The following is a 256,386-nucleotide window of genomic DNA, read 5'->3' on the forward strand; positions in this document are numbered from 1 at the left end:
GGACTGGCAAGAAGTCTTATCCAGTGTAATTGTGGTGTCATTACATTCTTACACGTATTTATATAAGACCCTCGGTTATTAAGACAGCGGTACATCGGCCATGAATTACTACAGCAAAATTCGCAGACTAACATCGAGCATCTTTCCACTAATGGTTCCGGTGAGCTGGGTTTCACTTGGTATTTCACCATCCGGTCATTAAAGAACGATATCCGTAGGATCACTACAGAGAGCTCATGAGAGCTGCCAGGCAGTGGCGACAATGCAAGCTTTACAAGTGGCATGGATTTGCCCACAAAGATGACCAGCCAAAGGATGGCGATCTCGCCCTATTTTGCCCGCATGTCCGCAACCGGGTATAAACTTGGACCTGTCTACCGGTACAGTCGCCCAGTCAGATGATACGCCTTCCTGGCTCATGACTAGATATTTGGTCATGGATGGAAATTTCAAAGCGGAGCACATGCATCCGGTGAATCCATCCGATGAAGTATCATTGATGGATGGCCTGGGATTCATGGTCTCCAATGAAAGATACAAGAGGCATTTAGCCACTGCTTGAGACCATGTCCAAAGGTCAGATTGCAATAATCACCGAGCAGTAAACCAAGCAAACGCCTCACGGCAAAGGCTGGAGGCCACTGGTATAGGAGGATGTGCATGTGCACAGCATGGATGTTTCGTCCCACATTCGATGGTGGACTTTCAGAAAGGCGAAAGGTTGGTACATATTGCATCTGGTCACATCAATGGCTGATCTTACAACTCTTACCCGGAATGATCAGGCAGATGAACATGGACTATGCATTAAGTCAAGTGCTCAACTATAAGACAGACGGAATCTCTCGCGCCATTACATTCTATGACATAAATTGTCAGTATAACAAGTATTTGAAGGACCGGATCGCTTCAAGCATGTATCTTTCCATCCCCATCGGTATGGATATCATTCCCGGAATAGGTTTGTGGCATGTCCATGGACATCAAGACAGCTGCTTTGTCCGGTATGCATCGAATTTCATCCATGGCACCGGCAGGATAGATGGAGAGATCATGGAGACCCTCTGGGCTCCTATGAATATAATCTCTCCATCGGCCAGGGGCATGGGAACTCCTCATCGCAAGGAGGTATTGGATTATCAGTTGAATGATTGCAACTTCATGAAAATGATTCATATAAGTAAGTTGCCAACCTCCGCATGTACATATATTGTCCGTACTCATACAATGCATGTCCGGTAGCCAAGTTTCTGTCCAGGAAGTTGAAAGAGGCTATCAAGGGTGCTGCGGAGAGCAAACTTGCGTTTGATAATCTCAATGAGACAGCCCAGCCTGACATGGTCATTATATGGAAGGAAGAGGAGGCACTCGCTCATGCAAACAGAGCGGAGGATCCTGCAGCTATGGACATCTATGAGGTCCGGTTGGAAAGGGGCAAGTGTCTACTGTTATTGATTGTCCAGCATGTCTGATCACATGGTCGTGCAGCTCCAACAAGAAAACAGCAGGAGTTGCACCTGTTGCAGGCTCAAAATTGCCCTGAACATCCAGTCATCAACCCCCCCAGTCGACGAGGAGCTGCCACTTGGCTTGCAACCGGTCTCACTATAGAGGAATCCCAAGTATCTCTCTCCAGGGATGTGAAAAGGTTATGAATGCACCCCACAGATATGCAATTGTTGAAAGTGGCATGATGCCGGGATAAGCTTCACACTCAGATTACGAGCTTTCTGGAGATGGCACCTACTTATCTTGGAGTTGATGTCGATGTCAATGACCCGGAGTTTCCGGTGATTGTTCGCAATTCACTCAATGATAATTATGAAGATTACTCTGATATCGACGAAGATCAAAATCCCGGTCCGGACATTCACGATGCTTCCATATTTCAACTGGAGCTCACCGTCATACCTCTGCCATCCAACATTGGTGAAGTGAGGTGCAGGGAGTTAGGTCTCACCAATCTCATGAAAGAAGAAATTGCCCTACGAGAAGGCCAGGCCAATGACGCACTCCATGCCATTAGAGTTCATTTAGGGGATAAAGCTGTTATATTCCGCAATACTGTCCGATCAGCCAAGTCACAGGCTTCGTCTACTAGGGCATAGACTCGAGTTCGCTCAGTGGAAACAGCAGTCAATCTCAATGCTAGTATATATTTGAAATGCCGGTCACAGTTGGCGAAGCTCCCTGACCATGACCTCTTGAAGAAATATCTTCCTTTGAAGAAAGAAGACCTGAAGGCCAGCTCTGCAGTGGCTGATCCAAATGCACGTGGTCAAAGGGATACCACTCTTTCATGGTTCTGGTCCTTGGATGTTCAGGGAGACACATCCAGAAATGATTGGATGACAGAATGTGAGTGTCCGGTGCCTCCGGTTACAGCGGGTTGTCCGGTCTCACATGTTCTAATAATAGTTTACCGGGTTAATTGGCTCCGGATGAAAGCACTGTGCAACCAGTGGAACGAGGAGGTTATTATTGTCAAACATGAAATGCAGTGGTCAATTAATTTCTTTAAACATCAAGCCAAGCAATGGCTCGGTCACATGCACAATGCAACTGCTGCAGGGCTCACCGGACATACATGTTATGCTGCCCGACAATCTCACATATATGACCAACTAGCGGCACATGCAGAGGATTCTTTTCGCAAAATGATTGTTCAGCTACAAGTACCGGTACCAGTTGAGATGGTTGGTGGTACCAGTTAGTTACATAATTGTAGTTACCTGTTGATAATACCTGTTATGTAATATACGCGTGTGTTGGCATATAAATAATCCTAGTGTGTCGGTCACACTATAGCCTCACATTTCTCTCCATGAACAATACTACAACTCTCATCCCCTCTGACCAAATAGTCATTGCCACCAAGGGCAATCACATCACAGCTGCAGATATCTCTCGTGCACTGTTTTATGCCAATTCCCGGATGCTGGCCATGCGCCTGCATGTTGACAAGAGTTTTTCCCTGGCCATGCCTGGTTATGCAGAGGCTTTCTACACCCTGATGAAATGGGAGATGGAGGTGGGTGGCCAGCCATGCTGACACTCCCATACCCTCATCTTTGTCTCTTTCATATAGACCTTTGTAACGCCTTTCATTAACATATGTTTTATTACCCGGTTGTCCGCTACTATTCCTCAACTTCTCAAGGATGTGCTCTCCACCATGACCGCACACAATTTGGTGGACCGGCGACCGGATGTTAATGCCATTTTGCAGGATATCCATGCATTGCGCATTTCTGCTGATTCAATCAAATCAGATGACTATGATATTGCTCATATGCCGGACTACTTCAATGACTGGTGGAAGGAGCCACTTGGTTGTTGCAGGGTTTCAGATATGTTGCCCAAGTCATCTGTCCAAGATGTTATGGATTTGGTTACATGGCACTTTTCACACCTGGTCAGTCAGTCCATATGATCTTCTTAACACCAGATACTAACACCATACATGACAGCCTGATCATGTGAGGACCGGCCTTCTCCCATATATTGTACAAGGTCCGGATAATCTGCCGGAGACAATTGGTTTGTGCCACCGGACACAAATTGGGAGGGAGTTGCTGGACATGTTGCAGCTAAGGATGGTGAATCTTAGGCGTTCAAGTGACCGGTTGACCAGCTTGGTTGGGCCGATTGATGAAATCACCCAGGCTGTATCATCCTCACAGGCACTCATTGACAGGTTAAATACAGATGACAGTGCCTCCATGTAGTAACAGTTAAGCGCACCCTAATGTCTGCTGGTATCCGGCCAATCTATTATACAATCATGTCATGTGTACCGGCATGTAAATGAAGTCTGTCCATGAAATCAGAGGTCATGTGAAAGTGGAGCTATTTTCTCCAATTGATATATCAGTGGTGCTTTCCTGTCACTTGATTGAATTGGCAAGCCATGGTTACAATTCCAGTTGACTGGGCCTTGTACCAGACATACCTTGCTGGTGAATTGGTTCATGAGATTTTCATGTCTACAATTCTTCACCGACCAGTAAAGGATATGGACCTTGGGCTCTTGGATATCGACACTTGCATTGCTTTGGAGCAGCTCACCAATGTGATGGCTACTGCATACTCTAACACCGGTAGGTATTCCAGCTCATTTATCTGTTCTGGTCAACTAATTTGCAGACAGTTCATCTAGTCCAGATGGGATGGTCACCCCTGGTTGCATCAATATATCCCCTGCATGGTTTCAGCAAGGAAGAGAGGTGCGTCCGGTCGGCATGCATTGAAATCTCTTGTATGAAGTATTGTAGAAACACGGCTTTCCGAATCTTGACCCGGAAGATGGCTTCTCGCCAGAGGTATCAGCGGCACTGAAAGGTGATGCCGGTCACAACATTACGATATCCCTTCAAAGGTTCGGTATCATCGTCTCTGCTGCACTTCGAGTCATGCACCCTGATCTTTATTGGGCCGGAATGGAAACTCAAGTCAGGCTGGGTGTATGGGCTGCCAGATATGAATTAGACGAGATGCACTATCATCTTCAACGCTGGACATCTGTCTTTAATGTGGTATCGATCATATGCAATTGCCGGTCACCCCCTCGTAGAGATCCCAAATGTCGACCGGCAGCATTTGATATCATGACAACCACCGGTATTTATCACCCAGTCATCATGGACTTTATGAATCTCGGGATCAAGTTTCTATATGACTCTGGCTCAATGCTGGCTTCATCATGTCAACTGGTGAGACATTACATGGATGTGGAAGAGGGCAACCGGATTGTGACTGTGTGGTACATGCGAGACAGCATCCACAATTTTGTTGGGACTCCGAGCACGGAGTATGCAAAATATGACCGTGTAAATATTTCGCAACTCTATGTACTCATTCAAATATACATCTGGTATACTCGGTTATCGTATTGAGATGGTTTTGAATGCGCTGGGTGGATAATTGAGCCGTACCAGATATTTATCATGGACGGACTGTATGGGTATAGACCCGGATGTACATTGCCGGTTAGAATACACTGCACCGGGTAAGGTATCGTGCTACCCATATCATGTCCCATCCCTCGGCCAATTTGTATCCGGTTAGTACACTGCATGTACCAGATACATTGACCTGCCTCATATTTCACCCCCATCCCTTGGCCCACTCTTCTCTGGTTAGTATACTCTGTATGCACCGCATGCCCTTACCCACCTCTTATCCCACCACACCCCTCGGCCCATTCCATTTCATGTACTACCGTCTCATCTGTATCATCCATTTCATCCCCATCCGGCTCATCCATTTCATTCACCACCGGCTCATCTGTATCATCCATTTCATCACCATCCGGCCCGTTTAACACTACCGGCTCATCTGCATCATCCATTTCATCCCAATCCGGCTCGTCCATTTAACACTACCAGCTCATCTGTATCATCCATTTCATTCACCACCGGCTCATCTGTATCACCCATTTCATGTACTGCCGTCTCATCTGTATCATCCATTTCATGTACTACCGTCTCATCTGTATCATCCATTTCATCCCCATCCGGCTCATCCGTATTATCCATTTCATGCCCCTCCAACTCTTCCAGCCCATTCGTTTAACACTTCTGGTTCATCCGTATCATCCATTTCACCTTCGCCTTCCATACTGGAAGAAATTTCCATCATCTACCGGATGGGATATCATCGAGCTTTACCCCCCGGCCCATTCGTCTTCCATTGTGCCCCACATACCGGCCCACTCATCCCCATCGCACCTATATCCCTGGCCCACTGGACTCTAGTGCACCCCATACCCCCGGCCCACCTGTCTCCATTGTACCCTGTACCCTCGGCCCACCCGTCTCCATTGTACCCTGTACTCTTGGCCCACTCGTCTCCATCACACCCATCTCCCTGGCCCACTCATTTACATTGCACTGCATTCGTCCGGCCCACTCGTCTCCATCGCACACTGGATTCATTTATATACATAGATATCCTATATAGTACATTCCTATACTACCGTCTACAAGATATACCACCGGCCCATCCGTTTGGAACAGGTACACACCACCCTCCGTCCCACTCGTCTATCATGGTACACTTATGGCCATGGGCCCACATGGGCTGGCCCGCCTCTATTGGTACATTGTCACCCTCAGCTGTCTGTCTAATACGGGTATAAGTTACTGTACTATGTGGCGGCACTTTCGGTTGCGGCGACGTCAACCCCTCCTGCGACCTCTATGACGTCCACAGCCACAGCGAAGGAAGAGTACAAAATCCCCGACACAATCTTTGTACACATTCTGCTTCGAGCTCTCCCTGACTACTACGACCCTCTCTGTCAAACCCTCGTTAATAGCAACACCGCTTTGGACTTCAACGATATCGTCAATCGATTGAAGACACAGGAGCTACCTCGTGCCGGGACCAGTAGCACACCAGAACATATGGCGATGCTCTCTGGCCACCGGAACAATAACGCCCCCAAAACCAATGACCGTGTCCCTCCAAAGGGATTCGACGAGTCAAAGGGAGACGGGTGGATCATTGGCTGGCGTCCCAAATGTGGTCACTGCCAGAAAGCCGGGCATGTCTGGGTACAATGTCGTGCACGACTCTCCAAGGACAAGAAAGCTCCAAAGTCAGCATCTCGCCCCTCCTCCCCTACCGCTATCGCCACTAACACAGAGCTCCCATTGGCAGACCCAACTGAAGAGTCTGTCACGCCGTTGCCATTTGTCCTTACCTTGAAGGATCACTCTGCCAGTATCTCGTCGACCCTTATGCTACCATCTGGTTCACTTCATGTAGACTCTGCCTCCACTGCCCATATGGAACCTGAATTATCACGCTTTTCTCACTATACGAAATTGTGTGAGCCCATTCGTGTGACGCTGGCTGATGAGCATGTGGTCTTCGCTCCTGGATGGGGCAAAGTGAGACTTATTCTCCGGTACGGCGAATCCATAACGGAACATGACCTTGAGTTCCTACATGTCCCTGATCTGCGTTGCACGCTCATCTCTGTCTCTGCTCTTGCCTCCACCTGCATCTCATTCGTGACGACCTCCAAAGGGGGAACACTACATTCTGACGATGGGAATGACCCTTTCCTCGCTCATGTCCACCAGAAGGGTGGGTTATACCTGCTTGATGCTGCCTATTGTTCTCCCACTCCTAATCCCACTCACGTGATGCTCTCAAAGGCCACATCTGCGACCCTGTCACTCAACACTTGGCATCGTCGCCTTGGGCATGCGGGTCTCTCCACCATCTTGAAGGCTGTAGGAAGTGTTAGTGGTATGCACATTGATGCAGATTCACTGCACCATGGCGCTGACGGTGCAGACACAATCCATTGCGTATCTTGCATCATGGGCAAGCATAAGAGGCTCCCCTTTCCCACAGTTGCACGTCGTGCGAGGGCCACCACAGAGCTGATTCACTCGGATGTCTGGGGTCCCGTTAGCACTGTTTTCCTCCACGGGTGATTACTACTTTGTAGTATTCACCGATGACTACACGAGATACTCTGTCGTGTATCTCATGTGCGCTAAGTCTGAGGTCTTCCACCACTTCCAACACTTTGCTCCCTGGATAGAGACCCAATCTGGCGGTCGCATCAGGCGTCTTCGGAGTGATAATGGCGGTGAGTACGTGTCTAAGGACTTTCAGTGTTACCTGGCAGAGCGTGGCATTGAGCATGAGACCACGATGCCCTATACCCCCCAACAAAACGGTGTGGCAGAACGGGGTCACCAGACCATCGTCACTCATGCCCTCAGTGCCCACCACTTGAGTGGCTTCCCGCGTTCATTCTGGGGCTGGGCTATCCTCAACTCTGCGCACATTAAGAATGTGCTCCCCTCCTCATCCCTCGCTGGCCGTACTCCCTTTGAGGCATTCTATGGTCGCAGGCCTGACGTCAGTTACCTCCGTCCATTTGGCTGTCTGGCCTATGCACATGTGCCGGAGGACACCTGCCACAAGTATGACTTCATCTCGCGATGATGCTTCCTCCTCGGCCATGTGCGAAACGCGGGCTATACTCTCTGGGATCCCTCTGCTAAGCGCATCGTGCGTTCTCGTCATGTGCATTTCGACGAGCACGTGTTCTATGGCGATCCTGCGTCTTCTCCTCTTGAGCCCCTTCTCTTGGGCTCTGCAGATACCCCTGGGATCTCTTCACCAGTGGGAGATGCCCCTTTGCCAGCTGGTGAGCCACCATTGTCGACCCCTGCTGTCTCTACTCCATCGCAGGTGTCAGTGGGAGATCTAGACCCACCAGCGGCAGAGAACGCTCCACCTCCAGCACCACCCCCTGCAGATGTACCACCCCGTCTACCTCCAGCGCCTCCTCCTGCAGACATACCACCCCGTCGCAGCTCTCGCACATGCCAACCGACACAGCCTGGTCACCCAGCACCCTCCGGCACCAACGCTACTTCCATACCAATGAGAAGAGTCCCTGTTGCAGAGCATTGGACCTACATACCAGTGCCACCTGATGAGGCAAACAGACAGCACGACAACGCTGAGTCTGCAATGCACACAGCAACGGATCCCCCTAAATGCCCAAACATAGTCATACCGGACAACATCCACAAGGCACGGTCCTCACCAGAGTGGGCTCAGTGGTCAGATGCCTGCGAGTCCGAACTGCAGTCCATGCGAGAACTCAAAACTCACCGGCTCACACCACTTCCAGAAGGACGCAAAGCAATAGGCTCAAGATGGGTATTCACCGTGAAAACTGACGAAGAGGGCAACATTACTCGCCACAAGGCTCGCCTGGTCGCGCAAGGGTACACGCAAGTTGAAGGTATCGACTACACTGAAATGTTTGCTGCAGTTGCTAAATATGACACTGTCCATATCCTCCTCACCCTCGCTGCGAAGTTCGACCTCGAGCTGGACCAGATGGATGTCCGTACTGCCTTTCTCAACACTGACCTCAAGGAAGATATTTACCTCAAACAGCCCGCCGGCTTTGAGGACCCTGAGCACCCGGACTGGGTATGGAAGCTGGAGAAGGCACTCTATGGGCTGAAACAAGCTGGTTACGAGTGGAACCAAACGCTGGACGAATACCTACGGAAGGAAGGCTTCAGGTTCGTGAGAAGCAAAGCAGACCATAGCTTATATGTTCTTCATGAGGGTGACAAGGTTATATGGCTCGTGGTCTACGTTGATGATATGCTTGCAGCCTCTAACTCCCGCGATTACCTGGACAAGTTCAAGGCGCAACTCAAACAGTGCTTTGACTTATCAGATCTTGGGCCTGCCCACCACTTTCTTGGCATGCACATCGCACGTGATCGAGAGAAGAGGCTCCTCACAATTAGTCAGAAGGCTTACCTCGAGAAAATTCTTGAGAACGCCAGAATGTCGAATGCAATCCTGTCAGCACACCCATGACACCTGGTGTTGTCTTACAGAAGGCCACGCGGGCTCCAACAGCTGAAGAGGCAACTGCTATCACGTCTATCCCATATCGTTGAACCATTGGCGAACTCAACTACGCTATGCATACCACACGCCCCAACATCGCTTATTCCGTCTCATGCCTCTCTCATTATATGGAGAACCCAAGTATCAACCATCACCGCCAACTCAAACACCTCCTCCGATACATTCGTGGAACAGCGGACTTGATGCTTGCGTTTGGCTCGTCGGATGAAGGGCTCGTGGGGCATTCTGATTCAGACTATGCTGTGGACAAAGATGATAGCAAGTCGACCAGTGCTTACGTCTACCAGCTATTTGGTGGTCCCATCAGCTGGAAGTCTCAGAAGCAATCCGTCGTCGCTACCTCGACTACTGAGGCAGAGTATATCGGCCTCTCAAATGCTTCCCGCGAGGCACTATACCTCATCCAGCTCCTACACGACTTCCGGCTCGACTCAGATCTCTATGACCCTGCCCTCCTATACGGAGACAACCAAGCCAGCCTTGCGCTCTCGAAGAATCCGAAGTTCCATGAGCGAGCTAAACATATCCGCGTCCATTACCATCTCATCCGCAGCCTCGTCGATTCGAAACAGGTCGAACTGCAATATAAATCTACCACGCAGATGATTGCGGATAGCCTGACTAAGGCATTGCCTCGCCCCACAGGAGTACAACACTGAGAGGAGATGGGTCTGCATCCTCTGGGTGCCCTAACGAGTGGGAGTGTTGAGAGGTGATCCGTTAGAGCACCCGACCCGGTATCATCCTAACCCAGGTGTCATCCTAATATCATGTCTGTCAAACATATATATTCCCCCTGTCATTGCATGTCACTCACCTGGTTACGTTTATCTTCTCTCTCTTTACTTAAGGCAGCCAGAAGCCTTCGTCGCACCTCAGTCTCTTTACCATAGACTGAGGTGTGTACGCTCTTGTTCTCCATGTTGATAACATACTCATTAGGTTACCTGTAGGCTCGCGCTACCTTAGGTTCGTTCATTAGTAATTTAGTCTCTTTACCATAGACTGAGGCTCGCGCTACCTTAGCTCTCCCTCTCTGACATCAACAACTCGACAGACCACCCATCGTCGCTCATGGTATGCTATCGGCTTGTTTTAGCAATACTTACGACAAAGCAAGGGGTACGTCGATGAGTCTGATATGCACCAACCCGAAAATACACAGATATAAAAGCAAGGTACGATCGCTACATATTGAAAGCATCAAATATAACAGCCCTCTATGCTGGCGGTGGCGGTGGAGGTGCACTGTCGCTCGGTGCAGGAGCGGCTGTTTGCCCAGCATATGCTTGGTAATACTGCGCTTGCTGACTCGCAGCCCACTCCTTGAACTGCTCTGAGTTGACATCGTAGCCGTATTGTGCCCTACCGTTATGTTAGGACAAATGCGGGAAGATATTCAAAAAAAGATTACCAGTATGCCGCATATGTATCTTGGGTCTCTGACCCTGGGGCGCCGGTTGGTGCACCTGGATATGGTGGTTGAGGTGCACTGCCATCTGGAGGCGGGGGAGGCTGCTCTCCAGGTGGTGGCGGTGGAGGTGCGTTTTCAGGTGCAGGTGGTGGAACACCGTACCCGCCCTGGGAACCAATGTCGGCTGCTAAATATTAAGATGTAGGACTGGACATACCACCGGGTATTGTGCAAATTGCATTTGTGCTTGGTGCAACTCCATTTGTTGTTGCATCATTGCTGACTGTGCTTTAGCATGCTCAGAGCGTACAACTTCGAGTAAGTCTTCCGTGAGCACTTTAGCGCGGGCTACTTGGTTTTCATCTGGTCCGCTGCTGAAGTGTCAGTCATACGAGCAGTCGAATGCATGAAACCTCACGTGATGTGTATGTGCATAGGTTCATCTGACTCCCGGCCGGTTTCTTGTTCTACGAAGCCTGAGCCTTGGCCTTTTATCTGCACACGCGTACTTGTTTCTTGTTGAATATATTTCACGAACATTCCCTGACACAAGCGCTAGTTCTTAAGTGATCGAAACAAAGGAAGTTCAGACATACCTGTGGCCCAACAACTTTGGCACGAACGTTGAAATTGCGAATAGTCTCGAGGCCCACAGGCATTTTCTCTTCCGGCCATTTACGCTGGGAGAAGAGTAAGTCAACAGTGAAATGTTAAGACAATTGCACAACCTTTTCGCGCAATCGATCCTTCTTGTCTTCTACTAGTGGACCGAGGTCAATTGCTATTAGGTCGTTAACCTTGTCAATTGCCTTTTGCAACATTTCCTTGCTTGAAGCCGAAAGATGAAGGTATAATGGAGGGTCCTTCTCCGTTGCCTTTGTTCGATCCGGGTACCACACACCCTTGGTACTGACTGACGCGCCCGTATCCTCATGAATCTATTTGCGAGATTAGAAGATAGCTGGCCATACAACCATCGTTCAAAGCACATACCTCAGTCTGTGTAGAACCTTTCGTCAACATATACCGGTTCCGGACATCGTTGATATCAATGTCATGGGTAAAATCTCCATCATGCGGGTCCTTCTGTCCAATCTGTATGCTCCCGGCGATGCCACCACCAGCACTAAATTGTGCGGCAATTTTGGCAGCAATAGCAGCAGCAGCAGCCGCAGCTTCAGAAGCAGTCTTCCCCTCATCGGTTTTTGGTGCCTTTACAGGATGGTCCAATTCAGGAGGTGTTGATTCAGGGGCAGCCTGGTCCCATTTGCGTTTTGACGACATTGCAAGAACGCTGAGCAGGGCTCTGAATGTGGAGGGGAAAGAAACGTGACCAAACACACACGTCACACGCGTGACACATTAATTTCGATCTCCGCGGCGTCTCCTTCCTGATTGAGTGACATTCTCCTGGTGCTTGCAACGAGGTGGGGAAGACGTAAAAAGACGCAAATGTCCTCCAACAAACGCCAACGTACGCTTTCGGGTTCGCGATTATCGCTCCCATCTCAATCCACATCGACATCGCAGTTACCAGAACCTGAACCCATGTATAAGTCTAGTCGCACCACAGAACAGGCAACGGGGGATCGCCGTTTGCTCTGCACACTCCCCCCGACGTGTAATCCGCCGCATAACCGCCCAACACCGATCGCAAATTCGAGAGATCTGGAGGCGCATTATGGAAAATACCATGCACAAGTTTGTGAGCAGAAGGGATGTGGTTTCGTGTTTCCCGATGCCAGGTTGCTAGAGCTCGTGAGTGGATTATGCACGAGTGGGGTCGTCTGCGAGTGTGCTAACATCGATTATCGATGATTGATAGCATCAAACAGAATGCCATGATCCACTTGCTGCTGTTCGGAAAGATAGAGGGGATAAAATTGTGCGCTTTACTTCACTGCAGTGTCTTGCATGCTCTCACCTCCTCAACCATCTCACAGTTTGCTTGTCATCTTGTATCATGTCCACGATTATTCCAGACGCCCAAAGCACGTCGATTACATCTTATTCAAGCACACTCATACCCAAAAGAGTACTTTTTCGCTGTGACAAACAAAGGTGTGGGTGGTCTACTTAAACGCTGGGGAGATGGCGCCAGCATGATCAGAGGAACCTGGAAGCCCAGGGATGATAAAAACGATAAGAACTCTGAAGATGACGAAATGGTCGTAGATGAAGATGAAGATGAAGATGAAGATAGCGATGAAGGTGAAGATGAAGAGTCGAGCAGTGGTGACGAACAAAACGGAGAAGCAACACCAAAAATACGTCACCATCAAGAGCTCGAGGAAATACCCAGACGAATCGCTATCTCACCACCACGGAAAGGAAATGGTACAGTGCAGACTGCAACTGACCATGACGTAGACAAATTGGCAAACTCGATAAACTCTCTATCTTTGGTCCCACCATCCATACGGTTCGGAAGAGGTGGAAAGAATGGAGGATTTGTTCATCCAGAGATGCACAACCCGCAGGTCAGCAAATTTAACCCTCACACGTTCGGTCCGAGAGGTGGTAGAGGGAGAGCGAGGATATCCACCACGGTTCATCCCCGTGCTGGATCCCATAATGTGCAGATTGGTGCGCCTCGCCCCTCCGCAGAGGTTAACGTACAGCCTGGGATAGGGCCTGTATCGAGGGGCGTGCCCCCTCGTGGAAGAGCAGGCGTCATCCATGTCGGGAGAGGTTTCAGAGGTCGTGGTCGTGGGTCATAGAAAGGCCCAGTGATTGAGATTAGTCGGGAGGAAGTGCTGAATAGGGGCAAAAATCACTGAGACCGATTTCTGATGGAAATAACGTGCACATGTATTCCAAGCAATGTACATCACCTCTTTTGTTTTATCGTTTATTACTTGCATTCTTTAAAGTAGTAAGTAATGGGACTGTTTCCGGCAATCATTTCTGTCACCGGGTATGTTGACATTGTTGAGCGAGTCAGCGGAGGCCAGCAAATGTGGAAAAATTGGTAGCTATGCAAGGCCACGCACCTATGTGTCAGCGAGCAAGAATAATAGAACAATATAATAGAGCGACGTACATTTCTCGCCTTCCTAATTGTCCCCCTTCTAACCAGTTGCTAATCGTTTAGCTGGTCGAGAGACTGATTTCCTAAAACAAAGTGCAGCAATGCTGGCGTCGACCTGCCTAGTTAGGCAAGTATTGTATTAGCAGAGACCCTGATCACTCGTGTTAGCCAATATGAAATTTCAAGGAGCCTCGCTGATGTGCTGCTGTTCCAGTGAGGGTTGGGCGTGATACTGGCTTGAATTCACGTTTTCACTGACCATGGAGCAAATGCACTGAAGTAAAAGTTTGGAGGAGAAATTTAAATAAGGGACGGAAATAGCCGATGTGAACAGAGTTTATGGGGTCCTGGAAGACAATGCAGATTATCCTTGTTGCGTGGGTCCGAGTTTGCACAATACAAGCCAAGAACTATTTGCAACCATAGTACTTAAGCCACAACGATACTATTGTCCAAATGGTGGCTACAGTCTTCGTGGCCTACAGCCTTTTGTCCAGGTAATCCCTCAAAAGCAGGCGCCTGTACAGTTACCAACCCCATAGTACCGTTGAGCTAGCCTCGCGTCTGCTAATCAGACTCAATCATCATCCAACTCTTTCAACACTCTTGCAACATTTTCATATTTCTACTAATTCTTTGCAACACTACCAACTGTATATCCTATCCGGCATAGACCATCTACTTTGCGATAACTGTATCCCTCATTTTTTTTGTCTGCATTTATTCAAGAGACCATAACGTCCCATAACTGTCCTTCCACGTCACTTGTAAGTCCCATATCTCGTCTCCGTTCTCGACAATGACAAACTAATATGTGCCCTACTCAGAATAGGCGGATACTTTATTAAAAACTATGTCTACTAGTACTATCCCGTTCCAGGCTGTGCCACAGGATATCGCTATTAAAGCAGATCATCCCCCGAAATATGCCTTCCTGGCTTATCCTCCGCCCCCTAAAAAGCGACCTACACAACCACTGCCTTCCCCACCTTCGTATGCCAGGGCGGTTGCCCCTCAAGCCCCTCCACACATCCGTCCTCGTTCGAATACTTTTTCCACAATCACCGCTTGGGTAGCCCACGTTCAGCCTGGATCCCCTGCATCTCTTTCTCCGCGTTCTCCGCGTCGCCGTCCTTCGATCGGCTGCGGTCGCAGAGCATCCATTACGTCCGTCCGCGTCTCACCAGGCTCCTTAATCGCTTTAGACACCCATCGCAACGCCGCAACCCCCTCGATACAGAATTTTAAAGCTGACCTCACGTCCGTCGGCTATAATTCCGTCTTTTTGCAGTTCCCTAAGACTCCTATCACTGCGACACTTCCTATCGCGGTCAAGCCTGTACCTGCATCACCGACGCGCAAGCCTCGCGGGCTTACACGCTTACGCTCCTTGTCCGCACTCAAGTCCCGCGGCAGGTCCAAGTCCGCGGCGCCCTCGTCTCCCACAAAGATGAAAGCCAAGGCGGCAGCGTCATCTGCTGCTGTGGTTAAACGCAAGAAGGCAAAATACGCTGGCGTGCGCCCTGCGCCTCTTGCCAACGAGCTCGCACTTATGCAGTTTGTTGATGGTGGCAGCATGGAATTCCAACATCAAGCGTGTCATGGAGGCTCAGGCCAAAGCCAGCGCTGCCGGCGTTGGAGATGTCTACCGCGATGGCGAAGGTGGTATCTGGTGGGATCAGGATGAGGAGTGGGAGTACGCCCATCTCCTCGCGGATGGTGCCGTGAGCGGCACCATGGGTGACCTTCAGTGGGTTACTTTTGGCGGCGACAAATCGGCCTCTGCTAACCCTGACGTCGACGAAGATCGTCGCGGCAGCGTTTCAACCCAAGACTCTGACTTGGATCCGCGCTACATCGTCCAGCCCACTGACCATCTTGACACGGATGATCTCGCTGTCTTCGGAAGCGCTCTCACTCCCCTCGCTACTCGCAAGCCAGCAATGTCTGTCCTCGCACTTCCCTCCCGCCCTCGGCGTGCTGCCAAGCACCCTCCGCAAACCCGACTACCTTTTGAACGTGGCGTTCACCAGGGGTTCTGCATCCCCAAAGAGCCCCAAGTTTGCGCTGTCGGCGTGTGCAAGTGGTGTTGCTAAGCCCAAGGGCAAGGCGCGCAGACGCCCTACGCCACTGACGCTCACCCCTCCCAGCCCTGCACTGAAGCGGCCGTCGAACTCTCCCGTGGATGCTGAGCGCACCCGCAAGGACTTCTTTGAGTCTTCGTTCGAGCCTGCGGTTCCTGCTACCCCAGTTGCTCCAGCCATGTCCAGGTACAATTGTGGCGAACTCGCCACGCGCCTCGACCTCTTCTTGCAGCCCAACAGCAGCAGCTCGCTCAGTCTTCCTTCCAAGAAGACTCTCGCAAAGAAGCCGGCGAGGCTCAACATGATGGGCCTCTTCAAGTCCTCCAAAAAGTAGGAGGCGAAATACACAGTCCATTCATTCATTTTCTTCGTTTTCCCTGTCTATTCAACGTAAATTCGAACGCTTATTAACGCTGGTCTTGTTGTATCTTGCTGTTCGTTTTTGTTACGATTTTGTAGCACTAGTGGTTATATGGATAGATCTGTAGAGGAATCATGATAGTCAATCTTGCTTGCTGTCTTGTATACGTATAAATATCTTACCCGTCGCACGTAATCCGAGTATCTGTTTCTGATCTTTTGGTTGTCTGACTTGAGGCAGGAACTTATCCTGATTCGGGAGATCTAAGTTGCGAGTCCAAATATGGGAAGCAGTCAAGAAGGAGAAGTGTTGTAACCGTGACCTCCTTTCGACCCGAATTTCTCAAAGCTTCGTACATATCTCAACATTCCTGATGGCTGGCGATAAGGAAACGCTACTCAGCATGGGATTCGACCCAGCCCGTGTCGACTGTTCGTATTCTCTTGTCTTACCGGTCCGCATTCCCTGGCTGATTGAGGCGCCGCCGTGGACGCGTGATATGTAGGGGCATTAAGAGCGACTAATAATCGCGGTTTGCAGCCTGCTATGGATCACATTCTGGAGAACGAAGGGAAGCCTATTCCAGATCCGAGCGCTGCTCCTACGAGTGCATCAGGCAGCACGGGGCAGCCTATGGACGTCGATGTGGACGACGAAGATGAAGATGCCCTGCGGCACTTGATGGGAACTAAGGCTCGTGCCACATCGAGTACTGAAGCAGAGGCCAAGGTACGTTTATTCCAATCGCGGCTTTGAAGCCTCTATCTTCAGCACACTCACTTATTAGAGTATCAAATGCTCAGAATGCGGCAAGGTATTTAAGACCACGGCGTTGGCTAATTACCATGCCGAGAAGAGTGGTCATGATCAGTTTGAGGAGTCCACGGAAGAAGTTTGTACCCCGTGACGCGTGTGCCGTATCTCTCACCTCAGATGACCCTCAGATTAAGCCACTTACGGAGGAAGAGAAGCAGCAGAAGTTGGCTGAGCTCCGAGAAAAAATAGCTGCAAAGCGCAGCGTGAAAACTCAACAAGAAGCCGCAGAAGCACGTGCGAACGAAGCTATTCGTCGCAAGACTGGCAAGGTGAGTTTAGTGGGCGTACTTAGTGGCGTTTGTGTTTCAGAAGTTAAATCAAACAAGGACGTCGGCAAACTGAAAGATGAGTTGATGGCCAAGGAGCTCGTGAAAGAAGCTGAGCAGAAGCGTAGAGGTGATTGTCATGCGCATGGATTCTATGCATATTAATCCGATCTAAACCGCGCGCGGTAGAGAAGCTTGAGGATGCCAAAGCCAAAGCCGCGGTAAAGGCCCAGATTGAGGCAGATAAGAAAGCCCGTGCAGAGAGGACTGCAAGGGAGAAAGCTCTACGTGACGGCCAGCCAATTATTGACGCACCAGCCGGTGCGTCAACGACTCCAGCGGTGACAGCGTCCTCATCCAGCGGCACAAGTGGGAAGGACTTCAAAGAGACTCGTCTCCAAATCCGCATGGCAACTGGGGGAACGCCTTACACGACCACCCTGTCAAGTGATGCGAGTATGTCCCGCCACTTCCCTGCATACATGACTATCTTGTGAAATGACACATTTTGCAAGCGTTACGTGAAGTTGCTGAATTTTTGGCTGCCCAAACGCTTGCCGTCGACGTGGAAACGGTGGCATTCGCCCAGCATTTCCCCAGGTCAGTCTGTCTCTTGTTGCGACATGTACCCAGTAACGAGGATCCATCATTTTTCCGATAGGAAAACTTTCTCCCGCGATCAGTTTAGCAAAACACTGAGGGAACTCGGATTGACGCCGTCAGCGGTACGTACTTTTCCGAGCACCGGATTATGACATGGCATATATTGGTTTTTCAGGTCCTCATTGCGTCCTAAGGCGATATATCGGCTGTGACTTGGAATAGCTATGATATTTTCGGAATGGAAATCTAGCAGGAATGAAACGTGCAGTTGTACACCGCCACAATGAATTGACCTTTGTATATCATGGTCAATGGATATAAAGTGACAGAGATGAGAAAAAAATGGGTGAAACATGCTAAATGTAAGTATGGAGAAGAATGTCTGTGTAATCAAAACAAATGAAGAAACCAAGTTAAGAATATTCGAAGAGCGATATCGATAATGAAAACAAATGAAGAAACCAAGTTAAGAATATTCGAAAAGCGTTATCGAGCCGTTCACATAACCGACCGCAATTCTCCCAGACTCCTCATCAATCGCTACCTTGTTCCATAAGTCATCGTCTCGTACGTGAAATACCATGGAAGCATGCGAATCATGTTGGCTAGTCGAGGATTCTCCCGCAGCCACTAGTATCCGTCCTGCAAGTCGCTGTCCACAGTCGCTAGGCCCCATCCAGTCTTCAGTATGGCTGTCAAGCCAGAGAGCAGTACCATATCGTCCGAGAGTAACGGACGACGGAGCAAACAAACGCACTGGAGAGCCTATCGTCTGCGCTGGAGTAGGCTGCGCCAAGTATGGAAGGTTGTATAGAGAAGTTTCCCGCCCTGGGACGTACGCAGGATTTGGGGTGAGCACGAAATGATGCAACACGTTCACCGGCCAGGGATAGATGCTGCCAAATCGAACGACAAGGTTGATCGGCGAGGGGCGGTGCGAGCGCGCAGCATGCCAGCAGACTTGCTCTGACATATTGACGGTCTCTGTGCGCCATATGAAGCTGTACTGTGCGAGTGGGTACGAGATTGGCGCTCCCGGTGTTGCGATAATGTTGGGCCGGGGAATGGTGGAGTAGAATTCGATAGTCTGTTGGCGGACGATTACCATGTAATCGTCGCGAAGATGCATCGCTTGGCAGCGATCGTTCTGTCAAACCATAGAATTCAGCGATGTGCAGAATTACATGGAAATCAATGCCAACCTGTACTAGTGAGGGGTTCACCAAGTGGATTTTTTCACAAGGTTGATCGTTGATGTCCCAGATGCTCACTTCTCCGCCGTTTTCTGGACGCCGGGTGACAAGTGTGTTCCCACTGAGTAGGTGGATCTCTCTAATTCCGTCAATGGTGCTGAGCGGAACGAATGCTGACTCGGGGTCTTCTTCTTCGAAGTCGATGGTGAGTATCTCCGTTCTATTGATAAACAATCAGCAAGAACGTTGAATCGGATGTTACTATTTACACTCACAGTGCTGACTGCATCACTATTATGGCTGGAGAAGAGGGATCATCATTGATAACAACACCGCCATATGGCCCCTCCATGTGTGTCAGTTCTGCTATGCACACGGGTTGCAGGACAGCAACGTTCCAGCACTGGATAACGAATTTTCTGGGTTGCGCAGTCATCGTGACAGAAATCAGCCAACGATTTCCTCTGCCAGGGAGAAACTGCATAAAAATAATGCGCGAATCTGGCTCGGTGGGCTTGTAAAAATCAACTTCCCTCTTCGCATCCGGATCAGGGTTGGTCCAGTTGCTGCGAAGAGCAAGTGCATAACATGTAAGCCGCTCGAGCTCTAAGGCTGACAAAAAGTCAAGGGATTTCCCATCGAAGTAGGGTATAGGGATGTTTTGCTCCTGGACAAGAGTCTGCAGAAGGAGAGCCCAGAGACTGCGCAGACGCGTGATAGCATAAAAACCTCTACTAGTCTGGAAAATAAAAATCAGATTGGAAAATCCCACGAAACGAAACAGGGGCGCAAACCTGCCGCAGAGCCAGGATGCTTTGGATAGGAAGATGCTGAATTACATCGAAAAGTATGTCGAGGGGAATAGGAAGGGATGGCAAGCAATCCCATGAGCCAGTACCAAATTCATCCATAGTAGACAGACGTTGCTTTACGGCGGGTCAGATGAGGGTTGCTTTATTGTATTTAAGTGGAAAATGCGGTGATTGACACGTAGGCGAAAGTAAAGCAGGAATGTATGTAAGAGTAAGCAGCTGGAGGCGCGTTTTGAGTCCGATTGAAACGAACAAATTATGTTTGATGAAGTTCGGGTCTGCCAATTACAACGTGTAGACTTGGTTTTGCCCTACTGAAGGGTTTAGTGGAAGATATAAACGTGGCAAACATACAAGTAGTGTAAGACATGTGCATGAAGGTCATACTTATACGATGGGCAAGCGATGTTGGGATTGTTGGCGGTGGTGATAATTATCACCGATGCCTGCAATGAACAGTATGTTTGTAGGCTAAATGAATAGAGTCAGCTTCTTGAATCGTGATCATAAAGAAACCCACGATGTTTTCTCTCTTTTCTTGAGCCGTATTCCGCGTGCCTCGCTCTTCTAAGTACGTCCGTGAGAGACAAAAGAGGGAAGTATGAATACCTTCGCAACGGCGACGCGGAAATGCATTTCTAGTTACGATCTGAATATGCCGTAGTAGCCTAGTTCATAATTCATAACGCCCGAAGTCAGTTTGTGACCCTGGAGTAACTTAATGGGCAATATAAGATTTGCGTCACTGAGCGACTAAAGCGCCTACCGGCCTCGCGAACTTGTATTGGACGAGTTAAAGATAACAAAACGTTTCTCCAGATGCGAAATTCGCGGCCTTGCATTTGATCAATTTACGCAAAAAAACATATCAATTTTTTTTATCAGAAATTGCCTTTTTGGCTTTCATGTGTTCCACTATGTACAGCCAATGGAATGAACGAACTCGCGATACGGTGAGCCACGTATTTTACTGACGCGGTCAAAGTTTATCTTACAGGTTCAGGCAAAGTACTGGAACGATGGCAGTTCGATTTCCTAGGAGGAGAGTACAAAGTTTCCTGTTCAAACGTTAGTCATGAAACCACTAATTCAGATAAGATTAGATTCATGCATCCGTTTACATTTTAATTTTACTTCGGGTCCCATCGACATACGGCAGCATCAAGGGCCAGCGGTTATATTTGGGATTTAGTCATGCCACGCCATGTGCCCAAGCCTGTGTTCGACCGCCCCAACACCTACTATTATAGCACTTGCTGACTTTTGCAACATACAGATAAATTACTAGCCATCCAGTTCTATTATCGTGTGCGCTACCGCTCATATGAATCTGGTCCCATCAGATCTTGAATCTCCCCGTCGTCCTTCACTTGTGCGCGACCGTCCTTCTCGGCCTCCGTTGCCAAACGGGCCACGCTTGCGCTCACGCACAAAAAATTCAGTCGATATGAACAGTCCCCTCGGAAGCTCTAGTACCGACGGAGGCTCTCCTGTCGTTACCTCCGGGTTGACATCACCTGTCCTCACCTCTCCCTTCCTCCGTCCAGGCTCTCCTCCAGGCCTGCTGGATGAGAGCCAATCATTTTCCCTCGATGCCTCGCTCCCGCAGTGCGTGCCACAATTAGGCGCTTCTTTACACACGTGTGCGGCATCAGACATTAGTGTTCAAGTTTCACAGAATTTTACCTCGTACCCTCCATCTCCCTCCTTATCGCATGCAGCAACACCTCCAGCTCAAAAACCAAAAGCAACACTCAAGTCAAAGCCATCGGTAGCGACATTCCTTGCTCCTCCTCCTCTTGCGCCCCCGCCTACAGTGTCATTTGAATCCATACAGATTCCATGGAAGGGCCTTCCCTATGAAGCCGCCCAATGGACATTCACGTCATCCGAACTGCAGGAGATAGTCTCACGTGCTATCAGGTTGAGCGCAAAAGAGTCTTTCATACGCCTCCTATCTCCCAAAGCGCTGGACACAGACATGGTAAAAGAAGCAGAGCGTCTCGAAGAAGAGCGCCTAGCAACGCAGGTCAAATGGAGATTCGAAATGAACAGACGAACCATGCTGATGCAGGCGCTCAACTCCTGTGCGAGTGTGTGTGCCAACTCGGGAGAAGGTGATAAAGAGAATGTATTGGGAGGCTTGATATCTCAAGTTGCAACTTCTATCGCTTCGTGCGATTCTATGCTTGCATCCATTCTGCACATGTCAGACCAACAGGCTCAAATTTCGGTGGTTCAGCACCGACATTGGGCCTCAGCTCTCGGGATTGCACTTCGCAAGCTAAACAAAGCATTCGAGCGTCAGGGAGAAGAGATGAGACGCGCGCTAATACGTATCCAGACGCTCGAGGATGAGCTCGATGAAGCCTGGAGAGAAGCGGAGGGCATGGCCGCCGAGATTGATGAGATGGAACAGAGCGACGAGGAGGAAATTGATGATATCGATGACAACCAAACACTAGGAGACATTACCATCAACACCGATATCGCACAAGTCATGGGCGTCACTGCTAAAGCTGTTTTATCCAAAGCCACTCTCATCTCCCAAGTGAAGCATGTATCATCCGACGCCAAGTCCGTCAAGTCTTTGAAATCCGTAAAATCCTCCCGCAGCAAACGGTCCAAAGATGGCCCCAACCGGATTTCACGTCTATCCGCAGCAAAGACACGCTCACGCACCGCATCCAATGCCAGTCTCCGTTTGCCCAAGGGGTTGCGCACCCCAACAGCATCTCATATGTCACAAGATGAGCCTCCACCTATGCCTGCACTTCCAGACGCCTTACAAGGATGCTCGTTCCTTGATATGGACACCAGCGGCGCAGAGTATTCTCGCCCGCTAAGAAAACAGTTACCTAACCGTGCGCATCCTTATCATGTTTCCATCGCTCTCTAACATTTGCATTGCAGGCGCTCCAGAACCGACGGTCTCCCTTCCTGAACCTCCCCATACAGCAGGTCTTCCTCGAACCTCCATTCCCTCGATTTGGATAGACGCCGACTCAGGCCCCGGTTTGCGACCGAACGGCCTCGATCGTTCACAATCCATGCAGATCTCCTCCTCTCTCCGTCAGGGCCGGAGAAGCGAACTCGTGATGAGCCTGTCGCGGTCCGATGCCGGAGACTCCCCTGTGGAGAAGGTCGAACCTGTTCTGGGCTGTACAGGTGCTGTGACTGTAGTGGATAAACCACTTCCTGTGGACATACCTGTACCTGTACCTGTTATCGATCGGCCACTATCAGCCGTAGATAGGTTAGTATCTGGTGCGATGGATCGACCGCGCCCGAGTATAGATAGGAGGAGTTCTGGTTCTCACAAGTTGATGCCACTGCTTGAAAGGTCGGCAGGAATCCCTGCGACTCTTATCTCCGGTGGGAGGTATTACTCGCGGGGATTACCTAGCTACCGGTCAACGGAAACTATCTCCGAGGGCAGGACCCCGCCGCGTATAGGAACGCCAAATAATGGTTAGGCCGGGATATAACCTATGCCATCTACGCACAGTCTAGGCATGTATACTTTCATGGAATAGACCAACCAACTGAATCTATTCAATTGGATATCATTTACATTCCATTTTTACGCACATATGTTTCTTCATTCATCTACTGATATCATTGACTTACAAGAATTCGCATGCATAATTATAGTTGCTGTATAACACACTACCAGCTGGCTTATAATCTTTTCTTGTTGTCTGTTATTGTTTGCACGGCATATGTGCCTAAATAATCATCCAGTCCAACAGAATATTCATAACACTGAAACCAGAAGGATCTCTGAACTACCGCAACGACGAATTACTCCTGCCCAAGAACGAGCGCGCCTTTGTTCCCTATTAAAGTAAACCACGCATCTTCCTGCCCTGCTTTAGTGGCACCCACGGCGGGAGGTAGGCCGGATGAACCCAGAATGCCCGCTTTCATAATAGCTTTGGCAAGAACGGAAACGTGAATCTCCACGTTGGACGTAAAATGCGACGCGGCGCCAGTCACATAGCTTGAATTAGCCAAATCAACATTGAAATAGAATTTGAGGGAAGGAGAACGGCACACCCCAATATGGTCTCTGCGAGCCTTTGATCAGCACGCTGTGCTCCTTTGAATAAACCTGGGCGGAAGACGATGGTGTCCGCATACCCAAGGCGTGCTATGCCTAGTTCTGTGAGACCTTTTGATCTGGAGGAAAGAAAGTCAGATAAGGATTAAGGAAGAGCGTGCCGTGGCAATGCTTGCGCACCTCGTATATAGGAAGTGAGAGGACGAGTCAGCAGCAGAAGACTATTTCGCATCAATTCACATCGTGTGCATCAAATGTTTTATGTTAAACCCACCGAAAGATATACGACACGTTGTTTGTGTTCCGGATCATCTGTCTTTGCAGCCTTGCAGGCGTTCACCACATACCTGCGTACGATACATGAGATGGAATCGAGTAGACAGAAAAACTCAACTCACTCTCTGTCAATCTTCTCGAACATTTCTGCGCTCCCTGCATTCGCGCGAGTCGTCCCGAGGGTTACGAACACAACATCCCATCGTCCGTCCTTCAGCCCTGCTGCTTCCAGGTTCTCAAAGTTGACTGTTTTCTGTTCCAGTTTACCCCTATTCTGGGGAAGATCGGCTTCTGGTGTTACTCGTCTGCCGTATTCGCCAACTTTAGACCATTGATTGTTTGAAAGAAGCTCGCGAAGGAGATGTGTGCCTGTTGCGCCTGTTGCACCTAGAATGAGAGCTGTTGACATGGTGTGTAGTGGCCAACCATGGCATCTCGGACGCGAACCCAACCTGAGCTCGCAAACGCACACGCGGGGCTTCGGCATCCTGCCAAACACCACATAACACCACGTAACATCACCGAACCTCAGTACTCAGCACCCAGTTGCAGCAACCAGTTGTGCTCGAGTTTCAAGCTATCATGTTGATCCGAAGTTGATCTGCATCCTCGCTGGCGTTTGTGTATGGTATGTCGCCGCCCGCGTACGCGCCAGTTCTCGACTCCGCCAGCTCGTTCCGATTATGTAATGTCTTTCTTCGAGGAATTGGCCACACCGTGACGTTACTCTTGGACTTGTAAACATACTCGTGTCCTGTTGTGCTGGGCAAGATCTCACTTCGATCCCGATTTCCAATCACTATATGGCTGTTATGTACACTGAAGTGATTTTGTTTCGAGTCTAGCTTCTTGCAATGTGTAGACTCCTGTTTATGGGTTGTATTTCGTTTGACGGTGCCGCCATTAACGTAGCGACCCTCCATGATGTGCCTGTTTCACTGTCACTGGCTGATTTTGAGACTGCTGGTTATCGCCACTGTTCCATCATCCGTCAACTCTCCTTTGGTTCGTCCCAACGTGTTTCTTTTTCGCGCTCGTTGGAACAGTATCCCCCTTGGTTCTATTCCAGTGAGACCATCAGACCTCACCTGCATATTACTGTTTTGGGATATCATTTATCTCAACCTGTCTCAGACGTGTCAGGTCTTTCTGTCGTCCGCCGCACCAAATCTAACATCCTTGCCGCCATTTGCCACCATTTCATTGAGTTATGTGCATCGTTCTTGGCGAAATCTGTTTCTGACGTTTTGCCTGAATTCACATCTGTGCAGCTTCCGTATGAATGTGATCTTCACTTTCTGCCGCTGCTGTGTGCTTTCTTGTACGGCTCTGAGGTTGCCGCAGTGCTTCGTTGACCTGTCCCTCCTACTCCCTCCTACTTATGTATATCATTCTGTTGGCGATTGCGTGGTGCCTTGGTCGTTGTTGCCCACCAAGGATCTCATTCGTTGCCTACGCAATATGAGGCTTGTCACCTTATGCGACTGTATCTGTGCCATGTGGGTTGCCTTTGCCCGACCGGCCTGCGCTGCATGCTCGCTCTCGCTCAAAAATGACAAACAGTTTGGTTTTCCACATCCACGCTCGCGTATTATACCTGCAACTCCTAGGCCCTCCTGTATTATGCGACATCTGGCTTGCACACTCTCCTTACACCACTTTATTGCTGGTATGTGTTTCGGAATTAATTGATATCATGATTGCATTGCAAGCATGTTCGTATCTGTATGGTATAAAAATGCCTGGCAATCAATATGGTTGCCACTAGGCGGGTAGTAATCAACTGAATCTATTCAATTAGATATCAGAATTCCATTTTTTATGCGCATACAAGCGGTGACCTTTGGTCGTTGCTTTTTGTTCGTATCATGATGACTTTTCGCTAGAAAGCAGACATTTGTACACAATATTTGCTGTATCTTTCTCCTCATTCGCTCCTGAAAATAAGCACAGCGTATCTCGACAGCTTTTGACGCGCGACAATGCAATATATAGCTGACCATGAGCCAAAGGATCCGTTCTGAGATCCAGAACTGTGCGAGAGAGCGTGAGTCCTTGGCAGCCGTTGAAAGTAGTTGCATAAGCGAGCCCCGAGGCAAACTGTTTTCGATTCACCGTCCAACTTGAGCGATGAGGATGAAAGGAAAACGTGATGCGTGTAGTACTGTAAGGCTTACAGTCATACGTGCATCACGTTTTCCTAGGTTGTTGAGCAGCTGGACTTCGAGTCTTCGACGAATCGACGATGTAGAGCCGTCATTCCTACTCGTGCATGCCTCACCAGTCCCTTCTCGACTGAGAGGTTGCGTTGTATGGCGCATATGTGTTGTTATAGCAGGTACGACTGAACAATCAGTAAACATACCTGTGAGATGATTCGTGCACTGACGAATAGCGGAGATTCGGACTTTAGAATAGAATGAGTATACTACGGAATGTACCGAATGTAATCTGCGCTCATTCCTATTGCACAAGAATATCAGTCGTCTCTTGTTTCTCGCTCGTATATCTCTCTAACAAGAATATTATGCAATTTATTTGAGATCCAGTCGATGTGGAGGAATTCTGGACGGCATGCGTAGCATCTGAGCATGCGTTAGCGCTGTACAGCATGACGGGTTGGACGCCATTGACACCGAGCCGGCGGCTATTCCTGCTTATATAAGTCGGGATATCTGGAAATTCATCTACTGATATCATTGACCTAAAGGGCATAATTATACTTGCTGTATACTTAGCACACTACCAGCTGGCTTATAATCTTTTCTTGTTGTCTGTTACTGTTTGCACGGTACATTTGTGCCTAAATAATCTTCCAGTCCAACAGAATATCCATAACACTGAAACCCGCAGGATCTCTGAACTACCGCAACGACGAATTACTCCTGCCCAAGAACGAGCGCGCCTTTGTTCCCTATTAAAGTAAACCACGCATCTTCCTGCCCTGCTTTAGTGGCATCCACAGCAGGCGGTAGGCCGGATGAACCCAGAATGCCCGCTTTCATAATAGCTTTGGCAAGAACGGAAACGTGAATCTCCGCGTTGGACGTAAAATGCGACGCGGCGCCAGTCACGTAACTTGAATTAGCCAAATCAATATTGAAATAGAATTTGAGGGAAGGAGAAGCGCACCCGAATATGGTCTCTGCGAGCCTTTTATCAGCACGCTGTGCTCCTTTGAGGAAAGCTGGGCGGAAGACGATGGTGTCCGCATACCCAAGGCGTGCTATGCCTAGTTCTGTGAGACCCTTTGACCTGAAGGAAAGAAATTCGGATAAGGATTAAGGAAGAGAGAGCCGTGGCAATGCTTGCGCACCTCGGATATAGGAAGCGAGAGGACGGGTCAGCACCAGAAGACTATATTTCGCATCAATTCGCATCGTGTGCATCACATGTTATATGTTAAACCCACCGATAGATACACGACACGTTGTTTATGTTCCGGATCATCTGTTTTTGCAGCCTTGCAGGCGTTCACCACATACCTGCGTACGATACATGAGATGGAATCGAGTATGACAGAAAAACTCAACTCACTCTCTATCAATCTTCTCGAACATTTCTGCGCTCCCTGCATTTGCGCGAGTCGTCCCGAGGGTGACGAACACAACGTCCCATCGTCCGTCCTTCAGCTCTGCTGCTTCCAGGTTCTCGAAGTTGATTGTTTTCTGCTCCAGTTTGCCCCTATTCTGGGGAAGATCGGCTTCTGGTGTTACTCGTCTGCCGTATTCGCCAACTTTAGACCATTGATTGTTTGAAAGAAGCTCGCGAAGGAGGTGTGTGCCTGTTGCACCTGTTGCACCTAGAATGAGAGCTGTCGACATGGTGTGTACTATGTAGTAGCCAACTATGTTGGACGTGAACGCAACCCTCGCCAACGCACACGTGAGGCTTCGGCACACTACCAAACATCACCAAACACCACAAAACATCACCCACTTGTGCTCGAGTTTCAAGCCATCAGTCACCGTTGATCCGAAGTTAACGTTGATCCACATCATACTGGTGTGTGTTTGGGTATGGTATACGATGAGCTAGCCTATATGCGTATTACGCATACAGCGTCGACATGGCGGCGCTTCCAGTATGTCTCAGGCACAAGTCCAGCTAACGCCTGCTAATACTCTAGAATTTGGCATCTATGTCAACAAGTCGCAACACAGGCACTGCAGAGCATGTGGTGATACGCTACCATGATATCCTCCGATATCCTTCAAGTTGACAGCTTGAAATAAGGCACGCGCGTGTCGACGGGTGTACTCCCGGGCCTGAGACTACTCCGACGAGATACGCTGCAACCGTGACAGTCTGGCACCAGTGCAACCGCCTGATGCTGATCGGTTCGGAAATTCATCAGCTCTATCCCCAACGCCACTTGGATCTCCCAAAATAATACAACTCCTCTCTGGCATCCAGATATGAAAATCTTCGTGATCTCAGATTCGGCCATAGTGGCGGTGGCGCGATAGCGTCAAGTTCACTGGGGGTCCGGTACAAACACCATCCGTTGAGCTTTAAAAATTGAGAATGCGTTGAATCATTCGACAGGTATCGGGCTGTGGAATTCAAGATATCAGATCTTTTGAGGTCGTGATACCGGTTCATTTTATACGTACGTGTCCCTGTGTATCACCGTGTCCTTGCATGTCTCTCAATTCAGCGTGGATCTACGCGGATCACCCTGGAGTCTATATGAATGCCCGTGTAACTCAACTAACGGCAAGAAGTGACATCGCGTTCAACGACCTGTGAATTTGGCCATATCACACCCGTGTTTTAGATCCTCAGATCGCACAAATAATCTTACAAGGGCCTTGACTCGGATGATGTGCTTTTCGGTACCTGGTGTCACTTAGACTGGCGATGGATTATTATATATTCAATGCGGTACTGCACAGTAAACATTCAAAGAGCATTATTGTTTCGTTTTCAATAAAACGTTACAGGTATCCAACACTACATAGATGAATGGCCGAAAGCCGTCCATCACTAAACATCAAAAATAAAGAAGGGAATTACAGCTCTGTCCAGAACGAGAGCTGGAGACAGTGACTAGATCCATACAACAACAACCACACTACAACCTAGAACAAAATGGCAGCGAGTTTTTGCCAGAAACCCACAGGCGGGTAGTATGGCCCCTCTGTCTCCTCTGGGGTAGGAATACCCTAATCTCACGTGTCAAATTGAGTCGAAGAGTAGCCGCCAAGACACTTACCGTCACAAAGTCCATCTCTTCTGGTTTCCAGACCTCAGTCTTTTTCACAAACTTCCAGCCAAAGTAAAGACCGAAGAACAGCGGTATGTTAATGTCTGCGAGAGGTAATTGGGTTTGTAAATCCATCAAGACTTCACGGAACAATGAGTAGACGCACAGGCAGTGAGGAAACCGGCGGCGGTGAAACCCCAGAAGATTTCGAAGCCGTTGATGAGGATGAAGAAGATGCACCAGCTCAATCCCCAGATCGAAAGCCATGGCTGAAGGTGACGTGTCAGTGTCAGTGTCAGCACTCGGCGGATATCGACAGAGGGTACGTACCTGGAAGCGGTTCCAGTAGTAGAGCTTTGTGCGGTCAATGCCTTGGTGCTTCATTCCGCGGTCTGCATATTTTGTGAGACCTAGATTAGAAGGGAGATAGGTGGATGATGGGCTTACGGAAGAAGATGTAGGTCAAGTTGATAGATCCCCAACCGAAGAAGCCGCCCACAGTTGAGAGGTTGACAAACCAACTAATTAAACGTTAGTACTGATCGTACACCACTCGGAGCACACATACTTGAACACTGTTGCGGAACCTGATTGGATGTTCATGAGCGCGAGGAGTGAAAAAATGCTCTATATATAGAATCAGCGCCATGCAATAGCGCGATGGTCCTAAAAATGACGCACAGAGAACCCAACGGCGACAAGGGGAAGTCCAGAGTTCGTACACCTTGCAAAGATCTTAGGTGCTTGCCCTCGGAGAGCAAGACCGTACAAGATACGAGATGAACAGAAGAGGAAAGAGTTTGCAGCACTGAATGCACTCGTCATGACGCCGGCATTGATGATGCTTGGTAGGACTGTCCATGTAAATATGAACAACGATCAGGTCCAGATTATCGTGAATGTTACCTTTAATCCCAGCACTTGCCATGGCAATGACATAGGGAGACTGGGCAGCAGTACCCGTGGCTGTACCGAATATATTAGACTTGTCCTGCAGGACACGAGCAAGAACTCACATTGGAGCAAGTTGGGATCGTTGTACGGAACGATAAGGCCTGTGATGAAGATACCAAGGATCTGCACGCACCCTTCATCAGGACCTGCACCATTCCAACCAGAATAACAAAGGCTTACATAGAAAACTAAAATACGGAAGAATACCCTGCGGACGGCTTTCGCGATGTTCCGGCGGGGGTTTTCGGTCTCAGAAGCGGCGCTATGAATCAATTTGGAAAATGAGCTTCTTCCGTTGATGGATGGGGTTTGCTTACATTGCGACGAGTTCCATGCCTTGGAATGAGAATGATGCTTGAACAAGAACATTCAAAATACCGAGGAAGCGGTCCAGGCCAACATGCTGTGGTTCTAGTTGAGCACCTGCTAGGATACCGGGGTTTTTCCAGTACTGCCCTCATTGTCAGATCAATTGTTTATTTCCAGTTGACTTTGATACCGACCTGGAAGCCCAACCGGTGGTGATCTGGTGCACCACCAAGATCAATGACCAGACCAACAAGAATGAGACCGGTGATCATCGTGACTTGTGATAGTAGGTAAGGCCGAAATACCACGCCAGCATCAGCAATCAAGCTTACGTTTAATGATTGAGAACATGAATTCCGCTGGTAGTATATATGGTTGAGCCTGAGTCGAGCAGATTCGAGAATAATTATTTCTAACCTTCGCCAAAGTACCTGCGGGAAGGTTGTGAGCATGCACTACATGCAGGGTAAACGCCACATACCGTACACCGAAGATATTCGTCGCGCAAGCAAAAACAATGATAATTGCGGTGTAGATACCCGCGTGATTCGGCTACACGATAAAGTTTTATCAACATGACTGTGAACCAATTGCTTAGCTCACGTTGGAATCCCAATAAGTGATAAGAATCTGGGCGCCCGTGATTTCCACCGGCACGGTTATCCTTTTCACGTGTAAACGTAATGACAAGAGACCAAAAAAAAGACATACACGTTAGTCTGTTAATCCATTAGTACATCGTTTTGTACAGGGACAGATGATTAACTCACATAGAAGTAGTTCTGAATAAATCGTGACGACTGTCAGAAACGCCAGAGACTGCGAACGAGTTGACTTACCCATCCAACCTAGACACCGAGCAATTAGCGATGACATTATTGAATTGAAGAACTCGGTACTTACTGCGAAACCAAGTGCAGGGTCGACCCATCGTGCGGCTGAATAATGTGGATCAATGTCGCGTTTCAAGTAATATGGATTATCCTACAGACCAAAATGAGGGAAGGTCCCTGAAATTGGGGCATGGGACGTCATTTCACCGATGGAACACAGTGAGCTGGAAGAGTATTAAACAATAGCTTAATGAAGGAGTGTGCGAGCGTACGAATATGCCACTGAGCCTACGAGGGCGTATGCGATAAGGGCACCGACGGGGCCTGCGCCACTGAGAGCTTTCCCAGAACCCAGGAAAAGTCCTGTACCGAGTGTTCCAGCGATCTACACCCTTCGTAAGTCAACCCGCAACGGCAACACGATGACATGACATACAGCAATCCTAAAAAAAAAATCAATAAGCTGGTTATAACAAATCAGAGCTAGACATACATTTGAACATGGCGCTGCTTGAGTCGACGCTGTACCAAGTCGATGGAAGCGACATCGAATTTGTGCTTTCCTTCAGCAACGATGTGAACTCCAACGTCTGGCTGGTTCTTCTCGAGGCTGTCGGCATCATACTTGTCACGGTGATCCTCGCTACTCATAATGGAGTCAACGAGGGGGATCACGCCAAAGGAAGATGAGGGGGGTTTCAAAGGGAAGGATTGATATTCGGATCATCTTGGGCAATTAAGTATGGTAGCTACGCATGGCGTGGTGCCAGGTGGTGCCTGATACAGATCAGAAAATATACGACAGGAACCATACTGGTGGCTGATAGGAAGTTTTACAGCAATTTGTTTACCGACAATCAATTATTGGCCGTGTCAAGAATGCGAACCCGTCCAACATAACGATCATTACACGGGTAACATTATGGCCCGAGCACGTTACGGGAAGGCTGGGCCAGGTGAATATGAATATGAATATTTTATTTGGCCGTCTAAGTACCGTGATGGTAAAAGAAGTGGTAAAAGCTGTACGAATAACGAGGTAAATGTGTAAGTTTTTCAGTTGAATGACATGATAAGCACGGATTTAACCGGCTTGTTCCTGATTAGTAGATAACTGCCAAGTGCTCAGCTGTTCTAGGTCTGACGAGCACCAGAAGCTTTGACTTTTCTCGATTCTCGGCTTAGCTGAGTCTCCCAGATCTCCCCCTCTATTGATAATAAGACTCAACGACAAGATCGGAGACCTTGAAAAGTGACTTCTTATTTTCATCCATTAATTCAAATTTGCACACGTTCTGGATCTTAATGTCATCGTTCCATGTGCCGGTTCGGATCAGTCAACAACTACTTCAGGCTGGGCACGCAGGGGGGGCTGGCGCAAGGAAACCACAGCACTACTAGTATGTACTATGCAGGCCGTGCCAGACTCCCGTATATCAATTCGAGGTGGCGTGGCTCAATTACTATTATGGCTTATTTGACGCAATCCAACAAAGTGTGGTAAGTGCAAGCGCCGCATGATAGATTCTCAGGCAGGCCTCCGCTCGCTCACCTCATTATCCGCTTCCATATGCCACCCGTGTGAGTCATCGACCTCGATTGTGGAGTTACCCCAAATTGAAGCAAGGCAGTTCAAGTTGTGTCACCACCGTTTGCTGTTTACTCCTTCAGGCTATCCGAGTCTTCCTCGAAAATTCAGCATCATGATGATGTTGAACGTAGCGACTCGCACCAACTATTAATCTCATATTGAACATCTTCCTTGTTCATCCGCACTAACGTCGTGAACGTTCTAGATGTCATAACGTCACACAGCCTCCCGAGATCGTCCGCGGATTGGACTCATCTGGTCAGTAAAGGGTATACAGCTACCCAACTTTCTGGAACGTCTCGCTCGTAAGCCTCACCGAGCTGTATATCAAATGATCCCCGCTTGCTGTATTGGCTCAAGGACAACGATGCGCTCGGGGAGCTATGCCTGTCAGGTAAAGGAACCCACTTTCCTCTTGATTGAATACAGAACCGATTAGCAACCGGCGCCGTTGTCATCGCGTGGTGCATCGCACTGGAAGTACTGACAGCTCGTCTAACTCGCTACCTCCGCTCCAGCTGACCCATGACAGCCTGTGTCTCCAAATTAAATAATTCGGCTCAGCACACGCACATGGACGGGACCCTCCCACCACCAATCTCACGCGCATTACAGTCCTTACATTCATCCAATGTGCTCCGCCGTTGCGCTCAGACCATAATACGAACATCACGACACTATCCGGCGCGCGCGGGATCACGAGCCTATTAATGAATGCGAGAATTATAGCCCTTCCAAGTTCAAGCCTGATGGTTTCCATATTGATGGGTGTGGTGTGCGCAGTGAGGAGCGCAGTTGTCGCAGCTGAGCGCTGATCTCCAATAACGGCTCAGGAGCATAGAGTTGAAAAACTTCAAAAAGCAAGTTGTTGCGCACTGGGTATACAGTCGTACCGAGTCCGAGGTTCGGGCTGGTTCGGGCCAGGACATACATGGGAATGAAGCTCCCACCTTTGCCTCCGCTTTCACTCCAAATCGGTGTTCCGCAATAACGTGGATGGGTCTCCTCAAACTATCCAGGAAACTCCAGGAAACTGTATCGGATTTTTACCACTCCAAAATTATTTCGTCACGTCAGCGAACGCGAGCTTTTGTATTGGCTGTAGATATCCGGAAGCTCCTGTAGCCTCCTGTAACCCCTTATGTACCTCATATCGAGCCAGAGCAGACCCCGATTGTCAGGATGGGGTAGGACTGCTACCTTAAATTTTGTTATCTCAAACATATTTCAATTTTCATGGAAACTCCTTTGGTTTTTTTAGAGTCAGTTGGGTGTAGAGATAACGTTTCCACGGCTACCCATAACGGTACAGTGTCACGTAGTGTATCATTGATCATCGATCACAGATCTATCACTATATATGTCTGGCAACAGCCTTCTCAGGTAGCTAGAAATTCTGAGACAGATTCTCGTCCAAATTTTATAGAACAGCCCTACGGGTACTCCTGGACCAATGTCATTATTCTGATAGGGGAGCTCAGAGCAGCCTCGCCGTCGTCCGCCGCCGCTGTTGCTGCAAGTGAGTGAAAATATATATTTACGAGCAGTAGCAAAATAATTTAAACTCAAAGTTTCTACTGGTTCCGGCAAGGCAGTACTGTAATGCTTAAACCTTTGATATCAATGATATTTATCATATGTGAAGAGACATGACTGAATAGATATCTCGAAGATTAGGTATCAGTGAGAGGTTGTAGGTTTAAAGGGCTAAATGGCACCGGTGAGGTTCGGAGTATTGGTAGGATGATTGTTGTGACGTCGTGGGAGGTGATTTGCTCAGTATATAACTCATCTTGATGTGCGGCAACAGCAAAAGCAGCGGACAACAGCCTACTTTGAGCTCCCATCTGATTGAAGCTCTTCGTCGCTGAGGAGATAAAAATGTCCAGGAGATGTCGTTGGCTTCGGTGATCATGATGTCGTTTGCGGGTCTTCATCACTTTCTTCACGCAGTTGAGCAAGTGCGACGAGGGAGCTGCGGCATCGCAAGGATCTTAGATGCGCGTATGAATCCTCCGCGAAGTAGCCCCATCGATAAGTAAGGTTGCGATAGAATGGAAGCTAACATACCTGGGCAACGTTGAAATATATCTCATACAGGTCCTGTTATTCGGAGAATTTGAGACCAATCGAGCGACGAGAATTACTGTTCGTGCGAAGCAGGCTAAGATACGACGGACTACCATCGTCAGCAAGCTGCCGATCCATTGTGATAAGCGAGACAGGAGGGACCAAAGCCAACGGCGAAGACAGCAGAAAACGAGGATGCCGTCATTTGATGAGGTGAACAACGACAGAAGGGCTGACGATTGATGGGGGGAGGTACGAGGATTTGAGAACATAGATGTAGATTTCGAACGACGTTCTAAACACTGCTGGAAGTCATCTAGTACTACGACCAAGCATGCCATCGAGACATCAATCATCTTCATCCTCTCCAAGCACATGCACTGCTGCCGACCTCCCTTCCTCCCTTGATAGTGGCGCATACCACTTACTCGCATCAGTCGGGTCTGACAGCTCAATGCCCTCAGGGGAAAAAAACATCATTAGGCTGCTGCGCAGACGACGCATTCCGCCCAGACGTGGAGTAAAGGTGCAGCAAGAAGACAGTGAGGAGGTAGAATAGGAATGCAATGCTGTGAAAGAACTAAGCTGATGAGCATTAACGCGAATCCGTAAAGGCCCCACCTGTACATCGACAGTACATATGTGACGTGATCCATTCCTTCCTCGTGAACAGCTTCGAGCTCCTCGTCTGTAGCAGACATAAAGAGTAACCTGGATACACAGTCAAGAACCAAGCTTGTTTGTGCTATAGTGGCAACGTACCCAGAAGCAACTAGTAACTGATAAATATTGCAATGAGTACTTATCACAACAATTGTTAAAAAATGATACTGACAAACGGTGGCAAGTGCCTGAATGCCCGGGCGGCATTCTGTTTTGTGGCAACACCGGCATCTTTGGGCGCAGAAGGTGCCAGGGTGTGTTCTGAATCATTATCACCCAGTGGAGGCGTCTCCAATAGAGATGAGGGTGGCAGCGGTATGAAACAAACCTCGAGGATACGTGCAAAACCGGCGAGCATCAGCGAGTATCCAAACATAGAGTGAACCTGAAAATACGACCAACATCAGTACACACGAATGGTGAATACATGCAACCTGACATAATTCTTACCTTCGTGGACAACATCAGAGCCTGGGCATGGTCTGACATAGCCCATCCTGTTAATATTATGCTAAGCGCTTGTCAGACCATCGATCAGCACGAGAGAAAGTGCGAAAAGACGAACATCACGCCGGGGACAACATTTCGCTGCATGCGTAGACAAGCTTAGCAATGCACTAAAAGCGATTGGGTACCTACCTGATTATTCCGAGACAGGAAGATGCCAAGAGCGCCTCCTGCCCACCACAGTATCCCAAGAATCCTACGTAGGGATGGTCGATCACTTGACCAATACAATTCTCAGAATAGACGTACGTATGCTGCATATCTTTTACACTCCATTCACCACCGTGGTGTTCAGTAAATGTATTGACTATGCCCTGTGACAAATTTAGCTCGAGCACATTGTATGTCCGTGATACGCGCACCCAAAGCATAATTACCCACGAATCCCACCATTCCGGACTGCGGCTGCTGCGGCGAACCCAGTTGTCCCCGACAACGAGTAAGAGTGCCATAATGATACCATAGGCAATGAATCCACTTCCCTAGAGACTTCAATGAGCACTAACCGAAAATGGACATGACACGTAGACCTACCATAAGATAGTGCGCAGCACATTGTCCGGCTCCTACCTCCCCGCAAAACCCCCTCAGTGTGATGACGCCAAACAAGCCCTGAGCCCAACCAAGGATGGGCCATATACGTCCTAGGATGCCATGGCGCGCACAGCGTATGGTCGTAGGGTACGTTCATGAATATGAAGCTTGAGATAGATCCCAAGGCCCAGCTGGGCAAAGATAGGGACCAAAATCCATGATCCGATATGTGAGTGGATAGAAGAAGGGAACTGTCGACCGCCATGCGCATGGCCAAGAATTATGCCGCCAAAAGTTAGGGCAAAGGCGAGACTCTACGTAACTTCCTTAATCAGAATAAAATCACAAGACGACACAATGCAACGCACTTGTACAGGAACATGCCATTTACTTCGTGTAAGTCCAAGTACCATACCCACGGGGAATATGAAACCCCATACGATAGCCTGGAGGGCGATATGTATCCAGAGAATGGCGTCAACTGGGGCATGTAGTTGTTCTTCTGTAAGGTCTTCTCCATGATGTTCATGAGCGAGCACCGGCACTACCCAAGTGAAGACGAGGGGTATCCATAAGAACAAGTTGGCTGCCATTAACAACGCTGAGCGATCTTGAATTCCCCTGTTGATCAGATTCGATGTGCTTATGGATTCTGGAACAGAACTAAACGACGTGTATCGATTTCGGCATGCCGGCAATTTCCTGGTAAACACGTGGGAAGAAAAGGATTCTGATGACGACACGAGCCCAGACCTTCCCCAGATCTGGCCTTGCACCAATGTTGCATGTCTACCAGTAGCACTCGAAGATACCTTTTTCTTATTGAATAACTCGCGAGCCTTCCTCCCAACCAGTCTCTCACTTTACCATGAGAACAGTAAACGACCCAAGTTCTGGACAGCAAGTCTTCGCATATCCGAGGGCACCCAATTGTTTTTAGATGCGTCTCGCACAGGTTTTAAATGAACAAGGTACTTTACACGGGTCCAATATCTACTGGCTGGATGGACATCCTGACTTTTCTTAACAGATGCAGTGATGGTTTCGATTATACAAGCCCACTCATCACACATGCTTGTCATGGAGATTTGCTTGAGCAAGTTGTCATGCACTTAGAAGAGTTCATCGTCTTCTGTAAGAACACTCGTTACGCATCACTGATGTACCATATCAATGTCTGCTCGACCTCACAGCTCCTTCGGAAGTGGACATCGCCGCGGACTCGGAGTCCATACGTTATGCAACTCGTGCAATTGGTTCTGTTTCTGGACTAGATGTCGGCGTTGAGGAAGTCTTGGCGGAATATTCAGCTCATTTTGCGTTGGCGAATGATTGTTAATCCTATGCGATTCTACTGTCAATGTATGATGTTCTTCGACTTGTACTGACGTCCATCTTGACCAGTGTTAGCCATGTGGTAAGCGTGACAGGACAGGACAGGAATCTGTTGCAGGTTCGAAACCTGCCCAACAGTCTTTTGCTCTTACTACGCCTTGAACATTCACTCATAGATGGATCCTTCAAGGTCTATTTTAAGTAGTCATAGCCAACTGGCACTAGAACAGATTAGAAATCTGCTCACATGGACCGCGCAGGTTTGAAACTTGCTCACAAATGATTTTTCCTCACCCTGACATTCACTCATGGACAGTTCCTGCAGGAGGTCCATCTCAATATCAAGTGTGCTGGTCAAAGTGGTTGCCATACTAGAATCGAAATCTGGTTCTCTTGGCCTGCGCAGGTTCGAAACCTGCCAGCAAATCATTTTTCCCTCTTATCACACCTTGACATTCATTCATGGACAGTTCCTCGGAGATTGATCTCAACTTCGTCCTAGTCAAAGTGGTTACCACAACAGAATTAAAATCTGTTTATTTTCCACTGCGCAGGTTTGAAACCTGATGAACACCAGTTTTTTCTATCGGAACACACCTTGACATTAACTCATGGGTAGTTTCCTCGGACGTTCATCTGAACTGGTCTTACTAGCCAAATGGTCACCACAACGGAGTTAAAATCTGTTTCTCTTGGACTTCGCAGGTTTGAAACCTGCCAACAACTACTTTTTTATCGGAACACCCCTTGATACCCAAATATCCACACAATTCCCGACAGACGTTTCGCCTTGTCTATCTGCAATGTGCATGAGTGCGACGTCGAGCTTGGCTGTGATTAGCTCGCATTTGTTCGTGCGAGCTTCGATGGTCCTTGATTCCAACAGCCTTCGGAAATGTATGTCGCCCAACTTTCTGCAGCTTTCTGCAGATCACAGTTGGATTTTCCAGCCTGAAGGTCCTTGCGTGCATTCATGTGTACTAGAGCAAAATGATCATACTTTGGACAATTTTTTGATGGCTATGAAACCTTACAAAGACTACAGGTTGTTCTGAACGCGTCAATGGTTGCCTATGGACTTCCGGCAGACATTGACTTGTCTATGGAAAATTTGCGCGAGTCTGTTTCTCATCATGTTGATACGGGACTCTGGATCTCATTCGTCGTGAGCATTTGAAGGGTGCGACTCCGCGCATCAACGGTTCAGCTATCGATTTCCCTGACTACTTATATTTGTAGCACAGATTTGAATCAAGTGCGATTTCGATTGAATGCGATCGTAGCGGGCTCTGCCGCGAGTGGCCCAGGTGCGAGCGTCCCTAACTGAATACACTAAGTATACGAAAGTTGATGGATTCCGACCCGTCGGCTTCGAGGTTCGAGTTTAGACTTGGTAGAATTCTGAAACACAAATTGGATAATCGTAGTGCTAGTACTACTGATGTAGGATACATTATAATAGAGTGATCTGATAATGACACTCAAGTTTGCCGCAAAGTCCCGCAGGCCATATAGAACTGTGAGCGACTGAATACCCTGAGTCGACCTCCGCAGAAGCTCATGTGGAGTCTGTGTCTGGGAGCTCAGGGTTGTCACAAGAACGCGAATCCCTATGGAAAAGTTGTAGTAGCTTACTGATGGAGATCGATGGAGACGAAACAACATGTCCATCGGAGATTCGGAGATGGACGGTTACAGTCCGAGATTCGTGTGTGCCATTCTGTGAAGTTCGGTACCACTGGCCGGCGGTAGATACCAGACTGCACACTGGTAGAATGGATATATTCCAGGGTGGATAACTAGATTAAAGGATGTAGTATCGGACTTTTAGGGTCATTGGCCATAAGGATATATCATTATGACTGTATCCTGTGATGCTGTGACATGGCACGAGCGAGGAGGACGAGGGAGAACGGCAGTACTAAAGTTTCGGTGGCTTTTTGTAGTGATGATCATGACATACAGTGACACCTGAGACATAGCCAAATTACTATCAGTCCGCGACAGACGTGACTGGGAGACATATTTGAAATCACATAGATAGCCTCGGGTATGCCATCTGTCCATACTACATAGAATTGTTCTGGATCTCAGGTGTGCATGTATGATCATGAGGGGATGTGCGGACGGTCCGATATTATACTTGAGATCTGAAGCTTGAAGGGCCAGCTTAGCGTATATATATAGTTCTATTACTAACTCCGACAAGTCCTCCGATGCCTTTATTGTGATCAATTATGACCTGGCGCGGCCTCTTGAAGTGCATCATGATTCATGTCATTATACGAGCCCTTCACTAAATCACCAATGGATAGCCTGGGGAATAAGAAGGGCAGAGGAAGCCAGGTATGCTATAATAATACCTCTATAGCTCAACTGACTTGTGAAAGAAGCAGCATACATATGGTACCGACTCCAATATATGGCTCGCTACCCATCATGATACCGCGGCTATGGCTGCCCGCCAACTCAGATCAACAGAGAGTTGGTTTATGTATGTCGTACGTATTACTAGTAGGAATCGGACTATATTTCAGTCGTCGACCTAGGAACCGCACCGCAAACTTTAATTGACAGTTTATCTCGTCCTGCATGCTCAAAAAAATAAACTGTTATCAGTGAGTGAGGGTTCTACTGGGTGCGCCTTCGGGGTCACACCTGCATGACCCGCTATGACCTGGCGCGTCCGTCGGGCAGGAGGCCTGATATAAATTGCGCTTCCTCTTGAATCTGGTTTTGGGCCATCTCCCTGCCGATCGAGCTACTGTACAATGAGACAAATCCTGGCGGGCTTGGTGCTCTTGAGCACGTTTGTTGCCCGTGCGTGGGCTGCCAGTGGGCAACCAACTCATATTTATGGTGTCAATTTGGGTTCGTGGTAAGCGTCACTCTGCGTCTGCGACCGACTGTTGAACTCAAGTGGTAGCGCAGGTTAGTCTTGGAGCTATGGATGCTTCCTCAAGGTGATAAACCGACGAACTACGCAAGTACGCGTTCACTAAACCAGTTTCCCTAGGGTGGGTGGATATGGGTGGACAATTATGTGGTTCAGATTGTTCGACATGCATTTCAACCGAGTCGTACGTTCCTATTCTATACTGTTTGTATGTGAAATTCGATTCGTTCTGTGATAATCTAGGTCATTTGCACGGGCGTATCCCGACACTGTCGACGCTACATTCGCTCAACACTGGGACACATGGTTTACACAGAGCGATGTCAGCACACTGAAGGCGGCCGGTATCAACACTGTCCGCATTCCTGTGAGTCGAGTCCAAGGCACACCGCGAACTTGGCCAAGCTAACTGGACGGCTTGATCTGCTTTACCTTTTCTATCCCGTGCAAACTTGTGTCTTATGCAACGTGTTCGTACATAGCTAGGATATTGGATAGTGGAGGATTTAGTCGATAGGCCGTCCGAATCATACCCTCGGGGCGGTCTTAACTATTTGGTAAGGAACTCTGTAGTTCAATCCTCTGGTTAAACTCGAGCTTTTGCAACTAGCGCCGGGGCTTGGGCTGGCTGCAAAATGCCGGGATCCAAGTGATCCTGGATCATCACGCATTGCCCGGGGTTCAAACGGCTAAGCAAATGTTCACTGGAAAGTAAGTTACCATTTTCTCACTATTTGTACTGTACTGAGAATGATTTTTACCAGTTGCACTACTGATGTTCAGTTCTACGTGAGTCATTTTGCAGCTGGTAAAAGCAATAACCATAATACCTTGTATATAGACTCCATACAACTATGGCCGTGCACTGGTGTGGACAGCGGTCATGGCCACGCTTTCTCACCTGGACCCTGATTTTGAAAATGTATTTGCGATCGAAGCAGCCAATGAGCCTATTAATGACGCGGCTCAAACACCTGACTATGGTACCTGTATGCATCACTCATCAGAAGTTTTTTTATTTGTGCTCTCATGATTACTGAATCTTCATACAGTCCAAGAGAACTTCGTCCAGACAATCCGTGCTGTTGAACTCACACTCGGAATCTCTGTGCCGTTGTCCAATTTATCCGTATCTGTATCAGCGTCCGTCTCGAACAACTTCACTGCTGCATTGATTGAGACATCCTCGGCAACCATCTTCTCGGCGGAGGTGCAAGCGGCACTTTTAGAAGCGGTTCCGATTATAATGAGGATTGGAGCAACAGTACGGTTTGCAGACTATATTTGAAGCATCACCCTTCAAGCAATCCGGTACTCCGTTAGTGGCGAAGTGAGTTTGTTTGTTACATGTTCTTGCTAGAATACACTGACAATGGCATGCAAAGCTTCATGGATGTGAATTGGCAGTACAACAATCCCTCTAACCCAGCTGATGTTGCGATTGGCCCTCAAGCCTACGACGACCACTTGTATTACTCGTGAGTGCGCAGCCGACTACATCAAATCATCATGATTTCTTAAATTCTCTCTACAGGTCGGCCGTATGTCGTGTGTATGTAGCTTGTTGCTTCTCATTGATAATTTTATAGGGAAATGACCCGACGTCATACATGATCAGTATCTGCAGTATGTCTTCTTCGTTGGTTCGACAATGGCATACTCAGTTGTGGTATAGATCTTCCAGAAATCAAGGCTGACGCAGCACTCGGCAACTCTCCGCTCTGGTTCGGAGAGTGGTCACTCGATACACAGTTCAATGCCACAGACGAGTTCCTTTACCAGTGGGCTGACGCACAGAAGTTGGCTTATAGTAAAGGTGCTGGATGGATTGTACGTATCCCATAGTGTTTGATCAAGACGTCACTCAAAGAAGAATCCTTTAGTACTGGAATTTCAAGATCGAGACATCGAACCTCACCAACGGGACTGCCCGTGCAAGGCAATGGTTAGTCAAGACGCATACCAGAGTACTTTATGAATGACCTGACGGTTATCTAGGTCATACCTTGAGGGGTTGGAACTCGGGTTCTTTACCCAGGACCCCGCGGCGTTCCACGATCCAAACGTGTGTGCTCCATACACGAACAGCACCTCGAATAGTACCTCGAATAGCACCTCGAGCAGCACCTCGGACAACAATTCAAACAGCACCAGTTCAAGTGTGCCCATATCGATCCCTACAGGTTATCGACCACTCCTTTATTCCATGTTCTCCTTTTTATCAGTAATATTCCTTTAAGCATGCTGGCAATGAGGTTCATTCCATAGAATGATACATATATTCTCGTTGACATCACAAGTTCTTTCTGTTGTCACGCATTCTTTTTAGACACGACGGTAATCCTCAGGGAGACTGTTCATTGTACATGTACTTGATACCAAACTTCGTCGACAGTGACATTCTTTACTGTTCATCGGACTATTTGAATGATAGATTGACATGTGCTTTGGCAAGATCTTTGCACGAATCTGAGTCATTTTTGCAGAATCCTTTGTGGTGATTATACACAAAACATCGCGACGGGAGTCAAGCTAGAAATACAAATTTGTACAATATGATTCGAGTCAGCGAAGGCACGTGGTCGGCTTAAGTTCAAGCAAATGTTATACGAGTGACGATACTACTGGATTCTGGGCGTGGACAGTATACTTGTTACTACTGATTTTGCGATACCCCTCGGAATGAAGCTGTTTTCGTAACACCAGAATACAATCATGGCACAGACAAGTGTGTCAGAGAAACGGAACTCAACTCTATACGCACAGTATATGATACATAGGCCGTCCTCTAAGCCTATCAAAGCGATATGCAGTGGCGGCGGAGAAGTAGGGAGGCGTCGTGAAAAGCATGACGAGGGCTGCACTATCAAACAAACTCGGATTAACGACAGCAATACAAGTCATGGTCATATATAGAAACCGATCTGGACATGGCCATTGAATGGAGCTCACAGAAAAATAACAGAGATCGTACTTGACGAGCGCGAAACAGTATTGATGAATCGCACAAAGGTGTAATGATTCAGGACTCAATTGAGCTCGTCTGGAGTGCAAAATGTAAGTGGAGAATCTGGAGATGGGGCCTCCTGTTGAACAAACCTGGTGTTGGTAGAATTCGAGGACTCTGAACAAAGATCCAATCTGATGGGGCTAGAGCTTACATCGCAACTGATAAGTACGTTGTTGTCCCAGCTAGTAGCTAGTAACAGTGGCAAATTAGTGTTCCCCGAGCCAACCTCTATAAATGTAGGGTCGGCTGTTGCCAACGTAATGTATGCTTGAAAACGTGACCAATTAACATGACTGAGAAGATTCAACTCGAAAGACTAGAGAAATTAATATTATCTTACCGCTACTTCCGCTGCTAGTGGAACGCACATTTACGATTGTTCACAGGAAAGAGCCAAAAACGATAAGGAGGAGACAGCTGCCTGTCACGCCAGCATATTCGTTCAGACTATAGGTCACATTCACAAGGCCGGACGATCAGCGACTTTAGTATAGATATTGCAACACATCCTACCAGTGGTGGACTCACACCATTCAACGTCTGTGTTGCCCCGTTACGCGGTCGCGGCTGTGACAATATTCAACTGTTGCGAGATTTCGATGAAAATTTGCTGATGCCACACCATGATATTCCTGCAAATTGAAGACGAGAGATTGGTAAGATTGGATATATGGTGACGGAGAGATGGTAGTATATAAGAAGACGCAGAAATCAGGAGAAGAGCTTGTCGATTAGCTAGTATAGCATGTCTTTTGGTTTAAGGAAAACAAAGGTGCACGGCGGAGCTCGATTACATAAAGGTCTATGATCATAAACTTCTTTCGATAGAATAATATATGCCAGTTTCGTAATGTCCACTTCTGATCTGCTCGTTCCCCTACATGTTGCATATATCAGAGCTCTTGGAGATGTTGGTTCTTTAACTCTTACTCAATGAACTGATCTCTAAGTCTTCAAGCAGAGCAAAAATGAACTGTCATATCACCTCTCGGCTCACCTAAGGATGAACGCGGTGTACTGGGGCTTGGCTGCTCTTTTTATCATGGGACACGAGGATGCGTTGGACCGTGATGAGATGATAGACTTCGTTATGAGCTGCTGGGATGAAGAGGCAGGTTTGTTCCTATCAAGAGATCCATGCCATCTCGAGCTCACATTCCGCAGGCGCTTTTGGCGCTCATCCTGATCATGACGCACACCTGCTTTCTACTCTCAGCGCAATACAAATTTTGTTGATGCAGAATGCGCTCAATAGAGTCGATGTTGACCGCGTTGTGAAATGTGCATTGTTTATCTATTATCGAATGGTTTGACATCACTGACATGGCTCAGTCATCTTATCTTTGCAGCAACCTTCTGGAGTTTTTGCGGGTGACGCCTTTGGCGAAACTGATACACGCTTTTTGTATTGTGCGGTCAATGCTCTCTCGCTTCTCGGAAAGCTTGATGAGTTGGACGTCGAGAAAACGGTCGCATATATCAGGCGTTGCAGGAATTTTGATGGTGGATTTGGAGCCGTTGCGGGTGCGGAAAGTCATGCTGCACAAGGTGAGCATTCCAACACACATGTAACTTCGGAACGCTGGAGCGCCATAGTGTTTGTTTGCGTTGCGGCACTCGCTATTCTGGACAGATTGGATGAGGTCGATCAGCCGACCCTGTGTTGGTGGTTATCAGAGCGACAACTACCGAATGGAGGACTTAACGGGCGCCCTGAAAAGCTGGAAGATGTGAGTTTCGGTACACATGACTGCTCTGCAGTGTTCCTGATTCTCTGTTTACAGGTTTGCTACAGCTTCTGGGTGCTATCCGCCCTTTCTATCCTTGGCAAACTCTCATGGATAGACTCTAGTAAACTCGAGGCTTTCATCCTCTCTGCGCAAGACACCGACTCAGGAGGTATTGCCGACCGCCCGGGCGATATGCCTGATGTCTTCCATACAAATTTTGGCTTGGCCGGTGCGTAAGATGGTCCAATCTCAGAACCAACCTCAGAACCATCTTTTCGACAGGTCTTTCATTATTGGGATACCCGGCACTAGTGGACCTTGACCCAGTGTATTGCATGCCTGCTGGTATCATTGAAAATTTGGGTCTCAGGAAGGGATGGAAGGCTTTGCAGAGAAGGACTTCGTGATTTGCGTTTGGATTGAGGTTACATACGTCGAGAAATTTACTGGAAGAAGTGACCAGACTCTGACTCTGAATTTAGAATCGGTACAGTATTTGCCTGGATTGCGGGTATATATATGCAAGGTAGTAGCGCTGGAAGGCTGTTCTCGTTGTCACATCTCTCTTGGTTGAGTCAGTCCCTAGTGAGCGCTAAACCCACTCATGCACCGGTGTCTGCACCTCGAAGAAATTTTGCAAGAAATCTTCAAAAATGCTGACTATAGGACATTGACGATTCTCGCCAGGACATGCCGATTGTTTTACGAGCCCGCGCTGAACGTAATCTACTCAGATCTTCCGGGGCTGCAGCCGTTAATTGAGCGTTTACCCCATGATTTGTGGTCAACCGGCTCCGGTGAAATGGTGAATGTTCAAATGAAGATTCTGAGAACTCTTCTAACTAGCTACGGTGTCTAGGTCATCCGAGGACCCCTGCGCCCCCAGGATTGGGAAGTCTTTGCAGGCTATTCTCGCCGGGTTCGTAGCCTACGGCTTAGATGGTTCGCGAGCGATGCCAAGCTTTATCGCGCCCTTTTGTCGCCCCCTAATCCCTCGTTTCTTCTACCCAACCTTCGTACATTCACTTGGCACTGTCTCAGCACCCGTTCTGCAGCTGGACTCGATGACATGATCGCTTTCATGCGTCTGATCTTCTGCCACAACCTCGCGGCAGCGCAGCTTATCGTATCGGAATATGCTCTTGCTACATTTTCCGATCTCGGATGCACCTCGCTTAGGCACCTAGTCATCCAAAGTCATAAAGTTGCTATCAGTGCAAATGTCACAGAAGATGCGATATGCAAACTTTCTGCTTTGAGATCTCTCGCGTGTGGAGAGGTCTCAGTCAGAGCTCTTCATCACTTGGCGCAATTTCCATTGTTGAGCCGCTTGACTGTTTGGCTTGGAGACGATATCCCATCCGCACTTACCTTTCCAAGGTTTCCATTTAGCAAACTTCGCTATCTGACAATCAATACTAAATCTATCGGTCCGTGCCTCTCCATACTCAAGGCGACCAACTGGAACATACGCTGTTTCCACCATCGGATGGATGCGGGGTATGATCCCGCTGGACGCAAGGTGCTTCTGGAACTGCTTCCCTTGCAGCTTGCGCACGAGTCACTGAAGTGCATTTCCCTGCACACCGCCTCTCCTCATCCAGACGACGACCCTATCACAAATCCCTTTTCACTGAAGCCGCTTTTGAGCTTCAAGAATCTGTTGATACTGGAGCTCATCGGAGCTATCCTCCCAGAACTGGATAACGCCAGGTTACAAAAACTCGCCATTGCGTGGCCGCAGTTGCGGGTTCTCATCCTGCATCAGAAAGCAGGGTTGTATCGTGTTCCACGAGTAGATCTCACTGGGCTTGTTCTACTCCTGGAACATTGCCCCGAACTATATCAGCTCGCCCTTTCCGTGAATGCAATCATCGATACCAAGGCACCTCCTGCGCCTCCGATGAGCAGCATCAGCAATAAGCTCATTACCTTCATCAATTTTTCCAATTCGCCGATTACGAAAACAGCCGAAGTTGCAGCGTTTCTGTCTGCTATCGTGCCCAACCTCCGAGAAACGTTATCTTGGACAGGAGAGGTGCGGTGCCCTGGTGGAAGCGTTCAAGAGTATCGAAAACGGTGGGAGGATGTAGCAGAGTTGGTGTGTATATTTGCAGAGGTGCGGAAGCAGGAAAGAGAAGCCTGCATGCATGCACTCAAAAATGAAGTAGTGCGTTAAGTCACGGTAATCCCCGAGTCCGTGTGGACCACCGTGCTTGCTGTCAGTCCATGCATATGGCCCAGACAGCATAATATGCTGCATTTCTTGGATTCCTCTATCCATCCCAGAGTGCAGCTTTGGGTATCTGGTCCAGGTGCGCAGAACTGTTTTATTTCGTCTTTCTATAAACAATATACATAGTATGTAACGCGAGACTTTCTTCGACATGGCAGTGGCTGTTGTACATTTTCCAGTAGTACTTAGTACTACTCACCCCAAAAAGCTTACAATTTTCATACGATGTCCCATATGTATGTATATACTACTACATACCGGGAGTACTTACGGTATCCGCAGACTTCATGATCAGACAAAGCTCTGAATCTCTCTATATTTCAATGTTTCATTTGTCGTCAGATAAAATTGGTAAAGTTTCATTTTTGGAGCTTGGAACTAGAAGGTTATCGAAGGGACGGGAAAACTGATTAGGTAGTACAGTCACACGTGGCGTCCATCTCAGCAGGACGCGCGTCGCCTCTTCGCCAGTACAAAAGCTATCCTTGCCCTTTAACGTCGATAACTCTCTCCTTGCTAGACCATCATAATGGCTGACCCTAGCGGTGCTGCACCACAACCAGGTCCTAATGACACTTCTACCGCAATTCTGCGGCCGAAGAAATCGTAAGTTACAAGAGAGATCTTCCATGACATACTAATCTGACATCTACAGGCCAAACCGTCTTATTGTCGACGAGGCTACTTCAGATGATAACTCTGGTATATATATATGAACGCTGTTGGACATCTGTCTAATCTTCTATGTACAGTTGCAACTTTGAACCCTGCGACCATGGAGATTCTGCAACTTTTCCGGGGTGACACTATCATCGTGAGGTATATATCGTGAAATATTTTCACACATAATCGTTCTAAACAACGTGGCGTGCAGGGGAAAGAAACGTCGTGATACCGTTCTCATTTGCCTGAGCTCCGATGATGTCGAGGAAGGTCGCATTCAGGTGAACAAGGTCGCCCGGAATAACTTGCGCGTGAAACTCGGCGATGTTGTCAATGTCCATCAATGTTTAGACATAAAATACGGCAAGCGGATACACGTCCTGCCATTCGACGACTCCATCGAAGGTCTCAGTGGTAACATCTTCGATGTCTACCTCAAACCCTACTTCCTCGAAGGTATGTATACTTCAGTCGATAATTATGGTCAATGAACTTATCCCGCCTAGCATACCGGCCGGTCCGTAAGGGTGACACATTTCTTGTTCGTGGCGGCATGCGGACAGTGGAATTTAAAGTCATCGAGACTGATCCCGCCGAGTTTTGTATAGTGGCCCAGGACACTGTCATTCATACTGGTTTGTTTGATTACGTGTCTTGTCAGCATGTCCGCTGAACTTTCCATAGAGGGTGACCCTGTCAAGCGTGAAGACGAGGAAGCAAACCTTGCAGATGTTGGCTACGACGACATTGGTGGCTGTCGAAAACAGATGGCCCAGATCCGTGAACTCGTCGAGTTGCCGTTACGTCACCCACAACTCTTCAAATCAATTGGTATCAAACCCCCTCGTGGTATTCTGATGTTCGGTCCCCCTGGTACTGGAAAGACGTTGATGGCTCGCGCGGTAGCCAATGAGACCGGCGCGTTCTTCTTCTTGATTAACGGTCCGGAGATCATGAGTAAGATGGCCGGTGAGAGTGAAAGCAATCTACGGAAAGCTTTCGAGGAGGCCGAGAAAAACTCGCCTGCTATCATCTTCATTGATGAAATTGACTCCATCGCTCCTAAGCGTGAAAAAGTACGTGGGGATGAGTATTTATACTGTCTTCTCTGATGATATGATAGACGAACGGTGAAGTCGAGCGTCGCGTTGTATCGCAACTGCTCACTCTTATGGACGGTTTGAAGGCTCGGTCGAATGTTGTTGTCATGGCTGCTACCAACCGGCCGAACTCCATTGATCCTGCTCTTCGTCGCTTTGGCCGTTTCGACCGTGAAGTCGACATTGGTATTCCAGACCCTACTGGCCGTCTGGAGATTCTTCGCATCCACACGAAGAACATGAAGTTGGGCGATGACGTCGATCTTGAGCAGGTAAAGCAACTGTCTACTAATATGTTATGCCATTGCTGACGCTTCCATTCAGATTGCCGCCGATACACACGGCTACGTTGGTTCCGACGTAGCTTCTCTTTGCTCAGAAGCTGCTATGCAGCAGATTCGTGAAAAGATGGATCTCATTGATCTTGATGAGGACACAATTGACGCCGAAGTGCTGGATTCCCTCGGTGTCACTATGGATAACTTCCGCTTTGCCCTCGGTACCTCCAACCCGTCCGCACTTCGCGAGACTGCTGTCGAAGTACCCACAGTTACCTGGGACGACATTGGTGGTCTTGACAAAGTCAAACTCGAGCTCCAGGAGACGGTGCAATACCCCGTCGAGCATCCCGAGAAGTTCCTCAAATATGGTATGTCCCCGTCGAAGGGCGTCTTGTTCTACGGCCCTCCGGGGACGGGTAAGACACTCCTTGCGAAAGCCATCGCGAACGAATGTCAAGCCAACTTCATCAGCATCAAGGGGCCTGAACTGCTCACGATGTGGTTCGGTGAATCAGAAGCCAATGTTCGTGATGTGTTCGACAAAGCCCGTGCTGCTGCACCTTGCGTCATGTTCTTCGATGAGCTTGACTCCATCGCCAAGGCACGTGGCGGCTCATCGGGCGACGGAGGAGGTGCAGGGGACCGTGTTCTTAACCAAATATTGACGGAGATGGACGGTATGAACGCGAAGAAAAACGTCTTCATCATCGGCGCCACTAACCGTCCTGATCAAATTGACCCTGCCCTACTCCGTCCCGGACGTCTTGACCAGCTCATTTACATTCCCTTGCCCGATGAAGTCTCTCGTTTGGCTATTCTTGAGGCAACCCTGAAGAAATCCCCCATTTCCCAAGACGTGGACCTTTCGTTCTTGGCGAAGCAGACTCATGGCTTCTCCGGTGCTGATCTCACTGAGATCTGTCAGCGTGCTGCAAAATTGGCCATTCGCGAAAGCATTGAGTCTGACATCAGGAGACAGCGTGAGCAGAAGGAGAAGGAAGACGCCGAGGACGCCAAGATGGAGGAAGATGAGGAAGATCCTGTTCCTGAGATCACAAGAGAGCACTTCGAGGAGGCGATGAAGTATGCTCGTCGGTCGGTGTCAGACCAAGACATCAGGCGGTACGAGATGTTCTCCCAGGTATGATCTATCACTCGCTATACATAAATCGGCTAATCTGTCCCCTTTCCAGAACCTGCAACAATCACGTGGATTTGGTAACAACTTCCGATTCCCAGAGGGCGCACCATCTGCTGGCGGCGCCTCATCCGCGCCCGCTGGCAACACTGGTTTCGCGGATGACTCCCAGGATGATGACTTGTATGCTTAGGGAATGTTTCACATGTCTGTCAATAAATCATAGACTGCTCGTCCAATCACTTTGTACATTATGAAAAGGAGTAATATTTGAAACCTTGGACTTCTGTACTGTGAGTCGGCTTTTGAGCGTGGAATTGCTGATTTGGCGATGAGAAAATACGACATAATATTGTGAGACGTTTCTTGACAGTATAGTACTTACTGAGAGGCTATATAACTTGTTATTCGACCTCGTTACTGAGAAACATGATCCCCCCCGCCTGAGTACTATTTGCATGGCGATGAAACACGAGCACCCAATTGCACCCACGATCTGTATTGGCTGAGCGTTATTCATCGGCAAGATGCAGTACATGCTCACCCCATTAAAAACTGCGCCGCGCCACCAGATGTAATCACCTGTTAACAATGCTCCTGATATCGGCGGGCCTGAATTGTACACCTTGATTCAGCAAGTGAGCATCACTCGTGGGATGTCTATGTACCTATCAACCCTCCGATAGCTAGGGTCCATATGAGCACAGGATCAAATTGAAATTGTCTAATATTTACCCATGAAGGCGTAGGAAATGCCCATGCGGGTTCTGCGAACAAGTTTCACGTCTCGTTGCAAATGTGCTTTTAGGAACGGGCATACCCTAGGTCAGATCGATCTGGCGATAAGACAGCCAGAACCGGTGCCCATAGCGCTTGAACTGTAGAGAAAAACGGTGAGCGAGTATAGCTAGCCATGGTATGCAACTTACAAATTCCAGCGCTGTACCCATAAAGAATACCAATTACCACCACACTGGCTAGGGTGCGCAATCCGATCAAGGAAAAAAGTAAGACAGTGCCGGTAAACGTTGAAACCGTCATGACTCCTGGGACACCAAAGTATTCAACAAGCAAGCCACTTGACAGCTGTCCTACGAAACTTGATGTGTTCATGATTACAAGCTGACAGGTTCAAGATATCTTCACAAATGAGGGTTATTGGACTCAACTGAATAAAAGGAGAAAGTTTTGCTGAGCCCATGCATAGTCGAGTCGAGCTGGAGGTAGAATAAGGGATAGTAGAATCCAATAGCAAAAATGGTTAATCTAATCAATTCAAAATGAGTCTACGTTCATTAGGTCTACATCAACGTACCCCGCAGTCCCAAATATATAGGCGGGATCATGAGCACATTTCTTTGCGGTTGCAAGAAATGTTGTTGATGCCTTAGATGGGGGGAACCTCGGCTTGATGAGGAAACATGCTATGAACAGTAATCCGCTGATGAGGGCAGCGCTAGCTCTAACTCCATTGGCAAATCCAATGCGGCCATTCAGGGTGTTGTTCAGCATTATTGGGTGCACCACAGCGCCCAAGCAAGCTCCTGAAGCAACGAAGGTCATCACCAATTCGCGTCGTTTGCGAAAATACTGCGAAACAACAGCCATGGTGGGGATATAAAGCAAACCGGCAGCGCACCCTGACCCGATGCCCTGCGAAAGGAATACCTGTTACCGTAGTCAGTAAATGATCCATAAGATAAGCAATATGTGCTTGCTTGGTAGTACTGATCAGGTTTGGCAAGTGAAAGCATGAAAAGCGAGATTACTTGAAGGAGAGATGCGCCTATAACCAATTGGCGGCTTCCGACATTTCATACTTATGACTACCGTGTGAAGACCACGCTGCAAATTTGACTGACCAATATCCTCGATCATAAAGCTGCCCACTTATCAAGCCACAAATTTCGAAAAGAAAGGCGTTCACGCTGCCGATCCAGCTGGAGGCAAATAAAATGAGAAACATGAGTGCCAAAGGAGTACGACGCACGCAATTGTCGAGGGAGACTGATTCGTTATATAAGTCCGAGCATAGAAATCTTTGAACCAAAGTTACGCTCTTGGCAAGCTAGCTCCCTTTGAGAAAATTAGATCTTACCTTGATAAACGCCGAACGACATTGTATATCTGAATGTCTTCAATAGAACTGCCAGTGGCCCGTGAAATTAGCCTTAAAGCTCACCCGTACGTGCAAAATTGCACAAGAAAGCTACGAGAGGGGGGGCATGGTCATAAGCATTGCGGCGGTACTCAGTAGCTATCTTACCCTCCAAATGCAGTAGCCCAAGCTCTGAACCCTCCATCCGGAAAATAGTCAGATGGGCACTCCTCTGAGCTGAGGGGCTTTTTAGAATCCCCAGTTGTGATGACAGGTAAGTCTATGTGACTCATTTAGCATCTGAAATAACAAAATACAGTTGCCAGTGGATCAACGCAAGTCAAGAGCTTGTGAGACTGAGTCGGTCGCCGGAAGACTCTGCGTTGATCATATCTTGGCCCAAGCTTTGTCAGCCCACTTTGACATATACCTATCTCACGCTGCTTTTCTTTTCCGCGCAAACATTATAGAAACACAAGGCTTGTAGCCCAAGCTCTGAGGGTTGAGAACCTCCATCCGGAAAATAGTCATGTGCGGGGCTTCTCTGCGCTAAACCGCTCTTTTGTATTATGTATTTGGTTTCTCAATTTGTCAATTGCTTGCATATAACGACCACCGGCTCGGCTAACGTTATCATTTGTAATACTGAGGCAGCTTAACACGACGTTGAACTTGAACGTTTGAATATTTCCGCGCGCGAAAAAGTTTGATATTCTCATATGTTGCGTCTGGCCAGCTGGTATACATACGTCACATTATTTTGTTACAGGAGAATTGAGGAGCACCGTGCTCCAACCATTTTGGACTAAGTCCCTCAAATGTGATTGGTACTGTCTAATCACAACTGGGCTATTGGCAACACTAGTAGGCCCCAGGAACATAGTATCGGATTCACTGGCAGCACACGGCAAGATCTGCATCCTACAGGTACCGCTGCACCTGGGCGCAATTAGTAATGAAGGTGTGCATGACTCCAGTATTTCTTGAACTTACATTGGACGTGGAGCTAATTTACGTGGGCCTGAATATCGGGCGACATCGTGTTGAAGGCCTCCTTATCCAGTTCACTGGAACTCAGCTCATTACCTGGTCTAAAAAATAGGGGCTCTAGTGCACTTCATACGAAAACAACGATCTGGATCCACAATGTTAGGATGGGACACCCATAGCCCTATCGGGGTTCCTAAGTCCTTCCAAAATTTCCTTGCTTTCTTTCCACAGAAGAAAGAACGCATCATCTGCTTTGGTAGCTTGACTTACCATGATCGCTACCAGCAAGCTTCGTCATTGCGAGAAAGCCGGTGAACACATCGCAATCACGTTCATCCAGTTGTCATGTTAAAAGTCACCGTACGGCGTACAGTGCATTTCAAGCCCCATCAAGCTTCACTCTGTCCGACCATGCTACAGCTGACCGACTTGCGATTGTCCGATTACGCTCGACTTGTCATTGGCGCAACTTGTCTATGCGTAACAGCCTTGATTTCTCATACCTACCTTTCTACTAGTAGCACTAAGAGCAGCCTTTCCCGTCCTCCATCCCCTCTCACGTGGAGACTTCGCGGCCATCTCATACCTCCTCGCAAGTAAGTTTCAATCTTACTTCAACATTCATAGTTTCACAATGCTGTTTAGCGGATTTCTTACCGTAGCGTCATGGATTGAAGAGTATGGCCCTCTCATTACCCTACGCACAGGAATCGAGAAGTACATTGTTATTGGTCGATATAAAGTATATCCCACTGTCGGCACCGGATTCTGAGCGCTAACATATACACAATTTAGGCTGCAGCTGAAATTATGGAGAAACAAGGCGCATCGCTGGTCGATCGTCCTCGTTTCATTGCTGCCGGAGAGTTGCTCTGCGGGGGAATGGTTATTCTCTTTGTTCCCGCTGGCGAGAGGTTCCGTCGGCTGCGCAGGCTCGTCTTTTGCTATAATGCGGAAATATCAATCTAATGGCTCTCCGTGCTCTTCACTTTAGAGCGATACACACTCATCTCCAGCCAAAAGCAGCTGAGGCATATCAGCCGCTCCAGACCTCATACGCAAAGGGCACTGTCATTGACATTCTTAATGATCCACACAATTTCCAGGATCATGCGCGAACGTAGGTCCTAGCTCTTACAGCGTGGCGTTGCTGATCAATGGACTGAAGTTACGCAGCAGCAACGAGCATGAGAATTGCATATGGAAAGACCACGCCTACATCTGCGACAGATCCTGAAGTGAAAAGGGTCATTGAGTTTGCCGATAAATTCCGCGCTGCATTGCACCCTGGCGCGTACCTTGTAGATTCAATTCCGTGGCTGAAATATCTTCCTTGGTATGCGCGAGAGCTGCGTGACAGCTGTCGAGATTCGCGGAAGCTCTTCATAGAGCAACTTGGTCGTCTCAAACAGGAGTTAGTAAGTATGCATAATACAATCCAATAACATGTTAAAATGCTCGACAGCAGGGAGGTGGTGAAGTTAGTCCTTCGCTCGGAAGATATCTTTTGGAAAAGAACATTTTTAACGCAATGCCTGAGCTGGAGATAGCTTACCTTGCTGGTACTGTCTTTGCAGCTGGATCCGACACGGTGAGCTCATGCATCACCACTTTTGAATTTAATTAGATTCAGGTGTTATAGACTACTCTCGCCATATGCACAGTACTAATGGCAGCTGCTTGTTTCCCTGAGGAACAACGTAAAGTTCATGAAGAGCTGGACGCGGTCATCGGGACCGACAGAGGTAGGTTGATCGCGTGTTATTGGGGCATCGATATAAAAGCTGACTCACTCTAGCACCCGCATTCACTGACAAGAAATCACTTCCTCGCCTTCATGCCTTCATTTCGGAGGCCCTGCGATGGAGGCCGTTGATACCTATGGGTAATTACCTCCCGTCTTTTTAGTTGATGTCTATAGCTTACCTGCATGAAGGTATACAACACCGCACGACACAGGTAGTTGTTTTTGTGGGCACCCTTCGTCGTCCTGTCGAGGCTAGATCTGACGGTACAAACAGGAAGATTATCGTATTCCAGCCGGGACAACAGTATTTGGCAATCACTGGTCAGAGCTCTCCTTCCGAATTTGATTGATTTAATAGCTGTTTCAGGGCCATCTCTCGCGATCCAGACGTCTTCCCAGACCCTAACGCATTCAAGCCTGATCGTTGGCTTGATACCGAAGGGCGCGTGAGAGATGACCTCAAGTTCTTTGTATTCGGTTTTGGTCGGCGGTAGGCACCATCTTTGTGCGGTTGGTCATGTTCTCATCCTGTTTACTTCTAGAGTGTGTCCCGGACAACATGTTGCAAATAGGTAAGGTCACACAGTTCATCCATAGGCCCATGTGTTCCTATAAACGTGCGGCATAGCTCGGTGTTCATAAATGCGGCGTTCGTCCTTTGGGCCTTCCGGCTCACGTTGGATCGCACGAAGCCGTTGGATGATGTGGCTTTCATGAATGGCATTCTCCCGAATGAGCAGCCATGTACGATTGATTTTCAGACGAGAATTCAGGAAGCTGAGCTCAGGCGTATAATGGGGAGGAACGTTGGGGACACTTGAGTCTGACGTATGGCTCCGTAGTAGCGGAGCCACGCTGGTAATGAACAATATCGCAGAGGCCAAATTGCTGCTTTCACTTCGAAGTACATAGTTATTTGTGTAAAGGTGTGTGGCGTCTGCGTTGCCACCAATACTAGAAACCCTTTGTAATCCCATTTCGTTGACTACTGTTCTGTTGGCTACTTACAGTCCCGAAGCTAAGATCGTGTATATACAGTCAAGTATACCACTAATCTATTCACATCTCAATTTGTTCGACACTCGGACTCCAAGCACTGTGCGGGATAGTTGAATATCTGTAAGCCCCCTGCTTACCTGAGTTCCCATAATCAACATAAATACTGTCCGAGATAATCAAGCTTGAGCTTTGATTATCACTGCCTTTTGGCCTAACGGTCTAGGCGTAACGGTTAAGGGACGACAGTCTTGACTACTTACAGTATCCTGTCGGAGCTGTGCGAGTGCTCAGTGCTCATTCGCAGTTTTCACTAGATCGTCCTGTTGTTTCTGGTAATCGATTTAGTGACCGTTATGAACAACATTTCGGATGAATGGGCATTAGCTATCGACAAAACAGCAGTGTAGATATCATAACAAAATCGACGGTAAAACTGAAATAACCGCGGACATCTGCCAATTCCTCTAGCAACAGCAACACGACCGTCCGCGTCCATGTTCCCCGGTGTCTACCTGCACTGCTAATGGCTGTTGCTGCTGTTGTGTATTGGGGTCCGGTTGAGTAGGATCCGGATCTTGATATTCATAAGGTACGATGTCGGGGTCTTTGCCAGGAGCATCCGCGGCAGCATTACGCTGTAGATTACGTATCAGACACCCAAGACATATTTATAAAAAATCGACCCATCGCACCTCTTTACCCTTCGCGAACGGAACATCGACGACGGGCGGTGTTGTATGATCGGACCTCCAGGGGAATAGGTTTCCTAGCCGCGCTATGAGGGTGGTAGGAGCGGCGGTTGATGGTGGGGTGATAGGTGTAGGAGCTGGTGCTGGTGCTGGTGCAGGTGCAGGTACCGGTGGTAGCAGGGGAGCTGAACGAGGGGTCATCGTCATAGCGAGCTTCAGTCTGTTCAGACGCCCGTGGCGCCGTTCCGGCCGTGGTCGGGATTTTTGAGAATGCTGTAATGAACAGTGTAAGAGATAACGGAATAAGATATGCTATTGTACACACTTGATGCATTCCATGGAAGAAATTGGGTTCTGTATCATAGTCATCTTGCTCTTGCCCCGGGATCTCCGCCTGCATAACGATCAGTAGCGAAAGAGTTGAGGAAGGATGTGCATACACCAAGAATACGGTCATTCTGCTCAGCGAGCGCATTACATTTTCCCTTGAATTCTGAGTGAAATGGAGGTGAGTATGGTAGCCTCGGGTGACGTCACCGAAAACTTGCCATTGGACCAATCAAGGCAGCTAGCCTTCGTAGTTTCGTCGATGGCGTCCATCATGTATTGGTGTGCTTCGAGGGCTTCATCAGGTTTACCTGCCGAAAGGAATGCCTGGCACCGTTTCTGGTGAGTGGTGAGACACAAAGACTCGAGATCCCAGCCAAAGAGCTGGTTAAATCACTCAATTACGCAAAGCACGATGTATGCATCATCTTGACGCACCACGGTCAAGTCCTCGTATAGTTCATGGATGTATTTCGATGAGAATGCGCCTGAGTTGACAGCGACAGTGAAATGGTCAGTAGCTTTGTCGTGACGTGCGCCATCCAAGGCTTTTATTCCCAGCTGAACGCGTAGATGTGTCTAATGTGCGAGTTGCAAAGATCAGCAACGATAATCAAGTGAAGCTGCATGACACTTACTTCCACGACATGACGCGCGAGAGGATCGGTATTCGGACAAGCGGCAGCCAGCTCTTCGATGAGCAACATTGCTTCCTCGTGTTGATCTGCATTGAAGAGTGCGATGGCCTGAAACACGCAATGAAGCAGGGAATATGGGAGATGAATGCAATGTACCTTGATCAAGATAAGAAAATGGTTCGTTTCTGGATCTTGGTTGGTGAACATGGATGCGACGTCGAACGATATCCTGGCATCACGGATATGGCCTTTTCCGCAGAGGGCAATCCCTTTCGAGATGTAGCCTATCAATGAGGGCTGAATGCTGATGGACTATGTCACGAATGAAAGGAAGCATTTAGTAAGAGGGCCATGATAAATCAATATAGCTCACCTTGATTGCATCATCAAGGGCGAGGTCCCAGGCGTGTTTTCGGGCTATAACGAATGAGCGATGGGCATATGAAGTATAGTCGTCGGCGTCGGTGCGGATCTCTTGAGTGAGTAGCTGTTCAGCGTTGTCCAGGTCCGCAGCGATGCATGCATCGCGGGCTGTCGTGATGGCCAGGATCTCTGTGAAGGATGCTGTCTTCGGTATGTCCCACTCTGAGATCTTTTTATCTACGCCTCCGCTGAAGATGTGCTTGCCGTCCGCGGAGAAAGTGACAGATTCCGGCGGGGATGAGTGCTTGAATATGGCGATGGTTTGTTGATCTGAGAGCCGCCAGAGACGGACATGGTCATCAGAAGATGCAGAAGCGACGAGGGTGCCAGAGGGATGAATGGCAATGGTGTTAATAAGGTTAGTATGGCCTTTCCAGGGGTGACCGACCTCATTCCAGGTCAATGGATCCCACTCTCGAATGGTAGGATCGTCTTTATTGCCTGCTGAAAGAAGGCGTGTGCCATCAGGCGTCCAAGCAAGTGAGAAGCTGTAACCCCCAAAAGATGCAACACATTCCCTTGTGCCTGGATTATAAATTTGGATATTGTCGGTTGTTGAGATGGCAAGAAATTCACCAGAAGGCGAATATCGAACGTAGAAGACATAATCACTACACTTCATTGGTTCTCCTTGCATCTGCCACGTTTTGGTGCACCAAAACTTCATCGTTCCATCCCTTGAACCAGTGGCCAGCACCGCACCATCCGGTGAAAAATCCACCGAGTAGATTGGGCCGGAGTGGGCTTCAATGGCTTGGGTGAGAGATTCACCAGTTTCGCCGTGCCAGGCAATCATTTCTCCTTTTTCATCACCGCTTGCTATTATTTGCCCATCTCGAGATACCGTCAATGCCCATACGCTGCTGCTATGCCCCTCCATCTTCTTCAACACAACACCTGTCTCCAAGTCCCAAAGACGAAGTGTCTTGTCGTCCGAGCCCGTAACTATTCGTCGCTTATCGGGGAGAACTGCGACTGTTTCTACGGTATCCTCATGATGAATGGGTGTGCTGCTTGGAATGACCTGTGGCATTTTACAGGAGGTTGATCGTGTTGAGCACGATTGAGGGACTGTGGGCGTATTTCTCTAAGCTGCAGAGTGCGTCTATTGTGCGTTTCTATGCCGCGTCACCACGCTAACCTAATTCATTTCCATAGACGCCCAAGACACGAGTAGTTCGCCTCCGTTGTAGTAACCAGGCTCCCCACGAGTCATAACCGCCTTCCTCGACTGCACTGCGTACATGTGTCCGACTCATGTCTCCACAGCTTCCAGAGTATATCCAATGCCGATAATACAGATGTTACTTACCCGCACGTCCATGGCGATACTTGCATCATGGTAAAGCGTTACAAGAGACGCCAAAATTGACGTTAGCTTTTGAACCTGTGTATAGCACTACATGAAATCGATTGCCCTCTTACGAACACCAGGAGGTCCGCTTTCCTGTCCACTAACCTGATCGCCTTCATCAGAGGACATATCAGCGATAGGCAGGGCTTTCACGATATACGGCGGAGGCTTTTTAACCCACATATCCTCATGTCCATCCCCCTCTCGATCCTTCCGTTCCTTCTTCCGAGACCTCTCGCTATCCCGATCTCGGTGTTTTTGGCGTGTGGCAGTGGGCGACAATGACTCTCCGCTACATCAAAGGAAATATGCTCGCCACCCTTGGAACTCTTCTGCTTCTTGTTTTTCTTTTCCTTCTTCTCCGCGTCTTTCGGTTTGGATTCCCTGAGTATGAAGGTAGGCTTGAACGCAGCCAGGTCAACATCTTCCACGACAACCATTCGCTGGTAGCGCCTTGACATCCGGACCTCGTTTACACGGCAGGGGGCTCGTCCACTTCATCGTCGTTGTCCATATAATCCTTCTCCTCGTCGCTCTTCTCATCATCACTTGTAAAAATTGCTCTAAAAATATCCATCCCAGGGCGCTCATACGTGAGAACATCATCCCCGCGCCCATCGTCTTCCCCCATGCCGATATTCGCAACGTCACACTTGTTACCCTCCGGAACCCCACTCTCCACTTGCGTCGCTCCCGCGCTTGCACCGGCGAATTCGTCTGCTAACACTGTGCCTGTGGACTCGGGCCGCGCAGTCTGCCACGTACACACCTCGCGCGTCATAACACCATACATGCCCAATCGAGCAGCATGCACCTTCGGGGCTTCTTCCTTGACTTCCTCTTTCTGCTTCTCCTCCGCCACATTCATACTCTCCGCACTCTCTTCTGGCTGTCCAGGAGGCGCGTGCAGGCCCGAGATCTAGAACAGCGGCACTTGTAAACCGCCCAGCCATAGCTCTAGAAACGGGGCGGAATAATGCAGCTGATTTTGCATAGTCGCTCATCTCTTTTGTGAATTCTTCGGGTGTGTCCAGGCTTCTGTAAGGGTGGAATTGCGCCTGAGTGAGGATTTGCGTGTGCACGCAGATAAGCCACGCTAACCTACCTCGTTTCTATAGACGCCCAGGACACGAGGTAGTAGTTCCATAACTGCCTTCCTCGACTGCACTGTGTACATGCGTCTGACTATGTCTCCACAGCTTCCAGAATATATCTCCTCCTATCCAACATATGGCAATGGTGCATTTGCTACTTCTTGGTCCTGACTGGAAGCTAGATGATCTGTCCTACGTAGATTGCCCCGCATGAATATCATTGTTGATCATGTCCAGCAGTTTCTTCAACACTCTATCATGTAACTTGTGCGAGCGCATATAGCTTACTGCAATATCATCTTCTCGTCTCGTCGATTCCCAAGATCTGCGTGTGCCCCATATACAACCAAATTTCTCTCTTCTCGCGTCTCAAACCCGCTCCAAATGGGGTGGTTTCCGTCTTTCAATACGCGTTTTATCCAAATCATAGTTTTCAAAGGTGTCAGCCTTGCTTCCAGCGTTTTGCCCCCTCGCTTCCTCAGTTTCTCAGCCACCCTCCGGCCCAACTGGTTTCAGTTTTTCTCGTTTGCCAATAACCTTCCAATCCTGCACCACCGTGACACAAGTATGCAATATGATCATGATGGTCATATGATCACACTCTACTAACATCGGTGAGGTCTCACTAGAACCAAAGTCACGCGAGCCTGGATTTCATCATTGACATGTTGCTGCAGTGTTCAGCTATGTTATGTTATCAATCATAGAGTACATGGACCCAATCCTTGGCCATACATCAAGTGAGTATCACAACTTTGAAACAATCTTTCACGGTACAAGAACTTTCAGGTCCAAGGTCTCGCGATCCCTCACCTTACGACTCGCTGTAGACCAGTACAAAGAGTCTGTAAATCATGTCTTATTGTGCATCTTTAATTTTGATGCCCGTGTTCTCCAAGGTCTGAAAGGACGACGACGACAAGATCGAATATTTGCGCTGATAATTGTATTTTTGCCGTGCTTACTAGCAGCACCTTCACACAGCGCATCTCACCGTCTTTCTACGTTCAACCTCTTGCCTACGTACGTACTTGCACTACACTGGGCTCAGTAACAGCGCCGAAGAGCTCTCACCAAGAATGTCTGCCCTTCTTTGCTGCGCGTCATTCCCGACAAAGTGCACGTTCCAGGAAAATGATAGTACATGGCTATCTGTTCTGTTGGAGGGGTCGGGGAGGCTGGTAAGTGCATCTTTCTCTCATGACGTGTTCCCAACGACTGAATACATATCCTGCGTCCTACTCGTCGAAGATGTCCCTTGAGTCCCGATCTGACATCCATCATTATGGCAGTCATCCATGTTGTTTATTGGTCTACGACACCCTCGTGCCAATGTACAATTTTTAGACAGCAAAGGATGATAGGGACATGTGATATTTACTCATCGAAAGACAAGGTGATGCCGAGTTGTGGATCACTGCCAAGTTATCCCACTTCCGAAAATTCTACAGGAAGAACTAAAGTTGCAAGAAATGGTAAGTAGTGAAGTGACAAGACTTTAGTCCGATACACATGCATATATGATACGTATACTGTACGATGTGGAGCGCAAATGCAAACTGCTCAGAAATTCATAAACTTTGAAACAAAAAAAATCCGACTACAATATTTCTATGGTCCTGATGTCCATCAAGTCTCCAACAGAAGACACGTCGCTAACCTGTCCAATGATATCATGATCCGACGCGATCCTCTTGTATTCTCCACTGCGCTGCTGCGCAAGCAAAAATGCGCCGAAAGGCTGCCCAAGGCGAACAAGCAACCGCAATGCTCGTGATTCCAGGTCAACCATCTCCTGATTTACAGGATAATCACTGGACCAGTCATTTGGCAGAGAAGAGGACAGCCTCCAACAAACCTCCTCGCTCTCCGTATCGTTCCCAAAGTCAGACGGTTCCACAGATTCAGGCGGTTCTACAAAGTCAGGTAACTCGAGGAGAGACCGATCCCAGGGACGGACAAGAACGAAATTTTGCTCAGTGTGCTGCCTCGTCGGCGAGGACCGAAATAGGGTGTCTTTGGTAGTGACACGCAAGTCGGAAAGCCCGTGGGCCTTCACTTTATACGTAATATGAGCTTCTGGGGCTGGACTAGTACGCATCCGTCTGATTTCCCTGACATTGAATGCAATACAAGGCAGATGCAGTCTCTGTGCTGCGAAGCGAGGGGCGCTCACGTTGCGAAGCAGGGTATAAAGTTTCGAAGCGAAATCCACAGCCACCGTATTTCGCAGCAAAGAAACCGATGATTGAATGTCATCTTCGGGTAGGGGCGGTAGCATGCATGGTGGAGCTTCGTATGAAGTGATGGAGGCTGGTAGACAGCTGTTGAACTCTGATGGTTTTCCGGCCCAATCGAGGCCGGTGATGTCACCCGACCGAGCCACGATTTCCTGCAGGAGCCGCCCGAGAGCCTTGTCCTGCTTCTCGCCATAATCTACTGCCAGGCGGACACCAAAGATGCCAAACAACGAGTATGCGATGTCTTCCTGACGCGTGGTAACGCGGGTTGACGCCCAACGGAGTTTCTCTCTGGCGCCATTCATACTGGGATGGAAGGCTGCAACGGCTGGTGGGTCTATGCCCGTCGCATCCTTCAACTCCTGCATGATTGCGATGGACTATTTGTGGTTGGGAGTGCGATCATTGAGATAAAGAGTCCAATTGTTCTGATAAAAGAGAATGACTTTGGGAGCGATGAATTCTTGAACCGTCCATCCGCGCGTGTTCCAAGCACTCTTTGCCAGTGCGCCAGACTTTGAAGATGGCAGAACATCCGACAGGTAGACAATCGTGAGCGCGGAGTGGAGATACCAGATGAACATGGAGTTGACCGATTCCTGGAGTTCGACATTGTTGCTCTTATCGATGCAGCATGTATCACTCCATGCCCAGTTATACCCCGCATCATGAGCAGTGTTGCAGAAGGACCGCAACTTCGTCATGCCACCAACCGGATCCAACTCCGAGTCATACACGCCCTTGCCCTGAATATCCTGCAGCAACGGCTCCTTCCCTTCCCACCTGTGTGATAGCGCGGCATATTGGAGATACGTCACCACCACTTCTTCGATGTGCTTCATGGGGAGGTATAGATGCGTGATTGTTGATGACACAAGCCTCTTATACTCTATGCTCATTTTGAAGGCGCTTATCTGCGCCTCTCGATCACATAAGAGACCAGTGATAGTGTCGAGTACACGGAGTGGAGCATTGTCGAGTCGGACATCAATGACCCTTTGAATAGCACGTTCTACCTCAGAAGGTCTGAGATACTGGTGGCGCAGCTCTGGAGAAATAATTGAACATGCTGGCGAATGTGTTATTCAAAGGCTTGCTTCGTGTCCGAACGTCGGGTGCAACATCCAATTTGGAGAACATCGTTTCGACGGTCTGGATCGCTTCATCATAACGTTGCGCACCATGAAGGGCTGCGTGCTTCAGATTGTATCCAAGATAAGATAAAGGATCAAGCTCTATGACCTATGTATCGCCGCAATGAGCATGGATTATGAAATGATAGATGTCAACTCACCTTCTGCGCATCGAGAAGTGCTTCCATCCATAGCATCTTACCCAACTTTGCCTTACTACGATTTGCAAAGAGCGCATCAGACGCAGGATTCAGGTTGATTGCGGCCGAGTATAGGTCAACGGCCTTGTCATAATCGCTCGCAGCGAGGGCGGCATCTCCACCGGCAGCACAGGGTGCGCTGCATTCTTTCTTGAAAGCTGAGTGAAATGCAGGTGATTATAGCAGCCTCGGTGACATCACTGAGAACTTGCCGTTGGACCAATCAAGGCAGCTGGCCTTCGTAGATTCGTCGATGGTGTCCATCATGTATTGGTGTGCTTCGAGGGCTTCATCAGGTTTACCTGCCGAAAGGAGTGCCTGGCACCGTTTCTGGTGAGTGGTGAGACACAAAGACTCGAGATCCCAGCCGAAGAGCTGGACAAAGCACTCTGTTATGAAAAGCACTATGTATGCATCATCTTGACACACCACGGTCAAGTCCTCGTATAGTCCATCAATGTTTTTCGATGAGAATGCGCCTGAGTTGACAGCGACAGTGAAATGGTCGGCAGCTTCGTCGTGACGCGCACCAACCAAGGCTTTGATTCCCAGTTGAACGCGTAGATATGTCTAATGTGCGAGTTGCAAAGATCAGCACCGATGACCAAGCGAAGCTGCATGACACTTACTTCCACGATACGACACGCGAGAGGGTCGGTATTCGGACAAGCAGCAGCCAGCTCTTTGATGAGTAACATTGCTTCCTCGTGTTGATCTGCGCTGAAAAATGCGATGGCCTGAAACACGGAATGAAACAGAGAATATGCGAGATGAATGCAATGTACCTTGATCAAGAAAAGAAAATGGTTGTTTTCTGAATCATTGTTGGTGAACATGGATGCGACGTCGAATGCTGCCCTTGCCTCGCGGATGTGGCCTTTTCCGCAGAGGGCGATGCCTTTCGAGATGTAGCCTATCAATGAGGGCTGAATGCTGATGGACTATGTCACGAATGAGAGTAAGCATTTAGTGAGGGGGCCATGATAAGTCGGTATAGCTCACCTTGATTGCATCATCAAGAGCGAGGTCCCATGCGTGTTTTCGTGCCATAACGAATGAGCGACATCACACTTGATTGGTTCCCCTTGCATCTGCCACGTTTTGGTACACCAAAACTTCACCGTCCAGTCGATTGAACCAGTAGCCAGTACCGCACCATCCGGAGAAAAATCCACCGAGGTGATGTTACTGGAGTGGGCTTTGATGGGTCGAGTAAGAGATTCACCAGTTTCACCTTGCCAGACGATGATTTCTCCACTTCCACCACTGCTTGCTATTATTTGACCATCTCGTGATAGCGCCAATGCCTGCACCCCATTGCGGTGCCCATCCATCTTCTTCAACACAACACCTGTCTCCAAGTCCCAAAGACGAAGTGTCTTGTCGACAGAGCTCGTAACCATTCGTCGCATATCGGGGAAAACTGCGATTGACATGACGGAATCCTCATGATCTTCAAAAGTTCGAATGGGTGTGGTGCTTGCAATGAGCTGTGGCATCTTACTAGAGGTTGATCGTGTTGAGCACGATTGAGGGACTGTGGGTGTCTTTCTCTAAGCTGCAGAGGTGCGTGTATTGTCCGTTTTATGCTGCTTCGCCACGCTAACCTAATTCATTTCCATAGACGCCCAAAACACGAGGTAGTTCGCCTCCGTTGTAGCAAGCAGGCTCCCTACGAGTCATATCCGCCTTCCTCGACTGCGCTGCGTACATGCGTCCGACTCATGTCTCCACAGCTTCCACAGTATATCCCCTCCCATCCAACGACGGTAGTACAGATGTTACTTACCCGCACGTCCATGGTGAAGCGTTACAAGAGACGCTAAAATTGACGTTAGCTTTTGAACCTGTATATAGCACTACATGAAATCGATTGCCCTTACGAGCACCAGGAGGTCCGCTTTCCTGTCCACTGACCTGATCGCCTTCATGAGAGGACATATCAGTGATAGGCGGGGCTTTCACGATATCCGACAGAGGCTTTGCAACCTACATATCTTCACCTCCACTCCTCTCGCGATCCTTCCGTTTCTTCTTCCGAGGCCTCTGGCTATCCCGATCTTGGTGTTTTTGGCGTGCGACAGTGAGCGACAATGACTCTCCGCCATCCTTGTCTACATCAAAGGAAACAAGCGCGCCACCCTTGGAACTCTTCTGTTTCTTCTTTTTTTTTCCTTCTTCTCCGCGTCTTTCGGTTTGGATCCCCTGAGTATGAAGGTAGGCTTGAACATAGCCAGGTCAACATCTTCCACGACACCATTCGCTGGTAGTGCCTTGACATCCGGGGCCCGGGCCTCGTTTAGATGGCAGGAGGCTCGTCCACCTCATCGACATTGTCCATATAATCCTTCTCCTCGTCGCTCTCCTCATCATCACTTGTAAAAATTGCTTTAAAAATATCCATCCCAGGACGCTCATACGTGAGCACATCATCCCCCGCCCATCATCTTCCCCCATGCCGATATTGGCAACGTCGCGCTTGCTACTTCCGGAACCCCCACTCTCTACTTGCGTCGCTCCCGCGCTTGCACCAGCGAATTCGTCTGCTAACGCTGTGCCAGTGAACTCAGGCCTCGCAGTCTCCGCTGACAGCCCAGAGTATCGACAAGAACTCCAGAACCGGGTCCTTGACGCCAAAGCGCTTGCACAGCAGCCGTGCAGGCTGCCACGTGCAGACCTCGCGCGTCATAACACCATACATGCCCAGTCGAGCAGCATGCACCTTCGGGGTTTTCTTCCTTGACTTCTTCCTTCGGCTTCTCCTCTGCCACATCCATACTGTCCGTCTCCTCTTCTGGCTGTGCAGCAGGCGTGTACAGGCCCGAGATCTAGAACAAAGGCACTAATGCAGCTGGTTTTTCATAGTCGATCATATCTTTTGTGAACTCCTCGGGTGTCTTCCCAGGCTTCTGTGAGGGTGGAATTGCGCCTGAGCCAGGATTTGGGTGTGCACGCAGATAACCAGTGTACCTTGCCTGCTTAGATGGATCGGCCATGAAAGGCTGAAAACCGTTGAGAGCAGCTTCGTGGGAGGCGTGGGGAGTGAGGGACCTGGCGAGAGATCATTCGACGTGGAAAAGGGGGCAAAGCGGCTTGCAGCGATGTTCTTCATGCGTTCTTGGTCTTTCTTGAAGATGCACTCGAAGATGGACCTGGGTGCAGAAGGAAAGGGCGTCTCACCGAGTACTGCTCCCTGCTGTCCATTGCATGTAAGCATGTGAGATCTGTAGAAGCTGAATTTTGTCAAACCTGACTTGTCGAGATGCCTGTTTTCCATTGGGCGTGCGACTGAGTTTGTGATGGAGAAGGTATAGCTGCGTTTTCTTTACCTTTTGAATTACCTGTCTGTGCTTGTACGTGGCTGAAATATCTTCCTTGGTATGCGCGAGAACTACGTGACAGCTGTCGAGATTCGCGGAAGCTCTTCATATCGGTCTCTCAAACGGGAGTTAGTAAGTATGCATAATCCAATCCAATAACATGTTAAAATGCTCGACGGCAGGGAGGTAGCGAAGCTAGTCCTTCGCTCAGAAGATGTCTCTTGGCAAAGAACTTTTTTAACGCAAAGCCTGAGCTGGAGATAGCTTACTTGCTGGTACTGTCTTTGCCCCTGGATCTGACACGGTGAGCTCATGCATCACCGCTTTTGAATTTAACTAGATTCAGGTGTTATAGACTACTCTCGCCATATGCACAGTACTAATGGCAGCTGCTTGTTTCCCTGAGGAACAACGTAAAGTCCATGGAGATCTGGACGCGGTCATCAGTTGATCGCGTGTTATTGGGGCATCGATATAAAAGCTGACTCACTCTAGCACCCGCATTCACTGACAAGAAATCACTTCCTCGCCTTCATGCCTGCGTTTCGGAGGCCCTGCGATGGAGGCCGTTGATACCTATGGGTAATTACCCTCCCGTCTTTCTAGTTGATGTCTATAGCTTACCTGCATGAAGGTATGCCACACCGCACGACAGAGGTGGTCGTTTTTGTGGGCACCCTTCGTCGTCCTATCGAAGCTAAATCTGACGGTACAAACAGGAAGATTATCGTGTTCCAGCCGTGACAACAGTATTTGGCAATCACTGGTCAGAGCCCTCCTTCCGAATTTGATTCATCTAATAGCCATTTCAGAGCCATCTCTCGCGATCCAGACGTCTTCCCAGATCCTGACGCATCCAAGCCTGATCGTTGGCTTGATACCGAAGGGCGCGTGAGAGATGACCTCAAGTTAGTGTGGGGGGCAGAACTAATTCGATTTAGTTCTGCCGGTTATAACCGGCAAAACTGGCAAAACTCTAGGCGCCATGCAGACTATGTATACGACATTCCTAACGATGACATCAATGTTGCCTCGTCCCATCTGCCACCCTCACCATTGTAATTAACCACCTCAACCTCATCTAGAATAGCCTGTAGTATTATTCCTTGTTCGACCCGATCCAACTCGTCAAAATCAAAAGCATTTCCCTCGAGCACTTCAACTTGATTAACGTTGTGAACTTCTTCAGTCCTTTTCAACTCCTCGAGAGCTGCAAATTCAGCAGCAATATCATCAGGCGAGATACTCTCTGGACCAGCAAGCAAGTCATCTGCATCGCGAGGTTAGGTCAAGAGTGAAGGTGCCCACGCGAAGGATGCTTCAAGATCCTGTGCAGTCTCGACAGCAATACCAACCTCTTCACGAGTGTGCATGTGAGCATGTCGACGGCGGGTGGGCTTCCCAGCCTCCGCGACTTTCACGGCGCTGTGGTGTCGAAGGTTTGCATGAATTTTGCCTAGTGTTTCAAATGTGTCAACTGAGAGATTACACCGTCGCGCTGATTGTGTTGTGCCGAGATTAGAGAATGTGCGCTCTACTTTGCCTGCATGCCCCACAATTCAGAGGATTGTCACAGACAAGACCTTGAGTGGGTGGATTTCGGAATTGATTGGAAGGTTTTTCCACCAAGAAAGGCCGTCCGCTTGGCCGCCAGTGAATGGAGCTAGTGACTGATTGTAAGCCACTCATCCCAGGCGCTCGAAATTCTCGTCAATCAGTGATGCAAGGGGGCGCCCTCCAGTTTGCACCATCTTACTTTAAGGACGTCAGGTTTTCATGTTCTCCTGGATTCAATTTTTGTTATCATAGATCTAAATTACATCTCCACGAGTTTCGGATACCCTGGAGTTCTGCCAGGTTCTGCCACCCCCCTCGGCCATGTTCTCATCCTCTTTACTTCTAGAGTGTGTCCCGGACAACATATTGCGAATAGGTAAGGTCACACAGTTCATCCATAGGCCCATGTGTTCCTGTGAACGCCAGCATAAATCGGTGTTCATAAACACGGCGCTTGTCCTTCGGGCCTTCCGGCTCATGTTGGATCGCACGAAGCCGTTGAATGATGCCGCTTTCATGAATGGCACTCTCCTGAATGAGCAGCCATGTACGATTGATGTTCAGACGAGAATTCCGGAAGCTGAGCTCAGGCGTATAACGGGGAGGAACGTTGGGGACACTCGAGTCTGACGTATGGCTCCGTAGTAGCGGAGCCACGCTTGTAATGAACAACACCTCAGAGGCCAAATTGCCGCTTTCGCCTCGAAGTACATGGTTACTTATGTGCCAGTTATCAGGGAGTGTGGCGTCTGCGCATGCGTTGCCACCAATACTAGAAACCCTCTGTAATCCCATTTCATTTACTACTGTTGTGTTGGCTACTTACTGTCTATACAGTCAAGCATACCACTAATTTATTCACATCTCAATTTGTTCGACACTCGGACTCCAAGCACTGTGCTGGATGGTTGAATATCCTGTCGGAGCTGTGGGCAACTAGGGGAATTGTGCGAGTGCTCAGCGCTCATTCGCAGTCTTCGCTAGATCGTCCTGTCGTTGTTTCTGGTAATCGATTTAGTGACCGTTATGGACAACATTTCGGACAATGGGCATTAGCTATCGATAAAACAGCAGTGTAGATATCATAACAAGATCGATGGTATAACTGAAATAACCGCGGACATCTGCCAATTCCTCTAGCAGCAGCAACACGACCGTCCGCGTCCATGTTCTCCGGTGTCTACCTGCACTGCTACTGGCTGCTGCTGCTGCTGCTGCTGCTGTTGTGTATTGGGATCCGGTTGAGTAGGATCCGGATCTTGATATTCATAAGGTACGATGTCGGGGTCTTTTCCAGGAGCATCCGCAGCAGCATTACGCTGTAGATTACGTATCAGACACCCAAGGCACATTTATAAAAATCAACTCATCGCACCTCTTTACCCTTCGCGAACGGAACATCGACGACGGGCGGTGTTGTATGATCGGACCTCCAGGGGAATAGGTTTCCTAGCCGAGCTGTGAGGGTGGTAAGAGCGGCGGTTGATGGTGGGGTGATAGGTAGGTGCTGGTGTTGGTGTTGGTGCTGGTGCTGGTGGTAGCAGGGGAGCTGATCGAGGGGTCTTCGTCATAGCGAGCCTGAGTCTTTTGAGCCGCCCATGGCGCCGTTGAGGTCGTGGCGGGGAAATTTGAGAAGGCTATAATGAACGATGTAAGAAAGAACGTAAGAAGATACGCTGTTGCACGCACTTGATGCATTCCGTGGAAGAAATTGGGTTCTGTATCATAGCCATCTTGCTCTTGCCCCGGGATCTCCGCCTGCATAACGGTCAGCAGTGAAAGACTTGAGGAAGGAGGTGCATACACCAAGAATACGATCATTCTGCTCAGCGAGCACACTACATTGTCCCTTAAATTCTGAGTGAAATGTGAGTGAGTATGATAGCCTCGGGTACCGTCCACCGAAAACTTGCCGTTGGACCAATCAAGGCAGCTGGATTTGGTAGATTCGTCAATGGCGTCCATCATGTATTTGTGTGCTTCGAGGGCTTCATCAGGTTTACCTGCCGAAAGGAATGCCTGGCAACGTTTCTGGTGAGCAGTGAGACACAAAGACTCAAGATCCCAGCCAAAGAGCTGGACAAAGCAGTCAGTTATGAAAAGCACTATGTATGCATCATCTTGACGCACCACGGTCAAGTCTTCGTATAGTTCATGAATGTATTTCGATGAGAACGCGCCCGAGTCGACAGCGACAGTGAAATTGTCAGCAGCTTCGTCGTGACGCGCGTCATCCAAGGCTTTGATTCCCAGCTGAACGCGTAGATGTGTCTGAATGTGCGAGTTGCAAAGATCAGCATCGATAACCAAGCGAAACTGTCATGTCACTTACTTCTACGACACGACACGCGAGAGGATCGGTATTCGGACAAGCGGCAGCCAGCTCTTTGATGAGTAACATTGCTTCCTCGTGTTGATCTGCGCTGAAGAGGGCGATGGCCTGAAACACGCAATGAAGCAGGGAATAAGCGAGATGAATGCTACGTACCTTGATCAAGATAAGAAAATGGTTCGTTTCTGAATCTTGGTTTGTGAACATGGATGCGACATCGAATGCTATCCTGGCATCTCGGATGTGGCCTTTTCCGCAGAGGGCGATGCCTTTCGAGATGTAGCCTGTCAGCGAGGGCTGAATGCTGATGGACTATGTGACGAATGAAAGTAAGCCTTTAGTGGGGGCCATGATAGTTCGGTATAGCTCACCTTGATTGCATCATCAAGTGCGAGGTCCCATGCGTGTTTTCGTGCGAGAACGAATGAGCGATGGGAATATGAAGTATAGTCATTGGCGTCGGTGTGGATCTCTTGGGTGAGCAGCTGTTCAGCGGTGTCCAGGTCCCCAGCGATGCATGCATTGTGGGCTGTTGTGAAGGCCAGGATCTGCGTGAAGGATGTTCTCTTCGGTATTTCCCACGCCGAGATCATGCTATCTTGGCCTCCACTGAAGATGTGCTTGCCGTCCACGGAGAAAGTGACAGAACGCGGCGAGGATGAGTGCTGGAAGATGGCGATGGTTCGTTGATCTGAGAGCCGCCAGAGACGGACCTGGCTGTCATTAGATGCAGAAGCGACGAGGGTGCCAGAGGGATGAATGGCAATGTCGTTGATATGGTCATTGTGGCCTTCCCAGGGATGACCGATCTCCTCCCAGGTCAATGGATCCCACTCTTGTATGGTAGAATCGCCTGCTGAAAGAAGGCGTGTGCCATCGAGCGTCCACACGAGTGACAAGGTATAACCCCCAAAAGATGCGACCCGTTCTCTTGTGCCTGTATTAGAAATTTGGATATTCTTGTGTGTTGCGATGGCAAGAAGTTCACCAGCAGGCGAATATCGAACGCAGTTGACAATAGAACCACACTGGATTGGTTCTCCTTGCATCTGCCACGTTTTTGTACACCAAAACATCACCGTCAAGTCCCATCCGCCAGTAGCCAGCACCGCACCATCCGGAGAAAAAATCAACCGAGGTGATTGGATAGGAGTGGGTTTTGATGGGTTGGGTGAGAGATTCTCCAGTTTCACCGTGCCAGGCAATGATTTCTCCTTTTTCATCACCGCTTGCTATCATTTGGTCATCTCGAGATACCGCCAATGCCCACACCTGACTGCTATGTCCCTCCATCTTCTTCAACACAACACCTGTCTCCAAGTCCCAAAGACGAAGTGTCTTGTCGCCAGAGCCCGTAACTATTCGTCGCTTATCGGGGGAAAACTGCGACTGCCCTGAGTCCCCTGACGGTATCCTCATGATCTTCAAAAGTTCTAATGGGTGTGGTGCTTGCAATGAGCTTTGGCATTTTACTGGAGGTTGATCGTGTTGAGCACGATTGAGGGACTGTGGGTGTCTTTGTCTGAGGTGCGTGTATTGTGCGTTTTTATGCTGCTTCACCACGCTAACCTAATTCATTTCCGTAGACGCCCAAGACACGAGGTAGTTCGCCTCCGTTGTAGCATTTAGGCTCATAACCGCCTTCCTCGACTGCACTGCGTACATGCGTCCGGTTCATGTCTCCACAGCTTCCAGAGTATATCCCCTCCCATCCAATGACGATAGTACAGATGTTACCTACCTGCACGTCCATGGTGATACTTGTATCATGGTGAAGCGTTACAAGAGACGCTAAAATTGACGTTAGGCGCGCGCCAGTGAGCGACAATAACTCTCCACCATCCTCGTCTACATCAAAGGAAACAAGCGCACACCCTTGGAACTCTTCTGTGTCTTGTTTTCTTTTTCTTCTTCTCCGCGTATTTCGTTTTGGATCCCCTGAGTATGACAGTAGGCTTGAGCGTAGCCAGGTCAACATCTTCCACGACACCATTCGCTGCTAGTGCCTTGACATCCAGGACCTCGTTTAGACGGCAGGGGGCTCGTCCACCTCATCGAAATTATTCATGTAATCCTTCTCCTTGTCGCTCTCCTCATCATCACTTGTAAAAATTTCTTTAAATATCCATCCAGGACGTTCATACGTCAGCACACCATCCCCCCGCCCATCATCTTCCCCCATGCCGATATTCGCAACATCGCGCTTGTTACTTCCGCAACCCCCCACTCTCCACTTGCATCGCTCCCGCCCTTGCACCAGCGAATTCGTCTGCTAACGCTCTGCCTGTGAACTCGGGCCTCGCAGTCTGCGCTGACAGCCCAGAGGTATCAACCAGGACATCCAGAACTGGGTCCTTGACGCCAAAGCGCTCGCACAGCAGCCGCGCAGGCTGCCACGTACACACCTTGCGCGTCATAACATCATACATGCCCAACCGAGCAGCATGCACCTTCGGGGCTTCTTCCTCCTTCGGCTTCTTCTCCGCCTTCATCCATACTGTCCTCCCCCTCTTCTGGCTGTGCAGCAGGCGTGTGCAGGCCCGAGATCTAGAACAGCAGTACTTGTAAATCGCCCAGCCATAGCTCTGGAAACGGGGCAGAATAATGCAGTTGATTTTGCATAGTCGCTCATCTCTTTTGCGAATTCCTCGGGTGTCTGTCCAGGCTTCTGTGAGGGTGGAATTGCGCCTGAGTAAGGATTTGCGTGTGCACGCAAACAGGCCACGCTAACCTACCTCGTTTCCATAGACGCCCAAGATACGAGGTAGTCCAGCAAGAATGCTCCCTAGCAGTCATAACTGCCTTCCTCGACTACACTGTGTACATGCGTCCTGACTCGTGTCTCCACAGCTTCCAGAATATATTCCCTCCCATCCAACATATGGCGATGGTGAGTTGCTACTTCCTGGCCCTGACTGAAAGCTAGATGATCTGTCCTACGTAGATTGCCCCGCATGAATACCATTGTTTCCCATGTCCAGCAGTTTCTCCAACACTTTATCATGTAACTTGTGCGAGCGCACATAGGCTTACTGAAATATCATCTTCTGGTCTCGTCGATTCCCAAGATCTGCGTGTGCCTCATATACTATTATGGTACGCGCAATCGGCAGCCCCCAGAAGTCGGCACTTTCACAAAACTCGTGTTTCCAGCTACCTAAACACAAAATTCTTTACATAGACATCATTCTCTCTCTAACACAACTCAATACGAGTTCAAACGAATACATTTGAAGCAGAATTGAATGAGATAGCTGAAAGTGCCGAAGTCACGCAGAAATGTCACCTGCCGATATATGCCGTGACGGAGTTTCAATACTGCACACACCAGTGCCGACTGGTGCTGTGCTGCTGGTCATGGGGCTAGAGCAGCATGAAAAGGATAAGGCCGACGCGGAGAAGCAGGCCAAAAGAAGACAGAAGATGAAGCGCGCCACACTCAGATCGAACGCGATATCGAGTCGAAGACGTTTGATGCACTCTCAACACTCCGGTGCAAGGATGATTTTATCGCACTTGCTGGCGCTCTCAAGATTTCAAGAGACGGAACGGTTGAGGAACTCAGGACTAGAATCAAAGAGTTTCTTGCTGATGCCGCAAATCAGCACTTTGCCGACAATCCACGTTTTGCTGCGCTCTTCCAGACGGGAAAAACGCTTTCGAAGAATAAGAATTTAGCCACTGCGTCATCGACAGGACAGGCTAGTAGTGGCGCCTCGCAAGACAATGACGCTACCTCATCCAACACTTCCAGTACTCATTTTTCACCCCACCTGCCAGTGCACATTCTTTTAATCCATATTATCCTCCACACTTTACTAACCAGCCATATTTTCATCAATTCTATGCTAATCCAGCTCTCCGCGCACCATCTTAATCTACAACGTAACATAATAATTCATCCGGCGGTCCCATTGCATCATCATCAAACTTCGACAGACAACCTCAGCATCCTTACAACACACACAGTCTCCCTACACATCCCCCTCAATTCTACAACTACGGCACTAATCATGGCCACCCTTGTACTTAGATTCTACTAGTATATACTGTACTTGCTTGCTCACGCCGAATACTAACTCACTTCCTTGCGCTCCTGCTTGACTGCCGAGCTGACTTTGAAACTGGCTCAGTGACATGTCGTGACTTACTGTGACATTTGCGTTACTGCCGACTTCTGGGGTTGCCGATTGCGCGTACCATAATAGTACAACCAAATTTCTCTCTTCTCGCGTCTCAAACCCGCTCCAAATGGGGTGGTTTCCGCTTTTCAATACGCGTTTTATCCAAATCATAGTTTCCAAAGCTGTCAGCCTTGCTTACAGCGTTTTGCCACCTCGCTTCCTCAGTTTCTCAGCCACCCCCCGGCCCAACTGGTTTCAGTTTTTCTCGTTTGCATCACTGTGACACAAGTATGCAATATGATTATGATGGTCATCGCACTCTACTAACATCGGTGAGGTCTCACTAGAACCAAAGTTACGCCAGCCTGGATCTCATCATTGACATGTTGCTGCAGTGTTCAGCTATGTTATGTTATCAATCATAGAGTACATGGACCCAATCCTTGGCCATACATCAAGTGAGTATCACAACTTTGAAACAATCTTTCACGGTACAAGAACTTTCAGATCCAAGGTCTCGCGATCCCTCGCCTTACGACTCGCTGTAGACCAGTATAAAGAATCTGTAAATCATGTCTTATTGTGCGTCTTGAATTTCGACGCCCGTGCTCTCCAAGGTCAGAAAGGACGACGACGACAAGATCGATTATTTGCGCTGATAATTGTATTTTTGCCATGCTTACTAGCAGCACCTTCACACAGCGCATTTCACCGTCTTTCTACGTTCAACCTCTCGCCTACGTACGTACTTGCACTACACCGGGCTCAGTAACAGCGCCGAAGAGTTCTCACCCAGAATGTCTGTCCTTTTTTTCTGCGCGTCATTCCCGACAAAGTGGACGTTCCAGGAAAATGATAGTACATGGCTATCTGTTCTGTTAGGGCGGTCGGGGAGGCAGGTAAGTGCATCTTTCTCTCATGACGCGTTCCCAACGACTGAATACATATCCTGCGTCCTACTCGTCGAAGATGTCCCTTGAGTCCCGATCTGATATCCATCATTATGGTAGTCATCCATGTTGATTATTGGTCTGCGACACCCTCATGCCAATGTACAATCTTTGGACAGCAAAGGATGATAGGGACATGTGATATTTACTCATCGAAAGACAAGGTGATGCCAAGTTGTCCCACTCCCGAAAATTCTACGGGACCAACTACAGTTGCAGGAAATGAAGTGACGAGACTTTAGTCCGATACACATGCATATATGATACCTATACTGTACGATGTGAAGCGCAAATGCAAACTGCTCAGAAATTCATAAAATTTGAAACAAAAAAATACGACTACAATATTTCTATGGTCCTGATGTCCATCGAGTCTCCAACAGAAACCACGTCGTCGACCTGCCCAATGATATTATGGTCCGACGCGATCCTCTTGTATTCTACACTGCCCTGCTGCGATAGCAAAAATGCGCAGAAAGGCTGCCCAAGGCGAACAAGCAACCGCAATGCTCGTGATTCTAGGTCAACCACCTTCTGATTTACAGGAGAACCACTGGACCAGTCGTCTGACGGAGAAGAAGGTGGCGTCCCATAATCCTCCTCACTCTCCGTATCGCTTCCAAAGTAAGACGATTCCACAAATTCAGGCGGTTGTGCAAAGTCAGGTAGCTCGAGGAGAGACCGATCCCAAGGACGGACAAGAACAAATTTTTGCTCAGTGAGCCTTGCCGGCCAGAACTGAACCAGGGTCTCTTCGGTGGTGATAAGCAAGTCGCGAAGCCCGTCTGCCTTCACTCGATACCTGAACAGAGTCTCTGGGGCTGGACTACGCACCCGTCTGACTTCCCTGACATTGAATGCAATACAAGGCAGATGCAGTCTCTGTGCTGCGAAGCGAGGGGCGCTCACGTCGCAAAGCCGGGTATAAAGGTTCGAAGCGAAATCCACAGCCACCGTTTCGCAGCAAACCGATGATGAATGTCATCTTCGAGTAGGGGTGGTAGCTTGCATGGTGAGCTTCGTATGAAGTGATGGAGGCTGGTAGACAGCTATTGAACTCTGATGGTTTTCCGCCCAATCGAGGCCGGTGATGTCACCCGACCGAGCCACGATTTCCTGCAGGAGCCGCCCGAGAGCCTTGTCCTGCTTCTCGCCATAATCTACAGCCAGGCGGACACCAAAGATGCCAAACAACGAGTATGCGATGTCTTCCTGACGCGTGGTAACGCGGGTTGACGCCCAATGGAGTTTCTCTCTGGCGCACTCATACGGGACCGATTCCCTGGAGTTCGACATTGTTTGCTCTTATCGATGCAGCATGTATCGCTCCATGCCCAGTTACATCCCGCATCACGAGCAGTGTTGCAAACAAACAACCGCAACTTCGTCATGCCACCAATCGGATCCAACTCCGAGTCATACCGGCTCCTGCCCTGGATATCCTGCAGCACGGCTCCTTCCCTCCCACCTGTGTGATAGCGCGGCATATTGGAGATACGTCATCACCACTTCTTCGATGTGCTTCATTGGGAAGTCCAGATGCGTGATTGTTGATGACACAAGCTCCTTATACTCTGTGCTCATTTTGAAGGCGCTTATCTGCGCCTCTCGATCGCATAAGAGACCGGTAATAGTGTTGATTACACGGAGTGGAACATTGTCGAGTTGGGCATCAATTACCCGTCGGATAGTACGTTCTACTTCAGAGGGTCTGAGATGTTGGTGGCACAGCTCTAGAGAGAGTTAAACATGTTGGCGAATGTGTTATGCAAAGGCTTACTTCGTGTCCGAACGTCGGGCGCATCATCCAATGTGGCCAGCATCGTCTTGAAGGTCAGGATCGCTTCATCATAACATCGTGCACCATGAAGAGCTGCATGCTTCAAATTGTATCCAAGATAAGAGAAAGAGTCGAGTTCAATGACCTATGTATCGCTGCAATGAGCATGGATTCTAAAATGATAGATGCCAACGCACCTTCTGCGCATCGAGAAGTGCTTCCATCCATAGCATCTTACCCAACTTTGCCTTACTACGATTTGCAAAGAGAGTATCAGACGCAGGATTCAGGTTGATTGCGGCCGAGTATAGGTCAATGGCCTTGTCATAATCGCTCGCAGTGAGGGCAGCATCTCCACCGGCAGCACAGGACGCGCTGCATTCTTGCTTGAAAGCTGAGTGAAATATGGGTGAGGATTGCAGTCTAGATGTTATCACGGACTCCGGACTTGCCGTTGGACCAATCAAGGCAGCTGGCCTTCGTAGATTCGTCGATGGCGTCTATCATGTATTTGTGTGCTTCAAGAGCTTTATCAAGTTTACCTGCCGAAAGGAATGCCTGGCATCGTTTCTGGTGAGTAGTGAGACACAAAGAATCGAGATCCCAGCCGAAGAGCTGGACAAAGCACTCAGTTGTGGAAAGCACTATGTATGCATCATCTTGACGCACAACGGTCAATTCCTCGTATAGGCCATAAATGTATGTCGATGAGAACACGCCTGAGTTGACAGCGACAGTGAAATGGTCAGCAGCTTCATCGTGACGCGTGCCATCCAAGGCTTTTATTCCCAGCTGAACGCGTAAATGTGTCTAATGTGCGAGTTGCAAAGATCAGCATCGATAACCAAGCGAAGCTGCATGACACTTACTTGCACGACACAACACGCGAGAGGATCGGTATTCGGACAAGCGGCAGCCAGCTCTTTGATGAGTAACATTGCTTCCTCGTGTTGATCTGCGCTGAAGAGGGCGATGGCCTGAAACACGCAATGAAGCGGGGGATGTGTGAGATGAATGCAATGTACCTTGATCAAGAGAAGAAGTTGGTTGGCTTCTGAATCATTGTTGGTGAACATGGATGCGACGTCGAATGCTGCCCTTGCCTCGCGGATGTGGCCTTTTCCGCAGAGGGCGATGCCTTTCGAGATGTAGCCTATTAATGAGGGCTGAATGCTGATGGACTATGTCACGAATGAAAGTAAGCCTTTAGTGAGGGGGCCATGATAAGTCAGTATAGCTCACCTTGATTGCATCATCGAGTGCGAGGTCCCATGCGTGTTTTCGTGCCATAACAAATGAGCGATGGGAATATGAAGTATAGTCATGGGCGTCGGTGTGGATCTCTTGGGTGAGCAGCTGTTCAGCAGTGTCCAGGTCTCCAGCGATGCATGCATTGCGGGCTGTCGTGATGGCCAGGATCTGGTTGAAGGATGCTCTCTTAGGTGTTTCCCACTCTGAGATCTTTTTGTCTTGGCCTCCGCTGAAGATTTGCTTGCCGTCCGCGGAGAAAGTGACAGATTGCGGCGGGGATGATTGCTTGAAGATGGCGACGGTTCGTTGATCTGAGAGCCGCCAGAGACGGACATCGTTGTCACGAGATGCAGAAGCGACGAGGGTGCCAGAGGGATTGATGGCAATGGCGAAGATATAGCTAGTGTGGCCTTTCCAGGAATCACCGACCTGCTGCCAGGTCAATGTATCCCACTCTTGTATGGTAGCATTATAGCCTCCTGAAACAAGGCGCGTGCCATCAGGCGTCCAAGCAAGTGACATTGTGTAATCCCCAAAAGATGCGACATGTCCCCTGGTGCCTGGATTATAAATTTTGATGTTATGGAATGTTGCGATGGCAAGAAGTTCACCAGAAGGCGAATATCTAATGCAGTGGACATAACCACACTCGATTGGTTCTCCTTGCATCTGCCACGTTTTGGTGCACCAAAACTTCATCGTTTGGTCCGATGAACCAGTGGCCAGCACCGCACCATCAGGAGAAAAATCCACCGAGTAGATTCGATCGGTGTGGGCTTGGATGGGTTGGTCAAGAGATTCACCAGTTTTACCGTGCCAGGCAATGATTTCTCCTTTTGCACCACTGCTTGCTATTATTTGACCATCTCGTGATACCGCCAATGCCCCCCACCCAGCTACTATGCCCCTCCATCTTCTTCAACACAACACCTGTCTCCAAGTCCCAAAGACGAAGTGTCTTGTCTTCCGAGCCCGTAACTATTCGTCGTTTATCGGGGAAAACTGCGACTGCCCTTACAGTATTCTCATGATCTTCAAAAGTTCGAATGGGTGTGGTGCTTGGAATGACCTGTGGCATTTTACTAGAGGTTGATCGTGTTGAGCACGATTGAGGGACTGTGGGTGTATTTCTCTAAGCTGCAGAGGTGCGTGTATTGTGCATTTTTATGCTGCTTCACCACGCTAACCTAATTCATTTCCATACACGCCCAAGACACGAGGTAGTTCGCCTCCGTTGTAGCAAACAGGCTCCTTACGAGTCATAACCGCCTTCCTCGACTGCACTGCGTACATGCGTCCGACTCATGTCTCCACAGCTTCCAGAGTATATCTCCCATCCAATGACGATAGTACAGATGTTACTTGCCCGCACGTCCATGGTGATACTTGCATCATTGTGAAGCGTTACAGGTGACGCCAAAATTGACGTTAGCTTTTGAACCTGTATATAGCACTACACAAAATCGATTGCGCTCTTACGAGCACCAGCAGGTCCGCTTTCCTGACCACTAACCCGATCACCTTCATCAGAGGACATATCAGTGATAGGCAGGGCTTTCACGATATACGGCGGAGGCTTTTCAACCCACATATCCTGATGTCCATCCCCCACTTGATCCTTCCGTTTCTTCTTCCGAGGCCTCTCGCTCTCCCGATCTCGGTGTTTTTGGCGCGCGGCAGCGGCAGTGGGCGACAATGACTCTGCGCTACATCAAAGGAAATAAGCGCGCTACCCTTGAAACTCTTCTGTTTCTTCTTTTTCTTTCCTTCTCCGCGTCTTTCGGTTTGGATTCCCTGAGTATGAAGGTAGGCTTGAACGTAGCCAGGTCAACATCTTCCACGACATCATTCGCTGGTAGTGCCTTGACATCCGGGCCTCGTTTAGACGGCAGGGGGCTCGTCCACCTCATCAGCATTAACCGGGTCCTTGACGCCAAAGCACTCACACAGCAGCCGCGCAGGCTGCCACGTACACACCTCGCGCGTCATAACACCATACATGCTCAATCGAGCAGCATGCACCTTCGGGGCTTCTTCCTTGACTTCCTCCGTCGGCTTTTCCTCCGCCACATCCACACTGTCCGTCCCCTCTTCTGGCTGTGCAGCAGGCGTGTGCAGGCCCGAGATCTAGAACAGCGGCAATTGTAAATCGCCCAGCCACGGCTCTAGAAACGGGGCGGAATAATGTAGCTGATTTTGCATAGTCGCTCTCTCTTTTGTGAATTCCTCGGGTGTCTGCCCAGGTTTCTGTGAGGGTGGAATTGCACCTGAGTGAGGATTTGCGTGTGCACGCAGATAGGCAATGTACCTTGCCTGCTTAGATGGATCGGCCATGAAGGGCTGAAAACCGTGGAGAGCAGCTTCGTGCAAGGCGTGGGGAGTGAGGGACCTGGCGAGAGATCATCCGACGTGGAAAAGGGGGCAAAGCGGCTTGCAGCGATGTTCTTAATGCGTTCTTGGTCTTTCTTGGAGATATACTCGAAGATGGACCTGGGTGCAAAAGGAAGGGGTGTCTCACCGAGTGCTGCTCCCCGCTGTCCATTGCATGTAAGTATGTGAGATCTATAGAAACTAAATTTTGTCAAACCTGACTTGCAGAGATGCTTGTTTTCCACTGGCCATGCGACTGAATTTTTGACAGAGGAGGTATAGTTGCGTTTTCTTTACCTTTTGAGTTACCTGTCTGTGCTTGTATGCCCCTCCTGAATAATACAATACTACGAGGACTCCCCTTCGGTCGGTTCTACGACAATATGTTATTGTGTTTACAGTAGCAGCTCAGGAAATACTATATCGGCGTCGTCTCTGCAAATATATAGTGTCTCTTCGCGTTTTCACTTTCGACAACACCGTGCACAAACGACTGTGAGCAAAGGGATCAGTCCGGAGGTCGAGCACGGTTTGCGTTAGCATCAAATCTTGACATAGATTTAATGTAGTTGCATATGCGGGTCACAGAGGAAACTGTCTTCGGTTCACTGTCATAGCGAACGGTTTGTATGGAATGCGGGGGGATGCAGTGGCTTTCAAATGTATTGAGAAGTCGGAGATTGGTTGAGGAAGCGACGATGCAGCACGACGACGTGCACACACGCGTTTCTGACCAATCCCATTTCTACCGAAAGGTTACATACTCCAGGATGGGTTAACATCGCAAGATAGTCGAGTGTGTATTCTGGTGCGTTCAATCGAGTCTGCTCAGCTTCTTTCACAGGCTGTCTGAACTAAAATAAAATTCGACATGGCTTCGTCAGTGAAATGTGTGATTTATATCACTTGCGATGCTTACAAAAATCGCCTGGCAAGTTGTCTAGAATTTTGTCACTGAAAATCCATCAACATAGACGTTGAAAGGGGGGAAGGAATGCACGCTCAAGACAGCTTTCAACGTCTTGGAGAATTGCCGGGAAGAGGACGTCAATGGTGTCGTCGAAGTTTGTGGTCCAACAACGCCGTGAAATGAAGCAGAGGTCCTCATAGTACTGAGCAAAGAGCTGTAAAAACAAAACATGAACGTTAAGAGCGCAAGAACACAGCATGACGTGGTATACACAATAGCACCCGATGCCGACGGTATCTCGTGCTTAAGAGGCTGTTCGGCAACCAGATGTTGCCTAACATTTGGCAAATGTCATGTGCGGATTCTCGGCTTCAAGCGTCTCAATTGTCGGAGCTCAAACCTTACATCTCATACCTGTACATCTACCATGAATTCTTATCTTATTGACTACTATCGTCAACAGAGACTTTGCACCTCTGTTGTTGCACTCACCGCTCTCTGTGCTAGCTTTACTACAGTCCTTATGGCTCAACCTGAAGTAACATCAATGCCAGACAATGCGGCAAAGGTGCACTGGCAAGAGACAGAAGTGGACGTTCTACTCCAACATCTGATTGAGAATCGGGGCAGCGGGGTGGTGATGGCGGGAACTTCACAAATACTACCTTCAACAGCGCAGCAACTGCTATCAATGACAATCACGCGATTCAAACAATAGGCCCTCCGAAGACGGCCAGGATGGTTAGGACAAAGTGGACATCGGTATGTGATCATTTCTCGAATGATTATAAGTTTACGAGCATGTTTTAGCTCAAAAAAATCTTCAATCAAATCGAGAATTATCGCAATGTGTCTGGTTTCCATTGGGATAATGTGCGGGGGGCTGGAATCGAGGGTCGTGCTGCTGGTGATGTTTGGGATACGTATGTTAACCCCAATGTATGTAATGATGCTCAATTCTATTGCATTTGACTGACGCCCAAAAGTCACGAGCTGTGATGCGCCCCTTTCGCAACAAAGGGTGGGCTCGATACGACAACATGCAGCTGATCGTAGGTGATAATAGCGGTGCTCGTGGAAGGCACGCGTTGCACCCAGCTACTGCGCCCCCTCCGTCTGTCAATACTGCAGATGACGTGCCTGATGTTTTTGACGGAGGCCTTGGCCTTCTTGATATGGATGTAGACACTGCTGGAGCCGCTGCCCCCAGCGATGTGCCAGACATGAGCCCTGATTTAATGATGCCACTTAGCGCCCAGCTTCATGGAACCTCTGCTACTTCTCAGGCTGCCGGCTCGCAGTCCAGTAAGTGCATGCGCACCGACACTTTTGTCGACTCTTCATCTCAACGCACTGGTGCCCCTCCCGTGTCCAACAATCCTGTTCCTCTTTCATCAATGTTGATATCATTACCGGCTCCCAAGAAGGCACGAGTTTCAGCACATGGTGGCATGCAGTCAGGGATAAATAGTGCCGCAAAGATTGCTGCCAAGATTACTCCAGCAGTTGCCGTCATGAACATGCAAGGTAGCATCAACCGTCTCACAGATGTTATTGAGAAGACCATAGCCACTCCGCCTCCGCTTCCACCACCAGTCCCTCAGGTTGTTGTACCAACTGTACCAAATATCATCTCTCGCGGCCTAGAGATTATGCGCAGCAAAGATGGAGATTTTTTGTCAGTTGGTCAGAGAGCCAGTCTCCTGCGCATATTTTCCCTTGCAGGAGGGGATAACAAGCTTGCTATCTATGTTGGGCTCGAGGATGACTACGAGACACGCCGTGCATTTATCTTAGAGCTCTTGGACTCTCCACTGCTGCAGTAGTACTATCATATCATTTGTATTGCCGTGCTTGTTACATTCTTGTCTTGTACTAACATGTAGTATCTATTTCATGTACTGCTCATTCTACGTGTATTTCATGCATCATTGAATCATATACTAATTGGAACAGATCAGATACAAGTACATGGTACTTGCTACTAGTGAGAATTAATCCAGTCCATAATCGTCATACTCGTCATACTCGTCATCCGAAACATCGTCGTTGTCCTTACCAAGAGCACGTCGTTCTTCTAAAATACGCTGATACTCAACCCACATTGCGTGCGCTGTCCTGCATGATTTGGGAATCATGCATGGACATGACTACTAGGTATCCCCCTAAAAGACAAAGTCTGTTAGCTTAGTCCTCAGACTAGTCAACCCATACCTTGGTATCAAACCTTGGTCCAATAGTTTCAGTTTTCCCTCAGTGATTCATGAATCCACCATGTTTTGAAGAAAAGTCATATGTGAGATGGGAATCACATAATGACCTAGTTGATATGAGAAGCAAAATGAAGGTTAATGTATTGCCTTTCATTTGGCTTATTCACTTTGGCTAGAGAAACCCATAGAGAAAAGTTCAAAGCCTAACAAAAACCTATCTAAAAAGCCCGCGTATTGTGTACTATTATTTGTTCCATTATTTCTGAGTTGTTTTCTCTAGTGTTTCTTTACTTTGCTTTTCTATTAGGATGCTCTGACTAATCAGATGCTTCATAAAATTGTACCTACAGGGTATGATGTCATAATGATGTCATAGGACTTCACCTACACTCCTGCAGGTATTTTGGTTGAAAGATATGATATCATAGTGATGTCATAATGATGTCATGTTCCATGGAATTTGCTAGAACATTCCAATGACTCATAATGACTCATAGTGACTCATAGTGACTCAGAATGATGTCATTATCCCACCATGAATATTCTGGAATGTTCTTTTGCACCTGCTAGAACATTCTGCTCCAGTTTTTGGAATATTCTTCTCACATTCTGAAGTCATTACATCACCTTTTTACTTACATAATATTCCCACACAAAATGTATATAAGGAGAGCCCATTCTCCCCCAAAAAATAGATCTCCCACTTGTTGCATTCAAGAACTCCCACTTGAGCAAATTGAACTCTCACCTAAGAAGCTTCAGTCTGAACAAATTGCTGCTTACAAAGCCCATTTCCTTTGTAAGAACTGTCCAGGCAAGTGCAGGGAAAGTGTTTCCCTTGAGATTACGTAAGTTTCTCGCGATAGAAACCCAGTTTTGTGAGACCAGTGTTCTCACCACGTAGTGTTTACTGACCAACACGAGCTTTGGTCAACGTTGTTATTTGTGAGACCAGCGTTCTCACCAGGTATTTGTATACTGACCAACACGAGCTTTGGTCATTGTTGTTATTTGTCATTGTTGTTATTTGTGAGACCAGCGTTCTCACCAGGTATTTGTATATTGACCAACACGAGCTTTGGTCCACGTAGTCACATTTGAGACCAGCTTCTCAACAGTTAACCATATATTCAGGAAACCAGTTCAAGTGTCTAGACGGTATATCCTAGACAATCCCATAGTTTCAATCAGAGATAATAAAGCTCCGGCTAAGTTAATCTGACTGATTGGTTTAGCGAGCCTCCCAAGAACTCACACATTATCTACCACGAAAGAAGAAAAGTCGTAGACCGTGTTAATCGAGGACTGGCAAGAAGTCTTATCCAGTGTAATTGTGGTGTCATTACATTCTTACACGTTTTCATATAAGACCCTCGGTTATTAAGACAGCGCAATGAGATCATGCTGCGCGTGCAGATCGTTGTTTGCGGCCGGAGCTTCTTCTACTGCCTGCTCCCAGTTTGCGGTGTGCGTGCTGGGAGCGTCTGAATGGTCTGCTTCAGGTAGCACACCTTCCGAGGGATCATGAAAACGTATGAAGTTGTGAATGCAGCACAATGCAGCTGGAATCTGCGCTTGTATGTCCATAGCATATGGCGGTGATAGATGGAGGATTCGGAAACGTCGTTTGAGGACACTGAAGATCCGCTCGATGACATTTTGAGCGGACGAGTGACGCAGATTGAATAACTCTTCTTTTGTAGCCGGCCTGTAAATAATCAGCACATTGTAGAAAGAATAACACCAGTACACGTACCTCATACCTGCACGGCCCCATTCTGCAAGGTGGTAGCGCACATTGCGGTATGGAACGAGTAGTTCAGGCCGCAGAGGGAAGCCTGCATCTGCAAGGAAGTATTTCCCTGCAGGAATGCGAAGGTCATGGCCCACTGCAGCCTCGTAGATACGTGCGTCTGTGGCCGACCCTTCCCAGCCGGTGAGCGCGTAAGTAAAATTCAGTTTGAAATCACAAGCAAATAGGCAGTTTTGTGAAATGAATCCCTTCTGATTGCGGTAGGGACCTCGTTCGAATGCGCAAGGCGAAGCATGAATGTGGCTACCATCAATGGCCCCAATGGTATCTTGGAAAAAACGGCCAAAACTTAGGGTCAGAGCGAATTCTATCAGGAACGGAGTCATCCGGCAAGTGAATATAGTTTGTGTAGAAGGGGGAAGATGAGAATATCTTGACCATCTTGCGAAAATAACTAGTACATAGGTTATACATTGAGACATCCACAAAAAATAACTATTAGTGCGTACTTACCGAGAAATTGTTTCATTGGAGCGTTGAAATCGTTCGCCGACGTGCCTGACACACAGTCCTGTGACAGACGTATATAGAAAAATCGCGAGTTGTTCCTCGAGCGAAACAAATTTGGAGTTGGTATAGCCAAGGGTACGAAGCTCAGATATAAGCTGTTCAAAAGCATGTGCATGCATGCCACGTTCACAACGAATCCGTTCTGGGTGGCCAGTCAACAGCTCTATCACCCAGGCTTCACCAGAGAGAGCAGATGTGTGATACGGTTCTGGATCTTTGGCATACACCGACTCTAGTATATTGGCTGTAGCGCTGATTAAAATGCTGACTAGAAGGATTGAGTGTCAGATGAGGCGGCGTTGAACTTCTGGATGTTGGGGCATGAAACGCTGGAGTCCCGATTGAGGATCCATTGGTGTAGGGACGCATAGAGTACAAATGTAAGGACAGCGTATTATACCCTACAGCCCATATCAGCGTGCTAGGGTTAGTCCGAATTGGGCCTATGATCCAAGCTCCGAACTTTGGCAAAATCCAAGCCGAGATGACATTTGGCAAATGTTAGGCAACATCTGGTTGCCGAACAGCCTCTAATACATGTAGATAGATGTTCTCACATCGGGGTTATCAATATTTAGGAGAGGTTTATATGTTGTACAAGATGTGAAGAAAATATTTGAAATTTAAACCAACATAAAATTGGGTACACAACTTCAAAATTTGGTGGTGTTTTGCACGTAATCCAACATATCAAGTATCCGCAACCATATTCCCACGGACAATATGTCAGCAAATATAACAAATATAATCAGACTCCATATGGCCGCTTTAATTTAAAGTTTTATCTTCACATAAAACTTCAGGCAAAATTTGAAATTTAGATGTTATCTCATCTAAACTTCAAGTTTAAATGGGGGGACAGTGTCTAAACTTCAAGTTTAGACAGGACAATGTCTAAATTTCAAGTTTAGACAGGACAATGTCTAAATTTCAAGTTTTGTCCGATGTTTTACGTGAAGATAAAACTTAAAATTACAGCAGGCATATGAAATCTGATTATATTTGTAATATTTGTTGACATATTGTCCGTGGGAATATGGTTGCGGATACTTGATATGTTGGATTACGTGCAAAACACCACCAAATTTTGAAGTTGTGTACCCAATTTTATGTTAGTTTAAATTTCAAATATTTTCTTCACATCTTGTACAACATATAAACCTCTCCTAAATATTGATAACCCCGATGTGTCTTTTGGTGGAAACCAAGTACTGGCACCGATAGCGTTGCGTAAAGATTAGCTAAGGACTCGGACCCGAGTTGGACGGTCGATAATGGTGGTCTCCGTGTTGTCTCCGTACAATGTTCATAACCACTGTTCACTCGTCCGCTGGTGTCCAAAGCAAAGCTCAAAGGTTGGATAGTACTGTACATATATCAAAATATTTTGTCATCCGGATACGCCATGAATATCGAATAGCAAGTTGTTGGCTGAAGCTTAGAGCCTGACGATGGCTGTTCAGAATAGTACAATACTCTCCTAGATATCGTACAAGACGAGGCCACACCAGTTTCAGTCTGCCAGAGGCAGGCCAGTCGCTCTTGCTCCAGTGCCAAGTATTCAAGGTGATAATCTCTAGCATACATATACTAGATCCTAGCTCAGTCAGAACATACGGAGGTCAGTTTTCCCCTTGACTATCATGCGAGGCAGCCTTCAGAATGCGCCATATGTCATCCCCAGGGTCGCATTTCCTCAGGTTGTCGTAGTCGTACCAAACAAGCACGCCAACCGAGTCCGCAACGATCGCTTGTTGTGAATACGAATAGAGCACGGCATTCAGAGTGAACTGCGTGCGGCTCGAAGAGATAGTCGGCCTTTGACCAATCAAAAGCTACTCGTGGTTATGAAATACGTCACTAAAGAAATGATGCAAGGAAATCTCACTGTGTCAGGAAATGTTACCGGTCGTCTGAAATTGACGTTCGTCGATTTGAGTATGAGCGAGACACCCTGACCCGCGAGCATTGCCTTGGCGCGGTTTTCACCCCCAAGAACTTTTCCGAAGGCCATGAGCCACACCATGAGACCCTAACCATGCTTCAGTGTGGGTGGACTTTGACAACATAACACGCTAACCGATTCGATGAATCGCACTGCATATCGATATCGACAGTGGCAGATTCGTGAGCGACTCTCGTTTCTGTCAAAGAAGATTCAATCACTTACGGTATTGTGCATTGTTAACATGTCTAAAAAAGATGATGAGCCCGTCCTTCAACCCTTTCATGAGGTGCCTACCGAAATGAATCTTGATGTCCCCATTCAATGCTCTGCTCCCATAATGACCCCGCATCACAACCCATAGAAATCAGCTTAGTTCTGGCGTTCTCTGCCAGGGAGCCACCTCCAGTAGGATGGCTGATCTGAAATGGTGTAGGATCCGGGTGCGAGGGAGGAGCGTCCGAGGATTCAGGCGCTGTCTGCCTTGGTTCAATGTGAAATGGCGAAGATGGGTCCCGGAAAGCATCTTGAAGGGACTACAGCGAGTAGAATCTCAAACTCTCGCTCGAGGATAACCATCGGAAGCACATTGAAATCACCTTGATCGATGAGCCACTCAATGACGCTGTGTGATGTAAAAAACGCGGTCGTCTAGAGCGCAGTAGAACGCGTGCATGTGCCAATGCTCCAAGTGGCTTCGATGAGAACATAACATTAAACTCGGAGCTATGTGGAACCACTGCAGGAAGAAATATAAGATGTAGTGCCAGCTTAGCTGGCCCTACTACTACTGACGTGGCAATTGCAAAGACGGCTAAGTACTTGCTTTTCATTCAATATTTAAGGGATCCCATAATCTCCAGCGCACTTCGTGCACACAAACCGTCAATCCATGTGTCATATCAGTAATGCATTTTTATTGTGTATGATAAACCTATTGCCTGACCTGTTCAGCGCATCCGCATTCTCTGATTTACGCGTATGCGTGTTTAAAACTCGCTTTATACGACCGTGGCCGCATGAGAAGTTGAACACATTTTCGGCACTGTCAAGTTGCTCTCTGGAAAGCCTGGTTCACTGAGTAAGCAGCAATGAGATGGCATTGGCAGAAGGAGACACGTATGAGACCGGTGTTGTAGCCAGTTATAATGCAGGCCCATGTAATTGGCACACGATTCACGCCGGACACGTTGGGGCGTTCAGACTGGATTGAAGGTCTGATTTGGGGTGAGACGGTCTGCGGACCCATCGAAGGGTGGCACCAGGCAAACAACCCAACCCATTAGTCAGCAGGATCGTTGAGGCCACCAAGTTCAGTCCGCAAGAGGCAGCAGGCACATCTATGCTAACGCTGTACATTGATTACCGGTTGTTGCCGCTCTATTATCCAATATTCAAGAGTAACCAATCTACCATACATCTACCAAGTCCGAGCTCAGTCGAAGCATATAAAAATCAGCCCTCCACTTGACCATCATGCGAGGCAGCCTTCATAATGCGCCATGTGTCATCCCCAGGGTCGCATTTCCTCAGGTTGTCGTAGTCGTACCAAACAAGCACGCTATCCGAGTCCGCAACGATCGCTTGCTGTGCATACGAATAAAGCACAGCGTTCAGAGTGAACTGCGTGCGGCTCGAAGAGGTGATCGGTCTGTGGCCAATCAAAAGCTACTCATAGTTATGAAAGACATCACTAAACAAATGTTACAAGGAAATCTCACTGTGTCAGGAAACGTTACCGGTCTTCTAAAATTGATGTTTGCTGATTTGAGTATGAGTGAGACGCCCTGACCCGCGAGCATTGCCTCGACGCGTTCTTCACCCCCAAGAACTTTTCCGAGGGCCATGAGCCACACCATGCGACCCTAGCCAAGCTTCAGTACATACGGACTTTGGCAACAACTTCAACATGCCGACCGATTCGATGAATCGTACTGCATATTGACAGTGGCAGATTCGTGAGCGACCCTCGTTGCTCCTGTTCAAAGAAAATTGGAACCCTTACGGTAGTGTGCATTGTTAACGTGTCTGTAGTAAGAAAGATAATGAGCCTGTCCTTCGACGTCTATGAGGTGCCTACCGAAATGAATCATGGTGCCCCCATACGATACTCTGCTCCCATAATGACCCTTCATCATAACCCATAGAAATCAGCTTAGCTCTGGCGTTCTCTGCCAGCGAGCCAACTGCGTTGGGGTGGCTGGACTGAGATGGAGTAGGGTCTGGGAGTGAGGGAGGAGAGTCCGGGGATTCAGGACCTGCCTGTCCTGGAGCGATGTGAAATGGCGAAGATGGGTCTCGGAAAGCATCTTGAAGGGACTACAGGAAGTAGAATTTCAGACTCCCACGAGGATAACCATCAGTAGCATACTGTTTAAATCACCTTGATTGATGAGCCGCTCAATGACGCTATCTGAGGTAAAGAACACGGTCGTCTAGAGCGCAGTAGAACGCGTGCATGTGCCAATACCCCAAGTCGTTTCGAAGAGAACATGACCTGTAGCATTATGTAATGCCAGCACCGAATCAGTGTAAGAAGAAATACAAACAAATTTCCTTTTCGAACGGATCGCATTTACGCACCAGTCCATATTCACTTTGTCAATTAGATTCTTCGAATCATACGGATTTCTGCTGATCAATAGTTGTTGTTTCCGGGGCGTCATATCATTCCTTTCTGTGGAATTTTCTGCAGTTTTCGGGGGTCAGTCTCAAGCTTCACACTCAGGCTGGCCTCGGTCATGACTCCACTATGACTCGGATGATCTAGTATGTGTCCGAACTTCGAGTGATAAACTCTGCGCCTGAACTCATTGTACTTATTTATTCTGTAGCCTACCATTTTTTGACCAGCTGATCGGTATCGCGCCCATCGATATCTTTACGTTCAGATGCTAATTTCCAATTGCTCCAGTGCGTCGAATTGGTGAGCTTTTTGTTATCATGGATCATAGAGCTCTTCTGGCAATTGTTCTTGCATTTTCCTGTCCGAGTTGCAGATATTCATTCCTGTGTACTACAGTTCTTCATGTAAGGGCTGCAATAGATCGGCGAGCTTCTCGAAAACATTTATTGGCCAGATATCATGCGATGCGCGATAACGATACTTTAATCGATAACGCTGTACAAATCTGCGCATTGAATCAAGTTAAAAGCCCGTGTCCTGTGCTCTTCATCCAAGCCCTTGTCTAACCAATCCTCACAACACCGGTAATACAGTCCTACTTCCCATTTATGAAAGGTCATTGACAATAGCTTTTAGCAGTAGCCTTCGGACGACATAGACGACGCAATGCACAGATGTCTTCAGATTGCAGAGCTGTTTGATGCTGTTTGCAAACGAGTTCTTGCGACTGGGCATCATGGATCCCTCGCGGCTCTCTGTAGAACTTGTCGTCTCTTCCATGAACCTGCTCTTAACGTACTTTACAAATCGCTGGAGAGTCTTCGTCCATTGATGTTTTGTGTCCCTGCAATCGTTACCATCGGAAACAAGATTGTGAGTTCCGACCCACAACAGTTCGCGACAGTATATTGAAATCACATATATGTAGACTACGTTCAAAGAGTTATGCCTTTCAGACTGGCAGTGAATGCAATATTACGCCAAAAGAGTTCATTCACTCAGGGTCAATGACCAAGAAGAAGTAGTCATCGACAAGACCATTCTACATGCACTAGCTGCTTCATCCTTCGCACCCCCAATGTTTACTCATCTCAAACGGCTTTGGTGGTCACATAATTCTGCAGATGCTTTACCACTCCTATGCTCCCTGGTCAACCCCAGACTGGAATGGCTAATTTTGCATGATATGGATCCAATGCTTCTTCCGCCCGTTGTCCCCCACATCACCTCTACCAACTCTCTTCGCATCGCATGTTTCCCCGCAAAATATAGCATGAGGCACATACATCCTGACGTGTTCCAAAACTGGCGCAACTTAAAGAACCTTGTCTGCGGTCTAATCAACGATGCAACGCTCTATAATCTCGCAACATCTTCTAAGCTTACACATCTCACTATTCAAGTTGACGAGAAGAACGACTACGGTGCCCTCATGAAACTGGCCGGCCAACCAGTGTTTACCACTCTTCAGGGGTTCGACATCACCGCGGCTCGCACTTTCCACTGCATCCCTATCCTTGAAATCTCAGAGCTACCATCGCTACGCTCCCTCTATATTCATTCGACGGAAACGGGCTTAACAGATGCTGAGCTCCATCACTGTTTTCTGCCTAATCTCACGTCACTGTCCAAATCTCAGGGATCTCCGGATGAAAGAATTGCAGGTATCCCCGCCGAAATTCCCTGTTGGCTATATCATCACGTTTGATATCCTGAACACGCTCTTCTCCCTGCGTCATTTGGAGGCACTGCGTCTCGACACAACTTGCACCTTTTCCCTCAACGACAAGGAGCTTGCGCAGCTGGCCGGCACGTGGCTGAAATTGCGTACACTTGAACTGGGGACCGAGAATGGCTGGCGGCAACCAAGCAAAATTACTCTGCAGGGTTTTGCAAAGTTGTTGCGGCGCTGCCCAGTGTTATCGGTAGTTGGTCTTGCTATGAACGCCTGGGCACCGGATATCGACCATCGACGACCTGGAGGAGGGACCCGTAGAAACGGTCTAGAAATCCTCCGAGTGGCTGATTCTAAGGTCACGGGCCCATTGTCCGTTGCAGCGTTCTTGTCAGACATTGTACCTAACGCTGAGATAACGGGCTACGAGATCGGGTGTGACGTATATGAGACGTTCAATACTCGGATGTTGTATCGGGAGAGGTGGGAGGAGGTTTCCATGTTGCACCCTCTGCTTGTCAACTTGAGGAGGCAAGAAGCAGTAGGTTTGGGATCGGACGAGTACTTCAGAGACTGAAAGTAGTAGAGCCTCACTAGACCTGTTATAGCTTGCAAGTAACACAGTTCACGGAGCAGTGACGTTTACGTCTGCCACCCTTTTACATAGACGTATATGGGGCCTGGCCTTGTGGCTTGACGATGAACATCATATTCTTATTGTCGAATCCGAGCAAGACACGGTACGCATGCCGGCGAGACACGCAGCTCTTGTTGTATTGCTTGAATTTCGATGTGGCTCTTGCAAAGTGTTTACACGAGAAAGTAGACTTGGCCCGAGAGAAAGTAGACTAAAATATATTCGGGGGGAAAGGATCAACTGTCCTCACCTGTAGTTCCCACGTACCTGACCTAATTAGATACGATCTCAATGGACTTCCCTATGACGTCGACATGATGTACATGAAGAATCTCAAAGACTTACCGCTGCTAGTGGCGGCTCAAAAATAAAAAGCCTGGTACGCTTCGCAGAAGAAATGGTTGCTGACTAATCAACACGAGGTTGTCATATAGTGCTGTAATCCATTTATGTAAACGGTAGTGTTCGGACATACCGTGACCAAGACAAAAGTACTGACTCAAATCTGATTCCGTCCGACAACATTGATGGTACCATCAACTACAATGCATCCATGTCTACTGGTTTCAGAGATCTTGATCAATATCTTCGCAGAAGTCAACGAGCGCGACGAAGAGGAGGCAGCTAGGACTTTGGCTGCCCTCTGTCGCACCTGCCGCGCATTTCGGGAGCCTGCCATGAAAGTCCTGTGGGCGCACCTGGGAACTTTAGTCCCTTTAATCAGATGTATTCCTTGTGTCAAGACTATCAAGAGTAAAGGAAAATCCCAGGATGATCTCCCGACTTTGGTGAGCCTTCAAAGTTCACTGATCTCACTGGGCGTCATCTGAGTATCGGCGCCCGCAGGCCCTCGAAAGAGAGATGTCATCTACAGACTGGGATATATTCCTTTCGCACTCGCACCTTGTACTCACTTGTGGTTATTATGTTTCAAGAAGAGACAAACATCCCGTCCTCAACTCGCCCTCACATGATATTGGCACAGATATCTTGCGTGCACTATCATCCCCTCCACCTTCCTCCACCGTCTTCCCTCACCTGAGGAAGATCAGGTGGACTGACTCACGGAAAGATTCCATCCGATTTTTTCGCCTAATACTGACTCCTGCTCTCGAATTCCTTGATATGTCGTCTATAACTGATTCAGTCTATTCTGTCATAATCCCTTCCATTAACGATGCCTGCCCGTCCCTAAGGATCATGCATCTTCCCAAATGGCCCTTTCTTCACCTCCCCGACATGTTCGACAAGTGGCCAAATCTTGCGTACGTGACCTCCGGGCCCCTTGCGGATGCTACTATACAATCACTTGGTCGGCTGACTCATCTTGCAAGTATGGATATCTGTCTCCACAAGTTGCATGACATAAAGTCACTTGTCGAGAATCCTGGGTTTTCTACACTGCGCCGACTCGTGCTTCGCGCGTACAACATCAACCTTGTCACAGCTTTCATGCGGCAAGTCAAATCTGCTCATCTCCGCGAAGTGAAGTGTTATCTACCAAACGGAACAACTGCAGTGGGTATACAGGAATGGATAACAATCCTCTTGGATCGGTGCATGCCAAGAAGGCTAGAAATTCTGGAAATTGAAGACTACGCTGACGCTGGCGCAGAATTCCCTGATCAATTCACGCTCACCCCTGATACGCTTCGGCTCTTGTCCCGCTTTCGTGGACTCACAACACTGGATCTCGCTACTGCATGTACATATTCGTTGGACGATACTACCTTAACACAGCTGGCCATTTGTTGGCCCAATATGCAAAGTATTGCGCTGGGAACCCACTGGGGTTGGAGACAACAGAGTGATGTCACTCTGAATGGTCTGCTGTCTTTAGTGCGACTCTGTCCTCAGCTAGAAAGCATCGGCCTCGTGATGAATGCCGTAACAACAGGTATCACATCCCAGAGGCCTGGGGGCGGAGTTCGAAGCTCCAAAGTCACGAGTCTAAACGTAGGAGACTCGAGAGTCGGTGACCCGCTCGCAGTTGCTGCGTTCCTGTCGGATGTTTTCCCACGTTTACTATCAGTTGACGCGTTTAATCATCTGGGGGGCAGGCGGAGACCAATACCTGCTGCGAAGGAGCATGAAGAAAAGTGGAAAGAAGTAGAAAGGCTTTTACCTGCATTCTCTAAAGTTCGCGCCCAGGAGCACCTTCCTGTAGGACCAAGAAGGAAGGCCTTCTTTCTTGAGGAGCTGTATCTTGCTTGAAGAAACTTTATATTAACAAAGATTGTGGAATATCTATGAAGTCAAGGTATGTGATACGTGGCAGTGGCGACTAGAGGATATTCTGACTGTGGCATAAGTGCCGAGCGCGTCGGTTCTTTAGCGCATGCACGCACGCACGTGTGTAATTACTGGTTCTCATGCTGGCAGCTGTTTTTATTGTAATTTACCCGGTCCACATCGCACCTTTTGATTGGACACTATGTGATCACCTCTTCAACGTACTGGGGCTATATCCGTAACCGTCCTATTTCAGTGCACACGTTGCTTCTGGATCAATCTATTCCTATTTTGTGATTTACGCTTCGTTTGAGGGAGCTACAGATCTGCATACTCACCTGAGGCAGTACTTTTCCACGATCCTTGTACTCTTTAGATGCCAAGCTGTGGTGAGCTACATGCATCATCGTGACGGCGAGTGCCAGGTAAGCAACAATTCGTTGGCATCGGCTACCTGTGACAACCTCTGTAGATCGTCGGGTGCAATCCATCAAAATATCATGGATTTCACCGCATTGAAGTCATACGCGTTTGAACACGCGTGGTCGCATCGCCTAGTCACTACGCCGTCCAACGTTCAAGATAAAACATTCATATGGTACAGGGGCCTGGTGCTCACGGGACTCTATTTCTGGACGGCATGCCATATGTATTTAAGCAGAGAAGCCGTGCTAGTATTCCAACACCAGGCCAACCTGTTCAAGTCGAGCCAAAGCTGCCATGGCATCTATTGTCGCTGTCCTCCTGGTCGCCGCCGCCGTTCAGGCATTTCCATCTATCAACACGCGACAGAGTATTACAGCTCTGACAACGTCACAGATTGACCAATTTACCTCGTACACCTATTACGCTAGTGCAGGGTACTGTACGAACACGCAGACGCTCGCATGGGACTGTGGCAGTGAGTGATCACACGCGCCTACTTAAATATGTCACTCTCTGATGAGTCTGATGGGTGATGTTTGAACAGCTAACTGTGACGCCAATCCGGAATTCAAACCGGTTGCCTCCGGAGGGTAACGGTGACTCGGTTCAGTACTGTGAGTGTTGTTGAGCTGAATGTCGTGTTGAGATGTGATCTCGATGACCGAAACCAACAGGGTTCGTCGGATATGACCCAAATTTGGATACGGTGATCGTCTCTCACCAAGGCACGAACCCCTCTGAAATGTGAGCTACCTAATCTAGCTCCCAGAGACTCGGTGCTGATGCACGTTCGCCAGTATGCCTCTCATCACCGATGCCGATTTCTTTTTGACCACTCTGGATTCGACATTGTTCCCGGGTATCAGCTCGGATATTGAAGTTCACAACGGCTTCGGGGATGCTCAGGCCAGGTGTGCACATAATTCTGCATGATTGACTGTACCAGCACTGAGTTCATGATTTCACAAAGTACTGCCACCGATGTCCTTGCCGCCGTCGAATCCGCCATGTCCACCTACAGCACCACGTCCGTCACTATGGTTGGTCACTCTCTTGGTATGGTATATTTCTCGTGCTGGATTAGACGTTGCATTTATGAAAATATTCACAGGTGCTGCGATCACCTTACTTGATTCTGTATATCTTCCCCTCTGGCTTCCTGCGGGAACGACTTTCACCACCATTGGTTATGGCCTTCCTCGTGTACGATACGCCCCAGGTCTTGCCGCCGCTCAGCTAATTTCTTTCCAAATAGGTTGGGAATCAAGCATTTGCTAATTATGTCGACGCAAACCTCCATCTCACGCACATTAATAATGAAGAGGACCCAATACCCATCTGCCCCGGTATGTTCTTGGGCTTTGTGCACCCCGCAGGTGAGGTGCACATTGAGGACTCCGGTGAATGGGCTGCCTGCCCCGGTTAGTTCATGCATTATATCATTTGATGATGGGGTGCTGAATATTTGGCATTAGGGCAAGACAACCCGAGCACTCAGTGCATTGTTGGTGATGTCCCCGAGATCTGGGATGGTACGTATTGATTGCAATACTGATTTTTCGTGTTGCTAATAGGTCGTACAGGTGACGAGTCTGACCACGATGGGCCATACAATGGTGTCGAGATGGGATGCTGAACTGGTACGACTTCACCTGGAGACATCCCTTCTATTTTTATATCACTTGGATTCTCCGTATTGTACTTTTCTCTGGTGTTCGGACTCGATTGATTTATTAGGATGCAATATATATTATATATATTGAAACTGCATTCGATGCGATCTGATCTGTCACCATGCAATTAGCAATTCGACCAGAACGAAATGAGCCGTTTCCACACCATGTCAAGGGAGGGCTTCCGGAAAGTACGCATATAATAATACACAACTGACTGTGCGATTACCTGAATATTAATAGTACTGGACGTAACGTTTGCTACTGCTCTCGTTCGTGAAAACTACTACGTCAAAAAATGGAGCGAGAGCGATGTAATACACTTGTTCCGCGTATAACGCTCTTTAAAGCTGTTGTCACCCTACCGCCGAAAATCGAGGATTCCAGGGGACAGTTCGATTGTGCAAAAAATGCCTTCAGCTTCTCATGAGGCTACGTCATCTCTAGGCGGAGATACCAAGACAGGATCTCATAGTCAGCACTCATGATAATCTGTATATTTACTACTAGCACAGCCAGGCAGTTTCAGACCTAACTTGGCAGGATGTTGCAACGGGATAGGGCTCCGTAAAAAACTACCCAAGGAATTTTTGACGAGTTTTTGAATCGAGTCGTGCTGAAGTTCATGTCACGATCTGAATCACGTGCCTTGTGATTGGCCCTTCTTTGAACAGTTTAAGCTTGACTCGAGTTATCTACAGGAATTCCTCGATCCAAAATGACATCCATCGTCAAATTATTCGTCGTATCCCCAGACACCCGTTCCGAGCGTCGTTTCGACCTCCACGTTACCATCGAGCAGCTCAAGGTTGCGTAGTCCATCTACCATGCACGTCTTACAGGACACTAAATGACAACCCATATCGTCGTGATTCGTGCACACAATCTAATGATCAGGCGAAACTAGAGCTCATCACAGGCATCCCCGTTCAGAATCAGAATATATCGCTGCACAATGGCGATGCCGATTCGCAGGTCGTCGCACAGCTGGATGATGATGCTAAGCCGCTTGGGTACTACAGCGTTCGGGATTTCCAGACGATCAAGGTATTTTCCATTCGAATTTTGACAAAGCAGTCGTTCATGCATATGTTGGCATCGTTTGTTGTAGGTAGCAGATACGAACCCTTCGACGTCGTTTACGGGTCAGCTCTCCGATGTATCGCAGGTAGAGAAGTTCGAGATCAGCGACGACGCATACGCACAACGAACCGGTGATTAATCAGTCATCCCTTATTCTTTACCACTAGCTCTGATTCTCTTTATTCCAAAGACTCCGTGCTAGCTTACAAGCAAAGACATAAAGTAGGGCGCTTCGCGCCCCCTTCAACAGAACCTACTCCTCCTGAACCTGCGGTAAACATCCCCATCGGATCACGCTGCGAAGTGGAAATCAACAGAGCCGGGCTTGAAAAAGCGCGGTGCAGTTCGGTTTGTTGGTCATACTGAGTTTGCTGCTGGGCTTTGGGTCGGTATCGAGTATGATGAGCCGATGGGCAAGAATGATGGCTCGTGAGTTCGAACCCTCGTATTATTTGACGATGCTCATTTGGGTATCTAGTTTAAAAGGAGTGCAGTATTTTACATGTCGCCCGAACTACGGAGTGTTCGTACGCCCTGCAAAAGTCACAGTCGGTGACTTCCCTGTGGAAGAGATCGATTTTGATGACGAAGAAATTTGATGGGGTGTCGACGTACTCGTTGAAATATATCCGCCGAGGATTCACGGTTGTTAGAGACTCAGGATGAGGACCTCAATGTATATTCAAACCTTATCCCTACCCCGATGCCTCGAACCGGACAGCCTTGGCAGTAAAGCGCACTGACCCTGGTTCATGGGACTATATTTACCTAACAATACAATTACTGTTCGACGTAGCTAGCCGGTCATCACGTCGGTAGAACCCAATTTTATCCGTCCACTTAATCAACAATACTGAGCTCCCTCAAGCGTGTCTTTGCAAATTCATCTTTGTAAGAGTTCCATATCCTGCATTGACCACAACTAAGCTCGACACGGACAACGATGGGGTTATAGAATACCCACCTAGTCAATTCCTCGATATACATCCGTTGCACTCTTTCGACCTCCTCCAACGACGGTTTTTCGCAGCGTTGAACATGGATCGGTCGGCCGACTGTTCAGAGGTCAGAACACCTGACAAGCTCTCATGTTAGAAATAGCACTCACTGACTGACACAATCCGTCGTCGGTACGGCATTAGACCCAAGTTATCTGCAACATAGATGAAGGAAAGGTCACCAGTCGAGTAAGCTTGTAGCTCACAATTCAGCAGACCACGTCCATGGAAAAGCGGAAGGGTGAACCCAAACATGTTCTGGAATTTCTTCTGCAGAGCATATATCGTGGTGCCCTTCTCGTTTGGCATTTGATTATATATCTGACGAATAAACGCTGTCAACAATGCACAGGAACGAAAGAGTGCGTCACTTACATCATTCTCACCGAACGAGAACACAGGCACAAGGTCCGCTCTGATAAATGTATCGATGACATTGTCTATCAAACCTTGTGTCAACTCACCCATGCTGGATCGCAACCTTAATAAAACCTAATCTACAGTTCATTTGTCAAGCGCCAGTTCGTAATGTTCCGGTATAGAGGCTTACCTGCGCTTTAATGTTAGATCGGCCGTACCAGGTCTTGCGCTCAAACTCTCAGCAGCGCCTCCGACTACGATAGTGATTGCCTGACCTGGGCCGCTGGAGAGAATGTTGGAGCAAGACTCTCGCGAGACGCTGCTGATCCCAAGAGCCATGATGACTTCGCGATATAAAGGAATGTTAAAGTTATTAGTGAGGGTGAGTAAGTGTGGTTTAATGCCAGGAAAAGCTTTGGAGAAGCCGGTGGCTGATAGGATATATTTGAGACATTGATGTTGTAGGGAAGGTGAAACACTTGCCTTCGGTAGCGAAGGTGGCGAGTGCGCCCCTGGTTGATCGGTAAGAAGTATGCAAGGGTACAGAAGAGATGGTATCTTACATCCCAATTATGCCTGTTTAAATCGCAAAATGAGTGATGCTTAGAACTGAAGGGAAACGAGACTACCATGAGGATGGTACCCGAACACGTATGGGCGGTCAGCGGGTAGGTCGCACTCCTGCATTGAGCAAATGTTGAATATCCGGGCGCAAAGTAGCTCAAATCACTGCCGCACCTTTAGAAGCCTAGATAGTCACGTAAACGGTCGTGTCTATAAAACACGAAGAAGCACACTTACGACGCAGGATAATATTCCGCAAAATACTGCCAGATCTTCAAGGACCGGAACCATGGAGTGAGTCTGTTTCCGTATGCTGGGCTCTTGTCTATGCAGAAAATCCAGATGAGGTACATGACCAAGAACGGCCATAGCGCTGGTACGGAGCTTTGGCGTGTTCGTTTTAACGAGCAAACGGTATATTGGAAATTGCCACACGTACCAGAGCATTAGGAACACGAAGCAGGACATCACTAACAACACCGACCACACGGCAACGACCATCATCTGCAGTCTCCTCTTCCGCGGTATCTTGGTTGGCACAAAGCTGGATAGCACAGAAAGTCGTGGAACAATTAGCTAGTGACATAAACAAACTATCTGATACGTACTTGATGCTAGCATGAAGGGCAGCCACAGGACGTAATGGTGCGCCGGTTAACTTCGTCAATCGCCCTCTAAGTGAAGATGCGGAAATAGTTCTTGAGAGGGCTGTCATATCATGGCCTTTGTCCATCCCGGCTAGTCCAATATTTATTGGGCTCGGTCCTCAGCGCTCAGCGGGCAGCTGAATCTGCGTCTTGTTCTTTAGTCGACTTGAAATGAGATGCGCTCAACTGCTTCCGTCAATCTTCTATGTTCACGTGACCAGATTTACCCTGTTTGGCTTTTTCACTCTATAATTACTACTACTTCCTTCATCCCGGGCGAGCTATCGTGGTACTCGAGCACGCCGTGAAAATTCTATGGTGACAAACTGACTGGTCTTCATGGTTATTTAACGTTTAACATCGGAAAGTCAGCTCATCGTATCAAATTGAATCAATAGACACCAACCTGCAGCCAACCACTCAGTACTCAGTCCCCGCACACTTGCCAAAGCACCTGAGTTTGTGCGTAACGCTCAATGGCGAGTAATTAGGTCAGAAAGCAGGTTTTCTATGCTCGAACAACGTGAGTGACGAGTAATAACTAATTACATCAAAAATAATTTATCTAATGCCATCTTGATGATGACCAGAACACCGGACCTTGAACGTTTGAACCATTAGCTTGAAGCTTGAATCACTATACTCCAATGATACCGAGTCGACCGGCCACTCTGTCGTGCGCATAGAGCAGAGCGTCAGCTTATACGAAGGAGTTGGACAGGCTGTCTCTCGCTCATCAAATCGCTAACTGAACTCTCATCCGACATTTTGATTTTACACTCTCCCGTCATTCGATAAGTTATCGCAACCATAAGCTACAATATCCCATGCCATTGACCTGGATATACAAACGATGGAGGGAGGCTGTGTGGACATGCAAAGTTTGTGGTGCAAACTGTGCGTCTGTGAGCTTCCGCCGCAGGGACTAGCAGTAGGACCCTTTCTGCTACAATTGGGCTCAAGCAAGTGAGGACTATCACTGTCGTTGGCACTCAAGACCAAGCACTCATGTGGTACAAGTTTAAACTCCGCTCATTGTGACCAGGTTGAATGCACCCCTATTTGTGGTTCAACGTCAACTTTCAACACTGGTCAACCTTTTATCCGTAGCGTCACTCCTCTACATCGCCAATCCAACTAAGTTGGGTCAGAAAGCGCCGGAGAACAACAAAAACATCGTAAGTGCCTAGTTGTAAGTAACTGTGTCTCGTTAATTAACCATCGATCACTTCCGACGCAGTCACAATCAATTGTATGTTTATTCTGATATATCTGATACCGCAGTATTGACGATAACTAGATGCCAGACCTTGAAACACAGCGCTCCAATGATATTGACCACCCTACCATGCGCACGGACCAGACTCGGAGCGTTGGCACCGTCATCGCCGATGGCAAGCGCCTCGTCGACAAGCGGGACAAGATCATCCACTCCGTGAACTTACACGAGGGAGCGCTGGTTATCGACACTGTTCCATCATCCGTCAACTTTGCCTTGCTCTGCGCGAAGGTGTATCTTTTTGCGCTTATTTGAGCGCTGTCACCCTTGGTTTTTACACGAGGGACTTGGACCGGCTGTCTCCCGCTTACCAGCCGAACTCTTATTCGAAATTTTCATGCACACACTCCCATCATTCGATGAATTATTACCCCTCATCAAAGCTACGATCTCCCATGCTATTGACCAGGATATGCCGAAGATGGAGGGAAGTTGCTGTGGACACGCCAAGTTTATGGTGCAGACTGTTGGTTGGGTTTATGAGCCACCACCGCAGGCATAGGCGGCGAGAAGCCTTCTGCTACAAGACATGGCTCAAGCGATCGCAAGGACTTCCACTGTCGTTAGCACTCACCACGCGTCGCCCAAATCCCTTGACCCGCCTTCTTCAGCCTTACACAAATCAAATCTTGTGTCTTCGTATCGCTTACCGCGCCGTCACACGTGACCTTTTGTTAAACGACCTCCCAGCACTTCAGGTGCTTAGCATGGATGGGTAGGTGCTTAGCATGGATGGGTGGGTCAGCGGTCGATCTGAGAAGAATGTTATCGCACAATCTATCATGAACCATTTATTAACTCTGCGCAGTCTCAAAATCAGTAGACTATCGTTCTCATTCGACTTAGCCGACTTCGACCCCTTCAAGAATTCCAGGTGGCCCTACCTCACACATGTTGGAATCAATGTTTGCCAACAAAATATACTCCTCAGATTACTGCAGCAGGCTCCTAACCTCTCCTCAGCCAAGATTTCAATAGATTTAGTATATACCGGGCAACCCTCTGGTCCCCCCTTACCGGTAGAGCCGTTCACGCACACGAAGCTTCAAGTCTTGCATATCAATTGTCCCAGATCGCTCCCACCACTCCCAAACCTACTTAATGCCCTATCACTCCCCAATTTACGCGAGTTTATGGCTAGCTCTGCATGGATGTGGTGGCCTCACGAGGAGTTTAAAGCATTTTTAGCACGGTCAAAGTGTCCTCTGGAGTTCCTGAGTTTTGGTGATGGAAATCGGGCAGCCTTAGACGAGCTGCGAGCGGAATACATCGCTCTCATTCCTTCTCTTGAAGTAGTGGATCAGGCTCGTGGCTGCTTCATCTTTTGCAAAGCGTAGTCGCCGGTAGATTCGCGACTCTACGAAGTTGGGAGGGTCCTGTCAACTGACTCAGCTCGAAACGTCCGTATGAAAATGTGCGCGCTCCTTTTCCTGCTACTAAGCTTCGATCGATGACCTCTGTCGTACCAGAACGGAATCCGAGCGAGTCACCAACCATGGCCTTTTCTTTCCAACTTCGTTGTATGTCTTTTGAACCACTTATTCTTGGTACTCATCAATTTCGTCTTCAGGTGTCGTGCACTGATGGTGTTTTTGAGGAAGAGTCCCTGCCGCACGTGCGCGCGTGTTCTTGATATTGCCGCTTGTCCACCCGGGCCATGATGTTGACCATGAAACCCAAGCACACCCTGTTTTATTACCCTTTACTTTCAAGTTGTACTGCCCCCAGTGTCACTCTGCTGCGTTTGCAAATGGTGTCAGTCTTTGTATGTGGTTGCAATTGTTGCTAGCAAATCTCCAGAGGTATTGCTGATGCTCTCGGCACGCTTATCGTATTTTTGAGATGTTTAATGCTACTGAAGTATCGTTCGAGTGGATGACGATGTCAAGACTTTTGTCAAGCTCAATTCGAGGTGGCAACCTACGCGCATTGGGAAGTCTTCCAACATTTGGACTTGCGAGAAAGGGATGCCCCTTTGGATGTGGCGTTATGCATTCTCACCACTGTCGATAATGATCCTGCGTGGCTTTAGTATCTGCCTTTGAGCTATCAGGATAAACTCAATTTATTGTCAACATCTCAGAGCGTGCCAGGCTCTCCCCCACTGTTGTCATATACCTGACAGTAGACGAAGAGTGGTACAGGCCTACAGCAGCTGTGAAGGACATCGCGGATATCAGGGCCACTTGTGTGGGCACAGTGGCAACCACTCATTCTTTCCAAGACGACCTGAGAGAATATCATATAGCTCCAGGACAATGTCGCCTGTCCACATGAGTCCAGGGGCGGATTCAGATGCAATGAGAAAGGGGTGAGACACAGCTCAAGCTGCAGTTTCAACACTGGTTGTTTAGGGTGTGTTGCAGCAAGACACACAACTGCAGCTGTGTCATAGTAACAAAGGTGTTACCCGAAGTTCCAGCGGGGAGTGGCCTGTCCACTCCCTGACTGCACAAGAGGCGTTGGACAAGCTCAATGACACTCATCATGATTATGCAGCTCTGATCGTCGCATATGATTGCGCCAACGAAATTATTCCACCCCACGCGTACCAGGGCATCTCCAAGGTACACTGGAAAACTTATACATCGCGGATACAAGCATCACGCTCACCTATGAAATTCCGGTTGACCTCTCGAAGATAAATGCCCGCGAACAGGCGTCAACGTCCGAGTCGGTTGGTCCTTTGTGAATTCTTCATCGAAGCTGCTGGTATCGTCACCGAGTCACGTCCTGCAAATGAATCAACATATTTCCTTCGTACTTGAATCGTCAAGCTTATTGGTAAGGGGGCGGAATGCATTTATGTCAAAGCTCACAATGCCCACCCTCGGAGAAAACAATGTCTCTTATTCCGCTATTGACCTTCTCGGATGCCAAACGCTATCCTGGGTCAAAACTACCACCAGTAGGCACGGAAAGCAAAGCATGGGACGTTCGACCTGTTTCAAGGTGAAAACAGCGCCTCTCAGCATGTATGGTGATGGGATATAGATGCACATACTCCAAGATCGCATCAAAATTTCATATTCATCGTCGCCACTGCAAGGCGATTGTCCAAGCAAGATACCAAAAGCCCACCAATATACGGCGCGACCGTACCGTTGCTCGAGTAGAATCTGTTCGGTCCTCGCAAGAAGGTAATGTAGTAGGTGCCTCAGGCCTCAGGAGCCATAAAATCGTTCCGGATGATGTGCTAGTCATCAAAGCATGCGCATACAACATCCTCCTTTCACTGTGTATAGTCAGCAACCTTGACGCGTCTGCCCGATGGGGATTAGAAGCGAAGTCGCGGACTGGGGTAGATATATGCTTCACGATGTATTCGTTAACAGCATCGAAATGATTTCAGCTGTGCATCAATATGTCGTCTATCTTGTCCTGCGAACATAGCATCCAGGTCTGTGTGCAGTTGCAAATGTCAAAGAGCTGTATTAAAACAAAAGACAGTTCGGGTGCGAGGTGTTGGCTGCATGCAGCAGAATCGGAATTCGCACACCGGTGCTGAAAGTGAACGTGAAAACTCGAGTTGTATTGATGTGTCATGATTTAGAGATCGAATTAATGTGCACAGTGAGGCGTTAGCTATTGTTAAAAGCCATATGTAACTTGATGTAAGATGAAGCAGAAAGTAAAACTGGCAGGCAACGAACGGCATTTCACGTTTTATGTAACATGAGGAGATGCGAGGCCAGGCGGATTGCGTTGAGTATCGAAGGTGCACGGTCCTGTCAACCCCATGGTTAAATTGTTAGAAAAAACTTCATAGCGCCGGTGCTTGAGGCTTGAAATACGAGACTACCCAGGAAACAATTAAGATTAATCACCCAGAGAAGTTTGAGGAATCCAATACAACATACTGGGAACTCTGTGGATCACATTGACCCAACAACATGAGTCGACCAGGAGATGTTGGACAGGAATGAAGAGAAAGCAGAAGACTGTGATCGGCCAGCAGGAAAAGCCCATGTAAGAGAAGCAATGAATCTGGATTCCAGAGAGTGCTAAAATTTCAGGGCAGACTGGAATTGTCCTCATGATGAAGTCGATGCAGTTCGATTTGTACATTTACGATACCGGGAAAGTGAGGTGAAGCACTCGCATTGTATTGCTGAGACGGCGGGGGACTCGGAAGTATGTTGTAAGAGATGGAACAAGATGGAGGAAAGCTGTTCCAAAAGTAAAATATAGTAATCGGCCTCCAACAAGTCACGGTGCAGTGACTCGGAAGCGGTGGGCTTGAAGCGAGAACCACCCAAAACGCACGCGAGTGGTCCAACGCCGCTCCAAGGTCATCATAATGACATGATCCGGGTTAGGGGGCTGGTCACCAGTCTAGATCCGGGTACTAAACGTACTAAACAGTAGCACTGTGCATGGCCCTAGGGCGCCGTTCAAGTTGGTATAGTATGTGTTTGCCGTGGAATTTGCATAAGAGACTCAGCTGCAGTCGGCATTCCGTTCGGGTCGGACCCTGTCGGACCTTCCCGATAGCCGCTATACTAAATCCACTCCGTTTTTTAAAACAAGCTAGGCTGGCCCATACATTCTATACCCAAAGTTACGATAAGTTGGTATGATCAGCTGTCTGATTCTTTACCGCATTCCCATCCTTGGTTAGCTTCCCCGATATCCGAGTCTACTTAGTGCTATGATTTTTGTGACACAGAAACACCGTGACACTAGGTGAGCATTCTCACACACGATAACCTATACCACCGCAGGCCTCAAGGCCTCATTCACGGAGACGACTTGCAATTCATATATATTATCAACCTGGAGCGCGCATACACATTCGCGATTATGGATATGTGTTTGTGCAGTGCCGGTGTACAGCCTGAGAGCCCAATAGGTTCGAGGGCTCAACGATCTCCACCTCCTAAAATGTCTGTTTTCTTTTTTTTAGATGCAGTAAACTGCACCATACATCCAAACTCCCGAGTGCCTACCACCACCACTACCACCACCACCACCACCATGATCATCATCATACCGGATTCACTGACCCAGCATGCGTCAAAGTTGACGCTCATAGCCAGTGCACAAGGCTATAAATGAGTAAGCCGATTATGATTCAGGAGGCTAAGTATTGATGGCGCTGACCGCAGTCGCAGGGATTCGTCAAGATCTTGCCCAGTTTCCGCATGTCGTGTGTTTGCCTGCTATGTTCTGCTTGCCAACGCAGTCATTTTTATCACAAACTGTGCTTGCCAAATGAATTAAGTGTAGTAATGCGTAATGGTGTATGACAGGTGCCCGTCTCTTCCTGTCCGTGGAGTTCGCGCGGTATGCTTTATTTAAGTGACTTGAATGGCCTTTCGATGAGGTCCGTCCTATCTCTTTCCACTCCTCCAATCGGTCATGCTACAGCTCCCTGACCTGCGCATTTACGATAACACACAGCTCATTCTCAATGCTGCGGCTTGTGTTGGGGCAATAGGACTAGTTGTTCGGGCTTACCTTCACAAATCAGATAGCCGCCTTCCTCTTCCACCTTCTCCTCTCACTTGGAGGCTTCGGGGACACTTCCTACCCCCTCGCAAGTAAAGTTTCATATCCGCGACCTCGTTTTTTAATCTAATTGTATCGTATTTGTTCAGCGCCTCTCTCACTGTCGCGCGGTGGATCGACGAGTATGGCCCTCTTTTCCCCCCCTTGGGGCTCGGGACACCTCTGAATATCCGGACCTGTTTTTACTAATTGTATCGTATTTGTTCAGCGCCTCTTCACTGTCGCGCGGTGGACGAGAGTATGATTACAATTCGCTCAGGAATCCAGACCGTCGTGATTGTACGGACCCACAAAGTTAGTTCCTATTATGATAATGGTAGCATTCCTGGACTCAACACTCCATGGCAGACCCCGGTGTATATACTGGAGAAGCAAGGCAGAATGCTAGCTGATCGATCCTCACCTTGCTGCTGGAGATAATTCTTTACACACGGACCTGGTTATGGTTTGGTCACGCGCTGGGGACAAGGTTCCGTCGGACCAGCGCAGGTTCGTCGATACTGTAAAGCACTCAAACAGTCATCTTACTTTTCGATGCTGTGCAGAGCACTCAATACGCATCTCCAGCCCAATCAGCTTGAGGCATTATCAGCCTCTGCAGATGTCACAAGCGAAAACCGTGATTCTCAGCATTCTTGACGATCCACACAACTTTCAGAACCATGTAGCAACGTAAGCAATTTCCTACGTGCGGCACCGGGGTCTGGTAGTATGTTACTTACGGGTTCTTGGAAGTTATGCCGCAGCGACGATCATGAAAATTGCATATGGGAAGACCACGCCGACGTCGGCAACTGACCCCGAAATCAGAGAAGCTCGCGAGCTCGTCAGGAGATTTAATACAATCTTGCGCCATGGTTATTACTTGGTGGACTCGATACCGTGGCTCAAATACCTTCCTTGGTATGCGCCAGAATTAAAAGACGAGTTCGAGAGGACCAAGCGGCTTTACACAGACCAGCTGAACCGTGTGAAACTGCACATGGTACGCGCCGCCTCGCCTACTTCACATGATGTCTGAGTTGTTCCACAGCAGAGCAATGAGGACATCGGCCCTTCGTTTTCAAAATACATTCTAGAGAATGGGCATCTCTATGGCTTGACAGAGACCGAGATGGCGTATCTTGCTGGCTCCTTTTTTGGAGCTGGAACCGAAAACGTGAGGTGTCTTTCTTTTTTGCGAACATCATATACTGAGATGAGGTTCTAGACTGCTGTGGCGATATGCACAGTGCTAATGGCGGCCGCACATTTTCCTGAAGAGCAGGCTAAAGTTCAGGCCGAGCTTGATGCAGTCATTGGAAGGGAGCGAGGTAGCTCAATTTCGCATCGCAGTTCTGTCAATTCATTCTTTTTTTCTTACCAAAGCACCGACTTTCGCCGATAAACCATCCCTTCCTCGTCTGGAGGCCTTCATCTCTGAGGCTTTGAGATGGAGACCGTTGACTCCTGAAGGTGGGTCTCTGAACGGTCGGTCTTGCACCTGAAGTTTACACACAGTCAACCCCACAGGATTGCCTCACCGAACTACTCAGGACGTGATTTGGGCAAGTGCCCTCCGAACGATTTGTCGTCCGCAGGATAATCTGACATCCGCCTGCAGGAAAACTATTGCATTCCCGCTGGAACTACAGTAATGGGCAACCACTGGTAAGTCGATGTCCTTCAATATACGAGATATCAAAATGTCACCCCCTCAGGGCCATCTCCCGAGATCCAGAAGTTTATCCCGATCCCGATGCGTTCAAGCCCCAGCGCTGGATTGACGACCAAGGTCACTTGAGAGATGATCTCACGTTCTTTGTATTTGGGTTTGGTCGGCGGTAAGTACTGTCTTGTGGGATATACTTACTTTGACTGTTCTTCTTTCCAGTGTATGCCCAGGTCAACACGTTGCGAACAGGTTACAGTTCTTTCCACGCACATGATTTCCCGATCTCATCTGAAATATTACAGATCGGTGTTCATAAATTCGCTTCTTGTTATTTGGGCCTTCCAGCTCAGTCTGGATCCTACGAAGCCGCAGGATGACATGGGGTTCACGAACGCGACGATGCCAAACGTCCCTTGCACTATTGAATTTCAGACGAGGGTTCCAGAAGTGGAGCTTAGGCGTATGATGCAGAATTATCCGGAGGCTGGGTGAGAAGCCTTGACGTCTGGGTCGGATCGCGACTAGGGGGCAGGGGACATCACGATTTCGACTCTGACTGCACGCGAAGGCAGTAGGCACCATGGTACTCCGAATGAGTAGTGACCCGAGGTTGGAGCTTATACTAGTAAGAACACCGTAATGAACTGAAAAAAGGTGAAACAAGACGAGCACCGATGAGTTTATAGCAGTCAATTATACGATGAACAGGATTTCAACCTGGCAAACCTCCGAGTCGGCCTCACCCACTTTCATCATGCTTTGCTTCTTGTCCGTGAGCTCCCCATCTTTCATTCTCATCTTCGTGTTTGCTGCCTTCATCTCCTTGCTTCAGCTTCCCACTCACACTTTTGGCATGCTCGAGAGCCTCGTCGTCACCAGCACTGATACGTCAAGACAACCTATTACTGTCAGCACATCGATTCAGATCAGAGCTCAAGTTGTTGTTGCAACTGTATCTGAGTTGCAAATATATACAGTGTACGATGGATTACCGTCTGAGGGAGGTGACGCCGTTATATTTATGAATGCTTGAAAGTGCACGTATAAGCTTGACTGTTGTAACGCTGGCCAGTACTGCTATCAATGTATTCATGGTTTATGGCTCTCGCTGACAGACTGGATAGACAGACGGACAGCCGCGGACTTTCGAGAAACCAGGTACCCTCTCCGCCAAGTCCTTAGACCCGAAGAATCTTTCTGTCCCCTCGTCCGAACAATGGATGTTCAACAAGAGAATCTGGACCTCGTCAAGGAACGAGACTACTATCGAGCTAAATGCGCTACAGCAAATACTCAGTTGGCCTCTATGGAGAACACAGTCGAAGGGTTGAAGACCCAACTCAACGACTCAAAGCGCTATGTGTTTCAGTTACAGAGTGGCAACGAGCGGCAGCTCGAGACACAGGCGACAACGACCAGTCTAAACGACTCCAAACGTCATGTTGTGCAGCTGCAGCATGACAATGAGCGGCTGGCGTCGGTTATTGCCACCACGGAACGCGATACCGAAGGGTTAAGAACACAACTAAAGGAGTCCAAACAGGATATTGCGCAGCTGCAGAACGACAACGAGCAGCTTCGGAAACAGGCTTCAGCAATCGTTGCCCTGGAACACGAGACCGACAAATTAAAAACACAGCTCAACGAGTCCAAACGGCATGTTGCACATGATCACAAGCAGCTTCAGAAACGGGCTTCAGAAGCCACCGCTCTGGGAATCGAGGTTGAGCGGTTGAAAAGGCAGCTAAACGACACGAAAGGACAATGGGAGAATGAGAGCGAGACGCGGGCTACAGCAACCGCTGTCCTGGAAAGCGAAGTCAAAAAGTTGAAAGGTCAGCTGAATGATTCGGAATGCAGAGTTGCAGAGTTGCTTGGCAAGGCATTTCACGACGCATGTTTACATGACCGTCGGCTGCAACGGGAGAGTCGTATGGTATGTCCAAACCATTCTTGCTAAATAGGATCGATGATGAATACGTACATGAGACCACTGCGGTGACCCCAGCTTCGTCCAAAGTGCCAGCTCCCTATCCAAGTGGGAGTCGGTCAGCCTCAAATGGAGCCAGTGTCTCTAAACTCAAACGCAAGCGTTTAGCGTCAGGTGATTTCTACATCTTGGTATGCCTTCACTACCTGTTCAACTGACGTGATAATCACAGAGGACGATGATGATGACTTGAGCCGTCAACCGATCGAAATTGACGACCGTCAACTTCAAGTTGCCCCAGCGCTACCGACTCCTCCTCTTATGTGGAGATTTCACCCACAAGGGCTGGAACTATCGTCGGATAGAGTCTTAAAGGATGTCAGGGACTGCTCTCGCACAATATTAAACCCAATTTCTATCCCGGTTTCTTTCAATCTCGTATCTCGTCTTGATATACCAAAGCTCGGGCTCCTCGACCTTCGGCTTGGGGGCTATGTGCCTGCTGCACCTGGACAACCAGGCCTCGTCTTGGTGCGGGGCACGGACACGAATAAAGAGGTCTTCCAGTCATTTGTGCCTGTCCAGGACCGACCCGACCAGCTATTCTATTGCGGGATATACAATTTCAAGGTGATCCGGGAGCTATCGATAGAAGAATTCAGCAATCAAGGGTTTTGGGTATGTTTGTCAATATTTATGTAAGCCATAGGCTCAAGCTTGCATGAAGTTTCAGATCGAGTGGGCTAAGGTGGTGTTGGGGTCAGAGAGGGATGATTTGGGGCAAGTATCAGTTAGAAAGTCTGATGTCATCATGACACGAGCCGCTTCACAACTTGCTGTTGGTAAACTCACAACAGAGGATGTGCTGGAGGCACTGGCAAAGGGTCAGGAGGTACGTTCAAGTTATTACCTTCTGTTCCTGCCAGCAAACATCTCATGAAGCTTCACAGAAGTTGTACCTTGCGAGGCTTAAGTGCATCGGCTTTGACCATGCGTTGGATCAGCGCATTCAAGACGAAGTTTCTCGCATGACGCATGACAAAGCAGACTATGCATATGACATCAGAGGACGAATTACTCGGATAACTCAAGGCTGATATTCACAATCAATTTCCATCTACTGATTCATTCTTGTCCTTATTCTGTGTTTCAAGTACATTCTAACTGAGTCGGTAGCTATGATGGCGGCGATGAGACTATGAGTACTCGGAGTTCCAAAATGGTAATAGCAACTGGTAATACTTTAATGTTAACTCGCAAGCATCCGCTTAGTGACCGAGTCCTGCACTTACCTCGTACTCTGCAATGAACTTGAAGCTTGAAGTTGTACCAGACGGGCCTTATTTCCACTTCCCTCCCCACCAAAGTAAGGCGGCTGGGTGTGAGATCACACATGCATGTACAGCTCAGTCATAATCCCATGCGTCGGGCATGCCGCAAAGAAAAGATACTTCAAGTTATTGCGTAGTTCTGCCATGGCACGTATGTTGACTCATCCTAACTTGAAGCTGACGGTATTAATCATATGAATAGTTTATGGAAGTTCTGATCATCCAGAATGCATGCAACTGTTCCAGACGTGTGTCCGACATGTCATGTCATAGTAAACACGACTATCGGTTCACATTGCAAGTCGTTATGTCAAGCCTGTCGATCTCAATTCAGACCAGTTTAGCATACGCGCCTCCTGTGTGGAGGATGACGTCGGATGTTTCACATACATCCTTTTCCTGCAGGGTATAAAGTCTCGATGTTTTCAAAATATTTATGTTTTCCATCTCATTCTCCTTCCGCACAGATCCTGGTGATTTGTTGCACGACAGTCTTGCGACGGGCATCGTATTACTCACATTCATCTACCCTCCTTGTTTCTCTTAACGCTGCGCCGGATCGCATCCTCTCCTTGTCCGCAATTTTCATCATGCGCTTCACATCTCAGTTTGTCGCATTCACAAGCATCTGTACGATCATCGCTATCGTACTTCCACCCCCAGCGGATGCTGCATATATTGCAACCCATCCCAGTGGCAACCGGGTTGCCACTGCGTATGAGGCTGATAAGCCCCGCACTATCATTTCACTTCCGAGGCTGACTGCTGGACATGTTCCCAACAAACCCTCCAAGGGCAAAGGGAAGTTGATCACCGATACTCCTAGCTCGGTAAGTTAGCTTATGTTTTGTTGACGTCTTCTGATACGTACCAATATTGCAGAGGTTCTTCAGGTTTTCCGATTCCGACTCATCGAACCCGCTGGCCGGAATTCTGGGTCTTGACTTTTCTCATGTTCACGGTGATGATGTCCATCCACCTTTCTCGCTGCGCGATGCATCTTCACGTCGTCCTACTCCTCTCTCTCGCCGCTCGTCTGCTCTCGTCCATGGTGCAGGCGGAAATAACTATCTAGTCTCTAGGGGAGCAGCCTGCACGCGTTCTTCAAAACGAAGGCTGGGTCGACGCGGTACTTCCGGTCCTGTTTCTGGGATAATTGACATTGTGGTATGGAGCTTTTCCCCCCAACTTCTGTGCTCTTATAATCGCACTTCTAGAGCGGAGAGCAAGGCCGGCACCTCGCATCTCTTGCCCTCGATCCTTCGACATATAACTCCACCAATACTACGTCTACCAACTCGACCAGTAGTGATGGTTCCTTCCCTCTCAATGCGTCGAGCACAAACGGGACGCAGTTCTACTTGGTCGACGCTAATGACAGCTCATTCAGCGACCCTGGTATTTTTCTGCTGCATTTGTTTTATTGCCAAACTCAAATATCTTCATAGCAAACACGACGAAGCACGTTATGGTTCAAACTGATATCTTCGATTCCCTCTACTGCGCGACTTTTGACCCGAATCCATCTGGGCCTGAGCCAATGACGATGGAGATGTGCCGTCCGTCCGAATCAGAAAATGACGTCAAAAACCTGGATTACTCATATGCCAATGGCATGGCGCCTATCGTCGACTACACCGTATTAGCCGCGGATCCACACAAGAGCCAGATCTTCGAGTACAATCCCTCTACTGGTGTCATCAAGCCAGTCTGGACGAACAGCGACGGCAGCACTTCCTCGCATGCGATGTTTGTTGAGCGGGATGTTACGACTTCTTCTACCACTGGCTCCAACACGATGTCATCCGCCGGATCTAGTACCACCAGCTCCCCGTCTGCGCCTCAGCCCACCACTTCCTCGTCTGCACCGGAAGCACAGAACGTGACCCTTGTGTTCCGGCCTTCCAACCTGACGGTCTCTGCCCCTCCACCTTCTACCGATGCTGCTGACTCGAGTGCGGTTGATGTGGTAACGACGACGATCACCACGACGGTTGTCTACACCGCCACTGCAACCCCGTCTTCATCTTCATCGTCCGCTGTTGGAAGCCCTGTGGCCGCTGTCGCTGCACTTACCGTGGCATCTTCGTCATGCTCGTCAACGTCAACAGCGTGCAGTTCGACATCGACACCCTCTCCTGCTGTCCACGCTGCTGCTGCAGCTTCAAGCGCGGGGTCGCCTTCGCAAGCAACTTCCACGGGCTCCGCCAGCTCCACCACCACCCAAGCTACATCGTCATCAATGCCACCCTCTCCTTCTGTCCATGCTGCTATCGTCGCCTCAAGCCCGGGGTCGTCATTTTCTGAGGCAAGCTCCACAGACCCGGCGACTGGCGCCCAAGCGACATCACCATCGATACCGCCCTCTCCATCTGTCCACGCTGCTATCGTCGCTTCAATCCCGGGGTCGTCATCTTCTCAAGCAATCTCCATGGGCTCGGCGACTACCAGTCAAGCGACATCGACCTCGCAGCCCGTGAGAGGCTCGCTAGAAATTGAGTTCGTCCCGATCGCAGATTCACCGTCTTCTGCGCCCATTACTTCATCTTCCCCGCCGTCCTCTTCCTCTTCCTCCACTTCCACTTCTCCCTCATCATCATCATCTGTAACACCCAGCCGGATGAACGCGGCTGCTATCGCTTCAGTAATCGCTAACTCCCGCTCTAGTGCTTCGACTGCGAGCAACACTAACACGAGCAGTTCTTCTGTCAGTACAACAGTTGTGCCAACAACCACCGCAAAATAGGTGGGTACCTTATATCGGGAGCTCACTTAGATAAGTAGTCATTAGACTGTAGTTGTATCGATGCAATGGATAGATTGTTATATGAATTATATTGTCGCCACACAAGAAAGCAAATATGTTTTTGGAACTCACAAGAATACTTGTACTTGTCTTTCGTCGTTGTGTTGAAAGTCACATGAAGTTAGGGTGGGCTAGCACGACGAACACCCTAGACGTCAGCGCGTATACGAGGAATAATGGAATTGTCTGCGCGGAGCCTTGCTCGCCTGCTGGAACTTTTCTAATTGCAACTCGATCGGAATGACCTCGCTTTAGGTCAAGAAATCAGAAAGGCCTCTCCTAACGCACAAGCAAGCAAAATCCATGAACGACAAACAACTGGCCATACGTGTTATCGCGATCTGAACCTGAAAACTACTAGATCTACTCAAGATAACTGGAAATCGCGGCCAGATCCACAACTACTTCAAGAGAAGGAATGAGAGCGATGTATTCCGCTCGCAGCTCGTCCAGTTCTGAGGCTGTCATTGCATCACCCAAACTCAGGAACTCCAGAGGACACTTTGACCGTGCTGAAAATGCTTTGAACTCCTCGTGAGGCCACTGCATGCATAAAGCGCCAGCCATTAACTCGCGTAAATTAGGGAGTGATAGGGCATTAAGCAGGTTAGGGAATGCTAAGGGCGATTTGGAACAATTGATGTGCAAGACTTGAAGCTTCGTGTGCGTGCATGGCTCTACCGGTAAGGGAGGGTGTGCAGTAAGTACAGCTACGAAAATCTTGGCTGAGGAGAGGTTAGGAGCCTGCTGCAGTAAAATGAGTAGATCTTGTTGGTAAACAGTGATCTCAACATGTGCATGTGTGAGATGGGGCCATCTGGAATTCTTGAAGGAGTGGAAGCCGGCCAAGTAGAATGAAGACGATGGTCTACTGACTTTGAGACTGCGCAGGGTGAATGAATGGTTCAAGATAGATTGTGCGATAGCACTCTCCTGAAATTGAAAGTTACCGATCCACCCATCCACGATAAGTACCTGAAGCGCTGGGAGGTCGCTTAACAAAAGGTCGCGTGTGGCGGCGCAGTAAACGATACGAAGAGACGAGATTTGATTCATGTAAGGCTGAAGAAGGCTGGTCAAGTGATTTGTGCGACACGTGAGTGCCAACGACAGTGGAAGTCCTCGCGATCGCTTGAGCCATGTGTTGTAGCAGAATGCTTCTTGCGACCTGTGCCCGCGCTGGGAGCTCTTATACCCACCAAACAGTCTGCACCATAAACTTGGCGTGTCAACAACAACTTCCCTCCATCTTCGGCATATCCTGGTCAACAACATGGGAGATCGTAGCTTCGATGGGGGCAATAATTCATCGAATGATGGGAGTGTGTGCATAAAAATTTCGGATAAGAGTTCGGCTGGTAAGTGAGAGACAGCCGGTTCAAGTCCTTCGTGTAAGTTCACGGAGTGGATGATCTCGTCCCGCTTGTCGATGAGGCGCTCGCCATCGGCGATGACGGCGCCAACGCTCCGAGTCTGGTCCGTGCGCATGGCAGGGCGGTCGAAATCATTGGAGTGCTGTGTTTCAAGGTCTGGCGTCTGGTTATCGTCAGTACTACAGTATCAGATATATCAGAATAGACATACAATTGGCTGTGACTGTGTCAGAAGTGATTGATAGTCGATTAATGAGACACGGTTTCTTACAACTAGGTACTTACGATGTTTTGTTTGTTCGCCGGCGCTTTCTGACCCAACTTAGTTGGATGGGCGATGCAGAGGAGAGACGCTATCCGGGATGTAAGGTTGACCATTGTTGAAAGCTAACATTGAACCACAAATTATAGGGGTACATTCACAATGAACGGAGTTTAAACTTGCACCACATGAGTGCCAACGACCTAGTGATAGTCCTCGCGATCAAAGCACTGCAGCCATGTATTGTAGCAGAAAGGGTCCCACTACTAGCGGCTCAAGCTCACAGACGCAGTCTACACCATAAACTTTACATGTCCACATAATCCCCCTCCATCGGTCAGGTCAATCATGGCATAGGGTATTGTAGCTTTGATGGTTGCGATAACTTATCGAATGGCGGGAGAGTGTAGACCAAAATGTCGGATAAGAGTTCAGTTGGCAATTTGATGAGCCTGTCGAACTCCCTCGTATAAGCTGATGCTAGGCTGTACATCTAAGACCAGTCTGCAGGACAGATTCCAGAAAAGTCTGAGAGTAGACATTGAGTCCGGCGGGAACTCGAGTCCAGACTCCGCCGGCTGAGAGTTCGTGGGTCACGTGCGCCCGCACTTAGTGATTGACCATGAGGACGGCTGCTTGATGTGCCAGATGGGCCTGCAGATGCTTGCCGTTGCGGTCGGGCATGCAATCAAATTAATCGTTAAGGGTGACATTGTCGCCCTAAGTTTATTTTCTCGCCCTTGTATTCTATCTTTCGCATCTTCCGCATCACGCCGTTTGTTCTATTCATCACACCTCCTTGGGCACATGCTTGCCCCCACATGCACACCGTGTGACATTTATTTTTGGTTACCTTAGGTGCGGTATTCACCAAACTTGCAGGACTCCTGGACTGTCGTAACCTTCCAAGTGCCGAGAGGCCACTGCAGTATGAAGTTTGAACACTTTGATTCTTATCTTGTTTCGTAGTTTTGATGTTCAGTTGGTGATTGATCTCGTACTACTGATAGAACAATGACAGGACATACTGTTTTGTACACGTCAAAAGTCTCACGTACGTGTTGTATAATGTATTATACTTGCCTCGGTGAGAACCCCAGTGCCTACCAAATTTCTACTTATGCAGAGTCTAGATACAGGTTTTTGCCTAACAGCCACCTACTGTAGAGCTACGACACTAGGTTTGTCACAGGTCACAGCCCTTGACGAATCGAATCTATTTGGTGTGACCGTCACATGAATTTTGACGGGACGAAGCTAATTTGTGACATTCGGAAAAAACATAGGAAAAACATAGGTTGTGCACTAATGGGACCAAAAATCATTATACATTGAATTTGTGATGCGTCTACGCTTTCCACGCCCATAATCAACCGTCGGAACACTGTTCGAGCCACCTTCCACATCTTCAGCGGCAATGCCACCCACATCATAGACTTCGGAGTGGCTTGCACACGAAAGTCCACCATCTGCATTGATATGGCAGTCAGAACGGACCTGTTCACCCCCGGAAGCCATATGGTCAAGAAGTGCATCCATTGGCACGTCACACAATCACGAAGCAGCGGCATGTCAGATGGTTGCAAGCGGCGAAGCACCCGTGGGTGAATCTATTTGGGTGTGGTCACAGGTCACATGGTCATTCAAACCAGTGACACTGAGTGTGACATAATCACACGCTGCACGTGACGAAGCTAGTGTCGTAGCTCTACAGTACTCTCCCTCGACTCTTCTACCCTGACATCCTCATCTATCACATGCCACATGGAGCCATTCCTATACCCAGTCCAAACATTCAAAGGACACGATGATAACGTGCAGGAAGTGGTGTTCTCGAAAAATAACTCAGGACTCAGGGTCATAAGCACATCCGACGATAAGACTGTTCGCATTTGGGATGTGCAAACAGGGAATCAAGTGGGAAAGCCATTTCAGGGACATGGTTGTCAGACTGTTGGACTAGCTGTATCAATGGATGGAAGAAGAGTTGTGAGTGGAGCGAAGGATGGTAAGATCATGATATGGGATGCAGAGACCAAGGAGGTTATCAGGTGTTTGTCACATCACACAGGCTGTGCTGGTTCCATACAGTTCTCACCTGATGAGAAAAGGCTTGTCTCCACATCAGATGATGGGACATTAAAGATCTGGACCATGGAAACAGGGGGACTCATATTCGACATTGATGACCACTGAGACAAAGTATGGACAGTGGCTTATTCTCCAAATGGAATCAATATTGCAAGTGGATCTCTGGATGGCACGATTCACATCTGGAGCTCAGCAACCGGCAAACAGCAAACTCAACCAGTCATCCACAACACACCAGTGTCTTCCGTAGTCTGGTCTCCAGATAGTCGTCTTCTCATTTGTGCAACTTATGATGGCTGGATCTACTTCTACTTCTGGCGTGCACCAAATTCCAGCAGTGCCCAGCTCAAATGCTTCTTTCGTGCACATTCGGGCACTATAAACTCGTTGGCCATCTCACCCGACACTGAACTGATAGCAAGTGCATCCCATGATGGGACTGCCCAATTGTGGAGTACCATGACCCGCAAACCTTTTGGTCGTGTGCTCCAGCATGCCAATGAGGTGTCCACAGTAGCCTTCTCGCCAGACAGACAGCTTGTTGCCACCAGTGCGGGAGTCATGATCTTTCTGTGGGATATATCCAAGGAGTCCATCATCACGACGACACATATTGTGTCGCCACCCCCATTAATTGCCCCGGTGTCCCCTATTACAAGCGGTCTTGACCAGGTAATGAATTCGGGTCTTCTCTATACCGCAGCACATCTAATGAAAATATTTATCAAGCCATCAGCAAGCTCCCATTATATACCCATGACTCATGCAGCCTCTCCCAAGATTTCCGCTTCATCTTCTTCAGGAACAACGTCCACATTACAACCGGGCAGCCAAGAATACTTAGTTTCTTTGTTGAGTTCACTGCAAGATCTTACCAATCAACTTATGGGAATATCGGCCCATGCAATTGCTTCTGGAGGCTTTGGAGATATTTGGAGGTGCTGTTTACTGATTCCCAATGGGACTGTCCGGGTAGGCCCACCTGTTAGCATTTCCTAGTGATCTATCTTGAATGTATTGTAGGTAGCAGTGAAGGCCATCTGTGCCTTTGAGTCAGATGACGATATTGCAATGCAGCAGAAAGTCAAGGTAGTGTAGTCTCCTGTGACACGTCAATCTATCAGATGACAATTTGGTTTAGAAAGTGCATCGCGAGCTGAAAGTTTGTGGCCGTCTCAAACATGATTGTATCCTCCCACTCTGGGGAGTAGCAAACAACTTCGGGCCCTATCCTGCAATGATTTGCCCATGGGCCGATGATGGAGCCCTTACCGGTTTTCTTGAATGCCAACACGACATGTTATCTTTTGAAAATAGGTTCTCCCTTGTAAGCCGTTTTGTGAGTACCTCTAGCCGCTTGTTTTTGACACGTTCCAGCTGATCAATATCGCCCTTGGATTGCAATACCGTTAGTCGTCTTTCAGATCGTCCTAATTTTCAAACACTTATTCTGGCTCAGTTCATAGCAAATCAGTAATTCATGGCGATCTGACAGGGGTGCGTATAGCAATGTACCGAAGTCATACTCCTCATCATTCATGTCCCGACATTCCAGTCAAATGTATTGATTTATCGCAATGGTTGGGCATGCCTTGCTGATTTTGGTCTTTCGACTATTATGGTGGAGTTCGTTGGTACCTCCTATTTCATAAATTCCATCAGGGGAAATATCTGATGGGCAGCTACAGAGCTGTTTGAAATACCAGAGGGCGATGAAGAAGGTGAGGCGTCGACCTTGCTCAGCACCGAGTGTGACATATACTCATTTGGCAGTATCATCTTACAGGTTCATAGCCTAATCTTTTGATCGCATGATTCACTTTGCGCATGCTTCATTAGGTTTTGACTGGCAAGGTACCCTACTACAATGTGAAGAAGGATACTCTGGTCTTGGGACATGTCATCAGAGGTAAGAAACCAGATCCTCCCAAGGAATCACAAATAAGGCCGGCATACTGGGAGTTCATAAACCAATGTTGGTTGCCTCATGTCAATCATCCATTGATCGGAGAAGTTTTAATGTTTGTAGTATGTGAACGACAAGCTTTTTCATCCTAGTCTTTGAACAGACCAAGTAATTAAGATCTACAGTTGATGTTGATCTACAGTTCAGTCTGAAGACCGATGAATTAAATACCCCCATGATTATTACACTCCCCAGACATATGCAGAGCTCCCACTGCTTGAGGTGCAAATGGCCGGTCTATAGCCCGAATGGCTGTGTTGTAACAATGTGAAGCAACCAAATTGCAGGGGGGGTCACTATCAACATATATTCAGGTAACTTTTACGGTTCCAGCGAGTTCTTGTGACGACATGTCTGACTTACCGGATAACTCGTGGTTTCTCTTTAACGAAACAAACATTACTAAACTGGACAACTTGGATGTCGCTCAAGGCGCAGGAACCACACTCTGACCCTAAGGGTGATACAGCAAGAAGAGCAAGTGGAGGAGCACATTCGTGAGAGTACAGTATTGATCGGGAACTCGTTGGGCGCGTGTGTGCATCAATGTTGGACCGTCAGGATGCATAGGAGCTGGTAGGCCTTGAGTCTATAATTCACACGAGACCGGGCCTTCATTATCTTCAGGATTGTTTGTGTTTGCATCCGTCAAACAAACAGCTTTTTGACCCCAAATCACCCCTTGTATGAAGTGACGGCGAAGGATTGATTATAGTTTACATCCATCTGTATATCTTTGAAAGGTGATTGTACCAAAAATGGGACGGACTATAACCACAGGAAGAGTACCAATCGCAGGGTGGTCCCTCGATTCAGAATCGTTCTATGCTTCCTGAGACAAGTCGTGCATCTGGATATGGTTGCTGTCACAACCCTTATAACGAATTAACGCAGGGGCAGAGACTAGGACTCAAACAAAGGTATCACAACAAAAAGAAGATAGGAGCAGGGACGTCTTAGGATTGCTAGCAGTAAGCTAATACAAAAGAGGTTTGAACTAAAGAACTACTGACTACAATGAGCTACCTATATACATATATTGAAGCGGAGACTGAATCTGAATCTAAACTAACTAGCCAATCATTAAATAGAAAAGGGAATTGTACGATGATCTAAATATAACTACACCTATGATGTCATGAAACGTGTAACAGCTGTGCAAGGGTTCTCAAAGGTTCTAGAGTCACGTGACTTAATCGCTTGTGAAAGGAAGTCGAAATCAGGGATGTCGGAGATAAAGGTAGTGGGTGCTAATGGGATAGAGAAGTTCGGAAATGTAAAGGATGAATTCGGGTTAGGGTTTGTGAAGGTTATCGGTACAGACGTTGACTGAGTGCTAACGACAGGCGCTTGTGACGGGCGCTTAACAGGTGTCTTACGAATGTCTTTGCAGGTTTCACGAGTGTTCAGGAAAGAATAATGATTTGTGTTTGGAATTCGTGACATTACCCCCTCTCTAGGATGAGCGTCATCGCGAATGTAGGATGGTCGGATGTTTTTCTTTCTCCATTGAGCGAATTCTTCTGTGTCAAGAATAGATCCTAGAATTCGTTTGGATTTAGCAGCCGTGGGATTCTTCTTATGGAATTCCGCAATTAGAATCGGGGAGTTTTAACGTTTTCTTCTGGTTCCCATGTCGACTCTTCTATTGGATATCCTTCCCATTTTACTCGGTATTGCACTTTTCCTTGGAATTGTCGGCTATCTAATACTTCTTCTACAACAAATTCTTCCTGATCGTCAACAATGTCTGGAGGTGGTCGGGTGGGTTGAGAATGAGGGATCAATTGAGATGCATAATATGGAGTAAGCAATTCCACATGGAAAACTGGGTGAATCTTATAGCTCTCTGGCAATTTCAATTTGTAGTTCACTTCACCAGTCTTCTCTAGTATTTCAAAGGGCCCAAGACGACGATCTGACAACTTTTGACTTGGACGACGTTGTTTGATGTTCTTTGCGTCTAGCCAGACCTTGTCTCCCTTTTGATACTGAGGTGCGTTTTTAACTCCTCGGTCATAGAAGCGTTTCATGCGTTCATTAACCATCTTCAGAGTGTTTTCTGCATCATCTCTTGCTTCTCTCATCTGATCAGCTCTCTCATCGGCGGCGGGAATAAGGGATGTAGAGTCCGGAGATATTGTGAATTCAGGATTATATCCATAGAGGACTTTGAATGGACTGTGACCGGTTACTGTGACTGCATTGTTGTGTGAAAACTCTGCTATTGGCAGCCAAGATACCCAATCGTTCTGTCTGTACGAGGCAAACATGCGCAAGTACTGTTCAACTTCTTGGTTTACACGTTCTGTTTGTCCATCTGTTCTGGGATGATAGGAGGTCGAGGCAGACCATTTCGTTCCTAATCTATTTGATACTTGTCCCATAAACTTTGAAATGAACTGTGTTCCTCTGTCTGAAATCACCTTCTTCGGTGTACCATGGTGTTTCCATACATTTCTTAGAAATAGCTCGGCAATTCCCTTCGAGTCTACGTCTTTGGTGGTGGGAATGAAGTGCGATTGTTTCAAAAATCAATCAACGACAACAAATATACTGTCGCATCCTTCACTCTTTGGTAAGTCCACTATCAGGTCACATGAGATCGTTTGCCAAGGTCCTTCTGGAACTTCATTTGGCTGTAAAGGTCCCGTTGGTCTACTTGGGAACACTTTCGTCTGTTTGCATCGATCGCAACCATCTACGTAATCATGGACATACTTCGTCATTGAAGGCCACCAATAATTTCTGGAAATCAATTCTAAGGTTTTGGCACGTCCAGGATGTCCAGCCAGTGGAGAGTCATGAAACAACTCCAATATTTCTCGGCGAATCTCTTTATCATTTGGAACGTATACCAATCCTTGGAACAACACCAATCCGTCCTCAACATTCCATTCTTTGATTCCTCTGTGCAATTGCACTGGTGCTGCTTTTAGCGTTTCTAGTGCTTTCATTACTTCAGGCTCTCGTTCTATGCTCTTTCTTATCTTTTTCATGAGCGAACTTTCTCCTTCTATGAGAATCTGGCCTCGTTTAGCAGCATTGATCTTGAAAAATTCCGGTTTCAACAAAATGGGGTCAGAATTATCGTTTTTCTACCCCCCCTCTGTGGTCTTCTCTCCGAGATAGACGGTCTGCTTTGTCATTGACCACACCAGGCTTATGTTGGAGCGTAAATTCATACTCCACCAGGAACAAACTCCATCTGGCTTGCCTTCTTGTCAACTTCTGACTCGTCATAAAGTACTTGAGATTCTTATGATCTGTCCAGATCTCCACATGTTGGGGTTTTCCCTGCACATAGTGCCTCCACTCTTCCAACGCACGAATGATTGCTAATAACTCTTTGTCGTGGATGTCATAATTTCTTTCTGCATCATTCATTGACTTCGAGTAATAAGCCACTGGGTGCCATAGATCATCTTCCATTAATTGAGATAGAACTGCTCCTGTTGCATAATCGGAAGCATCGGTTTCTATTTTCATTTTCTTCTCAACGTCAGGCATGACTAAGACGGGAGCTTCTGTAAAACGCTTCTTTAACTCATCAAAAGCGTTTTGCTGTCTCTCTGTCCAATCCCATTTGGCATCTTTTCTTAGCAAATCATTCATTGGTCTGGCAATGTTTGAGAACCCAAGTATAAATCTTCAATAGAAGTTGGCAAAACCCATGAATGCTTGTATTTCTTTTATGCATTTGGGAACAGGCCATTTCAATACTCCTTCTACCTTGACGGGGGTCCATAGACACACTGCCCTTTTCCACAATCAACCCAAGGAACTCAACTTTAGACTGTTCGAAGCTACATTTCTCAGGCTTCAAGTACAGGTCATTTTCTTTCAATCGTTTGAGTACTTCTCGCACGACATTCTGGTGTTGCTCTCTGTTTCCATTTGTAAAGACCAAGATGTCATCGATATAAACGACCACTGTTTTGCCGTCTATTAAATCTCTGAATATCTCATTCATCATGGTCTGGAAAGTTGCTGGAGAGTTCGTCAACCCAAAATACATTACGGTTGGTTCGTGGTGACCAAAAGGCGTTTTGAAAGCTGCCTTCCATTCATCTCCTTCTTTCATCCAAATATTGTTATACCCCCATCATACATCCATCTTGGAGTACATTGTAGCACCAGTAAGGGCATCAATCAGGTCTTGAGATCTCGGTAGCAGATATGCATTTTTCACTGTCTTCTCATTAAGCCTTCTATAGTCCATTACAGGTCTAAGTTTGCCATCTTTTTTGGCCACAAAGAAGAAAGGTGCTGCAACTGGAGATTGCGAATCTCTAATACGTCCTAGTGCAGTCTCGGCTTTTAACCAATCTTTCAATGTGTCCATCTCCTTCGGTGACAAGGGATAAGGTTTCGCATTCGGAGGAAGATCATTGTCGTCTTTAAGATCCACAGCATGATCCCATTTCTTTCTCTTGGGGAATCGTTTGGACTCTTCTTCTGAGAACACTCCCAGGTAATCATGAAGCCAATCTGGAACCATCTCTTCTACAGATTTCTTCTTTTTGTAGCTTCTTCTGCTACCTTCTGCTCTGTGGCGACCGAGGCTTTGTATCTAATCCATCTTTCAGGACTTTCTTCATCTTCTACCTCTTCACATGTCGCCTTCCTTGTGTTCATATCTTCATCGTCATCCTCTTCTGTGGGAATCAGATCCGGAATCACATCTGCCTGTTTTTGTGCTTTTCTGTTTTCTCTATTTTTTTTGTCTTTGTTCCTTTTTCATAATACATTTAAGCGGACACCTAGATAACGAAAACTGTCCTGCATTCCAGTCTATTTCTGGATTGTGATATCTTAACCAGTCAATGCCAATAATAACATCATCGCTTCCTAAGTCTGTAACCATGAAGGCTGCTTTGTCTTCTACATGGTTACCGATCTTTAGACCTAGTTCGGTGTAATGAGTCATTGATCCAGCGGCGTTTAAAGAACCATCTATGTTCTTAACCGGAATAGGTTTTAATAATTTATGACACCGAACGTCATTGTCCAATACAAACTTCCTATTGATAAATAAAGTAGATGCCCCACAGTCTACAAGGGCTCTAACGTCCACAGTCTTCTTCTTTCCTTTCAACGTTATTGGAATGTAGAAATGTTCTGATTTTGATCGTAGGTATATTTCTTCTACATCCGCAAAGTTTGATAGAATCGAATATCTGCTTCCAGACACGTCTTCTTCTACTGGTTCTTCTAGGATTTCTTCTTTCCTAGTAGTTACCCAATCTCTAAACCATTTCGGCGGTTGATTTCTTTTGGCTTTCTCTTTTGCCAAAAAATTTTTGCCTTGTGGTGTAGCTGTTAGGTCTTTGAACCATTTGGGTGCTTCTCCTCTTACTTCTCCATGAGTTAAGGATTCTATAAACCAACTTGGAAGGGTGTCTTCTTTCGTGGGAATATCATGAGTTCGTCTTGTTGTCTCTCTCTGTGGAGACGGAGTTCTGCAATTTCTCGCAATATGGTTTGGCTTTCCACAACGGTAACATACAAAAGGTTCTCCGTTGAGCACTTCTCCCATTGCATTAAACTCTTGCAAGGAATACATTTTTCTTGTCATTGTGCCAGCTGTATTCTGGAACCCGATTCACAAATGACTGATGGTAGACTGGTCGTAACGGTCTACCTGAAAAGGAATGATGAATGATGAGCTAGTCGTAATGGCTCATCCGATAGGGAATGATGATGAAAACGGAGGGTGAGAAAAGGAGTACGTAAATGGAAAACTGAAGCGGTCCCCGATATCTGATTGGATCTACCTTGTACTTCAGGGTCAAAGGGTCCTGGTAAAACCCAACTGACTCTTCCCTAGATACTAACTACAAAAGATGTGTACGTAACAACTATACTCGCCAAGTGAGAGAAACTAGGTGCCTTTGCCAACACTTTCCAAGGGAACACACTAGAAGGACATGTCCGCTCTTCCAGCCGAAGCTTACAAGCGACAGTTCTCGACTAGATGCGTTTCTAAATCCTCGGTAGGATCTGTGCGTAGGACTTATCGCTAGACAACTCTTCTAAACTCGGGTAGAGTAGCCTACGTATCGTACAAAGAAAAGATGATAGGTAAAAAGAAAGTTATAGTAACGTTGAGCAGGCAGGGTATTGGGTCAGCACTCAAAGTTGCAGTGACACGCCTAATGTCGTGAACACCTCCGTATACTGGCGGTGTCTTAATAACCGAGGGTCTTATATAAATACGTGTAAGAATGTAATGACACCACAATTACACTGGATAAGACTTCTTGCCAGTCCTCGATTAACACGGTCTACGACTTTTCTTCTTTTGTGGTAGATAACGTGTGAGTTCTTGGGAGGCTCGCTAAACCAATCAGTCAGATTAACTTAGCCGGAGCTTTATTATCTCTGATTGAAACTATGGGATTGTCTAGGATATACCGTCTAGACACTTGAACTGGTTTCCTGAATATACGGTTAACTGTTGAGAAGCTGGTCTCAAATGTGACTACGTGGACCAAAGCTCGTGTTGGTCAATATACAAATACCTGGTGAGAACGCTGGTCTCACAAATAACAACAAATGACAAATATAAAACAATGACAAATAACAACAATGACCAAAGCTCGTGTTGGTCAGTATACAAATACCTGGTGAGAACGCTGGTCTCACAAAAAACAACGGTGACCAAAGCTCGTGTTGGTCAGTAAACACTACGTGGTGAGAACACTGGTCTCACAAAACTGGGTTTCTATCGCAAGAAACTTACGTAATCTCAAGGGAAACACTTTCCCTGCACTTGCCTGGACAGTTCTTACAAAGGAAATGGGCTTTGTAAGCAGCAATTTGTTCAGACTGAAGCTTCTTAGGTGAGAGTTCAATTTGCTCAAGTGGAAGTTCTTGAATGCAACAAGTGGGAGATCTATTTTTTGGGGGAGAATGGGCTCTCCTTATATACATTTTGTGTGGGAATATTATGTAAGTAAAAAGGTGATGTAATGACTTCAGAATGTGGGAAGAATATTCCAAAAACTGGAGCAGAATGTTCTAGCAGGTGCAAAAGAACATTCCAGAATATTCATGGTGGGATAATGACATCATTCTGAGTCACTATGAGTCACTATGAGTCATTATGAGTCATTGGAATGTTCTAGCAAATTCCATGGAACATGACATCATTATGACATCACTATGATATCATATCTTTCAACCAAAATACCTGCAGGAGTGTAGGTGAAGTCCTATGACATCATTATGACATCATACCCTGTAGGTACAATTTTATGAAGCATCTGATTAGTCAGAGCATCCTAATAGAAAAGCAAAGTAAAGAAACACTAGAGAAAACAACTCAGAAATAATGGAACAAATAATAGTACACAATACGCGGGCTTTTTAGATAGGTTTTTGTTAGGCTTTGAACTTTTCTCTATGGGTTTCTCTAGCCAAAGTGAATAAGCCAAATGAAAGGCAATACATTAACCTTCATTTTGCTTCTCATATCAACTAGGTCATTATGTGATTCCCATCTCACATATGACTTTTCTTCAAAACATGGTGGATTCATGAATCACTGAGGGAAAACTGAAACTATTGGACCAAGGTTTGATACCAAGGTATGGGTTGACTAGTCTGAGGACTAAGCTAACAGACTTTGTCTTTTAGGGGGATACCTAGTAGTCATGTCCATGCATGATTCCCAAATCATGCAGGACAGCGGCTGCAGTGTAAGGCAGGGCCTGGTATAGGACTACTAACTACAAAAGCGGATAGGTATGAATGCGCTCAAATGAGCAAAGGGGAGAGTGATAGAATCAAGGGTCACGGTTGTTTAGACCGGGCAATATAAAATGGTTTTGTTGTTTAATCGTTGACTCTATGACTATAGAGGTCAAGAATTAAAGAACACAGTGAAAAGTTGATAACGGATCGTTTGAACGTTTATCGAGCCTAAGCTTGGCTGGACAAAGTTTCAAAGGATAAAGTGTGCAAGCGGTAATGCGTAGAGTCGGAGTCCCCTTATAGTTCAAACCTAATGTCACAACCCTTATAACGAATTAACGCAGGGGCAGAGACTAGGACTCAAACAAAGGTATCACAACAAAAAGAAGATAGGAGCAGGGACGTCTTAGGATTGCTAGCAGTAAGCTAATACAAAAGAGGTTTGAACTAAAGAACTACTGACTACAATGAGCTACCTATATACATATATTGAAGCGGAGACTGAATCTGAATCTAAACTAACTAGCCAATCATTAAATAGAAAAGGGAATTGTACGATGATCTAAATATAACTACACCTATGATGTCATGAAACGTGTAACAGCTGTGCAAGGGTTCTCAAAGGTTCTAGAGTCACGTGACTTAATCGCTTGTGAAAGGAAGTCGAAATCAGGGATGTCGGAGATAAAGGTAGTGGGTGCTAATGGGATAGAGAAGTTCGGAAATGTAAAGGATGAATTCGGGTTAGGGTTTGTGAAGGTTATCGGTACAGACGTTGACTGAGTGCTAACGACAGGCGCTTGTGACGGGCGCTTAACAGGTGTCTTACGAATGTCTTTGCAGGTTTCACGAGTGTTCAGGAAAGAATAATGATTTGTGTTTGGAATTCGTGACAGTTGCACCTAACGTAGTCATAGCACACCTAGCCTGAAAATCTTGGGAGATGCTGGTGGCTCAAACTGTGTGCCCCTCAAGCCGGATTCGATGCAAGGTGGTGTTTGAGAACTGGTCCTGCTCTGTAGCAATGAAGTCTTGAAATTTCTCCCTAGGGCAAAACAGCCAAGAGATGTCATGGTGAACTGGCATGTCCCCTCCCGAACTCTGCAGACCTCATGGGTGCATGAGTGAATAACTGAGGTGACATAACAGTTTCGACAGTACAAAAAATATGGGAGAGGTGTGGATGAATGGAACAATCATATTGTCCATGCTTTCTTGACTTTGAGGGAGTTGATTGGAAAATAAGCCGGGTTTGGGCGCCTCCGCCGATTTTGAACTGGCATGCAAATCAAGAAAGCCCCAAGTAGCTTGTCAAACAAAACACATAGCCACTACTGAGCATTTCAGCCTCTCCAAGGACTAAGTGGGATTCGAGATTACATTTTTTCAACAGAAACCTAGAAATATCACCTTGACTCATGCGTTAGAACTTCTGAGAGTCCAGAACAAACTTCATTTGCGTGAAGTATATTGCCACCTCGTACCCAGCAAAATCACGGGCACGGAGAAAGGGATCATGGCAACAGTTAAATTTTTGGAAGAATTCGATGCATTCAAGAAGGGAAGACAGAAATGATGAGGAAGACATCAAAGAGGGAATAGAGGAGAGGGAGGGGAGAGTAGGGGTACGGGAGGAAAGGAGGGATGAATGGGAGAGCGAAGAAGATGGCGAAGGGTAGGGAGCAGGTTGAGTGACGAGTGGAGGAGGATGAAGACGGAGGGAATACTTGTGAAGCCCGGCCGGGGTTGTTTGATGTCAAATCAGCATGGACGTCATCCGCTCAAGCTAGAAAACATCAACACTTCAATCGGCTATTCGAACCATACCTATTAATCTCCTTATCCAGGACAGGTCATAGAGCACCACATTTTACATGCAGTGTAGAAATATAGAAACTCTCTCTCCGGAACAAACTTCAATAGAAACTCCGACTAATCACTCAGCCTCAGTTATTAGGGTTAGAATGCATTTTAGGGTTACTATTCTGGACTGTAGATGATCCAACAGCGACCACGATGAGCACAGCGAGGCTGAAGCGCAAGCTCGGTGACCTAGGCGTCGATACATCCAGCAGAAAGGCAAATGAGAACTTCTGTCTTGTGCGTAAACTTTTTCCCATCCTCACAGCTTGCCCACTCTCCATGACCACCTCAGATCGGCACCCCGTTACCCCCCACTCGAAAAGTCGAAAGACACAGGCGAGTTCGTACCGTTATGGAAGCAAGAGGTGAGCTCTTCTGCGTGTGCTCTTGTTCCAAACTCAAGATATCTTTCAGGTGAGGGATGAGAAGGGACGGAGAAGGTTGCATGGTGCCTTTACCGGCGGTTTCTCTGCTGGATACTTTAATACAGTGGGTTCTAAGGAAGGTACGTCCTCCGGGGAGAAATTCCTATGCAGCATGCCATTTAGCGCTCTACTCCAGGATGGACACCATCAACATTCATATCTTCCCGGTCCGACAGGGCCACGAGCAAGAACCGTCCTTCCCGCCCAGAGGACTTCATGGACGAAGAAGATCTCACAGGAATGCGTGATGACCAAAAGCTGGTCGATGAGCATGAACAGATGGATTTACTGGGAGGCACACAAGATGAGATGAGAAAGCGTGGTGAGGGTGCCGACGACAAAGAGTGCGTATCACTATATCTCCTCATACGATGTATCGCTTACCGGACCCACCTCACCAAGCGCAATCACCCTCGCACTCGAGCGGTCTCTCCTCCCAGCGCCCAAGGACTCTGTAGGCGCTCGCATTCTGAAGAAAATGGGCTGGCGCATTGGCCAGGGTATCGGCCCACGGATAACATGGCGTCAGCGTGAAATGGCATTTGGCCGTGACCCAGACGTGCCTTCCGCCGATGACATAGACGAGGAAGGGAAGAAGCACATGTACGCCCCTCGAGACACGCCGCTGATCATCGTCGAGAGGAAAGATAACTTCCATGGCTTGGGCTATGACCCTGGACTAGGGCTGCATGCGAGTCTTGGCGTTGCGCCTGAGGCTTCCAAACAGTCCAATGACCCACGTTTAGCTGGCGCGTATTCTCGCCGCTGCTGCTGTGTGCGATCTTTTGACTCTGACCCGTGGAGACAGGTGGTTTTGGGCTTGGCGCGCTGAATGATGCAGACGACGACGACTTAGATGTTTATGATCACTCCCAGGTCCACGGTAGGAATCGTCATGCATATGATGCGAATGATGTGCACGATGAGGAGCGGGTGATTATGAGTTCGCGATCGCAAGGCGCACGGGATTTTGGAAAAGCAGCACAACCTCAAGTAAGCCCTCATCCAAGGGAACTGGGACATTACGGTTCAGCTTATGAATTCTAGAGACCTTCTACCGGGCAAGTAACATTTCGTGATGGGAGACCGCCTTTGAACGGGTTCGTCGTATCTGAGAAACCCGTGGCGGAGGACCTTTGGTCAGTAGCTCTTTCTGCGCGTATATTTTTCATGGGATATTCATAATTACCAGCTTCCCAATACCAGATGTCCCAAAAGATTGGATGCCAAATCCCAAACACGTTTGGGAGAGGGAGAAAGCTAATTCAAAAGACAAAGAGAACGCAGCTATACCTCCTCCGTCACAAACTCAGTCGCACGCCCAGTGGAAAACAGGCATCTCTGCGAGCCAGGTTTGACAAATTTCATTGTCTACAGATTTCACATGCTTACATGCTATGGACAGCGGGGAGCAGCGCTCGGTGAGACACCCCTCCCTTCTGCACCCAGGTCCATCTTCGAGTACATCTCCAAGAAAGACCAAGAACGCATCAAGAACATCGCTGCAAACCGCTTTGCCCCTCCTTCCACGTCGGATGATCCTCCGCCAGGTCCCTCACTCCCCACGCCTCCCAGGATCACACACACCGAGCCCCATATCGCCCAAGCTGCTCTCCACGGTTTTCAGCCCTTCACAGCCGATCCATCTAAGCAGGCAAGGTACACTGCCTATCTGCGTGCACACGCAAATCCTGGCTCAGGCGCAATTCCACCGGCACAGAAGCCTGGGCAGACACCCGAGGAGTTCACGAAAGAAATAAGCGATTATGCAAAATCAGCTGCATTATTCCGTCCCGTTTCTGGAGCCATGGCTGGGCGGTTTACAAGTGCCGCTGTTTTGGATCTCGGACCAAAGATCATCGAGGGCCTGCACACGCCTGCTGCACAACCAGAAGAGGCGGCGGACAGTATGGATGTAGCAGAGGAGAAGCCGAAGGAAGAAGTCAAGGAAGAAGCCCCGAAGGTGCATGCTGCTCGACTGGGCATGTATGGTGTTATGACGCGCGAGGTGTGCACGTGGCAGCCTGCGCGGCTGCTGTGCAAGCGCTTTGGCGTCAAGGACCCGGTTTCGGAAGTCCCTGTCGATACCTCTGGGCCGTCGGCACAGGCTGCAGGGTCTGAGTTCACAGGCACAGCGTCAGCAGACGAATTCGCGGGTGCAAGCGCGGGAGCGGCGCAAGTGGAGAGTGGGGGCTCCGGGAGTAGCAAGCGCGATGTTGCGAATATTGGCTTGGGGGAAGATGATGGGCAGGGGGATGACGTGCTCACGTATGAACGTCCCGGGATGGATATTTTTAAAGCAATTTTTGCGAGTGACGATGAGGATAGCGACGAGGAGAAGGATCGTATGGATGATGTCGATGAGGTGGACGAGCCCTCTGTCTTCTCCGCGCCAGCCGCGCTGTCTAAATCAGGCCCGGATGTCAAGCCACCACCAGCGAATGGTATCGTGGAAGATGTTGACCTGACTACGTTCAAGCCTACCTTCATACCCAGGGGATCCAAACCGAAAGACGCAGAGAAGAAGGAAAAGAAAAACAAGAAACAGAAGAGTTCCAAGGGTGTTGCGCTTGTTTCCTTTGCTGTAGACGAGGATGGCGGAGAGTCATTGTCGCTCACTGCTGCGCGTCAAAAACACCGAGATCGGGATAGCGAGAGGCCGAGGAAGAAGAAACGGAAAGATCGAGAGGGGGATGGAGGTGAGGATATGTGGGTTGAAAAGCCTCCGCCGGATATTGTGAAGGCCCTGCCTATCACTGATGTGTCCCCTGATGAGGGCGGTCAGGTTAGTGGACAGGAAAGCGGACCTGCTCGTGCTCGTAAGAGGGCAATTGATTTCATGTAACGTCATATTCTGCTATGTTATATATATATACAAGTTCAAAAGTTGACATTGATTCTGGAGGGTAGCTGTGTCTCTTGCAATGTTTCGAGCTTCCTTTTTCCTGCAGTGGCAGTCAACAAGGAACTCAAGGTCAACCCAGTGTCAAGTGCATCTATGGTCATGGGCTCTCATCACTTGCTCGCCGCACATCCTATCTCAGCGACTCTCCAGATCCCAACGGTGTGTGCTGTCTCTGACGTTAATGATCGGTTATGTCGGCGATGTAACGTGCATTTGAAAAGCTTTGGCGCAGTGTATCGAGTTTCCCGAAGCCATGGAGTGCAATTTTCCTTCGATGACAAGTATTCACTGTTCAGTCGCTTTGCAAGGTCAGTAGGTATCATGGCGGGCGTTGTGAAACCAGCCAAGTTCGTATGAGATAAGTGCAAGCATTTGGTTCGACTTGTACATAATCGTCTTGTTAGTACGGAAGCGGGAACCGGAAGCTGAGATTACCAGCTTCAAACTGCCATCTTCCTCGAACGTTTCAACCTGTGCAGCAAACAACATGCAGAGCCAGACAGTTGACCTAAAAATCGATTTCTCCTCACTCTCTGATGCAATCGGTGTACTGCAGAACGTCGTAAGAACTTAGTTTCATAGGTGCTTGCCAGTCTGAATATAACAATAATTAACATTCGTTTCAGCTCGCTCGTTCTCAAGTGATTGTATGTCGAATCCGTATGATGCATCAATTACATTTGTTTATAATAGTCAGATGCCAGACCTCGAAACCCCATACTCCCGAGCCAGATTACCCCCTGCCAACCACTCTGCCATCGAGCTCAAAGGCCACAGTATCAGCGCCATTATCACTGAACGCCAGCAGCAGTTGGATGGAGTTTTGCACGAGATCTCAGGCCTGGAAACAGTGATGGACGCTATCAATAGTATTCACCGACAGCTCGTCGAAAAGAAGGACAAGATCGTCCAGTCCATTAATTTGCACAAGAAACTTACAAGGGCTCTCTGGCGCTTGCCAACCGAAGTCATATGCCAAATTTTTGTCCATTGTCTCCCACGCCGTCACTTGTGGGCCATATCAAAGCAAGCACCCATGCTGTTGACCAGAATTTGCAGGCGATGGAGGGATATTGCTATGGGTTTTCCCAACTTATGGTGTAGGCTGCGGTTGAACGCCGATGGAGTTCATGACATTAACTGGCAGCCGATAGCTTTCTACTATGACTCATGGCTCAGGCGATCACGAGGACTTCCGCTCTCGTTGGAAATCTGTTGCTTATCAGATAACGCGACCACCAAAATACAAAGCCTTATTCAACCTTACATCAATCAGATCTTGTTTCTTTCTATCTCTTTTTTCCTCAACGCCCACAAACCTGAACATGTGTTAACAGACCTCGCAGCACTTCAGGAGCTGACATTAGGCATCTATAGTCGTTCCGCTATTCCAGCTATTGCACAATCTGTTTCGCGACTGTCGTTCAGTATGCGCGACTTCAAAGCAACATGGCCCATATTCTACCTCCAGGACTTCTCTGACTTCAATCCCCTATTGGCTCACTTGACAAATCTCGAGGTTGCCATTGGTCAAATGGATCTAGTGCCTCACTTGCTCCATCTGTGTCCCAATCTCTCGTCATTAACGGTTCGTGCAGATACCAAGCAGTTACCACGAACCATCGAGCCCTTCACGCACCCCACACTTCAATCCTTACGTATTGCTCATGAACTCGAGAGCACAATACATTTAGCCGACCTGTTCATTGCTCTATCACTCCCCAATCTACGTTTGCTTGAAACTCGCTATATACAACCATTGCAAATATATTCCCTGTTCGACGCTCTGCCACCCCCAGATTTACTTCAGCTTGAAGCTCGCTATGAAGCAATATGGCCTCATGTGCAATTGACGGCATTCTTGGCGCGGTCAAATTGTCCCCTGGAGAGATTGGTTTTTGGCGCTGGAGTAATGACGACAGATGAACAACAAGCGACATACATTGCCCATATTCCTTCCCTCGAAGTAGTCGTGGATCCCATGCATCATGGTCGCAATTACTACATGTAACGATATTGGACTAGAGCCTTATAGTCACTTTATGACGCTACTGCCTTGTAAGCTATCTCGCTTTGCAGCTCCAAATAAGCTAATGTGTCTATGGCTTTATTAGGCAGTCAACTAGTGATCCAGACTCACCATCCGTGCCCTATCAGCACCGACTCGTACATTGTTCACATAATCGACATTGTCTCATTGTTCCTGTAATAATTCCAGTGATTACTCTGCACCTCATGTGTATCCTAGTAGGAGGTGAGAGAATAAAGGCACCGTTATCAACGTTGCAGCAGTGGCATGACTCGGACAGCGGACAAAGGGAAGCCTTTTGGCTAGCCTTTGACCTACTATGCAAGGTACGTAGTGATCTCAACAAGTGTGATTGTGTAAAGTGGCTCCATGCCTTACGTTCTTTCACTGAAGCGCAAATATTATACATACCCCCCTTTCACAGGTGCTGCCGTGTGGCGTTGGTGTTGTGACCTAGCCAGACGTTTATAAGCAGTCAAATAGTGGTATAATTTATTTTCATCTTCCTCGAACATTTCAACCTGCCCCGCGTTACATTGTCAACAACATGCAGACAGTTGATGACTCAAAACTTGTCAAGTTCTCCTCGTTCTCTGCCGATATCAATGATGAACTGCAAAAGATGGTACATGATGTTGTAAGTGCTCAGTTTTATAGGTACTCGGGTCTGAATGTAATAAGAAACAGCCGCATATATTCGCTACCGATCGTTCACAAGTAATCGTATGTCATCAATTCTGCATGATATCTCGGAGATGTTGTTCAATGATGATGACCAGATACCGGACCTTGAAACTCCGTACTCTAGTTTCACCAACGATCGCCCTGACAGCAAGCTCCGAGTCGAGGGCCAGAGCACCCGTGCCATTATCACCGAACGCCAGCAGCAGTTGGATGATGTTTTGCACGAAATGTCAGGCCTGAAAAAAATCGTGGATACTTTCAACAACCTTCACGAACAACTCGTCGAAAAGCAGGACAAGATTACCCAGTCCATGAATTCGCACAAGCGACTCGTATCATCTCTCCGGGGCCTGCCAACTGAAATCCTATCCCAGATTTTTGTTTACTGCCTTCCGGAAGACAGCCACCTGTCGCTCGCACAAAACCAAGCTCCCGTGCTATTGACCAGAATATGCCGAGAATGGAGGAAGGTTGCTGTGGACATGCCCAATTTATGGTGCAGGCTGCACTTGAACCTCAAGAACCGAAGAAACTTACAGCAACAAGAAAATCTCTACAGCTTATGCCTGAAGCGATCACGAGGACGCCCGCTCTCGTTGGTAATCGATTGTTATGCAAACCAGATGGTCAAGTTGCGAAACTTTCTTCAGCCTCACGGCTATCATATCTCATATCTCTCTATCCCTTGTGTCCGCGGCACCCCCGAGGTATTTGGGGGATTCTCAGCACTTCAGGAGCTGGTTTTAAACAACACGACCACTCGTACTTCATCAAGCATTGTGACCTGCATCATGGTACTTCCATCGACTGTGCGCAGTCTCAAGGTTACAGGGTTGTTCTCCCTCAACGGGGACTTATCTCGTATCCCCACATTGGCTCTCCTGACACATATCGAGGCCTCGTTATGTTCCCTGAGTGTGGTCATCCGCTTAATCCGTCTATGTTCCAACCTCTCCTCGTTAGTGATTCACAAACATGCAAGCGATCGAATACCAGCTACCGACTCGGCCCTGGTGCTGACGCACACCGCACTTCAATCCTTACGCATCCTCGAAGCCGGCATGAGCGCGACCTCCCTACTACCTGGCTTGTTCAATATTCTATCACTCCCCAATCTACGCATACTTGAAATTTCGGGTTCACGAACATGGCCTCATGAAGAAGTAAAAGCACTCTTGACACGGTCAAATTGTCCCCTGGAGAGCCTGATTATCGGCGCTGGAATGGTGACGACGGATGAACAGCGAGCGGAATATGTTGCCCTCATTCCTTCCTTGGTCGTAACGCATTTCATAAAATGATGATATTGGGTTTCACGTATTTATGCAATCGGCTTATCTTTACTATCTTCTGTGCTACTAGTACTATACTAGGTGTTCGTCCGCCTTGGTTGCCGACGGTGAAGAAGTGAATACCATTAACCCTTTGTGGTCTCTGAGACATACGAGCACTCGACCCCGGTGACGATGAGAAAAAACGGAAGCTTGTTATCACACCTTAACTGCATGTACGAGAAACACATTCAAGTTTCACGCTATGTCACCATCTCGAGAAGTTATACGTGGATAGCTAGAGTGATATTTGTGAATATGCAAGGAGAACCAACAATACGGCATGAATATCTTGGACTAATGCTCATCGATATCAGCAGTAGCTTGGAAGACAGCAATGATAGGGTAATTAGGGATGTACTTCGTGCATGCAAGGATCTGTCACTTGCCAATTTATGCTTGCTTGAATCTCGCTATATACAACCATTGCAAATATCTTCCGTGTTTCGATACCCCCACACTCCTCAAAGTACGTGAGCTTGCAGCTCGCGCTGTACAACCAGGGCCTCATGAACAATTGACGACATGTTTGGTACGCACAAATTATTCCCTGTAGGCACGGATTTTCAACACTGGAGTGACAACGACAGATGAGCAGTGAACAAGATACATTACCCACATCCCCTCCCTCAAAGTAATAATGGATCCCACGTATAATCACTTTGTATGAGTCTTAAGACTTCGTTGTCATAAACCATTCGACTGCCACGGCCGTTGTGCATGTCTGCATTTTGAAAGGCACTGACAGTCTGTTCTCGTCTGACTGAGCCCTAGAATCCTCCCAAGCTCCTCCCAGGCGCGTTTGGTTTTCGTTTTGCTTGGTGTATACGTACCGCACTAGTAGTAGGCGGTAGTTGTACCCAAATGTGAGCCTCGGGAAAACACGTCTAAGATTTCGGCAGAACTGGGCGCTATCATATGCTCGATTGAACTGTGAGTAGCTGCTTAGTCTGTGACTTGGGGACGGGTGATGACGATACGATACAAAGTTACAAACTCCTAATCATCACGGGTCTCATTGGACCTAATGCGCATGCCGTCGAGTAAGATTACTCTTTGACATGCGCTCGCTCGATCTTGTCGTTGTTGTCCTTTCAAACTCTGGAAAGCACAGGAATCGAGAGTCAAGACGCACCATATACATGATTTGCAGACTCTTTATACTGATCTACAGCGAGTTGTAAGGTGAGGGATCCCAAGATCTTGGACCTGAAAGTTCTTGTACTGTGAAAAATTGCTTGAAGTTGCGATACTCGAGTGGTGTAGGGTCGAAGAGTGGGTCCATGTATTCCGCGATCGATAACACAACATCGCTGAATACTGCAATGATACGTCAATAATGAAATGCAGACTCGCGCCGCTTTGACTGTAGTGAGAGCTCACCGATATTAGTAGACTGTGGCGACCATATTGTAGTGCAGGATTGTAACAAGAACGTGGGAAGCTAAGTGGTGAACTAGAAAAAATGAAACCAGTTGTGCTGGGGTTGGCTGAGAAACTGAGAGGAAGCGAGAAGCAAAACGCTGGAAGCAAGGCAGACACCTTTGAAATTTAGGATTCAGATAAAACGTGTCTCCAAAGGTGGAAACTACTCTATTAAGAGCGGATTTGAGACACGAGAGGAGATAAATTTAGTTGCACAGGCAGATCTTGGGAATCGACGAGATGAGGAGATGATATTGCAGTAAGCTATGTGCACTCGAACAGGTTACACAATGAAGTGTTGGAGAAATTGCTCCACAATGATATTTATGCGGCAATCTATGTAGCTGTCAGCCAAATTCGAGGACCAGGAAGTAGCAAGTGAACTACGCCATTGGACGTGACGAGGTATATTCTGGAAGCCGTGGAGACATGAGTCGAACGCATGTACACAGTGCAGGCAGTTATGACTTGCAGGGAGCACTCTTCCCGGAATGGAGGCGAACTACCTCGTGTCTTGGGCGTCTATGTAAATGAGGCAGGTTAGCGTGGTGAAGCAGTGTAAAGTTGCACAATACACGCACTTCTGCAGCTTAGAGGAAGATACCCACAACCCCTCGACCGTGCTCAACACCATCAACCTCCAGTAAAATGCCACAGCTCATTCCAAGCACCACACCCCTTCGAACTTTTGACGATCATGAGTATGCCGTAATGGCAGTTGCAGTTTTCCCCGATAAGCGACGAATGGTTTCGGGCTCGGACGACAAGACAGTTCGTGTCTGGGACTTGGAGACAGGTGTAGTGTTGAAGAAGATGGAGGGACATCGCAATTGGGTGTGGGCATTGGCGGTATCACGAGATGGTCAAATAATAGCAAGCGGTGATTCAAAAGGAGAGATCATCGGCTGGCACGGTGAAACAGGTGATTCACTCACTCAACCCATTGAAGCCCACTCCGACTGGATGAACTCGTTGGATTTTTCTCTCGATGGTGCGGTGCTGGCTACTGGTTCAAGGGACCTGACGGTGAAGTTTTGGTGTACCAAAACGTGGCAGATGCAAGGAGAACCAATCAAGTATGACTCTGATTCCAGCGGGAGCGCGGCTCGCGTTAGATATTCGCCTTCTGGTGAACATCTTGCCATCGGAACATTCGGGAATATCGGAATTTATAATCCAGGCACGAGGGAATGTGTCGCATCTTTCAAGGCTCACGCAACATCACTCTGCACGTGGACACCCGATGGGACACGCATTCTTACAGGAGGCGTTGGTCCAGACCGTAATGGTATCATACAAGAGTGGGACACAACAACCTGGAAGCAGGTCGGTCATCCGTGGAAAGGCCACACCAACCAGATCACCACCATTGCCATTCATCCTGCTGGCACTCTTGTCGCTTCTGCATCTTTTTACAACGATCGTGATATCCGTCTCTGGCGCCTCTCAGATCGCCGAACCATTGCTATCTTCCAGCACTCATCTTCGCCGGAATTTGTGACTTTCTCCGCGGACGGCAAGCATATCCTCAGCGCAGGCGAATTTAATAAGATCTCAGAGTGGGCAGTACCCAATTCAAAGGTAAGTTTCCATTTTTGATTCATGCGCCACAATTAGACATCTTTCGTGCAGATCCTGGATGTTACGACAGCCCGCAATGCATGCATCGCTGGGGACCTGGACACCGCTGAAGAGTTACTCACCCAGGAGATCCACACGGACGCTAACGAGTATATTTCATATTCCCATCGCTCATTCGTTATGGCACAAAAACACGCCTGGGACCTCGCCCTCGATGATGCAGTCAAGGTCAGTGATACTGACCCATGCATCATGGCCCTCTTATGCTTCATTCGTGATATAGTCCATCAACATTCAGTTCTCATTAACAGGCTACATCTCCTAAGGGCATTGCCCTCTGCGGAAAAGGCCAGCGTCCGGGAGGCAAGGATAGCATTCGACGTCGCATCCATGTTCACCATCCAAGATTCAGAAACCAACCATTTTCTTCTCCTGATCAAGGTAAATTCAATTCATCTCGCATATTCTCTGTTTCTTTTCGGTTTTCAGGCCATCGCCCTCTTCAATGCGGATCAACATGAGGAAGCAATGCTGCTCATCAAAGAGCTAGCTGCCGCTTGTCCGAAAACCGGTCTTCTCGGGTGTCGTGTCGTGGAAGTAAGTGTCATGCGGCTACGCTTGGTCATCGATGCTGATCTTTGCACCTCGCACTAGACATATCTACGCGTTCAGCTCGGAACCAATGCCTCCGATGGCGCGCGTCATGACGAAGCTGCTGACCTCTTCACCGCTGCTGTCAACTCGGGCGCTTTCTCATCGAAATTAATACCTCAAATATACGAGGACTTGACTGTGGTACGTCAAGATGATGCATACATAATACTTTTCATAACCGAGTGTTTTGTTCAGCTGTTCGGCTGGGATCTCGAGTCTTTGTGTCTCACTGCCCATCAGAAACGGTGCCAGGCATTCCTTTCGGCGGGTAAACCTGATAAAGCCCTCGAAGCTCACCAATGCATGATGGATGAAGTGGACGACTCTGCGAAGGCGAACTGCTTCGATTGGTTCAATGGCAAGTCCAGAGTCCGTGGTGTCATGTAGACTACAATCCTCACCCATATTTCGCTCAGCTTTCAAGCAAGAATGCAGTGTGCTCTGTGCTGCCAATGGAGATGCCGCCCTCACTGCGGGCGATTATGACAGGGCTATTGACTTATACTCGGCCGCAATCAACCTGGATCCTGCGTCGGATACTCTCTTTGCAGATCGTAGTAAGGCAAAGTTGGGCAAGATGCTATGGGAGGAAGCACTTCTTGATGCGCATCAGGTGCGATGCCATCTATCGTTTCATAACCAGTGCTCATTGTGACCATACATAGGTCATTGAACTCGACTCTTTGTCTTATATTGGATACAATTTGAAGCACGCAGCGCTTCATGGTGCACGACGTTATGATGAAGCGATCCAGACCTTCGAAACGATGTTCTCTAAATTGGATGATGCATCCGACGTTCAGACACGGAGTGAGCATTGAATAACACATTCGCCAATTTGTTTAACTCTTTCTCCAGAGCTGTGCCAGCATCTCAGACCCTCTGAAGTAGAACATGCCATTCGACGGGTCATTGATGCCCAACTCGACAATGCTCCGCTCCGCGTACTCGACACCACCACCGGTCTCTTATGCGATCGAGAGGCGTGGATAAGCGCCTTCAAATTGTGCATAGAGTATAAAGAGCTTGTCTCATCAACAATTACGCATCTCGAACTCCCCATGAAGCACATCGCAGAAGTGGTCATGACAGATCTCCAATATGCCACGCTATCACACAGGTGGGAAGGGAAGGAGCCGCTGCTGCAGGATATCCAGGGCAGGAGCGTCTATGACTCAGAGTTGGATCTGGTTGGTGGCATGACGAAGTTGCGGTCCTTTTGCAAAACTGCTCGTGACGCAGGGTATAACTGGGCATGGAGCGATACATGCTGTATTGATAAGGGCAACGACATCGAACTCCAAGAATCGGTCAACTCCATGTTCGTCTGGTATCTCCACTCCGCGCTCACGATTGTCTACCTGTCGGATGTTCCGCCTTCGTCAAAGCCAGGCGCACTGGCAAAGAGCGCTTGGAACACACGCGGATGGACGGTACAAGAATTCGTCGCTTCTAAAGTCATTCTCTTTTATCAGAACAATTGGACCCTTTATCTTGGTGATCGCACTCCCAACCACAAGGAGGCCGTCGCAATCATGCAGGAGTTAAAGGACGCGACGGGCATAGACCGACCAGTCGTTGCAGCCTTCCGTCCTAGTATGAATGGCGCCCGAGAGAAACTCCATTGGGCCTCAACCCGCGTTACCACGCTTCAGGAAGACGTCGCATACTCGTTGTTTGGAATCTTCGGTGTCCAGCCTACCTGTAAATTATGGCGAGAAGCAAGACAAAGCTCTCGGGCGGCTCTTGCAAGAGATCGTGGCTCGGTCGGGTGACATCACTGGCCTCGATTGGGTCGGAAAACCGTCAGAGTTCAATAGCTGTCTACCAGCCTCCATCACTTCATACGACACTCCACCATGCAAGCTACCACCCCTACCCGAAGATGAAATTCAGTCATCAGTTTCTTTGCTGCGAAAGACGGTGGCTGTGGATTTCGCTTCGAAACTTTATACCCTGCTTCGCAACGTGAGCGCCCCTCGCTTCGCAGCACAGAGACTGCATTTGCCTTGTATTACATTCAATGTCAAGGAAGTCAGACGGGTGCGTAGTCCAGCCCCAGAAACTCTGTCCACGTATAGAGTGAAGGCAGACGGGCTTCACGACTTGCTTATCACCACCGAAGAAACCTTGGTTCAGTTCTGGCCGACAAGGCCCACCGAGAAAAACTTTGTGGTTGTCCGTACCTGGGATCGGTCTCTCCTCGAGCTGCCTGACTTTGTGGAACTGTCTGAATTCGCGGAACCGTCTGACTCTGGACATGATACGGAGAGCGAGGAGGATTATGGGACGCCGCCCTCTTCTCCGTCAGACGACTTGTCCAGTGATTTTCCTATAGAACAGGAGGTAGTTGACCTAGAATCACGAGCATTGCGGTTGCTCGTTCGCCTTGGGCAGCCTTTTGGTGCATTTTTGCTAGCGCAGCAGAGCAGTGGAGAATACAAGAGGATCGCGTCGGATCATGATATCATTGGACAGGTCAACGACGTGGTTTCTGTTAGAGACTTGATGGACATCAGGACCATAGAAATATCGTAGTTGTATATTTGTTGTTTCAAAGTTTATGGATTTTTGAGCGGTTTGCATTTGTGCTTTAAAGATGATACTCGTACAGTATACGTATCGTATATGCATGTGTATCGAACTGAAGTCTCGTCACTTCACTACTTACCATTTCTTGCAACTTGAACGGGTTCGTCATGTCTGAGAAACCCATGGTGGAGGACCTTTGGTCAGTAGCTCTTTTGCGCACATTGCTCATGGGACATCTGCAATTACCAACTTCCCAAAAGATTGGACGCCAAATCCCAAACGCGTTTAGGAGAGGGAGAAAGCTAATTCAAAAGAAAAAGAGAACGCGGCTATACCTCCTTCGTCACAAACTCAGTCGCACGCCCAGTAGAAAACAGGCATCTCTGCGAGCCAGGTTTGACAAAATTCGTCTTCTACAGGTCTCATGTGCTTACATGCTATGGACAGCGGGGAGCAGCGCTCGGTGAGACACCCCTCCCTTTTGCACCCAGGTCCATCTTCGAGTACATCTCCAAGAAAGACCAAGAACGCATCAAGAACATTGCTGCAAGCCGCTTTGTCCCCCCTTCCACGTCGGATGACCCCTCGCCAGGTCCCTCACTCTCCACACCTCCCAGGATCACACACACCAAGTCCGACGTCGCCCAAGCTGCTCTCCGAGGTTTTCAGATCTTCATGGCCGACCCCTCTAAGCAGGCAAGGTACACTGCCCATCTACGTGCACACACAAATCCTGGCTCAGGCGCAATTCTACCCGCACAGAAGCCTGGGCAGACACCCGAGGAGTTCTCAAAAGAGACAAGTGATTATACAAAGTTAGCTGCGTTATTCCGCCCCGTTTCTGGAGCCATGGCTGGGTGGTTTACAACTGCCGCTGTTCTGGATCTCAGGCCAAAGATCATCGAGGGCCTGCACACGCCTGCTGCATAGCCAGAAGAGGAAGCGGACATGGATGTGACGGAGGAAAAGCCGAAGGAGGAAGTCAAGGAAGAAGCCCCAAAGGTGCATGCTGCTCGACTGGGTACTATGTATGGTGCTATGACGCGTGAGGTATGTATGTGGCAGCCTGCGCGGCTGCTGTGTAAGCGCTTTGGCGTGAAGGACCCGGTTCTGAGGTCCCTGTCGATACCTCTGGGCCGTCAGCACAGGTCGCGGGGCCTGAGTTCACGGGCACGGCGTCCGCAGACGAATTCGCGGGTGCAAGCGTAGGAATAACGCAAGTGGAGGGTGGGAGTTCCGGGAGTAGCGAGCGCGATGTTGCAAATATTGGCATGGAGGAAGGTGAGGCAGGGGGATGACGTGCTCACGTATGAACGTCCCGGGATGGACATCTTTAAAGCAATTTTTGCGAGTAATGATGGGGAGAGTGACGAGGAGAAGGATCGTATGGATGATGTCGATGAGGTGGACGAGCCCCCGCCGTCTCTGAGCCAGTCAGGCCGTCTAAACCAGGCCCGGGTGTCAAGCCACTACCAGCGAATGGCATCGTGGAAGATGTTGACCTGGCTACGTACAAGCCTACTCTCATACCCAAGGGATCCAAACCGAAAGACGCGGAGAAGTAGAAGAAAAACAAGAAACAGAAGTGTTCGAAGGGTGGCACGCTTGCTTCTTTTGATGTAGATGCGGATGGCGGACAGTCATTGTCGTCACTGCTACGCATCAAAAACACCAAGATCGGGATAGCGAGATGCCGAGGAAGAAGAAACGGAAGGATGAAGAGGAGGATGGAGGTGAGAATATGTGGGTTGAAAAGCCTCCGCCGGATATCGTGAAAGCCTTGCCTATCGATCTGTCTCCTCACGAGGGCGGTCACAGTTAGTGGACAGGAAAGCGGACCTCCTCGTGCTCGTAAGAGGGCAATTTATTTCATGTAGCGCTATATACAGGTTCAAAGTTCAACAGTTAAAGTCAATTTTGGTGAGTAGCTGCATCTCTTGGAACGCTTCACGATGATTTAAGTATCACCATTAACGTGCGGGTAAGGAACATCAATTGCACTTATCGCCATTGAATGGGGAATATATATTCTGGAAGATGTGGAGACACGAATCGGACTCATGCACACAGTGCTGTCAAGGAAGGTGGCTATTGCCACTCATAAGGAGCACTCTTGCCGGATCGGAGGCGAGCTACCTCGTGTCTTGGGCGTCTATAGAAACTAAGTAGGTTAGCGTGGCGAAGCAACATAAAAACGCACAATATACGCACCTCTGCAGCTTAGATAAAGACACCCACAATCCCTCGACCGCGCTCAACATCATCAACCTCCAGTAAAATGTCACAGCTCATTCCAAACACCACACCCATTCGAACTTTTGAAGATGGTGAGCGGTTTGTAATAGCAGTCGCAGTGTTCCCCGATAAGCGACGAATGATTACCGGCTCGAACCTACGGGAGACATTCGTAGTTTGGGACTTGGAGACAGGTGTTGTGTTGAAGATCTGGTAGGGGCATAGCAGTCCGCGTGGGGCATTAGCGGTATCACGAGGATGGTCAAATCATAGCAAGCGGTGATTATAGCGGAGAAAATCATCGCCTGGCACGGTGAAACCGCTGAATCTCTCACCCAACCCATCGAAGCCCACACCGATTATACCAACTCCGGTATTAATGGAACCACCTCATTGGATTTTTCTCCGGATGGTACGGTGCTGGCTACTGGTGGATGGGACAATAGGGTGAAGTTTTGGTGTACCAAAACGTGGCAGATGCAAGGAGAACCAATCGAGTGCGATGATGTGTATTGTGTTCGATATTCGCCTTCTGGTGAACTTCTTGCCATCGCAACAGATAGTGTCCAAATTTATAATCCAGGCACGAGGGAACATGTCGCATCTTTGAAGCTTGGTTACACAACATCACTTGCTTGGACCCCTGATGGCACGCGCCTTCTCACAGGCGGCAGTTTTTTCGACTGTACCATACAAGAGTGGGATCCATTGACCTGGCAGCAGGTCGGTCATCCCGGGAAGGCCATACTCGCATTATCAAAGCCATTGCCATTCATCCTGCTGGCACCCTCGTCGCTTCTGCATCTGAAGACAACCATGTCCGTCTCTGGCGGCTCTCAGATCGACAAACCATCGCCATTTTCCAGCACTCATCTTCGCCGCAATCTGTCACTTTCTCTGTGAACGGCAAGCACATCCTCAGCGGAGGCCAAGATAATAAGACCTCAGAGTGGGCAGTACCCAATTCAAAGGCAAGTTTCCATCCTTGACTCATGTACCGCGATTAGAGCATCTTTTGTGCAGATCCTGGCTATCACGACAGCCCGCAATGCATGCATCACTGGGGACCTAGCCACCGCTGAAGAGTTACTCACCCAAGAGATCCACACCGACGCCAACTACTATACTTCATATGCCCATCGCTCATTCGTTATGGCTCGAAAACACACCTGGGACTTTGCGCTTGATGATGCAATCAAGGTGAGCTATCCTGGCCCATCATGGCCCTCCTACTGAAGGCTTACTTTCATTCGTGACACAGTCCGTCAGCATTCGGCCCTCATTAATAGGCTACATCTTCCAAGGGCATCGCCCTCTGCGGAAAAGGCCACGTCCGGGAGGCAAGGATAGCATTTGATGTCGCATCCATGTTCACCAATCAAGATTCAGAAACCAGCCATTTCCTTCTTTTGATCAAGGTAGCTTCAATTTGTCTCGCATATTCTCTGCCTCATTGGGTGATTAGGCCATCGCACTCTTTAACGCAGATCAACACGAGGAAGCCATATTGCTCATCGAAGAGCTGGCTACCGCTTGTCCGAATACCGATCCTCTCGCGCGTCGTGTCGTAGAAGTAATTGTGATGCGGCTATCCTTAGTCATGGATGCTGATCTGTACAACTCGCACATTAGACATATCTACGCGTTCAGCTCGGAATCAATGCCTTCGACGGCGCGCGTCACGGCGAAGCTGCTGATTACTTTACCTCTGCTGTCAAATCAGGCGCTTTCTCATCGAAAACCATTCATGAAATATACGAGGACTTGACTGTGGTGCGTCAAGATGATGCATACATAATGCTTTTTATAACTGAGTGCTTTGTGCAGCTCTTCGGCTGGGATCTCAAGTCTTTGTGTCCCACTACCCACCTGAAACGGTGCCAGGCATTGCTTTCGGCAGGTAAACCCGATGAATCCCTCGAAGCACTCCAATACATGATGGACGTCATTGACGAACCTGCGAAGGCCAGCTGCCTCGACTGGTCCAACGGCAAGTTCAGAGTCCATGGTGTCATGTAGACCACAATCCTCACCCATATTTCACTCAGCTTTCAAGCAGGAATGCATTGCGCTCTGTGTCACCAACGGAGATGCCGCCCTCACTGCGAGCGATTATGACAGGGCTATTGACCTATACTCGGCAGTGATCAACCTGAATCCTGCATCTGATGCTCTTTTTGCAAATCGTAGTAAGGCAAAGTTGGGTAAGATGCTATGGATAGAAGCACTTCTTGATGCGCAGAAGGTATGATGTCATCTATCATTTCATAACCAATGCTCATTGTGGCGATACATAGGTCATTGAACTCGACTCTTTGTCTTATATTGGATACAATTTGAAGCACGCAGCGCTTCATGGTGCACGACGTTATGATGAAGCAATCCAGACCTTCGAGATGATGCTGTCGAAATTGGATGATGCACCTCATGTTCAGGAACGAGGTAAGCCTTTGAATAATACATTCGCCAACATGTTTAACTCTTTCTCCAGAGCTGTGCCAGCAGTATCTCAGACCTTCTGAAGTAGAACGTGCTATTCGACGGGTCATTGATGCCCAACTCGACAATTCTCCGCTCCGTGTACTCGACACCACCACTGGTCTCTTATGCGATCGAGAGACGCAGATCAGTGCCTTCAAAATGAGCATAGAGTATAAGGAGCTCGTGTCATCAACAATCGCGCATCTAGACCTCCCCATGACGCACATCGAAGAAGTGGTGATGGCGTTTCTCCAATATGCCACGCTATCACACAGGTGGGAAGGGAAGGAGCCGCTGCTGCAGGATATCCAGGGCAGGAGCGTGTATGACTCGGAGTTGGATCCGGTTGGCGGCATGACGAAGTTGCGGTCCTTTTGCAAAACTGCTCGTGATGCGGGGCATAACTGGGCATGGAGCGATACATGCTGCATCGATAAGAGCAACAATGTCGAACTCCAAGAATCGGTCAACTCCATGTTCGTCTGGTATCTCCACTCCGCGCTCACGATTGTCTACCTGTCGGATGTTCCGCCTTCGTCAAAGCCTGGCGCACTGGCAAAGAGCGCTTGGAACACGCGCGGATGGACTGTTCAAGAATTCATCGCTGCCAAAGTCATTCTCTTCTATCAGAACAATTGGACTCTTTATCTTGATGATCGCACTCCCAACCACAAGGAGTCCGCCGCAATCATGCATGAGTTAAAGGACGCGACGGGCATAGACCGACCAGTCGTTGCAGCCTTCCGTCCTAGTATGAATGGCGCCCGAGAGAAACTCCATTGGGCCTCAACCCGCATTACCACACGTCAGGAAGATATCGCATACTCGTTGTTTGGCATCTTTGGTGTCCGCCTGCCTGTAGATTATGGCGAGAAGCAAGACAAAGCTCTCGGGCGGCTTCTGCAGGAGATCGTGGCACGGTCGGGTGATATCACTGGCCTCGATTGGATCGGAAAATCATCAGAGTTCAATAGCTGTCTACCAGCCTCCATCACTTCATATGAAGCTCCACCATGCAAGCTACCACCCCTACCCGAAGATGAAATTCAGTCATCGGTTTCTTTACTGCGAGAGACGGTGGCTGTGGATTTCGCTTCGAAATTTTATACCCTGCTTCAGAATGTGAACGCCCCTCGCTTCGCAGCACAGAGACTGCATCTGCCTTGTATTGCATTCAATGTTAGGGAAGTCAGACGAGTGCGTAGTGCAGCCCCGGAAACTCTGTTTACGTATAGAGTGAAGGCAGACGGGCTTCACGACTTGCTTATCACCACCGAAGAGGCCCTGGTTCAGTTCTGGCCGACAAGGCCCACTGAGCAAAAATTTGTCCTTGCCCATCCCTGGGATCGGTCTCTCCTCGAGCTACCTAACTTTGCAGAACCGCCTCAATATGTGGAACCGTCTGACTTTGGAAACGATACGGAGAGCGAGGAGGATTATTGCACACCGCCCTCTTCTCCTTCAGACGGCTGGTCTAGTGGTCCTCCCGTAAATCGGAAGGTGGTTGACCTAGAATCACGAGCATTGCGGTTGCTTGTTCGCCTTGGGCAGCCTTTCAGTGCATTTTTGCTAGCGCAGCAGGGCAGTATAGAATACAAGAGGATCGCGTCGGATAATAATATCATTGGGCAGGTCGACGACATAGTTTCTGTTGAAGACTTGATGGACGTCAGGACCATAGAAATATTGTAATTGTATTTTTTATTTCAAAGTTTATGGATCTCTGAGCACGTATCATATATACATGTGTATTAGACTCAAGTCTCGTCGCTTCCCTACTTACCATTTCTTGTTCCTCTTTAATTTTCGGCAGTGGGACTAACAAGTTGGCAGTGATCCACAAATTGGCGTCACCTTGTCTTTCGACGAGTGAACATTGCACGCTCCTTTCATCCTTCGCTGTCCAAAAATTGTGCATTGGCACGAGGGTGTCGTAGACCAATAAAAACATGGATTACTACCATAATGATGGATATCAGATCGGGGCCCAAGGAACATCTTCGACGGGTAGGACGCAGGATATGTATTCAGTCATTGAGAACATGTCACGAGAGAAAAGTGCACTCACCCGGGCGGCAGTACGGCGCCTCTACGACTCCCCTAACGGAACAGACAGCCACGTACTATCGTCTTACTGGAACATCCACTTTGTTGGGAATGACGCGCAGTAAAGAAGGACAGACATTCTGGGTGAGAGCTCTTCGGTGCTGTTACTGAGCCCGGTGTAGTGCACGTACGTACGTAGGCAAGAGGTCGAGCGTAGAAAGATGGCCAAATGCGCTGAGAAGGTGTGAAGGTGCTGCTAGTAAGCACTGAGAAAATAGAATTATCAGTACAAATAATTGATCTTGTCGTTGTCCTGTCAGACCTCGGAGAGCACGGGCATCAAAATTCAAAACACATCGTAAGACCTAATTTACAGACTCGTTATACTGGTCTACAGTGGGTCGTAAGGTGAGAATTCGCGAAACCTTGGACCTGAAAGTTCTTGTACCGTGAAAGATTGCTTGAAGGTTGTGATACTCGATTGATATCTCGGTGGGATCGAGGATTGGGCCCATGTAGTCCGTGATCGATAAAAGAACGTTGTTGAACACTGCAGTGACATGTCAATAATTGATGCGGGCTCGCGCAGCTCTAGCTGCAATGAGAGCTCACCGATGTTAGTAGAGTGTGATGATCATATTGCACACTTCTGTAGTGCAGGATTGCAACAAGAATGGACATGGGAAGATTGCTGTAGAACGAGAAAAACTGAAATCAGGGGATCGGCTGAGAAGCCGAGATGAGGGGAGTAAAGGGTTGGAAGCAAAGTGACACCTTTGAAAATTAAGATTTGGATAAAACATGTATTCAAATACGGACATTCCTCCATTAGAAGCGGATTGGAGACATGATGAGAGAAATTTGGCTACATCTGGTGAACAGGCAGATCTTTGGAATCGACGAGATAAGGAGATGATACTATTTGCAGTACTTGTACCCTTGGCCAGGTTACATGATGAAGTGTTGGATTAACTGCTGGACACGGGAAACAATATTGATACTCATGCAGCAAACATTGACTATGAAGTAGCAATTGCTGCACTATCGCCATTGGATGGGAGGAAATATATGTTCTGGAAGCTGTGGAGACATGACTCGGAGACATGTACACAGGAAGGCGGTTTAGGGAGCATTATGTCACTTGCTGGAACGGACCTTGTGTCTTGGCCGGCGTCTAGGGAATCAAAGTAGTCAGCGTAGTGAAGCAGCATAAAAACACATAATACATGTAACTGCGGCAGCTTAGAGAAAGACGCCCACAATTCCCCGACCGTGTTCAGCACCATCAACCTCTGGCCAGTAAAATGTCACAACTCATTCCAAGCACCACACCCATTCGAGTTTTTGAAGATCATGAGCAGGGCGTAAACGCAGTCGCAGTTTTCCCTGATAAGCGAAGAATGGTTACGGGTTCGGACGACTATACCCTTCGTCTCTGGGACTTGGAGACAGGCGTTGTGTTGAAGAAAATGGAGGGGCACAGCAGTCGGGTGCAGGCATTGGCGGTATCACAAAATGGTCAAATAATAGCAAGCGGTGATGACAAAGGAGAGCTCATCATCTGGCACGGTGAAACTGGTGAAGCTCTCATCCAACCCATAAAAGCCCACACCAATGAAGTCAGCTCGCTGGATTTTTCTCTGGATGGTGCGGTGCTGGCTACTGGTGGATGGGACAAGACGGTGAAGCTTTGGCGTACCAAAACGTGGCAGATGCAAGGACAACCAATCGAGTGTGGTGGTTATGTCCGCTGCGTTCGATATTCGCCTTCCCGTGGTGAACTTCTTGCCATCGCAACATCCGACAATATCCAAATTTATAATCCTGGCACCAGGGAACGTGTCGCATCTTTCAAGGCTCACACATCATCCAACTGGTCGCTCGCGTGGACGCCCGATGGCACACGCCTTCTTTCAGCGGGCAATTATAGCGATCCTACCATACGAGAGTGGGATCCATTGACCTGGGAGCAGGTCGGTCATTCCTGGGAAGGCCACACTAGCTATGTCAACGCCATTGCCATTCGTCCCGCTGGCACCCTCGTCACTTCCGCATCTGATGACAACGATGTCCGTCTTTGGCGGCTCTCAGATCGACAAACTATCGCCATCTTCCAGCACTCATCCCCGCCGCAATCTGTCGCTTTCTCCGCGGACGGAAAGCATATCCTCAGCGGAGGTTATGATGATGCGATCTCAGAGTGGGAAGTACCCAGTGATACTAATTCAAAGGCGAGTTTCCATCCTTAACTCTCGTAACGCAATTCGAGCATCGTTCGTGCAGATCCTGGCTATCACGACAGTCCGCAATGCGTGCATCGCTGGGGATCTGGACACCGCTGAAGAGTTACTCACCCAGGTGATTCACACCGACGCCAACGACTTTACTTCATATGCCAATCGGTCATTCATTATGGCCCGAAAACACGCCTGGGGCCTCGCCCTCGATGATGCAATCAAGGTAAGCTATGCTGACCCATCATGGCCCTAAAAGCTTAGTTTCATTCGTGACATAGTCCATCAGCATCCGGCCCTCACTGACAGGCTACATCTCCAAGGGCATCGCCCTCTGCGGAAAAAGCCACGTGCAGGAGGCAAGGATAGCATTCGACGTCGCGTCCATGTTCACAAATCAAGATTCGAACACCAACCATTTTCTCATCTTGATCAAGGTAGCTTCAGTTTGTCTCGCATATTCTCTGCTTGATTGCGTGTTCCAGGCCATCGCCCTCTTCAGCGCGGCTGGGATCTCGAGTCATTGTATCTCACTACCCACCAGAGACTGTGCCAGGCATTCCTTTCGGCAGGCAAACCTGATGAAGCCCTCAAAGCACACACATGTATGATGGGCGCCATTGATGAATCTGCAAAGGCCAGCTGCCTTGATTGGTCCAAAGGTAAGATTACAGTGTCGTCACCCAAGGTTACCACACTCATCACCGTTTCACTCAGAATTTAAAGAACAATGTAGTGCGCTCGCTGAGCAGGATAACCGTATTCTTGGGGTATGCACTCCCTTCCTCAACTCTTTCGCTACTGACCGTTATGCAGGCGGAGATCCCGGGGCAAGAGCAAGATGGCTATGATACAGAACCCAATTTCTTCCACGGCATGCATCAAGTGCGTGCACCAGCGTATCTTCTTCCTTTCTTTCTTACATCGTTTATTACAGCATTCTCAAGCTTCCAAACCCCGACCTCAACAGCGCCACGGGCGTCTGAAAAGACTGAAGCTCGCTATGACGAGGAGCCCTCATCCTCCACCTCCACCTGTAGCTGCACCACCTACGACCCCACCGCCAGTCGCCGCCGATACCACCTTCAGAACCCACCTACGACATCTATTCGCTCGATCGTCCCATCATGCAACGTCACCCGTCGTCGATGTTCCGTTCACGAAGGCTAAAGAGGTGCGACCGGTCGACTTTCCTAAATGTGTCTTGGATGTCTGATGCGTAATATACAGCGTACTGTTGCTGCGGATGCTCCTGGCAAAGACCCGAACATCGTGCCTTATGAAGATCAAGATCCCGATACTACTCAACCGGACCCCAATACACAACAGCCACAGCAACGACAACAGCAACCAGTAGCAGTGCAGGTAGACACCGGGGAACATGGAGGCAGCCGGTCGTGTTGCTGCTTCTAGAGGATTTAGTGGATGTCCGTGAATATTTCAGTTTTACCGTCGACCTTGTTATGATATCTACGTTGCATTGAAGCAGTACATGTTTTATCAATAGCTAATGCCCATTCATCCGAAATGTTGTCCATAACCGTCACCAAATCGATTACCGGAAACAACGACAGGACGATCTAGCGGAGACTGCTGAGCACTGGTACAAATTATGTAAATTCCTAAAACAAAATGAAAAAGACAGAAATCCACAAGGATGTACATGTGTAGAAATAAATGCGCGATGAGCATCAAGGGTGCCTGTGTGATGTGATCATCTCCAGGATGTCATCGGAAGGAGGTTGGGAGACTGCGGGGGAGAAACGGTTTGCTGCTGGAAGTACGTCGAGTTGTTGGGTGATCCAGGTGCACCGGGTGGATAGAGCGGGGTCGTAGGTGTCAGCTCAAATACGTGCTGAGCCACTGAGCGTGGGCGCCCAACCGCGCCGTGTTGAATGGGCTCCGGCGCAGCCATGACACAGTGAATCCGGGGGTCAAGGCTCATTTGTTGGAAGCTTTCCGGTCCAGTCGATGGAGGGGCACAGGTGCCACGACCGTCCCAAATACAGCGTATCTCATTTCCGGGAATTATCTGTGCGAGCAGACCCGACGATACGTGCCTGATTTCAATGAAGCGGGAGTCGAAGAGAAGTATATAAGGCCAGTGGATTGCCACGCGCTCGGCCGTGCCCTCCCACTCAATCGTGCCCGTGTTGCGACTAGGTGCGCCGTGCTTGTTGACGTAGATACCGAACTCTAGGGTCTTACCATCAGCGCTGACTAAAGATCAAATCAAAACGACTGACCATCATAGCACAAAAGGAATTCATTTTCCACGCGGAACATCCCCATTGGCCGGCAAGATTCTCCGCGTTTTGCAAGTCTTTCGTAGCCATCGTCACGTAGAGGAATAGTGACACTCTTGAAACTTGAATAATGTTTAAAACGGAGTAATGGATAGGTGAGGGGGTAAACGCGACATACTCAGTTAAATCCATGATTTCGAAGCCTTTGGTGCAAAGAATCGCGATCTTTGCTTTGAGGAAGACCAGGTCAAAAGATTCCGAGGGAAGGAAGAACTCCTACGAAAAAAAATCAATATAACAACATCATCCACTAATAGCCGCGTACCCTGTACAATCGGAACCACTCTGAACGCGCAGGCCGTATACCAAAGCGAGAAGTGAACGACGCTGGTGCCTTGCTCCTTTCATTGATTTTTTCTACCACCGGTTCCAAAACACGGAAGACGCTGTCGAGCTGTTCATATTGTTAGTAGGCCCGTCTTGGGATGTCGCAGAACTGACCCCTTTCTTCTTCATGTATATGACTAGCGTTCGTCCACCTTGGTTGCCGACGCTAAAGAAGTGAACGTCCCTAGTTCCATTAACCCTCTGTGGTGTCTGAGACGTATGAGCGCTCTGTGGGGATGATGGAACGAGAGCCTCGATGTGGTATGCAAAGAGAGCCTATTTGCAGGTTAGTATCTTGTGATGGTAATTGCTAATAGAAATACCTTGTCTGCAAGTACGAGGAACATACCGAAATCCTCGAGCATTGCACACTGTGTCACCATCTTCAGATGTAATACACGGCGCATAGCTAAAGTAGGATTTGTCAGTCTGCAAAGAGAACAAATACGAGTGCACGAACATCTTGAATCATGTCTAAAACCTATCCAAACACCCTCAGCACAACCAATAGCCACCAACGCTCGTCCATCAGCGGTAGCTTGAAAAACGTATCAGTAAGACGCATGGAAAAAGGAAAGGCTTTGAGCTCACTAAAGGGAACAGAGCAAGTAACCTTGCCCGTGAGGGAATTCTCGTGGTTCCAAGATGGTACAGCAGCTGAAGATATGGACGGCACGAGGAAGGTGTCTGTACTGAGCGGCTCCAGCTCGAAGACTTTGTTTGACTCCTGAACAACCTTGCGCAAGCCGATGGCCTCGTCCAACTTCTGCTTCCACTCCGCTCGCGCTTGCTGAGACTCCGTAAATAAGGTATGCAAACCACCAAGCCGGCCATTATAGTGAATAGTACAAGGATATACAAGACGTGAATCATTAGCGGTGTCAGGAACACCGCTACCTGGAGAGGGTCCGCCTTCTACATGCCTGTTCCCTCCACCAAGGCCGAGACGTAGAATGCTTGTGCTGCGCTGTGTCGGGGGATCAGTAAAGCTGGCCAGAGTAAGAAGGTCCAGCGGTATGGGCTAAGCCACAAGTGAGATATTATACAATCCCATACTGACAATCACTCACTCTCCGGTTAACGTTATATTTTGTCACACCGTCTTTTTCTTTTGTCTTGGTCATGACCACTGAATTTGGATGTGAATTTTCCGATACAACACAAGGGTTGGAAAACTTACAGTAATTATCGAACAGCAAGACGAAAAGCTCGGTCCATCCATTCCATTCAAAGCCGGTGTCGGGTTGTCGCAGCAGCTTGCCAGCGTGAATAAGAGAGCGGTTTTCATTCAAAAGATCCATGTCCTGCAAGAATCGTTCAGTACGTGATGGCAAACAAAATTCTTGGAGACTAACAACGGACTCGTTGGGCTTGAACTGCAAATTTGAGTTATAGCACCAGAGCTGAACCTTCTGTTTCGCTGATTGAACTCCCGGCTCGGTCTCCTTGCCCAAAGCCTTTATGATCTCCAGGACCTGAGGGATCGCTTCACGATCCTCGTGAGTAGCAGGTGTCTCGTCCATTATGCCCTTCAAGAGCAGTTCGTACCGCAATAATCGAGGAATAGGACGATTGATAAAACTCTTCATGTCTAGGCGGTGAGCATCCGGATGCCGTACACATTGCTGCATGATGGTCAGAAATGTAAAGCGAAGCAAAAGAACAAGCCTCACGTCAACAAACGTCTTGAAATCGATGTTGTTAGCCATCTCGTCATCGATGCGATAGGCAGCGATAGGGTAGTTGGGGATGTACTCCATGTATGCATCCCTGAAGTTCAAAGCAGCGTCAAACAAAGGTGCTGTAATACTCCTGATCACTGGATGCTCGTCGCGCTGTATATCATGCAGTTGGTCTAGGAGCTTCCGATGATGCGAGTGAAGCTCAGCAAAGTTGTGGAAAACGTCAGTGATAAAACCGTTCAGCCTCTCACGACCAACGACTGGAGGATCACTTTCTCGCAGGGCCTGGATGTAAATCTGTGGTGGCGAGAATGAGCTATGATGTTGAGATCGAGTACTTGCAAAGGACAACACACCAACTCGATATTTTCTAGATCCCTGACGTACGCCATCTCGCCTTTGATCAGTTCAAATATAATGCTGCACAAAAATGAGCATTTCATAACAACTCAAAGGAAGACAAACGTACGACTGGCGCTTGGCCTCAGCCTTGCTAAGGCCCTCTCGAACATCCTTGGCTACGATATCGTGCCACTCCCATTTTCCAGTAGGACCTTTGCCCATTGCAGTCTGGAACGTCCGGAGCTGTGCAACATTCTGAAGATTCCTGATGGCTTCGATGGCTTCTGCAAGGTAGTACGCGTCTGGGTTGCCTTCAGTTGTCTCTTTCATGATCGCCTCCAGCGCAATGGGGTACTTCTGCAGGTGTTCAGAAGGTCGCGATAAGAAGTGTTTCAAGTCCAGTCGACGAGCTTCCTGTTGCTTGGATTGTCGCGAGCACTCCTACAAAACAGTCTAGCAACGACTCCTCATTTTCAGACAAAATATCATACCTCGAGAAACAAGCGAAGGTCCGCGTTGGACTCGATCTCATCTTTGAAGCGCTTTTCTGCGAGGGGCAGATGTCCGACGTATGTCGGATATGCAAACCGGAACTCTCTCGCGGCCTCCAAAAACACATCTCCAATCCTTTGGATGATTGGTGCTTGCTCACGCTGCCGAACATACATGGCTTCCACCAGCCGCCTGTTGCATTCCCGAAGATCCAGGATGTTTCCAAAAACCTCTTCAATAAACTCGTCTAACTTATTAGCCGGCATGACAGGAGGACTTGCTTTCAGCAGTGGCCGAATGAACAGCTAAAACGAGGAAATTAGGCGAGTCGGAACTATCAAGTAACACAAGGTACCGACCGCCTCTACGGTGTCCAGGTCTTGGACGTATTGCTCTTCCTGAGTGATAGTTTTATAGATGATGCTAGTGGGATCTTTAGTACAGCGCCAAACAAAGTTCACCAAGATGCTCACGTTTGACGATGAACTTCACTTTCTGGAAGAGTGTGAAGGATGCCGGGATCAACCGTACTCAACCAGTCTTCGGTTTGCTGTTGTGGAGACAATAGTCGATGTTCAATTCAATCAATCAAACGTGAATGGTGACTTACGTGGTGTACTTCCGGTTCGGCTACGGGACCTAAATCGACAATCCGACCAGCTTGCTACAGAAACATTAGCTCAAACTCATGACTACGGGATCACAGGAACTTACTCGACGTGGACAAGCAAACGAATAACATGGGTCGTCCTCATTGCAACCTGACGCATAGCACCGAGTGAGTGAAGTGATGACTGCTGTTGGCAGTTCTTCCCTCTCTCGGTGAGCCTCAGAGTTGCCCTCGAGGTCATCCAGGAACATATACACGTCCTCGACACCATCTTGCAGCAGCTTCTGACCCCACTCAACTTCGTAGAAAAATAACTGCTGTTGTAAACTCCGAGCGACCTGAAGGGCAGCACGGCGATCGGTGGTCGAAACGCCATGATTGATCAGCAGTTCACGTTGGATTTGGCTTTGAATGGTAGACTGAAACCGCAGCATTACGTCAAGTTTTGTCACAGAATTCTAGCAGCGGACTTACGACGATGTCCTTCCCGGTGAATGCACGAGGGTAAGGGATGCTGCTTTTCACATGGGTGCCGCGAGGTACCTTGTCGCGCAAGCGGACGGCCAAGTGCGATAACAAGCTGAAGTTAACAAATCTGTCTGGATCTGGATCATCGCTCTCGGAGTCAAAGTAATCATCGTCTTCTTCTTCTTCCTGGTCGCCAAGCGGAGGTCCAGCTGTGCCGCTGTACACGCTCGGACGGGCACGCGCTAACGAGTCCACGCTTCCACCTTGGAAACCACCACTGCCAGAATCTGAGTGACCGTGGCTGTATTTAAGTGCCGAAGGGCCCGCTGATGGGAACCCGTAGGACCCTTCCCTGCTGAGTATCGTTGGCCCAACTTTAGCAGTTGGACCGTCGGTATCAGTGTAACTTGTGGCTGCTGTCGTCACTGAGACATTGCGACCTAATGAGTCTGCTACAAACGAGGATGTGGTGGAGCCTGTAGAAATTGCACGGCCTAGCTTGGGGTCAGTATCTTGATGATCTACAGATGGTGTGAGTTAGCGATCAAAGTTTCTCGTTTTGGTGTGGACTTACAATTAGGGATATAGTCGGATGATGATGAAGGGTGATGACGCAAATCATGTACCCGAGCAGACGGTGCAGGACCATTGATGCCATCGTTTGGATGCAATCGCCCATGAGGCTGGGGGTAGGCATCCGCAGGACGAAATTGTTCAGAAGATTGTTGAGGGCGATGAGATGGGCGGTTCTTCATATCGTCTGGACTATGGTCGATCGAGAAGTCATCAAACATATTGCCGAGACCCGGAATGTTCGGAGCCGAAGCGCCAGGAGGTCGAGGGGATGGTTTGGGCGGGACGGTGACACCGTAGCCTTGCACATCGAGGCTGCTATCTGGTTGTTGCAAACGGTACACATCCACACCATTAACAGACGCTCCATTGGTGTGCGAGGGAACAGCAGGGACGGCTTTATGTATGTTTGGCAGCCCGTCAGCATGAGAGCCAGTAGCGACTGGTTTACTTGTTGATGAAATTGGGGATGTTGCAGAGCCTGTGGGTGGGCGGCTGCCATTAAAGCCATTGGGTTGCACCGTAGGGGCTTGGGGAAGCTGACGACGCCTGCGTGTGTGATGAGAACTTCCTGAATGGAATGAAATATGTGATGACATACCCATCAACTCCGGCCGTCCCAGGGCGAGAAGTACTTGCAACTGGAGGTGGCTGTTCATGAGGCTGGGGACTCAAAGAAGCACCTGGAGGCAACGGAAGTGGTCTCAATCTCCTCTGTGTAGGAGAGGTCGCAGTATCAGGTTGTGGGCGTACTTCAGGAGAATGCGGTCGCTGGGGCGCAGGTACTGTATGCCATAGTCAGGTTACTCACTCACAATGCGAGTGAATATAGAACGCACCAGGAGGACGATTAAGGGCGTTTCTGATTGAAGACGAAGGAGATATAGTCATGTTAACGTCGTGGAATGAACTATTGGAGTGGGGCTCGTGTGTATGGGCAGAAACCGCACTTGTTGGCGAGCGCTCGGTTGGGGAAGCTGTTTCTTCGCCAAAGATCCGCCAAACTTCATCATAAAGATGCTGGAGATCCTCATCACCGGGTGGAGGAGGACGACCATTGGATTGGGGAGCAGACATGATTCCGGTCAATTATCGAATTGGGAACTGGTTGGCCAAGTCGATCAAGACCTACGGCTGCGCAGCAGTCTGATACTACCTGGAGACCAACCAGATGCAGATTTTGATGGTGGTCGATGTCAAGAACAGCGACAGAACACAATTTTCTGTGTTATCAGAAAACTTGGATCCCAGTGTTGGACGGGTAGGAAGACGAGACTGTTGCTTGGTGGGCGCTCAGGAAGCCTAGCCAATAATCAGCATCGGATTTCGGTTACATCCGGAGCTAAACTCATCCATTGCAGTGACCACTGGCAGTCCACGTTTACTGATCTTTTTTTTCCCGATCGCGTTCAGGGTATAATTTGCACCAGAGCGTGCTGCTGTGTCTGGACAAACCGTTTCTTTCACCATCAGGATCTCGACCTGTGCCGTGTGCTCCGCATGACTTCTTCACTGGAAGCCAAACCTGTGCGCATACCGAAGCTAAGCTCATCGGTGCACGACATCAACGCTGAGAAACCCCCCTTTGGATCCAGGTAACCATGAGGAACATTAACACAGAAAATACCTGATCTGATGCATCAAATGTGTAGATTTCTTACGCAAGACTCTGATGTCTGGACCCAGAACGCTTGGGACCATGTTCCGCCCCCTGAAGATCAAACTGAAACGATAACTGCATCATTGGCAAGGCAACGTCTTGCTCCAGTGCCTGATGACGACAAGAAAAATTATAATGCAAAACCTGCGAAATATTGGTTCGTAAGTTTCGTTTTTTCATCGTTCCATTCGCTCTGACGCTTTCGATTGATAGGGATAATTTTTACAAGACGAATGCCGATAATTTCTTCCGAAATAGAAAATGGTAGGCATCACTCTTTCTGTCCTTGGTGATACCCTCACCCTTTTAGCTGAAGGTTACATCTTGAATTTCCAGAGCTGCTGACAGCGGCAGAACCAGATGTAAGGGATTGTACTTCATCAATGATTTATCTTATGTAGTCAGGCAGGGGATATAACCATTTGCGAGATTGGATGCGGTGAGTACTAGTGTTATCTTTGATGAAATATACCTAAGCCTTGTATAGGCGCCGGCAATGCTGCATTTCCGCTCCTAACGGCGAACCAAAACCCAAATCTTATCATACGCGCCTACGATTACTCATCCCATGCAGTCAAATTAGTGCAGGTATGCACAGGTTAACTATCCTCGTGTCTTCGGCTCAGTCCACGAGTAGACAAATGCTCTCTATAGCTCCCCGCCTATTGGCAAGATAGAAGCGGCTGTCTGGGATTTATCCTCACTGGACACGCTACCACCAGGTGTAGAGCCAGGGACTGTGGACATTACTATACTGGTGTTCGTGCTCAGTGCGCTCCACCCGGACGAATGGGGCAAAGCTATCGCTAACATCCATAAGGTATTTAAATGGCTTCACCGAGACGGTCACTTCATCACCTGCCATTAGATGCTCAAGCCTGGCGGGCTTGTATTATTCCGCGACTATGGTAGACATGATCTCACGCAGCTGCGATTCAAATCCGGTCGTCTCCTTGAAGATAATTTTTACATCCGGGGTGATAAGACACGAGTCTATTTCTTTGAGCTTGGTACGTCGCGAATAAAACTCAATCAACCAAGTTTCTTAATTCTGTTGCTGTATTCAGACGAGCTTGCATTGATCTTCACCGGATCCCGCGCCTCGCCTGCTCAGAAAACATCAACAATGACAGAAATTGTAGACGAAGATGAAGATAACGAGCCAACGTCACTACCTGCGCCATCACAAACTGCCAGTCCCGCCTCACACACGCCAGCGGACACCCCCAACTTAGGATTTGACGATACTCTCAGCTTGCCCTCTTCAGGTCCATCTTCTGACGTACACCACAACCTCCTTCGTCCTCTGTCCTACTGTCCACCACACCCTCTGTTTACAATCGAACAACTCGGTGTCGACCGCCGGCTTCTGGTCAATCGGAAACGGCAGTTGAAGATGTATCGCATCTGGATGCAAGGAAAATTTCGTAAAGCTGAGTGATGCGGATGTGGCATGAATAAAGTGGTGTAGCTTATGTGATTGAACGCGTATGTATGCTCCTCCTGGTCGGGTCATATCAAGTACACGTCTGAGGATCGAACATCGGTCTTAGAGCGATGAGCTACGAAGGTGGCTCTGTAATTCAGGCGTTGCAAAAGGTGATCTACCTTTTGGACTTTTTCTGGCGAATTGAATTATGACAAGATGGTGGTGTGGCGAATCATGTTCCACTACTACAGACCAATAGGTTCCAGCTGGCAAACTCATACGCTCTAGTGCGTCAGTGATGCCAATAAGTAAATGCAAAATCTGGTTTAGAGTTTCACATCCGTCATGCCTATTCCAAATTGAACGATCCCCCAGCTTTTTTTTTTTTTTGTATCCAATTTCTGTCCTTTGCAGAGTGATACTCTATGTAGGACATTACAATCTATACTAGAGACCCCCAGTGTCTCGGGTGCATCTCGGGCTCGCGACGTTCCTGCCGGCCGTTTTAGACGCGCTGCCTTTTGTTGAGATGACTGTGTATGAGCTATCGTTGTGTGGTGCTACTTCTATGTTCAAATACTTAACGCGTACTCGGCTGCCTTAGGCAACCGGTACAGGAGTCGGGAGGGATGCAAACAAAGTAGGTAAATGTTCAACCGGGTCATTGGTTGATCGAGGACCGTGTCGTTTGGCTGATTCCGCTTCTTTGGCGTGTGATTCCATGTAGGCGAGTATAGAATGTGGATCCCCCAGCTTTCGATCCATATCCTGAAGCGGAGGTTATAAGGTGCAAATCCAGCTGCATACAAGCCTTATGTAGGAGAGGCAGATGACTGACCGCTTTAACAGTTTCAATTCTATGATAGGGATCACATTTACCAGCGATAGAGAATGATCAATCTCGCTCCTACTGCTTTGCGCCAGCTTTCTTGCAATCGTGATAATATTTGTATATCCGCTGATATTGACGGTTCGGAAGTCGAGGATCACGCTAGTGGGGTGCGAGTGTACAAGGGAAGGCAGGTGATCCTATACAGGCTTAGGAGACTTTGACATGTTTTGCCAATCAATCGCATCACACAGAACTTGATCGGTTCCAGGCATGCTTGAACTTCGCACTCGATACCTATGGAAAACTCTCAGCTTCTTCTCCTGAGCCAACACAAGCTCAGTAGAACCCGTTGGAAGGCGCAGCAATCTACCTACCGTTGTTTGAAGCCTGCCGCCTCCCTGTAGGTACGCCATTTACTTATACCACCAATAATTGATTAATCATCCCTAAGCACGCCTGGTTAGTTACCAACTGAGTCCTGCATCTTGTTCATTTGAGCGCTTCTCCTAGGAAGAAGTAAAGAACCTTAACTAGCCTTTAGATGAGCGCATATATAAGGTTGGGCTGCACGCCAACTCAGTCCTTCCCATCAACGGGCATTACCTACAAACAACTGACAGACTTGTGAGCACTGAGCTACGATATAAGTCCGTGCACGCGACTAGGATTTATACTTACTCCTACAAGCCTTGTTATATTTATATCTCTCGGTAGACCCTTGTTTGGGCGACATTCAATCCATGCTGTTATTGCAACTCGTGATGCATTTTGTGCTTCCCCGGGCCGGTGGTCCCTTGCACGGGTAATGAATTTGTATGCATTCGCATTCGATCACAATAATAATGGGCACATCAAATTGCACTACAGTAGCTACTAGAGTACACTCAGGCTATAGGTTATAGCCAACAAGCACAGAAATAAAGTGTGAATGTAAGTTGAGATACAGATATAGGAGGGGCAAGTACTGAACGTAAAAAAGGTGACGAGGCGAAAGGAGTCGTGATGCATGATGGGTTGAAGCGGCAGAGTGGAGGACAAACAAGAGAAAAAGTGAAATTGATGGCAATGCGAGAAGGCGCGAGAATGCAATATTGTGTGAGAAGGCGGGGTACGGTTTAAGATGATGTGCCAGTGGGAGGCTACTAAAAGTTAGAAGACGAGAAATGAAAAAAACTCACATGCACAAGGTAGCAGCGGGCGCACAAGGTATGATATATAAAAAGGAAGAGATAGAAGAAAAAACATATCATGGATGGAGTTGAGTGCAGAAAATGCAAGCGGGTAAATGTGGGCAGAAGAAGGTAGGAAAAATTGACTTTAGTAAGAGAAAGAGGACAACTCACTGAAATAACGCGAGAGGGCGCAGTAAGGTGGGTAGGGATGGCAGGAGGCAGGAGGCAGCTGCTGCAGGGTGTAGGCGGTCACGGTAGTAGGGTATGGTAGGCAGCACAATCATATTGGTGGGTGGAGACAGTGCTTAAGATGCGAGAGTAGCCTATACTATCAATCATGGAAAGAAAGAAAAGGGATTATAAGGGTGGCGGCAAGCGGAGGAATATCGTTAGTTAGGACATAGCAGGGGGGATGATCGGTGCGTAGTGTGGGGGGCATCTAGAACAGCTGTGGTCGTTCGACCCGATCCAACTCGTCAAAATCAAAATTTCCCACGAGTACTTCAACTTCGTCAATGCTTTTCAACTCTTCGAGAGCTGCAAATTCAGCGGCAATGTCGTCAGGCGAGATACTCTCTAGACCAGTGAGAAGGTCATCTGCATTGCGAGGCTCAGTCGAGAGCGAAGGTGCCCATGCGAAGGATGCTTCAAGATCCTGTGGAGTCTCAACAATCTCTTCACGAGTGTGCATGTCACAGAGTGCGAAGGTTTGCATGAATTTTGCCGAGTATTTCAAATGTGTCAACTAAGAGATTACACCGCTGTGCAGATCGTATTCGAGATCACAGAATGTGCGCTCTTGATGAGTTATCAGTGGGGACGTCGTTTTGCGTGTTCTCTTGAATTCAAAATATGTTATCAGAGAGCTAAATTACGTCTCTACGAGTCTTGGATATCCTGGAGTTCTACCAAGTTTTGCCACCCCCCTTTCGCGTGAGTTCTGCCGAGGACCGGGCACAACCAGTTTTGCCGAGTTTTGCCAACAACACTGTCGGTGCGTAGTTCAAAATTCATGTACGTCGGCCGAGTTCAAGTGGTCCGGGGTCACCCCTAGGCGAGGGCCAGCGTAGCTTAGTCAGCCAGTCAGTGTTTGTTCAAGTTGTAGCGTACTGCTCTTCAAAGCTTCACCACTTCTTGCCTTGCTCGCGATACGCAGGCACACAGGTGACTTGGCGGATGTACAAGCTTCGCACATTTCGTGTACGAGCTTACAGATACTTGACACATATCTGCTACCAATTTGGATACTAAGTATGGAAAGCGGGAGTGATCAGCTTCGGCTAAGCATCCAATATGATGCATTGATGGGTCAAACCCGGATCAAGAGATTTACTCCGACCAGTCACCCACCATTGGCAGCACTTTTCCGAGGCTTCTCATGGTCTGTTAGACCTGGTTTCCGTTTCGTTGGAAGACAAAACCCATTTCTGTGACCCGCCAGATCTCCCTAGGGCCCTCGCAAGCCACCTCACGGACTCATACATTCTCATTGGAGGGTAAGCCCCCACCGGTCCTAAACCGAGAGTCCCCAACATTTTCTCCCGCCGTCGTCAGTATCCTCTCCCTCAACTCTTTAAGAGGTACAACAGTAGTACCTCGCAAGCTACCCCACGGACTCATCTGTTATCGTTGGGTAGGCCCGCCGATCTTAGGGGCCTCGCTAGCCCCCAGCACTTTATACCAAGCTGCTCCCGCGCTCGTTGGTATAGTGACTTATCGTATCCTCCCATCATTTGTATTACCACTTTTATCTCATGAATGCCCGAGTCTTTCACCATTCTGTTCGGTGTTTGTAAGCAGGGAGTAACCGACCATACACGCCAGCGTTTCTTTTATTGATCAGTTGTTTCTTGCCCACAACCAGTACCTGTGCCATGGCCCACGCAGAACTTGATCGTCTTCAAGCATGTTTGAACTTCGCACTTGACACCCTCCGCAAGGAGATGGACAGCTCTCAGCTTCCTCCCCTGAGTCAACACAGCTCAGTAGAACACCCGTTGGATGACCCAACGACTTACCTCCCCAGCACGGCGTTGTTTAATGCTCGCCTCCTCTCTCTAGGTAAGCCGCTATGCTTTACACTCACCAACGCCTAACCTTCATGAATCTTCCTCTAGCATGCCTGGTTGGTTATCACCGAGCCCTGCCTTTTATTCATCTGAGCACCTTTTCTAGGGAGAACTAAAAAACCTTATCCAGCCCCCTTTGGATAAGCGCATGGACGAGAAGTTTTCAGCGTATAGCGCTGCCTCTTTCGATACCCTCATCAAGACCAGTATCATCGACTACCTGTCTGACTTGTCAAATCCCTCCAAAGGTATCCCAGCTGCTGAACTGGCCTCAACATTTGGACTGGATTCTCAAAAGCTCGTTCCCATTCTCCGCTGCTGTGCAGCCAACGGTTGGGTGCAGGAGACCCAAGATTCCTCATTTGCTTTAAACAGATGTTCGCGCACTTTCATCAAAGGTCACGCAGGTCGGAGACTGAACCTTTCGTATGTTTTCACCGTATGAACGCCCGTCAAGAGACTAAGTCAAGCAGTACGCCTGGGTTTATGTCATTAGTCGGAACCATGCCATGTTGGGTAACGGAATCGGATTGGAAACTCTCGCGTTCTCCAGCGCAGACTGCTTTCCAGATCGCGTTCAAGACTCCCTTGCAACGATTCTCCTGGGTCATACAAAATCCACAGGGCCTTATTCCATTGGCGGATCATATCCAAGTCAGTATGTCTGTGAGAGTTACACAGCGCTTACTGGACTTTTGCTGTTCTAGGTCCTTGGTGACATGTCTACGCTGAGTATTGTGGCAGACTACTCATGGGAACAACTGGAAACGCCCATCATTGTTGATTGTGGAGGAGGAGAGGGCGGTCTAATTTCGGCCATCCTAGACGCGTAAGTTATATATATCATATTCCAAGCATTCTTGAATTCTCAATCATGGTAGGCATCCTTCCTTCCAAGCCATCGTGCAAGACATGGAGAATGTTGTCGCACTGACAAGTTCGATTATGAAGGAACGCCGCCCTCGTGATATAGAAAGTGGTACACTCAAGGTGGAAGCCCACGATCTTTTCCAGTCTCAACCACGGATCGGAAACGAGTATAGTTTTATCTTGCGTCATATACTGTGAGTGCTGGTCCCCTTCGGCGCTGACTTTGTTCACCCCAGTCCTATATACCAAAGGCATGATTGGCCTGACGAAGAAGCGGTTGGTGGCGCGCATCCTACTTAAGTGACACAGCTGACTTTGCCCCAGGCCGCAATATTGGGCAACGTAGCTCGCGCACTGGGCCCCAAGGCAAATAGCCGGATCAACATATCAATATGCTATATCTGACATGTTTTACAGTCCAAAATACTCATCATCGACATGGTAGCTATCCCGAACGTAGACTCGACTGCTACAACGAGTGCCAAATTATTCTTACCGGACGGCGATGATAAACACCCCGACTATTGTGTTCCATCGCACTTTGGTTCAGCGTCCAAACTAGTCAGCGGGTACTCAGTGCATATGCTATCCATGATGAACGGTTGCGAGAGGTCTTTGGTACGTACCAAACAAGGTTTGACCTATGCGTTGCTGAAGATGAAATAGCGTGAGTGGGAGAACCTTGTTAAAGGGTGCGGGCTCCGCATTACGAAGGTTTACTCGCTGCGAGCTCACACTTCCGTTATTGAGTGTGCACTTGACGCACAAGGGTTGTTGTAACAACAGAGAATTTTGGATCCCATAGTGATGACAATTTTCCTGCACATTAGATGGATGCTCCCGGTATCAATGACATATAACTTCATGTGCCCCATTGCGCATTGTCCTACAAATTACACTAAGGCCACTCATGTTCCGAGACTTCAAGCTTCCAGCGGTAAATTCATATTTCCGAAAGAGCCGGACCAGACGCCTTTGTCAAGCTGCGCCCTCCTACAAACATACACCTCATCCTGATATTTACTCTGTAGTCGAGCCACCCAGTAAGGTACGAGAAACGAGTGCGCGATTCCACAGACTGGCTCTTCAGGGAGACCTGCTGGTGCAAACACACAAGACGATGACCTGATCCTCTCTGACGTGAGGCGTTATTCCAGGGAACCGAAAAGTTTCGGACGAGTAACAGGGGACGGTAGACTCGACAGGTTGAGGAGTTCGGCTGCTATTGTTGACTATGTAGCACAGTACAAATGAGTAGCTGAGCCCAAAAACAGAGGGAACGAGTAAGACAATATATAACGTGAAGTCCATGCATGACGTATATATGTAGATACCGAATATGCATCACGCGCACTAAATCTGATACAGCTGGCCACCTAGCTAGTTTCGGACGGTTGTACCAGTTTGTCCTAGCTGACGAATCCGTCATGTGGTACCTTGAAAGATCTCATCAGTTCGAGACTCCGATTCTGTGGAAATATTCTGCAACTAAGTGTGTTACATGACCTGGTTAGCGGGTATCTCGATATGGCCTACTGAATACAAGCATATGATATCTAGTGTTTTTTGGAATTCACAACATCACGCTCCGTAAGATCTTACTCGACTCGTCTGTTCCATGTCAGATAACGCTGTGGAAGCCAATCAGGCTCCTTCCACTCTTTATCAGAAATCTCAGCAAAAATCATTTGCGCGATGACTTCGGCACTGGCAGCCATATCATGTATGAATTGAGTCCGAGATGGTACAGCCACACAATATAAGACTTACCATCCAAATGCGCGTGGCATTCCATGGCCAGTATATCCTGCAGCGATGTACTGTTTCTTGTACAGGTCCCCGTCTGGATTGGCTACGAGTAATTCTGCTACGGGACCAACCTGGCGAGGGACACATCAACGACAGTAGCTGCAAGAGTTGCTTAGACGTACAAACGGGTCTCCCATCTTCGTGTAGCCCATGATGCCAGTCTAAACCCTCGTTAGGGATATCCTCATGCACGTAAAAGAGTACCTACCCATTCCATCTCAGGCTCTGAATCGGGGTCATATTTACCTTCGAATACAGACGGCAAGAACTCGCGAAGCGCTTCCCAACAAGCGGGTGAGTTTGGGAGTCATCGTCCACATATAGCTCGTAACTGGGTGACACGGCTTCCCGGCCGCCACCGATGATAATCAACGGTTTTTCGGTGTCATGTGTTATGGGCCGGGGGAACCAGTATGCAAAGCCCTAAAAGAGAGATTGGTCACGACAAGACGGGCTAGGATGGAGTGGCTTACTTCGTTTCCGCTCCAGCTTGGTGTCTTGATTTGATCTGTACCGACAGAAGCACGGGTGGTCATTACTTGTCCTCGAGTGGGTATAATTCCAGCTGGACCTGCGAGGAAGGGAAGGAGATAAGAGGAGTACGCATTCGTGGCATGGACGACGCGGGAGCACGATATGCTACCCCGGTTTGTCACGACTGTATAGGTGGAAGAGTTATCGGTCGTTTCGTGCGTGACTGCAGTCACCGGCGTCCGAGTGTGCAAGCTGAGGGAGGCGTATTGCCCAGCGTGTGCTTGAGCATGCTGGTACAGCTTCGTAACGAGTTTCAGCGGCCAGACATTATGCCCTGGCTCGCGGAATCCTGGGTAAGGGGCACCGTATTCCTGGTAATGAGTGCGTTGAGTCAGACTAGAGAGATGGCTAGCGAGAACGAGCACCTCCTCGACTTCCTCCTTCGAGAGCCATTCCACATCATCTAGATTGAGCTGTGCTTGACGTGCCATATCGAAGTCCTTGTGCGCATCTTTTTCTTCCTTCTCTGTGAACAAGAGATTTATGTGTCCACCTTCCACGAGGTCGGTGTCGCTTGCCCAGCCATTTTCCTCTATGATTTTGACGAGCAGAGAAGCGGTGTGTTGCTCGAGTTCATAGGACTTAATTGCCTCAGCCGTGTTGAATAATGCCTGACGCTGAGAAAACTCGAGGAAAGCGGCCGGCGTAAGATGTCCACCATTCCTTCCTACAAAAATATTCTCTGCACGAGGAACTAAAGAAACACTTAGTGCTCCACGCACCAGTCGCTCCTGAGCCTGAAACGCGTCAGCACCGTACGAAAAACTCACAATCAGCTTGGGAAAAACTGACAGAAATCCTCTCGCCTCAAGTATTACGATCCTGAGCGGGCGTTTGACAGAAAGCGAGGCATTATTCAAGAGTTCGATAAGGTGGTACGCGACTCCAACGCCAGTGATACCAGCCCCGATGATGCAGATGTCTGCCTCACTAGGCAGAGGATCTTTGCTACCATGACCAGCGAGTGGATTTGCGTCCGGGGAGGAATCGATCCAGAAAGAGCGGGTTGGATTGTGAGATGGGAGTTTAGCAGGAGGAGTTGGATGTTCCAATGGCGGTGTCTCGAGTACCTTCTGAGAATGTTCTAACTTACCGAGTATCTGAGGGTTAACAGGCATTATCGACCAGCTGAGAAGAAAACAGAAAACGAGAAAGGTCCAGTCTTTCATTTTCGTGAACTCAAGTCCAGAAGATAAGATAACATGACCATTAGCCTGCCGTGGTCCGAAGGTGTTTGAATTACAACCACAAACATCAAGATTCAAGTGGCGGTGACTTGGTTCAACTTTGTACATTTTCTGTTAGTGTCGCTCTCTTCGAAACCTTTTCTTCGCGGACGTTGGCAAACAACATGCAGGCATTAATTGGCGGGATGGCAGCCAACTCGAAAGCAAAGTTCTCTTCGGTCTCTGATATTATCACTTCACTGCAAGACGTTGTAAGTGTCCAGTCTTGTAGGTACTCGCGGTCTGCATGTACTAATGTTCATTCTTTTCAGCTCGCACGTTCACAAGTAACCGTATGTCTGCCGCCACATATCGGATGTCATTATATTCATGATCACTAGATGCCAGACCTCGAATCCGCGTACTCACAGGCCCGTTTCCTCAATGTGAACTACTCTGCCATTGAGCTCGAAGACCAGTCCATCGGTGCCCTCATCACTGAACGCCGACAACAGCTAGATGCAGCTTTACTCGAGCTCTCGGACCTGGAAACCATTGTGGAAAATATAAACAATCTTCACCAGCAGCTCGTTGAAAGGAAGGACAAGATCGCCCAGTCCTTGAATTTGCACAAGAGACACGGATCGGCGCTTTGGCGCTTGCCGACTGAGGTTCTGTCGGAAATCTTTCACCATTGTCTCACAAACTCCGATGATTCTGAGCTGCCATCAGATCTAGAAGTTCTTATGTGGTTGACTGGAGTATGCCAACGATGGAGGGTCGTTGCAGTGGGCACACCCAGTTTGTGGTGTAGGCTATCTGTCGCACCTGACCGCAGATATGATTGGAATAATGAAGTCCTCTACTATGACTTATGGCTCAAGCGATCACGAGGACATCCGCTATCGTTAAAACTCTATTGCTGCAAAAATTGGCACTCTTCTGAACTACGAAGCTTTCTTCAGCCTTATATACATCAAATCTCGTCTCTCTTCATCAATTTTGCCTTCGGCGCCAATCAACCGGAACTCATGTTAACTGATATCCCAGCACTTCAGGAGCTAACCATCGTCGCAATGGGAATAGATGGGTCAGCTATTGTACAATGCATATCTCGACTTCCAATAACTCTGCGGCGCCTCGAGATAATAGGGCCCTCATTCGACCTCGGACACGTGTCTTTGTGTAGTCGCGTATGGGCCCGCCTGACAAATGTCATAATCGCTATACGTGAACCAAACGCAGTTCTCCGCTTGCTCCAGTTAGGTCCCGACCTTTCCTCGTTAGCGATTCGCACATCGCTCCGCAGCATCCAGGCCTTGGTGCCATTCATGCATGTTGGACTTCAATCCTTACGCATCAATGGTGATTTTGCAGTCCCAACCCCGATTATCTGACCTGTTCGACTCTCTCTCACTCCCTAATTTGCGCACGTTTGAAGCTGGCTTTATGGAACCGTGGCCTCATGTGGAGTTTAAGGCATTCCTGATGCGGTCAAATTGCGCCCTGGAGACCCTGATTTTAGGCTCTGGGACTGGGACCACAGATGAGCAGCGAGCGGAATATGTTGCCCTTGTTCCTTCGCTTAATGTAGTGAGCGACTTGATTACTTGCGTTCACTTTTAGTCGTTACGTATGTTGGTCAGTGTTTTAGGGTACCACAATCTCCTTCATCCTCTCATGGCCTACCGTCTACCCCACAGTCTGTTTACAACTGAGCAACTCGATGTCTGCCACCGGCTTCTGGTAAACTAGAAACACCATTTGAAAATGTATCGCATCTAGATGCAAGGAAAGTTTTGTAAAGCTGAGTAATGCAGACGTGGCATGAATAAAAAGTGACGGAACTCGGGTGGTTGACTGCCACTGACTTCCGAAACGATAAGCCTGCTCCTCCTGGCAGGGTTTACAATCAAATATAGCATCTGGGAACCGACCATTTGTCTTAGAGCGATGAAAATGGTGGGCCGCTCCAGGACGTTCTGTTGCATGCAAGGTAACTTACATTTTAGACTGATGATTTAAATTAATTTCTAGATTATGCATATGACAAGATGGTAATTGCGGGGCGATACAGCAGAAATCTGCTTGCCAGTTATATTCCGCCACTGCAGATCAATAAGTTCCAGCTGGCAAATATGTCGCTCTGGTTCATCAGTGATTGCAAGATGAAAATCATGTTTGGTTTCTCATCGACATCCGTCATGCCTATTTCCAATCATCGAAATGTCCGCGCCGCTATTCGGGCGAACTGTCAAGATATAACTATCGACGACGTACTCATCCTTATACGCAATCACTCTTCGTTACATGCCTCATACACGTTCTCCTTTGATCCTCCGTATTGATACTTCTCCCCGCGTTGAATATCCTCCTGACTCTTTTGACCCAATATGTATATGAAGCCTCGTTCTCGTTCCTAGTCCGAGCCTTCTTGATTCTTGAGACGAACTTCTCCTGCTGCATCACGTGCGGCTCTGTCGGTGACAATATAACCGGAAAATCTGGCAAAACTCTAGGCGCTATGTACATTGTAGACTATGTATACGACATTCCTAACGATGACATCAATATTTTGCCTCGTCCCATCCGCCACCCTCGCCATTGTAATTAACCACCTCAACCTCATCTAGAATTCGAATAGCCTGTGGTATTATTCCTTGTTCGACCCGATCCAACTCGCCAAAATCAAAAGCATTTCCCTCGAGCACTTCAACTTCGTTAACGTTACGAAGTTACATTGGTGCAGCGCTTGATAAGATGGCCCGGTAGGCTGTTGTAATGACCCTGGATTTGAGTACCTGATGAGTTATCAGTGTCGCCGCAATGTTTGCATTTCCAGTAGTAGCGATTCGAGTTGTTGTCAACTCGTTCCAGGCGCTCGAAATTGTCGTTGATCAGGGATGCGAGGGGGCGCCCTCCAGTTTGCACCATCTTACTTTAAGGACGTCGGTTTTCATGTTCTCTTGAATTTAAATTTTGTTATCAGAGATCTAATTACATCTCCACGAGTCTCGGATACCCTGGAGTTCTGCCAGGTTCTGCCACTGCCCCCCTTTCTGCCGAAAACCGGTTGGCAAAACTGCCGAGTTCTGCCAGCAACACCATTTAAAGGATAAAGCTCAAGACTTCATCGTTCCTTGCAAAGCAAACTGCACCATGATCCACGCAGAGCTTGATCGTCTCCAATCATGTTTGAACTTCGCACTCGATACCCTCCGCAAAGAGATGGACAGCTCTCAGCTTCCTCCTCTAAGCCAATACAATTCAGTAGAACACCCATTGGATGACCCAACAACCTACCTACCTAGTACAGCGTTGTTTGAGGCTCGCCGCCTTTCTCTAGGTGAGTCGTTATTCTTACACGCACCAATGCACAAACTCAATATTCCTTCAGCATGTCTGGTTGGTCACAACCGAGCCCTGTCTCTTATTGATCTGAGCGTATCTTATAGGGAGAGCTAAAGAACCTTGTACAGTGTCCCTTTGGATAAGCGTATGGATGAGAGGCTCGCAGCGTACGTCGCTGTCTGCACCGACACCCTCATCAAGACCGGTATCATCGACTACTTGTCTGACGTACCAAACCCCTCCAGAGGTGTCTCAGCCGCTGAACTGGCCTCGAAATTTGAACTTGATTCTCAAAAACTCGTTCCCATTCTCCGTTGCTATGCAGCCAATGGTTGGGCTAGGGAGACCTGTGATTCCTCATTTGCTCTGAACAGATGCTCGCGCACTTTCATCAAAGGTCACCCAGGTTGGAGATTGGGCCTTCCGTAGGTGTTCGCTATATGAGCGCCTGCCAGGAGGCTAAATGTCGAGGAGTACGCCTGGGTTTATGACGATGGTAGAAGCCGTACCACATTGGGCAACAGAATCAGATTGGAAACTATCGCGTTCCCCAACGCAGACTGCCTTTCAGATCGCGTTCAAGACCCCCTTGCACCGATTCTCTTGGATTATGCAGAATCAAGGGACTGTCATTTCAGTGTCGGATCATATTCAAGTCAGTAATTCTTAGAGTCACACAGCGCTCATTGGAAGTTTTCTGTTCTAGGTCATCGGTGACATGTCTACGCCGAGTATCGTGGCAGACTACCCATGGGAACAGTTAGAAACATCCGTCATCGTTGATTGCGGAGGAGGCATGGGCGGTCTAGTTTCGGCCATCCTAGATGCGTAAGTTGGCAGACGTCATATTCCTCATATTCCTGTATCTCAATCATGACAGGCATCCTTCCTTCCGAGCCGTCGTGCAGGATACGGAGGGTATTGTCTCACTGACCGAAGAACGCCGCCCTCGCCATGTTGAAAGTGGTATACTCAAGGTGGAAGTCCACGACTTTTTCCAGCCTCAGCGTCGGATCGGAAACGAGTATAGCTTTATCCTGCGTCACATAATGTGAGTACTTATTTGCCTCACGCTGATTTTGCTCACAGCTGTCCTGCCAAAGGCATAATTGGCCTGACAAAGAAGCGGCCAGTGTTGCTCGTCCCATATTCATTAGCGTAACTGACTTTGCCTCAGGCGACGATACTGGGCAATGTAGCTCGTGCACTGGGTCCCAAGGTAACAAGCCAATTAGCGGATAAATGTACCACGTCTGAATGTCTGATGTGTTTCACAGTCCAAAATACTCATCATCGACATAGTAGCTGTCCCGAACGCAGATTCAACGAGCACCAAATCATTCTTACTGGACAGCCATGCTAATGATCTCGACTATAGTATTCCATCGCACTTTGGTTCAGCGTCTGAGCAAGTAAGCGCTGTCTCGGTGCATATGCTGACGCTGATGAACGGTTGCGAGAGGTCTTTGGTGCGTGCCGAACACAGTTGACCACGCCTTGCCCACTGATGATTGAACAGCATGAATGGAAGACACTTGTGAAGGGATGCGGGCTCCGCATCACGAACGTTTACTCGCTGCGAGCTCACCCTTCCATTATTGAATGTGCACTTGACACATGAGCATTACTATAATAGAAGAGAATCCTGAATCCAACAATGATGACGATTTGCAGGGATTCTGAAGTAAATTTTTGGTATTCCGGGTAGATGTAATTTGCTGTCCTCCATGGCAAATGGATCGCAAAAATTCAAATGAATTGGCAATCTACGTTCCGAGTCCTCGAATGATTTGCCGAACCCTCCGCATTGAACCAGACAAGACGCGTGACGTGCGTGTTGATGGTCAAGCCCCGTCTATGTAGGTCATCGAGGCACCACTAATTCAGAAGGAACCACTGTTTTCCTCTACAGGAGAAGATAACAGCGGTCTCTTCTAAATAATGACTCGAATGGTTGTCATGACCATGACATTGAGATACTTCTAGCTCCCGCTTGTCGATTCGAGAATGACCGAACGACGTGTGTGCTTGCTCAGCGTCAAGTGTATCACGGGTTCGACTACAAACCCTTCGGAAATGTACATAAGTAGTGACTAGAACTGCGGTACTTACCATGATATGGGGTTTCCAGGAAGCTGGAATGGTCCTTGACCATCATCAGTGAGAATAAATTGACACTGAGACAACGTTCAGCCTGGCCCTGCCATATATTGATGTGGATGATAATGAAGAATAGAAGTAGAAATACAGTCGGACTCCGTCTATGTTCAATGCTCGCGGTAGCAACGGTAGTGACTTGATTACTTTCTCTCAGTCTTGCGGTCACAGCTACAACGCGCATCGCGCTCCTCCTTGTTCCAACTGGTATTCCCGTACGCGCCGTCTAATTTCCCTTCGCCGCTCCATCCCGTACTCCTGAGCTTCACTGCGAGCTTGGGCAAGGTGTTGGACTGCACTCGTGTGGCGCTTATCGGAACTATGACTGAAAAATATAGGAGCGATGCCCATGATGAAGCACTTCATGGAATGATTGATATATAGAGGTGCCATAAACTGGTAGAGAAGACATACCGCAGTGCCCACGAATATTATTGACCAGTCCTTCCATCTCTCATCGGGCCTCGCAGTCCATTCCCTCCCAGGTGTTCCACTCGCGAAGCCAAATGGATGATCGCGGTCAAAGTCCATCCCCGCACTCCTATGGTGCGCGCGTCTCCGCCGTCCCAACTCTTCATACATGTAAGAATCGGACGGACTGCTGCGGAGCCCCGAACCAAGCTGTAAGCGAGATTTCCCAGTAAGAGCCTCATACGCGGCAGTTATGGATTGAAAGCGGGAGTGTCGTTCTGAAGCAGGAATATGTTGCGCATGGGCAGAATCGGGATGGTGTTCTCGGACGAGTTCATAGTCTAGGGATGTCGATCAGAAGTTAGTGTGAGTATGAGCAAGTATACAAACATCTTGACTTGATATCAGCTTGAGATGCGTTGTGGGAGAGGTGGAATATTTGGTGCGGAGTTGGTCGTGGGTGACGCGGGAATGGGTACTGGGACATAGTAGATGCGAGTCGGGAATGCATGAGAACACGCAAACCTGCACCTGCACTTGGAAGCCTCCCTCGACATGACCCGAATAAATGCACGACCATCGTTTCACCCAAGGATGCCGTCAAGACTGTTCATTGCAAGTTTCAAGTGAAGCTGGTACCAGTAATACTGAACCTCGGAGTGGCTCGGCATCTTCCGCCTATTCCGCCTTGTTGTCAGTTTCAACCCAGCAACGATGCACAGTGAAGACGAGTTTCAAAGTATCGTTGTAGGTCACCTTAAGATATGTTGCAGCAATCTGAACACCATCACGTCATGCTGGTCCGCTCCACAAACGAATAGACAACCGCAGCAAAACCGCAGACAACCCCTCCGAGTCCTTTATACAACCACTTTCGTGCTCCTTTTCTTTGACGATGCCGGGGTGCTACAGGAGAGGTTATCAGATGTCGAAGATGCAGTAAAGTCTTCACATTGGGCACGGATGGATGTTGAAGCTAATACGCTGAGCGTGAAGACGAAGAGAGTTACCCTGGAACCAGATTCAGAGACATGGAAATGAGATTAGAGCCCCACAGTTGTCTAGGATCATCTGACTGGAACCAGAAGTATCACATATATATTCGCGCCAACGCAAGAAGGTGTGTTTCGTTGTACTATTATTCTACTATCGTGCCTCGTTTCAGCCGGATTTTCATTCCTAGGTGATCTCGACTTGGACTATGAAGAACGTATGCTTCAGCCTCAGGTAAGTCCTTCTTTCCTTTTCACTAACTATCTGTTCACGTTTCTCCATCGCGAAGGGTAAACTTTAATCCTTACGGGCTGGTGGGGGAACCGCAGAGCTTGCTTCTATTCTCACTCTACCTTCGAAATTTACTCCCAAATCAAAATCCAAACAGGTGCGCTGACGAGGAATTGAAAGGCCTTCAAAGTGGAAGAAGGGGAGGCAGAAGTGGAACTTGAAGCTAGAATGTAGGTGTCCCCGCCAAGGCCTATCATCAGTGCCCCCGCGTCATGTCCAATTACTGCAACTTCGCGTCATGGAGGATCTCAAACAAACGCAAAACGTGTTTCCTGCCTCACAACGCCAACTCATGAGTAATCTTGTGCATTTTGCACATTCCTAACTTGTAACTCAAGCTTCAGACCTCGCTTTCCGAGGTTCGTCTTATCCTCCGATAAATATCTCTCATATTTGTCCTGCCTTTAGAATCTCCTGTCAACGTCCAGTCATGAATTTGTCGCAGATCTTGCTGTTTGATTGGTCTCACGAATTCTACTCATATCTCACCACTTCTTCCATCCTTACTCGAGCTTCAAGTGCTTGATATTCAGGCGCTCCAAAAGAAGGATTTTGCAATCCAGAGAGACAGGACAACGCCGATCATGTGTTTGCATGCCAAAGAGACACATACCCTTTGCAAGGAGTCCAGTGGTTCCCGTTGGCCTGTCCATTCACATTCACGTTCATAACCGGCCCAGGGTGCGCAGGGAGCATGCGGACGTACTCAAGGCTTGGTGGCCTGCCCGAGTGTTCCACGCCGCTGGGTGTGTGACAGACAACGTTTGGGACAAAGACATCAACGCAGCTACTCGTGAGTTTTCCATCATTTAGTTGATCGGCAACTCCTTGTGACATCTTCGCTTGAAGTCGAATACACAGGAGATTCTTGGCTGTGGGTGATCTCTCGGCACTCGTTCCGCAGTTGCCCTTGCTGTTCAGATGTTCATGCAGTTGAATGAATACAGGTCTGTTACTTCACATTTTCGATCTGTATCGTCCCTTACACTCTCTTCAGCACCATTTTGGTCTCTCTTCTCCTGGGAGAAGCTTCTATTGCTGCCTCTACTGGATGCTGGACAGTCGATCCCATTTTCCAACTTGTTTCATCAACTACAACTGCTGAACCTGAAGTAAGTACATCATTGGACGCGATATATGTTGGATTTCATTTAGCGACAGCATGAACTAGATTTTGAACGTACGTGGAAGACGTGAGTCTCTGAAAAGTCATATTTGTTAGTCAGTGCCCCTCTTCGATAACGAACCTTGAACATCGGTGATGAATGAGAATATTATCTAGAAAAGCTTGAAGTCGGTACAGAGCTGAACGAATCAAAACCGAGAGTGACTGCGCGTTAGGAAGATCTCCTATGGTGCGAAAAATTTGTTGGGGATAGCTTGTACTGCTAACAGTCTCCGTAGAAATTCTGTATTATGCTACGAGCGCTAAAAAAGCTTGATACAGAAATGCCGCGGAAAGCAGAGCGAGGAATGACTGCACGAAGAATTATATGCGTAGGTAAAGGTTGTGACAGTCGTACTGACAGGAACTTGCCTGCATCCCGAATTCCAATCAAGGAGACACTTGGAAGTCGTGGATGTGACCTCTAGCAAAAAACATACAAAGAAGTTAGTGCCAGCAAGCACCCGCGGAGCACATTTTCCGCTGAAGTGGTACTCATATTATAGCCGAACGAAGTTCAATGAACGGTATCATATTATACTTACCTCACAGACAAGCATACCCCCAACCGGAACTAGTTTCTGTTGCTTGTGAGTTACAATCATAACAATACTTTGATAACTAGTGCGACTCTGAAAACAAGATTTGGAGGACCGAAAGGGGCTGAAGTTCCTAGGCAACGCGTCCCACTGTCGCATTGCAACGCGATAACCGCAGCTCGCTTTCGGAAAAAGTTGACGGGGTAGGTCGTGGCAGACCGTCATAGACCGTCATACGCGTTCACGTCTGACCAACACTGGCAACACACTGGCATAGATGCGAGCCAAAACCTGTCCTTCGAGCCTGAGAAAGGTTACCATATCCGAAGGTTCTGACAAGTTGACAACCTACTTTTTTTTTTTTTTTGCTTCAGATTTTAGTCCTTTGGGGTCATTGACCCTATGTTGGACATTTAACTCGTCATAAGCTTTTTCTATCGTCTCCCTACATTTCTTGTTTGGCAGGTAATGGGCCTCCGAGATACCGCTTTCCAGCTCTGAAAGGATCGGATGATGTAACAGCTGTGTCACTTCAACTATCCTGGTTGTGGTTTTACTGATTGTGGTTTTATAACCTTTGTAAGCTCCTTCTGTTAGCCTAACGAGCATTTTTGGTTCCAAGATTCTAGGTATCGCATATATTTGATCAAATCAATTGTCTCCAAGCGAAATTAATAATTGACCTTGTATAAAACAAAAAACCAGTCGTCTTGTCTTCACTGGTCCGTCTACGTTCAAATCTACTCGCTCTTTCCATGGGGGACAAATTACAAATAAGCAAACTGCACCTTCAGGATTACCTGGCTCCGACCGCCACATGGGTGGACTACCTTCCTTCTAACATACGTCCTTACTTTTATCTCGCACGAGTCCACAGACCCTCTGGAATACTTTTGCTGTTCTATCCATGTGGTGAGTGTATCTTTGTGATGAAGGTATTCTCCGTTGGTGATCTGAATAACTTAGCATGGTCGGTCACCATGACCTGCTACGCACTCAGTGCGCCGATGACGACAGCGTGGACCTATCTTGGATTTTTCCTTGTAGCCTCTCAAGTGTTCTGCGCGGCTGGGTGTATAATCGATGATATGTGGGACAAAGACATCGATGCTGCTACTTGTGAGTTTTCCCTTATTCAAGTCAATCGGCAACTCCTTGTGACACCTTTGCTTGAAGCGCGAACACGCAGGCGACCCTTGGCTGCGGGTGATCTCTCGATGATCCAGGCATTTGTATTCCTTATTTTGCATTTGACCTTTGGTATCTGGCTGTTTACGCAGTTAAATGACTACAGGTATGTTATCTCATATTCTTGGATTGTTTCACTGTTTGTATGATTCCTTGCACCCCTCTTTAGCTTGATTCTCGGACTCTCCTCACTGGTTTTGATTGTGTTGTATCCTACCATGAAGCGGATAATTAACTGGCCACAAGCTGTGCTTGGTAAGTTGCTACCGATCTACACCACGGACACTGATGTTTTTTGGATAGGAATGTGCTTCAGCTGGGGATCATTTTTGGGAACAGCTTCTGTTGCTGGAATAGTCGACTGGCATATATATATCCCCCTATATATGGGTGGTGTATGCTGGACCATCGTGTACGATACTTGTTACGCCCGTCAAGTGAATCAATCTTTTTGCGTCCTGTTCTCGCTGGCTGAACAAACCGAAACCAGGACAGAGAAGAAGACATCATAAATGGCGTCCACTCGACAGCAGTTGTTTTTGGGGATCAGATCCGGCCTATTCTCGTCATGTTCTCCTGCATTCTTTGTTCTCTGGTGTCGTGCGCCGGGGTCCTGAACGGACATGGCGTCCCGTTTTTCATTGGTGTGGCCCTTGGGGCGCATCACCTTGTCCGAATCATTGCCAAGATTGACTTCGAAAATAAGGAGAGTTGCGATGCTGTTCTCATCAACAATACTTGGTTTGGCTTCTGGGTTTGGGCGGGAGCTATGGTCGACTACATTATGAAGATGCAATCATAGATGCCACGCCTTTGCTGCTCGCCGCTCATGATCCTAACTATAGCAACGTGCATACACCCTCTCCTTGTTTTTGTATTCTATCTATGCTTAAGCCTAAGCTTACTGTCTTGCTGCCGTGTATAACCACGGGCACTTAATTTCGTTTGTTCTAATCGAAACGCGCCTGGATTGACAAGCTAAATCCTGATCATCGACGCAGCATCAAGCCCACTAACTACATCAGCTATTAGCCAGAAATCGAAATAATCTTCATCTTCATCATGATGTCCGTTCGATCACCTTGCCAACTGCGCATTACTAGTTCGTCAGAACCCCACTGTCCAACAACGCTGACACCAATAGGCCAACCGTCGGCGGCTAACCCGGCAGGGATACTCACTGCTGGTAAGCCGGCCAGAGAAGCGGGAACAGTCATAACGTCCTGCAGATATGGACCCAGACCAGAGGCTGCATCTGAGTCTAGTCGAGGTGCGGTACGAATCGCAGAAGGATGCAAAAGAAGATCCACACCATCGGGATTTGGCAAGGGATTGGATAGTTGAGCATTGGGGCACGCGAAAAGCAGAGTCGAAGTCGGTCTTGATTCGCCGCCGGACAGCGCTGAGCTTGAAGAAAGTAATTGTCAAATGCACTGTGACCAATGGCTTGAGTCAAGACTTTACAGTAAGAACGGGATGCACATACTCAGCTGTGAGTGCATAGGTGCCAAGGAGGATGCGTTTCTGCACCTCCGCTCCAAAACCTGCCGAGCGCGTATGTGCGTACACATTACCTGGTTTGGATTTATCTGCGCCAGGGAGCAAGGGGGGAACGAGTACCTGGACATGATCAGTTGATGAGGAATAGACTTTTGGACGTCATCACCAACCATATTGAACCCCGTCGTATCGCGCTAAATTGCTTGACGCCTCTGCGCTTGCTATGACGTAGTATGCACTTAATGCATATGGCGTCGATGGAAGAGAGACAGGAATCAATTGAGCGCCAAGAGACGACAGTCGCTCTAGAACCTTGCGAACTGCAGTCACGATAGTAGTGTTAAGTTCAGAAGGGAAATATTCCTATTTCAAACTGTGAGCATATCGGACGAACTGAGAGCCGAGACGGACCTGTGGTATCCCAATCCGAAGTGACGAGAGGTCAGGGTCAGACAAGTCCGAATCCAGAGTTGATAACAGCTGATTCTGCTTGAAGCTTTTGCCCTCTCTCTTGTATGAGGTGTCCGCTGCGGTAGGATCCTTTGGATCATATGATGAAATCGAGTCTGCTCGAATTGTCAACTCAGGTGCACTCGCTCATTGCTGCCATGTTCACCAAATACGGTCTTCACTGTGTCGACGGACTTGCCAAGCACACCGACGCAGTCAAGACTATCAGCAAAAGACACCACGCCCCATCTGTCGTCCATGAGTTTCTGAAAACATGAGTTGTAAAGTAACAGACCTGCTAATGAGGCCATACGAGGGTTTCAAGCCCGTTATACCGCAGTATGACGCGGGAAGACGAACAGAGCCACCTGTATCTGTACCTAGTGCGCTGTCCCCCGGTAAGTGCTATGCCACTTCGATAAGTTGGAAACTCACGCGTCACACATACCAGCTGCAACAGCTGCAGCACTTCCACCCGAGCTTCCACCCGCCGATCTTCGTTCGCGCTCGGCCCAAGGTATGGATCTCTCATTTGGAGAACGATACGGATTTACCACAGGGCCATGGATGCCATTCACATTCAGGGACCTGAGTGGACGAGTGTTAGCGGAAAGCTGCGAAACTCAAGAGTAAGACTCGCCCCATTCCAAATTCATCGCAGTTAGCCTTCCCAATAATATTCGCGCCGCCCGCCTTCAGAAGCTCCACCGCCGTCGCGTCAAATGGTGAAGTGAAGTCTGCAATGGAGTTAGAACGAGAACGAGGCACGCTATTTGACATACGGCGAAGCATGCCTGACGAGCATGTCGTTGGTAGGTGCATTGTGCATATATTATCCTTGACTGCGACTGTAAGATTACTCAAAGGTCCATGAGGATTAGGATTATGATTTTTAGCTGAGAAGCTGACTAGCGCATTCGTGCTTTCATTTAGCGACTGAGCATGTTTAGCATGGATGGTAGCAGAGCGCCTCGGATGCGAAGTTGCAAAAGAACGCGCGCGACAGCCAGCACAAGACCTGGATGGATATACACGTCCTAATCCACTGACGCTCAGGTGCATGACTCTGTTGGAAGAACTCTCATTACAGAAGTTCAAAGGACTTGTTTGCGTCTGTTGTACGATACCTTCAGAAATAAACGTTGCCAAACAAACCTTATGTATAAGCTACATATAGATAAATGCAGTTCAATATGCTCAGTGTGATCATTGCAACACGGACAGATGGCCGAGCGGTCCAAGGCGCCAGACTAAGGAGTACCAGCTCATCAGATGAGCACGGAATCTGGTCTCTTCGGGGGCGTGAGTTCGAATCTCACTCTGTTCAAACCTTTTTGTCCGTCGAGAACTCATGCGCAATTGTCAACGCTCACGCTCTTTCCAACCTACACAGAACATTCTGCGTTCTAATGGCGACCACGTATTCCTTTGAGTAGATCATATACGATAAACGATGCAGTGATGTTTGATACCACGATAGCCTCAATCTCACTGGCAGGCTCTCTCTCAAGTTAGCAAAGGTTCAAAGTAGACTGTTACAGTGACCCCATGGAACTGGGGCCACGTTTTGTACACCCTTCAACACAATTAGTTCTGAATTAGAACAAGTTTTGACGCACGAACATGATATTCTAAATCGAAGGCAATTGCCTCTGCGACCTGCAAGCGCAACTTAATATCAAGGTTTATCATTCTGTACTCCGTTCTCGACCTACGAACAGATCCAAACCTCACGAACAGCTGTTATCAACAGTAAGAAGTCTGAGAGACACTCTGCTTACCCACATCTTCAAAGAGTGTGTCAACGCCATTTTCTATAAATTTATTAATCACATTCAACATATCACTTTCTTAACAGCACTCCAACGTCCCGACCACAAGTCATTGAAGCCATTCCTCATCAATGCGAAAGCAGGAATGTAACTCACTGACGCGATGTGCGAGTGACTCCGGCATCAAGAGCTCCCTGCTACTCTTCAGTGATAGGTTCAGTCCGGGAACTGCATGAGTATTACAAAGGGTGAAACATGGAATTGAATCAAGCAAACGATTTATACTCACAACACCACTACAAACATAACGGTCGCAGCACTGATCGGAGTTTGCGCACTGCCCGCCTAGGCCAGTACCTGTGTCTGAGTCAGTGCCACTGACAGACTAGATGCTATCAAAGCAACGGCGAGGAAGGAGAAACGCATTACATGTGCGAGGTGATTTGGGATGCGATCTTGAATAATGACTCTAAGAATGGGGGATAGTAAGAAGATGGCTTGTTTCTGCATAATCATGGTGTGGAGACGTAGAGAGTCTGCTCTGATCGGGTTGGAAGAATGGTTACGCCTGGTGTGATGGCAGGGCATCACGACGAAGTCTACCCATGACCTGGCAGATTCGAAGGGCCGACGGATAAACGATTCAGAATATGTAAAAACGAGTCGTTGAACGCCGCGGCACCTTCAGGCGGAGATACATAGTACTATTGTACGCAATGTCTGGCGTTATTAGTGCACGTGTGGATCACAGCTGGAACATGGATACTGCCGCAGGCAAAGGTAAGACCTGGTTATTTCGTGGCCCTGCGAAGTCTCCTGACTACAATGGAGAGGCCACTAACGGGAATGCGGCGGCGTAGTAGCCCCCCATAGAGCCAGTACCGTACGTACGATATATTGACAGGGAGTCATCGGTCTTGTAGGTGGAACAAGCACTAGACAGGATAAATAAAGCACGCGATAGGTATGCACGCACCGGACGTTGCACTGTTGCAGCGCTCACTCGCCGTTGAGTGAATGAAATCCAACAGGATTTCTCACCAAGGATAACCCCGAATTATGTAATTCCCGCTACCATCAGCCAGCCAATGAAATTCGTTCATCGTTCAGTAGTGATTTTCTCACTTTTGCGGCAGATTTCGAGATCCTGTAAACTTGTTTCAGCTCGATGCGTGTTCAAACAGGCAATAGCTACGTACGTATGATCATTCCTAGATCTTGGCTGTCCGATTTCAAAATACATAACTGTCTTGCATGTCTTGGCTTCTTTCTAGATCTGTGGCGGCCCCTTCGTTTGTCCTTGTCCCTTGTCCCGGAATTCCTGGAATGGCCTACTCTCGCATCGCTGTATTACTCATATCGGCCTTCATTAGGCTCCTTCCTGTTAGCACATCGTTTGATTCCTCACGCCCTCGTGTCTTCTGATGCCGGACGTTCCGTCGGTCATTTGCAGCTTGGTAAATGATTTGTCTCGCATTGTAGGTACATTATGATGAGTCGACTTGACAGGGACTGTAAACGAGTGCACGGGGGGCATGTTGGCTGGCCGAGGAACGAGGCCGGGCCAAGTCACTATGTTCGTCAGTGCCGTCACATCAGCGAGCACCAGGAACAGCTGCATGTAGCCTTGCATGACATCTCAAGCCTGGAAAGGGTTATGTAAATATCGGTACCAGAAACTCTCTGAAAGAAGGACAAGATTACTCAGTTCACGAATTTGCACAGAGACTTGCATCGACTCTCTGGCGCTTGTCAACTGAAGTCCAATCTCAAATCACTGTCTCCTAGCTTCACCGTCACTCTGGCATCCCGACAGCGAGTCATTTCAATGTATATTATCCTTTATTTAGACCTCGTTGTTCAACCCTACACGGAACCTTAACCGACGCAGCAACGAACTACATATCGTGCTATCAACCATGGTATCATGAGTGTGAGGACAGGGATATAACTCACTGCTGTGATGTGCCAGTAACTCCGGCTGCAACTACTCTTTAGAGGTCCATTGGCAAGTTCCCTATGAGTATTACAAAGGGTGAGCCATGGAGTCGAATCAAGCACACAATCCATACTTACACTCCTACAAGTAAAAAAGTTACCACAGCAATCTGTAGTGAGTTTACACCCCCCGTGTAGGCCAGAGCATTTACTGTCACTGGCAGACACAGATGCTGTCAAAGCAACAATAACGGCAAGGATGGAGGAACGCATTTTCTGTGCAGGATGATATGGGATCTGATCTCAACTGATAACTCTGAGGTGAGCGAACACGGTAAGAATCAGGCTTGCTTTTATATCTTACGCATGGCAGCGTGCAGACCCTGGCAGTCTGCAAATCGGATTGGCAAAATGGTGATGCCTGGCGAATGGCAGGGCGTCACGCGTCACGACGTGGGTCTATCCATGATCTGGCAGTGCCACCGGATAAACAATCCAGAATTTATAAACACACAACATTGAATGCATCCTGAGTGGCGAAGATGCACAATATGACCAAGTTGTACGAAAGAATTGAACAGTAAGTCCACGCGTTGACCACAGCTGGAATATGAATACTACCAAGTGCAAAGACGCCAGGGCGGCGACCAGTGCAGAAGACATCTCGGGAGATCTAGCCCTCCATGGAAGACTACGGTACTATTGGGAGACGTAGCCCCACATAGAGCCAGTGCCGTACGTATGATATATTGACGGAGAGTCATTGGCCTTGCAGGTGATACAAGCACTAGATTCGTATTTGGGAGGAATGAAGCACGCGATAGCAAGTTGCAGGTGCTCGAGCGCTGACTAGCACTCCCCGCTGAGTGAATTGTGTACAATGGGATTTCTCACCGAGGACAATCCTGGATTGCGTAATTCCCGCTACTCACTGGTAGCGGTTCTTGTGATTTTCTCACTTTTGCGGCAGATTTTGAGATCCTTCAAAGCTTGATTCGGCTCGATCTGTGCAGGCCTGGGGAACTACGCACGATCGTTCTTGGCTGTTGATTTCAAGATACATAACTATCTTGTACATACATCTTGGCTGTCTTCTTTTTGTGCCCCTTTTTCGTTGTCCCAAGTCCCTTCAAGTCCCGGAATTCCTGGCATGGTCTACTCTCGCATCGCTGTATTACTCATATCGGCTTTCATTATGCTCCTTCCTGTTAGCACATCGTCTGATTCCTCACCCCCTTGTGTCTTCTGATGCCGGACGTTAGGTTGGTCATTTGTGGCCTGGTGAATGATTCGTTTCGCACAGTGGGTGAATTATGACGAGTCGACTTAACCAGGGACGGCAAGTGAATGCACGAGGAGCATGTTGGCTGGCAGAGGAACGAGGCCGAGCCAATATGCTCGTCGGTGCTGTCATCAGCGAGCACCAGGAATAGCAGTGCATGCAGCTTTGCATGACATCTCAAGCCTGGAAAAAGTTATGGATGTTATTAAATATCGGTACCAGCAACTCTCTGAAAGAAGGATAAGATTACTCAGTTTACGAATGTGCACAGAGACTTGCATCGACTCCCTGGCGCTTGCCAACTGAAGTCAAATCTCAAATCACTGTCTCTTAGCTTCACCGTCACTCTGGCATCCCGACGGCGAGTCATTCCTTGGCAAAACAATGTATATTATCCTTTATTTAAACCTCCTTGTTCAACCCTACACGCAACCTTTTTGACTCAGCAACGAACTAAATATTGTGCCATCAACCATGGTATCATGAGTGTGAAGACAGGGATATAACTCACTGTTGCGATGTGCCAGCAACTCCGGCTGCAACTACTCTTTAGAGGTCCATTGGCAAGTTCCCTATGAGTATTACAAAGGGTGAGCTATGGAGTCGAATCAAGCACACAATCCATACTCACACTCTTACAAGTAAAAAAGTCACCACAGCAATCTGTACTGACTTGACATCCCCCGTTTAGGCCAGAGCATGCGCTGTCACTGGCAGACACAGATGCTACCAAGGCGACAATAACGGCGAGGATGGAGAAACGCATTTTCTGTGCAGGATGATACGGGATCTGATCTCGAACTGATAACTCTGAGGTGAGCGAACACGGTAAGAATCAGGCTTGCTTTTATATCTTACGCATGGCAGCGTGCAGACCCTGGCAGTCTGCAAATCGGATTGGCAAAATGGTGATGCCTGGCGAATGGCAGGGCGTCACGACGCGGGTATACCTGGCAGGCAGTGCTACACCGTCACCGGATAAACAATCCAGAATTCGTAAACGCAACATTGAATGCATCCTGAGTGGCGGAGATGCATAATATAACTGTGTTGTACGCAAGAATTGAATAGTAAGTCCACGCGTTGACCGCGGCTGGAATATGAATATTACCAAGTGCAAAGACGCCAGGGCGACGACCAACGCAGAAGACATCTCAGGAGATACCCTCCACAGAGCTAGCGTACTGTACGTAGAACTCGGAGCCATTTTCCTTGCAAGTCGAAGAAGCACTAGATTCGTATTTGGGATGGAGGAAGCCGCGATAAGCATGTACTTGAAACTGGGGATCCAAATATTGCAGGACGTTTCTCGGCCTATCATTTAGTGAATTGCGGCATAGCGCTGAGTGAGTTGCGTATCTCAAGATTGAACAGCCCTGAATTACTTAGCGTGTCAAGGTCATCTCAGTGCAACACTTCAAGACTCGAGCAGCGTGGGGACATCGGGTCCTTCGTTGATGCAGGAACTTGGCGGGAAACAACCATCAAGTGATTCGATTCCACTGGTCCAACGGTGTCATCCAGCGCCATGTAATGATTAATTCATACCTGGTCCTCCGAGTCTCAGTAAGAGACGCCAGATTGCTTGCATCCGTTAGTTTAGCACACTAAATGCCCATCTTATTTCTGTGTCATCACAATCCGTGCGAGGCCGTTTGGTGAACTATAGATCCTATACGTATTCGCTGACGCATATGATACAACTGCAGTATTGGCATTGGATACCAGGGTCATGATGATGCAGAAAGTTCCGTGATGCTTCCGAAAGCATTCCGTTTTCCCATTGGCTGCTTCCTGCTTAAGAGCGACTTCATTTTGCGAGTCGATCACTGACTTTTGACTGGGTCCAACTGGAAAACAAGAATTCAAAAAGCAATCACTAGCAGATGGTGATAATGGTAGACCTTGTTGCTGCGAGCCTTTGTCGATTCATCTGATGTTGCAGTTTCTTTGCGCGCCTTGACTCTTTTCGCTGTGTTTCTAGTACTTGGAAGTTGAATGGAGCGGCGAACCAGTTCAATTGGGACGAGGTGGTTTAGACTCATCCGTAGCACTGAAAATCACGTACCAGTACAAGATCATTTGCACCATCATCGATGCATCGTTCACCGAATCACGACGATCAAAAGGCAAGATGCAACTTACATAAATTTGTAAACAAACGTGTTAACACGGTTATGACGGACTAGCTGATTACTACTTATAATTTTAACTACTACAAGTGCTTGCCGCTGTGCGGCTCGTTGGATGGATCTAGTTCAAATCTAATAACAATTCTTTATACACGACGTTGGACGTATTGAAATCGTCATTTGGTTTGTCTTCTGAAAATAGGATGCGTGAATCGTCTCGTTGACGGATCCGTGAAAGGGCTGTGTACAGTTGACCGTGTGCGAAGACTTCGCAGCGAAGGTTGAGAACGGTCTTGTCAAGGGTTAGACCTTGGCAACCATTGAAAGTCGTTGCATATGCAAGACGGAGGGGAAATTGTAGACGATGAACAGTCTAACTTACGCGTGGGGGTGTGAATTCGAAGTGGATGCGGGGAATGTATTGAGTATCTCCAAGTTGACCTGTCCTGTTGTTGATGACTCGAACCTTGACATAACGGCGGTGCAATTGTTGTATGATGAGGCGTGCATTCTTCACCAGTTCCTTCTGAACAGACATATTGCGCCTAAGTGAGCAAATACAGCCCTGCTTGAGATAAAGTTCGTGCTTTGGAATTCCATTTTGTGAGAGAATTGCGAGAAAATCAGGTGTCGCTTCAGGGTGATCTGCTATGAGCTGATCATCTTCTTTTACAGTGTCAGCACTGTAGTATACGACTGTGTGAAATATCATCAAGACGGATTCATGGATGAACCGGGCATAATAGATCAAGTCGTAAAACACAAATGATGCGTGGGCAAACTGATGAAGAACGACTCAGAATTTATATTTTTCGTTGTGCGTAAATGACGTCGACATGTTTTGGAGCTGCGGTGTTCAAACAGCAAGATGACGCAGATGAAAGGGTCAGCTTATAAGGAATTGATGATGTGCTCGCAACCAAATGAAGTAAAGTGGAGTTTTATTTCCGATCGGCAATGTTGTAAGTGATGGAGCGAAGCTAATGATGGTAACGTTAGTAGGTTTCTGAATGGTAGTGGTAGTAGAAATTGGTCAAGTAAGCGCACGTGAGACGCACGCGGGTGGACGCCGCGCTCCAAGTCATCATAAGATTATATATTGTGGAATAATCATTGACCTCCTCATAAATATGATGAACGACGACCAGTATCATGTTCGTTCGTCTGAAGGAACATATCGTCAACTATTCAACTCAGAGCCCATAGACACTCGTCAAGTCGCCTCTTTTAGTTTCACTTCTTGATATTCGGTCCACGATTCGAAACGTCCGACCTAGTACATATTGACGGGCGCTTGCAGCCAACTTGAACAACAGACAGGCGAGGAGTTACTAGTTAGAAACGACAGGAATTTGTGTATGTATTCCTCTTTCTCTTCACCTTGTCACCTTACATCATCCATCGATCAGCCGTCTACAATTTTTTGTCAACATCACCCCCCGAGTCGTATTAGCAACTCGAACTAAGGTCCAAGATGCAGACAGTTGATGGTTCAACAGCCAATCTAGCAGGAGTCAGTCCATCTGCGTCATCTGATTTGGATATCATCGGCACGCTGTGTCGCATCGTAAGTGCCAAGTTTTATGGACACTCGTATCTGAGAATAATGATCACTCGGATTCGTTTAAGCTCACCCGTTCACAAGTGATCGTATGCCTATTCCGATATATCGGATGCAATTTTATTGACAATGATTAGATTTCTGCAGACCTCACAACCCCGCACTCCTGCAGATCTTATCTTATCAGCTACTCTGTCATCGAGGACGAGGACGACTTTAGTATCAACACCATCATCAGAGAACGCCAGGAGCAGTTGAATGCAGCCTTGCAGGAGATCTCAGACTTGGAAAGAGTTATGGACGGCATCAAAAACCTCCACCGACAACTCATCGAAAAGAAGGACGGGATTACCCAGTCCATGAATTTGCACAGGCGACTTGTATCGGGTATCTGGCGCTTACCAACCGAAGTCTTATCCCACATTTTTGTCCACTGTTTCCCGGAAACCAGTCACATATCGCCCCCATCAAAAACGCTAGCTCCTATGTTGTTGACCAGAATATGCCGACGATGGAGGGAGATAGCTGTGGGAATGCCCAGCTTGTGGCGCAGGCTGCGGTTGTACAGCAACGAAGTCGGTAACAGGCGCTGGGAGTCGATAGCTTTCTGCTATGACTTGTGGCTCAAGCGATCCAGAGGACATCCGCTTTCGTTAGAAGTCTGGTGCTGCTCTGATGACTCGAACACTATATTACGAGGCCTCATACAGCCTTACATCAATCAAATTTCGACTCTCTCTATCCGTTTTTTCCCTCCAACCGACAAACCTGAACTTATGCTCGAAAATCTCTCAGCACTTCAGGAGCTGACCATATGCGCGTACGATAGTTTTTTAATGCCGAATATTGCACAGTCTATATCGCAATTACCGTTCACTATGCGCAGTCTCAAGATAACGTTTCCGGTGCTCAAACTTCACGACTTTTCTGCTTTCACTCCCCTAATGGCACGCCTGACAAACATCGAGGTCGCTCTAGATCAAATGAATACAGTCCCCAACATACTCCATCTGTGTCCCAACCTCTCCTCGTTAACAATTCTTACAGGCGTCAAGCAGAAAATGCGAGCCAGCAGACCAATCATACACACCAATCTTCGATCCTTACGCATCGCTCATGACATTTGGAATACGGAACATTTATCCCACCTGTTCGATGTTCTGACACTTCCCAATCTACGCATGTTTGAAGTCCGCTATATCGAACCATCGCAAATACACGCCCTGTTCGATGTTCTCGATTCTCTCCCGCATCCTAAGTCATCCGGGATTGATGTACAGTCGTGGCCTCATGGGGATTTGAGGGCATTGATCGTACGATCAAATTGTCCTCTGAAGGGTCTGGTTTTCAGTGGTGGAGTGACGCCGACGGATGAGCAGCGAGCGGAGTATGTTGCCCTGATTCCTTCCCTCGAAGTAGTTGTATCCCGTGTGGCAAGATGACTTTGCTTCATTAGATTTACATGAACTCATGCAACGGGCTATACTTCCTGTTTTATGCTACTAGAACCGTACGCTATCAGTTCGTGGTATTTTTGTCTTCGTAGTTCTAGCTAGGTTAGGAACTTCTTCGCAGGACCGACTTGGATGAAGCCAACAAGTGATTCACTGATATCAGAGTTGCCGTCTGCGCCCCACAAGCGCCATATCCTTCGACCGTCATTTTTCGAGTTTGAACTCATACTTCTCGAGGTGTGGAAGCCATTAGGTGTGACACAGTGGGGGATGTGAGTGCGGAGGGTGTATCGTGATGACTGAGAGTGGTTTGGAGTTAAACCATCGATGGAGGCGCCCATGATAACGGAGAGCATTCTGGCGGCGGCCTTTATATACAAGGAACAGAGTGGAGCGAAAAACCTCATATATGCGCGTCTAATGAGACACATGTTAATATTGATACCGCAAAGCAACCATCAGGAAAAAGCCCGGTCACTATATAGTACTATATAGCCAGGGTAGACCGTGTAGCTCGTTAGTCAAGTCCCTTCTATATAGTACTATGTGAGTCATAATGATCTTTTTGTCCAGAACACTGGCAATCTTGTAATTTTAGTGCCCAAATCCAATTTCTGCGATTGAACATCTCAGATCTCAAGGCAATTCCCCACCCAGCCTGCGTCTTGGCTGTGAGCTTCTTCGAGTCTGTTGAGAATCGAACTGCGCCCATAAAACGACCCGGGGTGTCAAATGGACCAATCATGAGTTTGTCAGTGTCCAAGTTCCATATCTGCATTGTAAGATCGTATGCCCCGCTCACCAGCAGCGTGTTGTCCACAAAGATATCAATGCAGGTGATCATCCGTAAGTGGCCTTGAGGTTTTTTCACGATCCCAGTCTCAAACTCGCAGGCTTTCAGCTCCGCACAATCGTCGTCCCCACCACCAGTGACAACCCATCGACCATCCCTTGATACCGCCACTGCAAATATCAATATCTCCTTCTCGTGCGCTTCCTCAATCTCCTTGCCCGCCTTCAGACCCCGGTGCAGAGCGGTACTATCATCAGATCTGCTGAACACTCTGTGGCCGTACGGAAAATAGGATATATATTGATTGTGCACTCCGTGACCTGTCAAAGTCATTGATAGCAGAATCGATTTTGTGGTGGTTGACTTCGTCGATGTGGAAGCCATGACTCCGTCTCCGCCAGTGAAACCGTGATGTAGACAAGTAAGCATTCTTTGGATACGTTCAACGGTGCGAAGGTGAGGTCTCCTGCCAATGTTGTCAGTTTACTGTATCACTGACGTTGGCGACGATTCGAAGATAAGCCCCCTGGTAAAGCCACACGTCAGTTCGTCCTCACTGGAGGTCCAGATTAGAATCTGGTGTTACCGAGAGGTTAGCAACGAAGAATTCGAAAAGCGACGAATTCTTGAATGTGAGAATAGTTGTTGGCCTTGGGCGCTGTCTTGCATACATATCACCTAACACGCCCCCTCTGCAAATCTCAATCTGTGCATTGCGCCCTGAATCTTCCCATCCATCACATTTACTTCTCTTCGCTTCCTGGGTTACAGCCATGGCTGGGGCAGTGCCATTACTGGAGCAACGACCAGTATGCTTGTTCTCCTGAGGGAGCATATTGTCAAACGTTCAACGGTAACTCGGAGCCCAGAGACACTCATCGAGTTGCCTTGTTCTAATTTCACTTCTTGATATTCGGTCCGTGTTCTAGTTCTTATCGATATTGAAGCAGGAAACTGAGGATGACGTATTATTTACAACTTCAACAAGAGCACAGTGGCTCTGTTAAAGTTCAGGTGTGTCAGTGCTAAGAATTCAGTGGAGGAGATGTGATTGACGAAAAGGGAATCAGACCTTCAGTGCTTTCGGTAGGAATGTGGAGAGGTGCCAAGGAGACCCAAAGCTTGATTTTCGTGAGCACTTTCACACATATCATAAAACTAAAAACACAATACTATAGTAATAGGGCTAAATAAAGGCCACAGCTAAACAAAGCTGTTCTATGACCTTCAGTTATCGTCCACATAAGAAGACAAATGGTCTTGGATGGCCTGGTAGTGCCGATCCAGTGTGTCGAAGCCACCGGCGAGCGAGATCACACTTCCACAGATTCGACAGGCACCCCCCTTGCAACAATGCAAGTGGATGGCTGGTGTTTTACCCAAGACTCACTATGAGAAACTAGAATAGCAAGGTGTGTTTATTGTGGACCTGTGGTTTGCGAAGCGTTGTGATTTAAATAGGGACGCGAGGGTTGACCGAACGCTAGTCTTACTTCCTGCTTCCAATCACCATCTCCAACATCTCAACCACCTTCGCGTTTTTTTTTTTTTTTTTTTTTTTTTTTATTCAATTTTCATGTCCTATGGAGAGTAATACTCTATGGAGGACAATACTATCTAGTCTAGGGGGCCCCCAGTGCCCCCTGCGCATCTCTGAGTTCGCGAATGCCCTGATGTGGGACGTGCCCCATCAGTCCGCCGTTCCCGCCGGCCGTTTTAGATGCGCAACCCATCGAAGATGAGACGACTTATATGTACGCTTGTGGTAGGTATGGATTATCGGTATGAAGACAAAGACGCGTACTCGGCCGCAGAAGCGGGCAGGTACAGGAGTCGAAAGGTTGCAGTAGGATTAATTGGTGGGTGGTCCCATTTTGTTGGCTGATGGGAGGACCCGTTCCCGTCTGACTGATACCAGTGATGAAGCTAGTGACTCCGTGTGTGCGAGTGAGTGGTGGTGATACAAGATGATATGAAATGTTTGATGGTACCAAGGTGCATGTACAAGCTTGCGTGCTTTCAAACCTGTTCAAAACTGATCAGTCTGCCGGAGTGCGAGGAAGCGGAATTTCACCAAGGACGGTCTTGAATCTACAAGTGCCATTGACATATCTAACGAGGTGAGGGGTGGCGTCGGGGTCTGTCAAAAGGAATTGAATGGAAGTGGCTCTTCGCCCTAGGGCGCTGACAAGTATGTGACGGTCACGTTGGAAGTGTGGGCAGTCTAGCAGGTAGTGGTGTACCGTCTCATCTATGCCGGGGCAGTGGGGGCAAGATGGGCTGTCAGCTTTGCGGATACGGTGAAGGTGCTTGTTAAGTGGTGCGTGGCCAGTTCGAAGGAATATATAGAGGCTGATGAGGCGTTTTGGGAAATTGGCAGTTAATTTGGTGAATGAACGTTTGAGGATGCTGGGGTCGAGTTGATTGAAGCGGTAGAAACGTGGGGATTTGCGCCAGAGCTGTCCCCATCTCTGGGTAGTGTCCTTGCTTTGCGTTTCTCTTAGGGCCGAAATGCTTAGTGGGAGGGCTTGGTGTCGAAGGAGGCGGGGTAGGCGGTTGACGGGGCTGTTGTTATGATGGCTCACTGCTGCCAGTTTGGCGTGCTTATCGACCTCCTCATTGCCATGGATCCCTGAGTGTCCTGGGACCCAGCGCATGGTTACCTTGAAGTCTACATTATCTTTGGCGATTTTGCTCATCATCCTACGAAAACAATCCGCCAGATAGGAACCAGGACGTGAATGGAATGTCTCACCTGCTTGAATTGAAGCTTGGTTGTCCACCGAGATAGAAAGGGGGAAGGACAGGTCGCGTTCCGTGGCCATCAAACGTGCGGCTAGAATCAGGCCGACTTCTTCTGCTTCAAATACCGTATGCTCTTCATCCGTCCCGAGGTGATATTGCAGTGTTCTGGGCTGCTGTCCTGCGCGGAATAGGACTGCAGCTGCCCCGATTTTACCCTTATAGCCCGATCCATCGCTGTATATCTGTATTTGGTCCATTAGTGTTTCATGTTCTGAAATGGCTGTGTCCTTGTTGACGGCGATATGCGTGGTCCAGGGGTTTTTGGCAGATGGTGGGCATCGAGCTGGGGTTAGGGTTTCTACGGTGGCAGGAGATAGGGCAAAGCGGCGGGTGAGGCGGTGGAGGGATGAACGGTGCGCTGCAACGTAGCGTTGGGCGGCTTTGCGGACTGGGATGTGGAGCGGGTGGGAGCTGGGAAGGGCTGCAATGCGGATGATGGCTCGGTGACAGGCATCCTGGAGGAGGAGGGAGGTGGGGAGGAGGTTGGCGTGGACCTCTAGAATGTCAGTGGCTGTGGTGCGCATCGCTCCCGTCAGGGCGATGGCTGCCAGGCGCTGAACTGTTGAGAGTCGTTTGGCAACACCTACTGAGCCTCTCTGCAAGGTGCTCGTCCCATGGCTGAAAATGGGTGAGAACCAGAGATCGGCGGCATACAGCATCTTAGGGACTGCCACTGCCAGGTAGAGTTGGCGCATCAGTCGCATGGGGATGCCCTTGGCCGAGGTAGAGAGGCGACGTAACTGGAGTACGTAGGACGTCCCTTTTGCTACAGCGTTGTCGACTTGTGCCTTCCAACGCAGTTCCTGATCTAGGATGATGCCGAGGAATCGGTGTGTTGGGGAGGGGCGAATGGTGGCTCCCTGGATGACCATGTCGGGACGTGTTTTGTGTCTGTTCATAGAAAAATCCATTAGCGCAAATTTATTGGTTTCAAAACGGGAATTGTGAACTCTTGACCAATCATAGCCTCCCCCTGGACGTTCGAGCATGTCTGCCAAGATGGCGTGAGTTTCAGAGAAGTCCTTTCTGATGGCAATGAAAGCTGTGTCATCGACGAATGCTAATGTTAGTTCTCTCAGTGCCTCTCTTCCTCTTCGGGGCGATGCGACGTCGACCAGATCGGAGCTGTAAATAATATAAAGAATCATTGATAGCGGGTCTCCTTGACCTATTCCATTGGACACAGGGAACCAGTCGGACGTGTATCCGTCGAATTTCAATTGAGTTTGACGGTTTGTTAGTACCTGTTCAGTAAAATCCACTATATCACCTGGGATACGTCTCATTCGCATGTTGTATAGCAGGCGCCTTGTCACGGCGTTGGGAAAGGCACCTTCAATGTCCAGAAACAGGACCGAGGCTACTTTGTGCGCTCTCCACGCGTTCTTGATCGTCGCTTCCAGTAGGTGGAGCGAATCGGTGGTGGAGCGAACCCGGCCTACCCCCAAAGTGTGTGTTGGGTAGTAGTTGGTGGCGTTCGAGGACATGGGTGAGCTGATCCGCTACTACAGCCGTCAGTAGCTTTCCAGTTGTGTTAAGTAGGGCGATTGGTCGGTAAGCTTTGGGGACGGAGTAATTAGGCTTGCCCGGTTTACGCAGAACCACTGTAGTGAACTTCCTCCACGGCTGATAGTACGTGCGGTGTGAGAATGTGGCATTAAAGAGGTGTAGGAGGTAGGGGACGAGGATGTCGGAGCACTCCTTGAACACTATGTTGCAGATCCCGTCAGGACCGGGTGCCTTGTACCCACTAAGGTTGCATATCGCCCGCTCTATCTGGTCCAGTGGTGAGTGGTGGTAGGCGCTCAACTGGGTCAGGGTATTCCACATCTTGTGGGACAGGATCAGTGTCGGGGGGAGGAGGAAAGAATGACTTAGCTAGAATTCGGCTCTTTTCATCATTGGTGGTTGCTTCATCCATAGTTCCGTCTTGATTGGTGAAGGAGAGAGAGGGTATGCGAGTCTTGCCACCGTCGCGGGGTTCTGCTGAGATGTACTTATTAGCGGTCCACAGATCATTACCTTCAATATCTTCCAGCCATTCTAACCAGTGCTGCTTCTTCGTAGCCCTGATCTCGTTCGTGTATTGGTCTTTGGCCGCTTTGAGGTCGTCGTGGCTAGAGTGTTGGGGGAGACCTCTCATCCGGTATGCCAGTTTACTTAACTTCTTGACCCGTGATCTAAGGATGGATAGGTGTTTCGTCCACCATCGCTTGGAATGTGGACATGGTTTCGAGTAGGGCACACAGGAGTCCATGGTGGCGGTGATCGAAAGGGTAAGGTGCCAGGCGGCCTCCTGAAATTCCTCATCTGACGCAAGGGGTTGGGCGGGTCTGGTGGTGAGGTTTTCTCCGAGATGCTTTTTGAAGGCGTCCCAATCGACCCCGCGCCAGTTACGACGAGGTTCTGTGTCTGTGCTGGGGGTCTCGAGTTCCAGGGTCAGCAATATAGGAAGATGGTCAGTCTTTGGCCCTCGGAGTCCCGGAGCGGTTTCACAGCATACTACCGCGTCAAGGAGGTGTTCCGTGCCAAACACGTTGTCCGGGCGTGTCCAGTTACCGGTGCTGATGGATTGGAGAGTTGGGGTGTTTTGCGGTAGGAGCTGGATCATTCCATGGTCGGCAATGAGGTCGATGAGGGGGTTGGCGGCCGTGTAGTTGAACAGATGACTGGTTGCAGGATGTCCTCCCATAAGGGATGATGTCGGTTAAAATCTCCCAACCAAAGCATGTGGTCGTTATCAGGATGTTTTGAGGGAAGTGATGTTGCTTTCTAGATAAGTGTCGAAGGTGGTTAGCGTGTTGTTATGAGTGCAGTCATTATAAATATTAAATATTGTACACCGTCCATAGGGACCAGAAAGTTGAATGGCGATGACATCCAATGAGGGGAAGGTGAGCTGTTTCCACGAATTAGTGTCGAGTCTAGTGCTGATCAAGATGAGGGCCCGCGACCGCTGCTGGGGGTGGGTATAATGCTGCGATGGGTACAGGACGTGCCAGTGGTGGTTGGCACTGGAATTACTGTAGAAAGTTAATATAGGGTTCCTGGATGATTAGTATGTCCCAATCCGCGATGACGGGGTTGTTGAGCAGGGATGATTGAGCGATCAGAGAGGTGTTGAGATTTTGTTGCCAGATCTTGAGTCGGACGTTGGTGGTAGGGTTGTGATTAGACATGAGTGGGGGGTGAAGAGGGTGAACTGTCAGAGGGTTGGGAGGATTGAGAGGAGCGTGGAGTGTTGGGTGGTGAGGTGAGTTCGGGGTCGGGGTCTAGTGGGGGGGAGATGTCTTTGAGGATCTCAGCGGCAGTGGAGGGTTGACTGGGAGAGTTGGGCTGGGGCGACGGGGATGGGAGAATGGGGAGACGTTGGAGTGCGAGTGTGGTTTGACGGAGGGTGTCGTTCGTCTGTGGAAGAAGGTCTTGTGGAATCGGCGGGGAGAGGAAGTGGGAGGGCAGTCTGGGAGGTCTTGGAGGGATGATGGCATGTGTCCAAGCTACTTCAGTGGGGAAATAGGGCATTTTGTTCTCCGGGAATTTTTCGTCTAGAAGGTCGCATCTTCGAAGAAATTCCGGGCATTTCCTGCTCCAACTCGTGTGGTTGTTGCTGCGACAGTTAACGCACCGAGTGGTGCGGTAAGCATTGCATTGGGTGGAACGATGGTGTTCCCCACAGGTTCCACAAGTATCATGCTCGTCAGTACAGCTGCGGGCAATGTGGCCGTAGCGTTGACACTTTGCACAGCGGATAGGTTCCTTCTTGTTCTTCCGGATAGAGATTCTCTCGTTGTCGATACATAGTCCATCTCGCAAAATGTTGTTGGCCGTGGGTGCATCAGATACTTGTAGGAGAGCGAAGGCCTTGCGCTGCTGGTTGGATCTGCGGTTCAAGGGTTTGATCCAGCGAATGGATGTCAGTGTATCCGCCGGGAGTTGGTTTTCCTCTTCGACACGGTGGAGAAAGTCGTCGTTTTCAATCTGTAAATGGATCGGTAAGTACTCTAGGACTAATGCAAATGTTCGGGAGCGAAACGATACTGTTGATTCAAATTGACTTTCTAGTGATGTGCGTCCCGTGGGGCTTCGGAGCCACGACGCCAGTTCCTCAGATTCCAGTTCTACTACTATTCCTCCATTATGGAGCGTGGTTATAGCTCTAACGCTGCCTGGTGGGGTGCTGTCGTCCCTTATATTATTGATTGCCTCCTTGAGGTGAGACGCTATTTCCCTGTTTGCAGTCCCAGGTGGGAATAGGCTAGAACCTGGGTTGGGGTCCAATAGAATCTCGCGCGCCCTAACAGCCGCTCGGCCAACGGCCTGGTCCACCTTGGGGGGGAGGTGGGCAGCTGCTACAGAGCTGTAGGTGGGCTGGGTCGTGGGGGGTGAGGGGGAGGGGGTGGAGGTCAATTGGAGGGATAGATGGTTGATGCGGTCTTGGGTGGCATCCAGCGAGGGGGCAAGTAGTTTGATGGTGTTCTGACAGTCTGTTACTGTGGCGTATAGGGCATCCGCGGTCTCTTCTAGGCGTTCGGAAGCTACCGAGACACCTCCTTCTTGTTCGGTTCGCTCATCTCTGGCTAACCGATGAAGTCGCTCAGCCTTGTCGAGGGTGATGGTCAAGGTATCCTCCGTTTTTCTTAGCAGTCTTTGCCAAGGTCTCCGAGGCTGCATGGACTCCGGCAATCTGTGGAGCTAATGCCGCAATCGTGTGGTCAACCAACCGAGCAGATAGTGATTCAGTTAAGGTGCCAGATAAGGTGAGTGCCAGTTCCTTTGCTGCTGCTTCCGCTATCTCACATACCACCTGCTTTTCAGAAGGAATGCTACTGCGCGAATTGCCGCGTTAACCGGTACTGGAGTGACAGTAGACATTTGTGTGATGTGAAATAGAATGGTGGAGAGATGAGTGAGCGTGAATGGTTGACCGACTTGACAAAGAAGTTTGGACGCCAGGTACGCTTCCGCACTTTCAGTATCCATTACCGAGCTACTGGTTGCCATGATTTCCTCTACCGTGGTCTGAGAACGGGTGGTTTTACAGGTATTGGGAGCCGTCGTTTGAGTGGGTGAGTTTGGGCTTGGGTGGTCCTGTTCCAGGGGTGGTCTTTCCTGGGGGCATGTTGACCTAGTAGCGCGTCGAGCGTTTCTAAAGGGTAAAATGGGTTAGTTTAGGTGGTTCCGCTGAGGCGGAGTAACGCCGTTAGGCGTTGGGTGCGTCGTTGGACGCTTTGGTTGACGAGGATTTTTCGGGGTCCTAGTCGGGGTGCCACTTGGTTCAGGTCCAAGAAGCGATCGCGTCCGTTGTTACCTCTGTTAGACATTCAAAACTGAATCGAGTAACTCAGGAACCTGATCCTCCGTATACGACCCCACTTACGACCCCACTGATCACATCTATCAGGCTCACAGCACGCAGTCGATTTGCAGAAGAATGGAGAGCCGGATATTATGCTCATGTGTGAGTCTATCGCTTTTCGATCTTGGCCCAACTTGAAAGGTACAAAGAAGATGGTGTCGAAGAAAGACTCGGAGGAGCAAATGAGATGAAGGAAAGGCATGAGGGTTTGGATGAGAGAGGAGGGCGGATGAAGAGAGAGGGAAGGGCGGAGGAGACGGAGGATAGTGGGAGGACTGAAGCTGAAGAGCGAGCGGATGTGAAGCGGCGAGTCAGCAGATATACAAAGATTGTTGCAATGCCCTACTATAAATCATAACTTTTTTTTCATCTGTTCACCGGTTCTCTGATGAGGGGGCGTACTAAAACAAACACGGACAGCCATTGGTATCCCTAGAAATAATGGCCATAAACACATCCTCAGCCTAGAACCTACCTCACAACCAGGTGAATTCCCGAGTGGCGATTTTATCCTAGTAGAAAACGTCCTCGGAACGAACCACGAAGCAGTCGATGCTGTGCGGCTAGTAATTCATAGGAGGTCAGGCTGTAAGTTGTTCCGAAGATAGGAAACTGGGGTACATACACGATATTGATTGTGCTGTCCAATGAGCCCTTTGCGAGATCTCCGAGTTCGATAGGGTGACCCCTTCGTATGACCATATTTTCGCTCAATGCCTATCCAGTTATCTTACATACGCCACCGGCGCTTGAAGTAAACTCTACTGCAATGATTTGACAAAGACTAGGTAAGTATCCTAAAAACCATATGGCTCCAGTCGTCTGATACACTTGGGCTGTGGTCTCTTCCATTCACCTTTGTTTGGGTCCGGCCATAAGGAAGCACCGTCCCTCTGGGCTTGAAATGATGGCTCACTGCCGGGAGTCGGGAAAAACCCAATGGGCCAAGCAGGCAAGTAGCACATCTCCTATAGTACATGACGAGGTCAGTCATTTCACAGAAAAGTAACTTGACATTGTTCACCTCGAAACCACAGGCAGGTCGGCATTTCACCCACGCGCTCCAGTCTAACCAGGACATTCAACTGTGTCACATCCTCCTTCCATTCGCCCATGAGAGTACGTATGCGATCAGCTTCTGGGCGTTGTTCCGGAGGATACAAGGGGTCGACTCCAGTCATCATCCCAGATGCCCACATCTTCGTGACGACACGGCATATTTCACGCGTAGTTTCCCGTACCGCCTGCAGGAGCAAACGTTCAGAGGGCATCAATGTCGCCCCATGAGCTACAATGGGGGCCGTGTGCGATGTAGCACATTCCCGAAAAACTGGTGCAGCCCATGAATTTGTCGCGTTGGCAGTCACAGAGGTATTAGGAGGTAGAGCTGCAAACACAGTGTAGGGCAAAAGCACGGTGCGCAGTCGTCTCTGGACTTGTTGTGCGTGGCCAAACATCGACCTATCGTCCAGCGTCATGTTCACAAGGTACTGCATCATCTCCAGGCGACTGGCATATCTATCAACCACCACCCGCAAGACGGTCTTCCAGTCAATGCCGCTGGTTGTCACGGGTGGTTGTGCCAATGCTTGAGCTAACCTGTCTTGGACGCGTTCTATATCCTCCGATGATATTCCTTGCACTCGATGATCCCATCGCTCCAAGCCTACACGGCGCGGCACCAAGGAGGGAACAAGGGCGGTGTCGTAGAAAGAGACTAGCCCAGAAAAATCAAGCAAAATCCGGGTTTCTCCTGGATACATTTCGCGCCGTGAAGCAGAATGCATTATTTCAAACATATGATGCACTGATGTCCGAGAATAAATCAGACCTCTCCTAAACATGGACATGGTCGCTCACCATTATTGAGGTCCTCTGGCAGATCCGTAGGCGGGAAGTAACTGATGCGAGTGCTCTCGAGATTTAAGAACGAAACGACCTCCATGTGAGAAGTGAAGTCGCAGATCATAACCTCACTATGACCGTCGTTAGTAACAAATCACCAAGGAACTACGTATGGGTTCGCACAAATTCATTTCCATCCTACAACTCATAAATCAGCATCGGACATTGTTCCATCTCAAATTTCAACGAACCTCACAAAGCCATTCACCCCATATTTCTGGCCCCATGTACACAGATCCATAATGCGCTTGCTTTCATTGCCCACCCAGTCGGGTTTCATCTTCGACCACGCCACGAGATCTTGGGTGTCCATCGTGCCCCCAGGGATGTTCACAGCGCTGCTTCCGTCAAAATAGAGCACTTTCATCGGCTGAGTGACTTTAAGAGTGAGGTGCCAGCACCCTGTTTCGATTGGCCCTTGGCAGAAAATCATGGAGTGGTCTGGCTCTACAGACACCCATTCCAGAGCGGTCGGTAAATGGGGACCGGTGAGGGCTCCATGGTAGAGGAGAGTTCCTACGGGAATAGTCCCTGGGACTATTGTATGACCTGCAGGACGTAAACGATGAGTTGTCAAATCTGCGCGGTGTTCAGCATTTTTAGACATACCAATACGATAACGCGTGTTTGGCCAGTGTTGAAGCAGGGAATTGGCCGTTTCGAACACCAGATGTCCTGTCGCGTTCACCGCAGGTACTTCTCCAAGATCCCATTGTCCAAGATCATTTTCGATCCTCGTGTAAAAGGATGAAGGCGCATGACTCGACAGAGGTGTTTGTTTAGTTAGGACCAGTTCAAATGCAAGGAAAAGCCAAACAGCTGCTGCTTTCCTGGTAGACAGCATTCCAACGAAGGGCCAAGGCCTTCGAGTTGTAAGTTTAGTTATATACCTGTCGATACAAAGGCAGTCGTGGGCCACAATGAGTGCCACTGAGGAGTTGGGATCGAGTTACCAACCTTGGAGATCAGAGTCACTTTCCGTAGCTACCGTACCAATCGGTGAATCTGATTATTGATAGCGGTCGAAATAGCAGTTTTCAATGTTCGTTCTTCTGTAAATCAGGATTGTCTTGCAGCCATCTGAAGGAATGACTCGGATGAAAAATGGACGCAATGATATTATTTCCTGTAAATCACAGCAATTTCGCCCAGGTGGACGCAAGGGGGCGTAAGCTATATTGACAGAAGAGCGACAATCGTGGGGTATCTAGTCCGCCAGACCTCATCAGAAGGAAGACAGTTGGTCATGTTCCTTCCGAGTCTGAGTGGCCGCACCGTAATCCGAATGCCCGCCGAAGTTGCAAAATGATCACGCATACGTGACCTCTACCGCCAGAGCGGCAGAACTTCCAGCCTGGGGTCACCATACTACTCCTGAAGTAGAACGTCCAAATTACGAAGCTTGCGTGGCACAATGTGATGAACACATACTCGTCATCGGCGAGGACGCGGACATTAACTGACTCGGAAGCGCGGCCCAACTTAATGGTTCGGAATTTGAATCCTGCGGACTTCCCCGCGGCGAAGAAGCCCACGCATGTTTGAAGATCAGCGTCAAGAACACACAGCACTTCGGCACACACCTGCATTATTTGCACCTTGACTGCTAAGTACTATAAATTCCTGCTGACCTTCTTCCCGCTGCCAATGTGTATACGGCAGATTTAGCTCAAGATCTCACTCATGTTCTCAACGTCTTTATTCTCGCCATTTCATGATCAAGTATGCAAATCTCCGCGAAATCTCCACGACATTCCGTTGGTGGGAAATTGACGCCAGTGAGGATTGCGATGATCATCGACCATGTCCCGGCCAACTCGTACGGAGTGCATGCGCGCCACTGGCAGTGGCAGCAGCGCGCGAGCCACTGCCACTGCTACATCTAGTCCCGCCCCGAGTTAAACGTCAGTCGCCAGGAAAAACCTCCCCCGCTAATATCGCTTAGTGTCGTCTAATTAGCTGAATTTCAGACGACTAGCGTTTTTAGGAGATCGGATGGATTATGCTACCCCCTTATAATCCTTCAATAATTGACGATAGTTCCAAAGGTATTTGGAGGTTTAGCTCTGGGACACACTGACTGATAGTAATCCGTTTAAGACTTTTTCGGACTTCCGCTCATAACGTCCATGGCCAGATACCCCATTCCGATTTGTACCACCTCCTACGACTGCCCTCATCACCTCATACGTCAATCGCATTCTATGACAGGAAACTGGATACGACACGTGTATACTTGTGGTCGCATTTTATCACCGTTTACATGAATTAGAAGAAAGGCTGTGGATTTTTGCTCGTTATGATTAAACATCAGCATCAAGTAAGTAGAGTGAATTTCGAGGAAGAACATTGCTAACCTTGAGAGAGAAAACGTTTTCATAAGTAATTTGGCGTTGTTTTGAAACCTGTGTTAGATCTCAGGCTATGATCTTCTATGATAGTATCAATATTGCTAGGCCAAACCCAGCAATGCCAAGAACACCCCAAAGATCGCACTGCATCATAGTATGTTGCCAAAATCACGAACAGTTCTCTGATCGGTCTTTTGCGGCGTTCAAACATTCTACGCGAGTCACTGCTTTTGCGATCTCATGAATAACTTTCACCTCGATCCCATCTGTATCCTTGGATGTACATTGCCTTTCTACTGGAATTCATGCTGAATCACTTACTTCGATCAATCAGATATTATCTCTCAAATCTCACTTTGGCGATGTAAGCGCTGGATGTTGGTATATCAAGTACAAATGCGATCGTTGTAGCACGTCCACCAAGTTCCCCCGCGCGCTCACACCTATCCTCCAATAGCATGACTCTAATCTCGAATGATCCCAGGTGGTGGCCGATCATCAATGCGAATCATATTTCCAGCTATTTTGTAGGTTCGTGGAGAGTCAGCCACATGACGACGTTGATGAGTCAATTAACCTTGGCTGCGGCTTTGCAGTTGCCTCCTGTGCTGGGGTAATGTACGACTGGGGTGAGCAAGATTAAGTATGAAAAGTTCACTGACATTATGGTATTTCTAGGACTTACGTTTGGACAGGAGGCGGGTTGACACCGTTACAGGAGCAGCCATTCGCTGAGAATAATTTTATAGGTGGAACTGGTCTGGGTGAGCGAATTTCCACATCCACCAAAAGAACCGTGTGAAAATACCACAACTAATTTACGGCAGAGGCAACGCTGGTCCCTTATGACCATTCTGTATCTCATTGTAGCTTTTGTTTTTTAAGTGTGTAAGTTGTATTATATGGTGGACGATAGGTTACGGTTTGATTTGCCGATTTGCCGCGACTTATTTGGAAGTCCGATCGATGTTTATTCTAGTATTACAAATATACCTAGGTATACCAGTAAATTCGTGTCACACTCAGTGCATTCCTTGCTTGCAGACCGCTGCAGATGACCGGTTGACCTGCAAGCGCCTCACGCAACTCCCACAACCTCTCGCTGACCTCTCGCCTCTTGCAAGTGCAGCATGCGGAAACAAGCACCTGTGAGACTGTCACACCCTTGCAAGGCCGTAGTAAGCCGCCTAACCGTCGAGTCTTTGCCAATGCGATTAGCTTGGACGCGGGCATCGTGAAAATGTTGCAACTGTCGCGGTAGCTGCTGCGACGTGAGGTGTATTTACACTAACTTACTATGCACTTGCTTTGTTGCTGCCATCTGCGTATATGATGCATTTATCAAAGTTGAAAGCATTGAACAACTTCACATGATGAGCTAGCTCACTCGGTACTTGGTATTTTGAACTGCAGCACTGAAGGCTAATATGTGGTGAGATTTGTCTTCTCGTTCCTTCGGATTGAAATTTCAGGCTTCGGTTTTCTGGATTCTGAGGCGGACCGTGACAGGCTGGGCCAAAGAACTATGCTTGCCGCATTAAGCATGCATATGATACCGATGCCATTCGTTCGTCTCACTCGTAGTTGGTACTATGGTCATTGATGAACCGGAGGGTGCTGTGGCACCTCGTTTTTGATGGGTTTTGTCAATTTAACCTGCATCACCCTCATCCATGTCCGTTGTTCTCGTTCCTGAAGTGGCAAGCCGCTTTGAATGAACAACCTCACAGTAAATGTGCATTTTCCCGCTCCCTGCACCCGCAAATAAATCATATCGAGCATCTCCTGCGCTACACACTACTGCTATTTGATACATGGACCGTCTGATGGACGCGCTCCTGAAAAGCAATTGAAGTCATTGCGGTTGCTGTATTAGAGTTGGCCACGAGCTCAGCGTGATATTCTCCAACACCGAGGATGAGGCGTGGTCCTAGCACAAACATCTGCACGACCTGGAATATCTCAGCGAGACCAAGATAAATCTGAGGGTCCAGGGAATATATGTCCTATAGAAATGATGAATCATGGTCGCATGTAGAGGTCGTCAACGGATCGGCATACCGCTGAGAGTGTCGAAAAGAAGAAACCGATCTGGAGGCAAGAGATAACCAAAAAACTAGCATGCGAAACCTTGGCGGAAAAAGAGAAACCACATTGACATTATGAGCTCACCTCGCAATGTCAGCACCTTTCTAGATCTCTGATACATGGCATGCAACCGAGCGATCATGATGACTTGCATGATATTTCAGTCAAGTCAAATGTCATGGAGGTGTATAGCTCACCGCCCAGTATTACATTTACAACCTCACCCATCCAATTAAGTGTGTCGTAGATGATAAGGCCTGACAAATCCAGTAACATTGGTTATCAGTTTCGGAAGATCACAGACTCTGAAACAAACTCACAACTGTGGGAGTCGTTATGTTGAATCAACGAGTTTTGTTCGAGAATTTCACTCACCCCTGCATGGTAGTTCAGTTGTTGGACAAGAATGGAAGATATCGGTGTGGAATGCTCACTGCCGCGCCAGTCGCCGAAATTGTTGGAACACTGACTGTATGCTGCCCATCACAAGAAAGAAACAGAGTCTATGCGAGGATACACACCCAGCATGTACATCCTGTGTGACGAAATTAGAGTCAAGGTGAATTGAATCGTCACCGTCATCATGCGGCTGACTCTCCACGAACCTACAAAATAGCTGTCAATAAGACTCGCATTGATAAGTGGCCACCAACTGGGATCATTTGAGATTAGGACCATACTACCATGCTATTAGAAGATCGAGCGGAGGAACTTGGTGGACCGCATTCGTGCTTGATATACCACAATACAGTGTTTACATTGCCAAAGTGAGATTTGAGGAATGATATCTGATTGATCGAAGTGTTTCAGCCCAAATTCCAGTGCAAAGACAATGTGCATCCAGGGATACTAATGGGATCAAGGTAAAAGTTGTTGGTGAGATTGCAACGCAGTGACTCGCGAAGAATTTTTGAATGCTGCATATGATTTGGGCGCGGTGCCCGTGCAATCTCCGAAGTATTCTCGCCACAGTGTCCAGTGTGCGATGCAACGTTCAGCCTCGACCCATCAATAAAACCATGTGGTTCGTTGACCCAACACAGGTTTAAAACGGCGCCCACTGTCGAGCTCGTGACAGATGCTGACTATAATCATTGACACAAAGGAGCTGAAGTGGAGTACATGCCTGAGCCAAAGTGGAGCAGAAGAGGGGTTCGGATGGAGCGCGCATTGCATGGCGTCGACGCGAATTGGTTCCGCGGGATCAAACGCTCCGAGTCTGTTCTTACAATTGTAGATATCTGCTGGTCGTGTACTAGTAACTTACAAATAATCGTCGCCTCGATTTGATTTGCCTCTGCGGCATCTGAGTCACTACTAGTATGATACTAGTATTAGTATAGCCCAGAGAAAGATCAGGTATAGCTGCTGCTCCCTGTTATCACTCTTTCATCAGGCCAGGGTCCCATCTCAAGTTTGGGCAGCGGTCTGCAAGTAAGGTAATGCACGTTGCATTAATGTGACACAAGTTTGTATGTATGCCTAGGTATGCTTGTAATACTAGAATAAACACCGCGCGGACTTTCAAATAAGTCGCGGCAAATCGGCAAATCGGCAAATCGAACCGTAACCTATCGTCCACCATAGTATTAACTTCAAAATATCCTAGGTGCGCTATGTTGGAATAGGATATGTTTTGTACGTTGGGAAGTTTAAGCCATTGATGTTGCGCTTATTACCCATCTCTCACAATTATGATCAACATGTTTGGTATGTCTCCTCGCATAGACTGTTTCTTGCTTGTGACGGGCGGCATACAGGGAATGTTCCAACAATTTCGATGACAGATGCAGTGAGTGTTCCGCACTGATGTTTTCCATTCCTGCCAACACCACTGAACTACCATGCAGGGGTGAGTGAGATTCTCGAACAACTCGCTGGTTCAATATAACGACTCCCATAGTTGTGAGTTTGTCTCGAGCCTGTGATCTTCCGAAGCTGATAACTAATGTGCTGAATTTATCAGGCCTAATCCTATACGACGCAATTCAATGGACGAGTCAGGTCGTAGATGTAATACTGTGCGGTGAGCTATACACCTCCGTGAACATTTGACTGGACTGAAACATCATGCAAGCCATCATGATCGTTCGGTTACATGCTATGTACCAGCGATCCAGAAGGATGCTTATATTTCTCATCGTCATCCTTGTGGCCATCACAATCGCCAACGGAGTGATGGGCATAATATCGACGATGCAGATTTCAGGGGGTAAGCTTTAATTATAGATGAGATAATTAAGTGTACCAGGCTCATCGACAAATACCAGAGGAATTCGTTCTCTCCGGCACCTATCAGTGCATCATTGGCTATGCGGGAGATTCCCTATTTTCTGCAGTCCATGACTTGGATCCCTGGCACTGTATGGGAGGTCCTTGCACTGTGTCTCGCGGTCTGGATTGCTGTAAAGCGCTTCCGTGAACTGCGACGGCACTCGACAAGTGGTATCATTGAGGACTGTTTCAAGGTGTTAGTGAAAACTCACGTGAGGTATTTTGTGAGGTGAGATCATGACGTGAATGTGGTTCTCTTATTCCGCTGAAGTTTTGCACGTTGCTAGTTTTTTGGCTATCTCTTGCTTCCCGATCGGTTTGTTCTCTCCGACGGTCTCAGCGGTTATGTCGAGCTGTCACATACATCTACGTGTGACCATGATTAATCATTTCTATAGGACATGTATTCCCTGCACACTCAGATTTATCTTGGTCTCGCTGAGATATTCCAGGTCGTGCAGATGTTTGTGCTGGGACCACGCCTCATCCTCGGTATTCGAGAATATCACGCTGAGCTGATGGCCAACTCTGATGCAGCAACTGCTATGACTTCAATTGCTTTTCAGGAGTACGTTCATGTATCAACCAGCAATTAGTGTGTAGCGCAGGAGATACTCGATATGATTGATTTGCAATAGGTGCGGGGAGCGAGAGAATTTGTTTTTATTGTTCAATCCCTAATTATATATTGTCTGGTCAAAACAAGCTTCCACTGCACCGCGGTGAAAAAGCCCACGACATTAAGTAATTTGGTCTCGAGCTCGCATGTTTGAAACGTTGAGTACTTCGGGCCGCTCGGCACGGACCTGCCGCTGACTCGGAAGTTCCCGCCGAGTTTGCCATATTTTTCCAAGACCTACTATTGCGTCTCTGCAGGAAGTCACTTCGGAGGGAAATCGACGCCACTGGTTGCAATGATCATCGACCATGTCCTGGCCCAGCATAACTCGGAGGCTCTTACAGTCCACCTTTCGAAGTGTATGCGCCACTGGCAGTAGCAGCAGCGTACGAACCACTGCTACATCTAGTCCTGCCACGAGTTGAACGCCAATAGCCACGGCCCACGTCCATGACCGACTCAGATGTACGAAGCCAAGGTCCTGACAGTGTCAACTTGTAGGACATCACAGCTTTCATGATCCATATAGAAGAATTACGCCGAACGTAAAAATAGAACCAAGGAATTAACGTTTTAACAAGTTACGTGATTCAATGGTCATCATTTTCCAGCTTCGGGTTTTCAGATCTCAAGCTCAAAGCCCAGGCGTATACTGTGACATGCAGCAGGAAGGTGAACCTAGCAGTTAGCATTGTACATATTGTGAACTTGACTGAGCATCGTTTGCATGTAACAGCAATTGAAACACACGACCATGCATGGGATCGTCTGGTCAAAGCTGCAGTGCACCGTGCCATATACAATTGCTGAACCACGAGCACTCTCTCCATGTCTTGAAGACACACGAACCACTGTTTTGAAGAGCATCCGGCAGGTAGTTGATGAGAAGAGCCAGAAAAATGTCTGGTTGCACGGATTTCCAGGTTCAGGAAAAACATCTATCTTATTCACGATTGCAGAAGAGCTACGGGCACAAAAACGTCTTGCCGGAACTTTTTTCTTCTCCCATAATGATGTAGACAAGACGATGTGCGATAATGTCGTGCCAACCCTTGCATATCAGTTGGCCCTTACATTCCCGTCGGTGAAAAGCGAGATCATCAGAACCATTATTGATGATCCTGCATTGTTATCACGCCTGAAATCTCGAAAGGACCAAATCCAACATCTTATCATCAAACATCTTTGGAGAATCCAATCTCGGTCACCTGTGACATTCATCATCGATGCGTTGGAGGAATCCTGTTCCCCCTGCGATGCTGTACGGGTGGCACACTTACTAGCGGAAGCCATAGGCGCCTACAAGGATCCACTCAACGCCCACATCATTCTAGCTAGCCGACCCAAGTTGCGCATTAACGAAGCCTCTTGGAAGGATTCGGAGACATTCAAGAAATCTCCTTGCAGGATTACGATGGGGAGACAAGCAGAGATATCCGTCACTTCCTTATGCACGAATTTCAGCGAGTTGTCCAGACTCGTAAGCTTAGTCTTGGAGACGTGCCCCAATGGCCATCTCCTCGTCAAATGGATAACCTCGCTGACAAGGTCGGCAACTCATTTTTATGTGCATCCATAGCGATGAAATACATTTCGCACCCGAGAAAACACCCTGTTTCGAGGTTGGATGCATTCTTGTCATCACCCGATGCTACGGCAGATGCATATGCCGACCTGGATTACACGTATCAGGATATCATCAGGGACCCGGACAACAGAGCCTTGATCAGGCATCTTATCGATATCATCAATTTGGCGCAGCCCCTTCCGCGCTCTCAACTCCTGCAATTTTGTTCCTTTGGATTATAGCGAGAGCCTCGACCTCACTCTGGAGGAATTTTCGTCGATTCTGATTGTGTCACCTGATCAACCCACGATTCCCATCCAACCATATCATTCATCGCTATTCGAGTTCTTCGCAAACCCAGTGCGCTGTCGCCCACATTACGTCGACTCTACAGAGATCCATAAGGGTCTCGGACACCAGTGTTTTGTCATTCTACATAAACTCAAGGCAAATCTATGCGATCTCTCAGACCACACAACCATGACCATCGAAGACAGTCGTTTCTGGCATAAACGAGACACTGTTCTTCCTGATATCGTGCAATGTGCTTGCCGTCATTGGGTACACCATCTATCTTTCGCAAATTACAATGAGGTTCTTGTCTCCGCATTAGAGAAATTTCTTCGTGTTCACATTCTGCACTGGATTGAGGTCTTATGTCTACTAGGGCGAGCTCAGTAATGGCCCAAACAATGTTACGGAAAGCCCGTGCCGTGTTTTCCGTGAGTTTGTGTCTATTATAGAATAGAGTGGGCATCTCTTCTCACTATCGTATGATAGGGATGGTCCAAAGTCATGCCTTATCTTGATTTCACACTTGTGAACAGGTCACTCGCGACTGCGGAACAACTGATCGTACTTTATTTTGATCCCATCAGCATGTTCCCCCTCCAGGTTTACTATATTGTAGCAGCAATGGCAGATTTATCTGGAAAATTTCGGCTGAATTCTCCGAGTATACTGGTCCGCAGGATTGGGTCTGGCACGGTTTCTGATAGTGCATATCGATTTCCTATGTCCAAACTGCAGTCTTCCCTGGAGAATCCAGGGATATATCAAGGACCGCATGTCGAGGAAACGGATTCAGAAGTTTTAGGCGTATTGGCGGATGTGAGCCCATCACCCCCAATTGATGTATCACGGTGTCTGACTGGGTTTCAGTGTTGCCGCTGGTTATCGAATTCCGATCTAGGTGCATTTCATCTGTCAGGTATGCCTAATTGAAGTCACCCTTGGCAGCACTTTTTAGAGCTTCTCACGGTCTGTTAGACCCGGTTTCCTTGTAGAGCGCAACTGGTCTCTGAGACCACCCTCCCCAGGGAGGTTCTCACCAAATTCCCTAACAGGTTTATGCAACCCTCTCACACACCTCCACGAGGAGCAACCCTCCCGCCCTGCATCCGTTTGCGCACCTCGTCAGTATCCCTTGCCTCGCCTCAAGAGGCACAACGGTACCCTTGCGAACCACCTCACGGACTCGTCTGTTATCATCAAGAGGGTAGCCCTGCCAGTCTTAGTGGCCTCATTGAGAGCCTGGAGAGCCCTAGCACATTATACCAAGCTTCTCCCGTCATTAATATTGTTAGTATAGTGACCCTCTCGTAGCCTCCCACCATTTCCGTTACTGGTTATGTTATTTTATTCAATCAGTTACTTATGTTTGGTGAGATCTCCACAGGTTTTCCGATGCGCGAAGACATTAGTGTTCTGAGATGTCCTGGATGAGACAAGCAGGCTATGCAACTGCTATACTAGTATTGACATAACAAATTACAAAGCATAGTAGCTACCAATGTAAGTGGGGTAGGGTGGTCATGACAGAGCAACTAGACAATGAGGAAAGGCATGAGGAGGGTTGTGAGTCGTGACTATGGATTTAATACATCCCTGAAGGGTGCATTGTAGGTGCGAGAGGGTGCGAGAGAGGGTGCGAGAGAGGGTGCAGGAGGGTGCAGTGGATATATGAGAGGGTACGAAGGAGGATGCGAGAGGATGCGTTGGATATATGAGAGGGTATGAAGGGAGGATGCGAGAGGGTATGAGAGAGGATACGAGAGGGTATGAGGGAGGATGTGAGAGGGTACGCTGGATGTATGAGAGTGCGCTGGATGTATGAGAGAGTGCGCTGGATGTATGAGAGAACCAGTCTGCAAATACCAACAAAAACATACCCTTGTACTAGCAGTATTCCTCTGGTGGGTCTTCAGGCTGAGTGTTTGAGTCTACAATTATGTTCGAGCCCTCAGAAGAGCTTGCACCCGGAGACGGAGAAACGATATGATACAAGTCATTCCTGGCTTAAATAGAGCTGATGTTGAGGGATGAATCTCGATGATTAAGCGAGTGCTTGGTGCAGAGACAGAATGAACTCACATAAACCAGCGAGGGCACCTCATACTGTGCAGCATACCGATCCAATGAATAGACGAGAGAGGCCACAGAGGGCTAGCTAACCATGCCTGGTGCAGGATGCCCTACATACGGGCAAGGAGGTCGTGTATGCGTTCAAGGTAGATTTCCAAGTAGGATACCTTGACGACATATTCAAGGTGAGAGTTCGATTCCACGATTGATTTAAAAATCTGTTCCGTGATGCGGGGTATAATTCCCTTCAGATCCGAAGAGTCAATGTCCGCGCCCTAGGTAACAAAATTCAGGAGGGAAATTTAAAATGATATGAATTGAACGCGCCATCATGCTGAATGTCTTTCCACTACCAGTCTGGCCATACGCAAAGACCGTGCCATTGTAGCCATCCAGGACATCTTATTACCGTATTAGCAATACTATCCTTCCGCGAAATGATTTAACAGTGCATGAAAGGCACTCGATATCACAAGACGGGGTGCCTTCTCTCACCTTTCACAATGCTGCATTAGGAGGTAATCAGATGAGGTACACGACAAAGATGTGTGGTTCTCGGAGCCACTCACTCTTTAACACCGTAATCGAATACTTTGTGTTGTTTTGTGCCCATCAGAAAAACTCTGTCGAATGTGAATCCATCCTTCTCTGGCCCAGAAACGGCCTGCGAGTTCTTCATCTGCACGGTCTGAAGATTCTCATCGAAGGCGACTACGATATCGCCGCCCTCTCTGAGTTCGAGAGCATTTTGGGGCCGAAACCTATTCAGTCGCGTCAGTAAGTGATTAGAGAGACACTTCGTGCATCTTGATTGAATCCCGAAGCTAGGTTAAGACGCACCGACAAACAACCTTAATATTGGTTGAGGACGCCATGATGGTGCGTCTAAGAAAGAAAGAAAGAAAATCTAAGGTACTTGTGTGGCCAGTAGTTGCGCTATCAACGAATGGTTCGAAGTCTAAGAAATCATTTTGGACACGGGCCCTAGGGTATGACATGGGTCGACCCGGGTCATACCCACACCCGACCCGCGGGTACTGAAACTTTCAGAGGCCTACCCATACCCACCCGGGTCAGAGCATCGCGGGTGCACAGAGTATATAGGCTGCATCGAACTTGACAAGGTAAGGTCGAGGCTTGAGAGGGCGTCTGTTGGAAGACGGAGGAGTAAACGACAATGGAAAATTGATATGCACTGACCGCTACAATGGTTTGTTTGGTTCTGCGGCAGCTTGTACACAAAGTCATGTGACATGACGCGACGCTCTGATTCAATGAAAATCCTTTACACGATGCAGATGAATCACCACGTCGAGGACGGACACAGCGCTGGGCGCCTGTTTACCATAAATATATATGTTCACCGTTCCCCTTCCTCACGACAATTCCTGCATGAACTGATTCCAACCGTCAAGACATCATGGCAGTCAAAACATTGGCCACCACCTTTAGAGTGCGCCATGACGACTCAGAGGACATTGCTCTTCAAAACCTCAAGGATAGTAATACAGCTATGCCACCTGCGGTGCCTGCGCCGCCATAAGTTCTGTCCTCTTATTTTCCTTACTTTTGCTGACTGATGCTCTCCCCAGATATCGCGTATGTAGTGGCATTTTTGCTTATCTACTTGCTGACTCTGAGGTTCCTCATACTTAGATACAACATCGAACCATTCTTTTTCACGTCCTCCATAAATTGCATACCCTCACAATATCAGGAAGCACTTGTCCATAACGAAGGAGATCGTAAGTTCAAATCTTCCATTTTGGATGCCATGCTGATATTGTGCGATAGACATTACTATTACCCTGCCATTTGTACGAACGCTGCGCAAAAATTCTCGATCATCACCCACCTCTCTAACATCGCTATCGCAACCCCCAAGTAAGCGACCCATCATCTGTCATAGTCATCCTGTTCACCTTCAACAGATACTCAGATCAACACCCAGGCTCCTTTCCCAATGAGTGGTATGTGTATCAAGATCCTTATATTCACATTCCAACGTCCGTCCTAGATGGCAGCATGCTCTTCATTGACCTCCTCGTAATTCACATGGTTCAGGACGTAAAGACAAGCACCATCATCTCCTACCATCCTGAGTCCACATGGTGCCGGACATCCGCGAAGCGCCTTCACTCGCTCATGCAGCTTGTAGGGGGGCAGTGTATACTGGCAAAAAATATTTGCCAAGTCAAAAGACCCGATGTTCCTCTTCCTTGCGATTTTGTGTATCTCTTGCACTATCAATCACTCCTTCATAACTTTAAGGTATCAGTACAATTTATCGCGAAGACCCACATCCGGCCATGGACTCTACTTATGAAGACGGAGTCTGAGAATCTACTCAGCAAAATTGATCGTCTAGAAAAGCGATGTGCGATGCTGTCCGACCGACTGAAGAATGCGATGACCCTTGCTTTTGCGACTGTTAATCTCAACGACAGTAGGCAGACGTGAAAACTGACGGAGGCGACAGTCAGGGACTCGGCAGCTATGAAACAGGTATCCTTCTTTCCTGAAACTTAAGACGAAGTCTGGGTCCATCAACGCCCCCAAGCGGAGTATGAAAGTCGTTTGCTTGCTCAATGTCTGCAACAGCGCCAAGCATGTACCATCTTACTATAGGGACGTTGATTTCCATGTTTTATTGAATTCAAACCATGTTATCAAATCTAAGTTACATCTCTGCGAGTCTGGACTCTGGAGTTCTGCCAATTTTTGCTAACTTGAACACTATCGTGAACATTGACAATGATTGAAGCTTGCGAGGGTGGATGAGACTTGGAGGTTCAGCGCTTCAGCAGCCAATCAGATGACGAATAAAACTCGTACTGAAACATAAAACCCTGATTGTGGACTGAATATTGATGATAGCAAGCACTTTGAATGGTCCAAAATAGCAGCACAGTAGTCCTTGCATATTGCAAGACACCATGAAGTACTCTTGTGAGGGAAATGACTTGGAACATGACACTCTTCGTGCAAAGTGTGGGTTGTTGCAACAGCCGCCACCAATAACTATGTATAGTCAGTGTACGGTACTACTAGTACTAGACCAAAATTCATCACAGTATTGAACTCAACAACCTACCACAACCACCTCTCCACTGAGTCGCTAACGGCCTTCAATGGCATACCTCTTCAACATCTGCCTCCAAATCTTTGAAGCTACTAGATTATGTTTCTTTGACAAATCTTAGCCTGCTTAAACTCGGATTTTCACGGTGACTGCTTGTACTTTTGTCTACATTCACTGCCTGCGATGTCACTCTCAGCTAGGCCACTGCTAACGACAAATCCTGCACTCTCGGCCTCCTGCTGTTATCTGACACTGTCATCCTGCTACCACCACCCGTAGTGGCTGGGGCCTGTTCTTTTGGTCATGGGACATGGGGATGCGTTGGACCGTGATGAGATGATAGATTTCGTTATGAGCTGCTGGGATGAAGAGGCAGGTTTGTTCCCATCAAAAGATCCATGCCATCTCGAGCTCACATTATCTCCCAATGAGCGCATCCTCGCAACCACAGAATACTTTCAAAAGACAGCGCAACTATGGAACCTCGAAACCAATCAACCCATCGGAACACCACTTCATCATGAAGACTACGTGAACTCCGCGACCTTTTCTGCAAACAGAAAGTTCCTCGTCACTGGCTGCAATGATGACCACCTATACATATGGGACGTTTGCGCTATCGTCAACGAAGCTGGCCTTCCATCAGATATCGTAAGTTCATATACATTTCATTTTCGATGACACTGACAACGGATCTGCTCCCCCAGGTTGATGCTACACCACGACCAGCGCCAAAGATGAAATGTACTCCTCAAATACCTCCAGGGTTTTTTGGCGATGCACTGCGAGAGGCTAATGTATGTGATCTCTATCTACTATTCGATACTTTGACAAATATATCGTCAGTTGCGTACTCGTCTATCCCAATCCCATGGGCCGCATAACCGTCCCACTCCAGCACCACGTCAACGCACCCTCAGTCCTTTTTCCTCCTTTTGGCACCACTCCAAGTCACATGGAGCAACTGAACGCGACACCCAATCCCGATCCCGACCTTTTAGCTGGACTCGAAACCTAGCATTCGGCATACTCCGCAGACGAGATAGATCGGACATTGAGTTGCGAAAGGTTGAGGTCCTGTGCACAGCGGGAAAGCCTGTGCGTTTTTTTGCTCTTTCACGGTTCTTCTTTATCGCTGAGTCCTCTTTGCGCAGAGATACTATCACGCCAGAAAGAAGAAGCCAGCTACCAGCTCATCTCGAGCCCCCAATACTCATACCACGCAACAACCCAGCGGAGCAGCACAGAGCACATCATCATCATCACAGCAATCACGTTCCACTACCGCTGCTTCAACATTTCCTGCAGTCACTAGTGCCGCAGGGACAACGGGAACACCCTCGCATCCTTATATCCCTGTTGTTGTATGGATGTGGCGTGTTCGTTTTGTGGGCTGGCTGTGTTGCATACCTATTCAGAGCACAAGCGGTGAATATTAGTGACGCAGTCCCAACTACCGCATTGGCTACTAGAACGACGCCGCAACGCAATATCACTGTAATACAGGACACGTTCCTTGTTCCTTATTGTCATTTTCTATCGTTACTACGCGACCTGGCGCGATTCAGTGGACAACTATTACAAGATGACTCCTTTGTTACCTGCAGACTCTCCTCCCTACACTCTAAGAACCTCAATTGTCGCATTCAGATCGCTCTGGATCTGCTGCTTGAGGACTCTAAGATAGACAACCAGTGCATGAACGAAGGGTTTTCCATACCACCTCATTCGCCACGGGCCACCTCGCGCCTCCGCCGGACTCCATCCCCTTTTCGCCGGAGGGCTACATCAATGAGCCACCTATCCAGTTTTTGCTGCCGGCCTGCCACACATCATCTTTATGCCGCAGTTCTACATAGTAGTTTTGGGTTGTCGTGTTCCATGACTTCCGTTGAGCCACAGGGTGGCCTTTACAATGATTGGGCACCCCCGAGTCCACTGAGTTGCAAACTCGACGCATTTGTGCAAAGCGCTGGACCCTGTCCATCTTGTACACTCTCACCCTCAAACATGTCATTCAACAGTTGTTCGTGCGCACCTACTGAAGACGGAGAAGTGAATTAAGCGTTGAGAAGCAGTCAGAGAACTAAAGGATGGTGTATGTCGCATGAATTAAGTACATTATCCATTCCTTGAGGGTAAATAAGACTGGTCCGAGTGACACATACGTATATACGGTACAGCATAAAGTTGAATCGAGATTTGCCAAATTATAACTAAGAAACAGAGACAATGATGAAATAAAGGGGGAAAAAAGAAATTTTATTGAACTTCATGACGCTGACTGAAAACTCAGCAGGTGCGATGACGGACTTTATGCAGAAACCAAGGAGCTACGATAGCAATGAAAAGTGGAATGAAAACTAGACCAGACAGCGACGTAAGGGATACATAGGGCAGGACGTCTTGAGGCAGAAGAGGGAGATTACAGCACGAGTAGGGTATCGGTGGCGAGCAGCGGGCATGGATACGTGTCGATGGCTCTAGGGTTCCAGCCCTGAAATTATCGCTGTAAATCGGCACGCCTATAACCTAGATTAGTGAAAGTTCAAAAGACAACTAAAGCGACGGAACGTATGAATAAATGTGCTACATTTGTACAAGGGTGTGATTAAGGGAGAGAATTTGGGGAACATTTTTGGGCGAAGATGTGTAGCGCCTCCTCCTGCGACTGAAGGAATCGGATTAGTAGTTCATTTGCACGGTGAACACAACAAACGATGATGAGTAGCGTTGAAGTTCCGAAAATAAATTCTGAGATTTCAGAGAGGCATTATGGATAGCCAAATTAGGAGGATGGAACAAGGGTGCGAGAGGGTGCGAGAGGGTGCGAGAGGGTGCAACAGAGGTGCGAGAGGGTGTGAGAAGAGGGTTCGACGGAGGGTGCAACAGAGGTGCAACAGAGGTGCGAGAGGGTGCGAGAGAATGTGACAGAGGGTGCAACAGAGGATGCATCTGAGGAGGCAATGGACGTACAAGAGTGGTGCGAGATGATGAACAGGATACCAATTAGTGTACTAAGAACTTGGGAATGATATGATCACGTACTTAGAGCAAAGCTATTGAAACACACCTGCAAAACTACTGAGCTGACCCAAGAAAAGCAATATGTTGAATAGCGCTTGTGTTAGTGGAGGAAGTATACACAGACAAATCGAATGAGCAGCAGCCTCAGGCTGAGTGGGGGCACAATGCGTGACAGCCTGAGTGCATGTGGAGGTATGACTCAGGCGGTAGTGGAGGCATGATGGGCGGTAGTGGTAATACAGTAGATAGCAGTGGGTGTGGCGCCAGAATAGCGTCTGGAAAGATTGATAGCATTGGAGGTATCCTGAAGGCCTACATGGGAGGGGCCCTGGAGGCTCGTAAGGAGGTGCTGGAGGCCCGCGAGGGAATGCGAGAGCATGTACTATTATTAGATGGCGGGAGGGTGGGTCTCAGAGACTAGTTTCTCATAACATAGAAACTGGGTCTCTTAGACCCTTTATAGGCACCGAGAAGTGCTGCCTGAGGTGATTGAAGTGCCATATCTATACGACAGTTGTTCACGTACTTTGGCGTCAAGATCTAACTTTGGATCTAATGCTTTCCGATCCGGACATCCAACGTATTCAACTTATCGATGATTCTATACGATCACGCAGACTTTGGGTTTGCCTCGAACTAATATCAGAACATTCTGAACAAGTCTCTTCTATACGACGGATCACCCGTAGTATTCCTTCGCCAGTGAAATTAATATTGGGCAGTATGACAATGTATGTTATGATACATCAGGTCGATGGTTAAGCTTTAATATTTATCTCTCAGCCTTGCCGAAGGAGATCACCGCTGTCGACTCCGGGTTCTGCTTTCAACTTCGAGATGGAAGCCCTCCAAACCTGGCATGATTCTGGGGGAGTGGTCCTTCGACTTTCGAAGTCTGACAGATCATGCTGATTCCAACAATTGTGAGTGGTAGCGTGGCATGTAACAATATCTTATGATGACGGTGGGGAGCATAGCCCTCAAACTTTGCATGTACAATCAACAAGAAAGCCCTTCAGCAACCGCCGGAAGTCTGCGCTTCGCCATCAGCCCTATGCCAGCTTTTAGCCCCAGTAAACGCAGGCAGATCCCAGCACAGTTTTTGGAATCGCACACATCAAATCTATCGCCTGGGATCTTTACCAGTCCTGAGACCGAAAAAAGCGGCGATGATTCTGGCGGAGTCTCACAAGGACCTGGCTCACAAAGAGGTTTGCCTTCCGTCTTAGATCTCAATCTTACTTTCAAGGAGCCAGACGAATATCGGAGACCTGAATCGGTTGTCCGACAGATAACTGCCGCATTCCGTAACCTCAAGGGAGGGCTTTATTTGCGAAAGTCAGGCACCCCAAGAGATACCATATCCGTTACATACTCAACAAACGCACTCGAACCAAATGATGTATGAAATGATTCGACCCACCGATTAGGGGACATTCTTTAAAATGCCCACAGTTCCTCCTGGTTTACATCGTAACGGCACTCGGCCACGCCAGTCCCCGACACCTACTTACGAGCAATTTATTAGTTTTTGTAACTCTACATACAGTCTCTGCGCGCTCTACAGGTAAAAACGGAACAGAAAGCCAGACCCTTATACATATTATCGCGTTCACTGTTCAGCAACATTGCACAATGTACTGTCTGCGGTAGATAAATAAAGAATCAAGTCGTATGTATGATAGAGGGAACTCTCACATAAGCACTTGTGCACGTTGAAGCATCAGGACACGGAAGCTTATGAAGGCAAAGCTTCCTCTGGCTCGCGCTGCAGCCAAAGAACTTGTTCAAGTTGCCCTCTGTGCCATATGCTACTGTTTACGGCCAAAAAGTACACCGTAGCATCAGTGAACCGGTGAAGATAGTAAGGCTACCATACGGCTGGCAAAGTTAATGATAAAGGGAGAAGGGAGGAGTGCTACTGAGTAGCGCCTTTATTTGTGCATGTTCGGTTTATAATCCAATCCCCCCGTAAGCTAGTTCCATCCACGTATTGCCAGATGCACGCCAGACGCTCGAGGCCCACCCGTAGCAGAGCAGTTCGTCTATAGTTCAAGGCGATAATTGTGTTACAGCCATCCATACGTAGTATTTATACACAAACCAACCAGCGTAGGAATGCAGATATGTAGAATTGGAGAATGAAAAAAGTGAATAGCAATATTTCCTGCACTGGCCCTCTGAAACCACCGCAACTTCACCTAGGTGCTTGCCCAAAGGGGGGAAAAGTAAGTAAGGAGCGTGACATTGAAAGAAGCGCGACGAGGGGTATCATCGGAAAGGAATGGGTTGTGATTGTCTGGCAAATAACCTGGCGCATGGTGTGGCAGAAGAATAGATAGACAACAGAAAGAAATAATTTCATTCGATATGCAACAAAGCAGGTCGTGAGCGGGGTCGTGAGTGTTCTTTTAATTGAAGGTGCCCATGCTGGACGGCGGTGTTTGCTGGTATACTTGGTACATATATGCCTGATAGAGGTGCTGGGGGACATTCTGAGTATTGAAGCCTGGCTGACCCATGTTAAGGATGCCACCAGGTGCGAGATTGGGAGATTGATTGCCGTATGGAATGGCAGAGACGGGAGTGGGAGTCATGGAAGGAGCAATTGAAGGAAGTCCGCCATTACGACGGATAGAGGTGCGAGGACTACTCATGTCCGGAGAGCGAAGGGCAAAAGGATTGAAGGGATCCGAGGAGGGCGAGAACGCAGAAGGTGGCTGAGAAATACGGCTGCGTGGCGCAGGAGCTTGACCATATGCAGGATCAATGTGCAGTTGCGGGGGCCCAGACTGGGGGTTCTGCCCACCCATCTGCAACGCAGCCATCATCGAAGCTAAACCCTGATCGTTCGAAGGGTAGCCAGACGGCAGGCCAGGCACTCCATAGTGATTTTGGTTCTGACCCTTCTTGCCAGGTGGACCATTAGTGGTGTATGTGGGCTGGTAGTTTGGGATGGGAAGACCAACTTCTTCAATCAGCCGACGATAAGCCTGGGTAGCGATAACCTTAAGCTCGATTAACACCCGCTTAGTGGCCTCAATATAAGTCGGCTTGTCAATAGGGTCGATGAACGGGCTAGTCAAGATCTTGTGCACAACTGCCACACCGTTCACTTGGTCGCCCAACACGTCAGTAAGAACATGGTCCCCAGGAGATGAGAACAGCGCCTGGACGATTTGACGAGATGCTTCGAACTCGATCTTCTGGTTGACAATCCTGAGAACCGTTAAAGATGCCAATTTGTGCGTGCACAAATGCGATAGGTGAGGAGTGAAACGAGGCGCAAGAAGGTTGTACCGCGAAGGGAAAGAAGATGTGTCAAGCAACCATGTCAGCAGCAGTGCGCCGTTAGGGTTCGTCGCCAGAGGAATAGAGTTCAAGATCACGGCAGTAGCAATACGACGTTGCTGGCTCAACGTGATATGTGGGCTCTCAAGACACGCTCTCATGCTGCGTGCACCGAAGCGACCTTGTGCGATCTCCCACATACGATCGACCATGGCGTCGAAGATGAAATCATTGGCAGGAGCCCCAAAACGCAGACAACACCTAATGATCGCTCAGTAATCGATGATAAGGGAATAGGAACATCGATGCACTTACTGAACCACATAGTTACCAAACTGATCAAGCAGCAAGGGCGGAGCATAAGCCCTCAAGTTTTGCACGATGAGCCCGACCTCCTCGGGAGTCTGGACACACTCAATGATCTTCTGTGCAGCCCAAGTACCGTTCTTGTGAATACCAATCATCGCCAAATGAGGTGTGATTCTTTCCAGCATCGCAAACCGCGGGACAGAAGAGCACTTTTCAAATAGTTTTTGTACGACCTGCAGCATACCCAGGTGAGCCACGGCAACCGGACTCGGCGTGGGGATACCCACCGTGTTGCCCAGCCAGTCCGAGGCCAAGTCGACAATCTCGCCATCCAAAAAGTCACCAGCAACTTGATCAGTTTCCTCCACGGTCATCGTACCAGAATCCAGCCTCTTCCGGAGTTCGCGCAATTTTGAAGCATCCCAGCGCCTGTTGTTAGGTCTCTCAGAGACGAGTGGAATCGTCGTGTAGTACATCGTCGGGGGGCGGAACTCTACGAACGCCGTGTCAGAGACCCCCTGAAATCAGCCACCGAATCAGACGCACCTGACAACGACTGAATATCAAAATCAGCATCAGGGCTACCAGCCGTCAACTCCTTCATGATCATCTGCTGCTCCGTAACCGACGGCAACCATCCGGCAGGCTTCGACAAACCGTCAGAAACATACGCGATATTGTGCATACCAGAGCCAATCATGCTAAGCAAGAGATTCGAGCGGTAGTTCTCCACCTGACCACCAAGCACTTGCTGGTCTGCTGGGATAGTGGACGCACCCTTCACGCTGCGAAGAGCGTGGATAGTGGCTCCGACGCTCAAATCACCAATACCCTGCACTGCAACGCTGGGACTTTCATCTTGCGTTCCGTTGCCTTCCTGACCGTTCTTGACAGGGACCTTGGCAAAGCCAATACGGATAGCACCAACATCACTACCAAGGACATCACGACCATTTAATGCCTTCCTGGCACGCACAGCGTCATCCAGACGTTCAAAGTTGACTGCCCAGAGGATTAACATCAAAACACCTCACAGCACTGAATACTCACTGAATCCACAATTTTTATGAGTTAACACCCTCGCGGATTCGATAGGTCCATAAGGACTGAAAACGCTCAAGATCGTCGCAGGTGTTGTAGTGCTTGGAATAGACCCAATCCACAGCGCACGAGTAGGCGTAGACTGCAGCTGCGCATCCAATCCGCCAAGGCCAGGGCTGCTGGCCTTACTCAAACCACTGGGAGACGTGGCGCCAGAACTCGTAACAGTCGTGCCCTTAGCAGGGGCAACAGGAGCACTGTCCGCCTTCCCAAAGCCAATGCGCACGGTCTGCCCGTTCGGCATACCGATATTCCCGCCTAGACGATTGAGCACATCGTCTTTGGCTCGAATAGCATCTGCTTGATCAACAAAATTAACGAAACCGCACTCCTGGAACCAACCAAACATCAGCACCTTCTCATCCAATCAATCTCAATCACGTACCTTCTCCGGCAAAAGCCTTAAACTCTCAATAGCACCATACGGCGCAAACACATGAATAAGCTGCTCACTCGTGACAGCACTATCCAAATTCCCAATCCATAACGATCGCGTAGGCGTTTGGATCTGCGAGTTATTATTCACCTCAGTCTTGGGAGACACAGCCCTTCCCTGCGAATTGGGCGCAGCGAGGTACGACGACGCACGACTCAACTCGCCATTAGGGAAATGCACCGTCGGCGAAGACGTCCCCCGCGCACTCGACATCTTCGCATCGCTCTTCAAAATCCCAGCCGGATTAGATAGGTTCACAAGACTCCCGCTTGCAGCTGCGAGATCGTTGAGATAGGGGGATTGGGCTTCACTAGTCGTGGCGCGGCGCTGGAGGGTACGAATGGGATCATCGAGCGTTCCTACGGAAATTGCTCTGGGCCGGGATGAGAGCGCGCTCGCAGGCGTTAGATGGTCGCCCTGCTTGAACCCTTTTGCCACGTATGACGAGTGGAAGAGACTGGCGTCTGACATGGAGCCATCATACAGACCCAACCGTTGACGGTCGTACGGCTGATTATCATGCGCATCAAAGTACTCGTCTTCCTCCTCTCCATTAGGGGTGGCGAGGAGAGACGAAGCACCAGACGAGCGCGTACGATACGGGTTTGAAACCGTACTCGCCCTCAAGCGCGGTGGATTAGCCAGATTTCCAGCGATAGCAGCCTGCGCTTGGGTCCGTAGCTCCGATATAGTAGCAGCAGGTGGCGGTCGGTGACTATCATCCAAGCCAAGATAATCCAAGGTATGAACATCAAAATCATCGACCGAGTCTGCGGACGTAACGGAGCGTAACTCATCCAGAACAGGAAAATTGGACCCTGAGCCATTAGCGGAGGATAACCATGACGATGAGAAGATAGAAGGGCCAAATGCGTTGGAGAGACCGGCTGAGGGTAACGTTAACGAACCTGACCTCAAGCGACTGTTACGCTCGGAACCGACTGAGGTAGGAGCTGCCTGTGGGGCCGCTATAGTAGTGGGATGCCGGATGGTAGGGCGCGAGGATACGAGGATGCTAGGAGGCGTGTTGGCGGCCTGCCTCTGCTGCAACTGTTCGGCAAATGATTCCGTTGAGGGAGTAGTACTACTCAGGGTATTAGATGCTGCAGCGAAACGCTGAGCAGCGAGATGGACATCAGAAGGTAGAGTTCCGGCTCGGGCTCTCCTAAAGCCCGGTGGATAATTAGAAGCGGATGTTGTAGAATCATCACTGGGGGAAGCGACGGTGGTGGTAAAGTCGTTTGGAGGAGAACCGCTCGGAGGAAGAGCGCGCAGCGCAGGTGGCCTATATCTAGCACCGTTCAGCCGTTCTTCCGCCTGGATCTCCCGTGCCCTGTTCACGAGCGTGGTAAACGAAGCAGATCGGCTAAAAAAAAGCTAGGAAAAATGAGACGTACCTCTTTGCATATGCAGCAGAAGGGGCTGGGGGAGGGGTCTTTCCCGAGGAGACTCGTGAATAGGAGCCATTGTTGTCAGAGGCAGATAAAGACATTATAGCTAGGCTTATTTTGGTGGAATTAGGATTAGCGTTGGGTGGATGGGATGATTAACGGACGACTAGTCCGTTGTTTTTGTCGTGCAAATGATAAGACTCGATGCCCAAGCCGGACCTATGATTGAGATGTGAGCCTAGACGAGCAGGGTCGTTTCGTTCGTTTTCACGGTGGCAGTCGCGAAGCGAGTCGAGACGTGAAATTAGCCTGTCACAAAAAAAAGAACGGAATAGAAAAAGCCAAAAAAAAAAAGGAGTTAAAGCAAGGATATTGGATTGGACAGTCAGTCCAGAGAGGATGTACTTTAAGAAAGCCTGGGGACTGGGACCAGGGAAATATGCAAGTACTAAGTAAGATGCTACAAATTCGCTGGTTGGGAGAAACCTGGAAAGAAATCCCACTCTGGCTTTTCATACTCCGCTATTCTTCCCAAGCGCCATCATGAACTTACGAATAATTTCTTTGTTATGCTTGTGTTACGCCCTAGATTCTTGTTCGTCCACCGCATCAGAGACACTAGTTTCATATGTAAATTTTCCGAGTACTGCCAGTCACTGCCCCACAAAGCGCAGCATTTCTATCAGGAGGACACTGATTGGTGATTAATTGATTGATCATCATTCGTTTAAACGCTTCCTCATTACTGCACTGCTGCGTGCAACAAGCGAGTAAACTATGAGTGGGGGCTGTGAGCTATAACATACAAATGAAAGCCGGAGGACGAATGTGTATGCTGCAATCGACCCCACGCTCGCAAAAATGCAAAAGTAGGTAAAAAGGCGAGCGAAGGGGTGACTGGGGAACCTAGAATACTTGGCGCATCTTTGCGCAAAGAGGTATATGGGTCGATATCTGATACAGCTCTAACGAACGAAGCTAGCAAAAAAGCAACAAAAAAATCAGTCCAGAACGAAAAACTGCAAGCAAGCAGTCAAGCAAAAGAGGGGGCTTGAGACCTGAGGAACCTTGCAGTAATGAGAATGAGTTGAGCAAATGCATATCAAAGCAGTTTGAATGCCGGTCGAGTAATGCGCCGAAAGTTGATGGAGCAGTGAACATAATGGAGTTTCGGACCGTGAATGGAGTGGCGGACCGTGAATGATAGCAGACCAGATCAAATCTCACGCATGTCTCGGCCCCCTCATCCGGGGCCGCACACCACGCGTCCGAGCAACAGCGTCCGCAACCCGTTTCGACCGCCTCAACGAACGACCATCTTTCAAACTCCTTGGCTCCTCTTCCACGATCTCCACATCCACATCCCCGTCTGCGTCTGCGTCAGCGTCCGTGTCTTTATCGCATTGGTTGTCTGTGTTGTGATCACGTTCGCTGTCCACGTCTTGATCCCGTTCACCTGCGTCTTGATCCCGGCCATCCATCCATATATCATCCTCGCCCACCTCCTTCTCCTCCCAATCAGGACACACGCACAGCACACGAAACATCTCCGCCTCCGTAGGACTCAGCGGCGGCTCTCCGCTTCCAGTCCCATGTCCATTTCCGAGATCGGCGCTTCCTGGTCCAAAATCGGTGCATCCAACCCCGAGACCGGTACTTCCGCTTCCAATGTCTAGACCGGTGTGTTCGCTCCCCAAACTAGCGCGCGCACTCCCAAAGTCAACACCGCTCCCAAAATCAATCCCATTCCCCAGACAAGCACTCCCATTTCCAGAACTAGCATTCGGTCCTAACCCCGACGCAAGCGCTGCCAGCGCAATATCAAATGCAGGAAGCACGGGCTCTGCTTCGACTTCTGCTTCTGGCTCGGCATCTTCCCGAAGACTCCATACTTCGTGGACTCTTGGTATAGACGTGGGAAGTGCGGGGCTAGCGGACATGGGCAATGACGACGGCGGTAGCGACGAAGCTGAATGTGAATGTAACTCCAAAGACGAGGAACGTGGATGCAACTCCGAAGAAGACGGCGGAGCATACGATTCAGCCCTTGACGGGGGCGAAGTCGACTGAGGCGGAGATACAGACGACACCCGTGCCGACACCAACGATGAAGGAGACGACGAGCGTTGACTCCCCACAACCCTCCCACCCTCAAAACACACTCCAAACTGTCCCAACATCCTCCCAGGCTTACTCGCCCTCCAGAAATCTCTCAAGGCGCTCGGGAATCGCATCACAAGCTCGTCGCTCAGGAATACCTCTACGCTTGTTCTTAGTGTTTCATCTTGAGAGCAAGCCCGTTCTGCTTGTTGGGCACCTGCCTGAACACTCGTCCTCAAAAACTCCCTCGCACAATCCAACGACACCCACACACCCGCCACAGCCGAATTCGGATGCTCAAACCGCACAGCGCTCGGCGGAAGAGCCGGGACCGCAGCGGCACAGGGTGATGACGATGGTGAAAACGCGGCAAGCAACGGCGTAAGGTTTACGAAATCCGTGTCTAGCCTCCTCAGAAGTGTCCGCGTCGTGTGAGGTGCGCGAAGAGGCAGCGTAGTTTGATACACCGGTATTCCTGAGACACGGTTAGACACAGACCACCAAAAAGAGAAGAAATAGGACGAGATGAGATGCGACGTACCTTCGACTTGCGTAGCGCTGACAGGTGGATCGCACGGCACACACGTGTGGACTACTACTACTTGGTCTTTGCGTTCAGGGAGAGGCTGTAGATCAGCCATTTGGCAGTCTTTACTGGATGATGAGGAAGCGTCGGGTGCAGGTGATGCGAATCGTGTCCGTCGAGTTCCCTTTTCCCACTCTAGCTCGAGCTCAGCGATGTGGACACTATCAGGACCAAGCAGTTCTGCATCTTGCCAGTCCAGCACGCTGTTCTTGCGCTCCAGAGACGGTTTTCTTCGCATGCGAGGGCCGAGGAGGGGAGCTATTGACCCTTGGTGACGCAGACAGTGGCGACGAATAATGGAACGTGAACCCCGTGCTCGAACCAGGGGACGTTGGAGAAGGGGTGAGTGGCGACATAGGAGAGAGCGGGAACCCACTCCATGGTACACTCGTAGGCGATAACGACAATCCATTCAGCGCCTCCGATGCATCTTCCTTCTTAATTTCAACATCCCCACACGCACCCGCCCAGCCACTATCAAACTCCCACTCCCACATCTCAAGTTCCTCGACCTTGACCTCTGGAGCAACCGCATGCCGACTTTCATTTTCCCGCGCCACCGAAGCGAGCCCAGACCCTGGGCATGAATATGACCGCGCACGATTGAGATCTAGGTCCTCCCAGGCATCTAGCATGTCCCTCACGTTTTGACTTGTGCCAATACTATTATCTTCTGCTTCGTCTTCTACTTTTACGCTCACACCTCGAGATTCCTCTTCATCGCTTGAGAAGTCAAAATCGATATCCTCCTCGTGGTCAGAATCTGGCGGAGGTGATGCGCTTCCTCTTGATTGGTCGATGGGTGGCGGCGGAAATACGTATTGAAGGGAGGGAGGGGATACGGGGGTGTAGCATGGGACTGCGATTGATCTGCGAGGGTAGGGTGGAAGGCAAGATGGTTCTGGACTGGGCTCTGCTGGGGACATGTCAACATCATCGTCAGAGGATGTATCATGGGAGAGATCGATGATGTCTGTGTGATCTGTAGTAGTGGGAGAGGGACGGAGACGTAGGGTAAGTTTGACTTTTGGAGGTCTTTCAGGTTCGTCTTCTTCTTCGTCAGAAGAACTGGAGGCACTCTCTGCATAACCGCTATCTACAGGACTTGAGCTGGGCGATGGACTGGCCCTCTCTGAGAGTCTGTCAGTGGCGCGACAGCGTCTTGAGATGAATCTTTTGCGTTTCTCTCCGCACTTTTCCATTGGATCGTGAGATTGCTTTCGAGGCTTTATATTTGAAGTGGAAGCGGGGTAATTTGAAAGAAGAATTCCAGCACGAGAGAAAGGACAGGACACGCCACTAGCTTTCGAAAGATACCATACGATTGTGCCACGACGAAAGTTTGTGTGGCGACCAGGAGGGATGTTCTGATTTGGACACGTGGAGTCGAGTGGCTGCCTTTGTATGGGTGCACCTCCTACACGGGAATGGAGTGCAGGGACGAGATCGTCGTCAGCGGGTGTGCCAGAGAGGGGTGTGACGAAGAAGAAGAGGGTGATCCTGTTGAGCCTCGCATCGAGAGAGATGGTTTCGTATGTAAGTAGTTATTGCTTGCGACGCAGCAGAAACACTAGGGTAATTGTGAGTAGGGTGAAGAGAGAGAAGAGAGGAGAGCATACTTCTGACACACGAGGCCGAAGTTTAAAGTCATTTCCGCAAGGTCCTTGATCGTCATGGCGCGATTGTCCTAGAAACACACGCGTGAAGGTATGGATAGGAACGAGGAAAAGGGACTGACCACGCTGAGGAAGCAACGACCGATAGCATGAAATACCTTGCTAGTGGCGTCTTCAGGGTGTAGCATGACATTTGGAAGTGGAAATATTGGGAAGTGAGACTGATTTGGAGTTGGTTCTGCTGTTGTTGGATGTGGTACTGGTTTTATACGCCTTGGTTGCGGTGATTGACGAAGACGAGCGCTTGGTTTAAGGATTGAGTTGTTCCTTATTCTTGTACCATAATTGTGTGAATGGGAAGTATCAGACATTATAAAGCATTAGTTGTTGAATTCGTTAAGTCGACCAGCGAAGGGAGTTTATTGAGTGAGTGAATGGATGGATGATGGTGGTAAGAGGAAAAGGAAGAGAGGCGCTACAGACCAAAAAAACTAGATTACTGCGTATCCCCCCGATCAAAATAACGTAAACCCCTTTTTGATTATGTAAAATAAGTAACTAAACTTTAATTTCACACACAACGTGAATTGCTCCGTCTAATGCCGTCATAGAGAAAAACTAATTTAATATTCCCTTTGTCGCATCCCTATTGTGTCTCACCCACGTTGTCCCAACCTATTCGCTTCTTATCAGTCTCAGTATCTTGCCGCTCGCGCACTGGTAACTACGCGAACTGACTCACCCCTTGCAGACTCACACCACCAATATTAAATTTGGCGCACTCTCAGGAGTCAACGGTATCCTCCGTGTCAGGCGAAGAACCGTGAGCGCATTGATGGGCTTGATGGTAGCACGTTGGATTTGGTCTTAACGCGTGCAATGAAATGTCTCACGACCCCATCACCTTGGCGTGCTGCGGTTGAGTGATGCGGATAGGATTGCCAAGCCGTACTACGCCCGTGCGCCACTCTTGAGGCGAATTTGCGCAATCATTGACGCCGTTCGCAATGCCAGGTCATGATTCGGGGCAAAGGCTGTGTAATAGTCTAGAGCGGATCGTCAGTCGCTTAATATGTATAGGCCTTGTTAAACTTCTGCAGTGGTATGAGAGAATGCAACTCTTGAGGATCCGGAAAGTAGAGATCGATACTCATATGGGTTAGTCTCCCAATAGAAGCAGGTCCTCGATCGATGACGATAGAAGAAATGACTGTCTTCTCATCTGCCTACAGGAGACTAGATGGATTCTCCATAAACCTAGCATTCCTCACCCGGACTTCGGAACGACCCATGATCTCTCTAATTGCGAAAGCTCGCAGTCGTGATACTCAGCTGTAGATACTCTAGTACCATAGCTAAAACCGCATCAAAAGCCTAAGCGCCACTGATGTCCCTGGATGATCATTAAAGCAGTAGGTGTCTTTCAGCGGTCCGCGAGTCACAAAAACAAAACTCATCAGGATCAACATCCATAACTGATCGATGATCCCCGGACTTGTAGGGCATAACAGATATCCCAGGCTAGCCTGGACGTGTATGTATTTCAGGACAGCGTGTCGCGTTTGGTCGTGCAAAGACGTGTCATGACTGGGTCAAAGGCTGTGGACTAGTTATACTAATAGCTCAGGCTGCTGCCCGGTAGGTTGGATGGTTCAGCAACTATAAAAGACATGAAACGCACGTGCTGTGGTATTTGGAGAACGGGATTCTCACGAAAGGCCATTTCGAGCAGAGATCAAAATGAACTGCGCAAAGCTAAAAAAAAAATCTTAGGTGAGCCGTTCTGGATGCTGTACGGCACACCCCATTCGAAATAACTGCGAAGGTGCTCACGGATAAAAACGTAGCAAGTTGTGAGAATCCACGCATGTGCAAATTTTTGGAAGTGATGAGCGAAACCAATAAGAATGAAACAAATTCAACGCTACACTAGAAATTAGAACATCACCATTGGAGGCACGTTCGCTATGTCATGAATCTGCCCGTATGCTTCACTACGTCCCCGACGGAACTCAAAAATATGCCATGTGATGGTCGTAGTTAACCCATGTCGGTCTAAGCAGGAGAACCTTCCGTTAGGTAACAGCAAATGGAACAATGGACAAAAAACAGACGAATTCGCCTGTTTCAGACGCCCAAGATTGGATTGATGATCATTAGAAGGAACGATGGAGCGGTGTATCCGTAACTGTGTGCCTGCGTGTCGCGAGCAAAGCAAGAAATGGTGAAAGAGCACTACACTACGATAACTTGAAAGCCCGAAGGAGACTGTAGTCAGTGGCTGACTAAGCTACGGCCCCTCGCGTAGGGGTCCCTCACTCCAACGACTAACTTCCTTCGTCTACAAAGGACTGTCTAGGGATAGGATTTTTCTTAGGGCAGGTGTAGATTTCTCACTCAAAACAGGATCTCTCAGCCAGTCGTGAGGTTGAATGCCTTTTGTCCTTCCGCTACAGGACGTCCGAGCATCAAGCCACACAGAATGCTTATATCCTGGTCAGATCAATCCTCTGTGCGAGTTCTCAAAACCGCTTTGATATAATTACTTCCTTCCTGTTGTGGCGACACCCAATTTGAATGCTGGAGCAACTCTTTCTGGCCTGAGGCTCCCAACATGACTGACGCAAAACTGGCAGTGCCCAAAACAATCAGCAGCCACTACAGCAAGTTTCATGAGCTTGTCCTGAATAGGCCCGACCAACGCCGTGCGAAGGATATTTTTCGCAAGGGCAGAATCGTCGAGTTGGACACATCACCGGAATTCGGATCCTTGATACTGCAAACCATGCTATGAGCCCCGTATTATGCGAACACCGGACGAGCATACTGACGTGCATTGATAGTCCATCCGAGGCTATCGTCCAGTGTTCGGCTGCGTTTGGCTTTCGGTCAACAGCGTTCCATCCGTTGAATGTGGTCATATACATTCCACTTGCAAGGTTTAGGACTGTATGCGTGCCGTATGTCCTTCTACTTGTCTATGTCATACTCATGTACTGTAATATTAGCTATACCATAGAGAAAGAGGATGTTTAGAAGCAGCTTCGACGGCTGTCTGAAATGAAGGTGCTCACCATTGTAACCCTCAAGCCCAGACCCACGTGAGCAAGTCGAATGCCGCCATGTATGTCTTTGGAGCGTTCTTATCACAGATACGATGATTGCGGAGACCTTATGTCATTATCGATGTTCTTACCACAGATCTGCTGGTAAATTGCAGTTCCGGAGCTTTTCTCATTGGAGCCTTATCGGACAAGAATACAAAGAACGCAGAGGCCTAGCCCAAGTACCATAAAAGAATTTTGGCTGTGCCAAACGATGTCGCGACTGCATATTAAAAATAATCAGCAGAGTAGGTCAGCGAGTTTGGTAAGCTTACCAAGTGCCTGCGCCTTCGATCCGCTCGCCAGACGGAACTATGTTCCACTGTTCTGATTAGTACTAAGCAGTGGTAAAGGTCGTAAGGGACGATGGCATACAAACACCATACGGCAAAGACATACTGTGGATGAGGCTCAGTGAGGACGTATGCGTGTCGTCTCAGAGTGGTTACAGACGTGGCTATATAGTCCTCAAGAAGAAGGTAATCATATCCGAAAAAGTTGAACGTAACTCGCCTGATGAGAAGGATTCATGTACACATGGGGTATGATCGGTCTGACCCTAGAGTGTTCTTATCGCACATACGGTTGCGGGGTATAAATGCGGGCGTTAGTTTATTTTAAGGTTAATCTTCTTCTTCCTGATGTCGCGCTAGGACAATTTAATCATGAGCATGACACCGATTTTAACTGACAAATATTTTTCCACCTGTGACTTCCACTGAGGCTGGGATCACTTGCATTGGTATAAGGAAGCATTGCCTCCGAGGTCCAGTACAAAACAAAACGCTGGGGTAATGAATGAAATCGACGTGCTCAATGTAAGCAGAGTGGCACCTGAGTGAAGTACGAGCAGTAAGCATGGATAAGCGCGTTGATGTTTACCAGGGGGGTCTCCTTTCCTCTTCCAATCACGACGCCCTCACCGAGCCAGGAATAAAATCGTACTTCGCAAGCTATGGCATATTTCACTGTCATCGCAAGGAGCGATGTTCCTTCGAAACAGCGTTGCAAACGGATATCTGATCGATTTTGCAAAAGTGAGTAATATTTATGGTGGTGACTGGGGCAGGTGTATCAAGAAGAGAGCGAGATTTGCGAACAAGGTTGAAAGAGATGACAGGTCAGCGCTGAAAAGGTCGGGATTGAACATTGACCGCGCTTACCCCCGTGTCACCGGCTGTCACCGAGCCACGCGTCGGCAGCAGCCTACGCACTACCACAGTAGCAACGATTTCCCGAGACCATGGAGGAAAAGTTACCTTTTACGTATGCCCAACAACCTGAGCTCGCCATCCGACTTCAGTTCGGTTGCGCAATTGTGGTAATCCGCCTTCCTGTTGCAAGTCAGCATGCGATACGATACAAAATGCCTAGATGAATTGTTCCACGCAGGTGCTGTCAAGGTATGAATAAAAACGTGTCAGGTATATCCTTTCTTCGAGATGCAGACAGCTACAATATCTCTAGCGTTCTGACGTTCATCATGTTATCAATAACAACCCTGTCCTTCACCTGCGCAGTGATATTGCGGTCCGAAGCAATTCTCTTATACACGCCACCACGCTGCTGCGCCAACAAAAGTGCGCTAAAAGGCTGTCCAAGGTGAACGATGAATCTCAACGCTCGGTGAAACTCCGAATTAGTCGCCTCATGGTCTCTAGGGGGCCAGAGAGGTAGATCATCCGAAGGAGATGAAGGCTCGGGCAAATCGTCCTCGTCTTCAGGGTCGAGATCATAACGATTCCACGAACGGACGAGGAAGAATGTCTGCCGTGCAGGCCATCCAGGCGAAAATTGAGTCAACCTGTCTTCCGTTGTGATTTGCAGGTCTTGGAGTCCGTCTGCCTTGACATTATAGATACGACATTTACCCTGGTCTTGATCAGGCTTCAATCTGACTTCTGTGAGAAGAAAGGCGATGCAAGGCAGTTGCAGTCTGGAATTCGCGAAACGAGGGGGATTGAGGTTGTCGATGAGGGCATACAGTTTGGAAGCCGAGTCTACAGCCACAGTATCTCGCAGCGTGGATATTGATGTCTGTATTTCGTCTTCAGATAGAGGTGGCGGCGTGCACGGTGGAGCTTTGTACGACGTAATGTCAGCCGGGAGACAGCTATTGAAGTCGGATGATTTTCCGACCCAATCCAGGGCAGTTATATCGCCCGACCGAGCGATGATCTCCTGTAAGAGCCGCCCAAGCGCATTTTGTCTATTCTCGCCGTAAATGACAGGTAAATGAATGCCGAAGATGCCAAACAATGAATAGGCGATATCTTCCTGCAATGTGGTAACACGGCTCGATGACCATCGGAGTTTCTCTCGCGCGCCCCTCATTCCCGGTTCGAAAGTGATGAGGGACTGAGTATTTATACCTGTTGAATCTGCCAGTTCCTGCATGATAGTGCCAGACTTCTTGTGGTTGGGAGAGCGGTCATTAAGGTAGAGGGTCCAATCTTGTTGGTAGAAGAGAATGATTTTGGGAGCGAGGAATTCCTGAACAGTCCATCCTCGCGTGTTCCAAGCGCAGGCTGCGAGTGCGTCAGGCTTCGACGAAGGCAGGACATCTGACAAGTGGACTATTGTAAGAGCTGAATTGCGATACCAGACAAACATGGAGTTGACCGATCGTGTGAGCTCAACATTGTTATTCTGGTCGATGCAACAGGTATCGCTCCACGCCCAGCAATACCCGGCATTACGAGCGACTTCGCAGAACTTCTGCAACTTCACAGTTCCTCCGACTGGATCCAAGTGGTATACGCTTCTGCCCTGAACGTCGTGCAGCAGTAGCTCCTTGCTCCCCCACCTATGTGATAACATGGCCCAACTGAAGTATTTCTCGACCTCTTCTTTGATGGGCCCCGTTTGGAGGGGCGCATACGTCATCGATGATGACAAGATCTTCCTGTACTCTGTGGTTTCCATGAAGGCATTGATTTGTCCCTCTCGGTTGTATAAATGACCAGTGGAGGTGTTGAGTAAACGAGGTGGGGAATTTTGCAGCTTGGCATCAATGGCTTCTTGAATAGCGCGAAGTACTTCGGATGGATCGACATACTGCTGGCGCAGTTCTGGAAACATAAGGTTAATCGTATTCAAGTCGGTGCGCAAGTTCCTTGAGGCTTACCTCGGTTGTGTGTGTCATCCAACTTAGAGAGCATGATGCTGAAGACCTCAATTGCTTCATCATAGCGTTCGGCTCGATGAAGCACTCCATGCTTCACTTCGTACCCAAGATACGACGAAGGGTTGAGTTCAATGGCCTGTAAATCGGTATTAGAATAGTTGCTACATAAATGGTAGATATCATTTACACCTTTTCTGCATCTTGAAGGGCCTTCACATAGAGATTTTGGCCTACATAGGCCTTACTGCGGAGCACAAGGAGGGACTCGCATGAGGGGTCCAGCACGAGCGCTGCCGAATATAATCCGATAGCCATCTCAAAATTTCCCCTACCAATAGCCTCGTCTGCCTTTGTAACACAGCGTGCAGTACAGTTTTTCTCGAAGGCTAATCCACCGCACAGTAAGTCTCATGCCCAAGTCATCTAAGATCTCCAGCACTCACCAGTGGACCATTCGAGGCACCTGTTTTTCGCATCCTCATCAATCATCCGCATCATGTATTGGTGAGATTCGGCGGCTTCGATCACTCGATCGACACGGAGGAATACGTCGCACCGTCTTTGGTTGACAGTTTGCCACAATGAATCCAAGTCCCAGCCGAAGAGCTGTCCAGTACATCATCAATCAGTGGAAGTTTGCTCTGCGACGTTATGGTGACGCACCACCGCGAATAGCTTCAATTCGGGTTCAAAAAGTGTTCTGCGAGAGAACCAGTCGGCTATACTTAGAATACTATCGTTGAGTAGGTCCGAGGCTTCCCTGTACCGCCCATCCTTAAAAGCAGCTAATGCAAGCAGCGCACGTAGATACATCTGAAGAGTGTATTTCAGCATGAGAAGACTCGTGAGGTCTAGCATAAAGCTTACGTTAACGATGCTGCGCGAGCGTGTATGTGAGTGCTGATAAGCGGTGGAGAGGTCCTTAAGTCGTCGCATTGCCTCATCGTGACAATTAGCATTAAAAAGTGCAACGGCCTAGAAAGAGATGGCATCGTTAGAGAAAGATGTCAGCGAATGATGACGAGAGTACCTTGATCAATAGTACAAGATCGATGGCAATCGGATCATGATTCAAAAATACGGAAGAGAGATCAAAAGCTTCCATGGCATCGCAGAGTTGGTCTTTGCCGCAGAGGGCGATGCCCTTGGAAATGTAGCCCAATAATGAGGGCTGGATGGCAATGGACTATGCCAACAAGTTCAGTCAATCTGTGTTCAACAGTATCATGATAGGCAGGGCATCCGACCTTGGCTGCGTCTTGAAGTGCATCGTCCCACTCAAAATGTCGCGCCCTTAAAAGTGAGCGATTGGCATAGATGTCGTGGCTGTTGTCACCTTTGCTGATTTTTTGGGTCAGCAGCTCTTTAGCGGTATCCAGATCCCCGGGAATGAACGCATCGCGGACCGCTGTGTCTATAGCGAGGATCTACATGAAGGAAGCTCAGATTCCGTGATAAATAGACACATCGAAAGTGAAAAGCTCACGTCAAGTAATGAGTGATTGTCGTCACTGCCAGACGCTTCGTCACTTTCCGAGGGATGATTGCTCAAACTGCCGTGATCCTCTGCAGGATGTTGCTCGAGTACGTCCTTGATAGACCAGAGCCAAACCTTCCCTTGAACATCTCCACTGACAAGCAGTTCTCCATTGGGAGAAATTGCAACACAGTTAACCCCCGTGGTGTGCACGAGCGCCTTTGCTATGTGCTGGTGTGTCTTTGTGTTCCACAGCCGCACAGTCGTGTCGTCCGAGGCAGTGGCAATGAAGGAGCCATCAGATGAGATGGCGAGTGAGAGGACCCAAGCATCATGACCGATACAAGGTTGACCGATCTGCAAATACCCAGTCGATGAGTCCCAGAACTTGACTGTTTTGTCATATGATGTGGAGACGAGTTGCTGGCCGTCAGCTGACCAGACAACGCTTCGAACCAAATCTTGGTGAGCGTAGATTTCGAGAAGAATTTCGGCGCTATTGGAGCGCCAAACCCGGATGGTACGGTCAGCTGATCCAGTGGCTAATTTTAGCCCATCTGGACTGAACGCGACACTGAACACCGAATTACGATGACCCTTGAGTGTTTCGAGGACAGCGCCAGTCTCTGTATCCCATACAACAATTGTTTTATCTTCTGACCCGCTAGCGACTCTCTTTCCGTCGGGGGAGAAGCAAACCGATAAAACCCAACTTCTATGTTGTATCAGTGACGACTTGATTACCATCTGGTTGCTCAAGTTCTCGACGTCCCAGATGATGATTATGTTATCACGTCCACCGCTCACAATTCGCGTCTCGTCTGGCGATATGGCCACTGCTTGCACTCCATCCCTGTGTCCCTCGAATGGCCCTCCTACCAATGTTCCATTTTGCACATCCCATATTCGCAGGGTGCCATCCATTGAACCAGTGACGACCCGTCGGCCGTCTTTGAAGAATGCGGATGCTTGCACTGATTCCGTGTGCCCTTGCATGGTGCGCATTGGGGTTGGTTGCTCTCGTATTGTCGGCGCCGGTTGTCTTTTCAAATTGGGATACGCATCTCTTGCTGCATCAGGCACCCCTGACATGTTGCATTGACCTAGGCACAGAGATCGACGGTCAGTAGCATTTGAGATGGACGAGGGGCATACTTTGTGAATTTAGGTACGTCGTGGATATTGTGTGGTGTGAGTAGTGTATTTCGGCCTATAAGCAACTCACGTAGGCGCTTATCCGCGGTTATTGTTTCCTCCGTAATTACTACCGCTGCTACGGCGTTGATATTGTTGCGCTTCTTCCGTCAGTCGTCACTACCCCCTCTTTCTAATCACCTGACATATACCAATAGCTCCTCTATTCTGTGCACAGTGAACCCACTCGATGTGGCTGATGCGATTCTGCACCACGGCCATTTTTGCAACTAAATATTTCTTCTACCAACCTTGTCTTTGATTACCCTTTGTAGCGCACCCTGCTTCGCCACAAGATCAAAAAGGCCGCCAAGTACGCGCCCAGTGATATCTTATCACTTCAATGTCACATGCGCCGGGTGACCGTCGGACCAGCGCATCTTACCGGTGTGCGCCCACTCGTACGATGACATCGGATCTGTATTGCCCGGACCTGCCTAGCACCAAATTGTGTCCTATCCGTTTATCTCCACGAGGTGCCTGATGGACTCCCAGAACCAAATATCAGCTAACGTACTGGAGTAAACCCTCAAGATATATCATGTGACCTATCGAAAAGGTCATTGCTATAAGCAAGGGTCTGGTCTCTCTCTGGCGATGTTTCATAGGTTGTATAACTGGAATGCTGCTCATCGTATCCACATGCTTAACCGTTGTATTGTTAGAACTATGTGATGCGATTATTGACTGGACGGCAGTATGAAAAGATTTAAGTCCAGTTGATGTGCCAGAGGCTCTGTGCATCGTAACATGTCAGAGTCAGAGTCGCGAACGACTTCGAATTGAAAGTGGCACGCCACTCAATCATATGGAATTGTGGTTGCGAGCAAGAGAAATGTATAACCGATACTGCGTATGTAACCTTTTCCGACCGAACGCTCAAATATTAATGAAGGCTGCCTAAGGTCCCGGAGCATAACAGACTGTCAAGAGTACATGACAAGGAAGTGAAAATCAGGGCACCGTCGACAACTCGGGCAATTGCTGCGATGTAGAGGTGAATGGCTTGGCTTCAAGCCGCATTCAATTCCTCCCAAGAAATGAAATGACTGCCTGCTCCGCACCGGAACCATGCGCTTCTGGAAACCAATTATATCCCGCACTACATTTTCGGTCCTCTGCAAGACGATTGAGTGTACTCTTGATCCCCGCCTGCACATTGGCATCCGTGACACCCTCCTCTCCTGTATGAAGCCCACGTTCAGCTTCTTCTCGGGAACGCTTCCCTGCCTCCACTATGGCAAGTTCCGCCGCTCGTCTTTCCGAGCTCGCTTTATTGGCTTCAGCTTCTGCCTCCTTTCTCGCCCTTTCATCTACTACCGACTGCCTCTCGGCTTCACGCTGCCTCTCCTTGGCTTCTTCTTCGGCCAGCTCATCAGTTGCCTGCTGAGTTTCTGCCACCTTCCTGGCTCGTTCCTCGGCAGCTGCCTGTGCTTCCGCGTCATCGGCCTGCATCTCACATTCATGAAGTTCACGAAGCAGACGCCCTCCTTCCTGGTCATTAAGCCAAGTGGCAGAGACATCCACTGAAAGAGAGCGTAGTATGACCGAGGTAGGATACTCTGAGACGTGGAACTGCAGGTACAAGTGGCTCCTCTGGACAATGCGGACATCAAGAATGATCTGTTGGTGATCCACGAAGTGGTTCCACTGGCCCTGCAGGTCGTTCTTCTTGATGGCCAGTACGGATGAAAGACACACGGTGTCAGCGCCCTCACGAGTCCGAGGCACGACAGTTATCCCACCGCGGTAGCTGCCGTGGGTATTCGAATTCGTGCTGATCCCATCCGGGATTACCTCTGAATCAGCTGTGGCAAGTAGAATATTGGATTGAACAACAGAAGCCCAGTGATCATTTGCTGTGCTATATTTAACCGTATACGAGAATGATGTGAGTGTTGGGTGGACCTTATCTTCTGGGATAGGGACATTTAATGTGAGTGTCCAGTTCCCATCCTTATTGCTGATGAGCTCGGGAATGGGCTGCACGGAATATGACGCATGTGTGTGAATCATGTGTATGTCCTGGGGTGGGAAGGTGCTTGACGCCTGAATGGTATCGGTAGAGGGTGGGGTGGTCAGGAATGAGGTCACGGAATATTGGGCGACCGTCCGGGAATTGATGGTGGGCTGGACATACACTCCATGTGGCCCCAATAGCTGGCCGAGTGCAGTGGTGAGTGCTGGGTGTATACAGCCGCATTGCTGGTCGTGGGGGCCATCGGGCTGGTTCATCGGTTGCCTCTGCGTTGGACGCTCCACTGGCCGAGACGAAGGCCGGCGGTCGTTTAGCTGGGGATGATATGGAGGAACGCTGGATTTCATGAGAAGAGGGACTGTATAATTGTTGAGGCGAGGAGGTCTTCTGGTACGTACCTTGACTCCAGGCTTGGATAGGTAACAGGATATATTGTTTATGTCTGCGGTCACAATCCTCCGGTCAGATGCAGTAAAAATAGTGTTTATCTGAACTTGCAGATGTTTTTGAAATGCCCTGTGGTGTTCCCACTTAGCAGCCCACCGTTTGACAAGATTGAGAATTGTGTTTATGAGAATAGGCCACTGGTACGTTCGATCGTATCATGGAGGCAATGATATTCATTTTGCGAGCCCAGAACTATGGGCGTTAAACTTCCGGCTCTGAGATCTAGAGGACGATAAAGGCCAGAAATGTGACATTCTACAGATCTAGGCTCAGAGGTTACGCGCCCGCTTATCGCCCATGTCGTACCAATGATTGTGTAAGCAAATCGGATCCTGGAATATGATACGGCAAGAAGGTGGACTTCGTGCAGGGTAAGGGCGCCTGCTGCCGGCCACAGGATGGCCGATCACAGCGGGACAAGCGCTTGATCCGGGGCGGCTGATAATGGCCTGTTAAAACAGAATTAGTATAATTATAGTGAACACCTTGACCATAAACGCCTGATAAACATTAAATTCTGAAATCAGACACCAACGGGGCTGTGCTTTGGATCCAGGTGATTCTTGCTGCGGGCCTAGGCGTTGGTTTGATTGTTGTTCAGGGTTCTGAGCGACAATTCACCCGAGGCGAGAAGAATGGTCATCGGCATTCCACTTTCACCACCAAAGTTCAGTCACATGCATTGACGATATTAATGACTGACGTGCAAGATCGAGTATCACATACCATGCTCCCCGTCGAACATATGGCTCTGGCAGTTCAATCATTCAGCTCTCCACCTTCATTGACTCCGACTCCAGTCATCTTTCCACCCAAAGATATCAGCGAGACTTACACCCATGCATCGTATTCCAAGGAGTCCATTCCTGAGCTTGTCAACAACGACCAGGGTAATTGGATGTTCTCGCTGAATGTTCTCATCCCAGACGAGATGGTCTACCCGACCCTCACGTCGCTTGAATATACCATTAAATACGGCACAGCGAACGGACAGGGCACATCTACGATTCAAACAAGCATATTACTCACCAAGGCCTCTAACTCCAGCTCAGACGTCGAATCCACACGTGTTCTTGATGGGATTATCACCAATACCCCCAAGATATCCATTTATCGCACTGGGGTAGGATTCCCTCCACAGATACTCAATGGTGTGCCTACCGTGTGCCTCTTATCGGTGCCAGCAGTCAAGGAGAACTGCAACACTAGTCAGTGGAACCACTACGTCGACCGACAGCAATTCCTCCCTCATGTCCGCATCATCGAGGCCAGCCGCTTGTACTTGCAGTTGCATGTTGCTGAAAGTTCATCTCCTATCATGCTACGCTCCCTCGTTGCGGAGGTGTCTGCCACTTGGGTTGAGGATCTGCAGGGGAAAGTCTTGCACGACAAGATCCAGGCAGCTCGAATGAGGAAGGCGGTCGCGGAGAGTAAGAGAGCAGAGGATGAGCAAGCGAGATTGCAAGCTGAACGCAAGTCTGCTCAGGCTAAACTGGCGAGAAGTAAAGCCGAAGAGGAAGAGAAGTCAGCCAAGAAGAAGTCGGAATATGATCAGCTGGCGAAAAAGCTGGCGGATGAGCAGGCAGACAGACATAGAATCGCCAAAGAACAAGCGGTCGCCCTCGTTGAAACCCATAGCGTTGCGAAGAAAGCTGCTGATGCCGCTGCTCATCAGCTGAACATCAGGCAAGAGTAGCAGCGAACACCAGAATAAGAGCCCAGAAGTAGAGGAACGGTGGGTCTGCAGTTGAGAAGTTCCAGTGCGAATAAGACGCTAAGCCCTCCAAGCAGGCTAGTAATACGTAATAGCGTTCCTCGGGACTCTTTCTCGTCTTTTAGTGTTATTTTCAATCGTTTTGCGCCGTGCTTGTCCAAATCCTTTGTCCACTAGCCAATGGCCCGGGCAGTTTTTTGCATGTACTAGAATCGCCAGTACTTATAGTATCAAATTCGTGGGATGAAAGGAACTGTGACTGAACTGGATCTTCTGAGCGAGGTGAGCAAACACGTTCAGTTCCAATATATGTATGATCGGCAGTGAGACGGTTAATCCAGGCCAATTCTAATACTGAGGTGTACTAGTACGTACTAGGGCCGCTAAGTCCTTGTTCAAATGAGTCATTTGCACATAGTAAATGATCGCTCATCATACGATACTATTCTTAGACAAGTTGAGTCTCAACAAAATGCGCAGCTGGAACCGCCCGGGAGTATTGAACAACGATACCACGATAGTCACTGCGATAGCTGTTCAGCTCGAGTACTAGTCCAAGATGTTTTTGACGCTTGCTGGATGGTTTGTCTTACCGTCGCTAGCAGCGCAAGTCCCGTTGGGCTTGTCGCCTGATGGCAAGCCGTCACTGGAACTCGGAACTGCATCTGCGATAGCTCAACCACATAACCCTCTGGACTCGAATAGCCTCGACCGTTCATCTTGGCAGCTTGATGAGCCACCTCCTGCTAATGAAACAGGACACTTTGTTTTTGAAACTGTAAATTCGCTGCTCCAGCATTGGCCGAACACGCGCTATCGGAATGGTCAGTCCTATCGTGACCTTTGTACGGATGGATGTCTGACGCATATTATTATTGTTGGGACCTACCAGGCCATACAATGGTTCCTGGTGTAATTCCTAAAGGCACCTTGTTGTATCATGGAGCTGTCAATGACAGAATCCCTACGGTCCCCGAGTGGACGGCCACAGATCCAGAACACTCCATCCTCTTTTGCCAAGGCTCTCCAGATACAGGATGCTGGCACTTGACACTTGCAGCAACTCGTCCCCTCAAAGTCCTTTATTTTGATGGGACTAGTGCAGCCAATACCATAAATAGTACTCTTGACACTCAGGATATCATTGCATGGGGAGAATTGAGACCTGACTGGCGGTTCAAGGAGGACCAGCGCATCGTGGACTTGTGCAAATGGGGAGCACCGTACGCTGTTGATGGTTATGTTCGGTAAGCCATTTTATCTGGCATCATCTCGTTATGGTATCGAACTCTTTTTACAGAATGGAAATGGACTTGTATGTTCTTGATTTTTGCCTTGTGCTCTTCGGCTGATTGATTTGCTTAAGTGAAGTCATGCTCTGTGATTTTACGGCTGGAATAGAAGTCGTCTCCTTGTCTCACCTTGCCAGCCTCGTTGAACCGGTGTCTACAGTCCCAAGAATACCAAATCATTTTCGCGAGTCTCTGTGGTTTTCGTCTTCCTCGTGTCTTCCTAATGTATACTTATAGTGCTCCGCATGTTTGAAGTGATGCAAGCAGGGTCATGGCACAATCGATACCCAGGGGATACACGAATAAACCTTGATCTAGCTGGAATCGTCTCACTGTACGACACCACCCTTGCACCGTCACTCGTTGGTTCACGCGACGGCCAGGAGCGTTGTGACCACAGCATAGGAGCCATATCTTCTGCGGATATCGAGGCGGTCAGGCGTAGCGTCTCTCGCACATTAGAGCGAGATCCGAATGACATCAGTGGCATCGACTGGAAAACCCTTTTCAGAGTTATCGTGGAACGTTACTCGGAGCGCTTCGACTTGATGGACTATCTTCTCAACTCGGAAAATGACACAACTGTGGACCAAGCTCTGAAGGTGCATGTCCAGTTGCGTGTGATGCTCACGCCATACATTTTCCACTCTACTGTGCCCCCCAGTGCATCGTATGACTCATCTAACTCCTGGGCAACACCAGTGTTCAAAGCATGCGGGACCGCGCACACGTCATCAATTGTATTATATATTTCGAGCTTGAACTCCTCAGAACGCCTTCTGTTGCATGCAGTACAAGAGACTACGCGTGAAATATGTCGCGTTATTACAAAGATGTGGGCGTCCGGCGTCCTTGCAGGACTTGATATATACCTCCCCCGTGATTCCACTCCGGATGCTGCGCAAATGGTTCGCCTGATGGGTTCGTGGAGACAAGATTTAAGTGCTTTGATGGCATGGCTAGATTGGAGCGTGTGGATTAGGTGTCGTCCAGCTTGCGGGCCTGAGGTAAACGTCTTGACATTATGTGCTGCCTATATACATCTTACTTACGTGTTCCTTAGGAAATATGTTACCTTCCTTCCTGGCCTATAAACGTGCCAAGGGGTCGGCGGCCACGCCATCCTCCGTATAGACAATATGAAAACAGTGATACATCCTTTCCGGACAGCCTACCTCTCACGCATGGGCTCCTCATGCAACTGGCGAGTCCGCAGGATGATGACTGGAGGAAGCCCCAGCCCAAGTGCATTAGGCGAGTTGCGCCATATGGTTTCTAAATTTTCATCTAAAGCTAGTACTTAATGTCATCCTTCTGGTGATGACCGGAGACTTGTTATCACTTGGATGTCTTGAATACCCACAGCTACTATCCACACCCTTTCTTACCAGTTTTCCTCGCCCGGCCATCACTGTCACGCTCCCCATATGTGTATCACCCGATTGTGTATGCATCAATCATCCATTCATGAGTATCTCTCCCATGTGCCACACGGCACTGTGTCTTGTCCTGACTCGTCTGATGCGCATTGCAAAATATCAACTTCCCTGGTGCACGAGTAACACCTTCGACGCCCCCATCCAACATCGATCATTTTTTCTGCGGAAGCGCGTGGACCTTCGTTCTCATCCTTGTGGACATTCGAGACTGATCCATCAAAGAATATAAAGAGGAAGAGTTGGAAACCTTGATTCCTGTGGGTGCTATGGAAGGGGATTAACTGATAGCGAAGGCACGATAAAAGCGATTAGAGGCAGGCAGAAAGAAGCGGTTCATCTTCGCGTGTCACCTGAGTTAATTTATACCTGAAGGTGTTGATCTTCAGACGAGACAAGCACTACGCAAAGATCCCTTTCTCCTGCAACGTCCCATACACGGCAGGGTGTAGCATATATCCCGGTCCCCGGATATGCATGCTACTTTCTCAGCATGAAATGGAGATACAGCTTGACACCAAATCGACGATTTTTCCCCGCTTGGAAACTCGGACCGTAGGGGAGTCCTCCTGACATCCGAGCTCATCTGCTGGCTCTGTCTCTTTTCTCGTGGACCAATTACAGGATGCATAAATTTAGGTAGAAGGCATTAGCATATATCAAAAATAATCCCTATGAGTTTATATAAGAGACTCCTGACCTCTGCTGACAATTCCCAACAGTTTGAACTCGAGTTCCCCTACCATGTCGCTCACAGTGAGTCGTAAACACATTACGTTAATATGAACATCATAGCTAAGCCACCCAAGGTTGAATCAGTCACTACCCAAGAGGAAGCATGCCGTCTCCACTCGTTCGACAGCAATGTCGCCTGGGAGATCGGAAACATTATCCGCACCAATGCGCAACAAAAGTTCACGCGCCCCGTCGTTATCTATATTGCGCACGTGAACTCATCCCAACTCCTCTTCTTCGCCACCTCAGGACCTGGTACACTTCCGGACAACATGCACTGGGTGAAGCGCAAGGAGGCAGTGGTGCTCCGTTGGGGATGCTCAACGATGCGCATGAGGTTGTCACTGCAGGCCAAAGAAAAGACACTGCAGGAAGTATATGAGATGGCCGATCCGAGCATATATGGAGTACACGGTGGAGGTTTCCCCGTGAAGGTAAAGGGCGTGGAGGGGGTCGTGGGTGTGATAGTGGTTAGTGGCCTCGCACAGGAGGACGACCATAGTGTCATTGTGGATGGTATCCAAGAATACCTTGCGAAGAATTCTTGAGACATCGGCCTGTAAGTCGTACACCATTGGAAGCCGTGTCCCATTGACAAGGCGGTTATCCAGAATCAAAGTAAAATATCGAGGATGTGGAACCGTGATTTTATTTCTAACTTGAATGCAAAAGCATAGGTCTGATGCGATCAGCGTTCTGGGGTGTGCGCAAGCTGAATAGTGACTTGACTCGTCCCCAAAGTGCATGGCAATCTTGCGTCCCGCTCAACGATGCACTACGATTAGAGCGAAAGCTCGATGCCTTTATGAATAATCTGTGCCTTGTTTGGGGTCTAGTATCCTGCACATCGAAAATGTCAGTTTGACAAGACTTCGAAATCTCCCACATGAACAAACTTACGGTCACCATGGGAATCCCTGAATCAACTTTGTCGGCGGGCAACGATTGATTTATTCCTGGCAGTTCCCCACTGTTAACATCGCCCCTCGGAGTGTGATCTGCAAGAGTTGCTTCTACGACCGATGTTTGTTCTGCGTCGTCCGGCTCTCTGGGGCTCAGAGGAAAACGATCTCCTTGAGGTAAATCGGAGACAGGGGACACCAACACTTCGTCGTGATCGGCGTTTGGGGAGTTGATGAAAGAAAGGCCATCGTCTTCACAACTGTGAAGTGATACTACAAAAGACGAACAATCTGAAAAAGAGTGGCAGCCAACACCGAGGCTAGGATGTCGTAGTACCTTGGGCACATTTAACACGCATGTCCGTTAGGAAGGCAGGATATCAGACCTTGCCGCTGAATGCTCCGAGCTCTGTGTTGGAGAGATTTGGTGCTGCAATGAGCTCACCGACGTCCTCGATAAATGACTCCTCGGAATGAACCGAAGATGATGGGTCAGTGATAGGATCTGGGTCTAACAACTGAAGCTTCAAGGTCACGCTAGCCTGGTATATGGAAGGCTCTCCATTCCGCCCTCGTACGTGCACACGTCTCAAAATTTGTGAGACGACTAGTAAATTATGAGTGAATGTTTATGATGACTTATGAACGCTGCAGGACCTTTTGTTTGTGTTGATGTAGGTAACTGCATATAGTCACGAGACGATGCAATGGGTACATCCTTGCAGAACCAACTCAGCGTGCCGCAAGATAACAAAGCATGTTTTGCTATTAAGTCGATGCATATAGACCAGTCCTCCCTCACTGAACTATTGAAGAGGGAGCCATTGAGTTATGACCATCCACACGATAGGTAATGTCGCTTACAATTCAAATGACTCATTCCAGGCGTACTTTCCGAGGGCGGAAACTTGGGTTCGCTTGCGAACAGTGTTGACGCCAACCTCCACGTAGCATCTATAAGGCCCAGGCGGGCATTCGGGGTCATCTGGTTCTATGGAAACACTGATATCTGTGAGGTACAGGTGAGCATCCTGCAGGGTTTACCATTGCAATCCACTTACCAGAAACCTGGACGTGGTAATAACGTTTCCGCCTTCCACCATACGATCGCATTGGAAGAGAAATCATCTACAGCAGGCAGCAGTAACTTGTTGCACACGATGGTTGGAGCAGTTTTAAGAGAAGAGGAGTCACATCTTGATCAGATGCTATGTTTCATGTCGTATGTCCGCCGGTGCTCACGCACAGCAACGGTTTGATGTCTTCCCAGGATCGTATGTAGAACAAGTTCTGTTAGTGTTAGCTAAAAGTTATACAAAGGATTTGGCAACGTTCGACAATTGGTGATCCTGATTAAAAACCATCTTCAACAGAATCAGCAAGTTGATATTTCTAACTGACAGAACGTGGTAGGATAACGTTGTGATCAGAAGCGCCTCAGAGCAAGATTCCGTACAAATACATGTCAACACAACGCGCGTCCGCCAGTGCATGTGGTCATGAAAGCCCTTAGCTTCAGTACTATTACAGATCATGGTGGCATCAACAAGTGAGCAAGTGAGTTGTAATGCCGCACACGCCGATTATTATAATGTTCATCCAATTTGCAGTTAACAGCACTTGCTGGAACGACAGTTGGTGAGCAACCACTCGATCAAATACCCCCGCATATAATTAACACCTCCAGTCGTGCATCCGTTGGTCCTACTCTCTGTTACTGATCACCATGCGCGTACGGTCTCGCGTACTTCATCAAAGCGTGTTGTTGGGGTTCTTTTGGGCCAGGACAATGGCAAGACCGTTAACGTTGCCAATTCATTTGGAATCCCGTTCGAGGAGGATGAAAGAGACAGCAAGACGTGGTTCCTAGACCATAACTATATTGAGGGGATGTATGATATGTTCAAGAAAGTCAATGGTGTGTCCCTCTTTCCCTCAGTAACCATCATAGATGCTGAATGAGATTGCAGCAAAGGAGCGGATGATCGGATGGTACCACACGGGGCCAAAACTACGAGCTTCGGACCAAGAAATTAATGATCTTTTAAGCGGTACATTGCGAAACCAGTGATGGTTATCGTTGATGTACGACCGCAGGCCGTCGGAATCCCGACGGATGCGTACTTTGCGGTAGAAGAGATCAAAGACGTATGCCTTTCCTCCTTTGCAATCTATACTCGTACCGATTTCATGGCTTCAGGACGGCACGGAAACACGAAAGACATTCCTTCACGTCCCTTCTGCAATAGAGGCTGAAGAGGCTGAGGAGATTGGTGTCGAACATCTCCTGCGCGATATCAAAGATTCAACGACCACTACCCTCTCAACACGCGTTTCTGAGCAACTCGCATCACTTCAAGGGCTTCAATCCCGACTACGAGACGTGCACAAGTATCTGCTGGATGTTGCAGCGGGTACGATGCCAGTCAATCACCAAATAATTTACCATCTCCAAGACGCACTCAACCTACTTCCTGACTTGAGCAATTCGGTGACAACACAGAGTTTCGCATCGAGCACAAATGATCAATTACTCGTGGTGTATCTGAGTAGTCTTCTACGTGCTGTTATCGCGTTACATGCTCTGGTGGACAACAAAGCCACGATAGGGCGAGCAGAGCAAGAAGAAGGCATGGATGAAAAGGACAAGGACAAAAAGACGGTCAACGGCGACGCGAAAAAGTCGGAGGATACCAAGAAGGATGGGGAGAAGGGAAAGGACTCGGATAAGAAGGACGCAGATAAAGGACTATGATTAATTCGCTATATGTTCTATCGTTGCTATCACCGGCACGACTACTTCACATTGCTGTGCAGAAGCACCTTGCATACATAGTTTTCCCAAAATTGGTTGAACATGTGATGAGCACGTGCCCGATGAAGTGCCGTTGTGCTTATGGAAGCGCTTTTCTTTTTTCATTCACCACTTCGAGGCTTTTTTTGTGTCCCCCTCTTCACTCCATAATTTTTTAAAGAAAAGTGCGTCGGATCTTGTCTAGGATGTTTACCTCGTCCAATACACTTTTCGCGCCGAGATCATCAACGGCTGCGTCAATCGTGCACGGACCCCTAACATTGATTTTTCCCTGACAGGTTCTCTATACGACATGTCTGGCGCTCGTGGATGTTTCAACTGTGGAGGCTGTGCGTGGTGTTTCCGTGTTGTCTGTTCCCCGGCTTTTGAGCAATTCCTCGTCGATATGGCGAAGGCAAGGCTCCGTAGCCATTGCTATTCCCTTCGTTCTTATTTACATTTTCGAATTTCGGTGTGCGGTGCTGACGTGGATCGCTATGGTCTTTTGCTCATATCTACCGATGACACATGTTATCATCGACGACTCGCACAAAATCGCAATATATTGCATTGCTCGTCATCTAACTCTCTGCCTTGCTTGGTTCCGTACCTCCGATCTTCATGAAGACAGTCGGACATCAAGCTGCTAACTGCCCCAAGGCAGGGACTCCTACTTGGTAACTATTGATCTTGCTTATGCCGGACATCATCTCATTTTCGCTCGCCTTGTTTAGCTACAATTGTATGTCATATCATTACTAAGTCCATTTTTCATGGTGTTCACAATTTCTGCAGGTGGTATGGAGGGTCATGTTTCTCGTGATTGCTCGATGGAGGCCAAGGCCAAGTCTTGCTACAAATGTGGTCAAGAGGGTCACATTGTATGTTTTCTGGGGATGTTGGTCAATCTTTTTACTCATTGGAATCAGTCTCGCG

General features: G+C 48.4%; 72 protein-coding genes and 1 non-coding gene across 73 annotated transcripts; 45 read left to right on the plus strand and 28 right to left on the minus strand.

The window, feature by feature from the left end:
* Positions 1-675: 675 nt before the first annotated feature.
* DFJ58DRAFT_724933 (uncharacterized protein) lies at positions 676-2,714 on the plus strand (the record flags this gene model as incomplete). Its single annotated transcript, XM_041385156.1, has 7 exons — positions 676-720; positions 790-1,180; positions 1,243-1,440; positions 1,489-1,640; positions 1,719-2,066; positions 2,178-2,358; positions 2,419-2,714. The coding sequence occupies 7 exons, from the start codon at positions 676-678 to the stop codon at positions 2,712-2,714; spliced, it is 1,611 nt and encodes a 536-aa protein (XP_041246756.1).
* A 110-nt stretch (positions 2,715-2,824) lies between these two features.
* Positions 2,825-3,728, plus strand: DFJ58DRAFT_724934 (uncharacterized protein; the record flags this gene model as incomplete). The annotated part of the gene is made up of 3 exons (XM_041385157.1): positions 2,825-3,031; positions 3,089-3,415; positions 3,471-3,728. 3 exons carry the CDS (start codon positions 2,825-2,827, stop codon positions 3,726-3,728), a joined length of 792 nt encoding a protein of 263 aa, XP_041246757.1.
* A 582-nt stretch (positions 3,729-4,310) lies between these two features.
* On the plus strand, positions 4,311-4,895 carry DFJ58DRAFT_656457 (uncharacterized protein; the record flags this gene model as incomplete). The annotated part of the gene is made up of 1 exon (XM_041381902.1): positions 4,311-4,895. A coding segment is annotated over one exon (585 nt), but the record flags the coding sequence as incomplete, so codon positions are not given.
* A 456-nt stretch (positions 4,896-5,351) lies between these two features.
* Positions 5,352-6,078, minus strand: DFJ58DRAFT_839054 (uncharacterized protein; the record flags this gene model as incomplete). The annotated part of the gene is made up of 3 exons (XM_041392494.1): positions 5,352-5,554; positions 5,780-5,926; positions 5,994-6,078. The coding sequence occupies 3 exons, from the start codon at positions 6,076-6,078 to the stop codon at positions 5,352-5,354; spliced, it is 435 nt and encodes a 144-aa protein (XP_041246759.1).
* Positions 6,079-10,411: 4,333 nt separating this feature from the next.
* Positions 10,412-12,175, minus strand: DFJ58DRAFT_212203 (uncharacterized protein). Its single transcript, XM_041379268.1, has 7 exons — positions 11,840-12,175; positions 11,575-11,784; positions 11,443-11,526; positions 11,265-11,389; positions 11,064-11,217; positions 10,847-11,013; positions 10,412-10,797 (listed from the first exon to the last, which is right to left on the minus strand). The coding sequence occupies exons 1-7, from the start codon at positions 12,128-12,130 to the stop codon at positions 10,653-10,655; spliced, it is 1,176 nt and encodes a 391-aa protein (XP_041246760.1). The 5' UTR covers positions 12,131-12,175; the 3' UTR covers positions 10,412-10,652.
* Positions 12,176-12,222: 47 nt separating this feature from the next.
* DFJ58DRAFT_773471 (uncharacterized protein) lies at positions 12,223-13,932 on the plus strand. The gene is made up of 5 exons (XM_041389330.1): positions 12,223-12,320; positions 12,377-12,604; positions 12,672-12,731; positions 12,790-13,821; positions 13,890-13,932. The coding sequence occupies exons 2-4, from the start codon at positions 12,395-12,397 to the stop codon at positions 13,564-13,566; spliced, it is 1,047 nt and encodes a 348-aa protein (XP_041246761.1). The 5' UTR covers positions 12,223-12,320; positions 12,377-12,394; the 3' UTR covers positions 13,567-13,821; positions 13,890-13,932.
* Positions 13,933-14,840: 908 nt separating this feature from the next.
* On the plus strand, positions 14,841-16,521 carry DFJ58DRAFT_773472 (uncharacterized protein). The gene is made up of 3 exons (XM_041389331.1): positions 14,841-15,438; positions 15,473-15,822; positions 15,866-16,521. Exons 1-3 carry the CDS (start codon positions 15,328-15,330, stop codon positions 16,293-16,295), a joined length of 891 nt encoding a protein of 296 aa, XP_041246762.1. The 5' UTR covers positions 14,841-15,327; the 3' UTR covers positions 16,296-16,521.
* Positions 16,522-16,624: 103 nt separating this feature from the next.
* DFJ58DRAFT_773475 (ubiquitin-related domain-containing protein) lies at positions 16,625-18,500 on the plus strand. The gene is made up of 9 exons (XM_041389332.1): positions 16,625-16,753; positions 16,828-17,051; positions 17,110-17,214; positions 17,267-17,407; positions 17,465-17,534; positions 17,594-17,860; positions 17,920-18,004; positions 18,066-18,129; positions 18,183-18,500. The coding sequence occupies exons 1-9, from the start codon at positions 16,696-16,698 to the stop codon at positions 18,198-18,200; spliced, it is 1,032 nt and encodes a 343-aa protein (XP_041246763.1). The 5' UTR covers positions 16,625-16,695; the 3' UTR covers positions 18,201-18,500.
* DFJ58DRAFT_773476 (uncharacterized protein) lies at positions 18,334-20,362 on the minus strand. The gene is made up of 5 exons (XM_041389333.1): positions 20,266-20,362; positions 19,995-20,152; positions 19,476-19,939; positions 19,210-19,420; positions 18,334-19,154 (listed from the first exon to the last, which is right to left on the minus strand). Exons 2-5 carry the CDS (start codon positions 20,109-20,111, stop codon positions 18,474-18,476), a joined length of 1,473 nt encoding a protein of 490 aa, XP_041246764.1. The 5' UTR covers positions 20,112-20,152; positions 20,266-20,362; the 3' UTR covers positions 18,334-18,473.
* Positions 20,363-20,924: 562 nt separating this feature from the next.
* DFJ58DRAFT_773479 (uncharacterized protein) lies at positions 20,925-23,680 on the plus strand. The gene is made up of 3 exons (XM_041389334.1): positions 20,925-20,965; positions 21,016-22,876; positions 22,926-23,680. The coding sequence occupies exons 2-3, from the start codon at positions 21,337-21,339 to the stop codon at positions 23,486-23,488; spliced, it is 2,103 nt and encodes a 700-aa protein (XP_041246765.1). The 5' UTR covers positions 20,925-20,965; positions 21,016-21,336; the 3' UTR covers positions 23,489-23,680.
* DFJ58DRAFT_773484 (uncharacterized protein) lies at positions 23,681-24,768 on the minus strand. The gene is made up of 5 exons (XM_041389335.1): positions 24,474-24,768; positions 24,350-24,422; positions 24,256-24,296; positions 24,072-24,194; positions 23,681-24,015 (listed from the first exon to the last, which is right to left on the minus strand). Exons 1-5 carry the CDS (start codon positions 24,758-24,760, stop codon positions 23,817-23,819), a joined length of 723 nt encoding a protein of 240 aa, XP_041246766.1. The 5' UTR covers positions 24,761-24,768; the 3' UTR covers positions 23,681-23,816.
* A 2,324-nt stretch (positions 24,769-27,092) lies between these two features.
* DFJ58DRAFT_700060 (uncharacterized protein) lies at positions 27,093-28,199 on the minus strand. Its single transcript, XM_041383562.1, has 5 exons — positions 27,889-28,199; positions 27,764-27,836; positions 27,668-27,708; positions 27,484-27,606; positions 27,093-27,429 (listed from the first exon to the last, which is right to left on the minus strand). The coding sequence occupies exons 1-5, from the start codon at positions 28,173-28,175 to the stop codon at positions 27,231-27,233; spliced, it is 723 nt and encodes a 240-aa protein (XP_041246767.1). The 5' UTR covers positions 28,176-28,199; the 3' UTR covers positions 27,093-27,230.
* Positions 28,200-29,249: 1,050 nt separating this feature from the next.
* Positions 29,250-32,666, minus strand: DFJ58DRAFT_773494 (general APC amino acid permease). The gene is made up of 24 exons (XM_041389336.1): positions 32,150-32,666; positions 32,093-32,099; positions 31,929-32,041; positions 31,816-31,880; positions 31,727-31,761; positions 31,663-31,671; positions 31,594-31,605; positions 31,535-31,542; positions 31,427-31,487; positions 31,305-31,375; positions 31,241-31,254; positions 31,156-31,182; positions 31,018-31,100; positions 30,832-30,965; positions 30,695-30,776; positions 30,577-30,637; positions 30,467-30,526; positions 30,242-30,414; positions 30,129-30,187; positions 30,008-30,081; positions 29,891-29,952; positions 29,727-29,829; positions 29,570-29,664; positions 29,250-29,519 (listed from the first exon to the last, which is right to left on the minus strand). Exons 1-24 carry the CDS (start codon positions 32,305-32,307, stop codon positions 29,436-29,438), a joined length of 1,650 nt encoding a protein of 549 aa, XP_041246768.1. The 5' UTR covers positions 32,308-32,666; the 3' UTR covers positions 29,250-29,435.
* Positions 32,667-35,448: 2,782 nt separating this feature from the next.
* On the minus strand, positions 35,449-37,685 carry DFJ58DRAFT_773500 (uncharacterized protein). Its single transcript, XM_041389337.1, has 12 exons — positions 37,390-37,685; positions 37,173-37,335; positions 37,022-37,131; positions 36,850-36,969; positions 36,737-36,801; positions 36,620-36,683; positions 36,546-36,568; positions 36,431-36,491; positions 36,157-36,365; positions 35,939-36,028; positions 35,833-35,886; positions 35,449-35,801 (listed from the first exon to the last, which is right to left on the minus strand). Exons 1-12 carry the CDS (start codon positions 37,612-37,614, stop codon positions 35,666-35,668), a joined length of 1,320 nt encoding a protein of 439 aa, XP_041246769.1. The 5' UTR covers positions 37,615-37,685; the 3' UTR covers positions 35,449-35,665.
* Positions 37,686-41,127: 3,442 nt separating this feature from the next.
* Positions 41,128-43,725, plus strand: DFJ58DRAFT_839065 (glycoside hydrolase family 5 protein; the record flags this gene model as incomplete). The annotated part of the gene is made up of 17 exons (XM_041392495.1): positions 41,128-41,234; positions 41,288-41,343; positions 41,409-41,436; positions 41,496-41,619; positions 41,735-41,809; positions 41,863-41,963; positions 42,017-42,041; positions 42,094-42,241; positions 42,305-42,516; positions 42,557-42,582; positions 42,638-42,730; positions 42,787-42,793; positions 42,842-42,878; positions 42,928-43,082; positions 43,136-43,197; positions 43,251-43,317; positions 43,687-43,725. 17 exons carry the CDS (start codon positions 41,128-41,130, stop codon positions 43,723-43,725), a joined length of 1,362 nt encoding a protein of 453 aa, XP_041246770.1.
* Positions 43,726-45,102: 1,377 nt separating this feature from the next.
* Positions 45,103-46,555, plus strand: DFJ58DRAFT_773525 (rab geranylgeranyltransferase). The gene is made up of 7 exons (XM_041389338.1): positions 45,103-45,172; positions 45,224-45,377; positions 45,427-45,543; positions 45,595-45,810; positions 45,859-45,992; positions 46,047-46,221; positions 46,275-46,555. Exons 1-7 carry the CDS (start codon positions 45,113-45,115, stop codon positions 46,397-46,399), a joined length of 981 nt encoding a protein of 326 aa, XP_041246771.1. The 5' UTR covers positions 45,103-45,112; the 3' UTR covers positions 46,400-46,555.
* Positions 46,556-46,572: 17 nt separating this feature from the next.
* DFJ58DRAFT_680787 (uncharacterized protein) lies at positions 46,573-48,187 on the plus strand. The gene is made up of 2 exons (XM_041383206.1): positions 46,573-46,797; positions 46,852-48,187. The coding sequence occupies exons 1-2, from the start codon at positions 46,597-46,599 to the stop codon at positions 48,169-48,171; spliced, it is 1,521 nt and encodes a 506-aa protein (XP_041246772.1). The 5' UTR covers positions 46,573-46,596; the 3' UTR covers positions 48,172-48,187.
* A 470-nt stretch (positions 48,188-48,657) lies between these two features.
* Positions 48,658-51,707, plus strand: DFJ58DRAFT_773533 (P-loop containing nucleoside triphosphate hydrolase protein). The gene is made up of 9 exons (XM_041389339.1): positions 48,658-48,834; positions 48,884-48,930; positions 48,981-49,047; positions 49,103-49,347; positions 49,398-49,526; positions 49,576-49,967; positions 50,015-50,263; positions 50,316-51,413; positions 51,466-51,707. The coding sequence occupies exons 1-9, from the start codon at positions 48,758-48,760 to the stop codon at positions 51,601-51,603; spliced, it is 2,442 nt and encodes an 813-aa protein (XP_041246773.1). The 5' UTR covers positions 48,658-48,757; the 3' UTR covers positions 51,604-51,707.
* On the minus strand, positions 51,541-53,901 carry DFJ58DRAFT_212694 (MFS general substrate transporter). The gene is made up of 15 exons (XM_041379269.1): positions 53,677-53,901; positions 53,593-53,619; positions 53,509-53,537; positions 53,401-53,449; positions 53,273-53,350; positions 53,129-53,213; positions 52,726-53,078; positions 52,580-52,676; positions 52,340-52,532; positions 52,231-52,288; positions 52,146-52,177; positions 52,079-52,096; positions 51,955-52,022; positions 51,796-51,906; positions 51,541-51,730 (listed from the first exon to the last, which is right to left on the minus strand). Exons 1-15 carry the CDS (start codon positions 53,799-53,801, stop codon positions 51,662-51,664), a joined length of 1,392 nt encoding a protein of 463 aa, XP_041246774.1. The 5' UTR covers positions 53,802-53,901; the 3' UTR covers positions 51,541-51,661.
* Positions 53,902-54,909: 1,008 nt separating this feature from the next.
* DFJ58DRAFT_905104 (cytochrome P450) lies at positions 54,910-57,066 on the plus strand (the record flags this gene model as incomplete). Its single annotated transcript, XM_041394935.1, has 13 exons — positions 54,910-55,094; positions 55,144-55,240; positions 55,294-55,412; positions 55,493-55,618; positions 55,667-55,916; positions 55,964-56,089; positions 56,141-56,243; positions 56,297-56,383; positions 56,435-56,469; positions 56,520-56,566; positions 56,613-56,735; positions 56,788-56,817; positions 56,874-57,066. 13 exons carry the CDS (start codon positions 54,910-54,912, stop codon positions 57,064-57,066), a joined length of 1,521 nt encoding a protein of 506 aa, XP_041246775.1.
* Positions 57,067-57,584: 518 nt separating this feature from the next.
* Positions 57,585-58,458, minus strand: DFJ58DRAFT_212814 (uncharacterized protein). Its single transcript, XM_041379270.1, has 2 exons — positions 57,937-58,458; positions 57,585-57,879 (listed from the first exon to the last, which is right to left on the minus strand). Exon 1 carries the CDS (start codon positions 58,406-58,408, stop codon positions 57,941-57,943), a length of 468 nt encoding a protein of 155 aa, XP_041246776.1. The 5' UTR covers positions 58,409-58,458; the 3' UTR covers positions 57,585-57,879; positions 57,937-57,940.
* A 2,555-nt stretch (positions 58,459-61,013) lies between these two features.
* Positions 61,014-61,335, minus strand: DFJ58DRAFT_773560 (uncharacterized protein). The gene has a single exon (XM_041389340.1). It carries the CDS (start codon positions 61,304-61,306, stop codon positions 61,148-61,150), a length of 159 nt encoding a protein of 52 aa, XP_041246777.1. The 5' UTR covers positions 61,307-61,335; the 3' UTR covers positions 61,014-61,147.
* A 6,171-nt stretch (positions 61,336-67,506) lies between these two features.
* DFJ58DRAFT_743737 (uncharacterized protein) lies at positions 67,507-68,771 on the minus strand (the record flags this gene model as incomplete). The annotated part of the gene is made up of 6 exons (XM_041387273.1): positions 67,507-67,717; positions 67,771-67,894; positions 67,933-68,170; positions 68,229-68,251; positions 68,313-68,538; positions 68,592-68,771. 6 exons carry the CDS (start codon positions 68,769-68,771, stop codon positions 67,642-67,644), a joined length of 867 nt encoding a protein of 288 aa, XP_041246778.1. The 3' UTR covers positions 67,507-67,641.
* DFJ58DRAFT_773598 (uncharacterized protein) lies at positions 68,672-69,696 on the plus strand (the record flags this gene model as incomplete). Its single annotated transcript, XM_041389341.1, is given in 9 exon segments — positions 68,672-68,782; positions 68,820-68,828; positions 68,845-68,966; positions 69,018-69,108; positions 69,158-69,204; positions 69,228-69,244; positions 69,297-69,331; positions 69,382-69,428; positions 69,466-69,696. Coding segments are annotated over 6 exon segments (401 nt in total), but the record flags the coding sequence as incomplete, so codon positions are not given.
* A 7,239-nt stretch (positions 69,697-76,935) lies between these two features.
* DFJ58DRAFT_212977 (uncharacterized protein) lies at positions 76,936-77,895 on the plus strand. Its single transcript, XM_041379271.1, has 4 exons — positions 76,936-77,007; positions 77,071-77,416; positions 77,472-77,574; positions 77,645-77,895. The coding sequence occupies exons 2-4, from the start codon at positions 77,085-77,087 to the stop codon at positions 77,696-77,698; spliced, it is 489 nt and encodes a 162-aa protein (XP_041246780.1). The 5' UTR covers positions 76,936-77,007; positions 77,071-77,084; the 3' UTR covers positions 77,699-77,895.
* A 4,642-nt stretch (positions 77,896-82,537) lies between these two features.
* DFJ58DRAFT_724960 (uncharacterized protein) lies at positions 82,538-83,278 on the minus strand (the record flags this gene model as incomplete). Its single annotated transcript, XM_041385158.1, has 4 exons — positions 82,538-82,783; positions 82,830-82,903; positions 82,965-83,190; positions 83,249-83,278. 4 exons carry the CDS (start codon positions 83,276-83,278, stop codon positions 82,538-82,540), a joined length of 576 nt encoding a protein of 191 aa, XP_041246781.1.
* A 1,085-nt stretch (positions 83,279-84,363) lies between these two features.
* On the plus strand, positions 84,364-85,762 carry DFJ58DRAFT_724961 (uncharacterized protein; the record flags this gene model as incomplete). The annotated part of the gene is made up of 4 exons (XM_041385159.1): positions 84,364-84,504; positions 84,567-84,698; positions 84,747-84,875; positions 84,923-85,762. 4 exons carry the CDS (start codon positions 84,364-84,366, stop codon positions 85,760-85,762), a joined length of 1,242 nt encoding a protein of 413 aa, XP_041246782.1.
* A 4,177-nt stretch (positions 85,763-89,939) lies between these two features.
* Positions 89,940-91,053, minus strand: DFJ58DRAFT_912325 (HotDog domain-containing protein). The gene is made up of 6 exons (XM_041395262.1): positions 91,017-91,053; positions 90,715-90,953; positions 90,643-90,665; positions 90,553-90,569; positions 90,361-90,504; positions 89,940-90,307 (listed from the first exon to the last, which is right to left on the minus strand). The coding sequence occupies exons 2-6, from the start codon at positions 90,777-90,779 to the stop codon at positions 90,095-90,097; spliced, it is 462 nt and encodes a 153-aa protein (XP_041246783.1). The 5' UTR covers positions 90,780-90,953; positions 91,017-91,053; the 3' UTR covers positions 89,940-90,094.
* A 703-nt stretch (positions 91,054-91,756) lies between these two features.
* On the minus strand, positions 91,757-92,914 carry DFJ58DRAFT_773665 (HotDog domain-containing protein; the record flags this gene model as incomplete). The annotated part of the gene is made up of 6 exons (XM_041389342.1): positions 91,757-92,085; positions 92,139-92,282; positions 92,335-92,351; positions 92,423-92,445; positions 92,498-92,736; positions 92,801-92,914. The coding sequence occupies 6 exons, from the start codon at positions 92,909-92,911 to the stop codon at positions 91,873-91,875; spliced, it is 747 nt and encodes a 248-aa protein (XP_041246784.1). The 3' UTR covers positions 91,757-91,872.
* A 795-nt stretch (positions 92,915-93,709) lies between these two features.
* On the plus strand, positions 93,710-95,295 carry DFJ58DRAFT_724964 (uncharacterized protein; the record flags this gene model as incomplete). Its single annotated transcript, XM_041385160.1, has 4 exons — positions 93,710-93,916; positions 93,972-94,006; positions 94,046-94,516; positions 94,683-95,295. 4 exons carry the CDS (start codon positions 93,710-93,712, stop codon positions 95,293-95,295), a joined length of 1,326 nt encoding a protein of 441 aa, XP_041246785.1.
* Positions 95,296-95,830: 535 nt separating this feature from the next.
* DFJ58DRAFT_680797 (uncharacterized protein) lies at positions 95,831-97,883 on the plus strand. The gene is made up of 3 exons (XM_041383207.1): positions 95,831-96,143; positions 96,202-97,615; positions 97,668-97,883. The coding sequence occupies exons 1-2, from the start codon at positions 95,883-95,885 to the stop codon at positions 97,567-97,569; spliced, it is 1,629 nt and encodes a 542-aa protein (XP_041246786.1). The 5' UTR covers positions 95,831-95,882; the 3' UTR covers positions 97,570-97,615; positions 97,668-97,883.
* Positions 97,884-97,964: 81 nt separating this feature from the next.
* DFJ58DRAFT_773677 (Alpha/Beta hydrolase protein) lies at positions 97,965-99,783 on the plus strand. The gene is made up of 11 exons (XM_041389343.1): positions 97,965-98,012; positions 98,060-98,488; positions 98,558-98,589; positions 98,624-98,627; positions 98,688-98,757; positions 98,811-98,924; positions 98,984-99,069; positions 99,125-99,216; positions 99,269-99,434; positions 99,489-99,545; positions 99,597-99,783. Exons 2-11 carry the CDS (start codon positions 98,308-98,310, stop codon positions 99,647-99,649), a joined length of 855 nt encoding a protein of 284 aa, XP_041246787.1. The 5' UTR covers positions 97,965-98,012; positions 98,060-98,307; the 3' UTR covers positions 99,650-99,783.
* Positions 99,784-100,404: 621 nt separating this feature from the next.
* DFJ58DRAFT_715116 (CAP Gly-rich domain-containing protein) lies at positions 100,405-101,368 on the plus strand (the record flags this gene model as incomplete). The annotated part of the gene is made up of 6 exons (XM_041384091.1): positions 100,405-100,494; positions 100,584-100,733; positions 100,798-100,900; positions 100,960-101,072; positions 101,104-101,198; positions 101,248-101,368. 6 exons carry the CDS (start codon positions 100,405-100,407, stop codon positions 101,366-101,368), a joined length of 672 nt encoding a protein of 223 aa, XP_041246788.1.
* Positions 101,369-101,488: 120 nt separating this feature from the next.
* Positions 101,489-103,424, minus strand: DFJ58DRAFT_868686 (diacylglycerol acyltransferase-domain-containing protein; the record flags this gene model as incomplete). Its single annotated transcript, XM_041394244.1, has 13 exons — positions 101,489-101,676; positions 101,734-101,824; positions 101,878-101,922; positions 101,974-102,088; positions 102,143-102,182; positions 102,232-102,264; positions 102,318-102,558; positions 102,605-102,639; positions 102,738-102,808; positions 102,866-102,875; positions 102,929-103,075; positions 103,131-103,235; positions 103,300-103,424. The coding sequence occupies 13 exons, from the start codon at positions 103,422-103,424 to the stop codon at positions 101,610-101,612; spliced, it is 1,125 nt and encodes a 374-aa protein (XP_041246789.1). The 3' UTR covers positions 101,489-101,609.
* Positions 103,425-104,346: 922 nt separating this feature from the next.
* Positions 104,347-105,119, plus strand: DFJ58DRAFT_724969 (uncharacterized protein; the record flags this gene model as incomplete). Its single annotated transcript, XM_041385161.1, has 5 exons — positions 104,347-104,351; positions 104,384-104,516; positions 104,579-104,590; positions 104,639-104,848; positions 104,901-105,119. 5 exons carry the CDS (start codon positions 104,347-104,349, stop codon positions 105,117-105,119), a joined length of 579 nt encoding a protein of 192 aa, XP_041246790.1.
* A 224-nt stretch (positions 105,120-105,343) lies between these two features.
* DFJ58DRAFT_213219 (uncharacterized protein) lies at positions 105,344-106,298 on the plus strand (the record flags this gene model as incomplete). The annotated part of the gene is made up of 3 exons (XM_041379273.1): positions 105,344-106,031; positions 106,087-106,137; positions 106,188-106,298. A coding segment is annotated over one exon (611 nt), but the record flags the coding sequence as incomplete, so codon positions are not given.
* Positions 106,299-109,978: 3,680 nt separating this feature from the next.
* Positions 109,979-110,317, plus strand: DFJ58DRAFT_724971 (uncharacterized protein; the record flags this gene model as incomplete). The annotated part of the gene is made up of 2 exons (XM_041385162.1): positions 109,979-110,160; positions 110,218-110,317. The coding sequence occupies 2 exons, from the start codon at positions 109,979-109,981 to the stop codon at positions 110,315-110,317; spliced, it is 282 nt and encodes a 93-aa protein (XP_041246792.1).
* Positions 110,318-110,655: 338 nt separating this feature from the next.
* DFJ58DRAFT_213249 (cytochrome P450) lies at positions 110,656-112,501 on the plus strand. Its single transcript, XM_041379274.1, has 10 exons — positions 110,656-110,800; positions 110,864-111,113; positions 111,162-111,287; positions 111,339-111,441; positions 111,497-111,583; positions 111,641-111,675; positions 111,732-111,778; positions 111,829-111,951; positions 112,002-112,031; positions 112,085-112,501. Exons 1-10 carry the CDS (start codon positions 110,730-110,732, stop codon positions 112,272-112,274), a joined length of 1,062 nt encoding a protein of 353 aa, XP_041246793.1. The 5' UTR covers positions 110,656-110,729; the 3' UTR covers positions 112,275-112,501.
* Positions 112,502-113,867: 1,366 nt separating this feature from the next.
* On the plus strand, positions 113,868-114,843 carry DFJ58DRAFT_773713 (uncharacterized protein). The gene is made up of 4 exons (XM_041389344.1): positions 113,868-113,886; positions 113,945-114,390; positions 114,440-114,604; positions 114,663-114,843. The coding sequence occupies exons 2-4, from the start codon at positions 114,034-114,036 to the stop codon at positions 114,807-114,809; spliced, it is 669 nt and encodes a 222-aa protein (XP_041246794.1). The 5' UTR covers positions 113,868-113,886; positions 113,945-114,033; the 3' UTR covers positions 114,810-114,843.
* Positions 114,844-115,579: 736 nt separating this feature from the next.
* Positions 115,580-117,789, plus strand: DFJ58DRAFT_743750 (uncharacterized protein; the record flags this gene model as incomplete). Its single annotated transcript, XM_041387274.1, has 4 exons — positions 115,580-115,873; positions 115,926-116,210; positions 116,261-116,441; positions 116,492-117,789. The coding sequence occupies exons 1-4, from the start codon at positions 115,634-115,636 to the stop codon at positions 117,787-117,789; spliced, it is 2,004 nt and encodes a 667-aa protein (XP_041246795.1). The 5' UTR covers positions 115,580-115,633.
* Positions 117,790-118,212: 423 nt separating this feature from the next.
* Positions 118,213-119,600, minus strand: DFJ58DRAFT_868690 (uncharacterized protein; the record flags this gene model as incomplete). Its single annotated transcript, XM_041394245.1, has 3 exons — positions 118,213-119,385; positions 119,434-119,445; positions 119,508-119,600. The coding sequence occupies 3 exons, from the start codon at positions 119,598-119,600 to the stop codon at positions 118,213-118,215; spliced, it is 1,278 nt and encodes a 425-aa protein (XP_041246796.1).
* Positions 119,601-122,034: 2,434 nt separating this feature from the next.
* Positions 122,035-123,374, plus strand: DFJ58DRAFT_724975 (kinase-like domain-containing protein; the record flags this gene model as incomplete). The annotated part of the gene is made up of 9 exons (XM_041385163.1): positions 122,035-122,247; positions 122,305-122,547; positions 122,599-122,664; positions 122,717-122,902; positions 122,953-122,983; positions 123,035-123,072; positions 123,131-123,209; positions 123,264-123,296; positions 123,349-123,374. The coding sequence occupies 9 exons, from the start codon at positions 122,035-122,037 to the stop codon at positions 123,372-123,374; spliced, it is 915 nt and encodes a 304-aa protein (XP_041246797.1).
* Positions 123,375-133,255: 9,881 nt separating this feature from the next.
* DFJ58DRAFT_715118 (uncharacterized protein) lies at positions 133,256-136,372 on the plus strand (the record flags this gene model as incomplete). Its single annotated transcript, XM_041384092.1, has 9 exons — positions 133,256-133,339; positions 133,426-133,467; positions 133,517-133,607; positions 133,664-133,871; positions 133,930-134,276; positions 134,336-134,520; positions 134,575-134,666; positions 134,720-134,879; positions 134,933-136,372. The coding sequence occupies 9 exons, from the start codon at positions 133,256-133,258 to the stop codon at positions 136,370-136,372; spliced, it is 2,649 nt and encodes an 882-aa protein (XP_041246798.1).
* A 494-nt stretch (positions 136,373-136,866) lies between these two features.
* Positions 136,867-138,717, plus strand: DFJ58DRAFT_773722 (uncharacterized protein). The gene is made up of 2 exons (XM_041389345.1): positions 136,867-138,490; positions 138,547-138,717. Exon 1 carries the CDS (start codon positions 137,082-137,084, stop codon positions 138,441-138,443), a length of 1,362 nt encoding a protein of 453 aa, XP_041246799.1. The 5' UTR covers positions 136,867-137,081; the 3' UTR covers positions 138,444-138,490; positions 138,547-138,717.
* A 469-nt stretch (positions 138,718-139,186) lies between these two features.
* On the plus strand, positions 139,187-140,446 carry DFJ58DRAFT_868692 (uncharacterized protein; the record flags this gene model as incomplete). The annotated part of the gene is made up of 1 exon (XM_041394246.1): positions 139,187-140,446. The coding sequence occupies one exon, from the start codon at positions 139,187-139,189 to the stop codon at positions 140,444-140,446; it is 1,260 nt and encodes a 419-aa protein (XP_041246800.1).
* Positions 140,447-146,835: 6,389 nt separating this feature from the next.
* On the plus strand, positions 146,836-148,490 carry DFJ58DRAFT_912334 (uncharacterized protein; the record flags this gene model as incomplete). Its single annotated transcript, XM_041395263.1, has 6 exons — positions 146,836-146,867; positions 147,088-147,544; positions 147,599-147,718; positions 147,817-147,949; positions 148,008-148,178; positions 148,309-148,490. The coding sequence occupies 6 exons, from the start codon at positions 146,836-146,838 to the stop codon at positions 148,488-148,490; spliced, it is 1,095 nt and encodes a 364-aa protein (XP_041246801.1).
* A 7,984-nt stretch (positions 148,491-156,474) lies between these two features.
* Positions 156,475-157,077, plus strand: DFJ58DRAFT_839088 (uncharacterized protein; the record flags this gene model as incomplete). The annotated part of the gene is made up of 3 exons (XM_041392496.1): positions 156,475-156,549; positions 156,602-156,838; positions 156,895-157,077. 3 exons carry the CDS (start codon positions 156,475-156,477, stop codon positions 157,075-157,077), a joined length of 495 nt encoding a protein of 164 aa, XP_041246802.1.
* DFJ58DRAFT_773801 (CNH domain-containing protein) lies at positions 157,009-163,767 on the minus strand. Its single transcript, XM_041389346.1, has 23 exons — positions 163,304-163,767; positions 163,066-163,249; positions 162,466-163,013; positions 161,898-162,412; positions 161,528-161,842; positions 161,424-161,477; positions 161,287-161,363; positions 161,173-161,236; positions 160,813-161,118; positions 160,449-160,762; positions 160,336-160,399; positions 159,971-160,276; positions 159,653-159,922; positions 159,478-159,601; positions 159,368-159,426; positions 158,889-159,318; positions 158,758-158,835; positions 158,621-158,706; positions 158,412-158,573; positions 158,236-158,364; positions 158,089-158,186; positions 157,911-158,032; positions 157,009-157,860 (listed from the first exon to the last, which is right to left on the minus strand). Exons 1-23 carry the CDS (start codon positions 163,539-163,541, stop codon positions 157,379-157,381), a joined length of 5,025 nt encoding a protein of 1,674 aa, XP_041246803.1. The 5' UTR covers positions 163,542-163,767; the 3' UTR covers positions 157,009-157,378.
* A 43-nt stretch (positions 163,768-163,810) lies between these two features.
* On the plus strand, positions 163,811-165,918 carry DFJ58DRAFT_773803 (S-adenosyl-L-methionine-dependent methyltransferase). The gene is made up of 9 exons (XM_041389347.1): positions 163,811-164,059; positions 164,117-164,281; positions 164,338-164,388; positions 164,441-164,486; positions 164,530-164,563; positions 164,612-164,712; positions 164,762-164,944; positions 164,993-165,134; positions 165,192-165,918. The coding sequence occupies exons 1-9, from the start codon at positions 163,965-163,967 to the stop codon at positions 165,563-165,565; spliced, it is 1,191 nt and encodes a 396-aa protein (XP_041246804.1). The 5' UTR covers positions 163,811-163,964; the 3' UTR covers positions 165,566-165,918.
* A 4,000-nt stretch (positions 165,919-169,918) lies between these two features.
* On the plus strand, positions 169,919-171,314 carry DFJ58DRAFT_773811 (O-methyltransferase-domain-containing protein). Its single transcript, XM_041389348.1, has 8 exons — positions 169,919-170,052; positions 170,100-170,280; positions 170,334-170,455; positions 170,508-170,690; positions 170,748-170,772; positions 170,821-170,862; positions 170,914-171,114; positions 171,163-171,314. Exons 2-8 carry the CDS (start codon positions 170,113-170,115, stop codon positions 171,274-171,276), a joined length of 855 nt encoding a protein of 284 aa, XP_041246805.1. The 5' UTR covers positions 169,919-170,052; positions 170,100-170,112; the 3' UTR covers positions 171,277-171,314.
* Positions 171,315-171,930: 616 nt separating this feature from the next.
* Positions 171,931-174,079, minus strand: DFJ58DRAFT_905111 (FAD dependent oxidoreductase-domain-containing protein). The gene is made up of 9 exons (XM_041394936.1): positions 173,627-174,079; positions 173,562-173,570; positions 173,205-173,506; positions 172,779-173,150; positions 172,594-172,728; positions 172,514-172,573; positions 172,428-172,466; positions 172,267-172,376; positions 171,931-172,203 (listed from the first exon to the last, which is right to left on the minus strand). Exons 1-9 carry the CDS (start codon positions 174,006-174,008, stop codon positions 172,095-172,097), a joined length of 1,518 nt encoding a protein of 505 aa, XP_041246806.1. The 5' UTR covers positions 174,009-174,079; the 3' UTR covers positions 171,931-172,094.
* On the plus strand, positions 174,080-175,767 carry DFJ58DRAFT_773814 (uncharacterized protein). The gene is made up of 4 exons (XM_041389349.1): positions 174,080-174,277; positions 174,338-174,358; positions 174,407-175,370; positions 175,447-175,767. The coding sequence occupies exons 1-4, from the start codon at positions 174,191-174,193 to the stop codon at positions 175,629-175,631; spliced, it is 1,257 nt and encodes a 418-aa protein (XP_041246807.1). The 5' UTR covers positions 174,080-174,190; the 3' UTR covers positions 175,632-175,767.
* Positions 175,768-177,164: 1,397 nt separating this feature from the next.
* On the plus strand, positions 177,165-178,977 carry DFJ58DRAFT_656450 (S-adenosyl-L-methionine-dependent methyltransferase; the record flags this gene model as incomplete). The annotated part of the gene is made up of 8 exons (XM_041381900.1): positions 177,165-177,358; positions 177,473-177,781; positions 177,831-178,011; positions 178,063-178,184; positions 178,237-178,407; positions 178,460-178,514; positions 178,634-178,825; positions 178,876-178,977. 8 exons carry the CDS (start codon positions 177,165-177,167, stop codon positions 178,975-178,977), a joined length of 1,326 nt encoding a protein of 441 aa, XP_041246808.1.
* A 578-nt stretch (positions 178,978-179,555) lies between these two features.
* DFJ58DRAFT_773819 (uncharacterized protein) lies at positions 179,556-180,577 on the minus strand. Its single transcript, XM_041389350.1, has 4 exons — positions 180,315-180,577; positions 179,928-180,265; positions 179,733-179,873; positions 179,556-179,707 (listed from the first exon to the last, which is right to left on the minus strand). The coding sequence occupies exons 1-4, from the start codon at positions 180,502-180,504 to the stop codon at positions 179,657-179,659; spliced, it is 720 nt and encodes a 239-aa protein (XP_041246809.1). The 5' UTR covers positions 180,505-180,577; the 3' UTR covers positions 179,556-179,656.
* Positions 180,578-183,660: 3,083 nt separating this feature from the next.
* Positions 183,661-184,902, plus strand: DFJ58DRAFT_700097 (4-hydroxybenzoate polyprenyl transferase; the record flags this gene model as incomplete). Its single annotated transcript, XM_041383563.1, has 6 exons — positions 183,661-183,824; positions 183,879-184,031; positions 184,089-184,206; positions 184,270-184,355; positions 184,404-184,537; positions 184,591-184,902. Exons 1-6 carry the CDS (start codon positions 183,668-183,670, stop codon positions 184,900-184,902), a joined length of 960 nt encoding a protein of 319 aa, XP_041246810.1. The 5' UTR covers positions 183,661-183,667.
* Positions 184,890-187,163, minus strand: DFJ58DRAFT_773828 (amidase signature domain-containing protein). The gene is given in 10 exon segments (XM_041389351.1): positions 184,890-185,181; positions 185,201-185,480; positions 185,587-185,689; positions 185,771-185,963; positions 186,012-186,086; positions 186,194-186,299; positions 186,346-186,438; positions 186,486-186,638; positions 186,691-186,787; positions 186,833-187,163. The coding sequence occupies 10 exon segments, from the start codon at positions 187,110-187,112 to the stop codon at positions 185,161-185,163; spliced, it is 1,401 nt and encodes a 466-aa protein (XP_041246811.1). The 5' UTR covers positions 187,113-187,163; the 3' UTR covers positions 184,890-185,160.
* A 105-nt stretch (positions 187,164-187,268) lies between these two features.
* On the plus strand, positions 187,269-187,377 carry DFJ58DRAFT_t63. The gene has a single exon. It is a non-coding gene; the product is annotated as a tRNA-Leu (tRNA).
* A 2,531-nt stretch (positions 187,378-189,908) lies between these two features.
* On the minus strand, positions 189,909-192,674 carry DFJ58DRAFT_213746 (uncharacterized protein). Its single transcript, XM_041379277.1, has 3 exons — positions 192,154-192,674; positions 191,901-192,087; positions 189,909-190,067 (listed from the first exon to the last, which is right to left on the minus strand). Exons 1-3 carry the CDS (start codon positions 192,361-192,363, stop codon positions 189,997-189,999), a joined length of 468 nt encoding a protein of 155 aa, XP_041246812.1. The 5' UTR covers positions 192,364-192,674; the 3' UTR covers positions 189,909-189,996.
* Positions 192,675-194,355: 1,681 nt separating this feature from the next.
* DFJ58DRAFT_743765 (uncharacterized protein) lies at positions 194,356-196,177 on the plus strand (the record flags this gene model as incomplete). The annotated part of the gene is made up of 4 exons (XM_041387275.1): positions 194,356-194,530; positions 194,584-194,741; positions 194,804-194,824; positions 194,873-196,177. The coding sequence occupies exons 2-4, from the start codon at positions 194,649-194,651 to the stop codon at positions 196,175-196,177; spliced, it is 1,419 nt and encodes a 472-aa protein (XP_041246813.1). The 5' UTR covers positions 194,356-194,530; positions 194,584-194,648.
* Positions 196,178-205,935: 9,758 nt separating this feature from the next.
* Positions 205,936-208,134, minus strand: DFJ58DRAFT_905114 (uncharacterized protein). The gene is made up of 7 exons (XM_041394937.1): positions 208,006-208,134; positions 207,658-207,938; positions 207,240-207,597; positions 207,046-207,119; positions 206,230-206,950; positions 206,168-206,204; positions 205,936-206,111 (listed from the first exon to the last, which is right to left on the minus strand). The coding sequence occupies exons 2-7, from the start codon at positions 207,890-207,892 to the stop codon at positions 205,941-205,943; spliced, it is 1,596 nt and encodes a 531-aa protein (XP_041246814.1). The 5' UTR covers positions 207,893-207,938; positions 208,006-208,134; the 3' UTR covers positions 205,936-205,940.
* Positions 208,135-210,392: 2,258 nt separating this feature from the next.
* On the minus strand, positions 210,393-211,763 carry DFJ58DRAFT_912346 (uncharacterized protein; the record flags this gene model as incomplete). Its single annotated transcript, XM_041395264.1, has 7 exons — positions 210,393-210,660; positions 210,696-210,720; positions 211,056-211,151; positions 211,198-211,405; positions 211,461-211,529; positions 211,588-211,634; positions 211,685-211,763. The coding sequence occupies 7 exons, from the start codon at positions 211,761-211,763 to the stop codon at positions 210,393-210,395; spliced, it is 792 nt and encodes a 263-aa protein (XP_041246815.1).
* Positions 211,764-213,566: 1,803 nt separating this feature from the next.
* Positions 213,567-214,429, plus strand: DFJ58DRAFT_213914 (uncharacterized protein). The gene is made up of 4 exons (XM_041379278.1): positions 213,567-213,699; positions 213,758-213,990; positions 214,049-214,103; positions 214,160-214,429. Exons 2-4 carry the CDS (start codon positions 213,800-213,802, stop codon positions 214,355-214,357), a joined length of 444 nt encoding a protein of 147 aa, XP_041246816.1. The 5' UTR covers positions 213,567-213,699; positions 213,758-213,799; the 3' UTR covers positions 214,358-214,429.
* Positions 214,430-215,134: 705 nt separating this feature from the next.
* Positions 215,135-217,552, plus strand: DFJ58DRAFT_725001 (uncharacterized protein; the record flags this gene model as incomplete). The annotated part of the gene is made up of 7 exons (XM_041385164.1): positions 215,135-215,860; positions 215,929-216,065; positions 216,142-216,541; positions 216,615-216,677; positions 216,728-217,081; positions 217,140-217,157; positions 217,217-217,552. 7 exons carry the CDS (start codon positions 215,135-215,137, stop codon positions 217,550-217,552), a joined length of 2,034 nt encoding a protein of 677 aa, XP_041246817.1.
* Positions 217,553-218,876: 1,324 nt separating this feature from the next.
* Positions 218,877-219,186, minus strand: DFJ58DRAFT_725002 (uncharacterized protein; the record flags this gene model as incomplete). Its single annotated transcript, XM_041385165.1, has 2 exons — positions 218,877-219,072; positions 219,152-219,186. 2 exons carry the CDS (start codon positions 219,184-219,186, stop codon positions 218,877-218,879), a joined length of 231 nt encoding a protein of 76 aa, XP_041246818.1.
* A 4,796-nt stretch (positions 219,187-223,982) lies between these two features.
* Positions 223,983-224,348, minus strand: DFJ58DRAFT_725004 (uncharacterized protein; the record flags this gene model as incomplete). The annotated part of the gene is made up of 2 exons (XM_041385166.1): positions 223,983-224,064; positions 224,113-224,348. 2 exons carry the CDS (start codon positions 224,346-224,348, stop codon positions 223,983-223,985), a joined length of 318 nt encoding a protein of 105 aa, XP_041246819.1.
* Positions 224,349-224,914: 566 nt separating this feature from the next.
* On the plus strand, positions 224,915-226,195 carry DFJ58DRAFT_214142 (uncharacterized protein). Its single transcript, XM_041379279.1, has 3 exons — positions 224,915-225,151; positions 225,204-225,343; positions 225,398-226,195. The coding sequence occupies exons 1-3, from the start codon at positions 224,976-224,978 to the stop codon at positions 225,826-225,828; spliced, it is 747 nt and encodes a 248-aa protein (XP_041246820.1). The 5' UTR covers positions 224,915-224,975; the 3' UTR covers positions 225,829-226,195.
* Positions 226,196-226,831: 636 nt separating this feature from the next.
* DFJ58DRAFT_656452 (uncharacterized protein) lies at positions 226,832-231,049 on the minus strand (the record flags this gene model as incomplete). Its single annotated transcript, XM_041381901.1, has 7 exons — positions 226,832-227,972; positions 228,027-228,253; positions 228,308-228,513; positions 228,567-229,022; positions 229,071-229,452; positions 229,507-230,890; positions 230,955-231,049. The coding sequence occupies 7 exons, from the start codon at positions 231,047-231,049 to the stop codon at positions 226,832-226,834; spliced, it is 3,891 nt and encodes a 1,296-aa protein (XP_041246821.1).
* Positions 231,050-232,171: 1,122 nt separating this feature from the next.
* DFJ58DRAFT_725007 (uncharacterized protein) lies at positions 232,172-235,621 on the minus strand (the record flags this gene model as incomplete). Its single annotated transcript, XM_041385167.1, has 6 exons — positions 232,172-233,523; positions 233,590-233,901; positions 233,957-235,134; positions 235,193-235,204; positions 235,254-235,321; positions 235,373-235,621. The coding sequence occupies 6 exons, from the start codon at positions 235,619-235,621 to the stop codon at positions 232,172-232,174; spliced, it is 3,171 nt and encodes a 1,056-aa protein (XP_041246822.1).
* Positions 235,622-244,956: 9,335 nt separating this feature from the next.
* On the minus strand, positions 244,957-246,829 carry DFJ58DRAFT_214303 (uncharacterized protein). Its single transcript, XM_041379281.1, has 2 exons — positions 246,529-246,829; positions 244,957-246,466 (listed from the first exon to the last, which is right to left on the minus strand). The coding sequence occupies exon 2, from the start codon at positions 246,385-246,387 to the stop codon at positions 245,176-245,178; it is 1,212 nt and encodes a 403-aa protein (XP_041246823.1). The 5' UTR covers positions 246,388-246,466; positions 246,529-246,829; the 3' UTR covers positions 244,957-245,175.
* A 54-nt stretch (positions 246,830-246,883) lies between these two features.
* On the plus strand, positions 246,884-248,576 carry DFJ58DRAFT_773932 (uncharacterized protein). Its single transcript, XM_041389352.1, has 2 exons — positions 246,884-247,026; positions 247,113-248,576. Exon 2 carries the CDS (start codon positions 247,272-247,274, stop codon positions 248,271-248,273), a length of 1,002 nt encoding a protein of 333 aa, XP_041246824.1. The 5' UTR covers positions 246,884-247,026; positions 247,113-247,271; the 3' UTR covers positions 248,274-248,576.
* Positions 248,510-251,070, plus strand: DFJ58DRAFT_214220 (uncharacterized protein). Its single transcript, XM_041379280.1, has 8 exons — positions 248,510-248,573; positions 248,651-248,658; positions 248,744-249,115; positions 249,184-249,538; positions 249,592-249,606; positions 249,658-249,767; positions 249,821-250,590; positions 250,647-251,070. Exons 3-8 carry the CDS (start codon positions 248,851-248,853, stop codon positions 250,860-250,862), a joined length of 1,731 nt encoding a protein of 576 aa, XP_041246825.1. The 5' UTR covers positions 248,510-248,573; positions 248,651-248,658; positions 248,744-248,850; the 3' UTR covers positions 250,863-251,070.
* Positions 251,071-251,588: 518 nt separating this feature from the next.
* On the plus strand, positions 251,589-252,355 carry DFJ58DRAFT_214368 (uncharacterized protein). Its single transcript, XM_041379282.1, has 2 exons — positions 251,589-251,775; positions 251,829-252,355. Exons 1-2 carry the CDS (start codon positions 251,764-251,766, stop codon positions 252,300-252,302), a joined length of 486 nt encoding a protein of 161 aa, XP_041246826.1. The 5' UTR covers positions 251,589-251,763; the 3' UTR covers positions 252,303-252,355.
* Positions 252,356-254,061: 1,706 nt separating this feature from the next.
* DFJ58DRAFT_773947 (maintenance of mitochondrial structure and function-domain-containing protein) lies at positions 254,062-255,605 on the plus strand. The gene is made up of 4 exons (XM_041389353.1): positions 254,062-254,205; positions 254,344-254,567; positions 254,706-254,804; positions 254,857-255,605. Exons 1-4 carry the CDS (start codon positions 254,190-254,192, stop codon positions 255,409-255,411), a joined length of 894 nt encoding a protein of 297 aa, XP_041246827.1. The 5' UTR covers positions 254,062-254,189; the 3' UTR covers positions 255,412-255,605.
* Positions 255,606-256,386: the final 781 nt, after the last annotated feature.

Source organism: Suillus subalutaceus, assembly GCF_016647625.1.
Source record: "Suillus subalutaceus strain FC151 chromosome Unknown DFJ58scaffold_23, whole genome shotgun sequence".
NCBI lineage: Eukaryota > Fungi > Basidiomycota > Agaricomycetes > Boletales > Suillaceae > Suillus > Suillus subalutaceus.

What these genes read in the sequence shown, in the direction of transcription:
- DFJ58DRAFT_212203 (XM_041379268.1), bottom strand. Translation starts at nt 12,130, where the DNA reads ATGTCGTCAAAACGCAAATGGGACCAGGCTGCCCCTGAATCAACACCT. An exon ending in AGGATCGATTGCGCGAAAAG is followed by an intron (nt 11,527 to 11,574) that starts GTTGTGCAATTG and finishes CTCTTCTCCCAG; the next exon opens with CGTAAATGGCCGGAAGAGAA. An exon ending in CCTATGCACATACACATCAC is followed by an intron (nt 11,218 to 11,264) that starts GTGAGGTTTCAT and finishes ACACTTCAGCAG; the next exon opens with CGGACCAGATGAAAACCAAG.
- DFJ58DRAFT_773471 (XM_041389330.1), top strand. Translation starts at nt 12,395, where the DNA reads ATGTATAAGTCTAGTCGCACCACAGAACAGGCAACGGGGGATCGCCGT. An exon ending in ATGCCAGGTTGCTAGAGCTC is followed by an intron (nt 12,605 to 12,671) that starts GTGAGTGGATTA and finishes GATGATTGATAG; the next exon opens with CATCAAACAGAATGCCATGA. An exon ending in AAGATAGAGGGGATAAAATT is followed by an intron (nt 12,732 to 12,789) that starts GTGCGCTTTACT and finishes ACCATCTCACAG; the next exon opens with TTTGCTTGTCATCTTGTATC.
- DFJ58DRAFT_773472 (XM_041389331.1), top strand. Translation starts at nt 15,328, where the DNA reads ATGAAAGCCAAGGCGGCAGCGTCATCTGCTGCTGTGGTTAAACGCAAG. An exon ending in AGCTCGCACTTATGCAGTTT is followed by an intron (nt 15,439 to 15,472) that starts GTTGATGGTGGC and finishes TCCAACATCAAG; the next exon opens with CGTGTCATGGAGGCTCAGGC. An exon ending in GCTACTCGCAAGCCAGCAAT is followed by an intron (nt 15,823 to 15,865) that starts GTCTGTCCTCGC and finishes CGTGCTGCCAAG; the next exon opens with CACCCTCCGCAAACCCGACT.
- DFJ58DRAFT_773475 (XM_041389332.1), top strand. Translation starts at nt 16,696, where the DNA reads ATGGCTGGCGATAAGGAAACGCTACTCAGCATGGGATTCGACCCAGCC. An exon ending in TTCGTCGCAAGACTGGCAAG is followed by an intron (nt 17,408 to 17,464) that starts GTGAGTTTAGTG and finishes AAATCAAACAAG; the next exon opens with GACGTCGGCAAACTGAAAGA. An exon ending in TTCGCCCAGCATTTCCCCAG is followed by an intron (nt 18,005 to 18,065) that starts GTCAGTCTGTCT and finishes TTTTTCCGATAG; the next exon opens with GAAAACTTTCTCCCGCGATC.
- DFJ58DRAFT_773476 (XM_041389333.1), bottom strand. Translation starts at nt 20,111, where the DNA reads ATGGATGAATTTGGTACTGGCTCATGGGATTGCTTGCCATCCCTTCCT. An exon ending in GCATCCTGGCTCTGCGGCAG is followed by an intron (nt 19,940 to 19,994) that starts GTTTGCGCCCCT and finishes TTTATTTTCCAG; the next exon opens with ACTAGTAGAGGTTTTTATGC. An exon ending in TGAACCCCTCACTAGTACAG is followed by an intron (nt 19,155 to 19,209) that starts GTTGGCATTGAT and finishes ATGGTTTGACAG; the next exon opens with AACGATCGCTGCCAAGCGAT.
- DFJ58DRAFT_773479 (XM_041389334.1), top strand. Translation starts at nt 21,337, where the DNA reads ATGAATCTGGTCCCATCAGATCTTGAATCTCCCCGTCGTCCTTCACTT. An exon ending in AAGAAAACAGTTACCTAACC is followed by an intron (nt 22,877 to 22,925) that starts GTGCGCATCCTT and finishes TTTGCATTGCAG; the next exon opens with GCGCTCCAGAACCGACGGTC.
- DFJ58DRAFT_773484 (XM_041389335.1), bottom strand. Translation starts at nt 24,760, where the DNA reads ATGTCAACAGCTCTCATTCTAGGTGCAACAGGCGCAACAGGCACACAT. An exon ending in TTCGAGAAGATTGACAGAGA is followed by an intron (nt 24,423 to 24,473) that starts GTGAGTTGAGTT and finishes TATCGTACGCAG; the next exon opens with GTATGTGGTGAACGCCTGCA. An exon ending in CTCGCAGAGACCATATTGGG is followed by an intron (nt 24,016 to 24,071) that starts GTGTGCCGTTCT and finishes GGCTAATTCAAG; the next exon opens with CTATGTGACTGGCGCCGCGT.
- DFJ58DRAFT_700060 (XM_041383562.1), bottom strand. Translation starts at nt 28,175, where the DNA reads ATGTCGACAGCTCTCATTCTAGGTGCAACAGGTGCAACAGGCACACAC. An exon ending in TTCGAGAAGATTGATAGAGA is followed by an intron (nt 27,837 to 27,888) that starts GTGAGTTGAGTT and finishes TATCGTACGCAG; the next exon opens with GTATGTGGTGAACGCCTGCA. An exon ending in AACGTGTCGTGTATCTATCG is followed by an intron (nt 27,709 to 27,763) that starts GTGGGTTTAACA and finishes TGCGAAATATAG; the next exon opens with TCTTCTGGTGCTGACCCGTC.
- DFJ58DRAFT_773494 (XM_041389336.1), bottom strand. Translation starts at nt 32,307, where the DNA reads ATGAGTAGCGAGGATCACCGTGACAAGTATGATGCCGACAGCCTCGAG. An exon ending in CTTGACCTACATCTTCTTCC is followed by an intron (nt 29,953 to 30,007) that starts GTAAGCCCATCA and finishes CAAAATATGCAG; the next exon opens with ACCGCGGAATGAAGCACCAA. An exon ending in ACTACTGGAACCGCTTCCAG is followed by an intron (nt 29,830 to 29,890) that starts GTACGTACCCTC and finishes CGTCACCTTCAG; the next exon opens with CCATGGCTTTCGATCTGGGG.
- DFJ58DRAFT_773500 (XM_041389337.1), bottom strand. Translation starts at nt 37,614, where the DNA reads ATGGCAGCCAACTTGTTCTTATGGATACCCCTCGTCTTCACTTGGGTA. An exon ending in GTAAAAGATATGCAGCATAC is followed by an intron (nt 36,684 to 36,736) that starts GTACGTCTATTC and finishes ATCCCTACGTAG; the next exon opens with GATTCTTGGGATACTGTGGT. An exon ending in CTCTGATGTTGTCCACGAAG is followed by an intron (nt 36,366 to 36,430) that starts GTAAGAATTATG and finishes TCGTATTTTCAG; the next exon opens with GTTCACTCTATGTTTGGATA.
- DFJ58DRAFT_773525 (XM_041389338.1), top strand. Translation starts at nt 45,113, where the DNA reads ATGTCCACTTCTGATCTGCTCGTTCCCCTACATGTTGCATATATCAGA. An exon ending in GGAAAGTCATGCTGCACAAG is followed by an intron (nt 45,811 to 45,858) that starts GTGAGCATTCCA and finishes GGAGCGCCATAG; the next exon opens with TGTTTGTTTGCGTTGCGGCA. An exon ending in TACAAATTTTGGCTTGGCCG is followed by an intron (nt 46,222 to 46,274) that starts GTGCGTAAGATG and finishes TCTTTTCGACAG; the next exon opens with GTCTTTCATTATTGGGATAC.
- DFJ58DRAFT_680787 (XM_041383206.1), top strand. Translation starts at nt 46,597, where the DNA reads ATGCACCGGTGTCTGCACCTCGAAGAAATTTTGCAAGAAATCTTCAAA. An exon ending in CAACCGGCTCCGGTGAAATG is followed by an intron (nt 46,798 to 46,851) that starts GTGAATGTTCAA and finishes TACGGTGTCTAG; the next exon opens with GTCATCCGAGGACCCCTGCG.
- DFJ58DRAFT_773533 (XM_041389339.1), top strand. Translation starts at nt 48,758, where the DNA reads ATGGCTGACCCTAGCGGTGCTGCACCACAACCAGGTCCTAATGACACT. An exon ending in TACTTCAGATGATAACTCTG is followed by an intron (nt 48,931 to 48,980) that starts GTATATATATAT and finishes TTCTATGTACAG; the next exon opens with TTGCAACTTTGAACCCTGCG. An exon ending in GGTACGAGATGTTCTCCCAG is followed by an intron (nt 51,414 to 51,465) that starts GTATGATCTATC and finishes TCCCCTTTCCAG; the next exon opens with AACCTGCAACAATCACGTGG.
- DFJ58DRAFT_212694 (XM_041379269.1), bottom strand. Translation starts at nt 53,801, where the DNA reads ATGAGTCACATAGACTTACCTGTCATCACAACTGGGGATTCTAAAAAG. An exon ending in AAACTTTCTCCTTTTATTCA is followed by an intron (nt 52,533 to 52,579) that starts GTTGAGTCCAAT and finishes TGAACCTGTCAG; the next exon opens with CTTGTAATCATGAACACATC. An exon ending in GCGGCGCAGTTTTTAATGGG is followed by an intron (nt 51,907 to 51,954) that starts GTGAGCATGTAC and finishes CAGCCAATACAG; the next exon opens with ATCGTGGGTGCAATTGGGTG.
- DFJ58DRAFT_212814 (XM_041379270.1), bottom strand. Translation starts at nt 58,408, where the DNA reads ATGCGCTCGCTGAGCAGAATGACCGTATTCTTGGTGTATGCACATCCT.
- DFJ58DRAFT_773560 (XM_041389340.1), bottom strand. Translation starts at nt 61,306, where the DNA reads ATGGGGGAAGACGATGGGCGCGGGGATGATGTTCTCACGTATGAGCGC.
- DFJ58DRAFT_212977 (XM_041379271.1), top strand. Translation starts at nt 77,085, where the DNA reads ATGTTATCAATCATAGAGTACATGGACCCAATCCTTGGCCATACATCA. An exon ending in ACGTTCAACCTCTCGCCTAC is followed by an intron (nt 77,417 to 77,471) that starts GTACGTACTTGC and finishes GTTCTCACCCAG; the next exon opens with AATGTCTGTCCTTTTTTTCT. An exon ending in TAGGGCGGTCGGGGAGGCAG is followed by an intron (nt 77,575 to 77,644) that starts GTAAGTGCATCT and finishes TACTCGTCGAAG; the next exon opens with ATGTCCCTTGAGTCCCGATC.
- DFJ58DRAFT_912325 (XM_041395262.1), bottom strand. Translation starts at nt 90,779, where the DNA reads ATGGGTTGTGATGCGGGGTCATTATGGGAGCAGAGCATTGAATGGGGA. An exon ending in GGACATCAAGATTCATTTCG is followed by an intron (nt 90,666 to 90,714) that starts GTAGGCACCTCA and finishes CATCTTTTTTAG; the next exon opens with ACATGTTAACAATGCACAAT. An exon ending in CGGTAACATTTCCTGACACA is followed by an intron (nt 90,308 to 90,360) that starts GTGAGATTTCCT and finishes AACCACGAGTAG; the next exon opens with CTTTTGATTGGTCAAAGGCC.
- DFJ58DRAFT_680797 (XM_041383207.1), top strand. Translation starts at nt 95,883, where the DNA reads ATGGTACCATCAACTACAATGCATCCATGTCTACTGGTTTCAGAGATC. An exon ending in AGGATGATCTCCCGACTTTG is followed by an intron (nt 96,144 to 96,201) that starts GTGAGCCTTCAA and finishes CGGCGCCCGCAG; the next exon opens with GCCCTCGAAAGAGAGATGTC.
- DFJ58DRAFT_773677 (XM_041389343.1), top strand. Translation starts at nt 98,308, where the DNA reads ATGGCATCTATTGTCGCTGTCCTCCTGGTCGCCGCCGCCGTTCAGGCA. An exon ending in TTCGGGGATGCTCAGGCCAG is followed by an intron (nt 98,925 to 98,983) that starts GTGTGCACATAA and finishes GATTTCACAAAG; the next exon opens with TACTGCCACCGATGTCCTTG. An exon ending in TTGGTTATGGCCTTCCTCGT is followed by an intron (nt 99,217 to 99,268) that starts GTACGATACGCC and finishes CTTTCCAAATAG; the next exon opens with GTTGGGAATCAAGCATTTGC.
- DFJ58DRAFT_213249 (XM_041379274.1), top strand. Translation starts at nt 110,730, where the DNA reads ATGTCACAAGCGAAAACCGTGATTCTCAGCATTCTTGACGATCCACAC. An exon ending in AGTCATTGGAAGGGAGCGAG is followed by an intron (nt 111,442 to 111,496) that starts GTAGCTCAATTT and finishes TTCTTACCAAAG; the next exon opens with CACCGACTTTCGCCGATAAA. An exon ending in ACAGTAATGGGCAACCACTG is followed by an intron (nt 111,779 to 111,828) that starts GTAAGTCGATGT and finishes TCACCCCCTCAG; the next exon opens with GGCCATCTCCCGAGATCCAG.
- DFJ58DRAFT_773713 (XM_041389344.1), top strand. Translation starts at nt 114,034, where the DNA reads ATGTGGAGATTTCACCCACAAGGGCTGGAACTATCGTCGGATAGAGTC. An exon ending in TCAGCAATCAAGGGTTTTGG is followed by an intron (nt 114,391 to 114,439) that starts GTATGTTTGTCA and finishes GCTTGCATGAAG; the next exon opens with TTTCAGATCGAGTGGGCTAA. An exon ending in CACTGGCAAAGGGTCAGGAG is followed by an intron (nt 114,605 to 114,662) that starts GTACGTTCAAGT and finishes GAAGCTTCACAG; the next exon opens with AAGTTGTACCTTGCGAGGCT.
- DFJ58DRAFT_773722 (XM_041389345.1), top strand. Translation starts at nt 137,082, where the DNA reads ATGTCGAATCCGTATGATGCATCAATTACATTTGTTTATAATAGTCAG.
- DFJ58DRAFT_773801 (XM_041389346.1), bottom strand. Translation starts at nt 163,541, where the DNA reads ATGTCTGCTCCCCAATCCAATGGTCGTCCTCCTCCACCCGGTGATGAG. An exon ending in ATCCGACTATATCCCTAATT is followed by an intron (nt 162,413 to 162,465) that starts GTAAGTCCACAC and finishes CACCATCTGTAG; the next exon opens with ATCATCAAGATACTGACCCC. An exon ending in TTTTAGACATGATTCAAGAT is followed by an intron (nt 158,707 to 158,757) that starts GTTCGTGCACTC and finishes ATCCTACTTTAG; the next exon opens with CTATGCGCCGTGTATTACAT.
- DFJ58DRAFT_773803 (XM_041389347.1), top strand. Translation starts at nt 163,965, where the DNA reads ATGACTTCTTCACTGGAAGCCAAACCTGTGCGCATACCGAAGCTAAGC. An exon ending in GCAAAACCTGCGAAATATTG is followed by an intron (nt 164,282 to 164,337) that starts GTTCGTAAGTTT and finishes TTCGATTGATAG; the next exon opens with GGATAATTTTTACAAGACGA. An exon ending in CTATCGCTAACATCCATAAG is followed by an intron (nt 164,945 to 164,992) that starts GTATTTAAATGG and finishes ACCTGCCATTAG; the next exon opens with ATGCTCAAGCCTGGCGGGCT.
- DFJ58DRAFT_773811 (XM_041389348.1), top strand. Translation starts at nt 170,113, where the DNA reads ATGTCATTAGTCGGAACCATGCCATGTTGGGTAACGGAATCGGATTGG. An exon ending in ATTTCGGCCATCCTAGACGC is followed by an intron (nt 170,456 to 170,507) that starts GTAAGTTATATA and finishes CAATCATGGTAG; the next exon opens with GCATCCTTCCTTCCAAGCCA. An exon ending in CTCGCGCACTGGGCCCCAAG is followed by an intron (nt 170,863 to 170,913) that starts GCAAATAGCCGG and finishes CATGTTTTACAG; the next exon opens with TCCAAAATACTCATCATCGA.
- DFJ58DRAFT_905111 (XM_041394936.1), bottom strand. Translation starts at nt 174,008, where the DNA reads ATGAAAGACTGGACCTTTCTCGTTTTCTGTTTTCTTCTCAGCTGGTCG. An exon ending in CAGAGCCTGAGATGGAATGG is followed by an intron (nt 172,467 to 172,513) that starts GTAGGTACTCTT and finishes ACGAGGGTTTAG; the next exon opens with ACTGGCATCATGGGCTACAC. An exon ending in ATGCCACGCGCATTTGGATG is followed by an intron (nt 172,204 to 172,266) that starts GTAAGTCTTATA and finishes TATGGCTGCCAG; the next exon opens with TGCCGAAGTCATCGCGCAAA.
- DFJ58DRAFT_773814 (XM_041389349.1), top strand. Translation starts at nt 174,191, where the DNA reads ATGCAGGCATTAATTGGCGGGATGGCAGCCAACTCGAAAGCAAAGTTC. An exon ending in TCACTTCACTGCAAGACGTT is followed by an intron (nt 174,278 to 174,337) that starts GTAAGTGTCCAG and finishes CATTCTTTTCAG; the next exon opens with CTCGCACGTTCACAAGTAAC. An exon ending in TCGCACGTTCACAAGTAACC is followed by an intron (nt 174,359 to 174,406) that starts GTATGTCTGCCG and finishes CATGATCACTAG; the next exon opens with ATGCCAGACCTCGAATCCGC.
- DFJ58DRAFT_773819 (XM_041389350.1), bottom strand. Translation starts at nt 180,504, where the DNA reads ATGGTCGTGCATTTATTCGGGTCATGTCGAGGGAGGCTTCCAAGTGCA. An exon ending in AGCTGATATCAAGTCAAGAT is followed by an intron (nt 180,266 to 180,314) that starts GTTTGTATACTT and finishes CGACATCCCTAG; the next exon opens with ACTATGAACTCGTCCGAGAA. An exon ending in GAAGGGAAATTAGACGGCGC is followed by an intron (nt 179,708 to 179,732) that starts GTACGGGAATAC and finishes AGTTGGAACAAG; the next exon opens with GAGGAGCGCGATGCGCGTTG.
- DFJ58DRAFT_773828 (XM_041389351.1), bottom strand. Translation starts at nt 187,112, where the DNA reads ATGCACCTGAGCGTCAGTGGATTAGGACGTGTATATCCATCCAGGTCT. An exon ending in TTCGGATTGGGATACCACAG is followed by an intron (nt 185,964 to 186,011) that starts GTCCGTCTCGGC and finishes AGTTTGAAATAG; the next exon opens with GAATATTTCCCTTCTGAACT. An exon ending in ATACGACGGGGTTCAATATG is followed by an intron (nt 185,690 to 185,770) that starts GTTGGTGATGAC and finishes TCCCTGGCGCAG; the next exon opens with ATAAATCCAAACCAGGTAAT.
- DFJ58DRAFT_213746 (XM_041379277.1), bottom strand. Translation starts at nt 192,363, where the DNA reads ATGATAGGCCGAGAAACGTCCTGCAATATTTGGATCCCCAGTTTCAAG. An exon ending in CCCTGGCGTCTTTGCACTTG is followed by an intron (nt 192,088 to 192,153) that starts GTAATATTCATA and finishes CGTACAACACAG; the next exon opens with TTATATTATGCATCTCCGCC. An exon ending in GGGTCTGCACGCTGCCATGC is followed by an intron (nt 190,068 to 191,900) that starts GTAAGATATAAA and finishes CAGAGTTATCAG; the next exon opens with TTGAGATCAGATCCCATATC.
- DFJ58DRAFT_905114 (XM_041394937.1), bottom strand. Translation starts at nt 207,892, where the DNA reads ATGCTGTCTACCAGGAAAGCAGCAGCTGTTTGGCTTTTCCTTGCATTT. An exon ending in GGGGTGAATGGCTTTGTGAG is followed by an intron (nt 207,120 to 207,239) that starts GTTCGTTGAAAT and finishes CGACGGTCATAG; the next exon opens with TGAGGTTATGATCTGCGACT. An exon ending in TCTCGAGAGCACTCGCATCA is followed by an intron (nt 206,951 to 207,045) that starts GTTACTTCCCGC and finishes CTCGGACATCAG; the next exon opens with TGCATCATATGTTTGAAATA.
- DFJ58DRAFT_213914 (XM_041379278.1), top strand. Translation starts at nt 213,800, where the DNA reads ATGCGGGAGATTCCCTATTTTCTGCAGTCCATGACTTGGATCCCTGGC. An exon ending in CACGTGAGGTATTTTGTGAG is followed by an intron (nt 213,991 to 214,048) that starts GTGAGATCATGA and finishes GCACGTTGCTAG; the next exon opens with TTTTTTGGCTATCTCTTGCT. An exon ending in TCTCTCCGACGGTCTCAGCG is followed by an intron (nt 214,104 to 214,159) that starts GTTATGTCGAGC and finishes TCATTTCTATAG; the next exon opens with GACATGTATTCCCTGCACAC.
- DFJ58DRAFT_214142 (XM_041379279.1), top strand. Translation starts at nt 224,976, where the DNA reads ATGCTTTCCGATCCGGACATCCAACGTATTCAACTTATCGATGATTCT. An exon ending in ATATTGGGCAGTATGACAAT is followed by an intron (nt 225,152 to 225,203) that starts GTATGTTATGAT and finishes TTTATCTCTCAG; the next exon opens with CCTTGCCGAAGGAGATCACC. An exon ending in TCATGCTGATTCCAACAATT is followed by an intron (nt 225,344 to 225,397) that starts GTGAGTGGTAGC and finishes TGGGGAGCATAG; the next exon opens with CCCTCAAACTTTGCATGTAC.
- DFJ58DRAFT_214303 (XM_041379281.1), bottom strand. Translation starts at nt 246,387, where the DNA reads ATGAACCAGCCCGATGGCCCCCACGACCAGCAATGCGGCTGTATACAC.
- DFJ58DRAFT_773932 (XM_041389352.1), top strand. Translation starts at nt 247,272, where the DNA reads ATGACTGACGTGCAAGATCGAGTATCACATACCATGCTCCCCGTCGAA.
- DFJ58DRAFT_214220 (XM_041379280.1), top strand. Translation starts at nt 248,851, where the DNA reads ATGTTTTTGACGCTTGCTGGATGGTTTGTCTTACCGTCGCTAGCAGCG. An exon ending in AAGAATACCAAATCATTTTC is followed by an intron (nt 249,768 to 249,820) that starts GCGAGTCTCTGT and finishes GTATACTTATAG; the next exon opens with TGCTCCGCATGTTTGAAGTG. An exon ending in GTCCAGCTTGCGGGCCTGAG is followed by an intron (nt 250,591 to 250,646) that starts GTAAACGTCTTG and finishes CGTGTTCCTTAG; the next exon opens with GAAATATGTTACCTTCCTTC.
- DFJ58DRAFT_773947 (XM_041389353.1), top strand. An exon ending in TGTATGATATGTTCAAGAAA is followed by an intron (nt 254,568 to 254,705) that starts GTCAATGGTGTG and finishes TGATCTTTTAAG; the next exon opens with CGGTACATTGCGAAACCAGT. An exon ending in CGGTAGAAGAGATCAAAGAC is followed by an intron (nt 254,805 to 254,856) that starts GTATGCCTTTCC and finishes TCATGGCTTCAG; the next exon opens with GACGGCACGGAAACACGAAA.